The sequence below is a fragment of the Pristis pectinata genome, chromosome 2 (assembly GCF_009764475.1).
Source record: "Pristis pectinata isolate sPriPec2 chromosome 2, sPriPec2.1.pri, whole genome shotgun sequence".
NCBI classification, from domain to species: domain Eukaryota; kingdom Metazoa; phylum Chordata; class Chondrichthyes; order Rhinopristiformes; family Pristidae; genus Pristis; species Pristis pectinata.
In genome coordinates this window covers 141,151,534-141,403,431 of record NC_067406.1, presented here as the reverse complement: position 1 = coordinate 141,403,431, position 251,898 = coordinate 141,151,534, and the positions used below count along the sequence as shown (strand labels likewise).

The 251,898-nt window shown below is 43.8% G+C and overlaps 1 protein-coding gene across 1 annotated transcript; it reads left to right on the top strand.

Moving 5' to 3' along the window:
* Nucleotides 1–22,721: 22,721 nt before the first annotated feature.
* stpg2 (sperm-tail PG-rich repeat containing 2) lies at nucleotides 22,722–222,098 on the top strand. The gene is made up of 13 exons (XM_052041076.1): nucleotides 22,722–22,954; nucleotides 40,909–41,015; nucleotides 45,705–45,854; nucleotides 49,248–49,397; nucleotides 86,829–86,944; nucleotides 90,908–91,016; nucleotides 124,409–124,516; nucleotides 131,084–131,177; nucleotides 136,020–136,093; nucleotides 139,036–139,200; nucleotides 151,866–151,952; nucleotides 221,339–221,492; nucleotides 221,935–222,098. Exons 1-13 carry the CDS (start codon nucleotides 22,843–22,845, stop codon nucleotides 222,096–222,098), a joined length of 1,590 nt encoding a protein of 529 aa, XP_051897036.1. The 5' UTR covers nucleotides 22,722–22,842.
* The last annotated feature ends 29,800 nt before the right edge of the window (nucleotides 222,099–251,898 follow it).

The window sequence follows — 251,898 nt, the reverse complement described above, 5'->3', positions numbered from 1 at the left end:
GGGTGGGAAGTTCAGAGGGAGGTTTTTTACCCAGAGAGTGGTTGGGGCATGGAATGCGCTGCCTGGGGCGGTGGTGGAGGCAGGTACATTGGTCAAATTCAAGAGATTACTAGATAAGCATACGGAGGAATTTAAAATAGAGGGATATGTGGGAGGTAGAGGTTAGATAGTCTTAGGCGAGGTTTAAAGGTCGGCACAACATTGTGGGCTGAAGGGCCTGTATTGTGCTGTACTGTTCTATGATAAACTAATCCCTTCTGCCTACACAAATCCATATCCCTCCGTTCTCTGCACATTCACGTGCCCATCTAAGGGCTCTCAATTGTTTCTATCATATTTGCCTCCACCACCACCCCTGGCAGTGCATTCTAGGCACCCACCACTCTGTGTAAAAAAAAATTTGTCCCACACATCTCCTTTGAACTTACCCCCTCTCGCCTTAAATGCATGTATTAGACATTTTGACCCTGGGAAAAAGATACCAGCTGTCAGAGTAGCTATGCCTCTCACAATCTTGTAAACTTCTATCAGGTCTCCCGTCAGCCTTTGCCGCTCCAGAGAAAACAACCCAAGTTTGTCCAACCTCTCTTTATAGCATTTTAGATCTCCCTTAGATCTAATACTCTGCAACAAGGAGATCTAAGAAGTAGGCTACTCTGCCCACAAACCTGATGTGCTGTTTAATAAGATCATGGTTCTGATTATAATTACATTCTGATCTACCCCAATGGTAACCTTTCACCCTCTTCCTTACAAAATACCTCTGCTTTAACATTCAAAGATACTGCTTCCACTGTCCTTTTGAGGAAGAGAATTCCAAAGATTCTCTGACTGTTTAACAAAATAATATTTCACCTCATCTATATCTTAAATAGGTGACCCCTTATTTTTAAACAGTGACCCCCAATTCTAGATCCTCCCACAAGATGAAACATACTCTCCACAATAGCTAAGACCCCTTGAGATCATATATGTCTCAATTGTCCCCTCTCACTTTTCAAAAGCCTGTCCAGCCTTTCCTTGTAAGACAACCCACCCATTCCAGGTATTAGTCCAGTAAACCTTCTTTGAACTGCTCCATATGTATTAACATCCTGTTTTAAATAAGGAGACCTTTACTGTACACAGTACTCCAGATGTGGTCTCACCACACTCTATACAACTTTCCTGCTTTTGTACAATAATTCCCTAGCATAACATTCTGTTAACTCTCCTATCTACACAATCAACCTTCATACCTCCTTTTTTGTGAATCATGCACAAAGATACTTAGATCCCTCTCTATCTTAGAGCTCTGCAGTGTCTCATCATTTAGATATTATGCTTCGTTTATTTTCCTGCCGAAATAGACAGTTTCACGCACATTATACACCATTTTCACTCACTTAACCTATCTATATCCTTTTTTGGCTTCCTTATGTCCTGTTCACTGCTTACTTTCCTACCTATTTTTCTGGCATTAGCAAATTTAGCAACCATCTCTTTGATGCCTTTATCCAAATCATTTATATAAATTGTAAAATGTTGAGGCCCCAACAACAATCCCTGTGGCACACCAGTTGCCAACCAAAAATGGATCTATTTATGCTTATGTTCTGTTTCCTGTTCGCCAGCCAATCTTCCATCCTCACCAATGTGTTATCTCCTACACCATAAGCATTTATTTTCCATAATAACTATTAATGGAGCACTTCAATTTCTGGAAATATTAGTACATTCAATAGTTCCGCTTTATCCACAGCACATGTTACTTCTTCACATTTATTGTGCAATAAACTGGTCAAATATGATTTCCCTTTCATAAAATCATGTTGGCTTTGCCTGATTGCTATGAATTTTTCTAAGGGTCTTGTTATAAGCTTGATATCAGGAGACCCCTGTGAAAAAGGTGACTACAATATGAAAGAACTTTACATTAAGCTTGAAAGTGATGTAGTTCGACTTAAAATGAGGGTTTTCACTCTAAGCAAAGGAAACTCTGGAAGTATAATGTACAGTTTGGCTGGGGTAGATTGCAAAGTTACATTAAGATTAGATTCTTCAGACCTGTATTATCTGGAATTTAGAAGAATGAATCTTAAAAAATTCTTACAGAGTTCGACAGGGTGGATGTAAGGATGATGTTTCTCCTGGCTGAGGCTTCTAGGACCAGGCATCACAGTCTTAGAATAAGAGGTAGGCCATTTAAGCCAGAAATGAAAAAAAAAGTCTTTATTTGAAAGAATATAGAACACAGATCAGTACAGCACAGGAACAGGCTCTTCAGCCAACCATGCCTATGCCAACCATGGTGCCAATCATAATCTAATCCCATCTGCACACATGGTCCATTTTCCTTCATTCCTTGCTCCTGTCCCATGTGTCTGTCGGAATGTCTCAAACATTGTCATCATATCTTCTTCTATCAACTCCCCTGGCAATGCATTCCAGGATCTGTGTAAAAAAAATTGCCTCACACATTTCCTTTAAACTTGCCCCCACTATCTTTAAAACTATGCCCTCTAGTATTTGACATTTCCAGCCTGGGAAAAAGACTGATTATCTACCCTATCTGTGCCCCCCATAATTTTATACACTTGTATCAGGTCACCCCTCAGCTTTCGATGCTCCAGAAAAAACAATCCAAGTTTGTGCAACCCCTCCTCATACGCTCCAATCCAGTCAACATCCTGATGAACTGCTTCTGCGTCCTCTCCAAAGCCATTCTAGTGTACCAAACAGAATTGCAAACAATACTTTCAATGTGGCCTAAACAAAGTCTTACACAGCTGCAACGTGACTTGCCAACTCTTATATTTAATGTCCCGACTGATGAAGTCAAGCATGCTGTACACTTTCTTTACCACCCAATCCACTTGCGTGGCCACTTTCAGGGAACAATAGACTTGCACCCCATGATCTCTCTGTACATCAAATCTCCTGAGGGTACTGCCATTTACTGTATACATTCATCTTGCGATTGACCTCCCAAAATACATTACCTCATACTTATCCAGATTAAACTCCATCTGCCATTTCTCCACCCAGATTTCCAACTGATCGATATCCTGCTGTATCCCTTGACAACCTTTATCATTATTCACAACTCTACCAATTTTTGTGTCATTTGCAAATGTACTAATTAGACCACCTACACTTCCTTCCAAATCACTAATACATTTTATTACAAATATATTAATATATATTACAAACAAAGGTATTGAATCTTTGGAATCCTTACCACAGAGGCTCAGTCATTGACTTCATGAGATGTATAAATCTTTGGAAATTAGAGGAATCAAGGAATATGGGGATAAGGCAGGAAGTGGTACTGAGGTAGAAGATCAGCCATGATGTTGTTGAGTGGCGGACCAGACTTGAGGGACTGAATGGCGCACTCTGCTTCATTTTCTTACGTTCTCATGTTCAATTGGGATAAATAGTGAGAAATTATCTCGTTAGTGGATTCTTCAAGGACCAATGTTCACAGATTCTATCTGATGGACAGAGAGTGATGATGATATACACTCCCATCTACTACCACCCAATTCAGAATCTACACAGCCAAGTCTCCATGGATCCCATGCTTTATAGCTTTCTGGCTGAGCCTACCACGGGGAACCTTTTCAAACACTTTAGTAAAGTCCATATACATCACATCCACCGCTCTACCTTCATTTATTTGTTTTGTCACCTCAACCTTCATTGGTTTGTTTTGGCTTCCTTAGGAACAACTTGCTTTGTGTGCTGGAACCTGGTCCAGTGACTTTCCCATCAGGGCTGTGAACAGAAAGTGGAGACAGAGCAATAGTTACAAGGTTATTTAAAACTGAGGTGTGTCAGAAGTTTATAAAAAGTTTATAAAATCATGAGAGACATAGAGTAGACAGCTAGTATCTTTTTCCCAGGGTTGAAATGTCTAATACCAGAGAGCATGCATTTAAGGTGAGAGGGGGCGAGTTCAAAGGAGATGTGTGCGGCAAGTTTCTTTTTACACAGAGGGTGGTGAGTGCCTGGAATGCCCTGCTAGAGGTGGTAGTGGAGGCAGATACGATATAGGCGTTTAGGAGGCTCATACATAGGCGCATGAATGTGCAGAGAATGTAAGGATATGGACCACGTGCAGGCAGAAGGGATTAGGTGTCATTAGCCTATTTAGTTCAGCACAACATTATGGGCCAAAGGGCCTGTTCCTGTGCTGTATTCTTCTATGTTCTTCACTCGGTGGGTATGAATTGTGGAATTCATGGCCCCAGAGGGTGATCGAGGCTAAATTGTTAGAAATATTTCAGGTGGATGTAACTAAATGTTTGGAAGATTGGGGAATTGAGGGTTATCAGCAGGTGGCACAGAAGAGGAGTTGTGGCCAGCATAGATCAGCCATGAAACATTGAATGGAAGGGCAGGCTTGAGGGGTTGGGTGCATTATTCCTGTTCCTGTTTTCTTGCATTCATGTGGATGGTCTTCCCTGCCTGCTTCTATCCCCATGCTTGCCCCTGCACATGAACAGACAGGGAATAGAGGGATATGGAACTTTGGCATCATGGTTGGCACAGACATGGTGGGCTGAAGGGCCTGTTCCTGTGCTGTACTGTTCTATGTATTCTATGATCTGAAATTCACTGCCTGTAAGGGTGGTGAAAGCAGGCCATTAGTTTTCAAAAGAGAATTGGATAGGCATTTATGGGCAAATAATTTGCAGGCTACACAGAGACACAAGAGATTCTGTAGATGCTGAAATCTGGAGTAACACACACAAAGTGCTGGAGGAACTCAGCAGGTCAGGCAGCACCTATGGAGAGAAATAAACAGTCGACGTTTCAGGTTGGGTCCCCTCATCAGAGCTGGAAAGGAAGAGGGCAGAAGCCAGAATAAGAAGGTCGGGGGAGGGGGAGGAGAACATTGCAGGCAGGGGACAGGTGAGTTCAGGTGATAGGCAAGTCCAGGTGAGAGGCGGAAGGTAGGAGGGTGGGGGTGGGGGAGGGGGGAAGAAGTAAGAAGCTGAGAGGTGATAGGTAGAAGAGGCAAAAGGGCTGAGGAAGAGGAATCCAGTAGGAGAGGGCAGTGGACCATGGAAAAAAGGGAAAGGATAGACAGGTCATGAGGGCGGGCGAAGGGGAAGAGAGGGGGAAGGAGGCAACGGGAATGAGGGAAGACAAAGGATTAAAAAAGGGGGGGAGAAGAGGGGAGGGGTTGCCGGGTAATTTGCAGGCTAATGGCAAACGAGCAGAGGAAATGGATTGACCGGATTTTTCTAAAGGAATCCACAATCTGCTGAATGGCTTATTTCTGAGCCACAAATGAAAAGTCTGATCAGCACAACTTTGGTATGTGAAAAGTTTCAGTGAAATGAAAGCAGGAACCAGGTTGTTATGGAATAGTTATCCTAGCAACTGTTGTCTGGAGAGTGCTTGTGATGTGGCTGTTAAGTTACGGGAAATCCAGAGGCCTGTCTCCATGTCTCTGATAATCCAGACACAAGTTCAAACCACACCGCAGCAGTTGGGGAGTTTAAATTCCATTCACTAAATACTTTGGAATTTTTAAATCATAACTAGTCTCAGTGACAGGTTGTCTTGAAGCCCAATAAACTGATGTGCCTGTATGTTAACTTCCTGCACAAGGTCCCTCTGAACAATCTCTCACCATTTAAAAGATATTTCATCTTTCTATCTTTTTTCTACAAAGTGGATGATCTTACATTTTCCACATTATATTCCATCTGCCATGTACTTTTGATTCATCGTCCTGTCTATATCCCACTGAAACCTCTTCCTGATCTCCTCACAATGCACACTGGCACCCAACTTTGCAGCATCACTCAATTTGGATATGTTGCATCTGACTCTATCATATAAATCATTGATATAGATTTTGAACATTTGGGGCCCCAGTACTGATCCATGTGTCATGCCACATCTATCTACACCACATCTGTCTATACAGATCCATCAGTCTATACCTCTTGCTGCCTTGGTGAAGCAGCCAGCGTAATCAAAGACCTCACCCACCAGCGTCATTCTCTCTTCTCTCCTCTCCCATCAGGCAGAAGATACAGGAGCCTGAGGGCACGTACCACCAGGCTCAAGGACAGCTTCTATCCCACGGTGATAAGGCTATTGAACTGTTCCCTTATACGATGAGATGGACTCTTGACCTCACAATCTACCTTGTTATGACCTTGCACCTTATTGTCTACCTTCACTGTAGCTGTGACACTTTACTCTGTACTCTGTTATTGTTTTTACCCTCTACTACCTCAATGCACTCTGTACTAACTCAATGTAACTGCACTGTGTAATGAATTGACCTGTATGATCGGTTTGCAAGACAAGTTTTTCACTGTACCTCGGTACAAGTGACAATAATAAACCAATAGCAATACCATCTGAAAATGACCTGTTCATTCCCGTTCTTTGTTTTCTGTCCACTAACCAACCCGTGCCAATATATTATCTCCCTCAACACAAAGTGCTCTAAATTTGTTTTATAATCTCCTATGTGTCACCTTACCAAAGGTGTCACAAGAGTGGGGTAGGAGAGAGAGAGAATGGGAGATGGCCGGGGGGGCAGGATAGAGAAGAGGTGGGAGGGAGGAAGAGCGAGGGGTGGGAGGGGGTGTGTGGGGTATGGAGGCTAGGGGGTGGAAAGAGACAAATAGCAGAGAGAGATTGGGGAAGAGATGGAGAGGGAATGGGGGGGGAGAGGTGTGGAAGAGAGAATAGTCCTGGATTGTAGATGTAGAGAAATTGGTGAAGGAAGGTTTGTGGAAGAGAGAGCAAGAGGGTGTGAGAGAGAAGGAAGGTGGGAGAGAGAGAGTCAAGGACATTTGGGGAGTGGAATAAATTCCCGTCTTGCTAATGACGCCTTCACCCCAAAACTGAATAAATAAAAAAAGATTAAGGATAAACTTACTGATCATGGAAATACTTCAGTCAGCATAGATCTGTGAACTTTGGATGATTTTAAATTAAATCTATTAGGTCTGTTTCTCTTGCCGTAGATGGTGCCTTCATCTCCTGAGTATTTTCCAGCAATTTTTGCTTTTATTTTGTGTTTATAAAGAATAGGTCAAATCTGATGAAACTGTATTTTTTTAAGGGGACTAATGGATCAAAAGGAAATTGCAGAAAGCATTTGAGAAAATCCTTCATGAGGGACTATTAACTAAAGTTGAACCTCACGGAACTGATGAAAGTTATTGACCTAGTTTGGAAATTGACTGAGCAGTGCGAGGCAGAGCAGCGATAATTGGCAGGTCCTCAAATTGGCAAGATATCTCAGTAGTGTCTTAATACTAGTCGTCTCAAATGTTTTATTAACAACTTTGATGATGTGTAGAAAACCACAAGGCTGATGATGACTTAAAAATTAAAATCTCACTATCTATACAAAAAAAAATCAAAAAGTCTGCTAGAATGATGGCCTATATACGTGGAGCACTGGTATACACAGGAGAAGAAACTAAATTATAATAAAGCCCCAAATAGACTAAACTGGAGTACTGTGAGTAGTTAACAAGCACTGCAACTTAGAAAAGATATGTTTGCCTCAGAGGGAGTGAATAATACCCAGTTTGGTAGAATAATACCCAGACTCCAACGGTTAAAATTAAACAAAATAGTGTTGTAGTCCCTGAAAATTATAAGGTGAAAGGACAATTTGATTAAGTTTTTAAAGGAAACCTATAAATATATTCACAGGTTGGTGCATTTATGACTAGAAGGCATAGTCTAATAGAGGCATATCTTTCAGGAATGAAGTTAGGAAACACTTCAGCATACAGATACCTATAAACATGACTGCATAACACTTTTTATTGTTACATTATCAAATTGAAAATTATATCTTTTTTCTCTGTATTAAATTGTGATAATGACCTTTTCAGTGTTGTTACATGTCAGTCTGAAAACTTGTCACTTGCTGGCATGAGATGTTCTTGTGCCAAGACACAACTTCTGCATTAGGAGTGTGCTGGATGACACCATTTTCCATGCAACGCTCCTTCCACAACTTAGACTAAGTTGTCCCAGGAGTGACCTTTGTTCTCTTCTGACACTAATGTTTGGATCCCACTCTGGTATGTTCATCCATCTGGCTGTCCTGACTGTGGTTACTTCCGATCTCCCAACTGTCTGATATTCCAGATCGTCCTGACCATCACTCTCTCCCCAACTCCCGCTCCCCCTCTAATCCTCCTGACCACTTGACCTGAGATACTCATAGTTGTAATCCATCATGTGATCTGAAATGAACCAACCAAAGATGTTTGTTTATGATTGTGTCAAACAAAATGCCAATTTCCTATGTATCAAAGACTGGAACATGTCAATCCTGCAGGGCAATCGAGTTTGAAAATGAGTCAGAACTCCACAGGAGTGAAGAGGATTCTTTGATGCTTTAGTTTCCTAACATCATGCTGGGAAGAGACTGTTTGCTGTCTTCGTGGCAACATGTGGTTTATGCCTCAAACTCCACTGCATGCTTCTGTAATTATGCAGTGTAAACCTAGCAGGCACTACAGAGAATTACACAGAAATTATAACACAGAAAAAGGCCATTCATCTCATCTCATTCATACTGCCCTTTGACTCTTTTGTTTAGCTATTAAGATATCTTATTTCCTTCTCCTTCATGTACATCTTTATTTTTCCCTTGAATGTATTGTGTGTTTATTTCTGGAGATGCACCTATTACCTTTGGCAACAGAACATAGTTACATTATCTGTTTTATTTGTTAAGCTTCCAGTTCTTTGTTCATTATTTCTTTATATTGCATTACTTGTAAATTTTGTAGAAAGGGCTTACAATATTATTGTGATCACTTTTGCTTAAATTGGTAAATTGGTTTATTATTGTCACATGTACCGAGCACAGTGAAAAACTTTGTTTTGTATGCCATCCATACAGATCATTTCATCACATTAGTGCATTGAGATAGTACAAGGGAAAACAATAACAGAATGCAGAATAAAGTGTTACAGTTACAGAGAAAGTGCAGTGCAGACAGACAATAAGGTGCAAGACCATAACAAGGTAGATTGTGAGGTCAGTATTAATCAACAAGCTTCAAAACCTGGGCCGCTACAACTGGATCCTTGACTTCCTTATCGGGAGACCACAGTCAGTGTGGATCGGTAGCAACATCTCCTCCTCGCTGACAATCAACACAGGCGCACCTCAAGGATGCGTGCTTAGCCCACTGCTCTACTGTCTCTACACTCATGCCTGTGTGGCTAGGCACAGCTCAAACACCATCTATAAATTCGCCAATGACACCACAGTTATTGGCAGAATCTCAGATGGTGATGAGGAGGCGTACAGGAGTGAGATAGATCGGCTGGTTGTGTGGTGTCGCAACAACAATCTTGCACTCAACGTCAGCAAGACTAAGGAACTGATTGTGGACTTCAGGAAGGGGAAGTCGGGAGAACACACACCAGTCCTCATTGAGGGGTCAGCGGTGGAAAGGATGAGCAGCTTTTAAGTCCTGCGTGTCAAATTCTCAGAGGATCTATCCTGGGCCCAAAACATTGATGCAATCACAAAGAAGGCACACCAGCGGTTCTACTTCATTAGGAGTTTGAGGAGAATTGGTATGTCACCAAAGACTTGCAAATTTCTATCGATGTATTGTGGAGAGTGTTCTGACTGGTTGCATCATCGCCTGGTATGGAGGCTCTAATGTGCAGAATCGCAAGAGGCTGCAGGGGATTGTAGACTCAGCCAGCTCCATCACGGGCACACCCCTCACCACCATCAAGGACATCTTCAAGAGGCGGTGCCTGAAGAAGGTGGCATCGATCATTAAGGACCCTCACCATCCGGGACATGCCCTCTTCTCGTTACTACCATCACGGAGGAGGTACAGGAGCCTGAAGTCCCACACCCAATGCTTCATGAACGGCTTCTTCCCCTCCACCATCAGATTTCTGAATGGTCCATGAATACATGAACTTTACCTTGTTATTCCTCTTTTGCACTATTTTGTTTATTTATTTTTTGGCAACTTATAGTAATTTTTATGTCTTGCACTGTACTGCTGCCGCAAAACAACAAATCTCACGACATATGCCAGTGATAATAAACCTGATTTTGATTCAAGGGTCCATTTATTGTACAAGGGGACCACTCAATAGTCGTATAACAGTGGGATAGAAGTTGTAATTGAGCCTAGTGGTATGTTCTTTATGGCTTTTGTATCTTCTGCCCGATGAGAGAGGTGGGGGTAGATAAGATCTGTTTCTTGAGACAAAAGATTTAGGGTTGAAGCCCCACTCCAGAAACAAATCAGCACATAAATCTAGGCTAATACTTAGATTGATTAGGGAGTGCTGTACCATACCATAGTGATGATTAGGGAGTGCTATACTGTCAGATGTAATGTTAAAACAGGCATCCACAGCAGGAGTGATATAATGACCCTGTAATCTTTTTAAGATGTTGGTTGAGGGAGAAATATTTCCATTCAGCCACACAGGGGAATTACACAGCACTTCTTTGAACAAAACACCAGTGAGAAAAAATACATTTCCTCTAAGGTAGCTTTGAATGATCGGTACAAAATTGTAAATCAATAATAATACTCCATTGGTCTAAGTGGCACTAGCACTTCCTTGAGTGAGATTAGCACTCCCAGTGGTCTGCAGGGCACTTTTGCTTTTATATATGTTATTTGGTAACTCGACTCAGGAATCATAAAAGAAACCATTGATTTTTCTATTGTGCTAAAAAGCTTTGTGCATTCAACCACATGCATCTCCCTATCTTTTTGTAAAGTAAGCTTATGAATACTTTTACTGAGAGCTGGATGATTGCAGGTAATAAGCTAGTTTATTTTACCTGAATGTTTGACCGAAAAATAAACTTTTCCCATGAAATGCTTATATCCTGCCACTGGTTGCAGCAGGCGAAATAAAAAAAATACGTAACACTGCTGGTGTTATGTGGAGAACATATTTTATAAATTAGCACCCTCTGAACTTAGTTATACCTCGTTTGATTTTCAGCCTCTCTCTAACTGTACAAACAACGAGATTTCTCTGGCTGCCTACGTCTGCCTTTGACTGACTCATCGATAGATGAATAGAATCTCAAAAACCTTTGACTTTGCTACTGATGCTCCTCAACTCTGTTTGGCAATGGATTGGCCCACTGTGCTGCCAATCAAAATTAACATATTAAATAAGCTTCTCCATTGGCAACTACGTACAAATTAATACATATCTTGCCTTTTATAAAAGCACGAAGCTAACAATCACGAACGCTGGAAATGTCTGTACAACTTTTGGTGTACATAATCAAACCAGAGCAAGGATATGCGCTCTATCCATCTATCCGTCTGTCTTATTTATTTACCCGTCTATTTATTTATTTTTAATTTCAATTTTTGTTTGCTGGTGTTGTTACTCTATCTATTTCTCATTAATACTGCACTTGGGGATTTGATATTTCTATTTCCTTATGACATTCCACCCATTAAATCTATGCTGGCTCTCAAAGGAATCCTATCAACTCCCCGTCCACACCTCTCTCCATCTACACTAGGGGTAATTTACAACAGCTAATTCATTTACCAACCAGCATGTCATTGAGATGTGGGAGGAAATCAGAGCACCCAGGAAAATCCCTTGGGGAGCCTGCAAATTCCACCCAGACAGGAGGCCAGGATTGAACTGGTACCACTAGATCTGTGAGGCAGCATCACTACATGCTTCGACTATGCCAACCCATTTCAGAACATGCTTGAATCTTTCATTCTGTTTGCCTAGTGGTCTATTTCCCCCTTGCCAGAGCTTGGAATAGAGTGCCATTTTGTGTCAGACACGCTAAAGATGCAGTTGACTGAGTTTAATTAGGGCTTTAATGCTGAATTTGTTGGCCCGGGACTAAATGCTGACATTGGTTTACTTTTCTTGCCAGTGGATTAGAAGGGTTTTATGAATTGTGCATTGGCATTTTCTCTTCAGAGCTTTGAGATGCCTATTCTAGGCAGTCCAAGTCTCAGAAACGTATTGGAGGGCAGGAATCACTGATGCCCAATAGATCATGAACTTTGTGCCAGGTTTGAGGATCTTCAAACACCTTCATTCGACAAAGGCTAAGCTGATGCACTGTAGCAGTGGTGAGTTTCATCACTGATGTTGGCCTTCACTGAGATATGAGTCCTGAGATATGAGAAGCGTCCATGTTTTCCAGGGTCTTGATGTGAACCTTTATTGTCAGAAAGCAGTGTTGTGTGATGGGGGCAGGTTGGTAGTGGATATTTCTCTTTCGGATGTTGAGTTCCACACTATCCTATACTTTAGTAAATAAACTGATGATGACTTGGAGCTTGGACTTTGATTTTGAGATTATGTACTAACAAGAGCAATCTCTGTATGTCAGCACAACTACTGAGGTTCGGTGACCCTGTTTCTGGAGTTGAGAGAATTTTGCTTGAATAGTTTCCCATTAGTTCCACTCGAGCGGGAAGAAACTAGGACTGGGGCTGGATGGATGAGATCAAGCAGTGATTGAGGAGCTAATTAACTGCAAACATAAAGTGTTCCTTGATTGAAGGCTCAGCCATGCCTCAGTGGAAACAGTTTGGAAAACATCTGAATGCTGAGGTCTGTCAGAAAACCCATGACCTAAAGAACAATGGGAAAGGATGAAGAGCCACAAAAGGCTCAGCAATGTTGACAGCCATGAGGTGCATGGGACATTCAGTGCTGTCAAGGCCATCCTTGGCCCAAATACTCAAAGCTCCACCCCATGAGAGCCAAGGTAGGACAGGAATCCATCAGGGACAGAAAGGCAGTCAGAGTTCATTGGAAAGAACACTTTGAAGACCTCTTTTATTCTGACTCTGCTACCACTCCTGAATGACAAGAAGCCATAAAGGTTATATACCAACTAAAATAACAATAAGATGATCTCCCACCTGAAGTTCTAAAACTTGTCAGTTAGGAATATCAGCCACAACCACAACAGAGGAGTCTCCTTGCCGTTCCATGAGGACAGTAACTATCAGGGATTTTCTCTGCTGCCTCCTGCCAGTAGCCAAAATGCTGTTTCCCGAATTATAGTGTGGATACTGTCTATTCAGAGGCACAGCGGATGGTGATAGTTCCAAAAGAAATGCAGGAAGCAGCATCAACCACAGTACATGGCCCTCTTCAACCTTTAACTCCGTCAGTTGGAGATGACTGAGGAACAACATTTCCAAATTTGGCTTGCTACAGAACTTTGTCTCCATTCTAGGTCTGCCTCATGACCTGACAAGCTGTGATCCACAGTGGGTCCACAACAGAGCCAATTTTAGTAAAGGCCAGCGTCAAGCAAAGTAGTGTCATCGCCCTTACAGTTTTTTCAGTCATTCTCGCAGTGTTGTTGCACCATAGCCCCAACAAACTTCCTGTTGGAGTGGAGCTAATTTACAAGACCAATGGGAAACTGGTTGACCATGGATCTGGGAAAAATCAGAATGCTTCAAACAAAAAATGCTGGAAACATTCAGCAGGTTCTGATGTTTACGGATTTTTCACTTTTTATTTCAGATTTCTAGTATCTGCAGTTTTTTGATTTCCACGATTATGCTGCACTCAGATCCATCTCAGGTGTACGTGTCACTTTTTGTTAAGAGTGATGATTGAGAACCAAGAAGGTTCTGCTGTGTGAGAAGCATCCTACCTCAGAGCGCAACACTTAATTCCAATACTAATCCTTAACTTTGTCAATGCCAATTTTGGCATTAAACAATTTTGAATGTCACCAAGCAGAAGTTATTAAAGAAGAGTGAATGGGTGACTTACACTGTCAACATGCAACTCACCCACTGTGGAAGGTGTGCAGCCAAACTTGAAGATTGCCGTCACAAAAGTGTGCAGAGAGGGACTGGTTTAATTCATATATACTCCTATTGAGCTAACCCTCCTTTCGTATTTCCTTAAAGCATTGAAGTAGGTCCATCAAACCCATGCAGCTCTCAGAACAATCCAACCGACCTGTTTTTTCTCACATGGTGTTTTGGGTGCATTGGACACAAACCATCTTGTGCTCCTAGTCCGTACTGCCGGAGTGTGCTCAGTGACTCTCACAATTACAGAAATTTTAATACTTGATTATGTTTCTGCATGGTGATTAATATACACAATGACTATTATACATAATTTAGTATAAAGAGTAAATATGATCAACATTAAAACTATTGATCATTTTACTACATAATATGCATAAAATTATAAACATAATTAGAACTTTTAAATTAATTTTAGTAGGCTCATATTCTTTAATATAATAGAACCCAGGCTCACCAGATTCTCATTATTGCATTGGGGAAAATCAGTTGTTAACTTAATTTCGTTTAATGAAACTGTTTAATACAACTTGTTGTGAGAGTTCCAGCAGGGACTGATCGTTTGCAACCTTTCATCCCTATTCATATGAACTCCATACCTACTGAAGGTTATTTTTCAGTTCAGAGCAGCCAGGGTACTAGTATTGGTGGGTACATTGAATTGAACCCAACAATTAAAATGGAATCACTTCACAGTGGCGGGAATATCACTTTGGCACAGATTTTAAATAAACCTACCACGTATTTTAATTGTTTTTGGAATAGACGAGGCTGGAAAAGTTCCCCTTTGATATTGCTTTATTAAATTAAAACCACTTAGCTTTCTAACTTGCTGCAGCCTACAACTAGAATTGGAATTGGAATTGGTTTATTATTGTCACTTGTACTGAGATACAGTGAAAAAATTGTCTTGAGTACTGTTCATACAGATCAATTCATTACACAGTGCATCAAGGTAGTCCAAGGTAAAATAATAGAATGCAGAATAAAGTGTCACAGCTATGGAGAAAGTGCAGTGCAGGTAGACAATAAGGTGCAAGGCCATGCAAGGTAGATTGTGAGGTCAAGAGTCCATCTTATCATACTAGGGAACTGTTCAATAGTCTTATAACTTCAGGGTAGAAGCTGTCCTTGAGCCTGGTGGTACATACTTCCAGGCTTTTGTATCTTCGGCCCAATGGGAGAGGGGAGAGGAGAGAAGAGAGAATGTCTGGGTGGGTGGGGTCTTTGATTATGCCGGCTGCTTTACTGAGACAGTGAGAAAAGTAGACAGAGTCCATGGAGGGGAGCTGGTTTCCATGATGTGCTGAGCTGTGTCCACAACTCTCTGCAGTTTCTTGTCATCACAGGTGGAGCAGTTGCCTTACCAAGCCGTGATGCATCCAGATAGGATGTTTTCTGTGTTGCATCAATAAAAATTGGTGAGTGTCAAAGGGGACATGCCAAATTTCTTTAGCCTCCAGAGGAAGTAGAGGTGCTGGTGAGCCTTCTTGGCCATGGCATCTATGTGGTTGGACCAGGACAAACTATTGGAGATGTTCACTCCTAGGAACTTGAAACTCTCAACTCTCTTGACCTCAGCACCGTTGATGTAGACAGGAGAATGTGCACCGTGCCCCTTCCTGTAGTCAATGACCAGTTCTTTTGTTTTGCTGACTCCTTCAAACCTTGATACTTTTTAATTATGGATAATGGGGTCTGCACTTTGAGTTTGGGAATCCCAAGACCACCATCCCTCACCTTGGAACATAAAATACCATTACAAATAAACATAAGGAGCTCGTGATACTCTTTAGCCTGCCTCCTCAAAACATTGCACAGTCTAAATTAAACCATTCTGTGAGGCCTCATTTAAAACCAAAGAGTAGTAAAACTGAGGTATAAAGTAGGTTTTAAAAATCTCAACCTATTGGGCAGGTGCAAGCCTCACCCTGACGAGGTACCCACTCCATAATTCAATCCTACCCACCCAACTCACGATAGCACATCCAAAATAATGATTCTAATAATGTGAATTTTAACATACTATGGGACCACTTCACAGGTTACATATCCTGAGGCTATAAGTGCTGTAGCTTTTTTCTCGTTCCTTCTGATGGAGCAGTGAACAGCACTCACACTAAGCAGTTATTTCTCAAATCAATGTAAGCAGTTAGTGGGCAGCACTGCCGCCTTGTGGTTGAAGTATGAATGCAAACACTGCCAGCCAAGTCAACATGTTCTGGAAACTGTTCTACTTCCTTCATTGGTCTCCAGTTATCTGAGAAACTTTGCGTCAGTACTTATGGAACAGCGTGCAGATTTTTTTTCTCCGCACCATTATTGCAACATGAACAGATCTCAAGAGAGAACTAAGCATATTTCTTTTTAACTGCCAGCACAGTAAGCAATTATGTTATCCGGATGACCTTGTCTCCACCCGATCATAGACATACCCTTAGTTCCCTGCACTCTCCCCTGTCTGCAAATTAAAACATGCTTATTTTCTCACCTTTCCAGTTCCGATGAAGGATCATTGACCTGAAATGTTACCTTTGTTTTTCTCTCCATAGATGCTGCCTGACCTGCTGAGTATTTCCACCACTTTTGTCTCATTTGGTCTTCCCTTACGGGTTAAAGTCCTGCCAAACTACCACCTGTATTGACTAATATCAGTTAATAGCTAATTTTTAAATTGAAACTCAATTTTGCTGACCTTTGATTATTTTGTAAATTCCAGAAATCTGCATCCTCCTGCCAATGAAAAGTGAAATGGAAAGGTACAAACCACGAGAAAAGCATTGACGTATTTGTACTGGATAACTAAAAGTGGTTACATCATTCTGAAGAGACTTAATGGGTTATGTATTAAAAATATCCAGAATGTCTTGACGCTTTATCACTTTAGTATAGCATTGCTAAAACTACAAGGAGCATAAGAACAACATATTTCACTTATATCTAGTACTTGGAATATTGTGTACAGTTTTGGTCACCCTGTTGTAGGAAAGATGTTATTAAACTACAAAGAGTGCAGAAGCGATTTACCAGGATTTGCCTGGACTTGGGGGCCTGAGTTACAAGGAGAGGTTGCATAGACTAGGACTATGGAATGTAGGAGATTGAGGAGGGACCTGACAGAGGTGTATAAGATCATGAAGGGCATAGACAGGGTGAAAGCACACAGTCTTTTTCCCAGAGAGGGGGTGCTGAAAACAAGAGGGCATAGGTTTAAGACCAGAGGTGAGAGATTTAAAAGGGACGTCAGGGGCAGATTCTTCATGGAAAGGGTGGTGCGTATTTGGAACGAGCTGCCAGAAATAGTGGTTGAGGCGGGCACATTAGCAACATTTAAAAGCCATCTAGATAAGTACGTGGATAGGAGAGGTTTAGAGGGCTATGGGCCAAATGCAGGCAGATGGGACTAGCTCGCTGGGCAACACAGTTGGCATGGATGAGTTGGGCCGAAGGGCCTGTTTCTGTGCTGTAAGACTCTATGACTCGGAATATTGTAAGGCACTTGACAGGAATATTATAAAACAAAAATTAAATGAAATTCTATATTGGAACACAGAGATCTAAATTAGGACAGATCACCCACAGGTTAAACCAAAATAGAAAAAAACCAAAATATAAACAGATAGATTTAAAAGAGCACCTTAAAGGCAAAGAATTAAATGGAGAGAATTCCAGAGTTCAAGCAACGACAGTTGAGAGTGATGGGATCCAAGGAATGAACATCAGGAAAGCCCAGGGGGTCAGAATCAAAGCAATGAAGAGATTGTCAGCGTTAAGGACAGTTCTTAGGTGGAGTTCAGTGCGAGAGGTACGAGAGAATGGACATTGGTAGTCCTAAGTAGGCCTAAGCACCAGTCTCCATCTTATTCTGTATTAATTTGGCTTGATAGGATATTTTGAATGTATAAAACTACTAACTGTATAGAATGCATTCTTAAAGCTATGAACTATTAAAAAAACCGTGAATGTAACCAAACCACAAGAGTTTCAAGAGCCCAGCAGACGGATCACTTCTTCAGTGCTGGCTGTTCAAATTATAGCATTAGCACAAGAATATCTGTATTAGGACATCTGGAACAGGAATGATATTTGTTTCATTGTCTGGAAAACCAGGACAATGGATAAGATACGGAAGAAAGACTAAGGGAGGCTGGCTCGACGGGCTGTGGACTATAAGTCACAAGGTATATGAAACTTAGGAACCTGGGCTCATTAGGATGAAAGGAACCCACGGCCTTGGCCAATATTGTGAACACGATGCAGGGCAACTAAGATGTTCACTTATATACTGGTAACATATTATTGTAGCCTTATCTGCCAATTATTGTGAATCATTGTCTCTAATCAGTGAATTCTGACAATTGGGGACACTGTTGTCAGAATTCACCCTTGCATTCTTGTAAAAATCAAATAAACTCTCATTATAGCAATATCTGTGGACTCCAAGCAGCATTCAATCCATAACAAGGTTCAGGAAGTTGTTGGATGCAAGCTGTTGCTCGATCGTTAAAGGATTTGGGAATGTGTGGAATGGGCAGTAAGCATTTGGAGGATTGAAAAATAAAGATTTAAAATTAATTAATAAATACATTTTTAAAATCAACTCATTTCAAAGTGGCACTTGAATTTCGAACCTTCACCATGGTAATGGATTAGAACTATGCTTGCACAACATTAGTTTGTGTGTCCGTGATCTCAAAATCACTAACTGATTTGTGTGTGCCATAATTTCATGAATGCTGTATTATATGTCTGTACCAGGTTTGGGACGATGAGTGTCACTAACACTAAAGCAATACAAGTGCCAGAAATGACCATCTACAAGAGTCTAATTAACTGCACTTCAAAGGCATTACCAGTGTTAAATCCCCTACAATCAACATCCTAGTAGCCACCAATGACTTCAAATATGAATAAATGAGAAAAGACTAGCAAATGTTAATACAGGTCCCTTGTGGACTGACAGGAGAAATTAGATTGGGGAATAAGGAAATGCAAGTGAAATTAAATATTTGTTGTGTCAGCATGGACTTTGACACAGAAAACCTAGAAATAGTGGTGAAGAGGTCCAGAGTGAATGAAGAGAAAGAAATTAGCACTAGCAAAAAAAAAGTCTTAGAGAAATTAATGGAGACGCAAGAGAGACTGCAGATGCTGAAAATCTGGAGCAACACACATAAAATGCTGGAGGAATCAGCAGGTCAGGCAGCATCCATGGAGGGAAATGAACAGTTGACGTTTCAGGCCGAGACCCTTCATCAGGACTGGAAAGGAAGAGGGCAGAAGCCGGAATAAAAGAGTGGGGGGGAGGGGGAGGAGCACGAGCTGGCAAGTGATAGGTGAATGATAGAAAAATAGGGGGCTATGTGGGAGGGAAGGGTTAGGTAGATCTTAGAGCAGGATAAAATGTCGGCACAACATTGTGGGCCGAAGGGCCTGTACTGTGCTGTAGTGTTCTATGTTCTGTGAATCCAGGTGAGGGGGGGATAGTAGTTAGGTGGGGGAGGGGGGGAAGTGGGAATGATGTGAGAAGCTGGGAGGTGATGGGTGGAAGAGGCAAAGGGCTGAAGAAGATGGAATCTGATAGGAAAGGACAGCAGACCAAGGAATAAAGGGAAAGAGGTGGAGGACCAGAGGGAGGAAGGTGTGTGTGATGGGTAGGTCATGAGGGTTGGGGAGAGGAAAGAGAAGGGGTAGAGGGATAAAGGAAAACAAAGACAGAGGGGAGGGGTTACTGGAAGTTAGAGACATCGATGTTGATGCCGTCAGGTTGAAGACTACCAAGAAATTATGGGACTGAAAGCTATTATAGCCCTGGACCCTGATGACCTGCACCCCAAGATCTTTAAGGGAGAGGCTCTAGAGATAATAGATGCTACATTGGCACTTTTGTTGGATTTTTTTTTGAGGTAATAATTAGAATAGATAAGGAACCAGTAGATGTGGTGTACTTGGACTTTCAGAAGACTTTTGATAATGTGCCACAGAAGAGGTTATTGATCAAAATTATAGCACACGGTACTGGGAATAAGACAGTGGTGTGAGTTGAGCATTGGTTAACAGACGCAAAACAGGGAGAAAGAATAAATGGGTAATTTTCAGATTGGGAGGCACTGACTAGTTGGTTCCTACACAGATTGGTGCTGGGGCCCCAGCTGTTCATCATCCAGATCAATGATTTCAAAGAGGGGACCAAATGTAATCGATCCAGCCTTGCTGCTGATATTAAGCTGGGTGGCATTGTGGATTATTAGGAGGATGCAAGGAGCCTTCCGCGAGAGAAAGTCAAAGTGAATGAGGAAGAGGATGGTAGATGAAACCAAGTTGGAAAATGTAAGGTCATCTACAAAACTCTGGTCAGACCACACCTGGAGCACTGTGTCCAGTTCTGGTCGCCTCATTATAGGAAGGATGTGGGAGCGTTGGAAAGGGTGCAGAGTAGATTTACCAGGATGCTGCCTGGTTTAGAGAGTATGCATTATGAGGAGAGACTAAGGGAGCTCGGGCTTTACTCTTTGGAGAGGAGGAGGATGAGGGGAGACATGATAGAGGTGTACAAAATATTAGGAGGAATAGATAGAGTGGACAGCCAGCACCTCTTTCCCAGGGCACCAATGCTCAATACAACAGGGCATGGCTTTAAGGTAATGGGTGGGAAGTTCAAGGGAGATATCAGAGGGAGGTTTTTTACCCAGACAGTGGTTGGGGCATGGAATGCGCTGCCTGGGGTGGCGGTGGAGGCAGGTACATTGGTCAAATTCAAGAGGTTACTAGATAAGCATATGGAGGAATTTAAAATAGAGGGACCTGTGGGAGGAAGGGGTTAGATAGTCTAAGGTGAGGTTTAAAGCTCGGCACAACATAGTGGGCCGAAGGGCCTGTATTGTGCTGTACTGTTCTATGATTCTACCTACTTTGGGTGAGAGAATGAAAAACGATGTTTAGAGTAATCTCGAGGTCCTTGTATTCAAATCACTTAACACACAGTATGTTTGCCTTTATTACAAGAGGTTTTGAATACAAGAATAGATGCATCTTTCAAGAATTGTTTAGGGCCCTGTTAAAATAGGACCTGGAATATTGTGCAGGTCTGGTTTCCTTACTCAAGGAAGAGTGTATACTTGTGAGAGTTCAGTGATTACTGGGATAGGGGTTTTGTCCTATAATGAGTGATTAAGTGGATAGGGCCTACATTCTCTTGAGTTTCAGGTGATCTCATTGAAACATAAAAAATTCTTGCTGGGCCTGACAGGGTAGATGCAGGGATAAAGTTATCCCTAGCTGAGCAGCCTAGAACCAGCGATCACAGTCTCAAAATAAGGGATCAGCCAATTAGGACAGAAATTAGAAGATTTTTTCCCCTACTCAAGAGGGTTGTGAATCTTTATTCAAGTATCATGGTGTCGTACAGCATAGAATCAGGCTCTTTGGCCCACTGGCCATCAAACATCCATCATTGGTACTAATCCTACAAAAATCCCATTTTATTAATCCCACATTCTCATCATCTCCCTTCAGGTTTTACCACTCACCTACACACACAATTTGAGTGGCTAAATAACCTACCAACCCACACGTCTCTGGGATGTGGAGGAAACCAGAGCATCCAGAGGTAACCCATGTGCTCACAGGGAGACCATTCAGACTCCACACAGAGAGCACGAGCTGGCAGGTTATAGGTGAATCCAGGTGAAGGGGGAAAGTAGGTAGATGGGGGAGGGAGGGGAAGTAGGAGTGATGTGAGAAGCTGGGAGGTGTTAGGTGGAAGAGGCAAAAGGTTGAAGAAGATGGAATCTGATAGGAGAGGACAGCAGACGAAGGACCAAGGTCAGGATTGAATCTACGTCTGTGGAGCTACGAGGTAGTGGCTCTGTTAGCCGTGCTGTCCCAGAAGAATTGTGAAGGCACATTAACTGAGCCTGACAAACTTTTTGGTATCAAGGGATGTGGGGTTATTGCAGGAAGGCGATGCCAACAGAAGATTAGCTATGTTCTCATTGAGTGGCAGAGAAGGTGTGAGAGGTTGAATTACATACTCCTGCTTCTAGGTGTCATGGTTGGCATTATATGGAACATAGAACATTACAGGTCCTTCGGCCCACAATCTTGTGTCTTGTAAAACTTGTTTATAATTTATGTTTAATTTATGTGTTTCTTGTGAATGCTGCTTATCTGATGCTCTGTGCCTGTGATGCTGCTGCAAGTAAGTTTTTCATTGCACCTGTGCACACATGGACTTGTGCAGATGACAATAAACGTTGACTTTTTTTCCTAGTCACTCACCAGTCTAAACTACAAATATAATTACCGTCTTGCATTTGTCTGAATCCTGGAATTCCTTCCCCCACAGCACTGCAGGAGCACCATCACGGTAGCATCCAGGGGACGGGCAATTTACTTGCCAGCGATGCCCAGAACCCCAGATAGATGGGAAGGGAATTGCACGGTGCCGACGGCAACCGCGGCGACAATGTGTTCCAAGCAGGGCGGCGAGCCGAACTGTTACCGGCTGAAGCCTCAACCTCAAAGCCGGAGAGGAGGAAGCAGAGAGCGGCCCCGGGGGCGGGGGCGGGGCGGCGGAGGCTAGCGCCAGTCTCCATGGCAGCGGCGACACAGTAACGCGGATACAATCTAACAATGCAGTGAGAGGGATACATTGTGGACAGCTCAGAGATACATTGTGGACAGCTCAGAGATACATCGTGGACAGCTCAGAGATACATCGTGGACAGCTCAGAGATACATCGTGGATACACTGACTGATACACTGAGATGGAGAGCTGATACACAGCCAGCACAACCAATTGCCCTGACCGGTTAAGACATCAGCAACAAACAGCCCGGCTCGAAAATACTTTTCTCCAGCGGATGAACCAACTAACTCTGCACTTCTTTCCCCTTGAAGCCAACTTTAGTCCATGACTTTGGCTGACCGGAGCCGTGTCTGATCCCAGGGAATTCATCAGCCAACCTCTCCCTTCGCCACCTCCGGCACCGCCCCCAAGGCGCTCGACCCGCCGGGCAGATGTACGACCGAGCCCCGCGGGACACGATCTTCGCCTCGGCGCTGGGCAGCACAGGGCCGGCCGTGGGCCCCGCCTCTTACAACGCCAGCGGCAGCAAGTGCAGGGAAGGGGGTGAGCAACAGGCTGCGGTGAACGACGCGCTCACCTCGCTGTTCAGGAACGCGGTAACGTCCGCTGGGCAAAACCGAAAGTTGCTCTGGCGGGTGGGGTCTGTGGCGCGGGCTTTTTGTTGTGGTTTGATGTGGGCGGGACAAAGTGGACGGCTGGGGTTTCTTGTGGGAGGCGGCTGGAGACACATAACCATAGCACAGTGAAGCACAATACAGGCCCTTCAGCCCACAATGTTGTGCCGACCTTTAAACCTCACTTAAGACTATCTAACCCCCTTCCTCCCACATACCCCTCTATTTTAAATTCCTCCATATGCTTATCTGGTGATCTCTTGAATTTGACCAATGTACCTGCCTCCCCCGCCACCCCAGGCAGCGCATTCCATGCCCCAACCACTCTCTGGGTAAAAAACCTTCCTCTGATATCTTCCTTGAACTTCCCACCCATTACTTTCAAGCCATGCCCTGTTGTATTGAGCATTAGTGCCCTGGGAAAGAGGCACTGGCTGTCCACTCTATTCCTCTTAATATTTTGTACACCTCTATCATGTCTCCCCTCATCCTCCTCCTCTCCAAAGAGTAAAGCCCTAGCTCCCTTAGTCTCTCCTCATAATGCATACTCTCCAAACCAGGCAGCATCCTGGTTAATCTCCTCTGCACCCTTTCCAATGCTTCCACATCCTTCCTATAATGAGGCGACCAGAACTGGACACAGTACTCCAAGTGTGGTCTAACCAGAGTTTTGTAGAGCTGCATCGTTACCTTATGGCTCTTAAACTCGATCCCACGACTTATGAACGCTACATCCCATAAGCTTTCTTAACTACCCTATCCACCTGTGAGCAACACACCAGATGCTGGAGGAACTCAGGTCAGGCGGCATCTGTGAAGGGGAAGAAACTGTAGACGTTTCGGGCCAAGACCCTTCATCCGACCCAAAACGTCAACAGTTTCTTTCCCTCCACAGATGCTGCCTGACCTGCTGAGTACCTCCAGTACTTAATGTGTGCGTTAGGTCAGGCAGCATCTATGGAGGGAAATGGACAGTCGATGTGTCGGGTCGAGACCCTTCATCTGGACTGAAAGATAGGGGGGAATTAGCCAGTATAAAGAGGTAAAAGGAAGGGATGGAACAAGAGCTGGCAAGCAATGTGTTGTCTTTCAATGCAGATGGAGGGTCTCCATCCACCTTTGGCCTCCTCTACATTGGTGAGACCAAACACAGACTAGGTGACCATTTCGCAGAACGCTTGCGCTCTGTCCGTAACCGTGATCTGCATCTTCCTGTTGCCACACTATCACTGATATGTCAGTCCTCGGCCTCCTCCACTGCCAGGAGAATTCCAAGTGCAAACTGGAGGAACAGCACCTCATTTTCCGTCTTGGAACCTTGCAGCCTAACGGCATGAACATTAAATTCTCTAATTTTAGGTAATCCCCACCCCCCTTCCCCACAACGCGCCCCCCCCCCCCAACCATGCTTCTTCTCTTCTTCCCTTTCCTAGCCTCTTTTTTTTCAACCTTTTTTTTCTCTCTCTCCTCACCTTTGACCCATCCCCTGGTGGATCTGCTCTCCCCTCCTACCCTGCACCTACCTATCACTATCTCTTACCTGCATCTACCTATCACCACCCTGTGCCCACCCTGCCTCCCTTCTTTTGTCCACCTAAAACTACTCTGCTTTTCCCTCCTATATATTGGGCTTCCCCTTTTCCTATCTTCAGTCCTGAAGAAGGGTCCTGACCTGAAACGTTGACCGCCTGCTTTTCTCCACGGATGCTGCCTGGCCTGCTGAGTTCCTCCAGCATCATCGTGTTTTTCATCTAGATTCCAGCATCTGCAGCCCTTTGTTTCTCCATCTGAAATGTTGACAGTCCGTTTCCCTCCACAGATGTTGCCTGACCCGCTGAGTTCCTCCAGCATCCTGTGGGTCACTCCAGATCCCAGAGTCTGTAGTCTCTTGTGTCCCTGTACAGATGCTGGAATCTGGAGCAACAAATAGTCTGCTGGAGGAACTCAGTGGGTCAGACAGCATCTGTGAGGGAGAGGAGACTGTTAAGGTTTTGTGCATAGGTTTATGTGTGGAATATGTGGGTGGGGCTGGTTATGGGTGGGCTTCTGTTATTGTTTTCCTCTTGTACTGCCTCCATGTGCTTATGTATGGAATGATCTGTCTGGAAGATATGAAAACAATCTTTTTGCTGTATCTTGTTACAGGTGATGGTAATTATTGGCAACCAATTACCAGTTTCCTTGTAGGGAGGGTAATCATGGGTGGGGCCACAACAGGGTCCTTCCTTCTGATGAAGGGTCTCCGACCTGAAACTTTGACTGTTTCTCTTCCCATCAGTTGCAGCCTGACGTGCTGAATATTCCCATCATTTTCTGTGTTTTGTTTCATATTTCCAGCATCTGCAGTTTTTTTTGATTTTCACAAGTTCCTTCGTACAATTCATCAGGCACGGTAGTGTAGCGGTCAGCGTAATGCTTTACAGCGCCAGCGACCCGGGTTCAATTCCCGCCGCTGTCTGTAAGGAGTTTGTACGTTCTCCCCGTGTCTGCGTGGGTTTCCTCCGGGTGCTCTGGTTTCCTCCCACATTCCAAAGACGTAGGGGTTAGGAAGTTGTGGGCATGCTATGTTGGCGCCGGAAGCGTGGCGACACTTGCGGGCTGCCCCCAGAACACTCTACACAAAAGGTGCATTTCACTGTGTGTTTCAATGTACATGTGACTGATAAAGAAATCTTATCTTATCCTCAGGACACCAGAGGTTCAGTGCAGCCACTGTCTCCTGCAGATGTTGTGTGAAATTATATGTGAAAGTGGAAAACTGAATTGTAAGGAATTTTAATTCAGGATCTGCTGGTTACCCATTCCCAAAATCTGGGAATTTTTTAGAAGGCATTGGGTTCCCAGAGATTATTCTCAGATACTAATGCTGAAGATACTCCATGAAATTCAAAACAAAATCTTATTTGGAATGTAATGTTTTAAAAGAAATCTGTTCTCACATTCCTCTCGAGGACAAACATTTACCTTACTTAAAACTGATAGAAGGAGGCCATTCAGCCCTTTGGATCCATGCCTCTTCCCAGAAGAGCAATCCCATCAGCCCCATTGTCCTCTCTACTTTCCACAGTAGTCCTGCACTTTGTACTCTCTCTCACAGTCATAAACTCCCTCCTTTGATTCACTCCCTCCTTTAATTCTTTTTTCCACTGAGCCACACTGATTTAAACAGATGATTCACCTGCACATCTATGGGATGTGGGAGGAAATTAGAGCACCTGGGGAAATCTATACAGTCAAGCAGAGATCATGCAAACTCCACATGGACAGCACCCAAGATCAACATTGGACCTAGGTCCCTGGAGCTGTGAAGTAGCAATACTAACTGATGCACCCCTGGGACTTGTCGCCTTCTCATCACTCTTCTTCGTTAGGAACATAGAACATAGAACAGTACAGCATAATACAGGCCCTTCGGCCCACAATGTTGTGCTGACCTTTAAACCTCGCCTAAGACTATCTTAACCCCCTTCCTCCCACATATCCCTCTATTTTAAATTCCTCCATATGCTTATCTAACAATCTCTCGAATTTGACCAATGTATCAGCCTCCACCACCAGCCCAGGCAGCGCATTCCATGCCCCAACCACTCTCTGGGTAAAAAACCTTCCTCTGACGTCTCCCTTGAACTTCCCACCCATTACTTTAAAGCCCTCTTGTATTGAGCATTGGTGCCCTGGGAAAGAGGTGCTGGCTGTCCACTCTATCTATTCCTTTTAATATTTTGTACACCTCTATCATGTCTCCTCTCATCCTCCTCCTCTCCAAAGAATAAAGCCCTAGCTCCCTTAGTCTCTCCTCATAATGCATACTCTCTAAACCAGGCAGCATCCTGGTAAATCTCCTCTGCACCCTTTCCAACGCTCCCCCATCCTTCCTATAATGAGGTGACCAGAACTGGACACAGTAATCCAAATGTGGTCTAACCAGAGTTTTATAGAGCTGCATCATTACCTCGCGGCTCTTAAACTCGATCCCACGACTTATGAAAGCTAACATCCCATAAGTTTTCTTAACTACCCTATCCACCTGTGAGGCAACTTTCAGGGATCTGTGGATATGGACCCCCAGATCCCTCTGCTCCTCCACACTACCAAGAATCCTGCCATTAACTTTGTACTCTGCCTCGGAGTTTGTCCTTCCAAAGTGTACCACCTCACACTTCTCCGGATTGAACTCCATCTGCCACTTCTCAGCCCAGCTCTGCATCCTATCAATGTCCCTCTGCAACCTTCAACAATCCTCTACACTTATCCACAACACCACCAACCTTTGTGTCGCCTGTGAATACTTCTTCATTCATCTTCAGTAACTCAGTGATAAACCTCTGCTCACAGTAAAGTATCCCTGGATGTAGAGCCTGGATATGGACCTAAACTGGATCCAGGCCCAACATTGTCCCCGAGTTGGAGACACAAGAGACTTGCAGATGCTGGAATCTGGAGCCACATACAAGATACTGGAGGAACTCAGTGGGTCAGGCAGCATCTGTGGAGGGAAGTAGAGAGTCAACATTTTGGGTCTTCATTTGGACCAGGTGAAGGGCTTTGCCCCGAAATATCGACTATCCATTTCCCTCCATAGATGCTGCCTGACCTGCTGAGTCCCTCCAGCATTTTATGTATTGTCCGTGAGCTTCTGATTCCCTGACCCAGGCCCAGCCCATCCCTAGGACTCCAGTGCCAGATCCAGTCTTGTCTCTAGTGCCAGAACAATCAGGGAGTCAGCTCACTGATGCTAGGCCCAGCTGTGAAGGCCTTGATAAACATGAGCACCTCTGGGTGGGCCTCGGACCCAGCATTGGGTGAACTCTTGAGACCAGATGGATGGTGGAAGGGTGGGGTCTCACTTCCAGCCCACAGCCTCGGTCTCTGCAGAGTCTCAGTGTTACCACGTGCTCCCGTATTCACTGCAAACTGTTTGATGATGCTGCTGGACACTTCTTCCCAGGAGCTGGGCTGTTCTGGGGATACCTGGGACCCACATCTCAGCTGGTTTTAGGGGACACTAAAGTCAACTAGTGCATCTCAGCCTTTTTTCTTTTAGGGAGGGGAATTCTATGCTGAGTCAAGTCAAGTTTCTTGTCATGTGCATGTACGGTGAGGTGCAGGTACACTGAGAAACTTGCTTGCAGCAGCATCACAAGAACAGCTTCTTCACGCAAAGGGTAGTGCGAATTTGGAACAAGCTGCCAGAAATAGTGGTTGAGGCGGGCACATTAGCAACATTCAAAAGCCATCTGGATAAGTCCATGGATAGGAGAGGTTTAGAGGGCTATGGGCCAAATGCAGGCAGGTGGGACTAGTTCGCTGGGCAACACAGTTGGCATGGATGAGTTGGGTCGAAGGGCCTGTTTCTGTGCTGTGTGACTCTATGGCATAGATTCAGACAATATACAGAACATGTTATACATAAATTATACATGACAGTGAAGGAAAAAAACTGGGCTATTCCTGATCCAAGCCCTGGCTCCACCACCTGACAGCTTCTTGGGGATCTCTCCCCCTTTTCCCAGGAGTCACTCAGCCTGTCCCCCCCTCCCTGTGAATCCGTGCATTAACCTGCCTCTAATTGTCACAAGTCCAACTTGGAAAGTAAAGGGAAAGATCTGCAATTACTTATGTTACATACCAGTAACAATAGAAACACACCGAGCCATGTATAAGTGTTAGAAACTATTTATTAATAACTACTTGTAATAATAAGAAAAATAAAAACGTTAGATATTAAACATTGACCCCAAAAATAAACTCTAAGTGTGTGTGTGGCAAATTCCCAAACCCCAAGTCTAGGAGTAGTTCTCAAAGTTCAGTTCAGCAAGTCATAAGGTAGAAAGTGAGCAAAGGCTTTTGCAAAATCACAGCTGACTGGAGAGAACGTAGAGAGAATGGAGAGAGAATTTACGAAATCCACATGTTCCATGATGGAACCCATACGACACCTCAATCATCGAAGATGTCTGCTGCTTTGTTCCGAAGTATCTGCCACACCGAGGGCACTCGATGCGTGGCCACCCACAGAAATAACTGCTTTCCAGTACAGGTTAACGACAAAGTGGACTTCACAGATTGCTCCAAAAATCCATACATGGATTGCATAGTGACAGACACAGCTATTGTTCTTCATCCATAGATACAGAGACAGGCAGTCAGTCTCTCTCTCTCGCTCTCTCTCACTCTCTCTCGAGACCGGCAGTCAGTGTCGCTCTCTCTTGCTCTTGCTCTTGCCTCTCACACTCTCTCTCTCTCTCTTGCTCTCTCTCTGTGCAAACTGCCAGTATGCTCCAGTTACAGTCTTGCAATCCTTAGATAACACCACACACACACACACACACACACACACACACACACACACACACACACACACACACACACTACTACACTACTGTCCAGGTGCCTTAAAGAGATATTCACCAAGTAGCAACCTGGCTCGTAACATATAGCACCTTTTTACCTCCCTTTAGAGCACGTGAAGTACTTCTGAAATGCATCGCTGTTGTAATGTGGGAAGTATGGCAATCCATTTGTGCACAGCAAGATCCCACATGTATAAGTGTATTAGTGGCCAGGTGATTTGCTTTCATGATGTTGGTTGAGAGAAAAATACACGAGACAAAATAAATAGAATCTGGAGCAAGAAACAAGCTGCTGGAGGAACTCAGCGGGTCAAAGTTGGGTTTATTGTCACATGCAAAAGTCCATGTGTGCACGGGTGCAGTGAAAAACTTACTTGCAGCAGCATCACAGGCACATAGCATCAGATAAGCAGCATTCACAAGAAAATAATGAATTAAACATAAATTATACACTATTTTTACAAGAAAGAACACATTTAGAACAAAAAAAAATGGTCTATTTTAGTGCAAACTGATCAAAGTGGTCATGATGTTGCTAAGCTGTTAGTGATTAGGGTTGTGCTGGTTGGTTCAAGTACTGAATGGTTGAAGGGAAGTAGCTGTTCTGGAACCTGGTGGTGTGGGACTTCAGGCTTCTGTACCTCCTGCCCGATGGTAGCTGTGAGAAGATGGCACGGCCCGGATGGTGGGGATCTTTGATGATGGATGTTGCCTTCTTGAGGCACCGCCTCCTGTAGATACTACCAATGGTGGGGAGTCAGGCAGCATCTGCGGAGGCAAAGGGATAGTCAACGTTTTGGCCCGAGACCCTGCATCGGGGTCCTGCCCTAACATCTGCAGTCTGCAGTCAGAGAATTTGCCTGGAGGCGGCGGAAGTGGGAGAAGTTCTCAATGAGTACTTCTCTTCGGTATTCACCAGGGAGAGGGGTCTTGATGATGCGGAAGGGAGTGCTGGTGTGGGTAATGTTCTCGAGGTTGTTGATATCAAGAGGGAGGATGTGTTGAAGTTGTTAAATAATATTAAGACAGATAAATCTCCGGGGCCTGACGGGATTTTCCCCAGGCTGCTTCGAGAGGCTAGGGAGGAGATTGCTGAACCGCTGGTAAGGATCTTTGAATCCTCGTTGTCTATGGGAGTGGTGCCGGAGGATTGGAGGGTTGCGAATGTTGTCCCCTTGTTCAAAAAAGGTAATAGGGATAGGCCAGGGAATTATAGACCGGTGAGTCTCACGTCTGTGGTGGATTCTAAGGGATAGGATTTATGAACACCTTTAGAATCATGGACTGATTAGGGACAGCCAGCATGGCTTTGTGAAGGGAAGATCTTGCCTCACAAGCCTGATAGAGTTCTTTGAGGACGTGACCAGGAAGATTGATGAGGGCAGTGCGGTGGATGTGGTTTACATGGATTTTAGTAAGGCATTTGATAAGGTTCCTCATGGTAGGCTTCTTCAGAAGGTCAGAGGCCAAGGGATCCAAGGAAGCTTGGCTGTGTGGATTAGGAATTGGCTTGCATGTAGAAAGCAGAGGGTTGTGGTGGAAGGAGTGCCCTCGGATTGGAAGGCAGTGACTAGTGGTGTCCTGCAGGGATCGGTTCTGGGACCTCTACTTTTTGTGATATTTATAGATGACTTAGACGAGGGGGTGGAGGGCTGGGTTAGTAATTTTGCAGATGACACTAAGATAGGCGGTGTTGTGGATAGTGTGGAGGGCTGTCGGAGCTTACAGAGGGTTATTGATAGGATGCAGAGCTGGGCTGACAAGTGGCAGATGGAGTTCAATCCGGAGAAGTGTGAGGTGGTACACTTTGGAAGGACAAACTCCAGGGCAGAGTACTGGGTGAAAGGCAAGGTACTTGGCAGTGTGGAGGAGCAGAGGGATCTGGGGGTTCATATTCACAGTTCATTGAAAGTTGCCTCACAGGTGGAAAGAGCAGTTAAGAAGGCCAATGGGATGTTGGCTTTCATAAGTCGCGGGATTGAGTTTAAGAGCCGCGAGGTGATGATGCAGCTTTACAAAACTCTAGTTAGGCCACACTTAGAGTACGGTGTTCAGTTCTGGTCGCCTCATTATAGGAAGGATGTGGAGGCATTGGAGAGGGTGCAGAGGAGATTTACCAGGATGCTGCCTGGATTGGAGAGTATTGAATATGAGGAGAGGCTTAAGGTGCTAGGGCTTTATTCACTGGAAAGGAGGAGGATGAGAGGAGACATGATAGAGGTTTATAAAATATTGAGAGGAATAGATAGAGTAGACAGTCAGCGCCTCCTTCCCAGGGCACCAGTGCTCAAGACGAGAGGTCATGGCTTTAAGGTTATGGGTGGGAGGTTCAGGGGAGATGTCAGGGGGAGGTTTTTCACCCAGAGAGTGGTTGGTGCATGGAATGCACTGCCTGGGGTGGTGGTGGAGGCAGATACATTGAACAGGTTGAAGAGCTTGTTGGATAGGCATATGGAGGAATGTGAGATAGAGGGATATGCGGGAGGAAGGGGTTAGGTAGTGTGAGGGTGGTCTGATGGACGGCACAACATGGTGGGCCGAAGGGCCTGTTTTGTGCTGTATGGTTCTATGGTTCTCTTGTGTCTCCAAATAGGATCATGAGATCCATTGCATCCGCTTGAAAAGCCATGATGAAGGGGTCTTGGTGTAAATGTCTCATCCAAAAGAGGACATTTCTGACAGTGTGTTTCCAGTGCAGGTCTAGAATGAGGTGTTAAGGGAATGGGACTTGGAAAATATAACTTTCTGACCCAGAAGGAAAGTATGTTGTCCACTGAACCACTGCTGACAGAAGAGACTGGGGCACATACAGTATACATTTATTACCTGCAACACATTGTATTTGGGAACATTTATGAAGGCATATGTTTATGCAGAAGATTTTATAACTGTAATAATGGCAAATATTGGAAATTGTAGGAAATGCACAGCAGAAAGTAAACTGCATGTCAAATTTATAATAGGTTGATAGAAATCTAAATGTTGAAAGGTTTGACTTACTTTTCTTTCTTTATAGATGTTCCCTGACTTACTGTACATTTCGGGCACTTTGTTTAGTTTTCATTCAAGAGAACATATGTTAAATGTGTTGAAGAGGGTGACCTTGGGCGAGAGTTTTTGTTGCTATGACCACAGGGAATCAATTGAAATTGCTTCATTATTGTTCGCTCAGCAGGACGGAAATTGTTTCTCTCAGCATGTTGTCTGTACCTACGTGCCTGTGATGCTTCTACAACCAAGTTTTTCATTGTACCTGTACCTCACTGTACCTGTGCATATGACAATAAACTCGACGACTTGAAATTGATAGCCGTGCTATAAGGACGTAACAACGTAAGAATTGGGAGCAGGAGTAGGCGACATTTTGGGCCGAGACCCACCATCAGGACTGGAAAGGAAGAGGGCAGAAGCCAGAATAAGAAAGTGGGGGGGGGAGAGGGAGGAGCACACGCAGGCAGGTGACAGGTAAATCCAGATGGGAGGGGGATGGTAGATGGCTGGGGGAGGGGGAGGAGATGTAATAAGCTGAGAGGTGACAGGTAGAAGAGGCAAAGGGCTGAAGAAGAAGGAATCCAGTAGGAGAGGGCAGTGGACCATTGCTAAACTAGTAATTACTAAACTAGTAATTAGCCATTTAATTACTAGTTAATTAGTTCAGCACAATATCGTGGGTCGAAGGACCTGTTCCTGTGCTGTGCTGTTCTATGTTCTACTATATCCGCTGGTTCCCCTTATCTATTCTACTGGTCACATTCTCAGACACCTCAAGTAGAGTAGTGAAATATAATTTCCGTCTCATCAGACAAGGTCGTTGAGGAATGTAAAGGAAGCAGGAAAGAATTTAAGCAAGAAATTAGGAGGTCTTAAAGGGGCCATGAAATGTCTTTGACAATTAGGATTAGGGAGAATCCCAAGGCATTTATGCTTGTGTTAGGAGCAAGAGGGTATCTAGGGAAAGGGTAGGTCCACCCAAGGACAAAGGAGGTAATTTATGTGTAGAGCCAGAGAGAGTGGGTGAGGCCCTTAATGAGCACTTTGCATCAGTATTGACCAAGGACATGGATGATAGTGAGATTAGAGAGGGATATGTTGATATTCTAGGGCTTGCGCTGCTATGAAGGAGGAGGTGTTGGGTGTCTTGAAAAACATTAAGGTGGATAAGTCCCCAGGGCTGGATGGGATCTATCCAAGGATAATGAGGGAAGCAAGGGAGGACATAGAGGTATACAAAATTATGAGAGGTATAGATTGGGTGAATGCATGCAGGCTTTTTCCCCTCAGGTTGGGTGAGACTGGAACTAGAGGTCATAGGGGTGGGGTGAAAGGGGAAATACTTAAGGGAAATCTGAGGGGGATCTTCTTCACTCAGAGGGTGGTGTGAGTGTGGAATGAGCTGCCAGCGGAAGTGGTGGATGCGGGTTCAATTGTAACATTTAAGAGAAGTTTGGATAGGCTCATGGATGAGAGGGGTATGGAGGGCTATGGTCTGGCTGCAGGTGGGTGGGACTGGACAAAACACCAGGCCAGCATGGACTAGATGGGCCGAATGGCCTGTTTCTATGCCGTAGTGCTCTATGACTCTATGACATTGCTGGGGCCTTGATAGAGACCTTTGTATCTTCTTTAGCTATGGATGAGGTGCCAGAAGACTGGAGAATTGCCGGTGTTATTCCTTTGTTTAAGAAGGGCAAGAGGGACAAACCCAGAAATTATAGACTGGTGAGTCTCACATCAGTGGTAGGGAAATTATTGGAGAAGATTTTCAGGGACAGGATTTACTTGCAGTTGGAAAAGTATAGTTTTAATAGGGATAGTCAGCATGGCTTTGTGCAGGGGAGGTCCTGTCTCACAAATTTGATTGAGTTTTTTGAGGAGGTGACGAAGATTATTGATGAGGGCAGGGCAGTGGACGCTGTTTATATGGACTTCAGTAAAGCATTTGGCAAGGTTCCTCATGGCAGGCTGCTTTAGAAGATTAAGTCACATTGGATCCATGGTGAGTTGGTAATTGGATTCAAAATTGGATTAGTGATAGGAGACAGAGGGAAGTGGTAGAGGGGTATTTTTCTGACTGGAGGTCCATGGCCAGTGGTGTTCTGCATAGATCATTGCTGGGACCACTGTTGTTTGTAATATATATTAATGATTTGGGTGAAAATGTAGGTGGTCTGATTCAGAGATGACATGAAAATTGGTGGAGTTATGGACTGTGAGGAAGGTTGTCTAAGAAAACAGCAGGAAGTAGTTTGTTTGGAAATTTGGGCAGAGAAATGGCAGATGGAGTTTAATCCCGACAAGTGTGAAGTGATACATTTTGGGAGGTCAAATGCAAGAAGAAAGCATACTGTAAATTGCAGGACCCTCAGGACCATTGATCTTGAGGGTGCAAGTCCATGGCTCCCTGAGAGTGGCAACACAAGTTGGTAGGGTGGTAAAGAAGGTGTATGGCATGCTTGCCTTCATTGTTCAAGGCACTGAGTGTAAAAGTTGGGAAGTCATGTTGTAGGTGTATGAAACTTTGTTTAGGGCACATTTGTAGTACTGGTTGCCACATTACTGGAAGGATGTGGAGGCTTTGGAGAGGGAGCAGAAGAGACTCACCGGAATGTTAGAGTGTATTAGCTATACGGAGAAGTTGGACAAACTCGATTTGTTTTTCTCTAGAGTGTTGGAAGCAGAGGGGTGATCTAACAGAAGTATATAAAATTATGTGAGGCGTAAGTAGGGTAGATAGTCACAACTTTTATCCTGGGGTTTATCCTGTAACATTTATCCTGTAAAATACTGGAGAACCCAGGTTTAAGGTGAGAGGGGGAAAGTTTAAAGGAGATTTGTGAGGCAATTTTTTTTGCATAAGAGAGTAGCACGTGCTGGCAGGGGAGGTAGTACAAGCAGGAACGGCAGCAATGTTTAAGACACCTGAGACGCAGGGAATGGAGGGATGCGGACCACGTGCAAGCAAATGGGGTTAGTTAGATTGTTATTATGGTCAGTGCAAACATGGTGGGCTGAAGGGCCTGTTCCTGTGCTGTTCTATGTTCTAGGTTCTAAATGCATGCGGGCTCTGCTTGATCCTATTATTCTTTTCCTGGTGTTCTATTATTATATCCTTCACTCTAAACTCTAGTATCTTCCCCACCGCTGATGTTATGCTAAGAGGCTGTTGGTCCTGTTCTCTCTCTCCACCTTTCTTAAACAGTGGGGTTACATTTGCTGCCTTCCAATCCACAGAAACAATTCCAGAACCTATGGAATTTCGAAAGCTGAAGACCAATGAATCCATTGTTTCTGTTGCCAGCTCTTTCAAAACTCTGAGATGTAGATCATCAGATCTTGGGCTTTATCAGCCTTCTGTCTCACCAGTGTCTCTGTTACTAAACTTTTACTAATACTAATTTCTTTTAGTTCTGTCAGATCCGGTTATTTTCAAATCTGCAGGTTCTTTCAGGAGTCCAGGAATGAGTTGAAAACAACTTGGTGCTTCACAAAGTTTTATTGGCAAAGTTTAAAACAAAGAAACAGTCACAGAGCACATGACACTAGTTTTACTACTGGGAGATGAGCCGAGACAAAAGGAACTAAAGATGAGCTCGGGCGGAGAAGGGGGCAGAGAGCAAGAGAGAGATTAACAAAAAGCGACACCTTTTATACCTGAGATAAGAGGTGCTCCTTAGCTAACAATAGTCCAATCAGAAAACCTATTAGATACCTGTGGCAAAACCAACTAATGAAAAAACACACATTCACCTGATGGATGGACCAGTAAGCTAGGAAGTGGCCATTCCTTGTGCAGCCTCTTGAGGTGTATTAAACACTATACATGTTAAAAGAACTACTTAAAACAGATTAAACACTATACATGTTAAAAAAACAAATTAAAACAGTTGAATCCAACAGTTCTCAAGCTTATTTTACCCTGGTTCTTTAATATTTAAGATAAGATTTATTTATCAGTCACATATACATTGAAACACACAGTGAAATGCATCTTTTGTGTAGAGTGTTCTGGGGGCAGCCCGCAGGTGTCACCAAACTTCCAGCGCCAACATAGCATGCCCACAACTTCCTAACCCGCACGTCTTTGGAATGTGGGAGGAAGCCAGAGCACCCGGAGGAAACCTACACAGACATGGGGAGAACGTACAAACTCCTCACAGACAGTGGCCAGAATTGAGCCCGCGTTGCTGGCGCTGTAATAGCGTCACGCTAACCGCTACACTACTGTGCCTGCCCCTGGCAGTTTATTTGTTTCTTCCGTAAAGACAGATGCAAAGTATTTGTTTAATTTCCCTATTTCCTTATTCCCGATTATAAATCTTCCCATCTCTATCACTAGGGGACCCACATTTGCCCTTGCTAGTCCTTTATCTTTTTAAAGTATCTGTAAAAAAAAACTCTGACAGTCCATCTTTCTACTTCTCACTAGTTAACTCTCAGAATCTGTCTTCCCTTCTTTGCTTCATTCGAAAGTGCTCCCAATTCTAGACCTTCTACTATTTCTGGGAATTTTATACGATTCATTTAATTTCTTTAATTTCTGCTGTCAGCCATGGATGGATTTGAAACCAAATGACTTCAGTGAAGAAAAGGGCAGATTACTGACATTATATCTGACGTGAACAGTTAGTATTTGCAGCACAGTAAGATTCCATTTACCCATTGTGTCTGCTCTATAATTTGCATTTATTTCCACCATTTCAGTACATCCTTTGCTTCAAGCATTTACTCAGTTTTAATTATACATTGCTTTGCTATTGTTCACTGTGTAAGAAACCTGTAAGGGATCCTTTCTCAGTTTCTCCTTCCTGACAACAATGTTGTATTGACACAGGAGTTACTTACCAACAAATCTGAAGAAGACATTTGACTGAAAGCTTGGTCAAAGAGACAGATTCCAAGGAGTGTTTTAAGAGGGGAGAAGGAGAGGTTTATGGAAGGTATTCCAGAGCTTAGGGCCTTGGCAGCTGAAGTGGTGGAGCAAAGAAAATCCCAGAATGAAACCATCTGGGCCTTGAGTTTATGCCTAATTTTTTTGCTAGAACATTCCATGTCTAATCCCTCTGTCATGGGTTCTTCATCCAGCCTCACACCTTCTCTGCTTCTACTTTTTGTACACTTTTATGTTAATAAAACATACTTATATTCCCTTGTGTCATATACCTGTTCCCTCACGTTTCCCAGTAAGCTATTCACTCTCACATGGCCATGAACTCCCCTTCTCCTTCCCCCACATCGTCCCCCACCCCACCCCCAACCTACCCATAGAACCATAGAACCATACAGCACAAAACAGGCCCTTCGGCCCACCATGTTGTGCCGTCCATCAAACCACCCTCACACTATCTAACCCTTTCCTCCCGCATATCCCTCTATCTCACATTCCTCCATGTGCCTATCCAACAAACTCTTGAACCTGTCCAATGTATCTGCCTCCACCACCACCCCAGGCAGTGCATTCCATGCACCAACCACTCTCTGGGTGAAAAACCTCCCCCTGACATCTCCCCTGAACCTCCCACCCATAACCTTAAAGCCATGCCCTCTTGTCTTGAGCATTGGTGCTCTGGGAAGGAGGCGCTGACTGTCTACTCTATCTATTCCTCTCAATATTTTATATACCTCTATCATGTCTCCTCTCATCCTCCTCCTTTCCAGTGAATAAAGCCCTAGCACCTTAAGCCTGAAGGGTCTCAACCAGAAACGTCAAGTGTTTATTTCCCTCCATAGATGCTGCCTGACCTGCTGAGTTCCTCCAGCATTTTGTGTGTGTTAACTCCTGCACCACTGTGCTGCCCTTACTGTAGTAGTCTCTAATCTTTCCGTGGCACCGATCGATTCTGGGGAACCTGTTGTGACTGATGGAATGTTCTTCCTGTTGTGAAGAGTGTGCATTGAGGAGAGCCAGCCCTGCTCACATAGTAATGCTGAATGAATGACTGGGGACCGGATCCAAGCTAGCACTCCACCTGCTGGCTAAACCGGTACTGCAGCATTCCCAGAACTGGTTCTGCCTCAAAAGTCACCTTCAGTCTGCAGTGTGCTGCAGTACCAACAGTGTGTTGTTCACTGTTTCTGAATTCCAAGATAACTGGCATACGGACCAGGGATCAAATTCTAGGCACTTATACCTGCACACAACACTACAAGTGCGGCCTAACCAGTGCTTTGTAAAATTACAATAAAGTGACCAAACTCTTATATTTTATGTCCCAACCTATGAGGGCAAGCATGTCATATGCCTTCTTCACCCCCCCATCCACCTGTGTTGCCACTTCAGAGAACCTGGACCCCTGGAACTCTCTGTTCATCAAACAGAAATACAAGAGACTGCAGATACTGGAACCTGGAGCAACTAACAAACTGCTGGAGCAACTCAGTGGGTCAGGCAGCATCTGTGGGGGGAAAGGAACTGTCAACATTTCGTGTCGAAACCCTGCATTAGGACCTGCAGAGTAGCTGTTCCTATTGTTGTTGTTAAGACCATGATGTCTACTCTATAGACCCACTAGCAGATGGTTCAAGGATCAGGGAACAGATTTACGAGCTGGGGAAAAGATACATGGGGAATAGGAAGAAAAGTTTTTCATGTAGAGAGTGGTGGTATTCTGGAAGAGTGGTGGAAACAGCCTTTCAGGGTTTTGAAAAGGGACTTAGAAAGGCCTTGAGGGAAAATGATCTGTTGTGTTACAGAGCAAGTGCGTGGAATGGGACTGATCAATTGCTCTACAAAGATCTGGCACAGACATGATGGGTGGGATGGCCTCTTCCCCTGCTGTAACAATTCTTTGATCCTATTCAAGAAATATTGACTCTAGAAAATGGGAAGATTATGAAAACGTTCGATAGAATGTAAATTCTTTGATCCTATTCAAGAAATATTGACTAGAAAACGGGAAGATTATGAAAACGTTCGATAGAATGTAAATTCTTTGATCCTATTCAAGAAATATTGACTCTAGAAAACGGGAAGATTATGAAAACGTTCGATAAAATGTAAATTCTTTGATCCTATTCAAGAAATATTGACTCTAGAAAACGGGAAGATTATGAAAACGTTCGATAGAATGTATATGAAGGTGTTTCCATGTGTTTGTGAAACTTGGTGTCAATAATGTCAGTGATAATAAACCTGATTATGATTCTAATATAAGGTAGTTACTAATACATCCAATCGGGAATTCAGGAGCGATTACTTAGCTAGAGAATGAGTAACTGGCTATCACAAGCAGTTAGGGAAAGTAAATTGAAGTGTTCAAGTGCAAACTAGAAAAGCCCAATAGGTAGGTCATAAAATGAGAAAGGGGTGCATATGATCCATATCCCTCCATTCCCTGCATATTCATGTGTCTCAAAGCCCCTTAAACACTACTATCCTGTCTTGCTTCCACCACCTCCACTGGCAGCCCATTCCAGGCACCTACCACTCTGCGTGTAAAAAAAAATCTTGGCCCCTAAATCTCCTTTAAACCTTCCCCCTCTCGCCTTAAACCTATGCCCTCTAGTGTTTCACATTTCTGTCCTGGGAAAAAAGCTCTTCTCTGTCTATGCCTCTTGTAATTTTATAAACTTCTATCAGGTCTTCCCTCAGCCTCCAACGCTCCAGAGAAAACAATCCAAGTTTGCCCAACCTCTCCTTATAGCTAATACTCTCTAATCCAGACAGCATCCTGGTAAACTGCTTCTGCACCCTCTCTAAAGCCTCCAAATCCTTCCTGTAATGGGGTGACCAGAAGTGTGCACAATACTCCAAATGTGGCCTAACCAAAGTTTTTCCAGTCACTGTTATAATATCAGAAAAATGGCAGTCAGGTTCCCCCAGGAAGGTAATGCCCAGCATAGGTTGAATAAGGGATAAATATTGGCCAGCGAATGAGGGATAATTCCTCTGCTGTTCTTTGAAGCAGCATTATGAAATCTTTTGCAAGGGTAGCATTGCCCCGATTAGCATCTCATCTGGAGGATGATACCTCCAGTGGTGCAGCAGAAAGTGTCAGCCTAGGCTACCATGCTCACATCTCGGGATCCACACAAATGCAAAATAAAAAGCAAACTGCTGGAGGAACTCAGCAGGTCAGGCAGCATCTATGGAGGAAGAGGGATAGTCAGCCTTTCGGGACCCAAAATGCCGACCATCTCTCTGCTCCCACAGATGCTGCCTGATGCACTGAGTTCCTCCTGTAGTTTGTATCTCGCTCCAGATTACAGCATCTGCAGACTCTTGTGTCTCCATGCAAATGGCAGCAGATGATGTTGCAGCCAGAATTTATACACTCCGCAGAAGTGTTGAGTCTCTGAATTTATCCTTTAAAGCTGGCGTACAATCTGTTTATTTACCTGTAAGCTTCCCACCACTGCCTTTCTGTTGATGGCCAACCAAAACTGACAGTAACTTTAAATTATGAACAATATTTCTTTGAAGCTTTTGCAACATTTTAAGAAGAAATGCTTGCAATACTATGAAAAACATTGATTCTAAAATAGCTTGTTTATGGGGTAAGAAAGAAACTAAGGTAGTTTCCTTTCATTACAGATGGATACGCTCCCTTTCTGTCTTTGACAAGCCGTGAATCTGTGTTAATTGCTCCTGGAGCTCTCCTGGTCCCAGGTCCACAACACTATGATGTTAATCCTGTTCAGGTAGGACGAAATCCCTGCCAGTTCTGTGCAACAAAGATAAGCTTGCCTTATAAATTCGGCAAATATTTCCAAGTAATTGCACAACAGCTCCTGTTACTGCTACAACAGACATATGACCTCTTTGTGCATGTTAGGTAGAGTTCCCTAGTACATGCCATTGTAGACATTAAACTCAATAACTTGATACAACACTGAAATGCTGACTTTTGGTCCCAGTTTTTGCATAAAAAATTCTTGAAAGTTTATTGCATTTTAACAATATCATAATGCTATTCATGGATTATTAATGCTGAAAATCTCTCTGAAAGTAATCACCAATGAACTGATATAAGAAGATATGCAAAGAATTATATATTGTACGTCCAATGATAAATTTTCATTGATTGCTTTACATGGAAATATTCAAAGATCTTGTTGTCTTAGCATGTTTTTATTAACATTTTTATTTCATTAGAATCACACTACAGGTATCATATATACCACAGGTAATTCTTCTACCAATGTTCAATTCCCACCTCATCAAGTCATGATAAGTTCCAGTAAATGGTGAACCAGCATTAGTAAGTGACCCTAAAAGCTGTTGGATTGCCACTAAATGTCAGCTGATTTAACAATATAATCTATGGCTATGAATTTGGAACGCCATCCTGAGCTGACTTGCATGTGACTGTAAACCTTCATTGTGTCATGGAGTCATAGAGAACAAACATTGGCCCTTCAGCCCACTATGTCCATTCCAACTATTAAATATCAATCCACACCAGTCCCATTCACCAGCACTTGGTCCATAGTCTTCAATAACTTGGCAAGTCAAACTCAAAGTCAAAGTCAAAGTCGAGTTTATTGTCAGATGCACAAGTCCATGTGTGCACAGGTGCAATGAGAAACTTACCTGCAGCAACATCACAGGCACATAGGAAGAGATAAGCAGCATTCACAAGAAAAACATAAATTGAACGTAAATTATACACAATTTTTACAAGAAAGAATACAGTTAGAACAAAAAAAAAGTCCATTTTAGTGCAAAGTGATCATAGTGTTACTGAACTGAGGTGGTGATTAGGGTGGTGCCGGTTGGTTCAAGAACCGAATAGTTGAAGGCAAGTAGCTGTTCCCGAACCTGGTGGTGTGGGACTTCAGGCTTCTGTACCTCCTGCCCAATGGTAGCTGTGAAAAGATGGCATGGCCCAGATGGAGGGGATCTTTGATGTTGGATGTTGCCTTCTTGAGGCAGCACCTCCTGTAGATACTACCAAATGGTTCAAGTGCTTGTCTAGTTACTTCTTAGATGTTTCTTTCGGAGTAATTGACTTTACCAATAAGTAATTTCTTGACTGTGTTGTGCCTGTCTCAGGAACACATTAAAGAGAGATCAAAACAAAAATAGAAAATGCTGGAGATACTTAATGGGTCAGGCAGTATCTATGGACAAAAGAAGTAGAATTAATGTTTCAGGTTGAAGACCCTTTGTCAGTGCTGAAAAAGTAAGAAAACATGTTAGTTTTAAGCTGCAGAGAAGGGAGAGATGGATAGGGAATATCTCCGATACTGCGAGACCAATGTTGCTCAAATGACCCTGATGTTTACAGATTAATGAGGACAGATAGAGAGAGAGAAAACAAACAAAAGGACACATAAATGCTGTGAAATGCAAGCTTATTCTGTTGCTGAAACCTAAAACCAGAAAGAGAATGCTGGAAATACTCAGCAGTACCGACAGTGTCTGTGGGAGAGAAACTGAGATAATATTGCAGAGACATAACCTAAAATAGAATTGGCTAATTCTGATCCAAACAGGCAAAGCAAGTTATCTGAAATTGTAGAATTTGACATTGAACCTCAAAGGCTGCAGTGTGCCTAGATGAAAGATATCGTTCCTCAAAGTTGTTTTGGTTTAGATGTTCAGAATCTGCAGTTCTTTGATTTTCAAAAAGAAATTGTAAACTTTCAGACTCAAATGCTTTTTTTCCCCAAAATGCTTAGTACAATTATTTTTTCCAACTTTATAAACAAACTTCTTTCCCCAGGGAGCAGTAAAAATGTGGAACTCATTACCACAGGAGACAGTTGGATGAATGTATATAAGAGGATGTTGGATAAGTACTTGAGGGAGAAAGCAGGGGAAGATTACGTAGAGTTAGACATGGCTCATGTGGATCATGTCCACAAATTGATCCAAGATACCCAGACACTCAGTTTCTGTCTCTTACGGATCATAAGAGTGAAACAGCATGGATGGAGGATATTTTGTCTTTTGTGGCTCTTTGAAAGAATTGGCCAAATGGGCTGTAAATCCTTTACAATCCTCTGATTAGAGCCATTATACCATGTCTATTTTCATCTGCACGAAACAGCTTTACAATTCCAACAAGAACTGTCTCATCCAACTTTGTAATGATGCACACAAAATGTTTCCAGGTTTTTCTGCAAGATTTATACTCATTGGATTTTTGCAAAGCTATACACCCCATGAATGAGAACATAAAACAAATAACTGTTCTTAAAAAAATTACATTGAACAGTGTAATTGTGCCATTTAGCAATTTATCTGCATTTTAATTTTTATAATTTGGTATATAGGTGAATTAGATCAAATAATGGCTATTATGCTTCCACTTTGTAGCCTGAGATCCATTAGTGGTGATGTAGAGTTCCATAAATTTTAGTCATCGCAATTTTAAAGCATCTAACAAGTTGAAGTCCATTATGTATTCTTTAAGATCATTAACAATTTTCTTGCACATTAAATGGTTTATTATTAGAAGACAACATTCTTGCAAAGTCTCCAGAATTAATCTGTTGATTAATTGGTATTTTCTACAGTACTTGTCAAATTAACAGTGCAATGAAAATTGTCAATCCAGCAGAGCCATCCCTCTCCCACAACCCTTTTACTGATAACATTTAGAGATTTTTTTAGAGATCGAGAGATTACATTTTCAACAGGATTGTTGCCCACATGAAGACACTTGTCTCACCCTGGCTACCTAAGTAATTAATTTATAAGAGGTTTATGTGCCTGGGGGCATCTATTGCCCCTCCCGAAGTATCCAAGAGTTCAGTGCCTTGATGAGCCATTTTAGAGGACAGTAAAGAATCAATCACATTGCCGAGGATCTGGAGTCACTTAATGGGCAAGGATGGCAGATTTTCTTCTTTAGCAAACCAGTTGTGTTTTTAAGACAATACTGTAGCTTTATGAGGAATCTTTAGTAATAACTTTTCCAGAATTTAACTGCATTTAAATTTGCCATCTGTCTTGGTGGGACTTGAATTGAAAAGTATCTGAATCATCTTCTGAGACATCTGGATTGCAACCTGGTATTGAACTACCATGCTACCAACTCCAGGTACTGTTGCAACCTGTTCATTCAACAAAAAAAAAAGCGACTCGGTTCCGTCTCTTTAGAGCCATAGAATTATATATCACACATGGAGGCCATTTGTCTCTTTGTGACTGTGCTGGTCTTTAAAAGAATTACCAACTAATCCCACACTTCTCTGCTTTTTTTCCCCATTGTCCCAACAACTTTTCCTTGCCTTCAAATATTTATCAGATTCCCTCTGAAAGGTATTACTGCAGCTTCCACCAGCCTAAACACTGTGCCTTCCAGATCGTGACTGGCTACGCACTATTAAAGAACATTTCTTATCTCAGCTCCTTTTTGCTGGCTAATCCTGTTTGAATCTTGTGGGCCTGAAGAATTTTGGAAGAGCAGTTTGTTTTTACGTTCTTACCTTGGTGGACATACACTTGATAAAAACCTGCTAGTAATGACAGTGAGGTGCATTAAGTTAACGAAAGGAGGAGAGAAATTTTGAGGGGCAGAATTAAGGGTTAGATGTGTGCTTGGGATGCACCTGGTGCCAGATTGGGGTTTTCACTGGTGTGTTAGGTGGAAATATGAGCAGATTTTGCATGGGTCTCTCTGCCTGAGTTTCCCCTAGGTGGATTAGCAAGTGATTATTCGTGCCCAAGGAAATTATTGGGAAAATCTGCCTGTCAGCCTGGTGATCCAGGTTCTATAGCAATGTTGTGTTGTGAAGACAAAACCTTAATCCTCCTCTGGTTCATTGTACTGGGAAGGTTATCTTTCAAAGCCTGAATATTACAGCAGGAATGTAATAAGTGTGACGAAGACACTAGCATTTAGACCAAAAATATACAGACAAGTCATATGGATTAAGCTTGATGTCCATTGATTATAGAAGATTAAGTAAGGTATGATGTGGAAGATAGGGGGAAAATATTTAACTTGTGGGAAGCCTCCAATACGAATCCTAGAGTTGATTTTCTTCACAAAAAGTAGAAGAAATGTACAAGTCTTTCCCCAAAGATGTGGATGAGATTGGGGATCAATTGCAAGTTTCAAAACAGATTGGTAGACGTTAAATAGGTATGAGTATTAAGGGATATGGAACCAAATTAGTAGAGATAAAAACAGAAAATGCTGGAAACACTCAGCAGGTCAGGCAGCATCTATGGAGGTACATTGTCCTTGATCTAATTAAAAGGCAGGACAGTTCTAAGAGGTGGAATGGGATCTTCCCGCACTTTTGTTCTTGAGTAACATCCTGAAGTAGAGCTAAATTGACCACATAGGCCCCTAGTTGCCAAGGGACACATGCAGCACCTGCCCTGAGTTAAGTCTGACACAACACTGCAATTCTCTGTGTTGTGAATTTCAGGAGCACATCAAAGGAGGGCAGAGCATGAAGAACAGGGAGATCCGTTTCAAAGAAGTTGGAGCAGACTTACCAGGACCTGGTTCGTACAACGTGCACCCAATGAACCTTGTCGAGAGAGTGAATAAAGCACCCAAGCCACAGTGCACGGCGGTAAGCTATAATCTCTTCCTTCCAATTGCTTTTGTAGCTCTGGATTATGAAACCTCTCCACCAGTCATAATGGTAGTGTATAAATGACGTTGGGAATATTTCTATGGTATAACGGCCTAAAACTCAATCTGGTGGTTCTTCAAAAATAACTATCTAACTCTTGATCCTGCTGTGTTATCCAGTGGGTTGCAAGCAGGGAGGGCTTTACGGCAGGATTTACAATCAAAAACATTGTATTTATTCAACAGTGTTTATTTATCCACTAAACAGCCGGGTCTGCTTTATAGCAACATCTATTTTACTGCAGAATCTATTTAACCACAGTATCTGTTTTACTGCAGGACTTATTTTATTGCAGAATTTATTTTACCGCACTCTGTTACGTCAGCAGAGTCGGCTCAGAAACATGGTCTACTTAAAAAACCTCTCCAGAAATTACCAGCAAAGGGAACGTCCGAATGAAAATAAAGAAATAAGAAATAGAAGCAGGAGTAGGCCATTTGGCCCCTTGTGCCTGATAATAATTATTACCAGGTTTATTTATAAAGATCACGGCTGATCTTTAACCTCTGTAATAGCCCTGCATCCTACTGTCAGTAAAATGATAGTAGAGCGAGAACAAACGCAGACTAGGTGACCGTTTTGCAGAACACCTGCACTCTGTCCGTAACTGCGATCTGCATCTCCCCATTGCCGGTCACTTCAACTCCCCCTCCCACACTATCACTGATATGCCAGTCCTCGGCCTCCTCCACTGCCAGGAGAATTCCAAGTGCAAACTGGAGGAACAGCACCTCATTTTCTGTCTTGGAACCTTGCAGCCTAACGGCATGAAGATTGAATTCTCCCATTTTAAGTAATCCCCACCACCTTCCCCACAAACCCCACCCCACCACCACGCTTCTTCTCTTCTTCCCTTTCCTAGCCTCTTTTTTCAACCTTTTTTTTCCCTTCTCCCCTTACCTTTGACCTATTCCCCAGTGGATCTGCTCTCCCCTCCTTCCCCGCACCTGCCCATCACTATCTCTTACCTGCATCTACCTGTCACCACCCTGTGCCCACCCCGCCTCCCCTCTTTTGTCCACCTATCACTGCTCTGCTTTTCCCTCCTATATATTGGGCTTCCCCTTTTCCTATTTTCAGTTCTGAAGAAAGGTCCTGACCCAAAACATTGACCACCCGCTTTCCTCCACGGATGCTGACTGGCCTGCTGAGTTCTTCCAGCATCATTGTGTTTTTCATCTGGATTCCAGCATCTGCAGTCCTTTATCAGTAAAATGATCCCTTTTAGGACCAGTTTTGAGTCCACAGCCACATTGAGAAGCTCAAGGCATAGCTTGTTAAACTTCTCTGGAGTAAGCTTGTTCAAAATGCCTCTGACTTTCCCTTGACGTCTAAAAGTCTATCGATCTCTGTCTTGCATGTACTCAGCACTGAGCCTCCAAAGCCCCACTTGGATAGAGAATTTCAAAGATTTTCCAGATTCTGGCTGAAGGTATTTCTTTTCATGGTCCACCCCTTATTTCTTGAGCCTATGACCACCGGTTGTAGGCACGTCATCCAGAAGAAACATCAACCGTACACCTACCTTGTCAATCCCTGTAAGAATTTTGTACGTTTCAGTCAGATCACTCTCATTCTCCAGAGAGCACATTCAGCATGGAAACAAGCCCTTTGGCTCTACTCGTCTACGCCGATCAAGGTATCTTCCTGAGTTAGAGGACTACAGATGCTGGAATCCTGATGAAAAAACAACAAGATGCTGGAGGAACTCAGCAGGCCAGGCAGCGTCCGTGGAGAAAAACAGACGGTCAACGTTTCGGGTCAGGACCCTTCTTCAGGACTGAAGATAGGAAAAGGGGAAGCCCGATATATAGGAGGGAAAAGCAGAGCAGTGATAGGTGGACAAAAGAGGGGAGGCAGGGTGGGCACAAGGTGGTGATAGGTAGATGCAGTTGAGAGAGAGTGATAGGCAGGTGTGGGGGAGGAGGGGAGAAGGGGAGAGCAGATCTACCGGGGGATGGGTCAAAGGTATGGACTCCTCGCCCCATGGGGGGAGGGGAGAAGAGGAAAAGGAGAGAAAAAAGAAAAATTGGCGAGGAGAAAAAAGAGAGAGAGGCTGGGAAAGGGAAGAAAAGAAGAGGCACGGTGGGGGAATTCGATGTTCAGTTTTCCTTTTCTACCTTCTTCTCCTCTCCTCCCCCCCACGGGCCGAGGCCTCCAAACCTTTGACCCATCCCCCTGGTGGATCTGCTCTTCCCTCCTCCCCCACACCTGCCTATCACCACCCTGTGCCCACCCCGCCTCCCCCCTTTTGTCCACCTATCACTGCTCTGCTTTTCCCTCCTATATATCGGGCTTCCCCTTTTCCTATCTTCAGTCCCGAAGAAGGGTCCTGACCCGAAACATTGACCGCCTGCTTTTCTCCACGGATGCTGCCTGGCCTGCTGAGTTCCTCCAGCATCTTGTTTTTTTTCTCTCTGCCTGAGTTAGTCCCTTTTGCCTGTGTTTGGCCCATTTCTCTTTAAAGCTTTCCTGTCCCTGCAGCTGTCTAAATGTCTTTTAAACATTTATAGGCCCAGCCTTGTTCACCTCTCCTCACAGGACAACCCTCCCATCTCAGGAATCAATCCCAGGACTGACACGTGGAGTAGCATGAATCCCCGACGTGGTTGATGGGGGAGTTTGCCAGTGTGCGCAAAATCCAAGCCTGGATGTGCTGCCTCTCCCTGCAGTGCAATAAATGTGCGAGAAAAGCAGGTGGCTTGACAACTCTGAGATTTTTTCCACTGCGTTGCTCTCCAAGGAAGGTGCTCATGAACATGTAGAGCTAAAACATTAGTGCCCCCCTCTTGATTTCAGTCACTTGAGGCACAGCGGGTGGCATTGTTGTCTATCAGTCGGAAAGCTGTGGTTTCAAGTCCCACTCTAGGCTTTCAATATTACCATGGGCTCCTTAATTGGTAATTGGTTTATTATTCTTACGTGTACCAAGATACAGTGAAAAGCTATTGTTTGCATGCTATCCAGACAGATCATTACATACATAAGTACATCAAGGAAGTACCAAAAGAAAATAATGCAGAATGTAGTGTTGCAGTTACAGAGAAAGTGCAGTGCAGGCAGACAAATAAAGTGCAAGGGCCACTGTGAAGTAGATTGAGAGATCAAGAGTTCATCTTTATTGTATAAGAAGTCTGTTCAAGAGTCTTATATTAACTTGAATTGGAACTGTGCCTCAATCTTCCATGCATGAACTGGTAACTCTGACAGCGTCACTGCAGATTAAATGTAAACCGAGGTGAAGTCTCATTAATGGACCCATTGTTTAATTTCAATTTAAAAATAGTTGCAGCAATGTGCTGTCAGTGTAACCTCTTCTCTCCACTGCAGTTAGTAACCAACCCTGCCGCGAGTGCCCCGTCGATCCCTGCATCTAGCCAATCCTACGGCTACGAGGAGGCTGAAGATGGTGTTCTGTCCAGGCACTTACTGCCTTCTAGAGATACATCGCTGGGTCCCGCCTATTACAGCCCACAATACGTGAGTAATAGCAATGTAGCTCAGTTGAACTGAAATGTATGAAATTAATTAAATACAAACCTGTTTTGTTGAACTTTACTTTCTTTGCTGGAGTATGAATGAAAGAAAAGCATTTAAAATTGGTAAATTGGTTTATTATTGTCACATATACTGAGGCACAGTGAAAAACTTTGTTTTGCATACCATCCATATGGATTATTTCAAAGACGTGAGTAATTTGAGGTAGTACAAGGGAAAAGCAATAACAGAATGCAGAATAAAGTGTTACAGTTACAGAGAAAGTGCAGTGCAGGTAGACAATGTGCAAGCCCATAACGAGGTAGATTGTGAGGTCAAGAGTCCATCTCATTGTACTAAGGGACCGTTCAATAGTCTTATAACAGCGGGATAGAAGCTGTCCTTGAGCCTGGAGGTACGTGCTCTCAGGCTTTTGTATCTTCTGCCCGATGGGAGGGGGAGGAGGAGGAATTTAATATGGTCATATAAAACAGCTAATAAGGAAGCAAAACAAAAACCAGAAATGTAAACATGTAGTCAGTAATGAAAAGTAACTTTGGCACAGTAACAACAGGCGAAAGGAAAACCTGCTCCCCCTCTGTCCCTTTTCTCCCATCTCCTGATCTACCCAGTTCCTCCCACACTCACCCCATCCCCCTGTTTCCTTGCCCTCCTCTACCCACACACCCCTCCCACTGGGTCCCCTCCCCCCACTGTTCCCACCTGCCCTCCCTTATTTGGTTCCACGCTCCACCTTCCTCTCCCAGCAGTTTCCATCATCTGCTGCCCTTTGTCACCTCCACCTATCACCTCCCGGCCTCTGTCGCTATTCCCACTCTCCCCTCCTCCATCTCACCTGAATCCACCTACCACTTGCCAGCGCTTGCCTCACCCATCCCCCTCATCTCTTTATATTGACCATCTCCCCTCTATTTCTCAGTCCAGGTGAAGGGTCTCAGGCCAAAACGTCGGCCGTCCATTTCCCTCCATGGATGGTACTCAACTCGCCGGGTTCCTCCAGCAGATTGTTGCTCCAGGTTCCAGCATCTGCCGTCTCTTGTGTCTCCAACAGATAAGGAGATGTCTGCCAGCAAATGTTGCTGACTGGCACACTCCTAGGTGTATGAGTACATGAATCTCAGTGCAGCCAAGGCTCTGTGGGGAAGGACCACATTCTGGGGTCCTGCTCCCACCAGACACTGAGGAGCTGGAACCTGTGTAACAGATCACACTGGGCATTATTTAATGAGGAAACATTACAGGCATTGATGCACTGTAAAATACTGTATTGAATTGATGGTACTATGATCATAAAGAAAAACAAGTGCCAATTGTATTTACTGTATATATTATGAATAAAGTATATTTTACACCTAGGAACTTGAAGCTATCGACCATCTCTACCTCAGCACCATAGATACAGATGGCCCCACTTCCTGAAGTCAATGACCAGCTCTTTTGTTTTGCTGACATTGAGGGGAAGGTTGTTGTCATGACACCATTCCACTGAGCTCTCTATCTCCTTCCTGTACTCAGTTTTGTTGTTGTTTGAGATCTGGGCCACTATGGTGGTGTCATCTGCAAACCTGTAGATGGAGTTAGAACAGAATCTGGCCACACAGTCATGAGTGCATAGGGAGTAAAGTAAGGTTTGAATGCACTGTGAAGCCATGGCATCCCAGAGATGTGAACAGAAGGCTGAACCTTGGTTACCAGCCATGATGTGGTGGAAGCTTTCCACTAGTACTCCCTTCCTCTGTTCCAAGGAGAGAAGAACCATTGGCTGGTCATTGGACAATTAAAGGGCAATGTTCCAGCCCTTGATCACCAAATGGCATATTTAAGTAGCTCCTCTTGAGTAGAATAGAGTCATAGAACATAGGACATTATAGTACAGTACAGGCCATTTGGCCCACGATGTTGTGCCGACATTTTATCCTGCTCTGAGATCTATGTAAGCTTTCCCTCCCACATAGCCCCCCATTTTTCTATCATTCATCTGCTCATCTAAGAGTTTCTTAAATGTCGCTAATTTATCTGCCTCCACAACCTCTGCCGGCAGTGTGTTCCACGCACCCACCACTCTGTTTAAAAAAAAAACTTACCTCTGACATCCCCCCCTATACCTTCCTCCAATCACCTTAAAATTATGCCCCTCGTGTTAGCCATTTTCGCCCTGGGAAAAAGTCTCTGACTGTCCACTCGATCTATGCCTCTTATCATCTTGTACACCTCTATCAAGACACCTCTCATCCTCCTCCTCTCCAAAGATAAAAGCCTTAGCTCGCTCAGCCTATCCTCATGCTTTCCAATCCAGGCAGCATTCTGGTAAATCTCCTCTGCATCCTGTCTAAAGCTTCTACATCCTTCCTATAATGAGACAACCAGAACTGAACACAATACTCCAAGTGTGGTCTAACCAGCGTTCTATAGAGCTGCAACATTACCTTGAGGCTCTTGAATTTAATACCCCGACTAATGAAGGCCAACACACCATATGCCTTCTTAATAACCATATCAACCTGTGCGGGAACCTTGAGGGATCTATGGATGTGGAGCCCAAGATCCCTCTGTTCCTCCACACTGCTAAGAGTCTTGCTATTAACCTTGCATTCTGCCTTCAAATTTGATCTTCCAAAGTGTATCACTTCACAATTTTTTGGGTTGAACTCCATCTGCCTCGTCTCAGCCCAACTCTGCATCTTATCAATGTCCTGTTGTAATCTACAGCAACCTTCTACACTATCCACAACACCACCAACCTTCGTGTCATCAGCAAACTTACTAACCCACCCTTCCACATCTTCATCCAAATCATTTATAAAAATCACAAAGAGCAGGGGTCCCAGAACAGATCCTTGCAGAACACCACTGGTCACTGACCTCTAGTCAGAATACGCTCCATCTACAACCACCCTTTGTCTTCTATGGGCGAGCCAATTCTGAATCCACACAGCCAAGTTTCCCTGGATCCCATGCCTCCTGACTTTCTGAATGAGCCTTCCATAAGGAACCGTATCAAGTGCCTTACTAAAATCCATGTACACCACATCCATTGCTCTACCTTCATCAATGTGCTTTGTCACATCCTCAAGGAATTCAATCAGGCTTGTGAGGCACAACCTGCCCCTCACAAAGCCATGCTGACTGTCCCTAATCAGCCTATGCTTCTCCAAATGCCCATAAATCCTGTCTCTAAGAATCTTCTCCAGTAATTTGCCCACCACTGAAGTAAGACTCACTGGCCTGTAATTCCCAGGATTGTCCCTACTCCCTTTTTTGAAAGAAGGAACAATATTTGCCACCCTCCAATCATCTGGCACTACTCCTGTGGCCAGTGAGGACGCAAAGATCACTGCCAAAGGCACAGGAATCTCTTCCCTCGCTTCCCATAATAACATTGGATATACCCCATTTGACTCCGGTGACTTATCTATCCTAATGTTTTTCAAAACTTCCAACACATCCTCTTTCCTCATGTTGACATGCCCTAGCGTATCAGCCTGTTGTACGCCATCCTCACAAACGTCAAGGTCTCTCTCTCTGGTGAATACTGGAGCAAAATATTCATTAAGGACCTCCCCATCTCTTCTGACTCCAGGCACGTGTTTCCTCTTTTATCCCTGATCGGTCCTACCCTCACTCTGGTCATCCTCCTAATCTTCACATACGTGTAGAACGCCTTGGAGTTTTTCTTAATCTTACTCGCCAAGGACTTCTCATGCCCCCTTCTAGCTCTCCTAATTCAATTCTTAAGCTCCCTCCTGGCTACCTGGTAACTCTCCAGAGCCCTGTCTGATCCTTGCTTTTCAACCTTAGGTAAGCTTCTTTCTTCCTCTTGACAAGATATTCTACGTCTCTCGTCAACCATGGTTCCTTCACTCTACCATCCTTACTCTGCCTCAATGGGACAAACCTATCCAAAACCCCATGCAAGTACTCCCTAAACATCCTCCACATTTCCGTTGTGCCCTTCCCCAAGATCATGTCCCCAATTTATGATCCCAAGTTCCTGCCTAATAGCATCATAATTCCCCCTCCCCCAATTAAATACTTTCCCATATTGTCTACTCCTATCCCTCTCCAAGGCTATGATCACTGTCACCAAAATGCTCTCCCACCGAGAGATCTGAAATCTGATCACACCTATTGCCTTGTACCAGGTCCAGAATGGCCTCTCCTTCCTGGACACACCTAACAAACGCTGCACCATCTATCCCCTTTACACGATGGAAGTGCCAATCAATATTAGGGAAGTTGAAATCACCCATGACAACACCCTGTTATTTTTGCACCTTCCCAAAATTTGCCTCCCAATCTGCTCCTCAGCCTCTCTGCTGCTATTGGGGGGTCTGTAGAATACACCCAATAGCATGATCGCTCCCTTCCTGTTTCTGACTTCCACTCACACTGACTCAGTCAACGATCCCTCCAGGACAACCTCTCTTTCTACAGCCGTGAGACTGTCTCTGATCAGCAAAGCCACTCCCTGACCTCTTTTATCTCCGTCCCTATTGCTTTTGAAATGTCTAAACGCTGGAATATCCAGCAGCCATTCCTGCCCTTGTGACAGTCTCTGTAATCACCACCATGTCGTAGTTGCATGTACTGACCCATGCTCTAGGTTCATCCCCCTTGTTCCTGATACGTCTTGCATTAAAGTAGACGCCCTTCAGCCCATCCAACTGACTGCAGTTTTGCCTTTTCAGCTGCCTATCTTTCCTCACAGTCTTTCTACATATTGCATCTACTTGTACACTAAATACACCAATCTCTGACCTATCATTTGGGTTCCCATCCCCCTGCCAAACTAGTTTAAACCCTCCCCAACAGCTCTAGCAAACCTGCCCGCAAGAATATTGGTCCCCCTCCAGTTCTGGTGTAACCCGTCCCTTTTATACAGGTCATACCTTCCCCAAAAGAGGTCTCAATGATCAACAAATCTGAAACCCTGCCCCTGCACCAATTCCTTAGCCACGCATTCATCTACCAAATCAACCTATTCTTACCCTCACTGGTGCGTGGCATAGACAGCAATCCAGAGATTACTATCCCTGAGGTCCTGCTTTTCAGCTTCCTACCTAGCTCTCTATATTCCCTCTTCAGGACCTCATCTCTTTTCCCACCTATGTCATTGGTACCAATATGTACCACGACCTCTGGCTGTTTGCCCTCCCCCTTCAGAATGCTGTGGACCTGATCTGAGACATCCCTGACCCTGGCACCTGGGAGGCAACATACCATCTGGGAGTCTCTTTCATGTCCACAGAATCTCCTGTCTGCCCCCCTTACTATCGAATCCCCTGTCACTACCGCCCTCCTCTTCTCCCCCCTTCCCTTCTGCGCCACACAACCAGGCTCAGTGTCAGAGACCTGGTCACTGTGGCTTTCCCCTGGTAGGTCCCCCCCAACAGTATCCAAAGCAGTATACCTGTTATTTCAGGGGAATGACCACAGGTGTACTCTGCACTACCTGCCTATTCTCCCTCCTTCTCCTGACAGTCACCCAGCTACCTGCCTCCTGCAGCTTCAGAGTGACTGCCTCCCTGTAGTTCTTATCTATGTACTCCTCGTTCTCCCATTGGAGCTGAAGGTCATCCAGCTGCAGCTCCAGTTCCAGTTCCCTAACACGGTCTGTAAGGAGCTGCAGCTGGATGCACCCCATGCAGATGTAGCTATCAGGGAGACTGGAGGTCTCCCAGAGCTCCCACACCTCACAAGATGAACACACCACTGATCCTGGAGCCATTCTAACTTCTCTACCCTGACACTAAAGGAAAAATCAGAGGAAGAAAGAAAGACAGAAAGAAACTTACCAGAGACTTACCTCAGCCTCCACCTCCTCTTGCCGAAGCCTCTTGAGCCAAAGCCTCAAGTGCTCCACTCTAACCCTGGTCCGCTCCCACAATGGCCGTTCTGCTTGTACCTACCTTCCTTTTATTCGCTGTTGTTAATTAGCCAATCAACTAGAAACAATTTGCAAATGTGCCACTTTTAGACTCTTGCAAAGTGAAATTCACAAGCACACGCAAAGAGACTCAGCTCTTTTCAAAGCTCCCACTCTAAATCTTGCTCCAACTCCCAACATGGAAACAGGCCCTTCAGCCCAACTCATCCATGCTGACCAAGGTGCTTATCTAAGCTGGTCCCATTTGCCTGTGTTTGGCCCATATCCATTTAGATCTTTTCTATCCATGTACCTGTCTAAATGTCTTTTAAACTTTGTAATTGTACCTGTCTCTATCACTTCCTCTGGCAGCTCGTTCCATATACGCACCACTCTGTGTGAAAAAGTTGCCCCTCAGGTCCCCTTTAAATCTTTCCCCTCTCACCTTGAACTGAAGCCCTCTAGTTTGAGATTCCCTTATCCTGGGAAAAAGGCTGTGACCATTCACTTTATCTATGCTCCTCATGATTTTATAAACCTTTTTAAGATCACCGCTCAGCCTCCTACGCTCCAGGGAACACAGTTCAACATGAGCATGTTACCCAAATGGAATTGAAATTGGAATTGGTTTATTATTGTCACTTGTACTGAGGTACAGTGAAAAACTTGTCTTGCATACCGTTCATGCAGATCAGTTCATTACACAGTGCATTGAGGTAGTACAGGGTAAAACAATACAGAATTCAGAATGAAGTGTCACAGCTACAGAGAAAGTGCAGTGCAGGTGGACAATAAGGTGCAATTCTGGATGCACTCATGAATAAAGCAAGCTTAAACTGAGAGCAACACACAAAATGCTGGAGGAACTCAGTGGGTCAGGCAGCATCTGTGGAGGGAAATGGACAGTTGATGTTTTGGGTCGAGACCCTTCATCTGGATCCAGATAAAAGGTGTCAACCTGAGATGTCAACTGTCCATTTCCCTCCACAGGTGCTGCCTGATTCACTGAGTTCCTCCAGCATCTTGTGTGTTGCTCCAGATTCCAGAATCAGTAGTCTCTTGTGTCTCCTCTTCAACTGAGAGCCTGACATTCCCTCCACACTGTGTCTGCAGTGTGTACCATCTACGTGATGCACTGCTGCAAAAGGGGCATCTCCTTTGACAGCAGTTTCTACACCCCCATCACTGAGAACGTCAAGGACAGCAGGTGAATGGGAACATGAGGAATTCCAATCTGGATGTGCAAGAGATGCAACAACAGCCAACTTGTCCCCAGCAAGGTCGGAAACACAGCAGTGTGTTATTACCCAGAGTATTTTGTTTCATTTCGTGGGTGTTGGTTAGGTCTAAAGTATTGGGCCTGAATCCAAGGAGAATTATTTTAAGTGCACCTGATACAATACCATTTAGTACAATGGCACTGCAGTGTACATTACTCAAGTATCTTCAGCTCCCTTATGGGAAGATACTATGCAGCCTAATCACATTCTGTGCAGTTTTATCTATTAGCTGAAAGGTAGACCAAATAAAATCAAATCCTTTTAAAATCAGATTGCTGGATAGTAATGTCACTCCAGGGCCATTTACGATTTAACTATCTATTAACAGATCCCTTTCCTTCAGATCTCTGGAAGTTGTGTCTTTTCTGGCTTGTTCTTGCACCTTTCAGTCAAGGGAACGTGCTTTAATCAGTTGTCTGCTATAAACTAAAGTTGGTGACCTTTATCTGGTGCTTCTGGTGCAGAAGGCTGCAGGTTCAAATTGTTGGCAGACCACTCTGGTGTGGTACTGAATGATGACAGTGTGGGAGGTGCAGTCTTCTGGATGGGGCTTTCAATCATCCTCTTGGGGGGACATGAACCACCCGAGGGTAAGTCAGAACTTCCCAATACAGAAGTACACAACGGCAGATGCTGAGAACCCGAAATAAAAACAGAGACTGCTGGAAGTATTAATCCGATCAGCCAGCTTCTGTGGAGAGATAAACAGAGATAATGTTTGAAGCTGATGATCTTCAGATGAACTGCCCAGTACAGACTGGTCTGAATCGAACCAATCAATCTCACCCAGAATACCAGACTAAAGTTTGGAACATATGACTGGGGGTTCACTCACGTTGGAGCTAAAATTTCGAAGCGCTGGGCTCGGATTCAGTAAAGATATTGTCAGATAGGAACTGCCACAGGAAGAGGCCATTTGGCCCATTGTATCTGTGTTGGTCCTTTTACTCATTCTGTCAACCAAACTGCATTTTCTTCTCTCCTCAAGGATCCTTTCACATCTTCTCCATTTTCAAAGACATCCCATCTTCTGTGAACTGATTATCTGTCACGACAACTGCTCACGGGAATATGTTGCCGTGGTGCAGGCAACATCTCCCCTTGTTATTCCACTTCGTCTCAGTTTCCTTATTCACTATCTGCTGAAAAACAACTTCAGTGTTTCTCTAAGTGATGGGATTCTTGAGTTTTACTCTAATATTAAATGTAAACAGAGAAATGCAGGAAATACTTAGCAGGTCAGGCAGCATCTGTGGGGAAACAAACAGAGTCAATGTTTCAGGTCGATGACCTTTCATCAGAGTTTCTATCTTTACTAGCCTCTCCTCTCACTTTGGGTTGGTGCTATCTTTTATCAATGGCAAGTTGTTAAATATCTTGAGGGCAAACTTCCTCCAAGTTTGGAGAGAAGAACAGAGAGAAATGTATATGTGTAGCACCTTTCTCATCCCTTTTCAGGATGTCTCAAAATGCTTTAGCTGAAGGAATATTTTCAAAATGTGGCCACTACTGAATTGGAGAAGACACAGCAGCCAATTTTATTGAGTCTTTGAATTGTACAGTGCAGAAACCAGTCCCTTGGCCCAGCATGTCCATACTGACCATTAGGTACCCATGTACACTAATCTCACTTGCCAGCACTTGGTCTTTAGCCTTCTGTGCCTTGCCAACTCAGGTGCTTGTCTTGATATTTCTTAAATGTTATGAGAGTACCTGCCTCCATCATCCACCCAGGCAGCGTGTTCTAGATTCCACTCAAGCTCTGGGTGAAACATTCTTCCTCAGAGTCCCTTTAAGTCTTCCATCCCTCACTCTGAACCTTTGCCCTCTACTTTTAGGTACTCTTTATCGAAAAGTGTTTCTTAATGTATATACCTCTCATAATGTTGTATACCTCTGTCAGCTCTGCTCCAAGGAAAATGAAACCAACCCATCTTGTTGCTCCTCATAACTGAGACACTCCATCCCAGGCAACAACCTGGTGAGTCTCCTCTGCACCCTCTCCAGTGCAGTCATGTCCTTCCTATAGCATCGTGACCAGAGCTGTACACAGAGCACCAGCTGTGGCCTGATCAATGTTTTATAAGGTTGTACCATAACCTTCCTGCTCTTATACTCTGGCTAATGAAGGCAAGTATTCTATATGTCTTTTTTTTTTCATTTTTTGAGATGTGGGAATTGCAGATGAGGCAAGGCCTGAACGAAGTGCTCATGAACTTAGAATCGACTGCATTGTTGTGGTTCTGGAGTCACATTTAAGTCAGATCAAGTAAGGATGGCAGATTTACTCTTCTGCATTGGTGAAGCAGATGGGTTTTTAATGACAATCTGGTAGTTTATGGTCATCACTATGAAACAAGCTGGTCTTTTTTAAATTCCAGATTGTAACTAAATTTAAATTCCACAGCTGTTGTGGTGGGATTGGAACTCAGACCTCTGCATCACTTGTCCAAGTGTCTTGGTTATCAGTCCAGTAATTGAATCACCACTGTGCCCCTCTGCTCACAGACACCAAATCCCACTCAGACGTCTTCAAGTCAAGTCGAGTTTATTGTCATGTGCGTAAGTACAGTGAGGTACAGGTACAATGAAAACTTACTTGCAGCCGCATCACAGGTACAAACAACACACAGAACATAAATTATACATAAAGTATACAAGACAGTGAAGAGAGAGATAAAAAAACTTACAAAACAAGATATTAATGTAAAAAAAAAATGACACAATCAGAGACAAGTCCACGGCAGTGCAAGAGGTGGTCCGTAGTGTTCCGTTGCTGAGGTAGGGTTGGGGTTGTGCAGGTCGGTTCAAGAACCTGATGGTTGTAGCTGTTCCTGAACCTGGTGGTGTGGGACTTCAGGCCTCTGTACCTCCTGCCTAACTGTAGCAGCGAGAAGTGGGCGTGACCCAGGTGGTGGCGATCCTTGATGATAGATGCCGCCTTCCTGAGGCAGCGAGTCCTGCAGATGCTGTCAATGGTGGGGAGGCCCGTACCTCAATGGAAAGGGGTTTTTTCCATTACTCTCTGCTGCTTCTTGCTTTGCATCTTTGCAAAGACAGGATAAGCAGGGGCACAATCCTCCACCTTCTAAAGCTGTGAGATCTTCAAAACATGTGAGGTTGTGGGCATGCTCATTCCATAACATTAAGGCCACATCTGTGACCTTGCAGAAGCCAACAAACTTAAGTTCTTGTTCTCGCCCTGCTCCCACTCACAACAATGTGATAAAGACTAGATAATCTGATTTAGAATTGTTAAGTGAAGGATAAATATTGACCAGGACACTAGGAGACTTAGTCTGCTCTTCTTCCAAATGGTGTCATGAGATCTCTTACGTGCACATGAGAGGATATCAGTTTACTGGCTCCCTTGATGCTGGAGTGCTGCCCCAACTTCTTACACTAAGGTCTCTGGAAGTGGTTGGTCTCACCAATGTGGAAGAGGCCACACTTGGAGCACTTCCCTTAATATCATCTACTGCATCCGGTGTTCCAAGTGTGGCCTCCTCTTCATTGGTGAGACCAACCACGGACTAGGTGACTGTTTCGCAGAACACCTGCGCTCCGTCCGTAAGCGCGACCTGCATCTCCCCGTGGCTGGTCACTTCAACTCCCCCTCCCACACTATCACTGATATGTCAGTCCTCGGCCTCGTCCACTGCCAGGAGAATTCCAAGCGCAAACTGGAGGAACAGCACCTCATTTTCCATCTTGGAACCTTGAAGCCTAACGGCATGAACATTAAGTTCTCCCACTTTAGGTAATCCCCACCCCCACTTCCCCACAACACCCCCCCCCCCCCCACCATGCTTCTTCCCTTTCCCAGCATCGTTTTCTCTACATTTTTTTTCCTTTATCTCCTTACCTTTGACCCATCCCCCGGTGGATCTGCTCTCCCCTCCTCCCCCGCACCTGTCCATCACTATCTCTTACCTGCATCTACCTATCACCACCCTGTGCCCACCCCGCCTCCCCTCTTCTGTCCACCTATCACTGCTCTGCTTTTCCCTCCTATATATTGGGCTTCCCTCTTTTCCTATCTTCAGTCCTGAAGAAGGGTCCTGACCGGAAACGTTGACCATCTGCTGTTCTCCACGGATGCTGCCTGGCCTGCTGAGTTCCTCCAGCATCATTGTGTTTTTCATCTAGATTCCAGCATCTGCATACCTTTATTTCTAAATTTTTAAAACATTTTTTAAATTTTATTTACAGCGTGGTAACAGGCCCTTCCGGCCCAACGAGTCCGCGCTGCCCATTTTAAACCCAAATTGACCTACCCGTATGTCTTTTAGAATGTGGGAGGAAACCGGGGCACCCGGAGGAAACCCATGCAGACACGGGAGAACGTACAAACTCCTTACAGGCAGCGATGGGAATCGAACCCCGATCGCTGGCGCTGTAATAGCGTCGCGCTAACCGCTAGGCTACCGTGCTGCCCCACTTCTCTGGAAGTCAAGTTGAGGACAGAATTAATTTGTGCGTCCTCACCCCCTTCCTTTGTTGAATGGCTACTTTTGAGAGTCTTACATGACTATAGGCCATTTGGGTGAGTTCAGCAGGAGGGAGACTGATGCCTATCGGACTGTGTCCCAGTGTAGAGGAAAGGCAATAGAATTGAACAACAATAATGGTGCATGATAGATACAGGTCAGCAGGTGGCAGTAGAGACACGTGAGTGGTTTATGCTGAATAATAGCAATATTGTACTTGGATTCGTTATCAAACTGTGTCTGGTTTGTTGTAACGCAGAAGTAGCCTATATTGATTGAGTATTGTAGCAATCTGAATCCAAAGGTTACAATCCTGTAAACACAACTCTTGTGTTGTTCTTAGCATGTTGACTCCATGAAGAAAGAACTTCCATTGGCGTAACACACTTCACAAACTCAGGACAATGTAATGCACTTCACAGACAGTAATTCATTCTTTCTCTTGACTGTAGTCACAGCTGTAATGTAGGAAACATGGCAGTCAATTTGTACACAGCAAGCTACCACAAGCAGCAAGGTGATAATGACAATTTATGTGTAGGATAGGTGGAGGGAATAAATCTTGTGCAGTCAAAGTTGAGTTTATTGTCAGATGCACAAATCCATGTGTGCACAGGTGCAGTGAAAAACTTACTTGCAGCAGCATCACAGGCACAGAGCATCAGATAAGCAGCATTCACAAGAAAAACAAATTAATTATAAATTATACACAATTTTTACAAGAAAGAACACAATTGGAATGAAAAAATACAAAGTGCATTTTGGTGCAAAGTGGTCTCAGTGTTGCTAAACTGTAGTGATTAGGGTTGTGGCGGTTGGTTCAAAAACCGAATGGTTGAAGGGAAGTAGCTGTTCTTGAACCTGGTGGTGTGGGACTTCAGGCTTCTGTAGTGAGGATAAATTTTCCGCTCTGCGTCACAACAGAACCATGGGATATCTTAGGTACTTGAGAGGACCTCAGTTTGACGCTTCATCTGAAAGATAGCACTTCTGATAATGCAGCACTCTCACAGCACTACAAGGAGGACCTGTCTGCATTAAGAGTGGAACTTGAGTCGGGAATTGGAAACACGGAAACCAGCCTCCCCTCTGTGGACTCTGTCTATACCTCTCGCTGCCTTGGTGAAGCACCCAACATAATCAAAGACCCCACACACCCGGGTCATTCTCTCTTCTCTCCTCTCCCATCAGGCAGAAGATACAGGAGCCTGAGGGCATATACCACCATGCTCAAGGACAGCTTCTACCCCACTGTGATAAGACCATTGAATGGTTCCCTTATACAATGAGATGGACTCTTGACCTCACAATCTACCTTGTTATGACCTTGTACCTTATTGTCTACCTGCAATGCACTTCCCTGTAGCTGTGACACTGTACTCTGTACTCTGTTATTGTTTTTACCCTGTACTACCTCAAAGCACTCTGTGCTAACTCAGTGTATCTGCACTGTGTAATGAATTGATCCGTACAACTGGTATGCAAGACAAGTTTTTCACTGTACCTTGGTACAAGTGACAATAATAAACCAATACCAATAGCAACTTTCTGAATCAGAACTACATTGGTGACAACGACGTTTGACTGTTAGTCTTATTTCCCTCCTCTCTCCCCAAATCCCTGCAATTTTCATTCCCCAAATATTTGTCTAATTTACCACCATCCCCTGATATATGGACCAGATGCGTTTCTGAAAAACACCACCAAAATTTTATCAATTGAAAATGCAGTGCCAAATGCTTTCTGGGAATCTTGGTACCTATAGTGTATTCCTATCCATGGACGGCTTGCTATTTGATACAGTGAGAAATAGCTTCTCAATTTGAAGACTCCTCTCCCAAGGGGAAAATGGTATTATAATAAAAATTCGTAAATTGAACACTGGTAAACTGAGGAATATCTGTATTAGTGGCCATCTTATATTTATAGCCTGAGACTTTGGACTGCTCCATCAGTGGAAACATTACCTCTCCTTCTACCCCGTCAGTCCATCAATTTTAAGAACCTCCATCAGGTCACCTATCGATCATTTCTTTTCTGGAGAAAATAATCCCAGTGCCTTCAACCTTTCTTGATCATTGCCTTTTCTCAATTCTGGTATATAGCCTTGTAAATGATTTTCCACCTTCTCCAGGACCTTGCTATCCTTTGTTTTCCTTCTGTAGCACGTATAACAGAACTTTGCACAGCACTGCCTGTCTTGTACACGGCAGCAGCACTGCTTAAATGGACTGCAATGACGTGTTGCCCTTTGTCTCACAGTATTTAATAAATACAGTGCTGCAATTTCTCTGCAGGCAAGTTTATCAAAATTATTAAAGTGAGTAGCTTCACCCGAGAAGAATTGGTGACATGGTCATGCTGGGAAATGGAGAGGTTAAAAGAAAGCTTCTACTACATTATGCAGAGAGTGGATGTAATGTGGAACTCATTACCACAAGGCTTGGGGAGGCAAATCGAATAGACGTGTTTGAAAGAAGATAGATGAACACTTAAGGGGGAAAGGAACGGAAGGATATTTTGATCAAATGGCCAACATGAAGCCCCTCCCATGTCTCATCAAATCACCTTCAACTTTAAGTTTGAACCTTGGTATTTAATTTGGTTAAAGCATACAGGCCTACAAATTGTACTCATCCACAAAATAATTGCTCTCTATAGATAAATTTTAATAGAAAAAACAGTACTGGATCGAATCACTAATGTATTGAAGTTGGAGAGATTGATTTTGGTTTGTTTTAGAATGGATCTGGCAGAAAATTACTGTCAGCAGCCTCTTGCACAGAAATTCATCCCTGGTTGGAAACACTACCTGCTGCATAGTAACGGCATTGTGCTCTGCTTCTGAACTTTGGTTCCATTCACTTCAATGGACCAACGGAATCAAATTTCAGAAGACACAGCCTGTACTATAAATGCCTGTTTGCCGCTGCCAATTCTGGGTTGAACTTCTCGGCATTGTAGTTTGCCTGGTCTTTATTGTGGCAGGAATCTGGTTCAGATTCAGGAATATCGGGCTTGTGATGGACCTCTAATTAAATGCTTGGGACTTTCTGTTATTTCCCAAATAATGTATGTGGTTTTCATTGGTTCAAGTTAAGGGTGCCTGCCTGCATCCTCCACAAAGGAGGCCATTCAGCCCCCCCAGGTCTGTGCTGGCTCTGTGGTAAAGCCATCCAATTAGTCCTCTTTCCACAATAGGACTGCAAATATTTCTCCATAATGCATTCATTCCACTTCCCTGTTGAATGTTGCTAAATCTGCCTCCACCACTCTTTAAGGCGGTGCACGATAACTCACTGCATGAAAAAAGAATTCTCCTCATCCCTTTGGTACATGCCAATTCCTTTAAGTTGATGTCACAGAGGTTACTGATCCTCTTGCCATTAGAAACAGTTCCTCTTCATTTACTGCAACAAAACCTTCCTTCATTTTCAAAAATGTCTTTAAAGTAACCCTTTAGCCTGCTGTAGGGAGAGCAATACACATTCTTCTATGTTTCTATATAACTCTGGCCTCACCCCAGGATCATTCAAGCAAATCAGAATTAGACACTACTCCATCAAGGGCTTAGCCCCTGATCTATACAGATTTAACATAGGTTCCTTGCTTTAGTTCCCTCTGTAATGAATGTGTTGGTTCTTAATCTAATTCCATATGGTGCTGGGAATATAATGAATCTCTGGGAGACAAGGAAAGCTTCTAAATCTGGCGAGCCTTGTCTATTCCATTCTCTCTGACTGCTCTGGGCATGTGCACATTTATCACACGTTGACATAAACTCTTTTTAAAAGTGCTTCACAGATTCGCATTATTTACAGACTTTAACCTCCCCACAAATTTTCTTAGTCTCTAATCTCCTTTTGTGTGTCTTTGGTGTTGTACCCAATTTGTGGCTCGAGGAAGGTATCAGTTCTTGACTCATTTCTGGAAAGGATACAAGGATCTGTTTGAAGCCTCTGTGAAGAAATGCGGCATATCCACTGACTCCTGGGAATCCCTGGCATATGACCACTCAGAGTGGAGATGGAGTAGTCGGCATGGTACCGTTTCTCGACAGTGTCCAATTGATCGACTTCAGGATACACTCGCGATTGCATAACTCTTTGATATTCTCTTGTGTACCTCTCACAGGAATTAATTATTGGTATTGGTTTATTATTGTCACTTGTACCGAGATACAGTGAAAAGCTTTTGTTTGCGTGCCATCCAGACAGATCATTCCGTACGTAAGTACATTGAGGTAGTAAAAGGAAATCAGAATGCAGAATACGGTGTTGCAGTTACAGAGAAAGTGCAGTGCGGGTAGACAGATAAAGTGCAAGAGCCATGATGAGGTAGATTAGGAGATCAAGTATTCATCGTATGAGAGGTCTGTCCAAGAGTCTATTAACAGCGGGATAGAAATTGTTCTTGAGCCTGGTGGTATGTGGTCTCGAGTTTTTGTATCTTCTGTCCGATGGGAGAGGGGAGAAGAGGGAATGACCGGGGTGGGAGAGGTCCTTGATTATGTTGGCTGCTTTCCTGAGGCAGTGGGAGGTGTAGACGGAGTCAGTGGAGGGGAGGCTGGTTTGTGTGACGGACTGGGCTGTGTCCACAATTCTCTGCAGCGATCTACATATGCACTTATAATTCTTTCTCCTGATTTCGCAAGATATTTTTGTACCATATACTCCACTATCACTCCAACACCCAATTCTGAATGTCAGATTTGTTTGGTGCAATTACCACATAAATTCCCTCATGTTGTTGAAAACACCTTTCTCCACAGATTGTTTTTGCTTTAACTTCTTCCCTTCCAGCCATCCCTCAAAATTTTGCTGAACTAAGCTTGGTTATCTTCTCACTGTAGGTATAACTTGTTGGACGTGGTGTTGTTCAATCGATGTCTCTTTGTTAAACTTAAGCACCTTGCTAACACTTGTCTCTTCAATGTTTCTTTCACAATGATCTCCCAGCCACATCAGTAGGTGCCTGATGATATGGTAAAATAAGTGTGTGTCCAATACCATTTAACTTAATGGAATATTTAAATATAAACGAATGAAGCTGAGTATTGTTATCTCTTCTGGAAATCCAAGAAATGAGAAAATGGATCTTCATGTATTTCACTATCTGCAATCCTTAGTACTTATCAATGCCCATCTTGCAATAATCAGTGTATACTCATTGGAAAGGTTTTGTTGGCAGTATACAACTCCATGCAGGGGAAAGGTACCCCCAACTGTCTCGACAAAATCCTTCATATTCACTGGCCAAACTCCAAGCTAGGGGCCCCACCAGTGAGGGCTTAGTTACTCTCATTCAGTTCCATTGGGTGGGCTACAGTATTTGCATTCCTGACACCAAATCCCTGAAATAAGTGTTCTGTTCCAAGGTCATGGAGAGGGGTTACCAAACAGACTGAGGAAAAGATTCAGTGCTGCCATGAAGGATTTTGTAGAGACAGAGTTGGTGGTATCTTTCCAGTGCATGGAGTTGGACACTGCCAACAAAACCTTTCCACTGTCTCCTGGGAATCCCTGGTGCATGACCACTCAAAGTGGAGATGGAGCATTCAGGATGGTTTTGAGTATAAAGAGGCCTGTATAACTGGTTGAAGGGAGTGCAGCACCTCATAAACTAACAACCTTACCGATTTTTACAGTTGCACCAGAGAAAGCATCTTATCCGGGTGCATCATGGCTTGGTATGGCAACTGCTCTGCCCAAGACCGCAAGAAATCACAGAGTTGTGAACATAACCCAGTCCATACACAAACCAGCCTCCCCTCCATTGACTCTGTCTACACTTAATACTGCCTCGGGAAAGCAGCCAGCATAATCAAGGGCCCCTCCCACACTCATCATTCTCTCTTTCCCCCCCCACCCCCCCATCAGGCAGAAGATACAAAAGCTTGAGAGCACATACCACCAGGCTCAAGGGCAGCTTCTATTCCACTGTTATCAGACTCCTGAATGGACCTTTCATACGCTAAAAGATGAACTCTTGATCTCTCAACCTACCTCGTCATGGCCCTTGCACCTTAATGTCTACCTGCACTGCACGTTCTCTGTAACTAAAACACTATATTCTGCATTGTGTTTTCCTTTTTATTACCTTGGTGTACTAATGTATGGAATGATCTGTCGGGATGGCACACAAACAAAAGCTTTTCACTGTATTTTGGTACATGTGACAATAATAAACTAATACCAATACCAACCCACCTGCACTGTCAGGCGCATTCTGCCTCAGCTGTGGAAAAGTCTGCAGTTCTCATATTTGCCTCAGCAGTCACCTCTGAACCCATAGAACTGGAGAGGAAGCAGGTTATCCTTGATCCTGAGGGGCTACCTAAGAGCCCGAGAAAGGGAAAGGTGTCTTTGCAGGTTTGACTCTGTAACCTTGACAGATAGTAGATTTGTCCATAACTCGTCAAAATTTTATCTAACCCTGTTCAATAAGCAAAACATCTGACAAAAAATTAAATTAGATTGGTAAATTGGTGTGTTATTGTCTACATGTGAAAAACTTTGTTTTGCATGCCATCCATACAGATCATTTCATCACATCAGCAAATTGAGGTAGTACAAGGGAAAAGCAATAACAGAATGCAGAATAAAGTGTTACAGTTATAGAGAAGGTGTAGTGCAGGCAGACAATAAGGTGCAAGGCCATAATGAGGTAGATGGTGAGGTCAAGAATCCATTCTTATTGTACTAGGGAACCGTTCAATGGTCTTGTAACAGCGGGATAGAAGCTGTCTTCGAGCCTGGTGGTACGTGCTTTCAGGCTCTTGTACCTTCTGCCCGATGGGAGGGGGGAGAAGAGAGAATATCTGGGGTGGGGTGGGAGGAGTCTGATTTTGTTGGCTGCTTTACCGAGGCAGTGAGAAGTAAATTACCTCAATGCTCACAATACCAGAACATTCATTGTGAAGCTTTTCTAAAATTGTCTTCTCAGCACATTCAGTTTGACAATACTGTGCCTTCACTTCACACAGCCTCGTTCTATTGATAACTCATATCGTGAGTTATAATGCGGTATTGGTATCCCTCTGGGCACTTGTCTGACTCATTCCATCCTGTTAATGCTGTAGAGCTGCTGCTGCTAAAAATCCAGTGTCGTTCTGTACTGTGCCAAGGAGTGACCTCAGTTCTGCAATGTTTTCAGGTCTCTCTGTCTTCACAGTTCCTTTCACCTTTCCTCTGACTGGGTGCAATCTGTTTCATCTAACTTTAGCCTGAGATAATCTGCTCCCTTCTGCATCAATGCACATTTGCATCCTTTGAGCTTTACATTGTGCTCGTGTAACCGCGTCTGATACGGAAAGATTTTCTTCTTCGGTACTTGTGGCTGTTATCACAGCAGTTTGATTGCATAGACGGTGATCTATACCCAGTAAAATCTTGTCCTTGAAAGATCTATGGTGATGATTTCATAACATAAGACTCACTTTGTGTACATTTACAGGCCGTTATGTGCATTAATTGTGAAACATTGCTGACTCTCGATATCCACATTCATCTGAGCAAATGCACATGACAGATCCAGCCTGGTGAAAACTCGTCTCTGATGGTCTCTGCGTCGATCCTGGTGAGACTGGTTGTGGGTACTGCTCTTCACCAGCTGCCGGGTTCAATATCACCCTGTAACCACCACACACTCAAACTGTCCAGTCCACCAGAGACTGACAACACTTCTGTAGCTGGTGTTGCCCAGTCACTCTGGCTCGTCTTCACTACAACTCCATCAAATTTCTAACATGACTGTCTTCATTACAACTCCATCTTGTTCTAATTTCTCTTAACTTTTCCTCTCCCAGATTTTGTAATGTGTTAGGGGTGGTTCAAGGCTTCCCACGGAGTTTGACGTGAATGTAACCTGTAATACTTGTGTAACTGAACGTGCCTGGTACTCAGTCTAATTCTGACTTTGAAGCACCCATGTTGAACACCTCCTTCCAGTCCAGCATCAATTCTCTGAGTTAATCTTTGGCCCATTAATGTTGGTTGATTAGTGTAATCAGCTACAATAATTGGTAGGTCTACTTACTGGCTGTTGTGATTCACTAAACATCTTGTTGAAAGCCTTCAATATTTTGTTTTGACATTTGCTGTACTTTTTGTCAATGCTGCCTTCCTCATGTATCCTTGTCCATATCTGACCAATCTGCTGACGTGTTGATGTTCATGTCAGAACACTGACTGTACTTTAGTACTGAAGTCCTTCTGGTTTCCGACATTTCCACTGGCAGTGTAACTGCTGCCTAAATCCAATTTCCTGTTCTCACTGGCTCCAATACCGTGTGGACTTGCTCCCTGGGGCTTTTCACAGTGAAAACATCCCTTCTGTGAAAAGAAAATTCACAGTACCGGAGTTGCTCTGGCTAGGCTTTTTGGCTTTAGATGTGCTTGATAAAGATACATGTCCTTTTTTACAACATTTTAAAACATTCTGCAATATTGAATTGAGATATGTATTGTGGATGGCTTCCATTACATCTGTTGTAGCTCTCCACACCCATCTCAACTGCTTTGGAACTCCAGACTATAGCAAGATGAGAGAAAACTAGTGTTATATTTTTACTCTGCATTGGACAAAGTACTTAAGAATTCCCAAATGCAATCTCCATTGATGCTGCAATTTTGCATGCAAGATCAATTGTGAGATTTTGCATGTTCAATAACTTTGATTAAATTCACATGTTGATTAAATTGCAAACAAACTTGTCAAACAGTATAGGGTCCAAGAAAGCAGACCCCTTGCAGTGCTGAGACAGGACCTTCACTGCGATGTACTTGCTGGCAGCCTCAACTAACTTCTGGTTCCTGGGCCCAAATTTATTGTTCTGATGGTTCAGGATTGGAATGATCCTGTAATTTTTGCACTGCTTCCTCAAAACATCCTTCACTTTCCACAGTATGAGAAGATTTGCTCGTAGAGTTATACAGCACAGTAACAGGCCCTTTGGCCGAACTCGTCCATGCCAATCAAGTTGCCTAATTGAGCTAGCCCCATTTGCCTGCATTTGGCCCAAATCTAAACCTTTCCTATCTGTAATGTTCTGTTCATTTCTGAATCCTTTTAGGTGTACAGAATAGATTCTTGCGCTCCTGTGCATTCTCCCTGTTACCATCTTTCCGCAATGTTATTTGCTTCATAGCTTCCTAGAATCAGAATCATATTTATTATCACTGACTTAGATGACATGAAATTTGTTGTTTTGCAGTAGCAGTACAGTGCAAAGACATAAAATTACTATAAATTACAAAAATAAATAAATAGTGCAAAAAAAAGGAATAACAAGGTAGTGTCATGGGTTCATGAACCGTTCAGAAATCTGATGGTGGAGGGGAAGAAGCTGTTTCTGAATTGTTGAGTTTGGGTCTTCAGGCTCCTGTACCTCCTCCCTGATGGTAGTAATGAGAAGAGGGCATGTCCTGGGTGGTGAGGGTCCTTAGTGATGGATGCCGCCTTCTTGAGGCACGGCCTCTTGAAGATGTCCTCGATGATGGGGAGGGTTGTGCCTGTGATGGTGCTGGCTGAGTCTACAACCCTCTACAGTCTCTTGTGATCCTGTGCATTGGAGCCTCCATACCAGGCGGTGATGCAACCAGTCAGAATGCTCTCCACCCAACATCTACAGAAAGTTCCATAGGAACTGAAAGCTTCATGCACTCAATCACATACATCAAGACTTCCAATGTAAGGAGCATGGGCCTGAATATCTATTTTGTCCCTTTCTTCTTCTGATACCATTCCTGCCAAGATTGCTAATGTCACATCAGACAGGGCAATGTTGTCCACTGCTTCATTTAGTTTCCTGGCTGCACCCTCTGACTCATTAAGCTAATCGCAGTGTGCTTCACAATGCAGTTCCCATGTTGTTGGGCCCTTTGAGGGCTCCCTTGTGCACCCACATCCAACATCACTCCATTATTCATCGTCTCTGTGTGCTTCCACTCTTTGCAAGCACAGTGTCGGTGCTCAACCAAGGAACATGCCCAGGAGACTTTCCATATGTGGTCTTGTTCTTCTTCAACAGAGTTTGGCTGGCGTTCTCTCCCATCCCCAACTCACTGGCAAACACTCAGATTTAGCCGCCATTAATAATACCACAGGTGCCTTGAGTCTTCGCTGTGATCACAGGATCAGCAAAGTCAGAAAACAGATGACTTTATTACTTAGTGCCTATTCTTTTGGCAAGGAGTACTCAACCCCTCATGGATGACCCCTTCTTGTGCCTTCATCTTTGACTACTCTGACTTTATCACTTGATGTCTTTTTCTCCTTCACGCAAGGTTCTTCGAGGAAGTTAGTATAGCGGTTAGTGTAACGCTATTACAGCGCCAGTGACCCAGGTTCAATTCCAGCCGCTGTCTGTAAGGAGTTTGTACGTTCTCCCCGTGTCTGCGTGGGTTTCCTCCAGGTGCTCCGGTTTCCTCCCACATTCCAAAGACATAGAGATTAGGAAGTTGTGGGCATGCTATGTTGGCACCTGAAGCATGGCGACACTTGTGGGCCGTCCCCAGAACACTCTACGCAAAAGATGCATTTCACTGTGTGTTTCGATGTACATGTGACTGATATATCTTATCTTCTTCACATCCTCATCACCAATTTGTAGTTTATGCTTGGGTACTTATTCATATTAGATGTTGTGCCAGGAACACAATGAATCACTGGGAGACCTGGAGAGCTTCTAAAACACGTGCCTTGTTTATTCTGTTCTCTCTCAATGCACTGCACATGTGAACATACATCATGTACACATCACACATAGAGTCAGAGGGTTACAGAGTTATACAACATGGAAACAGGCCCTTCTGCCCAACTGGTCCATGCCGACCAAGATTCCCATCTAAGCTAGTCCCTTTTGCCCACATTTGGCCCATATCCCACTAAACCATGTACCTGTCCAAATGTCTTTTAAATGTTGTTAATGTACCTGCTTCAACAGCTTCCTCTGGCAGCTCGTTCCATATACGGACCACCCCCTGTGTGGAAAAAGTTGCCCCTCAGGTTTCTATTAAATCTTTCCCCTCTCTCCTTAAACCTATGCACATTAGTTATTAATTCCCCAACCCTGGGAAAAAAAGACGGTGTGCATTCACCCTATCTATGCCCCTCATGATCTTATACACACTTACATACACTAGACCCTTTATCATTTTGACACAATACAGCCTTCTCTGTTTCAGTGACTACTCTGCCCTCTCCCACCCACCCCAGCACACCAACTACTCTTATGTTGCACCCACTTTAAAATTGTACTGTTTCATTTGTACTGTTTTGTTTATACTGGCCAGAAATATAACAAATGAGAGGGTCAGAGGGTACAGCTTTGGTTCTAAGAAGATATTTTGAAATGAAGAACTTATATCTTAAAACACCTTTCTTATCCTCAGGATGTCCCGGACTAATTAAATTGTCTGAAGCGTGGTCACTGTTCTAGAGAAACATGTAACTTTGTTCTGCAGTGCAGTTGTAATCTTCACAGTCACTGAGTGAAATACCCAGTTATCCAGCCCATCTACTGCCTCTGTGCTCCCTGACCTACACTGACTCCCCATCCCTTTCAAAACTCTCAATATTGTTTCCAAAACGCTCCATTTCACTGAAATGTGGGAGCTTGCTGGGGTCAAATTGTTTGCCATGTTTCTTATATTATCACAGTGATGGTACTTTGAAATGAGTGCATTAAATATAAATGACTTTAGGAGTTTCTGAGGTGACAGAGGTGCTGTGTATATACTCTATTCTTTCTTCCCTGTGGACTTGTTGTGTAATTTCATCCTGCCCTGCACCTCTGTGCTCCTCTATTTCTGGCCTCTTGTCGGTCCCTGCCTTTCTTTGCTCAACTGTTGTTGGCTGTGCCTTCACCTACCTGGGAAGCCTGAAAGCACGTACTACCAGGCTCAAGGACAGCTTCTATTCTGCTGTTATAAGACTATTGAACGGTTCCCTAGTACGATAAAATGGGCTCTTGACCTCACAATCTACGTCGTTATGACCTTGCACCTTATTGTCTACCTGCACTGCACTTTCTCTGTATCTGTGACACTTTACTCTGCATTCTGTATTGTTTTACCCTGTACTACCTCGATGCACTGTGTAATGAATTGATCTGTATGAACGGTATGCAAGACAAGTTTTTCACTGTACCTCGGTACAAGTGACAATAATAAACCAATTCTAATTCCAATTCCAACCTGCTCCAATATCTCTGCTTGTACCTTGTGTCAAAATATGTCCTGTAATAAGTTCTATGAAGCTTCTTGGGATGTTTTTCTGCATTAAAACACACTGTATAAGTGGAAGTTGTTAATTATAAATGAAAAATTCTAAGCAGAGGTTTAAAAATGTTCTTCCATGTAAAAGGCACCTGCACATCTGTTGTAAGTTTGTGTGTGTTCAAGATGACCTTGAAAAAAAACCTTAAGCGCGATGTGAAGTTACATGATTTATGAAAGACCATCCCTCGGGAAGGGGCCTGACAAGTCACTGTGCTTTGCAGTGGGGTGGTATTTGAGGATGGTTATTAATGGGCTTCATTTGTAGCCTTCAGGAAAACCTACGCTGGGGAGTTTGTTAACCTTCACTGTTGTACTTGAACATGAACTATTTGAATATAAATATCAAAAAGTAATGTCCCTCTACTCAATCACTGCATTTAAACATGTGTAAAATACACACTCTAGTACAAGTTACTGGAGTGTGCATACTGAGCAAGGTTTAGTGAGCTTACACACTCCTGTACAAGTTACTGTGTAGACTGGAGCAAGGTTCAGTGAGTTTACACTCTCCTGTACCAGTTAGTGTGCACACTAAGGTTTAGTGAGCTTACACACTCTAGTATAAGTTACTTTGCACACAGCAAGATTTAGCGAGCTTACACACTCCTATGCAAGTTAGTGTGCACACTGAGCAAGGTGTAGTGAGCTTACACACTCCTGTAGAAGTTAGTGTGCACACTGAGAAAGGTGTAGTGAGCTTACACACTCCTGTACAAGTTAGTGTGCATACTGAACAAAGTTTAGTGGGCTCTCCCATGTTTTGAGCTGGATGCCAACATTCGATCATGGCTGCAGTGTGCACCGTCTCTAGAATGCACTGCTGTAACTTGCTAAATCAACAACAACCTTACCTCCCAAATGCACCATTTCTGCTGCCCAGAAGTACAAAGGCAGGTGGTGCAGCAGAACACCATCATCCTCGCTTGGAAATGTACTTACGTATGGAATGATCTGTCTGGATGGCCCACAAGCAAAAGCTTTTCACTGTATCTCAGTACATGTGACAATACTAATACCAATACCGAATATATCACTTAGAGCATTCCTTCATCATCACTGGGTCGAAATCCTGAAACTCCCTTTTCACTGTATCTCAGTACATGTGACAATACTAATACCAATACCGAATATATCACTGGGTCGAAATCCTGAAACTCCGTCCCCAGCAGCACTGTGGGAGCACCTTCACCAGAAGGCTGCTCATCCCCACCATCTCAAGGGTAGGGATAGGCAATAAACGCTGGCCTTGCTCCCATCCCAAAAATGAATAGATAAAAAAAATCTGAATTTAATGGCGTATGTTGATGAATGTTAGCGACCTCCAAAGATTAACGACCCTCAGGGTGAAGAAATGTCTTCTCATCTCTGTACTGAATGACCAACCCTTTATTTTGAGGCTGTGATTCCTGGTTCGAGGTACTCCACCCAGGAGGAAACATCATCCCAACATCTACCCTGTCAAGCCCCTTAAAAATATTGTATGTTTCAATGAAATCGCTTCTCATTTTTCTGATCTCAGGGAAGTATATGCTGGTGGAAACATATTCAATACTTTCAAAAATAAGTTGGACAAATACTTGAAGGAGAAAAAATTAAATTGTGGGGATTTGGACAAGGACAAAGAAAATGGAACTAATCTGATTTCTCTGAGCAGAGCAGACTCATAGAACATAGAACAGTACAGCACAGGAACAGGCCCTTTGGCCCACCATGTCTGTGCCAGCCATGATGCTAATTTAAACTAAACCCCTCTGACTGTACGTGGTTCATATCCCTCCCGTTCCCTGCCTACTTGTGTGCCTGTCTCAATGCCACTTAACCATTGCGATTGTATCTGCTTCCACCACTTCCCCTGGCAGTGCATTCAGGACACCTACCACTCTCTGTGTAAAAAACTTGCCACCTCAATCTCCTTTAAATTTTCCCTCACTCACCTTGAAGTTATATCCTCTTGTATTTGATAATTCCTTCCTAGGAAGAAGACTATCAACCCTGTCTATGCCTCTCATAATTTTATGCACTTTGATCAGGTCTCCCCTCAGCCTCCGACACTCCAGAGAAAACAACCCAAAGTTGTCCAAACTCTCCTTATAGCTACTACTGTCCAATCTGGGAAAATTCCTGTTGAACCTTCTCTAAATTCCTGTTGAACCTCCCTCTCTAAAGCCTTCACATCCTTCCTGCAATGCAGCAACCAGAACTGCACACTGCACTCCAATTATGGCCTACCCAAAGTTTTATGTGCTTATGGGTGAATGACCCCATTTTGTACAGTTCTAGTCTGTTGACCCCGTTCAGCAGGTCTTTTTTTGCAAATTGCCATGGAGGTTTTTTCATCTACCTGAACTCATAAGGAGAGCACATTCAATGTTTCATCCAGAGAAGTGACTGGTTACCAGTGCCAGAATTTGTTGGTACTTACTGAATGTGGACATCACAGGCATTTATTGTGCATCCCTAAGTACCCATGAGCTAAGGAGGTAGTTAGAAATCAACCACATTAATGGTTCTGGAGTCATGTGTAGATCAGAAGAGGTAAAATTGGCTGAATTCTTCTCCTGAAAATCATGTGAACCAAATATTTTTTTTAATGAAAGCCTAGTAGTTTATGTTTGCCACTAGCTTATTTTTTTAAAAGCCTCCAGTTTTAGAGCGAAATACTTAAGGGAAACAGGTCCTTCAGCTCACTGAGTCTGCGCCAACCATCAACACTCATTTTATCCTAATCCTACACTAATCCCATTTTATTCTCCCAACATTCTCATTCATTTCCCCCCAGATTCTACTGCTCACCCATACACAAGGGGCAATTTGCAGTGGCTGATTAACTGACCAACCCACAAATCTCTGGGGTGTGGGAGGAAACCGGAGCACCCGGGGGAAACCCACGCGGTCACAGGGAGAACGTGCAAGCTCCACAGAGACTGCAGCCGCGGTCAGGATTGAACTCTGGTCTCTGGCGCTGTGAGGCAGCTGCTCCTCAAATTAATTAGTTGAATTTAAATAACCCAACTGCTATGGTGGGACTTGCGCAATACGCTGGAGGAACTCAGTGGGTCAGGCAGCATCTATGGAGGGAAATGAACAGCTGACATTTCGGGTTGAGACCCTTCATCAGTTGGGACTTGAACTTGTTTCTTCAAAGGACTGGTGGTCAAGTCCTCTGGATGCCTGTTTAGTCACTGCACCATAATACATTCTCTGTGCACAAGGATTGGAATGTGGCTTCCACCAACAATCTTGTAACTCTGGGAACAAGCATGTCATCAACTGAAACAAGCTTGGACTTGACATCAAGTAGATGCTTAGCAGTAGCACATATAGAACATAGAACATAGAGCAGTACCGCACTGGACAGGACGTTCAGCCCACGATGCTGTGCCGATCTTGATGCCAATTTACACTACGTGTCCTCCTGTGTATCATCCATATCCCTCCATTCCCTTCATATTCATGTGTCGATCTAAACGCCTCTTAAACTCCACCAGACTGCCTGCTTCCACTACTACCCCTGGTAACCCATTCCAGTCACCGACCACTCTCTGCGTAAAAAACGTCCCTCACGTCACCTTTAAAGTTCCTCCCTCAAAAGCCTGTCCTCTGGTGTTTGACATTTCTACCCCAGGGAAAAGATTCTGACTGTCTACCCTCTCTATGCCTCTCATAATTTTAACAACCTCTAACAGGTCTCCCCTCAGCCTCTGACGCTCTAGGGAGAACAACCCAAGTTTGTCCAACCTTTCCTTATAGCTCATACCCTCTAATCCAGGCGGCATCCTGGTGAACCACTTCTGCACCCTTTCCACTTAAGGAGGTCACTTCACACATTGTGCTTCTGCTAGTTCTTTGAAAGGGATATCTAATTACTTCAATTCCCCTTGCCTTTCCCCATACAAAACCTTACCCTTCTTTTCCCTTTTGAATGCACTTCCACTGCCCGTTCAGCCAGAACCATCCAGGTCAAAACAACTTGATCCATAAAACAATTCTTATCTCCACCTTTGAATCTTCATGATCTAAGTAAATGTACTTAACATTTGACCTAATAATGGGAAAAAGATTGTTACCTCTAAGAAATGTATTAAAAGCTTTGCAACCATCAAATTTCATCCAAAATATTAAATTATTCATTCCACAAAAAATAATGGAAATCAGCATTAAGTGTTTACAAAATACAACCTTGCTCTGACCTTAAACTTAAGTCATTTTACGGTTTTAATAATTCATACAGATAACGCCATGAAGAATAATCATTAAATGTTGAGAAAAGATTACGCACATCTGGGATTGTATTCCCGGGAAATTAAAAGGTTAAGGGGTGATTTGATTGAAATTTTCAAGATAACATGGGGACTGAGGGAAAGTAAGTGAAACTATTTCTGGTGTTTGGGAGTCTGAGTGAAGTAAGAACTAGAACCAGGTCTATCAGGAGAGAAGTTCAGATGTGCTTCCACCATGTAGAGGGTGGTATTGGTATTGGTATCGGTTTATTGTTGTTACTTGTACTGAGGTACAGTGAAAAACTTGTCTTACAAACCGATCGTACAGGTCAATTCATTACACAGTGCAGTTACATTGAGTTAATACAGAGTGCATTGATGTAGTACAGGTAAAAACAATAACAGTACAGAGTAAAGTGTCACAGCTACAGAGAAAGTGCAATGCAATAAGGTGCAAGGTCACAACAAGATAGATTGTGAGGTCAGAGTCCATCTCATTGTATAAGGGAACCGTTCAATAGTCTTATCACAGTGGGGTAGAAGCTGTCCTTAAGTCTGGTGGTACGTGCCCTCAGGCTCCTGTATCTTCTACCGGATGGAAGAGGAGAGAAGAGAGAATGTCCCGGTTGGGCGGGGTCTTTGATTATGCTGGCTGCTACACCAAGACAACGAGAGGTAAAAACAGAGTCCAAGGAGGGGAGGCTAGTGTCCGTGATGCGCTGGGCTGCGTCCACAACTCTCTGCAGCTTCTTGCGGTCCTGGACAGAGCAGTTGCCATACCAAGCCATGATACATCCAGATAGGATGCTTTCTATGGTGCATCGGTAAAAGCTGGTGAGAGTCAAAGGGGACAAACCAAATTTCTTTAGCCTCCTGAGGAAGTAGAGGCGCTGGTGAGCTTTCTTGGCTGTGGCATCAACATGATTTGACCAGGACAGGCTGTTGGTGATGTTCACTCCCAGGAACTTGAAGCTGTCAACCCTCTCGACCTTGGCACCATTGATGTAGACAGGTGCATGTACAGCACCCCCTTTCCTGAAGCCAATGACCAGCTCTTTGTTTTGTTGACATTGAGGGAAAGGTTGTTGTCATGATACTAAGCTCTCTATCTCCTTCCTGTACTCCGCCTCATCGCTGTTTGAGATACAGCCTGCAAACTTGTAGATGGAGTTAGAGCAGAATCTGGCCACACAGTCATGAGTGTATAGGGAGTAGAGTAAAGAGCTGAGGACGCAGCCTTGTGGGGCACCATTGTTGAGAATAATCGTGCTGGAGGTATTGCTGCCTATCCTCACTGATTGCAGTCTGTTTGTTAGAAAGTCAAGGATCCAGTTACAGAGGGAGGTGTTGAGTCCTAGGTCTCGGAGTTTGGTGACAAGCTTGCTTGGAATTATTGTATTGAAGGCAGAGCTGTAGTCAATAAACAATAGTCTAACGTATGTGTCTTTACTGTCCAGATGCTCCAGAGCTGAGTGTAAGGCCAGGGAGATGGCATCTGCTGTAGACCTGTTTCGGCAATAGGTGAATTGCAATGGGTCCAGGTTGTCTGGTAGGCTGGAGTTGATGTGTGCCATGACCAACCTGTCAAAGCACTTCATGATGGTAGATGTCAGAGCCACTGGTTGGTAGTCATTGAGGCATATGTTACCTTGCTTTTCTTTGGTACCGGGATGATAGTGGTCTTTTTAAAACAGGAGGGAAGCTGAGATTGAAGCAGGGAGAGGTTGAATATGTCTGCAAATACTTCTGCCAGCTGATCAGCACAAGATCTGAGCACGCGGCCCGGGACATCATCTAGGCCAGGTACGTTTGGGACTCTCCTTTGCAAGTGGAAGTTATGGCTGAGTTGTAGGAACATGCACATGAATATCTGAATTAGGAGCACGAAGTGGGTCACTTGACCCCTTGAGCTTGCTTCACCATTCGATAAGATCCTGGCTGATCTGATTACAACCTCAACCTTGCATTGCCACTGACCTCTGGTCAATTGTTCATTTTAAATCTGATGTTTATAGATTATTGTTAACCAGGATTATTAAGGGAGATATTGTTAAAATGGGCATATGGCGTTAGATCACAGATCTCAAAGAAGTCACGGAGTCATACTGCATGCAAACAGGCCTTTAGGCCCTTCAAGTCTGTGCTGGCCATCAATAGAGACTATGGTCTGTCCGCGGCCTCCTCCACTGTCAGGTCAAGGCCAAACGCAAATTAGAGGAACAACACCTCATATTCTGCCTGGGCAGTTTCCAACCTGGCAGCATGAACATCGAATTCTCAAACTTCCAATAACCACCCCCCCCCCCCGATCCCTTTTGCCCCATTTTTTCTTTTTCCTCTTTCCTCCTCATCCATTTGGCCCCCATCACCCGATCTCTTTCCCCTCCCCTACCCTTTCCATCAGCCCAATCATCCACACACTCCTCCCACTGAGTCCCCTCCCCACCTCCCTCTCCTTTATTCCACACTCCACCATCCTCTGCTATCAGATTCCATCATCTTTAGCCCTCTGTCACTTCCACCTATCACCTTCCAGCTTCTGATATCATTCCCGCCCTCATCTGCCTATCACATCCCCTCCCCTCCACCTGGATCCACCTATCACCTGCCAGTTCTTGCTTCACCCCTTCTCCCCATCTTTTTATATTGGCTATCTCCCCTCTTTCCAGTCCAGACAAAGGGTCTCGAGCCGAAACGTCGACTGTCCACTTTCGTCCGTAGTTGCTGCCTGACCTATTGAGTTCCTCCAGATCTTTGTGTGTTGCTGGCCATCAAGCAGGCTTGTGCACTAATCCTACACTGATCTGATTTTCTGTAGTCCCTCCACATTCCTATCAACTCCCTGTGGTTGTACCACTCACTGACACACTTGTGGCAATTTACAGTAGTCAGTCAATGCACCAACCCCATGCCTTTGGGATGTGGGAGGAAACTGGAGCACCAGGGGGAATCCCACATGGTCACAGGGAGAACGTGCAAACTCCACACAGACAGCACCTGAGCTCAGGATTTTACCCAGGTCACTGGAGCTGTGAAGCAGCAGCTCTGCTTGCCTGCTCCTCCATTCAATTAGATCGTGGCTGGTATGTTTCTAACCTTAACTCTGCAAACCCGGCTACTCCTTGTCAATTGTTACTTTCAATCTGAGGTTGATATGTTATTGTGGTATTAAGAGAGATTCATTAAGGGTGGGTTCATGGAATTTCGTCACAGATCTACTGTGAACTTGGCAGAACAGACCCCGAGGGTCTAGGTGTTCCCTTGTGTTCCTTTATTCCTTGGTGTGATAGGCATCTATAGATGATTTCCTGCCCTGGACAACAGTGATAGGTAGATCTACAAACCAGTTGGTCATATATTCATGTTAAACCTTTATTTCCAGAAATTAGTGCTGTTTTTTCTTTGTATTGATTGTTTCTGTATCTGTCTAATTGTGTAATAGATCCCAGTTAGCAGAGTGTGTTCAGAAAGCTTATTTAAAAGGTCGTTGAAAAGTCAGGTTCTTTGTTGATATCCTTTCACCTGAATGGATTCGGCCTTGATGTATTGCCTTCTTTTCATCCTGTCGCATGTTCTACCTTTGAGAAATAACAAGAGAGAAAGCAGTCCATTAACACACAAATGAAAGCATGAGAGTACTTTAATTCTGCATCTTATTTTGTGGTTATTTATGTATAAGGTTATTTGAAAAGGTCCAAACCACCTTCCCCATCTGTTTGGTTGTCAGCCTGAGTGAACTTCAGTAATTCTTTCCCAAATTATATTGCTACATTCGCCCAGAGACCAGCAGCGTCTAGTTGGGTTTGCTCCAATTAAACTATATTTTATCGGCTAAATGAGTAATCATTGTCCTGGATGACTTGAAGTGACACCTTGAGGAAAAAAGTAATTTGTTGATTTAAGATTATGAGCACAACATTAATTATTTCTTGCTGTATTTGTTTTTTTCAAACAGGCTTTTAATCCTGTGATAGATAGGGTGTTCTTACCTAGGCAACAAAAGGTTGCCAAAGTAGTGGTCAATTTGTATTATTTATAATTCAGTTTCTGGTGCAATAATCAATAATCTGAGCAGTAGACGGACAGGCTTTAAGATATGTTTGTAATTAAATTGGTAAATTGGTAAATTGGTTTATTATTGTCACTTGGACCGAGGTACAGTGAAAAGCTTGTCTTGCATACCGTTCATACAGATCAATTCATTACATCAGTGCATTGAGGTAGTACAGGGGAAAACAATAACAGAATGCAGAATAAAGTGTTACAGCTACAGAGAACGTGCAGTGCAGGCAGACAATAAGGTGCAAGGTCACAACGAGGTAGATTGTGAGGTCAAGAGCCCATCTTATCATAGCAGGGAACCATTCAATAGTCTTATAATAGTGGGACAGAAGCTGAACTTGAGCCTGGTGGTACATGCTTTCAGGCTTTTGTATCTTCTGCCAATGGGAGGGGGGAGAAGAAAGAATGTCCGGGGTGGGTGGGATCTTTGATTATGTTGGTTGCTTTACCGAGGCAGCAGGAAGTGTAGACAGAGTCCACGGAGGAGAGGCTGGTTTCCATGATAATAGTGTGTAACCAACTAGCCACACTTACAAATACCCTCCTTTTATGGAATAAAACATGACGGTTCTTAAAAGAATGGGGAGCAATGGCAGAAATGACCCTCAACAAGTGACCATGGTGCTAAAGGTGTATGAGTAGACACTGTCTGTTATATTCAGATCCATGTCGGGAGATCATGTCTCACAAATTTGATTTGAGTTTTGTGAGGAGGTAACCAAGAAGATTGACAAGGGCAGGCTGGTGGACATTGTCTACTTGGACTTTAGCAAGGCCTGTGACAAGGTTCCACATGGTAGTCTGGTCCAGAAGGTTAGAATACATGGGATCCACAGTGAGATAGCAAATTGAACACACAATTGACTTGGTGGAAGGAGGCAGAGGGTGGTAGTGGAGGGTTGTTTTTCAGGTTGGAGGCCTGTGATCAGCGATGCGCCGCAGGGATTGGTGCTGGGTCCTTTAGTGTTCATCATATATATTAATGATTTGGAGGAGAATGTAGGTGGCGTGATTATTAAGTTTGCAGATGACACCAAAGTTGGTGGCGTAGTGGACACTGAAGAAGGTTGTCTACGGTTACACAGGATCTAGATCAACTGGGAAAGTGGGCAAAGAAATGGCAGATGGAATTTAACTCAGATGATTGCAAAGTGATGAAATCTGGGAAGTTAAACCAGGCCAGGACGTACACAGTGAATGGCGGGGCTCTGGGGAGTGTTGCTGAACAGGGTGCAAGGGACGACATAGGTAGAGTGGTGAAGAAGGCGTATGTTATGCTTGCCTTCATTGGCTGATTCATTAACTGCAAAACTCTTTAACTATGCTCTTAAACTCTGATGTACTGAGCATTCCCAATTTTCACTGCAGCGCCATTGGTAACCATGTTTTCAACTGGAAAGCTGCTTGAGTTTAGAATTAAAACCCAGACTCAAGCCTGACCAGTCATGAGCCCAACTCGAACCTGACAACATATTTGCCCCAACCCAGATGCATTTTCTGAAAAGTAGAGAGGACGGCTGTTCCCCAGACCTCCCCTCCACAGCCTCCACCCTCCAACCCCAACCCCGCACTGCCCATTTCTATCTCTTACCCAAGATCCACAAACAGAACTGCCTTGGGTAGGCCTATTGTTTCTGCCTGTTCTTGCCCTACTGAACTTATCTCCACATACCTCGACTCTATCTTGTCCTCCCTTGTCCAGTCCCTTCCCACCGACATCCACAACACCTCACAAGCCCTCCACTATTGTGATGACTTCCTGGCCCCCATTGCCCCATCTTCACCATGGATGTCTAGTCTCTATACACTTCCATCCCCCATCAGGAAGGCTTAGGGCCTTCTGCTTCTTTCTGGAGCATAGATCCAACCAGTTCCCCTCGACCAACACTCTCATCCACCTGGCCGAACTTGTTCTTACCCTGGACAACCTCTCTTTTGATTCCTCTCACTTCTTACAAATTAGCAGTGTAGCCGTGGGCACTCTCATGGGCCCCAACTACACCTGTCTTTTTGTTGACCACATGGAACAGTCCTTGTTCCAAACCTACTCTGGCACCCCTCCCCGACTCTTTCCCTGCCACGTCCACAACTGCATTGGTGCCACCTCCTGCCCTCGTACAAAACTCGCTCATATTATCGAATTCACTACTAACCTCCACCCCACCCTCAAATTCACTTGGACTATTTCTGACACCTCACTCCCTTTACTGGATCTCTGTCTCCATCTCAGGAGACAAAATACCCACTGACGTTTACCATAAACCCACTGACTCCCACAGCTACCTTAACGACAACCACTCCCACCCTGTCTCTTGTAAGGGCACCATCCATTTCTCCTTCACCACCGCATCTGTTCTCAAGATGAGGCTTTCCCTTCCAGTACATCTGAGATGTCCTCCTTTTTCAGGAAATGTGGCTTCCCTCCAACTGTGGTTGATCGAGCCTTCACCCAAACCTCCTCCCTTTCCTGCGCTTCTACTCTCACCCCATCTTCATCCAGACAGAACAGGGATAGAGTTCGCTTGGTCCTTACCTTTCACCCAATCAGCCTTCACGTGCAGCACGTCGTTCTTCATCATTTCCACCAGCTGTAACATGGTCCCACCACCAGCTGCATCTTCCCCTCCCCACGCCATTCTGCTTTCCGCAGGTATCACTCTCTCTGTGACTCCCTGGTCTGCTCATCCCTTTCCACACCCCCCCCCCCCCCCACTCTCCCCTGAAATTGTGCAAGGTGCAGTACTTGTCCCTATACCTCCTCCTTCATCCAGCGACCTAAATGGTCTTTCCAGATGAAGCACAAGTTCATATGCACCTCCTTCAATCTTGTCGATTGCTTTCAATGCTCGCGATGTGGTCTCCTCTATGTTGGTGATGTAGCACAGATTAGGTGACCACTTTGCCGAGTACCTGTGCTCTGTCCGCAGTGGCCATCTAGAGCTCCCGGCCGCATGCCATTTCAACTCCTCTCCCCATTCCCACACTGATCTGTCCATCCTCAGCTCCCTCCACTGCCAGGGTGAGGCCAAGTGCAACCTAGAGGAACAACACCTCATAGTCCACCCTTGCCGTCTGCAACCCAATGGTATGAACATTGAAATTACCAATTTCAGGTAACCCGCGTCCCCAGTGTTTATTTCTCATTCTGATCCACTCAGGTTCTCTCAACCCCTCTCTTTCCAATCCCCACACCCCCGCCACTCCCTCATGAATTGACGTGCAGTAATCTCAACCTGACATGGGTAAAGTGCTGGGCCAGGCCAGCTGACCAGAACCATAGTGCTTCATCCAACCATGAATGCATCTCAACCCAAACCCTCACACATAGTCAGGTTATATCAGACTTAGATCAGGATCCACTTCCAAGCACTTCAGGATTTCAAGCACCCTCCTTAAACCTCTTGGGACCTGGCTAACTGAAGTGTGGTTGCCTATGGTGAAGTGAAGGAAATTTGGAATGCACAAGAGGTCAGAATTGGAGCATTCTGTGGTCAGTACCTGGAGTCGTTACATTTCACCTATCCAAAAAATATTAAATGCCACCAAGTAGGGTATAGACAAAGCCACAGTGGTATGACTAAGTTCAAGCTGAAATCACAGTGGAGCTGGTTTGACGTTGCACGAAAACCAACAACTTATTTCTGTGTAGCATCTTTCAAATAGAAAAATATCCTACGTCGAATTTAGAATCAGAATCAGATTTATTATCACTGATATATGATGTGAAATTTGTTGTTTTGTGGCAGCAGTACAGTGCAAAGACATAAAATTACTATAAATTACAAAATAAATAAATAGTGCAAAAAAGGAATAATGAGGCAGTGTTCATAGACCATTTAGAAATCGGATGGCAGAGGGGAAGAAGCTGTTTCTGAATTGTTTTGTGGGTCTTCAGGCTCCTGTAACTCCTCCTGATGGTAGTAATGAGAAGAGGGCATGTCCCGGATGGTGAGGGTTCTTAGTGATGGATGCTACCTTCTTGAGACACCACCTCTTGAAGATGTCCTCGATGGTGGGGAGGATTGTGCCCTTGATGGAGCTGGCTGAGTCTACAACCTTCTGCAGCATCTTGCGATCCTGCACATTGGAGCCTCCATACCAGGCAGTGATGCAACCAGTCAGAATGCTCTCCAATGTACATCTGTAGAAATTTGCAAGAGTCTTTGGTGACATACCAAATCTTCTCAAGTTCAAATTTATCCAAGAAAAATTCCCGCTGAGCCCCTAACGGAGACATGAGGGTAGAAAACTTCAATGAGGCGAGTTTTAAAGAGTGTCTTAAAGGTAGAAAGAGGGCTAGAGAGATGCTGAGGGAGAAAAATTCTGGAACTGAAGTCCCAGGTATGGCTGCCAATGATGGAGCATATAAAATCATAAGTGCTCACATAGAGTCACAGAGTTATACAGCATGGAAACAGGCCTTTTGGCCCAACTGGTCCATGCTGACCAAGATGTCCCATCCAAGCTAGTCCCATTTGCCTGTGTTTGGCCCATAACCTTCTAAACCTTTCCTATCCATGTACCGGTCCAACTGTCTTTTAAAAGGTGTTATGGTACCTGCCTCAACCACTTCCTCGAGCAGCTCATTCCACATAGATACCACCCTTTGTGTAAAAATAGTTGCCTCCCAAGCTCCTATTAAATCTTTCCCCTCTCACCCTAAACCAATATCCTCTAGTTCTTGATTCCCCAACCCTGGGAAAAAGACCGAGTGCACTCACCCTATCTGGCATATGGCTAGAACTGGACATACTGCAGCCAGTCACTGGAGTGGTTTGGTTTCACATATCTTAAAACATTAGTGCAGGATCTGATGCACCACTACATAGTGTATGGACGATACCACGCTGATCCTGTATGTTCACACCCCCAAAGGAAGGAAGAGCTCAACTCTCTGCTGGATCCTTCTGGAGCCCACAGGAATTCAAAATTAATCTACAGCATGTTTCTGGAAGTAATCTTGGAGAAATCCCATATATGGTGTTGGTAACAAGACCTTGCAACCAAATATGGTGCTGTGAACACTCTTTGTGCACAGCAAGCTCACACAAACACCAATGTGATAGCAATCAGCTGATCTAATGTTGTGACCTTGGCTGTAGGATAAATATTGGTGCAAGCCTCTTAAGATGCTTAATCTTGGGTTTATGGAATTCATTTAAGTGCAAGGAAATAAACTGATCTAATCCAATGTTTCTTAATCCTTTATTTCAGACTGAGCCATATCCTACTCGCCAATATAAAGGAGTGCATTTTGGAAACAGGACGTCAAAACGTCTTAATTTTAAAATCCCGCTGGGACCTGGACCAGGCTCCTATGATATCCAGAAGTCAGTACAATTTTACTCCTGTACTTATTAAATACTTTGTGTCATATATTGTGGTTTACAATCTGCAGGATATTTATAACAATTATATATGGATTTTAAATCCCTTTTTAACTGGAATTAAATCAATCATACTACATTTTCATTTTAATAATATTCACCAGCTCCTAAATCATTCTCGTTTAAAATGGGCACTTGTGTTGGTCGAAAAGAAATATTAATCACTAATTTCTATTAATGTCAATTTCAGATTTGTAAATCGCGTTGTCTTAATCCATCCTTTGAGCAGAAACTGCTGTCTTTACACAGTAGGGCATGTTTGCTTAGGGTGAATTGCATGCAAGAAGAAAGATAATTAATGCCTCATGAATAAAAAGGAACATAATCTGCGGGGAATACTCAGCAGGTCAGGCAGCCTCTGTGGGGCGAGAAACAGGGTTACAGTTTCAGGTTGGAGACACAAGAGAGACTGCAGATGCTGGAAATCTGGAGCAATGCACAAAGGAGCTGCAGGAACTCAGCAGGTCAGGCAGCATCTATGGAGGGAAATGGATAGTCGACGTTTCGGGTTGAGACCCTTCATCAGGACTGGAAAGAAGGAGGGGAAATAGCCAGTGTAAAAAAGTGGGGGGAAGGGGTGGAGCAAGAGCTGGCAGGTGATAGGTGGATCCAGGTGAAGAGGGTGATTGGTATTGGTATTGGGTTATTATTGTCACTTGTACCGAGGTACAGTGAAAAACTTGTCTTACAAACCGATCGTACAGGTCAATTCATTACACAGTGCAGTTACATTGAGTTAGTACAGAGTGCATTGATGTAGTACAGGTAAAAACAATAACAGTACAGAGTAAAGTGTCACAGCTACAGAGAAAGTGCAGTGCAATAAGGTGCAAGGTCACAACAAGGTAGATCATGAGGTTATAGTCCATCTCATTGTATAAGGGAACCATTCAATAGTCTTATCACAGTGGGGTAGAAGCTGTCCTTAAGTCTGGTGGTACGTGCCCTCAGGCTCCTGTATCTTCTACCTGATGGAAGAGGAGAGAAGAGAGAATGACCCGGGTGGGTGGGGTCCTTGATTATGCTGGCTGCTTCATCAAGGCAGCGAGAGGTATAGACAGAGTCCAAGGAGGGGAGGCTGGTGTCCTTGATGCGCTGGGCTGTGTCCACAACTCTCTGCAGTTTCTTGTGGTCTTGGGCAGAGCAGTTGCCGTACCAAGCCATGATACATCCAGATAGGATGCTTTCTATGGTGCATCGGTAAAAGTTGGTGAGAGTCAAAGGGGACAAACCAAATTTCTTTAGCCTCCTGAGGAAGTAGAGGCGCTGGTGAGCTTTCTTGGCCGTGGCATCTACGTGATTTGACCAGGACAGGCTATTGGTGATGTTCACTCCCAGGAACTTGAAGCTGTCAAACCTCTTGACCTCAGCACCATTGATGTAGACAGGTGCATGTACACTGCTCCCTTTCCTGAAGTCAATGACCAGCTCTTTTGTCTTGTTGACATTGAGGGAAAGGTTGTTGTCATGACACCATTCCACTAAGCTCTCTATCTCCTTCCTGTACTCCGACTCATTACTGTTTGAGATACGGCCTACAACGGTGGTATCATCTGCAAACTTGTAGATGGAGTGATGGGTAGATGGGTGATAGGCAGATGGGGGAGGACAGAGAGTGGGAATGATGTACGGAGCTGAGAGGTGATAGGTGCAAGTAACAAAGGACTGAAGAAAATAGAATCTGATGAGGGAGGACAGTGGACCATGGAATAAATGTTGATGACTTCAGTTTCAGGTTGATGACCTTTCATTGGAACTAGAAAAACATTAGAGATAAAGTGAGCTTTAAGTTGCAGAGAAAATTGGAATGGTCACAAGAGAAGACCTGTTATAGGGTGGACGTCAGTCAAGGTTAAATAACAGATGGGATAATGGTACAATTAAAGAAACAAAAGAAAGGCCTTGAGAAGGTTTTCTGAAATGGTTGAACTCTGTAGTGAGTCCAGAAGGTCGTAAAACTGGTGCGATGGGCCTTGAGCTCATGTTGAGGGACTCTGGAGGAAGTCATGGACAAAGAGTGGAACTGAGGGAGAGAATTAAAGTGACAGGGAACTGGAAACTAGGGTCACACTTCCAGACTGAATAACGGTGTCCTGCAAGGCTGTTGCTTCATTTGCATTTGCCTTCCTAGTATTGTGGAGATCAACTTGTCATCAGCAAATACAGTGCAGGAAATCGAACAAAATGCAAGTTAATCTCTTGGAAAATGTATTTGGGATCTGGGAAGGAAAAATTTCCTCACAATCTGATTGGAGTAATTTCTAATTAAATTTCAGTGGCTGAGAAAAATAAGAGGTTCCACCTTGTTAACATTTAGTCATCTTTTGTGTCCTTCAGCCCTTGACATTCCCTTTAATTAGTGAGGGGCTACTTTTTGTACTGAACGTAGTTCAAGTAGTTTTATTTGTATTTCATACAAACCTTATTTGATTGACTTGTAATCTATAACATTCTTATAATAAAACACCATTTTAGCTCTATCTCATTCTGTCAACATTTATAGGGACAAAATTGCAAAATGTGCCTATTAGAAGCTATTGGGGAACTTTACATAGGTCACTGCAATGCTTTAGGAGCATTATAACTTATAATCTCTTTGACATGCTCAGACTATTACATCTAGATTCTGAGCTGGTGACCTCTTATGGCCTGATCCGATATCCAGATGACATAGTCCAGGCTGACATTCCAATGCAATATTGACAGAAAGCTGCAGAGCCAGAGATAGCATCTCCCAGATTTAAACTGGGGTCTTGTCTGCACTGTCAGGAGAATATAAAAAAATTCCTACTCCCTCAATGAGAAACAGCATTCAGACTGTGGGACCTGGTGCTCTAGATGTGGGTCTATGTCACAAACATTATCATTCTAAGTGAACGTAGAAATGCTTGATTAAATTCAACAGGGAAAGAAAATCAACATTGGGTGTAGCAGTAGTGAAAGATGCTCTGTTAGTATCTTGACAGATTCTGCAGAGCCATGTGGTCATGTGACAGGGAACTATGACAAGTTTTTTAGTGACATCACATATTGGGATTTAAGATTGGCCAACCATTAACGTTATTAATCAATTCAAACCAAACCGTTGTGTTCATTTCTTGAGGGTAGAATTGCGAAGGAGAGAAGTTATGTTAATCATCTATAGAATCCTAGATATATCATTGTTGGGAGTACTGTTGGTTCTAGTGTCCCAATTATGAATAGAATGCATTAGAGAAGGTGTAAGGAAAGGGTGAAATCAGAATTGAGAATTTACATTTTCATGAAAGATTCAAAAGGTAAAGTTTCTTCCCTAACAAAGAGAAATCTAGGAGAAGGGTTTGAGTTCATTGTTAGATTTCTGGATGTTGAGGGTATCAAGGGAGTTGGGAACGTGCCGGAAAATGGCGTTGAGTTAGAAGATCAGCTATGATCTTGTTGAAAGGCAGAGCCTATTCATAAGACCAAATGGCCTACTCCTGCTCCTGTTTCTTATGTTCTTGAAGTTTACGTAATCACAAAGTTTACTTTCCATGCGTAATTTAAAGTTTATATTATGGAGCAGTTTCATCATGAGATGTGGAGATTTATTAATTAATGGAGAAAACCTAAACTAAGGACCATAACTATAGGAGAATCACTCATAAATTCAATAGGAAAGTCAGGCCGGTGAATATGTGGAACTTATTCCAATTTGGGAATAGTTTGAGGTGAAAAGATTAAAGAATTTAAGGCAAGCATGATAAACTCTATGAGGGAGGAATACACAAGGTGAGAAATAGAAGGGTGGGAGAAGGCTTATTTGGCGTATAAACATGGACGTTTGGTCATTTTTGTGATGTACATTCTATCTAATTCAATGTAATAAATAGGAATGTTAAACATCCAAAACTACAAGCTAAGTATCTGTCCTGTTCTGTGCTTTAGGGAGAGTACCCTTAATTACGAAAACCTTAATATGAAGAACATTGATCAAAAACGAGAGTCTTATGTGCCCCGATTTATTGATGCGGTTGTACAAGAGGAGGAAAAGAAGGTAAAACAAATTATTCGGAAACTGGTCTTTTTCTTCTTTCTTCCTGTCTGTTGGACAGACAGATTCTGCTTGCCTTTCTGACTCTGCTGCGGAACAGCCTGAATAAGTAACATGATCCTGCCTGTCACATAACAACCAAAGACAATTTGTTATATTACTGCCGGTATTTATTTCACAAATGTCATCCATGTCATGAATTCCGATAGCCTCTTTGTCAAAATATAAAAGCCAGTCTTCCCGTGACATGAAATAATAAATCTGGGTATTGTGCAGTATGCCCATTAAGAATTGGTTAAGATGAGTGATGGTGTCAGTTTAGGAGCAAGTGAATGCCCTTCCTACTCCAGGTGTTAACAGCTTGGGGCAGGATTAACCAAAAACACCAAGTGATCGGGTAACGCAGCCATTTCTGCACCCTGGCTGCCAACGTTAGGGGTGTTAGGATTAGGCTTCTCATTCTGGGTGGAGGTTGGTGGAGGTCACTGTTAAAATAGCAATCTTATGAGTTACTCACTTCAGGAATGAGGTCAAGAATATACTGAGTAAAGAGGTGACCTGTGTACTGTTATTTACTTTCTCAATAAAGCTGATGTTATTATCAAACCTTATAAAGTGTATAAGGACTGCATCATTCAAGTGCATGTACAAAAGTATAATTTTAACTGTGTGTCTGTGTGTGCATGTGTTTGTGCATCTGTGTCTGTGTGTGTGTTTGTGTGATTGGGCAATTGCAGGAGGTCCACCGGCAATTTTATTGCCCACACAGGCCAGCTGCATCTCTGCTGCTATCCCTCAATGTCAGTGGAGAGGGACAGTGTGCAGGGTATAACACCTACCTTGCACCCAATCAGGTCAGGTTCACAATGAGCGGATGAGCTTAACGTGGGGCCCCAGGTGATCTCAATGTCAAGTATTTTCAGGTAAGTACAGCAGATTCTAAGTAGAAGGTAAAACTTTCCACTCTTAGCAACTTCCTGAAATCTTTCCAGTGATCATGTGTTAATCGCTTTTCCTGTTTTATTAATAAATGCCATGGATCCAGAGACATCACTTATTAAGTCTGAACTTTGAGCAGAATAACGTAGAGTAACAGTCTGGAAGTGGAGGCAAGAAATGAAAGCTTGAAAGGTGACCAACTGTGCAACAACTCTCTCTGAGTCTGCCCACCAGAAAGCTACCAACTCTCTCCAGTAGTCACCCAGCTGTTAAATGCTGACATGTATCAATCCAAACGTGTGCTGTCGTCCTGGAACTCATATTCAAAATATGTGTGGTGTATTTGTATATATTTGTGTAAATAAGTAATGTGGTCAGGGTTATCGCATGAATATATATGGAGTATGACGTAAGAACTTAAAGTAGTTAGTGCTTTGTTGTTAGAGTTATAACTGTTGTCTGAAGCTTCTAACTGCTCTTAATAGTAGGATGAACCACTTCTCCAGCAATGTTCAAGGTCAACCTCAGGATACATTACAATATGTTCTCAAATCCCTTTAGGGCTCAACCTTCCCTATCCCTGTAGACTACTTCATCTCGGTATGCTTCCAATTCTGGCCTTTTGCACACTTTTGAGGTTAATCGCTCCGTCACTGCTGGTGTGTTGTCACACACCTGGATACTCAGCTCTAGAGTTGTGGAATGACCTTTCTCCATTCGATAATGTTCCATGTGGAAACTATTTTGAAAAGTTTGGACTGTCCTTTCACTACTGAGAGCATTAGAGATTTATAGCATCATTGAACGTTTACGATGAAGCAGGAGGTTGTTCGATTCATTGTGTCTGCAGCCATTCATAAAGGACTACCCAGCCAAATCCCACCTTGCAGCACAGGGGTGTGTAATACTGCAGGTATCCAGGTATCATTTAAATATGCTGAGGGTTGCCTCCTCTACCACCCTTCTACACACTAAGTTCCAGACCCTCACCACTCTTTGAGTGAAAACACTTCTTCCTCATCTACTTTTTCAACTGATAATTTTAAAGCTATGCTAATTCAAATAGATCCTTCCTATTTCCTCTGTTGAGGCACCTCAGAATTCTATACACCTTAATTACATCTCCCCTCAGCCTCTGCTGCTCCAAGACAACCCCAGCTCATCCTGTCTTTCCTTGAAGGGATAATTTTCCCAGTCCTGACCTTGTAGAAAGGCTTTGGGTTGTCAGGAAGTGTGTGCCACTCACTAGGGTATACCCAGTCTCTGACCTGCTCTTATGGTCACTGTATTTAGTCATAGAGAGAGACTCAGCATAGGAACAGGCCCTTTGGCCCATCAAGTTCGGACAGACCATCCTAATCCTACACCAATTCCACTTTTTTATTCTCCCCACATTCTCATCAACTCTCCCCAGTTTCCACCACTCACGTAAACACTTGGCACAGTTTACAGTGGCCGATTAACTTACCAACCCACATATCCTTTGGATGTGGGAAGGAAGTGGAGCACCCGGGGGAAACCCACACGGTCACAGGGAGAACATGTAAACTTCACGCAGTCAATACTCGAGGTCAGGATTAAACCCCGGTAGCTGGCTCTGTGAAGCAACATCTCTACTGGTCATATCACCGTGCTGCAGTGTGGCTTGTCCTGTTGAACTTCTGGTCAAGGCTGACCCCCCCCCCCCCAGAATGTCGATGTGGGAGAACTTGGCATGGGAATGCCAAAAGTATGTGCTTAGACTCTCTCAATGCCTGGCATTTTGTGGTGCAAATGTCACTTCCACTGACCACGTCAGTCACTGTGTTGTTTACTGGATCTTGCTTTGAGCAAGTTGGCTGCAAGGTGTCTACAGCAAAACAGGGACTGCATTTAAGAAATACTTCATTGGCTATAAAGTGCTTGTTGGTTTCCCGAAAAGTAACAAGTTGAAATGCAAGTTCTTCTTCTAAAATGGACCAATTAAATGTCGCCGCTTGCGGCAACGAACTGAGCTGTGGTTTGGGGTCAGCAACAGAACAAGAGACATACACCACTCCTTTCATAATATCCCAAGGTATTTTACAGTGAAATGAAAAATACTTGTTGAAGTGTCAACGTGTCTGTCTTATAAGAAATGCATCCAGCAATTCAGCAATCTACACAGAGTCTGTCCCCACAAACATCATTGGTAATTGGTAATTGGTTTATTATTGTCACGTACCGAGATACAGTGAGAAGCTTTGTTTTGAATGCCATCCAGACAGATCATTCCAAAACATAAATACATCGGGGTAGTACAAGGGGAAAGCGATAACAGAATGCAGAAGGGAGACACAAGAAATTCTGCAGATGCTGGAATCTGGAGCAATACACAAAAAATGCTGGAGGAACTCAGCAGGTCAGGCAGCATCCATGGAGGGGAATAAACAGTCGATGTTTTGGGCCGAGACCCTTCATCAGGACTGGAAAGGAAGATGACAGAATCCAGAATGAGGAGGTGGGGGGAGGGGGAGGAGCGCAGACAGGCAGGGGACAGGTGAGTCCAGGTGATAGGTGAGTCCAGGTGAGAGGGGGAGGGTAGGTGGTTGGGAGAGGGGGGGGGGGAAGATGTAATAAGCTGAAAGGTGATGGGCAGAAGAGGCAAATGGCTGAAGAAGAAGGAATCTGGTAGGAGAGGGCAGTGGACCATGGAATAAAGGATGGGGGAGGGGAGGAGAGGAGATGGGCAGGTCATCAAGGTGGGAGAAGGGAGCCACAGGAATAAGGGAAGAATATAGTGTCAGAGTTACCATTACAGAGAAAGTGCAGTGCAGGTAGACAATAAGGTGCAAGGGTCACGCCAAGGTAGATTGAGAGATCATCTTTATCGTACTAGAGGTCAGTTCAAGGGTCTTATAACAGTGGAATGGAAGCTGTCCTTGAGCCTAAGGGTCAGTGTGATAATGAGGGCTAAACATTGGCCAGGATACCAGGAATAGCTTTTCAGGGAATGGAGGGATATGCAGGCAGATAATACTAGTTTAATTTGGTGTCATGGTCAGCACAGATATGATGGGCTGAAAGCCCTGTTCCTGTGCTGTGCTGTTCTGTGTTCTACATTCTCCAGTTTTTGTTTCAGATGATGCCATGGCATTCTGGGTTTAATTGATAAATTGGTAAATTGGTAAATTGGTTTATTATTGTCAGGTGTACTGAGTTACTATGAAAAACTTTGTTTTGCATGCTGTCCATACGGATCATTTCATCACGTTAGTATATTGAGGTAGTACAAGGGAAAAACAACAACAGAATGCAGAATAAAGTGTTACAGCTACAGAGAAAGTGCAGTGCAGGCAGACAGTAAGGTGCAAGGTCGTAACAAGGTAAATTGTGAGGTCAAGAGTCCATCTTATCATACTAGGGAACCATTCAATAGTCTTATAACAGTGGGATAGAAGCTGTCCTTGAGCCTGGTGGTACGTGCTTTCAGGCTTTTGTATCTTCTGCCCGATGGAAGGGGGGAGAAGAGAGAATGTAAGATAAGGTAAGATAAGATTTCTTTATTAGTCACATGTACATCGAAACACACAGTGAAATACATCTTTTGTGTAGAGTGTTCTGGGGGCAGCCCGCAAGTGTCGCCATGCTTCCGGCACCAACATAGCACGCCCACAACTTCTTAACCCATACGTCTTTGGAATGTGGGAGGAAACCAGAGCACCCAGAGGAAACCCACACAGTCACAGGGAGAACATACAAACTCCTTACAGGCAGTGTGGTTGGAATCAAACCCGGGTCGCTGGCACTGTAAAAACGTTATGCTAACCGCTACACTACCGTGCCTGCCCTTGTCGGGGGAGAGTGGGGTATTTGATGATGCTGGCTGCTTTACTGAAGCAGTGAGGTGTAGAAAAGTGTCTGTGGAGGGGAGTAATATCTCATCCTAAAGAAGGCACCTCAGGCAGTGCAGCATTCCCTCGGAACTGCATGGCACAACAGCTGAAATAATTTGTGCTCTAGCCTCTGGACAGGGACCTGAACCCACAACTCTCTGTGTCAGAGGCAAACTCCTGCCACAGCTGCTTTACCCAGGAAGAAGAGAATAATTGGGCAGTAATGCCACTGATTGAAGACCTTTTGAGACTTATTAATATCGGTAAGGTGTTGGAAGACGGCACAACCAAAAACATGATGTCTTCTAATGAGTCATCATCACCCTAATGAGACCTTAGCGACTTATCCTCCCACACACTCTATAATTTGTTTAATGAGTTTGATTTATACAAAATACTTAAATTGATTCAGATCTAAGTGTCTGTGTCAGCTTTCGGTTATGTTTCAAAGTGTACAAAATAATTGACATTGGATACCATTATTATCAAACAGATCAAATAATCTTCAAAATGAAAATTTATCTGATGTATTTTTGCTGCCAAAATTAATGTTATAATTTTTTTCTTAGGTTTGGCAGATATTGAAACTGAATATGTGATGCAATCATCAAACACTTGTATCCTGGAGATCTTTTTGAGTATTTACATCCACCAATAGCCCCAGGAACTCTATCCTGCTTATCCATGCTCTCAAATCCTTCCATCCCCTTGCTAATTCCATCACTGCCAACTTTCCCAGCTCTACAACCCTCTGAGATCTCTGCATCCCTCCAGTTCTGGCCTCTTGCATATCCCGGATTCCCAAAGCTCTATCATTGGCTGCTTCCCATCGGATGTTGGGTTCAACGCTCAGCCCCTAGGTCTGGATCTTGATTTGATCTTTTTACCTAGAGATCAAGTCATGGAGACCTACAGCACAGAAACAGGGCCTACTATGTTTATGCTGACCATCAAGTACCTATTAACTATTCAAGTGTATTTATTTACTGAGATATCTGTATATATCCTTCAACTCAAAAAATAATTCATTTTTTAACTGAAATAAACTCACAATCAGAACAGGCAGAAGAAAAATACATCGTTCTCCAATCATGCTGATCACTGACATTGTCTTCCTGATCTTCATTCAGTGGCTGCCAGTTGACCCCTAGGATAGAACATAGAACATAGAACACTACAGCACAGTAAAGGCCCTTCGACACACAATGTTGTGCCAACATTTTATGCTGCTCTAAGATCTATCTAACCCTTCCCTCCCACATAGCCCTCCATTTCTCTATCATTCATGTGTCTATCTAAGAGTCTCTTAAACGTCCCTAATGTATCTGCCCCCACAACCTCTACAGGCAGTGCGTTCCATGCACCCACCACTCTCTGTGTAAAAAAGTTACCCCTGACATCCCCCTTATACCTTCCTCCAATCACCTTAAATTATGTCCCCTCGTGTTAGCCATTGTTGCCCTGGGAGAAAGTCTCTGACTGTCCACTCGATCTATGCCTCTTATCATCTTGTACACCTCCATCGTCACCTCCCATCCTCCTCTCCAAAGAGAAAAGCCCTAGCTCACTCGACCTATCCTCATAAGACATACTCTCTAATCCAGGCAACATCCTGGTAAATCTCCTCTGCACCCTCTCTAAAGCTTCCACATCCTTCCTATAATGAGGTGACCAGAACTGAACACAATACTCCAAGTGTGGTCTGGCCAGAGTTCTGATATTGATACAGTATGTAGCTGTTAATTTAGATTTATATGTGAACAGTTCAGAGAACCATTGAGAGCAAGCATATCAGAACCATCTGCAATCTTGGGCAATTCTTTTGTTCTGACCAGTGTAGAAGTGTCTTCTTCAGTGGAATATCAGGGTTGTGGTAGTGTAGCTATGGTAGCAGGCCCTTCAGCACAACTCATCCATGCTGACCAGGTTGCCGAACCGAGCTAGTCCCATTTGCCTGCATTTGGCCCATATCCTTCTAAACTTTTCTAATCCATGTACTTGTCCAAATGTCTTATAAATGTCGTACTTGTACCCACCTCTACCACTTCCTCTGGCAGCTCGTTCCACATACCCACCACCCCCTGTGTGAAAAAAACTTGCCCATCAGGTCCCTTTTAAATCTTTCCCCTCTCGCTTTAAGCCTATGTCCTCTGGTTTTGGACGCCCCTACCCTGGGGAAAAGACTGTGACCTTCCACCTTATCTATGCCCCTCATGATTTTATAAACCTCTATAATGTCACCCCTCAACATCCTGCGCTGTGGGGAAAAAAGTCCCAGCCTACCCAGCCCTCTCCTCATAACCCAAGCCCTCCAGTCCTGGTAACATCCCCGTAAATCTTTTTTGCACCCTTTCCAGTATGTGGTAGTGTCTGTGTCCCTGTTCTACTGCATGGTGTTTCATGCCAATCCACAGAGCTAGAAGTTCAGATCTCCTGGGCTCCTTGCATTTAGTGAAAAGTCTCATAACATTATCAGCATTACCATTTGTTCTGGATGTACACTGCTACTCTGGTTAGTGCTCAGCTGAGCACTGTCATTATAGTGCTCTTAGTCCTCCAGTACGGACACTCAGATGTATGTACCCCTCCATATCAAAAACAAGAGGGCAGAGGTTTAAGGTGAGAGGAAGGAATTTTAAAGAGGATCTGAGGGGAAAATTTTTACACAAGAGTTTTTGGAATGCGCTGCCAGAGGTGGTGGTGGAGTCAGATGCAGTCACTACTTTTAAGAGACGTTTACACAGGCACTTAAATAGGCAAGGTATAGAAGGATACGGACCTAACGTGGGCCAGTGGGATTAGTGTAGATGGGCAACAAGGTTAGCATGGACAGAGTGGGCTGAAGGGCCCATTTCTGTACTGTACAACTCTATGACTCTAGACTAATCCCATTTACCAAAGCTTGGTCCATAGCTTACTATTGCCTTTCCAATTCAAACCTTTGCCCTCTGGTCTGAAATCCTCTGCCATGTGGAATTGTTTCTTACTATCTACCATCTCTGTGCATTTCATGATTTTGTTTACCTCTTATCAGGTCCTGCCTCAGCTTCTTTTGGTCCAAGGAAAACAGATCCAACCTCTCCAGTCTTTCTCCAGAGTTGAAAGGTTCCATCCCAGGCAACATCCTGGTGAATCTCCTCTGTACCTTCTGCAGCGCAGTCACGTCCTTCCTAGAAATACACTGTACCTTGTCATCCAAAATTCTGCTGCCGCTTGTTTCACCTTCTTCATCCACCGTTCTGTCGGCCTACACTGACTCCACGTTAAATCGGTGCCTCAGTTTTAACATTCTCCACCTTACTTTCAAACCACTCCATGGGGTTGCCTCTTCCCAGCTCTGTAACCTTTTGAGGTTTTCGCCAGAACACACTGGAGATCAGTGCCAGTGCCGAGTCCCGAGGCACTTCCTGAACGCTGAAATTAGGGGTTGGATGTTTTTCTTGTCCCAGAGCTTTATACCATGTGAGTGGGATCCAGCACTTACATTAAAAGTTGAGTGAAGCTATCATTTTTTTGCCATTTATTAATGCTTTAAATTAATCTAGAGATAAGATCTCTTTCTTTATCAGTCACATGTACATCGAAACACACAGTGAAATGCATCTTTTGCCTAGAGTGTGCTGAGGGCAGCCCGCAAGTGTTGCCACGCTTCCGGCGCCAACATAGCATGCCCACAACTTCCTAACCTGTACATCTTTGGAATGTGGGAGGAAACCAGAGCACCCGGAGGAAAGCCACGCAGACACAAAGAGAACATAGAAACTCCTTACAGACAGTGGCCAGAATTGAACCCGGGTCCCTGGTGCTGTAAAGCGTTATGCTAACCGCTACACTTCCGTGTGTGTTTCTAAATAATTTTCAGTTTCTCACTATTTTTAAAATAACATTTTAATTTTGAAAATTGTTTAAATACATTGCAACAGTCAGCAAATGTCTTTGATCATCAGAGAGATGTGGAGACGATGGAGAAGGCTTTCTGACAACATAAGCTGTCAAAAGCCATCAGGCACCTCAGCTTCCGCCACTTGAGGCCTAGTTGCCACTTGCAGGCTGCTCCACTTTGAGAGACGGCCATGGTGGCAACCTGTCCAGTCATTGGGAGCTGTGCAGCTTCAAAGGGTAAGTGGGACCATGGGATTAGTCCAGGGGGTTTACCTGAGACAGGGGCTGCCATGAATACGGTTTGGTGTATGACACCTTCTTACCCACCCTCCTGCCACTGTAAACTGCTTTTCAGAAACCTGTCAACACCCTTTAGGTTTTAAAATCTATTAAATCTCCCTTGGGCTTCCTCCACTGGAGGGAGAACAATCCCAGCTTCCTCAGTGGTTCCAAGTAACTTAAAGCTTTCGAGGGAATGCAGCGAAGATTCACTAGACTGGTTCTCGGGATGGTGAGCCTGTGGTCATCATCGTGGCTATCCCACGAGGTCGAGGCTGATGGTCTTCATTCCATTGACCTACAGTATTTATGGGCTCTCAAGTGGCTTATGAGTCCAATCCGCTTTTGTGCCGGTTCTTGACTAGGAGCTTCCAGCCATCACATTGCCTGCTCCCGTCGCCCTCCCCCGATCGCTGAAAGACTTGAGAAGTAGCCCACAGAACGAAGACGCCTGTGCGTGTATTTGTTTAACGTGTACTTGATGTTGTACTACAAAAAGCACACGATACGTCACAAATCAACCAACTGATTCCAATGGCATGGAAACCATGGCGATTGGAGCCGATGAATTTGTTGCAGCCTTCATCTGCCTTCACAGCTGTTGAGTTCGAAATAACTTCATCCGCCTGTTCCACCATTGAGGTCTTGGTTGGATTGTTCTTTGTTAGGGACCTCACCATCGAACTTACCTCCATGGGTGACCCTACCAGGAGCATAGCTGCAGACGGCATCGGTCTCGGGATCTCAGGACCACACAAGCTTCTCCACCACGACAAGGTGACAATCCATGGAGAAGGAACCTGTGGTGTGGGAGACTGAAGAGGCTAGGCCTCTATTCTCTAGGCTTTAGAAGAATGAGAGGTGACCTCATCGAAAGGTACAAAATTCTTAGAGGGCTTGGTGGGTTAGATTCGAGGAGATTGTTTCCCTTGGGTGACGAGTGTGGAACCAGGGGGTCACAGGTAGGCCATTTAGGACTGAGGTGAAGAGAACTTCACATGGAAGTTGGCAGGTTTATGGAATTCTTTACCCTGGAGGGCTGTGAGGCTCAGTCATTGAGTGCATTCAAAAATAGATTTAAAGGAATGAAGAGATAGTGCAGGACAGTGGTGTTGAGCTGTAGGAGGGGCCAGATGTGTTAAATAGCAGAGCAGGATCGCAAGGCCTAAATGCACACTCCTTCTGTTACCCCTAATGTTCTTACCCCTCTTCTCTGTCCCATCGTGGTAAAGAAAACGATTGCAGATTTTTAGCATCTGCTGTATTTTATTTTTGTAACACTGTAGTCAATGCTCTATGCACCTTCTCCAAAGCCTTAACATCCTGATTAGTGAATATTTCTGTTTAACATTAAAGGCATAAGAGATGCTGAGTGGTTGGTAAATTTGCAATGCGCAGTATGCTACCGAGATGGATAAGGAAAATTAATCCATGTGCTCTATGTATCGTGCTGGTTATTGCTTGATGTATTCTATCCCATCTAGGCTGGAATAGTATATTGTCAGCATGACATAACTGCATGCTTTCCGATATAATTAAACAAAGCCTTGTCATAATACGGCAGTACTTCAATAGGTGGCAATTTCAGGTTCAGATTTGCACAGTATTAAACCATGACAATTGGATAAAAAACTTTCGCATTTTCCTCTTTGTTTTACTCCTCACAGAAGTTCTTTTCACTTGAAAGTAATTTACATGCTCCAGTTTAAAGTGATGGAACCTGATGAACTGTGTTGTCATTGGACCACAAAGCCAACGATTTTTCTAAATGGTGGCGCACAGCCTGACAGATTAGAAAACAAGTTCCTGAGCAAGGAGAGCTGTTTTGGAACCAGCACTACAAACTTGTGTGAAATAAGGCCACTGTACAATATTTGGAAGTACATTTTTGCACAGAGTAAATATTGTAACACGAAAACCTGCGTATGAAAAGTTGTTTTGGCTGTGGGCAAACATCACCTTGTTGTTCTCTGTTGGGCCTTTTCGCTGCTTGTTTGTGAAGGATGCAAATGCGTGTACAGATATGAAAATTGGATTTTTATCGGGTTTGCTCTGCTGGTCATGGATTCATGGAGTCATAGAGTCTTACAGCAGGCCGTCCGGCCCGACTCGTCCATGCCGACTGTGTTGCCCAGTGAGCTAGTCCCATCTGCCCACGTTTGGCCCATAGTTCTCTAAACCTCTCCTATCCATGGACTTATCCAGATGGCTTTTAAATGTTGCTGATGTGCCCACCTCAACCACTACTTCTGGCAGCTCATTCCAAATACGCACCACCCTTTGCGTGAAGAAGCTGCCCCTGATATCCCTTTTAAATCTCTCGCCTCTGATCTTAAGCCTATGCCCTCTTGTTTTTAGCACCCTCTCCCTGGGAAAAAGATTATATGCTTTCACCCTGTCAATGGCCCTCACGATCTTATATACCTCTATCAGGTCACCCCTCAATCTCTTACCTTCCAGGGAATAAAATCCTAGTCTACGCAACCTCTCCTTGTAACTCAGGCCCCCAAGTCCAGGCAAAATCCTAGTAAATCTTGTCTGCACTCTTTCTAGTTTAATAACATCTTTCCTGCAATAGAGTGACAAAATGGTACACAGTACTCCAAGTGCGGCCTCACCAATGTCTTATATCACTGCAACATAACATCTCAACTCCTAGGCTCAATGCCCTGACTGATGAAGGCCAGAGTGCCAAAGACCTTCTTCATCACTCTACCTACGTGTGCCGCCGCTTTCAGCAGACTGGGCACTTGCATTCCTCAGTCCCTCTGTTCCATAACATTCCCCAGGGCCCTCCCATTCACTGTATAAGTCCTACCCTGGTTTGATCTCCCAAAATGCAAACCTCACATTTATCTGGGTTGAAAGTCATTTGCCAATCCCCAGCCCACATACCTAGCTGATCAAAATAGCCAATCAAGAATATTTATGAAGTGTTGTCTGATTACTGATTTGTTGCACTGGTTGCATTATACTATTGACCGCCTTGTTCCCAGAAAACCAAGAGCAAATGAGTAGCTAACTTTATTCTGCAACTGAGTTCAGTCACAAAAGCAAAATGAAGCTCTTCTGTTCTGAAATGTATGAAGCTAATTGCTTCATTCCAATAACAGACAATGTAATACATAATTTATTTTGGCTTGTTTTAAAACTCTTTCAAATCCATCTCTTGTACTTACAAGCCAATTTGAATGCCCTTGATATGCCAATCTAATTACAGATAAAATAAAAAAAACATTTCCTTGGTGTTGCTGTTATATCACAGTCTGTTACAACTCTACCCCCAGCTGCGACACCAAGCTACAGATTTGGAATTACAGTATTAATTATTAAAACAAAAATTAATCTCATGGTATTAATTTGATGTCCTTTGCATAAAACTTGCAAATTACTGTCTTTAGTAAAAGAAAATTTCCCATTTGGTCTTCCTAGAACTTTTCAAAATGCAAATGTTTGTTTCATTTTCTTCCCAGATGAGTTTGATTTCAGTTAAAATTGTCTGGTGATTCAAAAAGAGCTCAGCCAGGAGCACACCATGTTCTTTTCTCCCTTGGAATATTAACAATACACAAGAAATAGAAGTGAACTGGATGGTGGTGTGGTGGACAGTAAGGAAAGTTGTCTAAGGCTACAGCAGGAGATAGGTTAGATGGGCGGAGCGTTGGTAGATGGAATTTAATCTCAACAAATAAGAGGTGATGCATCTTGGGATTCAACTGGGTTAGGACATATAATGGTAGGGCTCAAAGGAATATTGATGAACAGAGAGACCTTGTGGTTCAAGTCCATAGTTCCCTGCGAGTGGCAATGCAGGTTGATAGGGCTTGCTTTCATAGGTTGGGGCAAGGAATATAAAGGATAGGAGGGTATGCTTCAATTATACAAAACACAAGTAAGTTGGTAAAATGGTTAGTTTTTCACTGTATCTTGTAATAATAAACCAATGTCAATACCAATATTATTGTCACATATACTGAGGTACAGTGAAAATAATTGTTTTGCATGCCACCCATACAGATCATTTCATTACACAGAGCATTGAGGTAGTACAAGGGAAAACAATAACAGAATGCAGAATAACGTGTTGCAGTTACAGAGAAAGTGCAGTGCAGGTAGACAATAAGGCGCAAGGCCATAACGAGTTGGATTGTGAGGTCAAGAGTCCATCTTATCGTACTAGGGAACCGTTCAATAGTCTTATAACAGCGGGATAGAAGCTGTCCTTGAGCCTGGTGGTACGTGCTTTCAGGCTTTTGTATCTTCTGCCCAGTGGGAGGGGGGAGAAGGGAGAATGTCCGGGTTGGGTGGGGTCTTTGATTATGTTGGCTGCTTTACTGAGGCAGCGAGAAGTGTAGACAGTCCACGGAGGGGAGGCTGGTTTCCGTGATGTGCTGAGCTGTGTCCACAACTCTCTGCAGTTTCTTGCGGTCCCAGGCAGAGCAGTTGCCATACCAAGCTGTGATCCATCCACATAGGATGCTTTCCATGGTGAATCTATAAAAACTGGTGAGGGTCAATGGGGACATGCTGAATTTCTTCAGCCTCTTGAGGAAATAAAGGCACTAGTGCATTTTCTTGGCCATGACATCCATGTGGTTGGACCAGGACAAGGCTATTGGTGATATTACTCTTAGGAACTTGAAGCTGCACTTGGAGTTAGACTGCACTTGGAGTACTGTGTGCAGTTCTGGTCACCACACCGTAGGAAGAATGTGGTTGTGCTGGAGAGAGTGCAGAGGAGGTTCACCAGGATGTTGCCTGGATTGGAGAACTTTAGTTATGGGGAGAGATCAGACAGGCTGGGCTTGTTTTCCCTGCAATGAAAGAGGCTGAGGGGTGAAAACTGAAAAAAGGCTGTCCCCAGAGCACTCTATGCAAAAGATGCATTTCACAGTGTGTTTTGATGTACATGTGACTAATAAAGAAATCTTATCTTATAAAATTATAAGAGGCATTTTCCGCTCTATGCCAACTGGTCACAGTTTTTATAGTGTCCTGTTTTCTCCCCCTTATTAAACAGTGGGGTTACATTTGCCACCCTGCGATCTGCAGGAGCTGTTCCATTATCTGTAGAGTCCTGGAAAATGATAATCAATGCACCCACTATTTCTGAAGCTTGCTCCTTTAGTTCTCTGGGATGGAATGCAAATTATCAGGCCATGGTGTTTATTGGTGAGCAGTGCTTTTAATTTCTCCTGCATTATTTTCTTACTAATTTTCTTTAGTTCCTCACTTTCATTAGCTTCCTGGTTCCCTAACATTACTGGAGAGTCACTTGTGAAGACAGAACCAAAATATTTGTTTAATTACCCTGCCACTTCCTTGTTCTTTACTATAAATTCTCCTGCTTCTGTAAAGGATCTATAATTTGACTTCACTAATCTTTTTCCTTTCACATATTTGTAGAAGCTTTTATTTTTTATATTGTTTACTCTCATATTCTATTTTTGCTCTCTTAATCAATTTTTTTTGTCCTCCTTTGTTGAAATCTAAACTGCTCCTAATCCTCTGGTTTGTACTACATCTGGCAATCTTATGTGATTCCTCTTGGATCTCGTACTATTTTTGACTTCATTTGTTAGACATAATTGGGTTGTCTTTTCTTTAGTATTTTTAGAGCAGGCAGAAATGTGTAACTTGGTGTTCCTGCTTGGTGTAAAAGTACCTCTGTTTCCAGAGTCATAGAGTCATACAGCACAGAAACAGGCCCTTCGGCCCAACTGGTCCATGCCAACCAAGATGCCCCATTCAAGCCAGTCCCACTTGGCAGTATTTGACCCATAAACTTCTAAACTTTTCCTATCCATGTACCTATCCAACTGTCTTTTACAAGTTGATATTGTGCCTGCCTCAACCATTTCCTCTGGCAGCTCGTTCCACATACATACCACCCTTTGTGTAAAGAAGTTCCCCCTCAAGTTCCAATTAAATCTTTCCTCTCTACCTTAGACCTATGCCCTCTAGTTCTTGATTCCCCAACCCTGGGGAAAAGACTGTGCGCATTCACCCTATCTATGCCCCTCATGATTTTATACACCTCTATATAATCACCTCTCAGTCTCCTATGCTCCAAGGAATGAAGTCCAACCTCTCCCTCTAACTCAGTCCCTCAAGTCCAGACAACGTCCTTATAAATCTTTTCTGCACTCTTTCCAGTTTAATAATATATTTCCTACAGCAGGGCGACCAATACTGCAGAACGCAAACTTGACAGCATAAACTAGGACTGATATTTCATTCGTGAATGATGTGGAGCAGGTAAAGCGTACTTCAAGTGGTTGAACAGAATATAGAAGACAGAACAGTACAGCATAGCAACAGGTCCTTCAGCCCACCATGTCTGTGCCGAACATGATGCCGAATTAAACTAAATCTCTTCTGCCTGCACATGATCCATATCCCTCCATCCCCTGCATATTTGTGTCTCTATATAACAGACTCTTAAATGTCCCTGTTGTATCTGCGTCCGCCACTTGGCCTGGCAGGGCATTCCAGGCACCCATCACTCTCTGTGTAAAAAACTTGCTCCGCACATCTCCTTTAGACTTACCCCTTCTCGCCTTAAGTGCATGCAAGAAACTGCAGAGAGTTGTGGACACAGCTCGGCACATCACGGAAACCACCCTCCCCTCCATGGACTCTTGTGTATACTTCTCGCTGTCTTGGTAAAACAGCCAGAATAATCAAAGACCCCACCCACCCCAGACATTCTCTCTTCTCCCCTCTCCCATTGGGCCGAAGATACAAAAGCCTGAAAGCACATACCACCAGGCTCAAGGACAGCTTCTATCCTGCCATTATAAGACTATTGAATGGTCCCCTAGTACAACAAAATAGATTCCTAACCTCACAATCTACCTTGTCATGGCCTTGCACCTTATTGTCTGCCTGCACTGTACTTTCTCCGTAACTGTAACACTTAATTCTGCATTGTGTTATTGTTTTCCCTTGTACTACCTCAATGCACTGATGTGATGAAATGATCTGTATGGACAGCCTGGTAGAAATTCAGGCTGATTTTTGTATGGGATGACAATCTACTAACCATCAGCAAGGTGGCCATGTGGGTGGGTTTAATAGGACATGCAGACATATGTCTATTATCCTGACTTTCTTGACTACACCCAACTTTTGCTGATAGCTTGCACAGTTCACAATTTTGTGACCACATGACAAAGAGGGGAATAACTCAGCTACAATCTATCCACATAATGCATTTTACCAACCATTTTACCACTTGATCAGCATCAATGGGATGTGGGTGTCCCTGCCAATGCCAAGTTGTATTGCTTACACCTCAATGCCCTTGAGAAGGTAATGTGTTATCTTGAACCACTGCAGTTTATTGGTGAAAATGCTCCCACTGTGCTGTTAGCAAGGGATTTCCTAGATTATGATCTAGGAGCACAATACCTGTGCAGGGTGGTGTATGATTTAGAGAGGGACTTGGATTGGTATTGGTATTGGTGTTGGTTTATTATTGTCACTTGTACCGAGGTACAGTGAAAAACTTATCTTGCATCCTGATCGTACGGGTCAATTCATTACACAGTGCAGTTACACTGAGTTAGTACAGAGTGCATTGATGTACTACAGGTAAAAACAGTAACAGTACAGAGTAAAGTGTCACAGCTACAGAGAAAGTGCAGTGCAAAGTAGCAATCCTTTCATGCAGCTGCTGCCCATGTCCTTTTATGTAAGTAAAAATATGGCACAGTGGCAAAGCTGGTACCTGGCTCCAGTACCCAGGTTCAATCCCGGCCTCCAACACAGTCTGTGTAGAGTTTGCACATTCTCTCTTTGGACCGTGTGGGTTTCCCCCTCGGATGCTTCAGTTTCCTCCCACATTCCAAAGACGCGCAGGTTGGGAGGTTAGAGGAGTCACTGGTGATTGATGGTCTGCACTAACTTGGTGGGCTGAAGGGCCTGATTCTATGTGGAATGATTCTAAGACACTAAATAGAAATCCTGTTTGGAATTTCAGGTTTGTTTTCTTAGCTCTAAGTTGAATACCATTAACCCTCTTAGAGTTGGAGAGTTGACAGAACATGTGTTAAAATTCATTTGGGCTCAACCAAAGGCTCAGAAAATGCCTTTCCAAAATATTGTCTCATTCTCTGTGTTAGCGGAGGAGCAGTCACAGTTGCTTCCTATAATGCGGAGACACTAAAGGTGTGTAAATGGTCCCAAAGTGTTGTTGGAAAGCACAGTGAAATGGATTCCCACTGATAGCAGCAAATTTATAGCTGCTGTTGTTTTAATCAGATGCAAAAAAATCTGTTTAGGTTCAGTCGAGGAACAGTATTGTATACTTTGACACAAGGTGCAAAAGCATTGGGTAACAGGTTTATTAGCATTACCTAATCACATGGGCATGTTTACCTTGCTGACAGTGCCAGCAAATAAGCTTAGTATATTTTGTTTACTCTGATGAATTGTAACGTTCCAACCAGCCCATTTTATAATGTGCAATTCTTTATTAAACTGGCATGTTATTAGATCTTTATTGACTTTGCCTTTGATCTCTTACCATGAAATACTGTCAGACTCTTCAGCAGTGCACTGTACCAGTGGCCAACTGTACCTGACTTGTCAGGAAAACTAGCCATGGTGGTTGATAATGTGAAAGCTTTAATAATTTTCTGTGATGCTTTTGAAGTGTGTGCTTGTGAATCTTTTTAAGTCAGTTTCTGTGAATAATTTCTCTCTGAATAATTTCCGATTCCAACTTACTGTGTGGCTTCCCTCCCCTTGTTCCTTAGTACTCAATCATCCTAAGGTCACACTTACTGCTTCTTTAAGGCTACATTGCCCTCCCATGTGAAGCTACTAACCTTGGGCTTTATACAGAGGTTCTTCTTCAGTTATCCTTCCTTCCAGTTCTGCTGACAGCACCTTTCCAATATCAAAAAGGAAATTTCTGGCTCTCACATTTTCATTGCCAATCTTCCTTTCCTCTGAGGTCCCTGACTGTGATGTAACCAACTGACCCAATTCTCCCACTCCACCCAGTGTAAATCCATTTACTTCCATTGGTAGTTTCAGAGATAATGAAGGAACTTGCAGCCTCAACAATATTTGTTCCTGGGCTGAAAAGTGGCAAGGAATTTTTGTGCCACACGAAATTAAGTGTCAAGCAATGACTATCTCCAACAAGACAATGTCTACCACTTACCCATTCAGTGGCATTGTCATTGTCAAGTCACTAACTATCAACATCCTGTAGTCAGCATTGGTTATAACCGTAAGTGGAGTAGCCAATAAATTGGTAAATTGGTTTATTATTGTAACATGTACTGAGGTACAGTGAAAAAATTTATTTTGCATGCCACCCATACAGATCATTTCTTTACAATGGTACATTGAGGTAGTACAAGGGAAAACAACAACAGAATGCAGAATAAAGTGTTACCGTTACAGAGAAAGTACAGTACAGGCAGACAATAAGGTGCAAGGCCATAATGATGTAGACTGTGAGTTTAAGAATCCATCTTATCATACCAGCGGATGGTTCAATAGTCTTATAACAGCAGGATAGAAGCTGTCCTTGAGCCTGGTGGTACGTGCTTTCAGGTTTTTGTATCTTCTGGGAGAGGGGAGAAGAGAGAATGTACGGGGTGGGTGGGGTCTTTGGTTATGTTGGCTGCTTTAGCAAGGCAGTGAGAAGTGCAGGGAGGGGAGGCTGGTTTCCGTGATGTGCTGAGCTGTGCCCACAACTCTGCAGTTTCTTGCAGTCACGGGCAGAGCTGTTGCCGTATGAGCTGTGATGCATCCAGATAGGATGCTTTCTAACCACAACAGGATGTACTTACCATTGGAGGGACTGCAGTGAAGATTTACCAGACTGGTCCTAGCAATGGTGGATTTGCTTTTTGAGTAGAGATTGAGTAGACTGTATTCTCTGGAGTTAGAAGAATAAGAGGAGATCTTATTGAGACAAAAATTTCTTATAGGGCTCAACTGACTGTGTGCAAGCAATATGTTTCCCCTGGATGGAGAGTCTAGGTCCATGCGGAAGGTGGTGAACCTTAGGAATTCTCTATTCCAGTGGGCTGTGGGGTTTATTCAGAACATGGTACAATGGTGGTGTTTAAGAGGCTTTGAGACAGACATATGAATATGCAGGGAATGGAGGGATACGGATCACATGCAGGCAGAAGGGATTTACTTTAATTTGGCATTGTGTTTGGCACAGACATTGTGGGCCGAAGGGCCTGTTCCTGTGCTGAACAGGACTTTAGAACATTCTATGTTCTATGTTCTATGTCAACAGAGATTGATAGATTTCTGTAGCTCATGGGAATTATGGAGATGGTGCAGGAAAGTGGCATTGAGTGAATGCCTCAGTGGACTTCAAGGGCCAAATGGTCAACTCCTGCTCCTAGTTCTTACATTCTTATGTTCAGTACTGAAGGAGATACAAGGCTAGTCCATGCACAGTCTAATTGATCTCTTTTAGTCTGATTCTGAGAGTGGACTAACACATGAAGACTACAGAGCAGATCACTCCAAGTGCCTCCCGCACTGACATGGTCTTCAGGAGAGTGACAGTTGCAGTCTGTGTTATGGCAGTTCTCTGATATTGAACTTGACAACAGGGCAACCTTCTCCAAACCCCAAATCACCAGTAAACAAGTGCACAAGAAAGTAGGAGCAGGAGTAGGCCACTTGGCCCCTCCAGCCTGCCCCATCATGGCTGATCGATGCCAGCCTCAACTCCTCTTCTGTGCCAGTTCTCCATAAAACTCAATTCTTCAAACTTTCAAATTGTTATCTATCTCCCAAATAGTTATCTACCTCCACAAATATATCTAATGATCTGGCCTCCACCACCCTCGGGGGCAGAGAATTCTAGGGATTCACCACTCCTCTGAGAGAAGAAATTTCAATGCATAAATCAGATTCATATATCATCAGTGTCGTACTTAGAAAACCTTGAAGATTATGTTTGACTGATTCTCTGAAGAAATGACAGATTTACTCGCTGTGTTCAGCAATAGCAGTCCTTCATTCCAACCCTTCATCCATACTCTCCCTCGCTCCACTATTCTCCTTCCAGTCCTGATGAAGGGTCTCGACCCGAAACGTTGACTGTTTACTTTCCTCCATAGATGCTGCCTGACCTGCTGAGTTCCTCCAGCATTTTGTATGTGTTGGTGACCCTCCTTCCTTAGTCTTTTTCTCAGAATGAGGGATACTTTGCACATGTAGAATGATTTAAACAGATCCTGTTTGTGACCAGTCCTGCTAATCAGTCCTGCCCTGTTCACTGTGTTAAAACGACTCAAAGTCAAAGTCAAAGTCGAGTTCATTATCATATGCACAAGTACATGTGTGCACAGGTGCATCTTTCAACACATCTGTAGAAGCTTGTTCGAGTGTTCAGTAACATGCTGAACCTGCTTTAGGAGCTTTCATTCTCAGTAGTGTGGTGAAAGGTTTATCTCTGGTCATTTGCTCTTGGTCAAGGCCTTTTGCTGTATAAGTTATCCATCTATTCTGCAACACTTTTTGCCCTTCTTGTGCCTTGCTTAGGATATTTTATCCTAACCACGTTGGTTGTGATCTGCCACGTCTAACTGTTGACAACCTTCATCATAAAACCCTTTATCTCAATAAAATTTGTTCCAGATTTAAGTTGCACATTGGTGCTGTCGATGTAAATTGTTGCACTGCATTTTTATACATTTGACAGAGTCAGCCATGACTCAATGGTGCCGAATGGAAATATTGCAGAGGCTGGAAATGTGAAATGTAAACCAAAAGTGCTGGGTACACTCACCAGCAGCACGGAGAGAGTGACAGACTCAGTATTTCAGGCCAGGGACCTTTCAGCTTGGAATATTGTGTCCAGTTCTGGTGGCCCAATTACAGGAGGGATGCGGAGGCTTTGGAAAGGGTACAGAAGAGGTTTACCAGGAAGCTGCCTGAATTAGAGGGTATGAGCTATAAGGAGAGGTTGGACAAAGTTGGGTTGTTTTCTCTGGAGCGTCGGAGGCTGAGGGGAGACCTGATAGAAGTTTATAACATTATGAGAGGCATAGATAGAATAGACAGCCGGTATCTTTTTCCCAGGGTCGAAATGACTAATACTAGAGGGCATGCATTTAAGGTGAGAGGGAGTAAGTTCAAAGGAGATGTGCGGGGCAAGTTTTTTGCACAATGATAGATGCCTGGAATGGTGGTGGTGGAGGCAGATGTGATAGCGGTGTTTAAGAGGCTGTTAGACACATGAATATGCAGGGGATGGATGGATATGAATCATGTGCAAGCAGAAGAGATTTAGTTTAATTTGGCATCGTGTTCAGCACAGACATGCTGGCCTGTTCCTGTGCTGCACTGTTCTATGTTCTATGGATGGGAAATGTTGAGTTAAAATAAGATGCTGGGAAGAACGGGTGGGGTGACAACAAAAGAATGAAGAAGAGACTGAATAACAAAAGGACGAGGGAAGAGAGGACGGGAATGGAGCAAGTAAAGGAACAAAAATTGTGTTTAGAGGTTGTTAAAACTGCTGCTCCATCTGCTTCCTCGTTTGCATCCAAAAGTTTACACATTAACAGCTGTCGTTTATACAGTGCCTTTTGTTCTTTCTCCTCCGCTCTCCCTGTCTCTGCATTTTTTTCTTCATTCACGAGACGGTGACTGTATCTTGCATTGCCACAGTGGATAGTACCTCTGAGGCATTGATTACAGGTGCCAAGCCCCAGTCTAGAGGTGAGTCTGGAGCTCCAGTGCTCTACAGAGGGTCCCAGCTGGAGCTGCCAGTTCTGGGAGGAGATGCTAACCAAATTCTGGCTGCTTGAGTGGGTGCAGAAGATCAACAAAACTTGTTGATAGCACCTTCAATGTAGTAAACTATCTCAAGGTGCTTTGCAACAGGTTTAACAAAAAGAAAATCCAGCAGCAGAAGGGAGTATCAGTGCAAGTTATGGAGGGCCTATCAAATGCCATTAAGGAACACTCAAGCTAAAAGAGAGACGAGGGCAGAGAGTTTTATCGTGGATGTGAGATCAACCAGAAGATCAGTTTTATGACTAAATATTGGCCAAGGGCCCAAGGGATAACTCCTCTGCTTTTCCTTGAAATAAAATCAAGGGTCCACTGCACTATCGGTAGTATCTACAGGAGGCACTGCCTCAAGAAGGCAACGTCCATTGTCAAAGATCCCCACCATCCGGGCCATGCCATCTTCTCGCAGCTACCATTGGGCAGGAGGTACAGAAGCCTGAAGTCCCACACCACCAGGTTCAGGAACAGCTACTTCCCTTCAACCATTCGGTTCTTGAACCAACCAGCACAACCCTAATCACTACAGTTTATCAACACTTTGATCACTTTGCACTACAATGGACTTTGATTTTTTTGTTATAATTGTGTTCTTTCGTAAAAATTGTGTATAATTTATGATTAATTTATGTTTTTCTTGTGAATGCTGCTTATCTGATGCTATGTGCCTGTGATGCTGCTGCAAGTTTTTCATTGCAACTGTGCACACATGTACTTGTGCATGTGACAATAAACTCGACATTGACTTTGCGCTCCTCCATTTCGGTCTCCTGCCCATCCGTTTCGCTCAGTTAGCCTCCTGCCCCCAAAGCTCTGGAATCCCCTCCACAACCCCCTTTGCTGATCACGCTCTACCTGCTCCTTCAAAGATGCTTCCAAAATTCTACCTCTTTGAATGAGTGTTTGGTGACATCATATCTCCTTCCATGGATGAGTATGGAATCCTGCTAATGCCCACTTCTGTGGAATGCTCTGGAGCATTTTCCAATGTTGCTTTATAAACTTGATGCATTAAATTGTATTGAATGAAGGAGCAGACTCAAAGGGCCTGATGAGCTACTCTTGTTGCTGCTTTGCACTAGACAGCTTTCCCTCTCCATAGCACTGGGCCAAGCCTTTGCTACGTGGGTACCTATCATGGAAATCCATTGTAAATTGGTTGCAAGCAGCTCTACCCTGCTCTAGCTCCTTGTAAAATCATGACGTACAGGCTCCAGTTGTAATGCTACCAGGTTGTAACTTCATTGACCAGGCTCCCACCTTACCTGTGTGTCTGCGGACATCTGCGCAAGTCAAGTCGAGTGCATAAGTACGGTGAGGTACAGGTACAATGAGAAACCTGCAGCAGTGCCACAGGCACGTAGGTACAGACAACATGGAACCTATTATACATAATTTATACAAGACAGTAAATAAAGACAGAAAAAGAAACAAGACAGTGTAAAAAAACAGAGACAAGTCCGTGGCAATGTAAGTGATGGTCTGTAGTGTTCCGTGACTGAGGTAGGATTAGGGTTGTGCAGAACCTGATGGTTGTAGGAAAGTAGCTGTTCCTGAACCTGGTGGTGTGGGACTTCAGGCTTCTGTACATCCTGCCTGATGGTAGCAATGAGAAGAGGACGTGGCCTGGATAGTGGGGATCATTGACGATAGATGCTGCCTTCATGAGGCAGTGCCTCCTGTAGATGCTGTCAGTGGTGAGGAGGGGTGTGTCTGTGATGGACTGGGCTGTGCCCACTACCCTCTGCAGCCTCTTGTGTTCCTGTGAGTTGGAGTTGCCCAACCAGACCATGATGCATCCAGTCAGGATTCTGCACTAAATGAAAATCAAAGAACTGCAGAAGCTGGAAAATGCGCTGGAATGTGGTGACTTGTGGCAAGCTGCTCTCTGCAGACCTATTCATTACTGCTGTTATAATCATCCTCCCAATGCACTCATAATGAAATGATCAGTATGGATGGAATGCAAAACAAAGTTTTTCACTGTATCTCAGTTCGTGTGACAGTAATAAACCAATTTACCAATCTGAAATAAAAACAGAAAGTGCAGGAAACACGCAGCAGGTCAGGCAGCGTCTGTGGATGCGGAGAAAGTTAACGTTTCAGATCTGGGACCTTTCTTCAGGACTCTGATGAAGGGTCCTGGATCTGAAACATTGAGTATTCTACAGTCTGATTTTCTCAGCATGTGTGTATACATTGCGCGGACTGCCTGGATGGAACAGTAGAAGCAACTTTTAAAAGACTTGTATCTGAAGGGGAATAAATTGCAAGGGTGTGGAACTCAATGGAGAAGCCTCTTGTTGGCAGAGGCACTTTGGGCTGAATGGCCTCCATATGTGTGGTATTAATTCTGTTCCAATTGAGTAATTTCACTCTGATCATGTAAGTGTAAGCTAGGTTATAAAATCATGATATGTTCATAAAATCCTGATAAAGGTTTATTAAATTATGAGAGGCATAGATAAGACAGACAGTCAGAATCTTTTTGCCCGGGTAGAAATGTCAAGTACTGGAGGACATGCATTTAAGGTGAGAGGGGGAAAGTTTAAAGGAACAACACACAACAATTGCTGGAGGAACTCAGCAGGTCAGGTAGCATCTATGGAGGAAAATAAACAGTCAAAGTTTCAGGCCGAGACCCTTCATCAGGACTGGAAAGGAAGAGGGCAGAAGCCAGAATAAGATTGGAACAGATGTTCTCTGGGAAAAGTACAGAAGATATGTGGCAAATATTCAGGGGACATTTGTGTGGAGCTCTGCACAGGCATGTTCCGATGAGACAGGGGAGTCATGATAGGATACAGGAACCGTGGTGTACGAAGGCTATAATAAATCTAGTCAAAAGGAAAAGAAAAGCATACAAAAGGTACAGAGAGCTAGGTAATGTTGGAAATCTGGAGGAGTACAAGGCTAAAAGGAAGGAACTTAAAAAAGAGATTAGGAGAGCCAGAAGGGGACATGAGAAGGCCTTAGCGGACAGGATTAAGGAAAACCCCAAGGCGTTCTACAAGTATGTAAAGAGTAAGAGGATGAAATGCGAAAGGATAGGGCCTATCAAGTGCAGCAGTGGGAAAATGTGTATGGATCCAGAAGAAATAGCGGAGGTACTTAATGAATACTTTACGTCAGTATTCACCACGGAAAAAGATCTGGGGGATTGTAGTGGGGACATGCAGTAGCCTGAAAAGCTTGAGCATGTAGATATTAGAAAAGAGGTGGTGCTGAAACTTTTGGAAAGCATCAAGTTAGATAAGTCGCTAGGACTGGATGAGATGTACCCCAGGTTGCTGTGGGAGGTGAGGGAGGAGATTGTGGAGCCTCTGACGATGATCTTTGCATCGTCGATGGAGACGGGAGAGGTTCCAGAAGATTGGAGGGTTGCGGATGTTGTTCCCTTATTCAAGAAGGGGAGTAGGGATAGTCCAGGGAATTATAGACCGGTGAGTCTTACCTCAGTGGTTGGTAAGCTGATGGAGAAGATCCTGAGAGGCAGGATTTATGAACATTTGGAGAGGTATAATATGATTAGGAATAGTCAGCATGGCTTTGTCAAGGGCAGGTCCTGCCTTACGAGCCTGATTGAATTTTTTGAGGATGTGACTAAGCACATTGATGAAGGGAGAGCAGTGGATGTAGTGTATATGGATTTCAGCAAGGCATTTGATAAGGTACCCCATGCTAGGCTTATGTAGAAGGTGAGGAGACATGGGATCCAAGGGGACATTGCAGTGTGGATCCAGAACTGGCTGGCCCACAGAAGGCAAAGAGTGGTTGTTGAAGGGTCGTATTCTGAGTGGAGGTCGGTGACCAGTGGTGTACCTCAGGGATCTGTACTGGGACCCTTACTATTTGTGATTTTTATAAATGACCTGGATGAGGAAGTGGAGGGGTGGGTTAGTAAGTTTGCGGATGACATGAAGGTTGGGGTTGTTGTGGATAGTTTGGAGGGCTGTCAGAGGTTACAGAGGGACATAGATAGGATGCAGAGTTGGGCTGAGAAGTGGCAGATGCAGTTCAACCCAGATAAGTATGAAGTGGTTCATTTTGGTAGGTCAAATATGTTGGCAGAATATAGTATTAATGGTAGGACTCTTGGCAGTGTGGAGGATCAGAGGGATCTTGGGGACGCTCAAGGTGGCTGTGCAATTTGACTCTGTGGTTAAGAAGGCATATGGTGTATTGTCCTTCATCAATTCGGGAATTGAATTTAGGAGCCGTGAGGTATTGTTGCAGCTGTATAGGTCCCTGGTCAGACCCCACTTGGAGTATTGTGCTCAGTTCTGGTCTCCTCACTACAGGAAAGATGTGGAAGCCATAGAGAGGGTGCAGAGGAGATTTACAAGGATGCTGCCTGGAATGTGGAGCATGCCTAATGAAAGCAGGTTGAGGGAACTCTGCCTTTTCTCCATGGAGAGAGGGGGGACCTGATTGAGGTGTATAAGATGATGAGAGGTATTGATAGGGTAGATAGTCAGAGGCTTTTCCCCAGGGCTGAATTGGTGGCCACAAGAGGACATAGGTTTAAGGTGCTGGGGAGTAGATATAGAGATGTCAGGGGTAAGTTTTTTACTCAGAGAGTGGTGAGTGAGTGGAATGGGCTGCCGGAAACGGTGGTGCAGGCTGATACGATAGGGTCTTTCAAGAGACTGTTAGATCGGTATATGGAGCTGAGTAAAATAGAGGGCTATGGGTAAACGTAGTAATTTCTAGGGTAGGGACATGTTCAGCACAGCTTTGTGGACCGAAGGACCTGAATTGTGCTGTAATTGTTCTATGTTCTATGTTCTAAGAAGGTGGGGGGAGGGGGAGGAGCACAGGCAGGCAGGGGACAGGTGAGTTCAGGTGAGAGGGGAAGGTAGGTGGGTGGGGGCGGGGGAGAAGATGTAATAAGCTGAGAGCTGACAGGTAGAAGAGGCAAATGGATGAAGAAGAAGGAATCCGGTAGGAGAGGGCAGTGGACCATGGAGTAAAGGATGGAGGAGGGGAGGGGAGGAGATGGGCAGATTCGATAGTGGTGTTTAAGAGACTGTTAGATAGGTACATGAATATTCAGGGATGGAGGGATATGTATCATGTGCAGGCAGAAGAGATATCACAAGACTCAAGGACAGCTTCTATCCCACTGTTATAAGACTATTGAATGGTTCCCTAGTATGATAAGATGGACTCTTGACCTCACAATCTACCTCGTTATGGCCTTGCACCTTATTGCCTGCCTGCACTGCACTTTCTCAGTGACTGTAATACTTTATTCTGCATTCCGTTATTGTTTTACCTTGTACTACTTAATGCACGGTTGTAGTGAAATGATCTGTCTGGGCAGCATACAAGACAAGTTTTTCTCTGTACCTCAGTACCTGTGACAATAATGTTAAACCAATTTGGCTTAATTGGACATTGTGCTTGGCGGAGACATCATGGACCGAGGGCCTGTTCCTGTGCTGTATTGATTATGTGAGGTTATTAAGTTACTCGATCATTTAATGGAATGTGTGTAAAAAGATAGTTCATGTTGTTGCAACCGACCATTTTCCAAGTCATTTCCACTTGTTTATGTGATCAGTATTTATAAGGAATGGACTCATCGCAGAGGTTCAATGGCAAGCAGTCTGAGCAAGGTTATTGCAAATGACTGAAGGGTAAAAGTAAATATGGCATTTTTCAGAAATAGAAAAGGGCAACATGAAGGATATTGTTGTTCCCCCCGCTACCAACCCCCCGTGACTAATGAACGAATAATGTCAGGGGCATTTCCTTGAAGTTCATGTTGTGGTCATCAATCAGTCAAAAGAGGCAGGTAGTGACCATTAGATGGTTTCATTAGTACCCTGCTGCCTGGCGGTCCAGGGTCCTTCCCATCTGTCTTCATTAGAAATTGCTTGCTGTGTGCCGGTGGTTAACAGATGGGTCGTTATTGGCAGCACTGCCCTCTGGGTCCGGCTGGGAACCTGGCAGTGTTGTCCTACTTAGGGACATATAGCTAGCTATCTCACACAGAGCTGGCTCTGGTGCTGAGAGTTTGCCTTGGGCTACCTGTCTCAGTGTCATTTCAACATTCTACAGAAATATTGCATGCTTAATAGCTGCATTTGTTGCAACCTATCTAGAGTTTTGCTGGCAGCATTTTGGAAATGGCTTAAATCCCAGTCGGTTCTAACAGGCACATTACTTCTGAAAAACTACATTTGTTAAAACGAAATGATTTTACTTCATAGAGTCCTGTTAATACAGAGCAATTAGGATGGTAATATTCCTTTGCTCCATCTTTCCACAGGCTACCCTTTTGAAATTATTTCATACTTTTGGGACTATTTTGTTGTATTGCAATAGATTTTTTTTCTCTAACACTATTTCTTCTAAGATGTTTTTTAACACCTACCATTTTGACCAAGCTTTAATATCTCCTGATATTCCCTTTTGTGACTCTGTAGCACATTTTATTCAATAGCCCTCTTGCTAAATGCCTTGGTATGCTTTGTTAAGCCAAAGGCACCATGTAAATGCAAGTGTTTTGTGCTATAATGCTTGTGATTTACTGTATGTACTTATTGCCGCAGTAAACTGTTGTCTTAGAATGAAGAATACATTAACGCTAGTAATGTGAGCTTGCTTTCTATTGCAAGAAGGCGGCATCCATCACTAAGGACCCTCACCATCCCAGACATGCCCTCTTCTTGTTACTACCATCGGGGAGGAGGTACAGGAGCCTGAAGACCCACGCTCAACGATTCAGAAACAGCTTCTTCCCATCACCCTCAGATTTCTGAATGGTCCATGAGCCCATGAACACTGCCTCGTCATTCCTTTTATTTTGCACCGTTTAATTATTTTTGTAATTTATAGCAATTTTATGTCTTGCACTGTACTGCTGCCGCAAAACAACAAATTTCATGTCATCTAAGACAGTGCGAATAAATCTAATTCTGATTCTGATGTAGTCAGGGAGGTCTGAACTTACTAATATCTGTTGAGAAATGAGCCATCTATGTGATAATCAGTTAGCTGTGTAACAGATTGGGAATTGAACCTACTTTAGGCTTATGTTTCCAATAAATAGTTCTTTGACTCAATAGACCATACAGGAATTCCCAGTCTTAGGAGGACAGGGAAGATGCCAGGAACCTCTTTTGCTCTGCTTGGGAAGTCTAGAACTGAGTAACATAGTCTTGGGATATGAAGTTATCCATTTAGGACTGAGATGAAGGGAACTTTTTTACTCTGAGATTATGAATCATTGAATTCTCTGCTCAAGAAGGCTGAGACTGATAGATTTTCAGAGCAGAAGGGACGCAGATTGGTATACGACCAGCATGAATGTTGTTAGCTGTTGTAGGCATTTGTAGCTGGGATATAACTGCTCAATAAAGTGTCTGACATTCATTGATTATAAAATATTTTACAATATTTTGTAGATGTCATACACTGGATAAAGGCAAGCTAACTTGGTTTGATAATCATTAGGTGATTAGGTGTTCTGAGATACCGACCATATAATTCCAATGGGCTTTAGCATGTTTATACAGTGTTTGATTTTTTTTTCTTAAACTTTTGTGTTCCAGTAACCTCCACTCACAAATGCACTGCCAAATCATATAATTTCCATGCTTTCCTTAGCTATAAAACCAAAGAAAAGGAGTGCAGACACATAGAACAAGTGAAACACTTTGGTTTATGGTGTGTTTTAAGAATTTATGAATCGCACCTTTCTCCCTTGGAACATTGCATCCTCTGCACTTTAATATAGTACCTCAGTCTTCTGTTTTTGTTGTTGGTCTGTGTTAAAGTCATTGTTCAGTTGATTTTGTGACCTTTGTGAGCAGTAATGGCACAAGACAGTCCTCATAATTTGTCTGCCTATGGATTTATTACCATCTCCCAAGCTACACTGTTTTCAGTAAGATATACGCTGTGGTGTCAGTGAACATGACCAATGCTGCTAAGTAACATCACATACACACACCACTAAGCCACAGTCCATCTGTTGTTCTTTAGTATTCTGTCTCAGTACAAACGATGCTCTGCTAACCCTGGCAGGTCGACTGCTGACACATGAATGTTACGCCAAAGAACATGATACCTTACTTATAATCATTGATTGTACTCTGCATGACCTGGGTTAGGTGAATGCCATTATGTAGTTTAACGGCACTTATCTTGACCCTAGTGGCATGCATTTTGTCTCACAAGAGGCTGTCACTTAGCTGCACGTCATCATCCACAGACCATCAGTCCAAATTACAACTTTCCTGACCTCTTCTGATCTTTGCAACACATCCTTTGTTAGATTTTCTAACCTTCCTAACATTAGTTCCATCACTGTTGATGATTGCCTTCTGCTCCATGGATATACATTGTGGGCTTGTTCTATTTAATAAATTACTTTGCTAGCATGACAAGAGGCCCAAGAGACTGCAGATGATGGAATCTGGAGCAACACACAAGATACTGGAGGAACTCAGCGGGTCAAGACGTGTCAAGAAAGCATCCTATCTGGATGCCTCGTGGCTTGGTACGGCAACTGCTCTGCCTAGGACCGCAAGAAACTGCAGAGAGTTGTGGACACAGCCCAGCACGTCACGGAAACCAGCCTCCCCTCCTTGGACTCTGTCTTTACCTCTCACTGCCTTGGTGAAGCAGCCAGCATAATCAAAGACCCCACCCACCTGGGTCATTCTCTCTTGTCTCCTCTTCCATCAGGCAGAAGATACAGGAGCCTGAGGGCACATACCACCAGGCTCAAGGACAGCTTCTATCCCACTGTGATAAGACTATTGAATGGTTCCCTTATACGATGAGATGGACTCTTGACCTCACAATCTACCTTGTTGTGACCTTCCACCTTATTGCACTGCACTTTCTCTGTAGCTGTGACACTTTACTCTGTACTGTATCTGCACTGTGTAATGAATTGGCCTGTACAATTGGTATGCAAGACAAGTTTTTCACTGTACCTCAGGGCAAGTGACAATAATAAACCAATACCAATTGAATAGTCAATGTTTTGGATCTCAGACTCAGTCCAGGTAGAAGGTCTCAACACAAAATTTCAACTGTCCATTTCCCTCCATAGATGCTGCCTAACCCATTGAGTTCCTCCAGCATCTTGTGATTTACCACAAGAGGCCATTCTTATCACCAGATTAATGCTGGTTTATGCTCCACACACACCTCCTCCCAGCAGTGTTAAGCAGTTATGTTGGATAGTGCTGAAAATGTGTGCTTGGGTCATGCTGTATGGCTATTCTGCATCCAGTAGATGCAATTTTACCACCAAAAAGCAGACTAAAGTTTTGTTTTAAATTCATTTCTTGGGATCTGTGTGTCATTCCCTGGAATGTAGGAGATTGGAAAGTGACCTGATAGAGATATATATAAGATCCTGAGGGGCATAGACAGGGTGAAAGCACACAGTCTTTTTCCCAGGGAGGGAGTTCTAGAAACAAGAGGGCATAGGTTTAAGATCAGAGACATGAGATTTAAAAGGGACATCGGGGCAGCTTCTTCACGCAAAGGGTGGTGCATATTTGGAATGAGCTGCCAGAAATAGTGGTTGAGGTGGGCACATTAGCAACATTTAAAAGCCATCTAGATAAATATGTGATTGGAGGGGGTTTAGAGGGCTATGGGCCAAACACGGGCAGATGGGACTAGCTCGCTGGGCAACACAGTCAGCATGGATATGTTGGGCCGAAGGGCCTGTTTCCATGCTGTAAGTCTCTATGACTCATGGGCAAGGCCAGCATTCATTTCCCATCCCTGACAACATCCACTATGGACAACTCACAGCTCCCGGAAAGAAAACAGCTCAAGAAAGGGGAAATAAAACAGAAAATGCTTGAACTACCCAGCAGGTCAGGTAGTATCTGTGAAAAGAGACAAAGCAATAACATTTCGGGTCTGAGATACTCTGAAACATTAACTATTTCTCTTCCTGACCCACTGAGTGTTTGGAGCATTTTCCGGTTTTGTTTCAAATTTCCAGCATCTGCAGTTTTTCTTATTTCCAAGCAAGGGGAAATGGTATTTTCTTTAAAGATGTCTTCAAACACTGTTGTGCATAAAATGAACATAGTATTTATATATTCTCTAATAATTGTTCAGTATAGGGTTCATGTAGGCAATGCACTGATTCAAAGTCATTGAAAATTCATCAAGTAATATTGAGCAACAGGTAATATTTTACTAATATTAGAAGTGGACATGACACCATCTGTAACTGAATCCAGATTGCATCTAGAATGATTATAGTAGAGGGATAATGTGGTTCCTTGTAGCTGCAGTGCCTCAATGCTGCAACTCCCCACAGAAGGTCTCTGTGGGGATGCCTTCATCACACAGACTGCAGTGGTTCAAGGAGCCAGCTCACAGTCACCACCACAAGGGATGGGAAAGAAATGATGCCCTTGCCCACTCCCCTTAAGATGAACAAATTGATATAGATGCTGATGAGGTTCAATGAATAGGGGTTGAAGGAGCAACAAATAATCTGCTGGAGGAACTCAGCAGGTCGAGGAGCTTCTGTGGGGGGAGAGGAACTGTCAACATTTCGGGTTGAAACCCTGCAAGTCTCTTGTGTGTACGGGAGTTGAAGGAGGCTCATGAAAACAAAGAAAGGCTTGCTTTTATATAAAGCCTCACACATCAAAGTTTTTACAGCCAATGAATCAGTTTTGAAGAGCAGCTCCAGCAACCCCAGCCCCAAGGCCTTCTTGAACATTTTTGGCTTCCATCACTCCTCCATCGGTAGTCATGTATTCAGCTGCCTGGACACTGAACTCTGGAATTCTCTGGATCTCTTTGTCTCTCTGTGTCTACCCCTTTAAGACACTTCTTAAACATACTTCATGAAGTTTAGATGTCAAACATGAAAATGCCTCGGAGACACAAAAGATTGCAGATGCTGGAATCTGGAGCAACACAAAATATGGTTCAGGGTTTTGACTCAAACTGTAGACAATTCCTCACCCCCAACCCCCCCCCCCCCCAACCCCCCAGATGCTGCTCGAACCGCTGAGTTCCTCCAGCAGATTTTGTGTTGAATGAAAATGCCTTTTTTTGGATAACTTGTGACCTCTGATGTTCCACAGGGATCTGTCTGAACTTCAAGGATGGGCAAATATTCACTCAGTAACGCAACCACTTTCCTTATCTTTATGAGAGACATAGAGTAGACAGTCAGAATCTTTTCCCCAGGGTAGAAATGTCAAACATCAGAGGACACACTTTTAAGGTTAGAGGGGGGAAGTTTAAAGGCAATGTGAGGGGCAAGTTTTTTACACAGAGAGTGGTAGGTGCCTGGAATGGGTTACCAGGGGTAGTAGGGGAAGCAGGCAGTTTGGTGAAGTTTAAGAGGCTTTTAGGTAGACACATGAACATGAAGGGAATGGAGGGATATGGATGATACACAGGAGGAGGACATTTAGTATAGGATTGGCACAACATCATGGGCTGAATGGCCTGTCCAGTGCTGTCCTGTTCTATGTTTATCGCTTTCCCTCCCTTTGAGCAAACGTCTGAACATCTATTCTAAGATCTCCTGACGTGTCCTGGTACCAGCGCTCCTGTATGCACCTTGGGAGGTTGTACCATATTAAGGGCCCTTTGGTTTGTGTTGAGAATTAATTTAGTATCTTGTCAACTTCTTTGAAGGGCTTTCCTGGACCAGCAAAATATGAGATAAAAGGACAGTTTAACGAAAAGACAAATGTGCTGAATAAGTACATTCCTCCACACCCACCATTCCTGTCTCAGACCAAGGTAAGGAGCAAGGCTGTTTCCTTTTCAAATACTCTTCATGAATCCTTTTACATGAGCATGGATTGTTATTAATCAGTTTAAGTGTTTTGTGTTAATTGCTTTGACTGCACTGCTCTTAGCCTTGTTATATAGGTTAGCTTACATCAGATAAGTGGGTGCTAATAAGTTTTCTAACACTAAGCTGAAAATATTCTTTTAAGAAGTGCATATCACGCTAATTGCTGTTTTCCCTCTGGTAATCTTGGTGCGACAGAGCTGTCAATGATGCTTTTCCTTTTTTGTGCTTTGTGAATTCATAACTTGCCTTGACACCAACAGCCCATCCATTGTTTCAGTTGCTTTACCATGCTAGGGGACGGGAAAGATGCCATATAAATCCCATGTGTTTTTTGTTATTCATTCACAGATGGCATTACTGCAAGTTCACTTGAATTGGGTGGCTTGCTGCGTTATTTCAGAGGACACATAAGAGCCAACCACATTGCTATTCTTTGGGAGTCACATAGAGGCCAGACTGAGGAAGCTGGCAGATTTTCTTCCCTGAAGGGCACTGGTGAACTCAGATAGAACTTAACACTCCTTAGGATTAGACCTTAACACTCCTTCCGACTTCACCTTAACACTCCCTTGGACTATATATTTTTCTCTCTTTCTCAATCTTGCACTAGTGTCATTATGTTTATTTTGTTGTCTATTTTGCACATGAGTAAATTGTGTATAATTTATGTTAATTTAATTCTAAATTAACTTATGTTTGTCCTTGTCTCATAATGTACTGTGCTGCTACTGCAAAAAGCTAATTTTCATGGCATGTATAACCTATGACAACAATAAACATGAATAACATAGTTTTTTCACGGTTGCTATTGCAGACACAAACTTTTAATTCCAGGTTTAAATTCCCCAGCTGTCAGGGGGAGGTTTAGACTCATGTCTCCAGATCATTAGTCCAGACCTCTGGATTACTAGTGTAAGCACATAACCTCTCGTGCTCCCCTACTGAAGATCAAGGGTTAATCTTACTGAAGTGTTCAAGATGATGAGCTGATTCAGTAAGTAGACAGAGAAAAATGTTTTGTCTCTGATAAGAACAGACTAAAAGTGGACGTCACCTTAAAACTGGAGTCAGGTATTTGAGAGCTGATGTCAGGAAGCACCTCCTCATGAGGAAATGAAAAGCTGGAACTCTTTACCACAAAAAAAGTTGTTGAGCGGTTTCATGGATTAATTATTTTGAGACTGCGATTGGAATTAGGATTGAGTATGAAGGGCTGCAGAAACAGGGAGAGTAGATTCTGTTCCCTTTTGGATCATCCTCAATTTAACTGAATGGAAGAACAAGCTCCAGAATGGTCTCTTCCTGATCCAATGTTAGTACATTCTTATTGTTTTATATCTAAAGAAGGAACATTAGGAGCAGGAGTAGGCTATTTGGCCCTTTGAGCCTCTGCTATACATAGATCAATGCTGCTGTTTGATCTCAGCACCATATCCCTCCAGTCCCGTTATCCCTTGATTCTGTTAATATCCAACATTCTATCAATCTCTGTTTTGGATGAACTCATTGGCTGAGTCTCTATAGGGCCTCCGAGGTAGAAAATTCCAAAGGTACATCTCCATCTTAGTGAATGAATTTTTAAATTGGAAAACTGGTTTATTATTGTCACATGTACCGAGGTACAGCGATAACTTTGTTTTGCATGCCACTCATACAGATCATTTCATTACAACAGTGCATTGAGGTAGTACAAGGGAAAACAATAACAGAATGCAGAATAAAGTGTTGCAGTTACAGAGAAGGTGCAGTGCAGGTAGACGATAAGATACAAGGCCCTAACCAGGCAGATTGTGAGTTCAAGAATCCATCTTATTGTACTAGGGAACCATTCAATAGTCTTATAACAGCAGGATAGAAGTTGTCCTTGAGCCTGGTGGTACCTGCTTTCAGGCTTTTGTATCTTCTGCCCAATGGGAGGGGGTAGAAAAGAAAATGTCTGGGGTGGGTGGAGTCTTTGATTATGTTGGCTGCTTTTCTGAGGCAGCGAGAAGTGTATCCTTTTCTCAGTAAATGCGAAGAAGGCAGCAATTATTGGGAACAATGTCACTGCTTTGAGTGGAGACCTTTCAGCCATCTTGAGAAGTTAAGGCAATTCCTTTACACTGGGAGTTGGTAACCGAAGGCCATCGGTAGAGCAATAAAATCCAGAATTGGATCTCAAAGACGTATAGAATCAGTGGAGGGGTCGACCTTTGGAAATTCTGCAAAGAATTATGCAAATTTACGCATTGTGTTAATTAAAAAAAATGAAGAAGCAATGTAGCTACACAATTTTTTTCTCAGTGCTGTGCGTGTGAAAATTTTTGTTTTTCTCGCTGGAACGGAATTTGCCTGAAATCATTTTCAAGTCAAGTTACACCCCTCTGGAAATGTGACCAGGCTGTTTTGGTCCTGCCAGAGGAATTGCTGCATGTTGTTTTCATGGAGTGGTCACTTGGGTGTTCCCAAAACAATTCCGTTTCTTAAGCACCACTTCAAGGTGGGATGCTGCTCAGATATTGATTCATTGCAGGATTTAGGCATTGCTGTCAAAGCCAACATTAATTACCCATCTCTAAATGCCCTTGAATTCAGGAAGCATTTAAAATCACACTGTAGTCACATATAGACCAGAATGGGTAAGGACACCAAGTTTCCTTTCCTGAAGTACTTTAGTAAGATAAGATTTCTTAATTAGTCACATGTACATCGAAACACACAGTGAAATGCATCTTTTGCATAGAGTGTTCTGGAGGCAGCCCACAAGTGTCGCCAGGCTTCCGGCGCCAACATAGCATGCCCACAACTTCCTAACCCGTACGTCTTTGGAATGTCGGAGGAAACCAGAGCACCCAGAGGAAACCCACGCAGACACAAGGGGAGAACGTACAAACTCCTTACAGACAGCGGCCGGAATTGAACCCGGGTTGCTGGCGCTGTAAAGCGTTATGCTAGCTGCTACACTACCTTGCCTGCCTATGCATTGTGAATGAGATATTAGATTAAATTAGATTAGATTAGTTTATAGTCATACACACCAGGGTGCAATGAAATACATTGCTTGCGGGAAGCTCACAGGTAAACAGTACACATGGTAGTACTAAATACAATAAATACAGCAACGAGCACAACAAAGCAGAACTGCTAAGATAGGCTTTTATGATGAGCCAGTAGTTTCATGGTTACTGTTAATAAAACTAATCTTAATTCCAGATTTATTTAATAACTTGAATTTATATTCCCCAACTGCTGTGGTGGGATCCGAACTTGTGTCTTGGGATCAATGGTCCAGAATTCTGGACCATTTTATTTTATTTGTGCAACAGTTGCCAGTTATGCTGAAGATTTGGGTATTGGGAGTTACTGAAGTTTACAGTGGTGATCACATGACTAAAATGTTCCCTGGCATATGGTGCAGTGTCTGTCGCATCTGTATGAGGGCACTCATCAACTCCTCAGTCTCTTGTGTTAAAACATATGTGCAAAATAATTAGTTATATAATGACAACAAATTCTTAATCTGTTCTCTTCTAAGTGAAGTGACCTGGCTGATTGAGATGATTATGATTTTGAAAATGTGCAGTGTTGATGTTTGTGATGTCTGTAAAGGTTTGTACTGTCCTCAACTTTAAATCGCCTGATAGGTCACAGTGGGATTTAGAGTGAGGCTAATTCACTGGTGACAGAGAATTGCGAGGTGCCCTTTCGCAGCTAACTTATGATGGCCTTCATCATCGTAACTTAGCAGCGTGATGGCCTGTTCCATCTCTGGGCACAGTGTGAGGCCCTATAAATTAATGCTGGAATATGATACATGTGTCTTAATCTCACTTTGTTTCACTGATAGGAATCAGAATAATGTCAGGCATTGATACAACCATTTGCTACTTAAGATAAGATAAAATAAGATACCTTTGTCACATGTACCTTGAAACACACAGTGAAATGCATCTTTTGCGTAGAGTGTTCTGGGGGCAGCCCACAAGTGTCGCCACGCTTCTGGCACCAACATAGCATGCCCACAACTTACTAACCTGTACATCTTTGGAATGTGGGAGGAAACCGGAGCACCTGGAGGAAACCCATGCAGACGTGGGGAGAACGTACAAACTCCTTACAGACAGTGGCTGGAATTGAACCCTGGTCACTGGCGCTATAAAGGGTTACGCTAACCGCTACACTACTGTGCCTCCCCTAAAAAAAATTGTGCCAAGATGTTTCTGGCTCGCTTTCAGATGCTAATGAATTTTGATAGTGGTCTTACTACCTTAACCCATGAGACAGAGAAAGAAGCCATTTACCTCATGGGGTTTGTGCCAGATCCCAGGAGAACAATCCCATCAGTGTCATACCCCACTCCTTATTTCCCTGTAAGCAGCAACTTATTTTGTCTCATTCGCCTTTTGAGTCTTTTGGCCACTTACCCACACTAAAAGGTAATTTACAGGGGTCAGTTAACCTACAGCACCTCTCAGTGCCAGGGAGGTTATCAGCGGGGAGGGACAAGTGGACAAGGGAGTCGTGGAGAGTGCGGTCTCTTCGGAAAGCGGAGAAAGGGGGTGAGGGGAAGATGTGCCTGGTGGTAGGATCCCGTTGGAGGTGGCGGAACTCCCTTGTCCACTCGTCCCTCCCCAAAGATGACCATCCCGGCACTTATGCCTGCAACTGCACCAAGTGCTACACCTGTCCCTACACTTCCTCCCTCACCACCATTCAGGTTCCAAAACAATCCTTCCTGGTGAGGTAGTGCTTCACTAGTGACTCCGAGGGTGACATTTATTGCATCCGGTGCTCCCGGTACGACCTCCTCTACATCGGTGAGACCCGATGCGGATTGGGTGACCGTTTCGTCGAGCACCTTTGCTCCATCCGCCACAACAGCCAGGACCTCCCAGTGGCCACCACTTCAATTCCACATCCCATTCCCATACTGTCCAGATTCAGGGAAATAGATTTAGGATGGAGATGAAGAGAAACTGCTTTTCCCAGACAGTAGTGAATCTGTGGAATTCTCTGCCCAGGGAAGCAGTAGAGGCTACTTCATTAAATATATTTAAGACATAGTGAGACAGATTTTTGCATAGTATTGGAATTAAGGTTTATGGGGAAAAGGCAGGTTGGTGGATCTGAGTCCAAGGCCAGATCAGCCATGATCTTATTGAATGGTGGAGCAGGCTCGGTGGGCCAGATGGCCGACTCCTGCTCCTATTTCTTATGTTCTTATGTTGGGCCAAAGGGCCGGTATCCATGCTGTATTAGTCTATGACTCTATAATAGTAAATTTAATTGTCCCTCAGTCTTTATACATAATGGTCAGTTTCCCAAAATCTAGCCAACGGATTTATTGATTGATGAGCTCCTCCCTGCCTCTCCCTGCAGGCACCTCCTCCATCTGTGTCATTCAGTCTCGTCAGGTCTCCACAAGGTTACAGCCACTCCCTTTTCTCCCTCCACCCCTCCCCCTTCTTTGCAGATCATAAGATAAGACAGAGGAGCAGAATCAGGCCATTCAGCCCATTGAGTCTGCTCCACCATTCAGTCATAGCTGATTTTTTTTTCAAGCAACACACAAAATGCTGGAGGAACTCAGTGGGTCAGGCAGCTGGTCCTGATGAAGGGTCTTGGCCTGAAACATTGACTGTTCATTTCCCTCCACAGATGCTGCCTGACCTATTGAGTTCCTCCAGCATATTGTGTGTTGCTCCATATTTCCAACATCTGCAGTCTCTCTTGTGTCTTGATTTTTTTTTCCAACCCCGTCCTCCCGCCTTCTCTCTGTAACCCTTAACCCTACTATCAATCTCTGCCTTAAATACACCCAATGACTTGGCCTCCACAGCTGTCTGTGGCAACGGATTCCACAGATTCACCGCCCTCTGGCTGAAGAAATTCCTTCTTATCTCAGTTCTAAAGGGACATCCCTTTATTCTGAGGATGTGCCCTCGGATTCTAGACTCTCCCGCTGATGGAAACATCCTCTCCACGTCCACTCTATCCAGGCCTTTCAGTATCTGGTAGGTTTCAATGAGATCCTCCCCCCCATCCTTCTGAACTCCGTCAAGTGTGGCTTGTAACTTTTACTGGGTGATTGACTTGAAACATTAACACTGTTTCCCTCTTCACAGATGCTGCCTGACCTGCTGAGTATCTTCAACCTTTCCTGTCTCCATTTCAGCTTTGCAGCATCTGCAGTATCTTATTTTCCAGTTTCTTTCTTAGTTAGGCTGTGGTCTGAATTTAATCCTTTGAAGTTGATCATCAGGGCCCTGAACTGATCCAATGATCGGGCAGAACATCCTGTGTTAGTCAGAAATGAATTTGTTGAATTTTATCAGCGGTTAAACTGTCAGCCATGTGATATCCGTATTGTTGCTATTGTCTGTCTGGTTTCCCATTTGTCAACGTGGAAATTTCTGTTTTATTGTTGCTACATCTCACAGTTTGTATCTGCAGTTTTTTAGGCCTTTGTGTCTATTTAATATGGTGGCAACTGCAACAGAGCTGGTAAATTTTTCTCTCTGTCACGCCAGAGGTTTCTGCCGGAGAAGTCCATCACTCCAGCTCCTGGGTGGTATGATGATCCACGTACGGCACTACAGACCCTGAAGAGGATCTCGACGAAGGGTAACGTCCCTTTCGGTCACAATGCAGTAAGGTTCACGGAGGGCCCACGTACAGTGAGCGAACCAGGTCTGTAGCCACACTCAAAAGGAAGGTTTGAATGGCGTGCATTTGCTTCGTTCTTCAGCAATTTGAAGATGATCCAGTTGAACTAGAGGGCATAATAAGAATATAAGAAATAGGAGCAGGAGGAGGCCATCTGGGCCATCGAGCCTGCACTGCCATTCAATAAGATCATGGCTGATCTGGCCGTGGACTCAGCTCCGCCTACCTGCCTTTTCCCCATAACCCTTAATTCCCCCACTATGTAAAATCTATCTATCTGTGTCTTAAATATATTTAATGAGGTAGTCTCGACTGCTTCCCTGGGCAGAGAATTCCACAGATTCACTGCACTCTGGGAAAAGCAGTTCTTCCTCATCTCCATCCTAAATCTACTCTCCTGAATCTTGAGGCCATATCCACTAGTTCTAGTCTCACCTACCAGTGGAAACAACTTACCTGCCTCTATTTTATCTATCCTTTTCATAATTTTATATGTCTCTAAAAGATCCCCTCTCATTCTTCTGAATTCCAGCAAGTGTAGTCCCAGGTGACTCAATCTCTCCTCATAGGCTAACCCCCTCATCTCCGGAATCAACCTGGTGAACCTCCTCTGCACCACCTCCAAAGCCAGTACATCTTTCCTCAAGTAAGGAGACCAGAAATGCATGCAGTACTCCAGTTGTAGCCTCATCAGTACCAGGATAACCTCCCTGCTCTTAAATTCAATCCCTCCAGCAATAAAGGCCAACATTGCATTTGCCTTCTGGATAACCTGTTGCATCTGCAAACCAACCTTTTGTGATTCATGCACAAACATTCCCAAGTCTCTCTGCACAACAGCATGCTGCAATCTTTCACCATTTAAATAATAATCTGATCTTCTCTTTTTCCTTCCGAAGTGGATGACCTCGCATTTACCAACATTGTACTCCATCTGCCAGACCCTTGGCCACTCACTTAACCTATCTGTCTCTCTCTGCAGACTCTCCGCACCCTCCGCACAATTTGCTTTTCCACTCAGTTTAGTGTCATCAGCAAATTTATATACGCTACACTCGGTCCCCTCTTCCAAATCATTAATGTATATCGTGAACAGTTGTGGGCCCAGCACCGATTCCTCCGGCACCCCGCTCACCACTGATTGCCAACCAGAGAAACACCCACTTATCCCAACTCTCTGCCTTCTATTGGTTAGCCGATCCTCTATCCATGCTAATACATTACCTTCAAATCCATGCATCCTTATCTTATGGATAAATCTTTTGTGCAGCACCATATCGAATGTCTTCTGGAAATCCAAGTATACAACATCCACTTGTTCCCCTCTATCCACTGCGCTCATTATATCCTCAAAGAACTTCAGTAAGTTGTCAAACAGCACCTGCCCTTCCTGAATCCATGCTGTGTCTGCCTGATGGAACCACTTCTATTCAGACGTCTCACTATTTCTTCCTTAATGATAGCTTCAAGCATTTCCCTGACTACAGACGTTAAGCTAACTGGCCTGTAGTTACCTGCATTTTGCTGACATCCTTTTTTAAACAGTGACGTGATATTCAGTGTCTTTCAATCTGCCGCGACCTGCCCAGAGTCCAAGAGAATTTTGGTAAATTATCATAAACACCTCTACTATAACTTCTGCCATTTCTTTCAGTACCCTGGGATGCATCCCATCAGGACCAGGCGACATGTCTACCTTTAGGCCCACTAGTTTGCTCATCACTACCTCTTTAGTGACAGCAGTTGTATTGAGGTCCTCACCTCCCACCGCATCCATAACATCTATCTTTGGCATGTTAGATGTGTCCTCCACCATGAAGTCCAACACAAAATAGTCATTCCTCCTCATCTCAGTTCTAAAGAGATATCCCTTTATTCTGAGACTCTTCCCTCGGATCCTAGACTCTTGTACTAATGGAAACATCCTGTCCACATCCACTCTATCCAGGCCTTTCAGTATCCGGTAGGTTTCAATGAGATCCCCCCTCATCCTTCTGAACTCCATCAAGAACAAGCCCACAGTCATCAAACACTCCTCATACGTAAGCCTTTTATTCTGCAGGATCATTCTTGTGAACCTCCTCTGGACCCTCTCTAATGCCAGCACATCCTTCCTTATATACAGAGCCCAAAATTGCTCATAATACTCCAAATGTGGTCTGACCAACTCCTTATAAAGCTCCTTGCTTTTATATTCTCATCCTCTCGAAGTGAATGCTAACATTGCATTTGCCTTCCTTACTACCAACTCAACCTTCAAGTTAACATTAAGGGAATCCTGAACTGGGACTCCCAAGTCTCTTTACACGTCTGATTTCTGAATTCTCTCCCCATTTAGAAAATAGTCTGCACCTTTATTCTTCTTAAAGTGCATAACCTTACACTTCCCTGCACTGTACTCCATCTGCCACTTCTTTGCCCAGTCCCCTAACCTGTCCAAGTCCTTCTGCAGACTCCCTGCCTCCACAACACTACCTGCCCCTCCACCTATCTTTGTGTCATCTGCAATTTGACCACAATGCCATCAGTTCCTTCATCCAGATCATTAACCTATGTCAAACCCATTGTTCTCTGGTTCTTGATTGAGCCTTTTTAATTAAATTGTTTTTCGGGATCTGGGCATCACTGGTAAGGCCAACATTTATTACTCATCTTGAGAAAGTGGTGGTGAGCCACCTTCTTGAACAGCTACAGTCCTTCTGCTGTAGGTGCTTCCACAGTGCTCTGGGGAAAGCTGTTCCAGGATTTAGATCCTGCAACAATGAGGGGTGGTGATGTATTTCCAAGTCAGGATGTTGTGTGAGTTGAAGAAGCATTTTCTGCTGGTGATAGTTCCCAGCTGCCCATGTTCTTTGTGCTGGCAGATGTTATGGATGTGGGAGATGCTGTTGGAATAGCAGCCCTGATCGTCTTATTGAGGCAAATGGATGGAAGTTCAACACACTGGATCCTCTGCATTTTCTATATGGCACTGCACTAGTGAGAACTACCCCTTGCATGGGCTAGTCAGCAAATCAAAAAAGATTGCTGGCAAAGATCAAGGAATAAGACAAGTGGTTCTCCCAACTTTCTTCTGAACACTTGAGGCACAACTCTTGTTGGACATTATCCTTGAGTATAATCATGTGACCAGCCACCAACCAAGCCACATTCCTGCCATTGGTCAGCCAACATGCCCCACATTCCCATTGGTCAATTTCAAAGCAAATAAAAGTGTTCCTTAACTTGCTGAATATATTACTGTTGTCACTTTTCCTCTCCATGCTTGATCTTTGTGTAACTAGCAAACAAAAAGGTTCAAAGATTTGTTTTCGAACAGTGGAATTAGATGGTGTAAAGTAGGAAGCCACGTTTCAGTAATGCTGAGATTGGGACTAAGGGTGGGTCCCAGAATTTGAAGGGGAGAGGGTTCAAGAAAGAAATTATGTCCATGGTGATTGCTTTTTATTGACTGACTAGTAGACCAAATATTAAAGTTAATTATGTTTAAACAAAGGGAGTTAAAAATATACCAAAGCATTGAAATTCCCATTATGTGGTCTGACACTTCAAGCAGAGCGCTGATTTTTATGATGCTATCTTTCTTTGTGTTAAGTATTTCCATTCATGTCGTTATTTTCTTCCTGATACATTGTACCATAAAGAAGGATTGTCAGTAAAGATTCAGACAGCAGACGTGATGGAACATCAGAAGCTAATGATTATTAGTAATTGATTTTTCTTTTGTTTAATCCTTTCTATCTTTCTAAAGTATGGCCCTCAAAGTCTGATATAAAGCTTCTGTCATTGAACGCAGGGAATATTCAACTTAATGCTAGAATTGCTTGCATTGTTGACAGTTGAAAAAATATTTTGTTTCAGGCTAAGTACCACTAAAGGTCATAAGAAGAAAAATATTTGAGACTGCATTTGCAATTGACTGTTGTTAGCCCAATCTGCTTCCTTTGAATTACTAGTTAATTTCCGCTTGAATTCATGGACGAGAGATATATATTTCAATGCTGATTATTGCTCCTGTCTGAATCAGTTGATTTATCACAAGTTATGAACACCAAGAAATGGTATGAGAAAATAGGATATCAGCCTAGCAATACAGTTAACAGACAAGCAGCCAATGTTTGGACTGTTGATTGAGAGATGAGTTTAAATCCCACCAGGAATCTGGGGTATTTAAATTCAAGTAATTAAATAAATGTGGAATTTAAAAAGAAGTTGATTTAAGTCATGGTAGCCATGAAACTACAACATTGTTGTAAAAACTCATTTGGAAAGGAAATCCACTGTCCTTACGCTGTCAGGTCTATAGGTGACTCCAGATCAATCAATATAGTTAACTCTTGGTCGGCATGGACCAGTTGAGCCAAAGTGCTGTATGACTCTTAACTGCCTCCTCAGTTCAAGGGCAAATTGGAACAGACAGCAAATGTAGGCATTGCCAACAATGCTCACATCTCATGAATAAATAGAAAACCCTCTAGTTTACACTTGGTACTTTGGTTAATTGGACCATCTGGCAAATCAAAAGTTTCCACAGGTAACCTTTCACAAGAAAGTATGTTATTTCAATTATGCAAAACTAATATTGACATGGCTCACTCATACTGCTTAAATTAGCATTGAATTTAATTCAGTATTGAAATCAATGTCTTAATTATTGACGTTATAAATAATTGGGTATTCTGATTTTGAAGATTGGATAATGTTGGTGAGGGAGAGGTTCCTTGTTCAATCATAACTGTTGGGCATTCTACAGGGGCTTCTGAAATATGCACAACATAAAAGAGCTTCTGATTCCAACAGGTCCAGGAACCTACAACGTCACAAACCACACTCTTGCTCGAGAAAGCCTGAAGAAAGCTGCTTTAGAAAGTTCGGTGAGAGGAGGATTTGGATCTACAGTTCCTCGTTTGCATTCTGTCGAAACAAAACAAATGGTGCCAGGTCCAGCTGATTATAAGGTAATATCTGAGAGTTTAACATCTGTGAATTGAAATTTGCTCTGGTAGATATAACTCTACCACCTCCTGCTCTTCTCTGTTGACTTATTTTCCCATGGATAGTGATCAGAGGATGCACCACTGGACAATTGGGTCAATCTCTCCCTTTCAAGGTGCTGAAATTAAATGTGGCAATCCCACTCCTGGTCCAGCTGAGATTAAAAATCTCAGCATAGATTGAGAGGAGTACATACATGACAAATGAGTCAAAATGACTTGTAGGGCAATTTGTCTGAGAATGCAGGTCATTAAAAACATTGAACTCTGGTAGAGCTTTCAACTTGTCTGAGAATGCAGGTCATTAAAAACATTGATATATTTTGAACAAAATTGTATATAGGTATACCTTTGGAAGAATGATGGTAAGCATGAGTGTTGTTGAGTGTTTGCATATCTTCATCTTTCAAGGTGGGTTGTGGCTCCCTTCACGTGATCCTTGACCAACGTTGCTTTCAAAGAGTTAGAACACAAGAACGTAGGGGCATGAGTAAGTTGTTCGGCCCCTCAAGCCTGCTCCGTCGGTCAACTTGATCAAGGCTGATCATGCTGACCTCTTCTGTGACAGCTCCCCAAAATCCTCAATTCCTCGATCCTTCAAATATTTATCCATCTCCACCTTAAATATACCCAATGATCTGGCCTCAGCCACTCTCTGACAGAAGAATTGCTTTGTATTTCGGTATTAAATGACTGGCTCCTTATTTTGTAGCTATGCCCCCTTGTTCACGTCTTCTCCACTGGTAGGAACATCTCTACCCTGTTAGGATCTGATAGGTTTGAATAAGGTCACACTTCATCTAAACTCTAAGGAATACAGACCCAAACTGTCTGGTCTCTCTTGATAGGACAACACCTCATCCCAGGAGTTAGCCTGGTGAATCTTCTTAGGACAGCCTTCAGTGTTACTCGACTTTTTTTTAGGGAAGGGGACCAAAACTGTGCACAGTATTCCAGGCGTGGCCTCACCAACACCCTGTACCAACTGTAACAAAACCTCACTGTTCCTAAACTCCAGCCCCTTTGCAATAAAGGCCAACACACCGTTTGCCTTCTCAACTGCTCGTTGGATCTGCCTGCTAACTTTTTGAGATTCATACTCTGGAGCACTTAAATCTCTCTGAACTTCACTCATTTGCAATCTCTCCATTTAGATAATAATCCGCCTTTTGATTCCTCTTACCGAAGTAGATGACCTCACACTTCCTTACATTAAACGTCATTTGCCAGGTTTTCACCCACTCACTCAATCTACCTATATCCTGTTGCAATACCCAAAAAGTGCGGTAGGAACTCAACAGGTCAGGCAGCATCCATGGAGAGAAATAAACAGTCGACGTTTCAGGCTGAGACCCTTCATCAGGACTGGTGAAGTCAGGACTGGTCCTGATGAAGGGTCTCAGCCCGAAATGTCTACTATTTATTTCCCTCCATGGATGCTGCCTGACCTGCTGAGTTCCTCCAGCACTTTTTGTGTATTGCTCCAGATTCCAGCATCTACAGAATTTCTTGTGTCGATATCCTGTTGCAGCTTTTCAATGTCCTCGTCACAACACGCTCTTCCACCTACCTTCATGTCATTGGCAAACTTGGAAGCTTGGAAACTTTATATTTCATTCCCTCTCCCAAGTCATTAATGTAAACAGTAAACAACTGAGGGCCAAGAAGTGATCCCTGGGGTACTCCACTTGTTACATCCCTCCAGTCTGAAGAGGACACATTTACTCCAACTCTCCCTTTTCTATGTGACTGCCAGTTAGTTAATTCCACTTTATGTTTATTCCATCTACTTTATCCTCTATTAAGGTTGCCCAGTTGAAAATCTAGATGAAAAAGTACTCTGCTTGCTTTAACTGTGCATTTGGATTTGAGATAATCTCTTTAAGAATGCAGGGCATTATAAGTGCAGGATGGTAGCTACTGAAGGAGAGATTAGAATTACAAATCACAAAGCCTTGGGCCATCTCAAACTCTCTGAAGCGCTTTTGTAGTGTAGCCACCGCTCTAATACAGGACACAGAGCAGCCAATTTACACACAGCAGAATTCCGCAGACAGCATGGGGTTAGGTGATTAATGGAAGTCTGAATATCTGATGAAATGGACTCCTTGTCATGTGATGTCTCGTCACCACATGGAGTCTTCAGGACCCTTTGGGACACTGGATTTTTTCTTCTGTGGCCAGTTGTCCAGCCCTCTGGAATTATCCTCCTGAATACATTGCTGTCTTTTTTGGGGTGTTTCCCATAACTTTGGCAAGGCTCGACACCATGCGGTTATAATTGGTAATTGGTTTATTATTGTTGCATGTACCGAGACTCTTTGTTTTGCATGCCATCCATTGAGGTAGTACAAGGGAAAAACAATAATAGAATACAGAATAAAGTGTTACAGTTACAGAGAAACTGCAGTGCAGGTAGACAGTTAGGTGCAAGGGCCATGATGAGGTAGACTGTGAGATCAAGAGTTTGTCTTTATCATTAAGAGGTCCATTCTAGAGTCTTATAACAGCAGGATAGAAGCTGTCCTTGAGCCAAGTGGTACATGTTCTCAAGCTTTTGTATCTTCTGCCTAATGGAGGGATGGAGAAGAGAGAATGACTGGGGTGGCAGGATATGTAATAAACATGCCCTCACACAAAGCCATCTTCCACATTGTCCAGTATCCTTTCGCATTTGTCTCTTCAGTCAATGATCATTCTCCAACACCTTTTCCACTAACTTGTGGTTTTGCTAACACTCTCCACCCGTTCATTGTGTTCTGCCTTCATGACATTGAATTCTAGTCTGCTCATTTCCCAGCATCTCTTGGATTCCACACTAGACTCGCATCAAGCACCGAGACAATTTTGACGTGGAGCTGATTGCAACAGACAGCAATGGAAACCACTTCCTTCTCTCACAGCAGCCTGCTTACAGTAACAATCTGCCCACTGCCTGGAACAGCTGTTCAACGAGCCCTCCTCCAGGTCTTCAAATTATCCCGGAAGTGAGAATCAGCTGGGATATGGTGATCACCTCACTGACAGATGTGTTCCTGTTCTTGCATTGGGTCTTTGCTATGTTTTTATACATCTAAGATCTGGATCTAATCCAGCCCAGACTAAGGATAACAGCCTTAATTATCCATCAACTGCAAGAGCTCTGGATGAAATGAGTTTTGAAAACTTCAGCTTAGTTTCATCTTAAGAAATAGCAACATTAATGGAGCATTCAGTATTCTTGGAGTCACCTTTGACTAGAAACTGAACAGGACCAGGACACATCATGAGCTACAGGTCACCCTCTGTGTCACGCATCACCCTGAATTGGAATATGTTGTGGAAGCTTCATCATCACTGGGTCTAAAGCCTGGAACTCCCTATGCATTGGCTTTCTGGAAGACGGACTGCCATTCAAAGAGAATTAAGGATTGGTAGTAAATTGCACACATAGATTAAATTAAATATGGCCCCTATATCTTCTAATAACATCAACCCTCAGTGCACTGAGTATAGGAGCTGAGATATTATGCTGCAGTTGTACATGATGTTGGTGAGACCGCACTGGAGTATTGTGTACAATTTTGGTCACCCCGTTAAAGGAAAGACATCATTAAACTGCAGTGAGTGTGGAGATTTATGAGGATGCTGCCAGGACTCGAGGGCCTGAGTGAAAGGGAGAGGTTGGGTAGGCTTGGAGCATAGGAGATTGAGGGGTGATCTTATAGAGGTGTATAAAATCATGAGGGGCATAGACAGGGTGAACGCACACGGTCTTTTTCCCAGGGAAAGGGAACTAAAAACTAGAGGGCATAGGTTTAAAGTGAGAGGGGAAAGATTTAAGAAGAGCCTGAGGGGAAACTTCTTCTTGAAGAGGATGGTGTATATGGAATGAATTGCCAGAGGAAGTGGTCGAGGCAGGTACAATAACAACATTCAAAAGACATTTGGATAAGTACGTGGATAGGAAGGGTTTATAGGGATATGGGCCAAAGGCGGTCAAGTGGAACTAGCTTGGTGGGCACCAATGTCAACATGGACGAGTTGGGTCTGTTTCCATGCTGTATGACTCAATATCCCAAATCACTAACAATTCCTGTGGCACATCAAAGTTATTTGATCTCAGTGGAATGTAAACATTTGAATATCACATGCCCCTGGGCAGAAGACTTCAAAGGCTCACAACAGCCTGAGGGGAGAAATTCTTCCCATCTCCTTAAGTTTTAAGATAGCTATAGATAAGGATAAGTATGGACCTTGCAGGAGAGTATTACATTGAAGCAGGGCAAATTACTAGAGTGTTAGGCAGGAAGTAGGGAGAGTTAATTGGGAACAGCTGTTTTTGGGCAAGTCCACATCTGAAATGTGGAGGGTGTTTAACGACCAACTGCACAGAGTACAGGACAGGTGTGTTCCAGTAAGAAGGAAGGACGAGGATGGCAAGGTAAGGGAACCTTGGATGTCAAGAGAGCTGGTGAATTTAATCAAGAAGAAAAAGGAAACAAATGTGTTTAGGAAGCTAAAATCAAACAGAGCCCTTGAGGATTACAAAGAAGCCAGAAAAGAACTCAAGAAGGGAATTAGGAAAGCCAGGAGGGGCCATGAAAAGTCCTTGGTAAGTAGGATTAGAGAATTGCAAGACATTCTATACATACATCAAAAGCAAGAGGATAACGGGGGAGAGGGTAAGACCACTCAAGGATAAAGGAGGGAACGTGTATTTGGAGGCGGAGGATGTTGATGAGGTCCTAAATGAGTATTTTGCATCAGTATTTACCAAGGAGAAGGACATGGATGATAGGGAGATCAGTGTGGAGCATGCTAATTTGCAAGAGCATTTAGCGATAAAGGAGGAGGTAGTGTTGGGTCTCTTAAAGATCATTAAGGTGGATAAGTCCCCAGGGCCTGGTGGGAAGAGATGAGATTGCTGAGGTCTTGACCAATACCTTTGTGTCCTGTCGAGCCACAGGCGAGGTCTCGGAGGACTGGTGAGTCACTAATGTTGTTCCATTGTTCAAAAAGAGAAATAGGGATAATTCTGGAAACTATAGACCGGTGAGTCAGTGGTAGGGAAGTTACTGGAGAGAATTCTTAGGGACAGGATTTATGAGGAATTGGTAAACCACGGCCTAATTAGGGACAGTCAGCATGGCTATGTGAAGGGCAATTCATGTATTACTAACTTGATTGAATTTTTCGAGGAGGTAATGAGGATGATTTATGAAGGTATAGTTGTGGATGTTGTCTACATGGATTTTAATAAGGCGTTTGACAAGGTTCCTCATGGGATGCTCATCCAGAAGATTGAGATGCATGGGATCCACAGTGACTTGGCCATTTGGATTCAGAACTGGCTTGCCTTTAGAAGTTAAAGGGTAGTGGTTGACGGATCTTATTCTGGCTGGAGGCCTGTGACTACTGCAGGGATTTGTACTGGGAATTCTGCTGTTTGTGATGTATATAAATGACCTGGATGAAAATATACATGGGTGGGTTGCAGACAATTCAAAGATTGGTGGTGTTGTGGATAGTGTAGAAGATTGCCAAAGGATACAGCATGATATAGATCAATTGTAGATATGGGTGGAGAAATGGCAGATGGAGTTTAACCCAGCTAAATGTGAAGTGTTGCACTTTGGGAGATCAAATGTAAAGAGACAGTTCACTGTTAATAGTAAGACCCTTAACGGTGTTGATGTGCAGAGGGATCTTGGGGCCCAAGTCCACAGCTCCCTGGAAGTGGCCACACAGGCTGATAAAGAAGGCATATGACATGCTTGCCTTTATTAGTTGAGGAATTGAGTTCAAGAGTCGGGAGGTTATGTTGCAGCTTTATAAAACTCTAGTTAGGCCACATCTGGAGTATTGCATTCTGTTCTGGTCATCCCATTAGAGGAAGGATGTCAAGGCTTTGGAGAGGGTGCAGAAGAGGTTTACCAGGGTGCTACCTGGATTAGAGGGCATGAGCTATAAGGAGAGGTTAGACAAACTTGGGTTGTTTTCTCTGGAGAGACGGAGGCTGAGGGGAGACCTGATAGGGGTTTATGAGATTATGAGGGGCATTAATAGAGTAGACAGCTGGTATCTTTTCCCCAGGGTTGAAATGTCTAATACTAGAGGGCATGCATTTAAAGTGAGAGGGGGTAAGTTCAAAGGAGATGTGCGGGGCAGGTTTTTTACACAGAGAGTGGTGGGTGCCTGGAATGTGCTGCCAGGGTTGGTGGTGGAGGCAGATGCGATAGAGGCGTTTAAGAGACTCTTAGATAGGCACATGAATGTGCAGAGAATGGAGGGAGATGGACATTGTGTAGGCAGAAGGGATTAGTTTAGTTGGGCATCTGATTACTAATTTAATTAGTTCGACACAACATTGGGGGCCGAAGGGTCTGTTCCTGTGCTGTACTGTTCTATGTGTTCAATGTTCTATCTCAATCCTAAATGGGTAGCTCTTTATCTTGAGTCTATGTCCCCATGGTTGTAGACTGTGCAGTCAGAAGAAGCACTGGGTTCTGTAGACTCACAACAGATCTGTGTTGAACAGTTGCACTCAAGGCCTGAAAGAATACCTGATGTGGATTATAGAAGACTTCATACTGTTAGCGTACACTGGTACTTTTCTGCAGTTGGAGTTCAGGGGCTGAGTTCAGTGATGGCTGTGCTAGTTTGGCCCACAAGGAGAGATGACCTTTGGGACCAATATCCTGCACTCCAACGAAAGAAGCATTTCATCGACATGAAGCCACAGCTTGATTATTGTGAGGTGACAAAAAAATGAGCTGACTGTATTTTATCTTTCTTTATCAATCAAAGATGTCATCAGAAGCACAGAAGGAGGCCATTCTGTGCATTTGTTCTCAGGTACATGGATAGGAAAGGTTTCGAGGGGTATGGGCCAAACACAGGCAAGTGGGACCAGCTTAGATGGGCATCTTGGTTGGAATGTAAGGGTAGGGGCAAAGGGTCTGTTTCTGTGCTCTATTACTCTATGATTCTCTAACTCTATGACAAAGGAGATGATTGAGACTAATCCCATTTCCTAGTTCTCTGACCCTAACATGATCATTCAGATCTGTTTCAAATGAAGTGAAGGTTTCTGTCTCCAACACCTGTACAGAGTTCCAGGCCACCAACGGTCTTTGGAGAAAATTTTATTCCTCAACTTCCCTCTTTCTCTTGTTTGGTTTCCTTAAATCTATGCTCCCTGGTTGACCTCTCAGCCAGAGAAAAATCTTCCCTTCCCATTTATCCTGTCTATGGCCACAGGATAATGATTATGGACAAGAATGCTGACTGATAAGAGCCCAGGGCAACAGGCTAACTGGGAGGCCCAAGTATCCTATCTAAATTCAGTTAACTTAACAGCAAGCCAAAGATTGTACAGACTAATATTCTGCGTCAGTTAACGGAGGAATGGGTGTAAAGATTCAAAGAAGAGAGTAGTCTCTGAATCCTGACCAACATTCCCCCCTCAAACTACACCACCAAAGCAGGTGAGACAGCCCTGTGACAGCACCTCTACTACAGGTACCTCAGTGGTTTAAAGAGGCAGCTCACCAACACCCTCACCAGGCTAATTATGGATGAGAAATAAAGGTTGGCCTTGACAGTGATGACACATAACATGAATGCATATAAAAAAAATGACCATCTGCTGTTTGTGGGATCATGTTAAAGGCTGCCATGTAAAGGCTATATAACCTGACTGCATTTTGATACTGACCCATGCCTGTAAAATATTCAGCCACATTTTGAGAAGACATTGCATGTTTAGAGTTAGAGAATCATAGTGTCATAAAGCACAGAAACAGGCCCCCCATGTTCCTACTGATCATCTACCAGCATTTGGTCCATAGCTTTCTATGTCTTGGTATTTCAGGAACTCATCCAGATACTACTTAAATGTCGTGAACTCACTCAGACAGTGTGTTCCAGATTCTAAACATCCTCTGCTGGTCCTTCCTTAATCCCCTCTGAAGCTGTTTGTCCTGACTCTAAACCTATGCTCTCTGATTATAGACACCTCTGCTTTGGGGAAAATTTTCCATTCTCTCTTCTTCCCCTCTCCCATTGGGCAGAAGATACAAAAGCCTGAAAGCACGTACCACCAGGCTCAAGGACAGTTTCTATCCCGCTGATATAAGACTATTGAATGGTTCCCTAGTACAATAAGATGGACTCTTGACTTTACAATCTACCTCGTTATGACCTTGCTCCTTATTGTCTGCCTGCACTGCACCTTCTCTGTGACTGTTACACTTTATTCTGCATTCTGTTATTGTTTTACCCTGTACTACCTCAATGCACTGATGTAATGAATTGATCTGTATGAACGGTATGCAAGACAAGTTTTTGACTGTACCTCACTACATGTGACAATAATAAACCAATTTACCAATTTAATTTATTTATGCCCCTCATAATTTTGTCCACCTCTGTCAGGTCCCCTTTCTCTCTCCTTAGCTCCAAGGAAAATAAACCCAATTTGTTCAATAAAATTTTAAGCTACTCGCAATCAATATTTTTAAAGATTCCATTTTCACTAACAAGATAACTGATTTTATTCAGATTTCTAACCGTAAGAACATTGGAAATAGAATGCAATAATTTTCAGATGAGCAGCTAATTTTTTTATCTATGTGAAGCTACTGCTGAACTAGATTTCTGTGAGATTATGAAAATTGAGTTGGCTATATTTTATCTTCCTTTACTATCAGTAGGTAACACAAACTAAATGTGTCATCAGAAATTGTTTCACTAATGTCCTTCAGAGAAGGAAGTTTGCTGTTGTTTTGGCACAGGCCTGTACCTGATTCCATCCACTTCCTCAGTGTAAGTGGGGTGTGAGATGGACACTATGTGGCTGCATAGCTGGTGATGTCCACATTCCATGAGCAAATAGAGGAGAAGGTGTGTTTGCAAGAGTTCCAACATTCTAATGTCCTGCAGATTCCAGCATCTGCACTCTCTTCTTGTCTCCAAAAAGTTTTGTTTTATAGAATATCAAACAGAACAGAACAGCACAGCACAGCAACAGGCTCTTCGCTAAACCAATTAAACTAGTAATTAAATACCTAACTAAACTAATCCCTTCTGCCTAAACAAGATCCATCTCCCTCCATTCTCTGCACATTCATGTGCCTATCTAAGAGCCTCTTAAATGCTTAATCCTGCCTGCGTGTCCTCCTCCCCCTCCCCCCACCTTCTTATTCAGGCTTCTGCCCTCTTCCTTTCCTGTCCCGATGAAGGGTCTCGGCCCGAAACGTCGACTGGTTATTTCCCTCCATGGATGCTGCCTGACCTGCTGAGTTCCTGCAGCACTTTTTGTGTTTTGCTCCGGATACATCCAGCATATGCAGAATTTCTTGTGTCTTTATCCTCACAATCTACCTCGTTATGGCCTTGCACCTTATTGTCTGCCTGCACAATAACATTCTATTCTGCATTCTGTTATTGTTTCTGCTTGTACTACCACAATGCACTGTTGTATTGAAATGATCTGTATGGTTGGCATGCAAAACAAGTTTTTAACTGTGCATCGGTACATGTGACAATAATAAACCAATTCCAATTCCAAAAAAATCGTCTCACTACCTGGCAGCACATTCCAGGCACCCACCACTCCCTGTGTAAAAACCTTGCCCCGCATATCTCCTTTGAAGTTACCCCCTCTCACTTTAAATGCATGCCACCTGGTATTAGACATTTCATTACGTATCACCTGTGGCTCATTGCATTCAAGAACCACTTCTGTGTAGTGCTGATGGACTTGCCAATGAGTTGTTAGATTCTCAGGTGGGTGTAAAAGATCCAGTGGACATTATTTCCAAAGTGGAATGGCATTCTTTTATCCAATATCCTGGACAGTACTGATCCCTCAAAAGATACCAGAGAAGCAGATTACCATGTTGTTGTTTGTGGGAGCTCACAATGTGTGCAGGTAGGCTCCAGAGTTTCCAGCTTTGCAATTATGACTGTACATTATAGAATCATAGAGTCATTCAGCATGGAAACAGGCCCTTCGGCGCAACTCGTCCATGCCAACTGTGTTGCCCAGCGAGCTAGTTCCATCTGCCTGCATTTGGCCCATGGTCCTCTAAACCCCTCCTATCCATGGACTTATCCAGGTGGCTTTTAAATGTTGCAAATGTGCCCGCCTCAACCACTATTTCTGGCAGCTCTTTCCAAATGCGCATCACGCTTTGCGTGAAGAAGCTGCCCCTGATGTCTCTTTTAAATCTCTCACCTCCGATCTTAAACCTATGCCCTCTTGTTTATAGCACCCCCTCCCTGCTCTCACCTTATCTATGCCCCTTATGATCTTATATCCCTCTATCAGGTCACCCCTCAATCTCCTACGTTCCAGGGAATAAAGTCCTTGTCTACGCAACCTCTCTTTGTAACTCAGGCCCCCAAGTCCAGGCAACATCCTGGTAAATCTTTTCTGCGAACTGACCAGGACCACAAGAAGCTGCAGAGAGTTGTGGACACAGCCCAGTGCATCATGGACACCAGCCTCCCCTCCTTGGACTCTATGTCTTTACCTCTTGTTGTCTTGGTGTAGCAGCTAGCATAATCAAAGACCCCACCCACCCAGGACATTCTCTCTCCTCTCCTCGTCCATCAGGTAGAAGATAGAGGAGCCTGAGGGCACATACCACCAGGACAGTTTCTACCCCACTGTGATAAGACTATTGAACAATGATACAATGAGATGGACTATGACCTCATGATCTACCTTGTTGTGACCTTGCACCGTATTGCACTGGACTTTCTCTGTAGCTGTGACACTTTACTCTGTACTGTTATTGTTTTTACCTGTACTACATCAATGCATTCTGTACTAACTCAATGTAACTGCACTGTGTAATGATTTGACCTGTACGATTGGTTTGTAGGACAAGTTTTTCACTGTACCTCGGTACAAGTGACAATAATGAACCAATAAACCAATAACATCTTTTCTAGAACAGGGTGACCAAAACTCTACACAATGCTCCAAGTGCTTTGAAGAAAAACAAATATCAAAGTACTTGGTTTTTTGTACAAAGCTTTGGGATGACCTCAGGCTATGGGAGACCCCTGTAAAGACAAGGTTGTTTACTTGTTTCTTCACTTATGTTGGGTGTTGGGTGTCGATACTGATACTACACAATTTCCAGTGGATTAATTCAACTATTTCATCATCTTGCCTTCAGCAGTCTGGAAACAAGCTGTGTTTATGTAACTTATGGTAACAGGTTTATATTATTTTGCCCTATTGAGATGTGGGGCCAAAAGTGAGGAGGGTAACGTTGATTTAAAGGAAGAAGGGGGTTGAGTGATTCAGTGACAAAGCAGATTTGTGGATATGGAAGAATCAATGGCAGAACAGATGTGAGACAATATTTTAACAGACAATTAATGGCCACAATTGACTGGTGGTTGATCTATTGCACTCCGGTGGGAAAGCTGATCAATGAGCAAAAAGTACACTGCAAAGAGGTAATGGTGCACTCTGCCCTCCAAAACTCTGGAGGATGTGGTGTTATAGCTATGGATCGGTGCCTACATTAAACCATGATACTCTCTGCTAATGCACTTTTTATGGAAATAAAGTTATAATTCACTACTAAGTGTCTTAATGCTGCATAGTGGGAAAAATTATTGGTCATCATAATATTGATAAATGTGGCTGGATGGAAACTGCGTTGATTACCAAGTCCATTATAGAATGATCGAAATGTGATCTGCCTGCATCAGTAAGTACAGTGTATTGTACATAGTTACATAACCTCTGTCTCGAGCAAGGTTGATTTTACAAAACCCAACTTAATGACAGCTTCTTTTTCCCCCGCAGTGGAAAGATAGAGCATTAAGCACCACAGTGAAGAGTCTGTCAGTCTTGCAGTTACTGATAGAGGGGTCTTGGGTTTCAGCAGGGCTGATGGTTGGAGGGGCATCTGAAAGCCAGCTACTCTCTATCATTAGAATATTTGTTCATTGGCAATGCCACACTTATTGCCAATTTTTATTTGCCATATAACCTACTGAGGTTGGAAATTCTACTGAACAGCTCTGTTGAAGCCTAAGGAATTTATTATGAGGATAGGTTGAGCGTGCTATGGCTTTTCTCTTTGGAGAAAAGGAGGATGAGAGGTGACTTGATGGAGGTGTACAAGATGATAAGAGGCATAGATCAAGTGGACAGTCAGAGACTGTTTCCCAGGGTTAAAATGGCTAACACGAGGGGGCATAATTTTAAGGTGATTGGAGGAAGGTATAAGGGGGATGTCAGAGGTAAGTTTTTTACACAGAGTGGTGGGTGCGTGGAACGCACTGCCTGCAGAGGTTGTGGGGGCAGGTACATTAGGGACATTTAAGAGGCTCTTAGATAGACACATGAATGATAGAGAAATGGAGGGCTATGTTAGAGGGAAGGGTTAGATAGAGCAGGATAAATTGTCGGCACAACATCGTGGGCCGAAAGGCCTGCACTGTGCTGTAATGTTCTATGTTCTATTCAGAAGGTTAAGGGGTACAATTGGTTTTCAAGATATTGAAAGGAACTGATGCATGATATAGTGAAAAATAATCCCCTCTGGCAGGAGAATCTAAAAGTTGAAGACAAAGCCAAAAAAGCGAAGTTAATCTACACAAAAAGAGTGGTAGAAGTTTGGAGCTGCCTTCCATAAACAGTAAAATATGATTGGTCAGTTGATAGTTTTATATCTGAGGTTGAGGTGACCAATAATAGCGAGGGCTTTGAGCAAAAGATGGGCGTATAAGATTATGTCACAGGCCCTATTTAACTGAGGATCGACTTTAAATATTGCTGTTGAGTTGCAGAGAAGAATGACAGATTTGCAGAAAGGTAAAATTTACTTCCTATTACTTCCATAAATAACCAAGAGGAAGGTCAGGGAACCAGGATTGGCCCAGGGAGCCCAGAGAGCTGGGAGTAGCCAGGAGAAAGGCACGAGGCCCCAGGAGGGAGCAGTGCTGGTGACCTTCCAAAATGCAGGGTCAGTGGGTCAGATAATTCGGCCCAATGCAGAGGAACCTGGTCTTGTAGGATCCACAGTTTGCACAGTATTGCAGTTTGGGTTGGGCCTTAGCCATGATCTTATAGAACAGCGGAATGAGCTCAAGGGCTAAATGGCCTCCTCCTGTTCCTATGTTTGTCTGTTGCTATCTATTTCTGGACATGTTCTGCCCCTCAGATTGGAACTCCTGAAGTTTCTTCTCTTGAGAGCCTCTGCTTCCTGGAGCCACAGTTGGGAACCTGTCTAACCTCACCACCTCTTGACCTCTCTCTCCTCCAACAAACTCCACACAACCCACTTCTTTGGCCAGGCTCTTGGTTGAACATTCTAATTTTTTGAAACTTGGGAGTCTTTCCAGCCTCTACCTGCTAACTCACCTGTGAGGTGCCTTGAGACATCTTTACTAGCATGTTGTTGCTTGTCGCACCAGAAGATTTGAAGCTCACTCAAAGATCTGGACCAGGTTCTGGTCTAGATTCCTGAAAATCAGTATGGGGGTCATACAAATCAGTTTGGTTTTGTATCCCCATTTTGAGATGGGGTAAGTTAAAGTCAGTCAAGTGCCTTTCTAGGTGAGGGGTGGCATCCAGCTGGAGGTGAAGAATTTCTCACTTTCTCCAATGAGGGCAGCAACCTAGATTGTACAGCAGGTCTGGTCACCACACTAGAGGAAGGATGTGGTTGCACTGGAGAGGGTGCAGGAGAGATTCACTGGGATGTTGCCTGGGATGGAGATTTTCAGTTAAGAGGAGACACCAGATAGGCTGTGTTTGTTTTTCTTGGAGTGGAGGAGGTTGAGGGTGGTATCTGACAGGAATGCAAGACTATCAGGAGGATAGATAGGGTAGGAAGTGGGAAACCTTTCCTCTGTAGCAGAGGTGTATAAAACCAGAGGGCAAAGGTTTAATAAAGTTGTGGGAGGGGAGCTGAGGAAGAATTTTTTCACCCAGAGGGTGGTTGGAATCTGGGACATACTGCCCGAGGGGCTGGTGGAGGCAGTTACTCTTGCAACATTTAAGAAATATCCGGATAATCACTTGAATCACTAAGATGTAGAAGGCAATGGGCCAAGTGCTGGGAAATGGGATTGGTATACAGAGGTACTCAGTAGTCAGCATGGACAGGGTGGGCCGAAGGGCCTGCTTCTATGCTGTATGACTCTCTGATTCTACAGGCGCCCCTCTGAGTTACGGGGTGGGGTGGGGTGGGAGTTACGTTCCTGGAACACAGTCTATGTCGCTAGTTTCCATAACAGGAGGCTGCATTATCTGCACATGTGTCTTGAAATGTGTGTTGAAAATAATAAATATTGTGGTCAAAATAAATGTGGTAAATAAATTTTGTGTTTATTTATTTAGTTCTTTCTCGCATAAATTCTGTAAGTGTGAATTTTGTTCTGTATCTCAAATTTTCGGGTAGTGATTTGTGGATTCTTTAAGGGCAAATTTCTGTTACCCAAAGGGCCTTAACTTGTGGGGGGGGGGGGGGTCATAGAACAGAACATAGAACAGTACAGCACAATACAGGCCCTTTGGCCCACAATGTTGTGCTGACCTTTAAACCATGCCTAAGACTATCTCACCCCTTTCTCCCACATATCCCTCTATTTTAAATTCCTTCATATGCTTATCTAGTAATTTCTTGAATTTGACCAATGTACCTGCCTCCACCACCGCCCCAGACAGCGCATTCCATGCCCCAACCACTCTCTGGGCAAAAAACCTTCCTCTGATATCTCCCTTGAACTTCCCACCTATTACTTTAAAGCCATGCCCTCTTGTATTGAGCATTGGTGCCCTGGGAAAGAGGGTATTTGCATACCTCTGCATTTGCATAGCCACTGCTGTCGGACTCTTGGCCAGCATGTATAATTCCCAGTAGAGGGGATTATGATATGATTGCATTAAGCATTTGAAATGATAACATGATGATCATTGTGAATGATTCTGGGGAATGTGGGTCCATTCTATTCATTAACCTGGAACCTTGTGTGCACTTACACCAGTCTGAATGGAACTTCCTGCCTGCAAGCAGCAGGGAAGAAGAATAAGTTTTGACTTTCAACACAGAATTGGATAAGGATTTGAAGGATAAACACTTGAAGATCAATGAGGGAAAAACAAGAGGATGCAGCAATGGAAGGTCTCTTTCAAAGAGCTGCTGTAGAGATGTGTTGAATGTCCTCATCTGGAATAACATTCAGTGATTCTATTGAAGGCTGTCACTTTAATCCTGGTAAAGGTCAGATAGTTGATATTGTTATGTTTAACATATTTACACTACTTTCCTCTGCTATAAAACTGAAAAGCACAAATTAACTGTACTGATAGAACTGTACGTTGGCAGTGATTTCTAAATCAACCACTTATGTAAGAGTAAAAATTCCATTGACTTCAGTGGAATGAATTTTGAAGGGAGAGACCAGTGTTCTGTTGCTGGTATAAGTTTTACCCATAGCTTCGTTATTTAGATGCTTCATAAATTCGAATGTTCCTGTCAATCCTTCTCGGTACTTGTGGGTGGAAGAACAGCTCGAGTTTTTCCTGTGTTCTGACTTGATGAAACATCATGACAATGTGGTTATGTGACTGAATGTTACAATGCAAACCGAGTGGTTAAAAATGTCTCTACATTTCCGCTTATTTGCACAGATTAGGGAGATAAAGAACAACTACACAAAACATAAAAGCTCATCCTTTGCTTCGTTGACAGAAAGAATGCCTGCTCCAGGAGCCCAGGTAAGGAAACCTTCTAACACCTTTCCATTCTTTATTGACTGATGAATCAGCAACTGATATTCTTGATTCAATCCATGCCTCCGCATAATAACCTGCACCTCAGTCAGAGGAACTGCGACTTTTGAGTCTTTCAAAAAGATTGCCAATCAGATATGAAAAGAGAAAAATTACAGATGATGGAAATCCAGAATAAATACGGGCAGTGCGGAAGCACTCAGCAGGTTGGGCAGCATCTGTAGAGTCAGAACCAGAGTCAGAGTCAGAACCAGATTTATTATCACTGACGTGAAATCTGTTGCTTTGCAGTTGTAGTACAGTGCAAAGACATAAAATTACTATAAATTACAAAACTAAATAGTGCAAAAAAAGGAATAACGAGGTAGTGTTCATGGACTGTTCAGAAATCTGATAGCGGAGGGGAAGAAGCTGTTCTTGAATCGCTGAGTGTGGGTCTTTAGGCTCCTGTACCTCCACCCAGATGGTAGTAATGAGGAGGGTATGTCCCGGATGGTGAGGGTCCTTAGTGACAGATGCCGCCTTCTTGAGGCACCACCTCTTGAAGATGTCCTCGGTGGTGGGGAGGGTTGTGCCCGTGATGGAGCTGGCTGAGTCTATAACTCTCTGCAGCCTCTTGCAATCCTGCGCATTGGAGCCTCCAGAACAGGCTGTTTCTTTCATCAATGTTTCTTTCATCAGAATTATTGAAGTGAGAAAGTAATTGTGTTTTAAGTTGCTGAGAGTGGGAAGAGTAGAGAGAACAAAAGTAATGTTTGTGATTGGGTGGATATCAAGGTTGTAGATGTGACATCAATGCTATTGGTGTGGGAGAGGTGCTGTTCCTTGAGCTTGTGCTGGTCTTTGATGGAATAATGTAGAAATCTGAGAGTTCAGAGTGGGAGTGGGGTGGGAAATTAAAAGGACAGGCAACTGGAAGGTCAGTGTTACCCCTGCAGTGTAAATGTAGTTGTTCTGCAAAGCATTCATCCAATCTATGCACAGATAATCAGCTGTAGAGGACACCACATTGTGAGCACGGAATGCAATACAATTAATTGGATGAAATCCAAGTAACTTTCTGCTTCACTTGAAAGGTTATTTGAGTACCAGGATTTTGGGAAGAGATGAGGTTAAGGGGCAGGGATTGTATCTCCTGTGGTTGCCGAGAAAGGTGCCATGAGAAGGGGAGTAGTTGATGGAGATAGAAGAGCAGACCAGGGAGTTGAGGAGGGAATAGTCCCTTTGATTTGGTGGAAGGGGAGGGGAGAGGAAGATGTGCCATGTGATGGAGAGAAAGGTTACAGGTGAAGGTCCATTGTGGAGTTTGATAGGTTGGAAGGGGAAGACAGGGGGAAACCTATCATTGCTCTGGCTGGAAAGAGAGAGGCTGAGTGCAGAAGTGTGGGAAGTAGAGCAGACACAGTGGAAAACCCTGTCAACTATGGTAGAAAGAAATCAAAAAGAGAAAACATTTCAAGCACTGTTGTGGAAAGTCTCACCATCTGAACAGACACCAGGGAGCCAGAGAAACTGGGAGGTGGGAATGGAATCCTTGCAGGGAGTAGAATGGGAAAGGTGTAGTCAAGGTATAATCGGAATTTGGGTACTTTGAGACAAAAATAATCAGACAGGTTAAATCAATATCCACACCAACTTGTACGTAGTGTGTCACTCGAAAAATATATTCAGAGCCAGTTGTAGTATGTGGAAGCATTGTAAATAAAAGCACCAGCTAAAGTGGTTGTTGGACCAAAGACTGAAGTAAAATGAGTTTGCTGTGTGCGGTGAACTATAGATATCATCATTACTTTATATTCATTATTTTACAAGTATCAACTACTTCAACATGGAGACACAACCATTAAGCTATTCCTAAATGTGACCGTGTTTACAAAAGAGGGAAAAGTTACCCAAATTTATATGGGAAATTGATACAACTATCCAGGCTGACACCCCAGTGCCTTAACATTGGAACTTCCATCTCTTAAATGAAGGGTAAAAGCATCTTGCCTCCAAAGTGTGTAAAAGAATCCAAGGCACTATCTAAGAGAAGTGTAGGAGTGTTCTCCACTGTGACCTGGCCAGTATCTATCCCTCAAACAATGCAATGAGGGTCACCAGTGCATGTCCACTTTTCAGTGTAAAGACAGAGAAAAGGAGGTCCCCCACCCTAAGGAAACACAAGGAAAGTTAATTTATGCCAAGTAGAAACTGCACTTGGAGGGTAAAAAGGATACCATGGGGTGCAGTGGTTAAGTTGCAGGGCCAGCAGGCCGAAATCTGGACCCTTGATCTACAAACGAGAGTTTGAATCTCAGCATGGCAGTTATGAAATTTAAATTCAATGAAATAAATCTGGCATTTAAAGGAAAAGGCTAACTGAAGTGACTCACCATTGATAGTATCTACGTGAGGCTCTCAAGAAGGCAACATCCGCCATCAAAGATCCCCACCATCCGGGCTGTGCTATCTTCTCGCAGCTACATTGGACAGGAAGTACAGAAGCCTGAAGTCCCACACCACCAGGTTCAGGAACAGCTACTTCCCTTCAACCATTTGGTTCTTGAACCAACCTGCACAACCCTAATCACTACCTCAGTATAGAACACTATGACCACTTTGATCACTTTGCACTACAATCGACTGTTTTTGTTTGTTCTAATTGTGTTCTTTCTTGTAAAAAGAATGCTGCGTATCTGATGCTATGTGCCTGTGATGCTGCTGCAAGTAAGTTTATCATTGCACATGTACTTGTGCATCTGACAATAAACTCGACTTTGACTTTGACTTTGACTTTGAACTGGCAATGATAGAAAGTTGTTAAAAACACTCATGTCCTTCAGGAGAAGAGATCTGGCTTCCTTCCCAGGTCTGTATGTCACTCCAGATCCACCAATGCGGTTGCCTCCTTAGTTTTGAGATACTTGGACAATAAATGAACCAACAAAAATAAGTGTGAGATAGCTTGCTTCTCTAGGTATGAATGAACAAAGCATTAAAAACAGCAAGCCTGAAAGGCATCAGGAATTATTTCCAGGGGTATATAGAACATCAAACAGTACCGCACAGGAACAGGCCCTTCGGCCCACAGTGTCTGTGCCAAACACGATGCTGAATTAAACCAAATCTCTTCTGCCTGCACATGATCCATCTCCCTCCATTCCCTGCACAGTCACGTGTCTATCTAAAAGTCTCTTAAACGCCACTATTGTATCTGCTTCCACCATTACCCTGGGAGCCTGTTCCAGGCACCTACCACTCTCTGTGTAAAAAAAACTTGCATCGCACATCTCCTTTGAACATTCCCCCTCTCACCTTAAATGCACGTCCTCTAGTACTTGACATTTCTACCCTAGAACGGGCTACCGGGGGAGTGGTGGAAGCAGATATGATCGAGGTGTTTACGAGGCTTGTAGATAGGCAGATGAGTATGCAGGGAATGGAAGGATAACCCTAGATAATGTGGATGCCTTCATGAAGATAAGTACGTGAGAGGAGAAGCAGCAGAAAACATGAGATGTAGTGGATGAAACGGGAGGTGACTCCTATGGAGTATGGATGCCACCACAGTGTGTTGGGCAGATGACCTCTTTTTGTGCTGCATGTTTTTTGTGTGAAGCTGATTAATGATGGGAGCGTAGCTTGGTACTCTGAATCCTCCAGGGAACAGCCACCATCTAGATGTCTATTTGGAACCATGCCTACTTTGTACTTCTCTGACTATGCATTGCGAAGTTGATTTATTACAGTGGAAAGTTAAACTTCAGCAACTGCATTTTTTACCCCCACAATGTAAATTTTCTGGCAGTATCTGAATAGTTTCATTACAAAGGGCTAGACAAACAGTGGGCAGGTTTCCTGCTTGAAAATAACAAGAAAACAGTAATTGAGTTGGTCCAGGTTGTTGGGAGAGCTGCAATCCATTAACTTGGAGTGAAAGCAGAAAGTGGGTCCCATTGGGCACATTATTTCCATTCCTCTCTGCTCCACTCCCCTCTGGCTCCACTGCTCCCCAAAATTAAACTGATTTAGTTTGCCAAGACTGGAGGAAAAAGAAAAAAAATGTTGTTTGCGTTCTGGCTTAAAAACTGCAGTGTTTCAAATAGCATTAACGCCACAGACGTCGAGTCTCAGATGGTTTGTGATATTGGGCAGAGATATGAGTGAGCAATGCAAGCAATTTTTTTTTCAGGAGGTACAGTTCATTTACTTTAATAAATACCAACTTGTTAAATAACTTCAAAAAGTGATTTATTCCATTTTAGCTTGATGAATGACTTCCCTTCTCTGTAAGACCAGGATGGAGATTGTTGGCCTACACCTGCACTTGTTAGCACGTCCTTCAGAACTGTCGCACGCACAGAACACCTTGGATAATACCCATGCTTAACTTTTATGGTGGCTGCTTTACATCCTCGTGCCTCTGGATTCCAGTTTGAGTTAGACACAAAGGACTGCAGATGTTGGAATCTGGAGCAGAAAGCAAAGTACTGGAGGAACTCAGCGGGTGCTTCTGTGTTGTTTGACTTGTGGTCAAACAGCACCTGGGTGTCTCCACAGATGCTGCCCGACTTGCTGAGTTCCTCCAGCACCTCGTTTCTTGTTCCATTTTGTGTTAGGTTGAAACTGCGGTGGGTGCCAGCTCATGATGGATCCTGTTAGATGTTTCACTGCAAGGCGGAATAGATTTTGTCCTCTTTGTTGCAGAGAGTACAAGCTAATAATGGCACAACGGTGCAGCAGAACAGCTGCCACCTCACCGAATGATGAGATTGGTAGACTACGTCAGTTTATTATTGTAACGTGTACCAAGATACAGTGAGAAGTTTTTATTTGTTTTCCATCTTGGCAGATCATCCCAATCATAAGTACATTGAGGGAGTACAAAGAAAACAGATTGCAGAATGTAGAGAAAATTTACAGAAATTTATAGACAAATAATTTATAGAGAAACAATGCAGAGAAAATTTACATGGATGTTGCCAGGACTTGAAGACCTGTTATAGGGAAAGGTTGAATAGGTTCAGACTTTATTCCCTGGAGCGCAGGAGAATGAGGGGAGATCTTATAGAGGTATACAAAATTATGGGGGGTATAGATAGGGTGAATGCATGCAGGCTTTTTCCCCTCAGGTTGGGTGAGACTAGAACTAGAGGTCATCAGTTTAGGGTGAAGGGTGAAATATTTAAGGGGAATCTGAGGGGAAACTTCTTCACTCAAGAGGGCGGTGCGAGTGTGGAACGAGCTGCCAGCGGAAGTGGTGGATGTGGGTTCAATTGTAACATTTAAGAAGACGTTGGATAGGTACATGGATGGGAGTGGTATGGAGGGCTATGGTCCGGGTGCAGGTAGATGGGACTAGGCAGAAAACCAGGCCAGTATGGACTGGATAGGCCAAAGGGCCTGTTTCTTTGCTGTAGTGCTGTATTCTATGACTCTAGAATACAGAACATAGTGTTGCAGTTACAGAGAAGTTGCAGTGCTAGTAAACATATAAAGTGCAAGGGCAACAACGAGGTAGATTGGGAGATCAGGAGTTCATCTTTCAGCATATGAGAGGTCCGTTCAAGAGTCTCATAACAGCAGGATAGAAGCTGTCCTCGAGTCTGGTGGTAGGTGCACTCAAGCTTTTGTATATTCTGCCTGACGGGAGAGGGGAGAAGAGAGAATGACAGGGGTGGGAGTAAAAAAAATTATGTTGGCTGCTTTCCTGAGGCTGCGGGAAGTGTAGACAGAGTCCATGGATGGGAGGCTGGTTTGCGAGATGCACTGGGCTATATTCACAACTCTCTGCAATTTCTTGCAGTCTCGGGCAGAGCAGTTGCCATACCAAGCTGTGATGCATCCAGATAGGATGCTTTCTATGGTGCACCTATAAAAATGTAAGAGTCACTGGGGACATGTTGAACTTCTTTAGCCCTCTGAGGAAGTAGAGCTCCTTAACAAGTAGGTTTAGGGATTTGAAATGGAATTAAGGTGGGTGAATTAGCATTAACTCTGCTATAGAAAGCAAAATGAAGAGAGGAAAAGAAAGCTGTCTTATGAGAAAAGAAAACACAGAGAGGATATGTCATAAACCCATTAACTACTTATCACCCCTTCAGCAATTCACTACCTGAAGAAGAGAGGCTCAGTTGTTTAAATTGTTTAACTTCTGGGCCAGGGAAGTCACTGGCAATACCTGGTTTGTTGTAAGAGCCCCAGCTCTCTGTTGTGAGTTAAATGGTAAATTAATGAGCAAATGCAGCAACTTCATAAAGTTCACAGGAAGCTTGAGGGTGAGATGCTGTTTTTGTGAGGTTAATGATGGAACAATGCAAATCATCCAGTAATTTGTGTTTCATGAATACTTCTCTCTTGCCACAGGTTGCCGGATAATTTCCACATTTATAATCGTGTTTGGGTGTAGCTAATTTGTCAGTGAAGACCTGATCCTAATGAGTCCTCTCAACACTCCTCATTCTCATTACTTCTGTGAGCAGATTCCAAAACTCATACTTGAATCCCTGCAAAAAACGGAGTCTTTGGCAATTCCAGAAGCTAGTCTTACTTAGACTGATAAACACAAGGTTGAGAAGAGCTTTTATGTTCTCCCCTTAAGCCTGAAAGCATGTACCGCCAGGCTCGAGGACAGCTTCTATCCCGCTGTTATAAGACTATTGAACAGCCCCCTAGAACAATAAGATGGACTCTTGACCTCACAATACAGCTCGTTATGGCCCCTGCCCCCTGCACCTTATTGTCTGCCTGCACTGCACTTTCTCTGTAACTGTAACACTTTATTCTGCATTCTGTTATTGCTTTTCCCTTGTACTACCTCAATGCACTCATGTGATGAAATGATCTGTATGGATGGCATGTAAAACAATGTTTTTCACTGTACCTCGGTACATGTGACAATAATAAACCAATTTACCAAGTTTTATTCCCAATCAATATTTGGAAAGGTGAATGGAATGTTGGCTATGATCTCCAAGAGACTGTAATACAAAGAGCTGGGAGTTATGGGAGTGTGGTATAAAGGTTTGGTTAGACACCATTTGGGACACTGTGTTCAGATCTGGGCAAGAAGGAAAGAGAGGAACACAGATTCACTATAATGATGTGGCAAAAAGGGTTAAGAGGACAGATTGGATAGACAACTTTTGTATTCTCTTGAGCATAGAATGAGGAGGGGTGGAGAGTTGAGATGTATGCAGAGGAGATTGTGATGGGGGTGAGATGTGGGTGGCGCACTGGGGCTACAGTTAGTGCTGCCTCTCAGCTCCAGGGACCCGGGTTCAATCTGACCTCTGGGGCTGTCCGCATGGAGTTTGCACGTTCTCCCTGTGACCACGTGGGTTTCCCCGGGTGCTCCGGTTTCCTCCCACCTCCCAAAGACCTGCGGGTTGGTGGGTTAATTGGCCGCTGTAGATTACCTGTTGGTGTAGGTGGGTGGTAAGAGAATGAGGGGATTACCTGTTGGTGGTAATAAGGGAGATGAACTGAGAGCTTGGATAAGTACATGGGACTACGATATTATGGCTATTACAGAGACATGGCTGACACCAGGGCAGGAATGGATATTGAATATTCCTGGTTTTCAGTGTTTTAAAAGGGATAGGGAGGGGGGGAGAAGAGGAGGAGGGGTGGCGATACTGGTCAGGGACACTATTACAGCTGCAGAAAGGGTGGATAATGTAGAAGGATCCTCTCTAGAGTCAGTATGGGTGGAAGTTAGGAACAAGAAAAGAGCAGCTACTCTACTGGGAGTATTCTATAGGCCCCCCGGTAGCAGTAGGGATACTGAGGAGCAGATTGGGAGGCAGATTTTGGAAAGATGCAAAAATAACAGGGTTATTATCGTGGGAGACTTCAACTTCCCAAATATTGATTGGCACCTGCTTAGTACCAAAGGTTTAGACGGGGCGGAGTTTGTTAAGTGTGTCCAGGACGGATTTCTGGCACAGTATGTTGACAGGCTGACTAGAGGGGATGCCATATTAGATCTAGTTTTGGGTAATGAACTGGGTCAGGTGACAGATCTATCAGTGGGTGAGCATTTTGGGGGACAGTGACCACTGCTCCATAACCTTTAGCATTGTCATGGACAAGGATAGGAGCAAAGAGGACGGGAAGATATTTAATTGGGGAAAGGCGAATTATGAGGCTATAAGGCGAGAACTTGAGTGTAAGTTGGGATGACATTTTTGAAGGGAAATGTACTATGGAGATGTGGTCGTTGTTCAAGGATCTCTTGCAGGACGTTAGGGATAAATTTGTCCCGGTGAGGCAGAGAAGGAATGGTAGAGTGAAGGAACCATGGGTGACAAGAGAGGTGGAACAACTAGTTAGGAAGAAGAAGGCGGCATACATAAGGTGTAGGCAGCAAGGATCAGATAGGGTTCGTGAGGAATATAGAGTAGCAAGGAAGGAACTTAAGAAGGGGCTGAGGAGAGCGAGAAGGGGACATGAAAAGGCTTTGGCGAGTAGGGTTGAGGAGAATCCCAAGGCTTTTTACTTGTACGTGAAGAGCAGAAGGATGGCTAGAGTAAAGGTAGGTCCGATTAAAGACAAAGGTGGGAGGATGTGCCTGGAAGCTGTGGAAGTGGGTGAGGTTCTCAATGAATACTTCTCTTCAGTATTCACCAAGGAGAGGGGTCTTGATAATGCTGAGGACAGTGTTGGTAAGGGTAATGTTCTAGGGTATGTAGATATCCAGAGAGAGGATGTGTTGGAGCTGTTAGAAAATATTAGGACAGATAAGTCCCCGGGGCCTGACGGAATATTCCCCAGGCTGCTTTGCGAGGCGAGGGAGGAGATTGCTGAACCGTTGGTTAGGATCTTTGAGTCCTCGTTGTCCACGGGGATGGTACTGGAGGATTGGAGGGTGGCAAGTGTTGTCCCCTTATTCAAAAAAGTTAGTAGGGATAGTCCAGGGAATTACAGACCAGTGAGCCTTACGTCTGTGGTGGGTAAGGTGTTAGAAAGGATTCTAAGAGATAGGATCTATGAGCATTTAGAGAATCATGGACTGATTAGGGACAGCCAGCATGGCTTTGTGAAAAGAAGATCTTGCCTCACTAGCCTGATAGGGTTCTTTGAGGGGGTGACCAGGAAGATTGATGAGTGTAGTGCAGTGGATGTGGTCTACATGGATTTTAGTAAGGCATTTGACAGGGTTCTGCATGGTAGGCTTCTTCAGAAGGTCAGAGGCCAAGGGATCCAGGGAGGCTTGGCTGTGTAGATTCAGAATTGGCTTGCCTGTAGAAAGCGGAGGATTGTGGTGGAGGGAGTGCATTCGGATTGAAGGGCCGTGACTAGTGGTGTCCCACAAGGATCGGTTCTGGGACGTCTAATTTTTGTGACATTTATTAATGACTTAGATGAGGGGGTGGAAGGGTGGGTTAGCAAGTTTGCAGATGACACAAAGATTGGTGGTGTTGTGGATAGTGTGGAGGGCTGTTGAAGCTTACAGAAGGATATTGTTAGGATGCAGAGCTGGGCTGAGAAGTGGCAGATGGAGTTCAATCCGGAGAAGTGTGAGGTGGTACACTTTGGAAGGACAAACTCCAAGGCGGAATACAAGGTAAATGGCAGGATTCTGGGCAGTGTGGAGGAGCAGAGGGATATGGGGGTTCATATCCACAGATCACTGAGAGTTGCCAGACAGGTGGATAGGGTAGTTAAGAAGGCCTATGGGATGTTAGCTTTCATATGTCGTGGGATCGAGTTTAAGAGCCGTGAAGTAATGCTGCAGCTTTACAAAACTCTAGTTAGACCACACTTTAAGTACTGTGTCCAGTTCTGGTCTCCTCATTATAGGAAGGATGTGGAGGCGTTGGAAAGGGTGCAGAGGAGATTTACCAGGATGCTGCCTGGATTAGAGAGTATGGATTATAAGGAGAGACTAAAGGAGGTAGGGCTTTACTCATTGGAGAGAAGGAGGATGAGGGGAGACCTGATAGAGGTATACAAAATATTAAGAGGAATAGGTAGAGTGGACAGCCAGCGCCTCTTTTCCAGGGCACCAAAGCTCAAAACAAGAGGACATGGCTTTAAGGTATTGGGTGGGAAGTTCAAGGGAGATATCAAAGGGAGGTTTTTCACCCAGAGAGTGGTTGGTGCATGGAATGCGCTGCCTCGGGTGGTGGTGGAGGCTGATACATTGGTCAAGTTCAAGAGATTGTTAGATAAGCATATGGAGGAATTTAAGATAGAGGGATATGTGGGAGGAAGGGGTTAGTTAGTCTTAGGTGTGGTTTGAAGGTTGGCACAACAAGGTGGGCTGAAGGGCCTGTATTGTGCTGTATTGTTCTATGGTTCTATGGTTTTATGGTTCTATGGTGTAGGTGGGTGGTAGGAGAATGAGGGGAGGAATGGTGGGCGTGTGAGAAGAAAGAGGTTACAGGGAGATAAATGAAGGAATGGGACATCTGGGTGTGTTTTGAGAGCTGGCATAGACTCAATAGGCTAAATGGCCTCTCTCTCTGTCAAAAGAAAAAACGAGACATAAATGAAACAGAAGGACATCCTGTGGGTTGGTAAAAGTTGACTGGTGAACATGAAGCATCCCTGCCTCCCCTGGCCAACAAGCATTGCAGGAAAGGCAGTTATTGTATCTGTTGGACCTGGCCTTAACCACCTCCTTTCAGCCCACTGGGCTCTCCTCTCCTTGTCCTGGGAAGCTGAACTCACTGCCACTAGATCTGAAGATCTGCAGAAAGGTGAGGCCCACGGGGCACAGGTTACTCACTTTGAGATTTGACAAGGATGGTTCACAACTGAGGGGGAGGTTAGCTGCTGAGCCCTCAGGCAAAAACTTGAGCTGAGTTGTGATTCCGTTCCACACCATGTACACTACCTCCCACCTCACCCTCGCCCACAATGGCTCTCTCCTGCCCGTCAGAATGTTAAAGCTCCTTTCACAGATCATGGACTCCAAATGCACTTCCACAAAACTGCCTGGTGCATTGTTAACAACACAATGGGTGTTAGAACTAGGGAGGGTTATAATTCCTGAATATTTGTAGCTTTCAATTAATCTTGAAATGTGTTTGATTAATATCTTTGAGTTGCTTGGGTAATGAGGTAATTAATCAGGATACTCCTCTGCTAACATTTTGAAATCCACTGCCTGTTATGACTTTCCTGAGCACCTATACAGTTACATTGGGCATCTCCTCCCAGGATCTATCCTTGATCTCTCTGCCATGAGCACATTCTGTCCCTTGGCCACACCAGTGGAAGATTTGGGATCAATTTCTCATGGATTCTGATAATACCCAATACAGAAGCCTGAAGTCCCACACCACTAGTTTCAGGAACAGCTACTTTCCCTGAACCATCAGGTTCTTGAACTGACCTGCACAACCTCAACCCTACCTCAGCAACAGAACACGATGGACCACCTCTTGCACTACCATGAACTTGTCTCTGATTGTGTCTTTGTTTTTTTTGCATTTAGGTCTTGCTTTAGCACTGTCTTTTTTTCCACTGTATGGTATAATTTTATGTATAATTTACGTTTAGTTTATATTCTGCGTGTTGTCTGTACCTATGTGCCTGTGATGCTGCTGCGAGCAGGGTTTTCATTGTCCCTGTACCTCACCGTACTTGTGCACATGACAATAAACTCGACCTGACTTGGCTTGACACCGCTTCTCATCACCTCTGTGCATGTCCAATATGTTGGCTTGGAGTGAGCTACAATTCCATCCCCCACAACCCTGCCCCATCCACTAACCTTCCCTGCCAACACTGGGAAAACTGAAGCATTATGTAGAATCTAACATAAGAAGAAATCTCTGGCATTTCTATAGCGCTTTCCTGTCACCTCAAGGGACTTTACAGCAAGCGAAGTACTTATTGAAGTGTAAGTATACAAGATTATGAAGGGCATGGATGTGATAGATGGTAGGAAACTTTGTCCTGAGCAGAAGTGTCTATAACAAGAGAATATAGGTTTAAGGTGAGGGAAAGGAGATTTAGAGTGGATTTAAGAAAGAATTGTTGTCACCCAGAGGATGATTGAAATCCAGAGAACACACAGAAGAGATGGTGGAGCAGAGACAATCACAAAATTTAACAACATTTCAAATGATCACTTGAAGGGCCAAGGCATAGAAGGCTATGGACCAAGTGCTGGAAAATGGGATTAGTGCAGAAAGTTGTTTGATAGCTAACATGAACGTAGTAGGCCAAAGGGCCTGTATTCATGCTGTGTGAGTCTCTATGACTTTCTCTATGACCGTAATTGGTTCTGTGATGTAGAAGGTAATCTTCATTTCTTTGAGAGAAAAACATTGGCCATGCCACCTGGATTATCTCTGTTTCATCATCTTTGAACTAATACCTTTGGGATCTTTTATTGATGGTTTAACCTCTCATTCAAAGGATGTACCTCTAACAGTGCAGGAATCTCTCAGTAATGCACTCGTATCATGCCAGACATTTTTCTCAGTTTGCTGGGGTAGAACTTGAACTCGCAACCAATCGAGCCACAGCTGATACTGGCCCCAGGATAGCCAACAGCAGAAGGGAGGTGAAGACAGCATTGGGGTAAAGGCAATACTGCTTATGAACCAGGAGAAGGTGCACTTTCTCAGACATCAGATCCTTCCCTAGTTGAGTATTAAACTTCCCCCGTGTTTGGAAAATGAAACTGCCTCCCCACCCCTACAATCTCTGAACCATCTCCTGCCACATGATTCTCTGTATCCCTTAATTCTTTTGGGTCTCTTCCCTTTGCCTCACCTTTAGTGGCTGTGCCTTGTATTGCAATAGCTTACTAAACCCCTCTCACCACCAACCACTCATTCTTTCAAGACTATGTTCGTAACCCTGTTGACCAACCTTATGGTCACCCCTCCCCTTGAAATTATTTTACACCTCTATGGTGTAAAAGATTCAAGATGTTGTCACTCTCTGTGGTCCAAATGTAAGCACATTATGACCACATAGTCTAATGGAGATCACCATGGAATCTGCTATCAGCACTGATGGGTCATTACGCTGTCATACCATGGCAAATTTGTGCACCTCTGCTTGGATATCAACCAGAAATGCATTAATAATTGGCAATAGAGTAGACAACATCTATGTTATGAAATAAAATCCAAGTTACAAATAAGCAGCAAGATATTAGAGCAATAATTATATGAATCAAACAAAATATGAAAAATACTTGATCAAATTATAAGCTGCTGCAGTTCGAATGATTCTGGTGTACAAGAAAGCAAATCAAACAGATTGTTCTTAATGAAATATTTTATTTGGGTCTGAAAGACGATGGTAAAGATAGAAGTGTTGAGTAAATTTGCAGTGGTGACTGATGTTGAATCAGCCTTATTGCCAACCGTTCTTAGTTGACACCAAGGAGTTTCTATTAAAGAATCATCCAACTTTCTGGTAAATTTTAATTTGAATTAGCTAGGCATGGTGATATTTTAAGGTAGGAAATTGGATAAATTGAGATATTTTTCCAATGTCTTTTAAAGTGAGGGATCTGAATATTAGATAGATTAATTTTTTATTGATGTTGCTTGCAGTTATTTCATGAACCACTCCCAGCTACAGCATACATCATGTCCATATTACTGGGAAAAATGCAAAATGAAATCCCATTTCCAAAACAAAAGTAATTTGGATGACAAACAGCACCTTTTCTTGGCACTCAACCAGAATTAAGGAGCGATTGAATGCGAAGTGCTGAAGGCCATTCAGCTCCTTGTGACCATGCTGGCTCGGCTCCTCGGAAGGGCTTGCATCCATGAGCAACAGGGTTGCTCTCCTTCGGATTAAGAAGATTGAAAGGAGATTTGATAGATGTGTTCAAGAGCATGACTGGTTTAAACAGGGTAGAGAGAAGTTCCTACTAGTGAATGGTTCAATGGTTCATATCCTCTTATGAGGATAGGTTGAGTGAGCTAGGGCTTTTCTCTTTGGAGAGAAGGAGGATGAGAGGTGACTTGATAGAGGTGTACAAGATGATAAGAGGCATAGATCGAGTGGACAGTCAGAGACTAACACAAGGGGACATAATTTTAAGGTGATTGGAGGAAGGTATAAGGGGGATGTCAGGGGTAAGTTTTTTATGCAGAGAGTGGTGGGTGCGTGGAACACACTGCCTGCAGAGGTTGTGGGGTCAGATACATTAGGGACATTTAAGAGACTCTAAGATAGACACATGAATGATAGAGAAATGGGGGGCGATTTGGGAGGGAAGGATTAGATAGATCTTAGAGCAGGATAAAATGTCGGCACAACATTGTGGGCCGAAGGGCCTGTACTGTGCTGTGGTGTTCTATGTTCTATGTAACCGGGGCCACAGCTACAAAACCATGGGCAAAAATTACAAGAAGCATGTAAGGAATTGTTTTGTTTTACAGAGAGTGTAGCAATTCACTGCTTGTAGGGGTGGTGGGAACAGAATCGATCAGTTCCTTTCAATGGGAGTTGGACAGCTACTCGGGAAAATAACTTGCAGGCAAATGAGCCTGACGTGTTTGCTCCACTAGGAGCCAACCAATAAGACCATCAGACCATAAGATGTCGGAGCAGATTTTTTTTCAACCCCATTCTCCCGGCTTCTCCCTGTAACCCTTAACCCCCTGAATGGCCTCCTCTGTGTTGTGACTATTCTATGTTTCTATAGTATTTGGCACTCTTACCCCCAGTCCTTGCTCTGCAATCATGCAAATATTTCCTCTTCAAGTATTTATGCAAGCCCCCAAGTGGAATTCAGGAAACGAGGGACTGCAGATGCTGGAATCTAGATGAAAAAACAACAAGATGCTGGAGGAACTCAGCAGGTCAGGCAGCATCCGTGGAGAAAAACAGATGGTCAATGTTTTGGGTCAGGGCTGAAGATAGGAAAAGGGGAAGCCCAATATATTGGAGGGAAAAGCAGAGCAGTGATAGGTGGACAAAAGAGGGGAGGTGGGGTGGGCACAGGGTGGTGATAGGTAGATGCAGGTAAGAGATAGTGATAGGCAGGTGTGGGGGAGGAGGGGAGAGCAGATCCACCGGGGGATGGGTCAAAGGTGTGGAAGCAGGCAGCATTGGGGGAGGGGAGGAGAGGAAAAGGAAACGTTAACCGTCTGCTTTCCTCCACAGCTGCTGCCTGACCTACTGAGTTCCTCCAGCATCATCGTGTTTTTCCCCAAGTGGAATTGGCTCCTTAGAATGTAGAACATAGACCAGTACAGCACAGGAACAGGCCCTTCAGCCCACAATGTCTGCGCCGAACATGAGGCCAAATTAAACTAAATCTCTTCTGCCTGCACATGATCCATATCCCTCCATTTCCTGCATATCCATGTGAATATCTAGAAGTCTCTTAAGTGCCACTATCGCATCTGCTTCCACCACCACCCCTGGCAGTGTGTTCCAGGCACCCACCACTCTCTGTGCAAAAAACTTGCCCCGCACATCTTCCTTAAACTTTCCCCCTCTCACCTTAAATGCATGTCCTCTAGTACTTGACACTTCGACCCTGGGGAAAAGATTCTGACGGTCTACCCTGTCTATGCCTCCCATAATTTTATAAACCTCTATCAGGACTCCTTCAATCCCTTCAGGAAGAATGTGCTGAATCTCAGCAACCCACACTCAAAAGAAAGGAAGCAAAGAGTTGAGGATCAAGTACTTCTTTAGAGCATATTTTTAAGTTATCTCGTAATAATGTTTAAGCGCATTTTGTTTAAGATTCTTGAGTTTCATTTGATGCTTCATCAGAATCCTGCACAGAGTTACAGAATGGCTATAGCATAGAAGGAAGAAATTTGGCCTATCTAGCTTGCTTGTCTCGATGTAAGAGAAATCCAGTCAGTCCTGGTCCCTTGCCCTCTTCCACACAGCCCTGCAAACTCTTTCCTTTCAGATACTTATCCAGTTCCCTGCAGAAAGCTGCAATTAAATCTGTCTCCACCACTCTCCCTGCCAGACCCTAAAGAGTCCAAAACTGCAGCAGAATTAACATAAGACAGTCATTAATAGATCCGATAGGAAAACAGAAGGAACTTTGTCATCAGAGAGTGGTGAGAATGTGGAATTCATTCCCACAGGGATGGTTGGAGTGAGTGGGAGAGAGACAGTTAAGGAAAGACTCAGTGCACATGACAGAGAGAGGGCAATGTGCGGGATATAGCCCAAGAAGGCTATATGAAGTTCATGTGGAGCATTAATTCTGTCAGTGAACGGTACATTTTCATGTAATTCAATGTACAGTTTTGCATTGGGACTTCAGTTTGCCTGTCGGTGGTGGGACCACAGCTTCTCTTCATGTTTTACTTTAGAACATAGAACATAGAACAGCACAGTATGGGCCCTTCGGCCCACGATGTTGTGCTGACCTATATAAACCTATGATCAATCTAACCCTTCCCTCCTACAGAGCCCATAACCCTCCATTTTTCTTACATCCATGTGCCTATCTAAGAGTCTTTCAAATATCCCTATTGTATCAGCCTCTACCACCACCCCCAGCAGTGCATTCCAGGCACCCACCACTCTCTGTGTAAAAAGCCTACCTCTGACTTCTCCCCTAAACTTTCCTCCACTCACCTTAAATAGATGTCCTCTGGCATTGGCCCTGAATAAAAGGTGCTGGCTATCCACTCTATTTCTGCCTCTCATAATCTTATACACCTCTATCAAGTAATCTTTGTAGGATTATAGTTGAAGTGAATTATTTGCCCTGCAGAGGTCACTGCTGCTAATTGAACAGGCCTTCCACTGAGTTTATTAGATACATAAGCAGCTGCTTAATTAATTCTGACTTATGAATCCAGTTTTCTGGACACATATAAAACAAACGCTTGTGTATTCATAAGAATGTTGGGGTATCTCAGCTTGGGAGCTGGTGCTGACCAACTGGTTGGGCGCAAGCTTCCTTTCCCTCTGAGTGGCCCACCATGTATGTCATGGAATGACAGAGCCAAGGAGCCTGGATCCTTGCCCAGGTGTAACCACTGTTATCCTTTTAACATGAAAGTTAGACAGATGGTTCAGACCACAGGAAAGGCAACAAAAATATATTTTGGCTGAGTTTTGCACTTATTGGGGAATTAGCCTATTCCCAAATAGTTAATAAAACGGACGTGGTCAGTCCTGTGAGACAGAGCCAGAAATTAAAGCCATGTGGTGCGTAGGAAATTGTAGATTGCACATCCGTGAATTTTTGTTCTTGGTTTATCTATAAATGGAGATTCCTTGTAGAGACAGGAGCTCCTGCTTTTTGCCATATTGTCGAAGGAGATGCAAAGGCATTTGGATTACAGATAATGGCTTGGTACATCGGAATCTAGATTTGGATTGGCCATTAAGTATCATGTGTTTGTATTATGCATCATATTATGCATCAAAGAATATATATTTAAATTCCATGTAAATAAGCAACATTTTCAGTGAAGGTTCTGTTATCTGGCACATGCTGGGTGACAGGTGCCAGCTAATCAAGAGTTGGCCTGGTCTTTCCCTCAGCACTGCGCCTCCATCTGCCTCGCCCCTCCCTGGGCACTGCCACTCAGTTGACCCAGCCCCTCTCTCAGTGCCATACCTCTGATGGCATGGCCTCTCCCTCAGCACTGCCCCTTCCATCAGCTTAGTTGCTCCTTTGGTGCTGCCCATCAGTTGACCCACCTCTCCCTTGGCACTACCCTTCTGTCTGGCAGGCTGCTCCCTCAGAAGTGCTGGTTACTATGGCATGCCAGCCTGTGAAATGCCAGCAAACAAAGCTTTTACTGTATTGATCATTACATATCAGCTGAACTCTTGACTGGCAGGCACAGTAGTGCAGCGGTTAGCATAATGCTACTACAGCGCCAGCGACCCGGGTTCAATTCTGGCCTCTGTCTGTAAGGAGTTTGTACGTTCTCCCTGTGACTGCATGGGTTTCCTCTGGGTGCTCTGGTTTCCTCCCACATTCCAAAGATGTACGGGTTAGGAAGTTGTGGGCATGCTATGTTGGTGCCGGAAGCGTGGTGATGCTTGCGGGCTGCCCCCAGAACACTCTACGCAAAAGATGCATTTCACTGTGTGTTTCGATGTACATGTGACTAATAAAGAAATCTTATCTTTCCCTGTCGTGGCCCTTGTCTACCTGCACTGCACTTTCTCTGTAACTGTAACACTATATTCTGCACTCTGTTATTGTTTTCCTTTTTACTACCTTGATGTATGGAATGATCTGTCTGGATGGCATTTAAACAAAATTTCACTGTTTCTCAGTGCATGTGACAATAATAAACCAATTACCAATATCATCCTTGCATAATTCACAAATGTGCTGTTCTGAATTTTATTCACTGCATACAAACATATCTTTCTGTATTTACTGAAGCACATTAATATATTAAGAAATCTAGAAACATCACCATGTCCTTTGGGTAGCATAGCTGGGAGGATCACTCTTTCAAATCTAAATGGAGTCTCAGCATGATGCACTCCACAGTAGGTTGGTACTGTGGTTGTAGGGATCAGTGTTCACAGGATCTTGCAGGTACCTCCAAGGGATGACTAGGATTACTGAGGTGCTACCCCCGAAGTGTCGATACCAGGGGAAATGGCAGTGGTCCGCAGAGAAGGAATCCGCTTTTTTTTTCTCTCTCTGGCTGAGTGCATTCACAATTTCAGTGCTCTACCTCTGATGATATGCAAGGTAAGAGATCTGTATTTCCAAGTCCAGAACTGCCTCCTTCACTAATTGACGCCAGACTTCTACCAACCACTGAGGTAGTACCAGTACAGGCAAAAGCACCAAGGGAAACACAAAGCCAATTGGCTGACATTTCTGTGCAATATGATTTTTAAATTTGGTTTTAAATATTTATATTGTGTTGGGTTTTTGATTTTGGCATTCTGGCTGGGTGGATCTGAGGGCACAGCCTCAGGATAAAGGGATGTTCCTTTAAAATTGAGATGAGGAGGAATTTCTTCAGCCAGAGTGTGGTGAATCTGTGGAATTCATGGAGGCCAAGTCATTGGGTGTCTTTAAGGCAGAGATTGATAGGTAAGGGGGTTAAGGATTTTGGGGAGAAGGTGGGAGAATGGGGTTGAAAAAACATCAACCATGATTGAATGGCAGAGCAGACTCAATGGGCTGAATGGCCTAATTCTGCTACAATATCTTATGGTCTTATGTTGCCGAGGGAAGTGGAAGTTTTGGTGAATGGACAGTGGGAAGCATGGTCAATAGAGGACTGTTTTCAAAAACCCTGACCAGAAACCAACAATCTGGGTTGCTTCCTCTGTTATACACAGGTCACCATATTGGAATCAATATTGTCACCATAATATTCTCCAGGAGAGCAAATCTAACGTGCTTATCCATGGCCTCTGTGTGACTCCAGACCCACCAATGTGGTTGACTGTTAATGCCCCCTCAGTGTAGAGGCAATTAAGGAAGGACAATAAATCCTGCCATCTCCAACACTGGCCACATTCCTTAAACAAATAACTATGAAGAAATTGGGCACTTGAGGTGCCCAAACAATGAGACAACACAGAGTTGAATTAGAGACACAAGAGACTGCAGATGCTGGAATCTGGAGCAACAAACAATCTGCTGGAGGAACTCAACGGGTTGAGCAGCATCTGTGAGGGCAAGAGGAACAGTCGACGTTTTGGGTCGAAACCCTGCATCAGAGTTGAATCAAGTGGCCATTATAGTGATGAGAGTCTCACTCTCAGCTCCAATGTCATTCTCATCTGACATTCACGTGGGCACAAGTCCAAAAGGAATCACTATATAATGGTCAGAGCCAAGAATCTTAGCTGTCCTTGCTTTTCCCTGGCTTGGTGAACACCAATCTCCTGATCTGGACGGCTCAATATTACATCAGTAGGTGTTTCCATTGAGAAGTCCAACAACCCTCCTTTACTCTAATATGAGCTGTTACCTTCTGTTGAGGAACCAACATGTAGAAGACGTTTAGAAATTCAAGTCAAATACTGTACTATTGATATGAATGACTTAAAAAGCATTCTTAATTTTATCTTGTACAATAACATTGCAGAAGTTTGTTGTTTTTCGGTCTATTTATAGAATGCTCCCCTTATGCATTCTTCATTAGTATCACAACCTAGGACTTGGATTCACACCTCCATTTTCTCACACAGCAAGCCTTAGCTGTAACCATCTGGAAAGGTGCTGAATAGGGATTCGACACCTTGCCTCTGCGGGAAGGAGGAGATATTAGTAGGAAGAGTCTGCCTGTGTTACACATTTGTACTTCCTATCGGAGACAAACTATAGCAGCTATTTACCTTTTCAGTGTTGATTTCATTGTACAGGAGGTGGTGGGAACAAATAATGGGGCAGATGGATGTCAAGCACAAGAACATCGCAACTGTAATGGCTTGTTTACTTAGCAGAAGGAACTAGACCTGAAAAAGGCAACACTTTTTATGGTTTCTGGGTATTGTGATGTTTTGATTTGTTGTACAATTGTGGCTAATCCATTTGAGGGGAATGGAATGGATAACATTAAATAAATAACTTTCAACTAAGACTTATGAGGAGCAGGACATCGAAACCACAACATATAAATATTACTTTATCTGATGAAGATGTAAAATTGATTAATTGCTGTAAAATGTTAGCCAATCAATGCACATCAATTAATAAAATTAAGTATATTTTCAGCTATGAAAACAGAATTAATTAAAGACCTTGATTGTAGAGATTCACTTTGCAACAGTCATGCACACTGACAGACAATTACAGCTCACCATGAAACCCAGGAAGTACTCCTAGTTTCTGTGGCAGAGGTTTCTGGTGGAGTGTCCCTTGTGAATGGTATTGGTTTATTATTGTCACGTATACCAAGATACGGTGAAAAATTTTGTTTCCATGCCATCCAGACAGGTCATTGCCATATATAAATACATTGAGGTAGTAAAAATTAAACAGAATGCAGAATATAGCATTGCAGTTACAGAGAAAATACAGTGCAGGTAAACAAATAAGTGCAAGGGCCGCGATGAGGTAGATTGGGAGATCAAGAGTTCATCTTTAGCGTATGAGAGGTCTGTTCAAGAGTCTGATAATGGTGACAGAATAGCAAGAAGGCCTAAGGGTCCAGAGCTCAGCATCCTTTCCTGCCAACATTTTGAATCAGGTGGAGAGACCATTTGCTCAGGGTTACTTGAGCTCAGTTCTGCTCCCATGGAGTCCACAGTGAATCAGGGGTGTCAGCACAGTGAGAATGCTCAAGAATCCTATATTTTAAGGCAGTGCCACACTTGGCCCATTCTTCTCTGTACCATCACCAACACCATTCCCACATCACTGCCCAACACAACCTTATCCTTGTCCCTTCCACCATTTAAATTCTGGTCAGACTTGAAGGGGAAGGAGTTGGCACCTGGGGCACTCACATAGGATGGAGGTGGCCCTGAGTTTCTGAGTGCCAGCCGTGATGTGACCTTGTAGATCATCCCTCCACATCTCCCAACCCCTTGCCTCCACTTCTCTGCCTCTCTTAAAACTGAGCTCTCTGCTCAAACTTCTTGTCAGTTGCCTTAAAACTCTTTTACATGCCCATGTGTCATTCACTATCCACCAGTAATTGCATTACTGACAACAGCAACATACATTTATATAGCACACTCCCAACAATAAAACTTTTCAGGCAGTTTTACAGGGGTGTAAGCAAACAAAATTTGACACCCACTAACACTTAGAAACTCTTTTCAGGGGTGCATTACCTTGTGTCCAGTTTTGGTCTCCTTACCTAAGAAAGAAGTTGCTTGCCGTAGAGAGAGTATGCAGCAAAGATTAACCAGATTGATTCCTGGGGTGTTAGGAAGAGGGATTGAGTCAAGTAGGTTTATATTTAATGAACTTAATAGAATGAGATGAGATTTTATGGGATAAGTCAACTAGAGTTAGAAGAATGAGAGGGGATCCAACTGAAACATATAATATTCTGGTAGGACTACATGGATAGGAAAGGTTTAGAGGGACATAGGCCAAATGTGGGCGAATGGGACTAGCTTAGATGGGCATCTTGGTTAGCATGGGCCAGTTGGGCCGAAGAGCCTGTTTCCATTCTGTATGACAATGTGACTATATGACTAGGCAGACTGGATGTGGGGAGGATGTTTCTCCTGGCTGGGGGTTGAGAATGAGGTCACATTCTCAGGATTAAGGGCAAGGGATTTGGGACTGAGCTGAGGAGAATGTTTTCAGTCAGAGGGTGGTGAACCGATGGAACTCGCTAAACCGGCCAAAGTACACAGTACTTCTAAGGAGGAGATAGTTAAATTTCGAGACACATAAGGCATCAAGGGACGTGGGACAGAGCAAGAAGGTGGTATTGATATGATTGCATGGAACGGTGGAGCAGGCGCGACAGGCCAAATGCCCTACTTCTGCTATTTTCTGTTTCTAAAAAGTAACGTAACAAGTTCCAGAAGACACAAGTATCACATACTTAATTTAAAGAAAGGTGCGACAACTGACATCTCACTTTGGAAAGGTTGCGTTGCCTGTTTTGGATGATGGAAGCGGTTAGAGCAGAGGAGCTTTTCTCATTGAGCAACAAACAATCTGCTGGAGGAAGTCAGCGGGTGGAGCAGCATCTGTGGGGGGGGGGGAAGGAATTGTCGACGTTTTGGGTCAAAACCCTGCATCAGGACAGGTCTCGACCCAAAACGTCGACAATTCCTTTCCTCCCACAGATGCTTCTCGACACGCTGAATTTCTCCAGCAGATTGTGTGTTGCTTCAGATTCCAGCATCAGCAGTCTCTTGTGTCTCCAAGCTTTTTTCATTAATGTACACCAATACCTAGTGCACAAAAACAAAAACAAGAGCAGGAGACAAAGGGTTAAATTTGGTGTATGAATTCCAGTTGGGACCATATTCTTATTTAAGTAGGCTGCGAATCTCCAGGTGACACATCCATGGGTTGAAAATGGCCTAAAGTTCAAGAGCTTGGCCACACTCTTACCATTGGCTACTCTCCTGACTGGGCTAAAATTCCAGTGCAGTACTGAGAGAGCTCTGCACTGTCAGAGGCGCCGTTTTTCAGATGCTCTTAGGCAGATGTAACAGATCACCCTATCAAATTAGAACAAATGTGTTATCACCCAGTATCCCAGGACCAACTTTTACCGTGTCTTCAGCATCACCAGTAACAATTGGGCCGAAAGGCCAGTTCCTGTGCTGTACTGATGTAACTACCTGGTCATCATCACATTTCACTTTGTGGGATCTTGTTGTAAATTGGTAAATTGGTTCATTATTGTCACCTGTACCACGATACAGTGACAAACTTTGTTTGCCTGCCATCCATACAGATAATTTCATCACATCAGTGCATTGAGGTAGTACAAGGGAAAACAATAACAAAATGCAGAATGAAGTGTTACAGTTACAGAGAAAGTGCAGTGCAGGCAGACAGTAAGGTGCAAGGTCATAACAAGGTAGATTATGAGGTCAAGAGTCCATTCTTATTGCACTAGGGGACTGTTCAATATACTGTGACAGTGGGATAGAATCTGTCCTTGAGCCTGGTGGTACGTGCTTTCAGGCTTTTGTATCTTCTGCCCGATGGGAAGGGAGAGAAGAGAGAATATCAGGGTGGGTGGGGTCTTTGGTTGCTCTACTGAGGCAGCGAAAAGTGTAGACATAGAGTCCATGGAGGGGAGGCTGGTCTCCATGATGTGCTGGGCTGTGTCCACAACTCTCTGCAGTTTCTTGCAGTCTCAGGCAGAGCAGTTGCCGTACCAAGCCGTGATGCATCTGGATAGGATGCCTTTTGTGGTGTATCTGTAAAAGTTGGTGAGGGTCAAAGGGGACACGCCGAATTTCTTTAGCCTCCTGATGAAGTAGAGGCATTGGTGATCTTTCTTGGCCGTGGCATCTATGTGGTTGGATCAGGACAGGCTATTGGTGATGTTCACTCCTGGGAACTTGAAGCTCTCAACCCTCTCGACCTCAGCACTGTTGACGTAAACAGAAGGATGTGCACTGCCTCCCTTCCTGAAGTCAGTGACCAGCTCTTTTGTTTTACTGACATTGGGGGAAAGGTTGTTGTCATGACACCATGCCACTAGGCTCTCTATCTCCTTCCTGTACTCCAACTCATTGTTATTTGAGATACGGCCTACTATGGTGGTGTCATCTGCAAACTTGTAGATGGAGTTAGAGCAGAATCTGGTCATGCAGTCGTGAGTGCATAGAGAGTAGAGTAGGGGGCTGAGGATGCAGCCTTGTGGGGCACCAGTATTGAGGATAATTGTGGTGGAGGTGTTGCTGCCTATCCTCACTGATTGCGGTCTGTTGGTCAGGAAGTCAAGGATCCATTTGCAAAGGGATGTGTTGAGTCCCAGGTCTCGGAGTTTGGTGATGAGTTTGCTTGGGATTATTATATTGAAGGCAGAGCTGTAGTCAATAAACAGTAGTCTAATGTATGTGTCTTTACTGTCCAGATGCTCCAGAGATGAGTGTAGGGCCAGGGAGATGGTGTGGACCTGTTTCAGTGGTAGGTGAATTACAGTGGGTCGAGGTTGTCTGGGAGGCTGGAGTTGTTGTGTGTCGTGACTACCAATTTTTCTTATGTTACAACTGCAGTAGCAACTTAAAGGGACACTGATTGTAAAGTGCTTTTAGGCAATGTAACAGACACTTTGCACCAATGATCCTGGAAAATATTTTGTCAAGAATAATATTTGCAAGTTTAGTGCTTTGGATTTTGGATTTTTGGTCCTTAATATAAGTATTCAGCCTTTACTCTGGTGATGCATTTGCTTATTTGATAAATATTGGTAAAATCTACTGAATTAATCTATACTGATTTTGTTTAAATCAATGAATCTTTTTTCTACATAAATGGGATCAGTCAATTAGGCAGATTAACAGAGAATACTTTCTGGGCAAGACGGTGTTGCTGACAAGCCCAGAAATGAGTGTCCATTCCTATTTGCCCCTGATCAGAATTAAGTGTCTTACTGGGCTGCTTCAGAAGGCAATTACTGTAAGTCCACCCCAGCTATGGGTCTGGAGTCATGTATGGACCAGACCTGGTAACAATGGCAGATCTCTTTCCCTAAAGGGCAGCAGTGAATCAGAAATGCTGTAGCAACAATCCATTAGTTTCAAGGTCACCAGTAATAATATTACCTTTTTAATTCCTGATTTATTTAAGTTAACGGAATTTAAGTTCCCCTGCTGCTGTGATCAGATTTAGGCTCATGTTTCCAGTTCAGGTGTAAGTAACATAAGCACCAGGTTACTGTACACCTGGGCACTCTGACTGCACCTTATTATTAACATTGGTTTTATTCAGTGCTATAAGCAGGGTTGTAGGTGGTCCAGGCGTACTACTAACACCAACACATATATTGCAACCTACTAGCCTTATATATATGACAGTGCGATTGTATAAGACCGTAAGATATAGGAGCAGAATCAGGCCATTCGTCCCATCAAGTCTGGTCCACCATTCAACCATGGTTGATTTTTTTCAACCCCATTAACCCACCTTCTCCCCATAACTCTTAACCCCCTTACCAATCAAGAACCTATCAATCTCTGCCTTAAGTATACCCAATGACTTGGCCTCCACAGCCCTCTGTGGAAATGAATTCCACAGATTCACCGCCCTCTGGCTGAAGAAATTCCTCCTCATCTCAGTTCTAAACCGACGTCCCTTTACTCTAAGGCTGTGTCCTCAGATCCTAGGCTCTCCTACTGACTGAAACATCCTCTCCACATCCACTCAATCCAGGCTTTTCAGTATCATTGCCTTTCAGTATAGTGGTTATGTTACTGGACACTAATTCAGCTAATTTAATAAATCCAGAAGTGATAAAACTAGCAATAGGAATGATGAGCACAAAACTACCGGATTGTTGTTAGAACTCATTGGATTCACTAATGTCCTGTAGGATGGAAATCTCCTGTCTTTACTCACTGTGTATCTCCAGGAGCGACACACAAGAAGTTGGAGGAACTCAGCAAGTCAGGCAACATCTATAGAGGGTAATGGACAGTTGTTGTCTCAGGTCGCGACCCTTCATCTGGATTGAGTTCCTCCAGCTTCTCGTGTGTTGCTCCAGATTCCAGCATCTGCAGTCTCTTTTGTCTCCAGGACAATGGAAATAGCATCACGGATGCATCACGGCTTGGTACGGCAACTGCTCTGCCCCAGACTGCAAGTAACTGCAGAGGGTTGTGGACACAGTTCAGCACATCACGGAAACCAGCCTCCCCTCCATGGACTCTGTCTATACTTCTTGCTGCCTCAGTAAAGCAGCCAACATAATCAAAGACCCCACCCTCCCCAGACATTCTCTCTTCTCCCCCCTCCCATTGGACAGAAGATACAAAAGCCTGAAAGCACGTACCACCAGGCTCAAGGACAGCTTCTATCCCGCTGTTATAAGACCATTGAGCAGCACCCTAGTACGATAAGATGGACCCTTGACATCACAATCTACCTCATTATGACCTTGCACCTTATTGTCTGCCTGCACTGCACTTTCTCTGTAACTGTAACACTTTATTCTGCACTCTGTTATTGTTTTCCCTTGTGCTACCTCAATGCACTGATGTGATGAAATGATCTGTATGGATGGCATGCAAAACAAAATTTTTCACTGTACCTCAGTACATGTGACAATAATAAACCAATTTACCAATATGGTTGTTTCCCAACTGCCTTCTGAAATGACTCAAGCAATTCATTAAATCATTGCTTGTGGTGTACTTACTGGCACCTTCTCAAGACATTTACTGGTGGCATAATTCCCAGCCTTAATTAATGCCTACATCCTATAAATGAATAAAGAACAAAGTGCACCTTTTAAGAACATGTTGACCCTTTGAACTTGATTCACTGCTTTACACTTGTGTTAAACCTGTCTCTCAACTACACCTCTTGATGACCAGATTCCTTGATGATTTTGGATGCCCAGAAATTCCTGCATTCAATCTTGAATGTACTCAGTGGCTGAGTGTTCACACACCTCTAGGGTAGGAAATTCCAAGCGCTCACAGTCTCTGAATGAAGAAATTTCTCCACAAGTTAAGGTTGGACAAACTTGGGTTGTTTTCTCTGGAGCATTGGAGGCTGAGGGGAGACCTGATGGAGGTTTATAAAATTATGAGAGGCATAGATAGTGTATACAGTCAGAATCTTTTTCCCAGGGTCAAAGTGTCAAATGCCAGAGGGCATAGCATTGAGGTGAGAGGGAGCAAGTTTAAAGGGGATGTGTAGGGCAAGTTTTTTACACAGAGAGTGGTGGGTGCCTGGAACGGGCTGCCAGGGGTGGTGGTGGAGGCAGATGCTATAGTGATGTTCCAGAGGCTTTTGGATAGATACGTGAATATGCAGAGAATGGAGGGATTGGATCATGTACAGATGGAAGAGATTTGGATTAATTCAGCATTGTGTTTGGCACAGACATGGTGGGCTGAAGGGCCTGTTCCTGTTCTGTACTGTTCTATGTTCAATGTTTCTCAGTCCTAAATGGCTGACAGTCTTGGGAGCAAGTGAAGTATGTTCAGTTAGGTTTACGCTTTGGCAATGCATGGAGCGGAAGTCACAGAACAGCAGCTTCGTTGCACTCAGTGAACCAGCCGAGAAAAACCAGGGGGTTGGAGTCTGAACTTGAGATTTACGTGCTGCTGCACTCTTATTGATTATGCAGTGAAGAAGCACAGATACAACACAATTGGCACTTGCTAGCAACAGTTTAATACCTTCACATAACCCTGTGACAAATGACAGCAGGTGTCACATTTGAAGGCAGTGATCCCACAGAGAAAGGTGTACACAGGTGATGCTAATACACAAATATATTCTTGCAGTCTGCTATTCTATTACAGAGCAGAAAAACAGTTATCCAGAATTACATTGAACACACTGGCTTCTCTTCAAAGACTAAACAGATAAAACAACCTATGGTTCTGGAATCTTAATAGACCTGATGGAAAAATAGTCAACCTGTACAATGATATATCTCACCAATAGGCATTTACTTCCCATCCTCAACTGCCTTTGAACTAAGCAGCTTGCTCTGCTATCTCAGAAGACTATTAAGAGTCAACTCCATTTCTCCCATGAGACACTGTTGGAAGCAATGGTGGAAAGGAAGGTTTTTCTGTTTGATCTTCTGACTTACTCTCCCCACAGGAGCTCCCTGCTCTTCTTTGAATCCCTTTATACCTCAACAGGCTGACATTACCTCAGTTTAACGTCTCAAGCCACCACCAATACCAGCTTGGTATTGCATTTAAAGAAAGAATTTGTACATCGACTCTCAGAACCTCCAGAGGACCAGGCAATGAGGTGCATTTGATGTGAAGACTTTAACATATTTTATATTCCCGTTATGATACAGAAGGAGGCCATTTACCCAACCAGTTTATGCCGACTCCAAGAGGCATCCATCAGTCCTGTTTCCCCATTTGTTGTAACCTATTTTCTTTACATGTCCATCATCTCCACCTGAAACTCCTCATGCCCACCTACACTACACAAGGGGTAATCAACATGCTGACCAGCACAACTTTGGAATGTGGGAGGAAACTGGAGCATCCAGGGGAAATCCATGCAGTCACTGGGAGAATGTATAAGCTCCATACAGCACTGAACTTCAGGATCCAACCCAGATCCTGGGGCTATGATATGCCAACAGTACCAGTTGTGACCTGGCATCCAATCTGCACACAGCAAATTCTCACTAATAGCAAAGATGAAGGCCAGATCAACTTTAGCAACGTTGATGTCATTAAGCTGGAAAGGAAGGATGTCATAAACTGGAGATGGTGCAAGAAATATTTACAAGGATGTTACCGGGACTGGAAGGCAGGATAGGCTGGGACATTTTCCTCGGGAGCATAGGAGACTGAGGGGTGACCTTATAGAGGTTTATAAAAGCAATAAGGACATAGATAAGGTGGATGGTCATGGTCTTTTTCTTAGGATAGGAGATCCTAGAACTAGAGGGCATAGGTTTAATGTGAAGGAGGAAAGGTTTAAAGGGGACCTGAGGGGCAAGATTTCCACACAGAAGGTGGTGGGTATGTGGAACGAGCTGCCAGAGGAAGTGGTAGAGGTGGGTACAATCACAATGTTGAAAAGATATTTAGACAGGTACATGGATAGGAAAGGTTTAGAGGGATATGGGCCAAACGCAGGCAAATGGGACTAGCTCAGGTGGGCATCTTGGTCAGCATGGACGAGTTGGGCTGAAGGGCCTGTTTGCGTGCTGTATTACTCTATGACTATGATAAAGTGATAAATGTTGGCCAAACGCTGATCAGAATTCCCATGCACTTATTTCAAGATAGTCCATGGGGTTTTTTACATTCACCTGAGAAAACAAGTGGGGCCTTGGTTTAATATCACATCTTAAAGCTGGCACCTTTGACAGTGTAGTGCTTCCATAGTACTCTGCTGGAGCCGGGCTAAGTTTTTAGGATCAAGTGACTGGCGTGCAATGTCCTGATGAAGCAGCAGCAAAGCTAAATAACAGAGACCCCACAGCCAGTAGTTCACAACAGAGAACTTGATTTGCAAGAAGCACTTTGGTTTATTATTGACATTTGTACCAAGGTACAGTGAAAAACTTGTCTTGCATACCATTCATTCAGAGTAATTCATTACTCAGTGCATTGAGGTAGTATGGGGTAAAAACAATAACAGAATACAGAGTAAAGTGTCACAGCTACAGGGAAGTGCATTGCAGGTAGACAATAAGGTGCAAGGTCATAACAAGGTAAATTGTGAGGTCAAGAGTCCATCTCATCGTATAAGGGAACCGTTCAATAGTCTTATCACAGTGGGATAGAAGCTGTCCTCAAGTCTGGTGGTATGTGCCCTCAGGCTCCTGTATCTTCTGCCTGATGGGAGAGGAGAGAAGAGAGAATGACCTGGGTGGGTGGGGTCTTTGATTATGCTGGCTGCTTCACTAAGGAAGCGAGAAGTATAGACAGAGTCCATGGAGGAGAGGCTGGTTTCCATGATGCGCTGGGCTGTGTCCACAGCTCTCTGCAGTTTCTTGCGGTCCTGCACAGGGCAGTTGCCGTACCAAGCCGTGATGCATCCAGATAGGATGCTTTCTATGGTGCATCGATAAAAGTTGGTGAGTGTCAATGGGGACATGTCAAATTTCTTTCACCTCCTGAGGAAATAGAGGCACTGGTGAGCTTTCTTGGCTGTGGCGTCTACGTGGTTGCACCAGGATAGGCTATTGGTGATGTTCACTCCTGGGAACTTGAAGCTCTCAACCCTCTTGACCTCAGCACCATTGATATAGACAGCAGCATGTGCACTGTCCCCCTTCCTGAAGTCAATGACCAGCTCTTTTGTTTTGCTGACATTGAGGGAAAGGGCATACAAGGACAAAGTTTTATGGTTGCTTTTTATCTGCAACTGTAATTTCTGCACTGTTGTATGAGTGTGATGCTCAGTTGTATCTGTGATGCTTTAGACTCTCTGGTGTCTAAACAGCAGAACAGCAGCAGATCTAATACGTGGTATCCATATGGGCGGCATCCATCATTAAGGACCCTCACCATCTGGGGCATGCCCTCTTCATGTTACTACCATCGGGGAGGAGGTACAGGAGCCTGAAGACCTACACTCAACGATTCAGGAACAGCTTCTTCCCCTCCACCAGCAGATTTCTGAACGGTCCATGAACCCATGAACACTACCTCAATACTCCTTTTTTTTGCACTATTTACTTAATTTGTAATTTATAGTAAATTTATGTCTTTGTACTGTGCTGCTGCCACAAAGCTATATTTAAGACACAGTTAGATAGATTTTTGCATAGTAGTTATGGGTTATGGGGAAAAGGCAGGTAGGTGGAGCTGAGTCCACGGCCAGATCAGCTATGATCTTATTGAATGGCGCAGCAGGCTCGAAGGCCCAGATGGCCGACTCCTGCTCCTATTTCTTATGTTCTTAAAACAAAAAGTGTCACGATATATAAGTCAGTGATAATAAACCTAATTCTGGTTCTGATTCTGGTTCCTTTGATACATTCTTTGTGGCTTAGAGGTATAAAGGACCCATGGACAGTCCTGGTCTTGTAGACCTTGGACTCTGTGTCCACACAGCACATTTCATGGTCATGGTCATGGAGTCATGGCTATTTATGGGATAGGAGGAGGCCACTCGGCCCATGTTGCACACACCACCTCAGGATGTCTGAAGCTCTGTACAGGTCCTCCCCAGGTTACGAGAGGGATCCGTAACCCGAACAGTTCACAAGTCAGAATTGCCACCACAAACCGAATTCCCACATGGCAGAAGATGCCTGCAGTCCCACAGCAGCCGGCAAATCCATCCCACCAGTCTCCCAAACCCTCGGTCATATGTATGGGCTGTACGTAAGTCTAGTGTTCATAAGCTGGGAAAGACCTGTGAACAAAAACCAATCCAAAGTCTTGAATTTATTTTGGTTATAGTCTGGAAATGTAAGTAGCTGATTAAAACTGTAGATATAAAGAAATTCTTAATACATCTTTGTCATTGAGAGTGTTGTTTCAAGAAAGCTGAGTAGATTTTGAACCGACACTTAATTGTACACAAAACCACTTTCAGCTTTGGTGACTTTTTGTCTGATTAATACATAATGAAATTCAAACTAACAAGTAAACAATTACTAAGCCACCTAAGGTTTAATTCTGCCATGTCTCCCTTGGAGTCATGGTTGCTCGCTGTTGGAGCTGTTTGTTTGCGATTGGTACATTGGAATGAAAAAGAAATTGTATTTAATTGAAGAACACCACAAGTGGAAAATAATGAAAAATATCAGGATAGTATTACCCTGTGCAGAGAAGGCTGTGAAATTTAACAGACTTTTGTTAAGTAATGAAGGGATTTAATTGGGTGAATGAGCAGTTATTGCATCTTGTTGGGAACCAGTAACAAACAGAAATCATTTATCTGAAATGATCAAGCGAATTAGGATGGTCACGAGGAATCTCTTTGCATGGTGGGCTTAATTACCTACCTATTACAACACAGAGGAGGCCATTCTGCCTATCAGACTCATGCCTGTTCCAAACAGAGCAATCCAACAGACTCATTCTCCTTCAACTTGAGGTGGGTGGGAAGTGGAGGGTTTGAAATTCCTTCAGAATCGAAGTATGGATGTCTTGCATCCACCTCAGAGAGAGAAGATAGTGCCTTGGCCTAAGGGCTCTATTGAGGTGGATATAACTCTTTGTTTTCTGGATTGGGGTGGAGTGAGACACTGTCATGGTAGTTGAAAGGCACTTTCAAGACGTAATGTTCTCTGCTATGGAATTGTTTGGTTTACTGACCTACTCAGTCAGAAAAGTGGGAGATGAGCTAACTGTCAGATAGTCAATAGGGATACAGAGAGAGAGCTCATTGCTCAGACCACCCATGGAGGTACCAAATGGCAACACTGTCACTGAGAAATTGATTAACAGTTGAATATAATCACTGTAATTTTATTGAGTAATAATTGCTGAAAATAACACAGTTAGAATTTACTGTGTAAGAATAGCTGACATTTATTAAATGTGATGTTTTTAAGGGTTCAAGTCCCATTCTAGAGCAGTAAAGTTTGGGCTGAAGTTGACTCTCATGCTGAGGGAGTGCTACCTTGCTGGAGATGCTGCTATGTTAATGTTAATCTGAGATCCTGTCACCCTGCTAACAGCTGTCTTTCAGCATGGGCAGGACACTTATCCACAGAGTTCTGGCCAAGATTTAACCTCAATTCATACTTCCATATAACATAGAATGAGGACATTTGGCCCATTGAGAGTACACTGGCTCACAGAGCAATCCCATTCTCCCAGTAATTTTCCCTGCAACCAATTCTCCCCACATTCCCGTCAACTCCCTCCAGATTAATTCTCCTACACTGGCCAGTTAACCCGCCATCAATGTCACAATCATGAATTTGGAGACACAGGAGACTGCAGATGCTGGAATCTGGAGCAGCACACAAAGTGCTGGAGACACTTGGCAGGTGTGTTATTATGGAGGTTCGTCTTGTCACCGAACACTCCAACAAACTTCTACAGATGTATTGTTGAAAGTATACTGACTGGTTGCATCATGGTCTGGTACAGCAATTCAAATGTGCAGGAATGTAAGAAGCTACAGAGAGTAGTGAACTCTGCCCAATACATCATGGACGCATCCCTCCCCACCATCGGTGGTATCTACAGGAGGCGCTGCCTCAAGAAGGCAACGTCCACCATCAAAGATCCCCACCATCTGGGCAATGCCATCTTCCCACAGCTACCATCAGGCAGGAGGTACAGAAGCCTGAAGTCCCACACCACCAAGTTCAAGAACAGCTAATTCCCTTCAACCATTCAGTTCTTGAACCAACCGGCACAACCCTAATCACTACAGTTTAGCAACACTATGACCACTTTGATCACTTTGTATTAAACTGGACATTTTTTTTGTTCTAATTGTGTTCTTTCTTGTAAAAAATGTATTTAATTTACGTTTAATTTATGTTTTTCTTGTGAATGCTGCTTATATGATGCTGTGTGCCTGTCATACTGCTGCAAGTAAATTTTTCATTACACCTGTGCAGACATGTACTTGTGCATATGACAATAAACTTGACTTTGACTTTGACAATAATAGATTATCAGGCCATTATTACATTGCTGTCTGTGGGAGCTTACCATGCACAAATTTGCTACTGTACTTCCATTACTACCTGTGACCACACTTCGAAAATATGTGATTGGCCATAGAGCACCTTGAAAGGTGCTAGGGAAATGCAAAAGGTTTCTCTTTCTTCACTGTTACATCATCCCAGAGAGTACATTTCTAACATGGTGTTGAAGGAAACTGGTTGATTCTGGTCTTTACTGCAATCTTCAATCCATTTGAAATAAAATGAAAGGCATGTGTGGAAATCTTAAAATTAAATCTGATGACCTTACAAATGTGTGGCCCTGGGATGCATCTCTCAGCACCTGGGACTGTCTGCTGCAGGTAATTATCAACAGATCCTTCAGGTGGTCAGAAGAGTGGCAAATGAATTTAGTCTGGAGAAGTGTGAGGTAATGTGTTTGGTGAAGGGAGCAGAGTGGTGCTGCAGAATGGGCCGCTGCCTCACAGCTCCAGGACCAATCCTGATCTCTGGTGCCATCTGTGTGGAGTTTGCACGTTCTCCCTGTGACCACGTGGGTTTCCTCCAGGTTTCCTGGTTTCCTCCAACATCCCAAAGACTGCTGATAGCTTAACCACTGTAAATTACCCATTAGTATAACTTAAAGCTGGTCAAAGGGAATTGATGGTCATGTGCGAGAGAGAATAAGTTCAGAATCGGAATCAGAATCAGGTTTGTTATCACCGACATGTGTCGTGAAATTTGTTGTTTTGTGGCAGCAGTACAGTCCAAGACATGAAAATTACGATAAGTTACCAAAAAATAGCTCAAAGCAGCTGCACAGGTTGACTCTGTGGTTAAGAAGGCATACGGTGTATTGTCCTTCATCAATCGTGGAATTGAATTTAGGAGCCGAGAGGTAATGTTGCAGCTATATAGGACCCTGGTTAGACCCCACTTGGAGTATTGTGCTCAGTTCTGGTTGCCTCACTACAGGAAGGATGTGGAAGCCATAGAAAGGGTGCAGAGGAGATTTACAAGGATGCTGCCTGGATTGGGGAGCATGCCTTCTGAAAACAGGTTGAGTGAACTTGGCCTTTTCTCCTTGGAGCGACAGAGGATGAGAGATGACCTGATAGAGGTGTATAAGATGATGGGAGGCATTGATCATGTGGATAGTCAGAGGCTTTTTCCCAGGGCTGAAATGGTTGCCACAAGAGGACACAGGCTTAAGGTGCTGGGGAGTAGATGTCAGGGTAATTTTTTTACTCAGAGAGTGGTGAGTGTGTGGAATGGGCTGCTGGCAACGGTGGTGGAGGCAGATACGATAGGGTCTTTTAAGAGACTTTTGGATAGGTACATGGAGCTGAGTAAAATAGAGGGCTATAGGTAAGCCTAGTAATTTCCAAGGTAGGGACATGTTCGGCACAACTTTGTGGGCCGAACGGCCTGTATTGTGCTGTAGGTTTTCTATGTTCTATGTTTCTAATAAAAAAAAGTGCACAAGAGGAATAACGAGGTAGTGTTCATGGGTTCATGGACTGTTCAAAAATCTGATGGTGGAGGGGAAGAAACTGTTCCTAAAACATTGAGTGTCCAAATTAGAATCAGAATCAGGTTTATTATCACTGACATATGTCGTGAAATTCATTGACGGGGCACAGGGAAATAAGAAGAGGTGAAGTGGGATTAATGGGATTGGTTCCTGGGAGCTGGCAGGGACCCGATGGGCTAAATAGCCTCCTGTTTCATTGGAAGATGGGCAAGGGAATACACAATAACTTGGGCTGTGCAGAGGCACAGAGGGATCAAGTGTGTCTCCACAGATCTCTGGAGGTGGTAGAACAGACGGATCAGATGGTTAAGAAGGTACATGGGATAATTGCCTTCATCGCCGAGACACAGGATATGCCAGCAAGGAGAGATTGCTAGGACTGCAGAGAATATTATATAAACAATGCAATTTCAGAAGGCAGGGTGTAGAAGACATTCACAAGGCTGGAGTCAGAAGAGACTGTTGATGCTGGAACCTGGAGCAACAAGCGATCTCGCCAAGACTCACTGCTGCAGCCACGCATCCTTCCTCAGTACTTGTTTTCATCACCATCTTGTCCCATGTGGTTTCCAGCTCCATTTCAGGGCTTCCCAGTTCTGCCCCAGCCAGGATCTGAGTCAGATTCCAGCACTGCTAGCCTTTGTGTTCCTGCTTATCTCCATCCAGCAGCTGTCTCCAACCTTCACCCTCCTCCCCCACCTCGCTCCATCTGCCTCATCTATCATCTACGTGCCCCTGTCTCCCAATTCCACCCCTCTCCCCTCCCCTACCTGGCTCAACCTGCCCATCATCTTTCACCCTTCCTAACTCCACCAATCACCTCTGGTCTCTGTCCCACCACTCCCCCTCTCCTCTTTATACTGACCATCTCCCCTCTCCACTCTCAGTCCCGATGCAGGGTTTTGACCCGAAACGCCAACAATACCTTTCCCCCCTACAGATGCTGCTCGACCCACTGAGCTCCTCCATCATATTGTTCGTTGCTCCAGATGTTGCCTGGATTTGCACAGAGATATTAGCTAGGCTTGGCCTGTTTTCTTTGGAACAAAAGATGCTGAGGGGAAATTGAATTGAAATGTGTAAAATGATGTGGAGTCAGATAGAATGAATGGGGAAGTCTTATTTCCATCAGCAGGAACATCAGCAATTAAGATATAAGGCGACTAATAGAATTAAAGAGAATTAGAGGAGAAAATGGTTCACCCACAGTGTGGTGAGGTGGAAGCCCCAATCACAATGAGCCATAACCCACAAGGCTACAAACCAAGAGCTGGGAAGCAGGGAAGGAGATCAGAAGATTCTGGAAACACTCAGCAGGTCAGAAACAAAGTTTGCATTTCAGGTCAGTAATCTTTCATCAGAATGGGGAAAAATTTGAAAGGAAATAAGTTAGAGAAAAATGGGAGAGGGGTGGAGAGAACAAACGAGAGACCTGTGATAGGATGGAGAGCAGGAGACATGACTGGTACAAGAGGTGACACAAGAGGGACCGCAGATGCTGGAATTCTGGAACAAGACAAAAAGCTGGAGAAACTCAGTGGGCCAGGCAGCATCTATGGAGGGAAATGAACAGTCGATGTTTCGGGCAGAGGTCCTTCAGCAGAACTGAATGAAGTCCTGATGAAGGGTCTCGGCCTGAAATGTTGACTAGTGATGCAAGTAGTGTTTGGGATAGAGGAAAGGGAGTAGTAAAGCCCAGTGATTAATGAGAGGGAAGGTGTAGATGGGGGGAGGTAGGGTTGTGGGGATGGGGGTGGGGAGACAAACCTGAGATACTAGAAGAGGAAAAAGTTAGATTATCCAAAATGGGCAATCCGGGCTGAGTGGCCTCTTTCTGTTCTACAAACATCAATGACTTGGTGATGTTCCCATTCATATGATGGATGGTAGATTGGTTGCTGCATCTGTGCTCTGGGTGAGCTGGGCTGAGTGTTGGACGCATGCTCATAATGTTATACCCCTTAATTCGGGACAACACCATGATTTACATTTATCATGACTGTAAGGTGACTTCAATTCATGATACCTTGCTTGGACTCTTTAATGTTTAACACCCTAGCTCCGTAATGCATTGCATTGGGCTTTCATGGTGTAGATTCTCATGATTTCATTCTGCTGCTTTTACTGGCTCTTTGATTCTTTCTCTTGTAGTGCTGTTCCTCTGCACCACGGATGCTCAGAGCCAGGTGACCTTTTAACCTGTTCCACTTGATAACATCAGCAATGCCCCCAGAAGCCCCCCGCTGTTTTATACCACACAGATAACAATGCAAGCCTGCTGTGAATGCAGGCTACCATGCTGGTCTGATGGAACTGTGTACACTCCCACAGTAAAATGCTAGAGCTTTAACAATAGAAAATCTCCTGTGACATATTGATCTGAAGCCTCGAGGCCAGCCAGGATCACTCTCTCTGGGGTTTAGCAGAAGCAATGTGATATCTCTTGACTATCATTCAACAAGCCAAGTGGAATAAGGCCAAGAGAAGGTTGTTGCTCTGGAAAAATTCACAGACTGAGTGAAAGGGAGAATTCCCTTCAACCTGGAAATTTAATCTGCACATTTCCTGAACTTGTACCACTTCCGAGCAAGTTTTATTCAAGTGAATTTTTGCTCTTTTTGTTGATTCCCATCCAAGCTGCACTTAAATAAATAGTCATAGTCATGCAGCATGGAAATAAGCCCTTCTGCGCAATTCGTCCATGCTGTCCAAGATGTCTGTCTGACCTCGTCCCATTTGCCTGTGTTTGGCCCATATCCCTCCAAACCTTTCCTGTCCATGTACCTGTTCAAATGCCTTTCAATCATTGTAATTGTGCTCACTCTACCACCTCCTCTGGCAGCTCATTCCACATACCAACCGCCCCCCACTGTGTGAAAAAGTTGCCCCTCAGGTTCCCTTTAAATCTTTCCCCTCTCACTTTATAACCATGTCCTCGAACTTTAGACTGCCCTCTCCTGGGAAAATTACTGTGACCATTGACCTTATCTACACCCCCTTATGATTTTATAAACCTCTATAAGGTCACCCCTCAGCCTCCTACACCTCAGGGAAAGAAGTCCTTCTGTAAAAAACAAATGTTGCTTTTAATTGCTTTATTGGTTTATTATTATTATTGTCACATGGACCGAGGTACAGTGAAAAACTTTGTTTTGCATGCCATCCATACAGGTCATTTCACACATCAGTGCATCGAGGTAGTACAAGGGAAAACAATAACAGAATGCAGAATAAAGTGTTACAGTTACAGAGAAAGTGCAGTGTAGGCAGACAATAAGGTGCAAGGTCATAATGAGGTAGATCATGAGGTCAAGAGTCCATCTTATCGTACTGGGGGACTGTTCAGTGGTTTTACAACAGTGGGATAGAAGCTGTCCTTGAACCTGATGGTACGTGCTTTCAGGCTTTTGTATCTTCTGCCTGATGGGAGGGGGGAGAAGATTCATTGTTCGGGGTGGGTGGGTTCTTTGATTATGTTGGCTGCTTTACTGAGACAGCAAGTTTTGTTTGCAACTAATTTTGCAATCAAGTTATGATTATTTGCCCTCAGCATCCTTGTCTTACCCTTCCACATTGTTGACCACGTCCTCCCCCTCCAGCTTCTCTCCACCTTTGTCCACCTGTCTGGTTACTTTCTTATCTGTCCAGTTGTAACCAGTTCAGCTCTGGTGCCTGCACGCTTACCTTGTATTTCTCAGTAACTCTCTTGGCCTGTCCTGCTTCTAGTCCACAAGCTACCTCTTAGAACACCGAACATAGAACAGTACAGCACAGGAACAGACCCTTTAGCACACGATGTTCTGCCTAACAAATAAACTACTGATGCCTCATTACACTAATCCCTTCTGCCTGCACATGGTCCAGATCCGTCCATTCTCTGCATATTCATGGACCTATCTAGGAGCCTCTTAAATGCCTTTATCGTATCTGCCTCCACCACCACCCCTGGCAGCGCATTCCAGGCACCCACCACTCTCTGTGTAAGAAACTTGCCCCCACCACCACCCCCCCCCCCACACCCCCCACATCTCCTTGGTACTTTCCCCCTCTCGGCTTAAATACATGCCCCTTGTATTAGACATTTCGACCCTGGGAAAAAGATTCTGACTGTCTACTCCATCTATGCCTCTGATAATTTTATAATATTCTATCGGGTCTCCCCTCAGCCTCCACTGCTCCAGAGAAAATAACCCTAGTGTGTCCAAACTCTCCTTATAGCTTATGCCCTCTAATCCAGGAGGCATCACCTGAAAATAAAGCATCACTTTCCACATACAGACTAATGAAGACCGGCTTTCTCTCAACATTGCCAATCACAACCGCGTTAATAGATTGACCAGCATCTGGAGAAGCAGAAATTTCCTCTAGTTAATCTTTGATGAGATTGAACTTGTCATTAGAACATCTGTTGCCTAATCTCCAACCCCATTTCTGTCCCTCAGACTAAACCAGCCTTACGTACTACCCAAGCTGAGCTTCTAAACTTCTAAATTGCAAATTGCTTCTTCTGTAAAACTGCCTGTTCCATCCCTATCTTTGCTCATCTTCAGTTAAAACTCTCACCTGTGTCAGTGCTCCCTCTTGCCTTGACTTTTCCAACAAACTCATGTGCAGCCTCCCTTGAAGTCCTGCTCAATCGTCACCCCGTGCTCCCAGCCAACCAATGCCTCCATTTAAATATTCTCCTTACTTTTTAATCCTTCCAAAATTCCTCTCCTCCCTTTCCTTGTAATTTCCTCCAGCCCCAAAGCTCTCTAAATGTTTTGTCCTCTTCTTGCTCCACCCTAAAGTTAAACTCTTGGCTGTGTGTTCAACTGATAGAATCTCCTCCCTAAATCTCTCTGTCTCTCCACTTCTCTTTCCCCATTGATGATCCTTAAAACCTATCTCTTTAACCAAGCTTTTGGCCACATTTTTGGCTGCATCATGGTCTGGTACAGCAATTCAAATGTGCAGGAATGTAAGAAGCTGCAGAGAGTAGTGGACTCTGCCCAATACATCATAGGCACATCCCTCCCCACCATCGGGAGTATCTACAGGAGGTGCTGCCTCAAGAAGGCAACATCCACCATCAAAGATCCCCACCATCTGGACCATGCCATCTTCCCACAGCTACCATCAGGCAGGAGGTACAGAAGCCTGAAGTCCCACACCACCAGGTTCAAGAACAGCTATTTCCCTTCACCCATTCAGTTCTTGAACTAACTGGCAAAACCCTAATCACTACCTCAGTATAGCAACACTCTGCAATCATCTATGCACTATTGCACTATGCACTATGCACTATTCAATCACTTTGCACTAAAATGGACTTTTGTTTTGTTCTAATTGAGGTCTTTCTTGTAAAAATTGTGTGTAATTTACGTTATCTTTTTCTTGGGAATGCTGCGTATCTGATGCTATGTGCCTGTGATGCTGCTGCAAGAATGTATGTGCATACATGTACTTGTGCATATGACAATAAACTTGACTTTGAGTTGGTAGAGACAGCCAGTAGAGCTGCTGCCTCACAGCTCCAGTGACCCGGGTTCAATCCTGACCTTGGGCACTGTCTGCGTAGAGTTTGCACATTCTCTCTGTGACCGCATGGGTTTCCTCTCACTTTCCAAATACATGTGGGTTTGTTAGTTAATTGACTGCTGTAAATTACCCCTAGTGTCGGTGGTGGTGGGAGAATCAGAGGGATGTGAATGGACATGTGTGACAGGTTAATGACTGGAGGGATGCAGTTGATGGAACTGCTCTGAGAGCACGCATAGACTCGATGGGCCAAATGGCCATCTTCTATGTCATGAGGAATATGAGAAGCATTTATCCCCACCAATTCTGGAGCTCCCTCAAGTTAAAATACCTTCAGTGTGTATTCCATTTTGTTAAAGGTCTTTATCAAGTCACCCTATTACCTTTCCTTTGCTGTTAATGGAGCCAAATCTCAGGGTGGGAAGGGGGTTGGGGAGTGAACGAAGGACAAGAGGTGGAGAGTGCTCCAATTCCTGTGTGACGTTAAACACTAAAGGTGAATTTCGACTGAGGGTATTTTCATTTGTGGGAGCTCCAGAATTGGTGGGGACAAATGCTTCTCATATTTCTCATAACGTAGAAGATGGCCATTTGGCCTGTCGAGTCTATGCCTGCTCTCAGAGCAGTTCCATCTTACTCATTAGAGGTGACATGATGCCGAAACTAGTGCCACACAGAATGCATGTGAGACAGATCTAAAGGCATCAGGCAGACTGTGTGTTCACTGTGCAAAACCAAGTCACCTTTATTGTTACTTTCTGCAGAAAGAAATGCTGAAACCTACTAAAAATGTACAATATTAAAATGTCCAAGTGGATTTCTTCTAACCTTGGTTATTCACAGAAAGAAGGTGTGAAGTTCAACCAAGTAAATTTAACAATGCCAGGCTACATCTTTTTAACATTGAAGCATATAGCTAGATAAGACAACCTTACTTTGATTGAGGTTGCCTGCTTATGTGAAGCCCTTACAGAGACAAAGTATGGATAAAGTCCACACTTGATATACTTCTGCATGATGTATAGATAGTTAGTGATACTATTAAAGTTTAAACTCTGAAACAAATATAAAACCAGAATAAGTGACACATGTAAGCTTCCACATCCAATGAGTACTTGTTTGTGTTGACTCCCTATATTTATTGCAGGTTGTCAAATATTCCTTTTAGCGTAAAACCTGCTGGATCAATTTATTAATTTTCTTCTCGGGAAACTAGATAGGCTCGAGTAACAGTAAACTCAGAAAGCAGTGATAAAAGCATTGTCTGCTTGAAGTCTCACCTTCCACACCCCCATATCAAAAAATGGTACTTTACTAGATTTGATATAATGTAGTAAATAAATATTTGCTTCAAAGTCTAAATCTTTATCTCTTGTATGGCTGGGGTCCCTGAAATGGAACTTCAGGGGCTCATCACACTTCAAGTATCTTGCCATGTGCTAGCGGCTTTGTAGAGCACAGTTACTGGATTTGAAGATGAACTTAATGTCATTATCTGGCTTCGATTACAATGTGGGGTGACATTTTTGGTTTGTGCAAATTTTTAGAAATAACTAACAAAATTATACATGCATAGTTAAAGATGCTCCCTTGAATACTGTCTGATGTGGATGACAAACACTCTGTAGCTTTCAGTAGGTAATGCGGTGCTCCTGTTTCATACTATTTTATAATTCAGGGTGGTAGAGAAATGTATTGACATTTCTACAACGGAGAACCATTAAAGTGTAACAAAAGAAGCCGGAAATTCTCATTGCCCATCACCCCATTTGTAAAGGATACCTAAGGACAATTCTCTCCATTTGCCCGGGAGAAAAGCCTGTCAATTTCTGCAATATTAAACCAGTAAAGATTATTCTTTGCTAAGAAATCAAAATCGTCTTCCTTTGAAAAAATATTACGGTGACTTATCTATGACCATAGTTAATTCGAAATGTGAGGAGAAAAAACACCTTTGCAGGATATCTAAGTCTACATAATTGCAATTTCTGATGACCTAACCTGGAAAGAAATATTTATTTGATCATAGGTATCATTTTATTTAGATGAAAGCTGCTTTGACAGAAGGGGTGATAGTTTTGCCTCTTTTGTGCTTTTTTTTGCCTTGTGAATTGAATGTGAAAAATATAAAGTGGGTTGGATTCTGTCCACCTTAATGTTTTGTTGTGGAGTGGTGTGATTATTTTGACAGTTTTGAATGTTACTATGATGCGACCTAATTAAGCTCTCCTGTCTAAATAAGGACTAGGAATGTAATTGGGACTACAGTTCCTAGTTAACCACACACAGTGCTTAAAATTGCCTTCACTCTTGACATTTATTAAGTTATCCAGAAATTTATATTTTTTTTAACATATTAAAGAGAGAGAAATTGAAAAAATGAGTAATTGGCTATCCCACTGAGTGGCGTAACATTAAAGCTGTTAGAATATATGAATAGTAAGTGCTTACTATTAAAGTGATTTTGTGTAAATACAAGCTTTGTGCTGTGTGACAGAATGTGATTGGTGGTCACAACAGACTCCCAGAGAGCCTGACAGCTCGAGGTCTTCTAGACACTTAGCAAAGCATATTCTACCTGAGATAACAGAAGGCACTGTACGTTATTAGCCCAGTTGCAAATTGTTAGCTTTAACGTGACTTGCAATGTCTTCTACTGCTTCTGGACTAGGGTTGTGCTTGAAGGTCTTCATAATATTTTCAGGACAGTGAGGTTGAAAGTCAAGGGAGGCCATAGTTGAAAAAGGATGGACAGTTGTCATGGGAACTAGGGGCAAAAAAAACTCACTTCATCCTAGTTATTGTATAACATCTGTACATAAATACAAGCAATGATTTATTTTATGGAAATAAACTTACCCGTAAATATCAGTGTAAAAATTGCACTGGTGTATATATGTCACTCTGGGGCATTAAGAGAGCACATTTATAAGTCTGAAATATATTTAGCTTTTTTCCTGCAAGGTTTAGGTCAATAGTGAAATAAAAGCATTCAAGTTTTGAAACCACTTGCTGCTCAGTTCATCTGGGAAATCCAGGGAGGGACTCCCTCAGCAGGGCCCTGATAGACTGGGGAGAATATTCTGTAGCAGCTTTACACCTGGGAGAGATGCTAGGATGATATCACGTAGGTTTTCCAAACCCCAAGGGCAGGTCCTGTGAGCAAAGACAAGTTGTTTACTTATTGTATTTTATTTTAATGCTTTTATTTCTTTACATCTTATATTATCAATTAAATTTACTTCTTTTGGATTTTGTTGAGCAATTCTTATTTTTTTAGTCTTTTTTTTCATTGCCTTTGATTACCAGAGACATTTACAAGCAATCCAAGAGTCTTTGATTGGCTGCATGGGTATGGACCTTGGATATGGAGGGTCAGCTGGATAAACCCTTCATTTGGGAAAAGGCAGGCAGTGTGAGTGGTGGGTTTGGGTAGTGGGACAGCTCCTCAGTGATTACTCATACTTACCCATGAATATCAGTGCAAAAATTGCACTTGTGTATATATGTCACTCTGGGGCATCAAGAGAGCACATTTATAGGTTTGAAATATATTTAGCTTTTTTCCTATAGGGTTTAAGTCCTCAGTCATCATGCCCGTTAACAAACGTGAAAAGAGAGGCATCAACAATGCTGCTCTGTAAAGCAAATATTGAATTCTATCAAGTGCAACTTTGTTAGCGGAACATTCCAATGTACAAGTCAACTATCCTACCCCTTTTAGATGCTTTATATACACTCAGAAAGTTTATTTTTCATTTTATGCAATGTTTTTGAATGTAGGTTCAAGGACAGCTTCTATCTCGCTGTTATATGACTATTGAATGGTTCCCTCATACAGTAAGATGGACTCTTGACCTCACGGTCTACCTCGTTATGACCTTGCACCTTATTGTCTGCCTGCACTGCACTTTCTCTGTAACTGTAACACTTTATTCTGCATTTTGTTATTGTTTTCCCTTGTACTACCTCAATGCACTGATGTGATGAAATGATCTGTATGGATGGCATGTAAAACAAAGTTTTTCACTGTACCTCAGTACATGTGATAATAATAAACCAATTTACCAACGTGGTTGTTTCCCAACTGCCTTCTGAAATGACTCAAGCAATCCATTAAATCATTCTGTTATTGTTGTACCTTGAGTTTGCATGTTCTCCCTGTGACCGCGTGAGTTTCCCCTGGGTGCTCTGGTTTCCTCTAACATTCCAGAGATGTGCTGGTAGATTAACTGGCTTCTATAACTCACTCTTAGAGTCGATGGGCGGCAAACAGGATCACAGAGCAACTGACGGGCATGTATGAGAGAATAAGCTGCAGGTGTACAGGGAAAATAGGAGAGGGGAATAAGCCTGATTGGATTGATCTGTTGGGGGCTGGCATTGTCCTGATGGGCCAAGTGGACTCCTTCTGTGCCATAAGTAAGGAACTGAATCATTAATGTAGAGGCAAAATAGCTGGGATTGTAGCACTGACCCCTGTGGTTCCCTGTGTTTCAGTGCACCATCCTGAAAATGATGCATTTATCCTTCCTCTTTTTTCTCTCTGCATCTCTATCCATCCTAATGTATCACCCCAACTCCGGGACCCCTCAATTCATGTAACAACTCATACGTGGCACCTTATTTAATGTGCTTTGGAAATACAAATATCCTGTACCCACTTTCGTCTTCCTTTCGTCTATCCTGCCACCTACTCTAACTGAACTTACTGAACTTCATTTCCGTAATAAGGGGATGCGTGTTCCTGACAGCTGATGCTGCCCCAACTCAGTTTTCTCTCTCACTCCCTCTTCCCCCCACCAATCTCTCCATCTCTCTCCCCCCTCACTCTCCCCCCTCTCTCTCCCCATCTATCTCCCTCTTTCCCTCTCTCTCTCCATCTCTCTATCTCCCTCTCTCTCCCTCTCTATCCCCATCTCTGTCTCCCTCCTCTATCTGCCTCCTCTCTCTCTCCCCCTCTCTCCCCCCCTCCCCATCTCTCTATTTCCCTCTTTCTCCATCTCCCTCCTATCTCCCTCCCATCTCTCTCCCTCCCCTCTCTTTCTCCCTTTCCCCCTCTCTCTCCATCTCTCTCTTTCACTCTTTCTCCATCTCCCTCCTATCTCCCTCCCATCTCTCTCCCTCCCCTCTCTTTCTCCCTTTCCCCCTCTCTCTCCATCTCTCTCTTTCACTCTTCATCTCCCTCCTATCTCCCTCCCATCTCTCTCTCTCCCTCCCCTCTCTCTTTCCCATCTCTCTCTCTCTCTCTCTCTCTCTCTCTCTCTCTCTCTCTCCACTCCAATTAGCACTTTGGTTCTCTGGATTGCTGCTTGTGTCCTCACCTTTGAAGACTAGACAAAAATTACTTGTTTAATATCTTAGTCATTTCCTCTCTTCCCATCAGAATTTGCATGTCCCATTCTCCAGGGGACTGACATTCAACTCCATTAATTCTTTTCCATTTAACACACTTGCACAAACACTTGTGTGATCTATTTCTGTATTTCTGGCTGGTTTACTCTCATAGTTATTCTTTTCCCCTTTTCAGCTTTGACTGTTTTTTTTTAATATCTTCTCAGCCCTCAGGCTTAAATCTCCCCTCGGCCTCCTCTGTTCCAAAGCAAACAATGCCAGCTTATCCAATCTGTCGTCACAGCTAAAATTCTCCAATCCTGGCAAAGTCTGCGTGAATCTCCTCTGCACCCTCTCCTGTGCCATCCCCTCATGTGGTGACCAGTTCTGTTTGCAGTCCTCTAGCCGAGACCTAACTCGTGTTTGGTCTTGCTCCAGCACAGCCTTCCTGGCCAGCATCTTTGACTCAGGACAGTATCTGCTTATGCTGAAAGCCACGAGTGGTCATCATTGTGCATACAATTGTGTTTGAAAAAAAACCTCATTTGTACCACAATGCAGTTCAGAGCCACCGTGACAAATTTTAAATCCACCCCAGTTTGCAATTGAATTCCCTCAAGGTGATACGCACATTTGTTAAGATGCTTTTCCTAATGTCAAGCAACAAAGGCAGATAAATCTACCTAAATGTGCACATATACAGTATTGTTCAGACACGGCCAAGGAAGCCATGAATAAGCTCACATCAGCTATAAATAGATGAACCTCTCCTGTCATGCTTAGATGATAGCAGTTTAATAATTCCACACTGGGCCTCCTTACAGCAAATTTAATGAAAATCAGCATGATACAACGGCTGTTGGTATTGCATTCTGCTCAATCTCTCCGTGTCCCATGGTGAGAGAGATTACAAAGTGGCTAATAACCCAGTATTTACTGTTGAAAACCTTTCTTTTGAAAGGGGGAGAAAAATCTATGACAGGGGCCTTCAGGGGCAGTCCTGCCTTCTCTGCAATGAGTATCTAATTGCTGCGTTGTACCTTGAAATTTTGGAACTACAATAATATATAGTTTGGTAAACGACAGACTTTTTCTTTATGCTGATTGTGTGTGGGTAATGAGATGTTCTGGAGACTCCCCAAGCAGACAGTAACGACTTTATCTCTACCACGCTGTGAAAAAGCTATGAGCTTGCCACTGCCTACCCATCCCTTAAACTTAGAAATTAATCAAGTATCAATATTACAGGCAGTGCTCTGCGTATTCTGCTTTCCCCTTCTGGGTGTATTACGTCGAGAGTCATTGGCTACACACTAAGCAAGCGTTACTTGTTTTGCAGACCACTACCTTGTGAATGGGGGCTTTGCCAATCTTCCACTGCAGTGGACTACACAATACTGCAGATTATTTTTTTGTGTGGGGGGAGAATGTGCAGAAAACGTTCACGGGGAACTGAGATGCAGGAAAGGCTGGAACTCTTTCCTGTAGGAAATGGAAGGCTAAGGGGGTGACCATAAGACCATAAGGTATAGGAGCAGAATTAGACCATTCAGCCCATTGAATCTGCTCCACTGTTCAATCATGGCTGATTTTTTTCAAGCCCTTTCTCCTGCCTTCTCCCTGCAACCCTTAACCACCCCCCCCCCTTACCAATCAAGAACCTGTGAATCTCTGGCTTAAATACACCCAATGACTTGACCTCCACAGCCATCTGTGGCAATGAATTCCACAGATTCACCACTCTCTGGCTGACGAAATTCCTCCTCATCTCAGTTTTAGAGGGACATCCCTTTATTCTGAGGCAGAGTCCTCGAATCCTAGTAGGGGTTCGGACCTGATAGGGGCCTTCAAAATTAGGGGAAGTATTGAATGGGAGCTGGTGAGTAAGCTGGAGACACAAGAGACTTCAGATGCTGGAATCCGGAGCAGCACACCAGACGCTGGAGGAGCTCAGTGGGTCAGGCAGCATCTGTGGAGGGAAATGGACATTCAACATTAGATGAAGGGTCTCGACCCGAAACATTGACTGTCCATTTCCCTCCATAGATGCTGCCTGACCCGCTGAGCTCCTCTAGCACTCTCTCCTTCTAGTTAACAACAGAGGTGGGTTTGAGGGATAAAACTATAAATGGTTTCAGCAATAGATGAGATGAAGAGGTTGATGAGGAAGCTGGTGTGGAGCAATTAACACCAGAACACACCAGCTGGGCCAAATGGCCTGTGTCTGTGCTGTAAATTCTATGCAACATTAAACACCCATGCTTAAAATTTCAATTCTGCTGAAATTCCCTTGGGTCTTCTCACTGTCTGACAATATAAAACTGTTTACTAAACAGCAACTTGGATCTACATGGTGTGAAATGTCTGGAAATGCTCAGCCAGTCAGACGGCATCCAAGGTGAAGCAGGGCTAACATTTGAACTCAAGCAGCTGTGGTGGGAGGACACTGAATTGCAGACAGGTCTGTCCCTTGGTCCCAGTAATGTTTGAAGATCGTGTTAATGGTAATGGGAATTACTTTTTGATTGTGCGCGGGTTTTGATCAACAGTGGATTTACTGCCAGGGCAAAGCACTGAAATGAAGCACAGTGAAGTTTCTGCAGGATTGAGTGACCACATTGGAAGAGAGAGGAGAAAGAAGTATTACTGGAGCAGACTACTCAGTGCCCTTATCTGTTGGATGAACTTTGCTTTCTCTGCTGGGTGATATGAACCCACAGCACTACCCAGAAGAAGAGCACGGGGCGTTTTCAAGTGCCTTGGCTTGTATTTGTCCCTCAGCCAAGGTCATAGAGTCAAACAGTGCAAACATATGCTCCTCAATCCACTGAGTCTGTGCCAATCCTCACACACCCATCTACACTGCTTCTAGTTTCATTCTCCCCACATTCCCATCAACTCAAGGACAGCTTCCATCCCACTGTGATAAGAATATTGAATGGTTCCCTTTATACGATGAGATGGACTCAGAGAGAGACCTCTCTCTGTGTAAAAAACTTGCCCCGCACATCTCCTTTGAACTTTCCCCCTCTCACCTTAAATGCTTGCCCTCTGGTATTAGACATTTCAACCCTGGGGAAAAGATACTGGCCGTCTGCTCTATCAATGCCTCTCATAATCATATAAACCCCTATCAGATCTCCCCTCTGCCTCTGCCACTCCAGGGAAAACAACCCAAGTTTGTCCAACCTCTCCTCATAGCATATTCCCTCTAATCCAGGCAGCATTTTGGTAAATCTCTTCTGCACCTTCTCCAAAGCCTCCACATCCTTCCTATAATGGGGTGACCAGAACTGAATACAATACTCCAGATGTGGCCTAACTAAAGTTTTATAAAGCTGCAGCATAACTTCCTGACTCTTGAACTCAATTCCTCGACTAATGAAGGCAAGCATGCCATATGCCTTCTCTACTGCCCCATCAACCTGTGTGGCCACTTTCAGGGAGCTATGAACTTGGACCCCAAGATCCCTCTGCTCCAACACTGTTAAGGGTCCTGCCATTAACAGTGAACTGTCTCTCTATATTTGATCTCCCAAGGTGTAACACTTCACATTTGGCCGGGTTAAACTCCGTCTGCCATTTCTCCGCCCATATCTGCAACTGATCTATATCCTGCTGTATCCTTTGCCAGTCTTCTACACTATCCACAACACCACCAATCTTCGTATCATCTGCAAACTTACTAACCCACCCATGTACATTTTCATCCAGGTCATTTATATACATCACAAACAGCAGAGGTCCCAGTATGGATCCCTGAGGAACACCACTAGTCACAGATCTTCAGCTTGAATAAGTCCCATCAAGCACTACTCTCTGTCTTCTATGGGCAAGCCAGTTCTGAATCCAAATGGCCAATTCACCGTGGATTCCATGCATCTTAATCTTCTGGGTGAGCCTCCCATGAGGGACTTTGTTGAACGCTTTACTAAAATCCATGTAGACAACATCCACAGCTCTACCTTCATCAATCACCCTTGTCACCTCATCAAAAAACTCAATCAAGTTAGTAAAGCACGACTTGCCCTGCACAAAGCCATGCTGAATGTCCCTAATTAGGCTGTGGTTTTCCAAATGTTCATAAATCCTATCCCTAAGAATCCTCTCCAGTGACTTCCCTACCACTGACGTGAGACTCATCGGTCTATAGTTACCAGGATTATCCCTGTTTCTCTTCTTGATATAAAAAAAATATCATTCTCGTATTGTTGTTTGTGGGAGCAGAAATTGGTTGGCAGATTGCCCACATTATCCAAGTGATAGTTCATTGGTCCTAAAGCACCTTGTGTTGTCTTGAGCAACAAGCAATCTGCTGGAGGAACTCCATGGGTCGAGCAGCATCTGTGGGGTGGGGGGGGGGGGGTGGGGGGGTTGCGGGGGAAGGAATTGTCAACATTTCTGGTTAAAGTCCAGTGTCAGTCGGAAACGTCGACAGTTCCTCTCCCCTCATAGCTGCTGCCTGATCCATTGATTTCCTCCAGCAGCCTCTTTTTTTCTCGAGATTCCAGCATCTGCAGTCTCTTGTGTCTCCATTGTGTTGTCTTGAGGTTGAGGAAGAGGCCATAACAATGTAATGCTTTCTTATGGTGACTTTGGCTAAAGCTGAGTGCTCAAGACTGATCCACTGACTGTGCAAAGACTGGACATCTGCATTCCATCAAATATGGGACATGTTGTATGCATGTGACTGAACCCATGTAATGCTGTGCTGACAGACTATTGATAGTTCTAAGTGATTTGTTAAACCATTTTATCAATCCATGAGGAAAAAAATATGGAATGACTTCATGCTGATATTGACTGTAATTCATCTCAACCCAATTGCTGTTTTACAATATTAGCTTTGGGGAGTGCTGAACGTTCTACACTGTACATTAGTAAACAATTGGTATGGCACTGTTGTTGCCTGAGCTACATATAGAGGAATAAGGAAGATTGGTTGCTTCATATAATACACAAGATCATTTGTGTCAAAGATAGGTTTATCCAGTTATATAAGATTGTAGATGGCATCATTTTTTTCATGTTGTTGCTTTTGAGATTTAATAACTGCTGTCCTTCACGATGATGCATTTCTTCCCACTTGACTCTGTTACTCTTTTCTATGCTATAAATTAGTTTATCGTTACCTCTGACCCACATGAGCTGTTTTTCCACAGCATGTTTTTTTATGATACTCATCAAATGAATAAAAACATCAGCTGAACGAGAAATCTGTTCATTTTATGAATTACCTTGCTGAGCATTTTTCTGGGGATTTGTTAATTACAACCCAGAAACTCCACAAAACCTGCCATCAAAGGTCCGTCCTGTGTTCTGACACCATGGAGGCCAGGGTCCATTCCAAAGTTGTTTGTGAGTCGGGAGAAAGTTTAATTAAACACAGAACAAAGAACAGTACAGCATAGAAACAGGCCTTTTGGCCCATGATGTCTGTGCTGACCATGATGCTAACTTAAATTAATCCCTTCTACCTGCACATGATCCATCTCCCTCCACTCCCTGCCTGTTCATGTGCCTGTCTAAATGCCCCTTAAATGCCACTGTCATGAGTGCTTAAACCACCACCCCTGGCAGTGTGTTCCAGGCACCCACCACTTCCTGTGTAAAATACTTACCCTGCACATCTCCTTTAAACCTCCCCCCTCTCACCTTAAAGCTATGCTCTCTAGTATTCAACATTTCTACCCTGGGAAAAAGACTCTTGACGGTCTACCTTATCTCTGCCTCTCATAATTTTATAAACCTCTATCAGGTCTCCCCTCAGCCTCCGACGCTCCAGAGGAAACAACCCAAGTCTATCCAACCTCTCCTTATAGCAAATACTCTCTAGTGCAAGCAGCATCCCGGTGAACCTCTTCTGCACGCCCTTCAAATCCTCCACATCCTTCCTGTAATGGGGTGACCAACTGAGTTTATCTATGTGCTGGTTTGACCATACTCGAAGCCCAAGAACAAAGATTTGGCTTCATGCTTATTCCTAAACTTAAGCTGGTAATCATCTCCCATGCAGTACTGAAAGACAGCTGCAGTGTCAGAAACATTGTTCTTTTGAATATAGAACCACAGAATGAGAGAGTGTTCCATTGAATCCTCACAGACTTTCTGCAAGAACAACTCAAGAGTCCCATCTCTCTACCCTCTCCACTTACTTCTGTAGATTTTTCTGTAGATTTCTCTCGCTCAAGAATGTGTCCAATTCTTTTTGATGACTGAATCTGCTTCCACCATGATTTCTGGCAGTGAATTCAAGTTCACGATTCCTTGCTGGCATAAAAATGTTTCTTTTTCCCCCACATATTTCATTTCTTACATTAAATCTGTGTCTTCTGCCTTTTGACTCCTCCACTAACAGAGACAGTTTAGTTTTATTCATTTTGCTTGGGCCCTTCATGATTTGAACACTTTTACCAAATCATCTCGCAGTCTTCCCTCTAAAGAAAATCACCCCATCTTCCCAATCCATCCCACTAACCAACATTCCTCGTCTCCAGAATCATTTCCCTAAATCCTTTCAAAAGCATGGAAGTCCCTCCTCGACAACACCATTGACAAGTTTTTCACTGTACCTTGGTACAAGTGACAATAATAATCCAATACCAATACCAATCTACCATTGGAGGACAGAAGGACAGTTCAAAGATCAGTTCACCGTCATCTTCTCAAGGGCAGTTAGGAATAGGCATCATCATCATCATGGTGAAAGACCCATTTGGTCTGGCTGAAACATTGACCTTCCAGTGCAGGGGGATGACCGCAAGTGAATGCTACCAAAAGGCACATTCCAAGGACCAGTGCTGAAGAACACACTGAAGCTCAATTCAGTGAATGCAAAGGCTTTATAGAATCATATAGGACCATAGAACAGTACAGCACAATACAGGCCCTTTGGCCCACAATGTTATGCCGACCTTTAAACCTTGCCTGACTATCTAACCCCTTCCTCCCACATATCCCTCTATTTTAAATTCCTCCATATGCTTGTCTAACAATCTCTTGAATTTGACCAATGTACCTGCCTCCACCACCGCCCCAGGCAGCGCATTCCATGCCCCAACCACCCTCTGGGTAAAATACCTTCCTTTGATATCTCCCTTGAACTTCCCACCCATTACTTTAAAGCCATGCCCTCTTGTATTGAGCATTGGTGCCCTGGGAAAGAGGCGCTGGCTGTCCACTCTATCTATTCCTCTTAATATTTTGTACACCTCTAACATGTCTCCCCTCATCCTCCTTCTCTCCAATGAGTAAAGCCCTATCTCCCTTAGTCTTGCTTTGTAGGGAAGGTCCACAGTTTAGGGTCCTACAGCCAATGGACAATGAGGCTGTATAACAGCCTCTCAAATGTTTCACTGATGCAAGGAGGAAACATTTGGGGCACTGACATATCCTAAGGGAATGTATTGAATTCTTGGTGCCATGAAAGTAGATAATCAACTGCCTCAAGTGTCTCTCTCCCCAACAGCATTGTGGGAGCACCTTCACCAGAAGGACTTCAGCTGAAGAAGGCAGCGCACCACCATCTTCTTCAGGGCAATTAGGGATGGGCAATAAATGCTGGCTTTGCCAGAGATGCCCTAATATCATAAATAAATAAAAAAAGTCTAAGTCACAGTGCACCAGTCCAGTAACTTAACCACAACACTATCACATCACAGGAATGTAAGGGATGTAGGAGTGCGCTTAAGAAGGAAATTGGGAAGGCAAAATGGGGCCATGTGATATCCCTGGAAGATGAGATAAAGGAGAATCCTAAAAGCTACTTTCCTACAACCATCAGGTTCTCGTACCGACCTACACAACCCTAACCCTACCTCAGCAACGGAACACTACGGACCACCTCTTGCACTGCTGTGGACTTGTCTTTGATTGTGTCTTTTCTTTGCATCGTTCTTGTTTTTCCACCCTCCTTTTTTATTTCCTTTTTTATGTCTTGTATAATTTATGTATAATTTATATCCTGTGTGTTGTAGCAACATAGAAACATAGAAAAGCTACAGCACAATTCAGGCCCTTCAGCCCACAAAGCTGTGCCGAACATGTCCCTACCCTAGAAATTACTAGGCTTACCCATAACCCTCTATTTTATTCAGCTCCATGTACCTATCTAACAGTCTCTTGCAAGACCCTATCGTATCCGCCTCCACCACTTTTAAGTTGTCTGCACCTAAGTGCCTGTGATGCTGCTGCAAGCAAGCTTTTCATTGTACCTGTACCTCACTGTACTTGTGCCATGGCAATAAACTCGACTTGACTTGAAACTCTATAAGTATATTAAAAGCAAATGAGTAGCTAGCAAGAGGGTAGGTCCCTTTAAGGATCAGTGTGGTGATCTATGGCTGTGTTGACAGCCAGCGCCTCTTTCCCAGGGCACCAATGCTCAATACAAGAGGGCATGGCTTTAAAGTAATGGGTGGGAAGTTCAAGGGAGATATCAGAGGAAGGTTTTTTACCCAGAGAGTGGTTGGGGCATGGAATGCACTGCCTGGGGTGGTGGTGGAGGCAGGTACATTGGTCAAATTCAAGAAATAACTAGATAAGCATATGGAGGAATTTAAAAGAGAGGGATATGTGGGAGGAAGGGATTAGATAGTCTTAGGCGAGGTTTAAAGGTTGGCACAATATTGTGGGCTGAAAGGCCTGTATTGTGCTGTACTGTTCTATGTTCTATGTTCAATGTGTGGAACCCAAGGGAAATGGGAAAGGTATTAGATGAATATTTCTTATCTGTATTTACCATGGAGAAAGATTTGGGGCTAGTGAGTTTAGGGAAGAGAACAGTGATGTCTTGATACAGGTGTAACCTAGGATGCTATGGGAGGGAAGGGAAGAGACTTCTGGGGCCGTGGCAGAGATTTTTGTATCTTCGTTAGCCATAGGTGAGGTACCGGAGGACTGGAGGGTGGTTAATGTTGTGCCTTTATTTAAGAAGGACTGCAGGGACAAGCAGGGAAGTACAGGCTAGTGAGCCAAACATCAGTGGTGGGAAAGTTACTGGAGGGGATTCTGAGAGACAGGATCTATCTGCATTTGGAAAGGCAAGGACTGATTAGAGATGGTCAGCATGGCTTTGTGTGTGGGAAATCACGTCTCATGAATTTGATTTAGTTTTCTGATGAAGTGACCAAAAGTATTGAAGAGGGCAGGGCGATAGATGTTGTCTACGTGGCCTTTAGCAAGGCCTTTGACAAGGTCCTGCATGGTAGGCTGGTCTGGAAGGTTAGAGCATATGGGGTCCAGGGAGAGCTAGCTAACTGGATACAAAATTGGCTTGGAGGTAGTGGAGGATTGCTTCTTGGAATGGAGATTTTTGACTAGTGGTGTGCTACAGGGATCACTTCTGGGTTCCACTGTTGTTTGTCATATATATTAATGATTTGGATGAGGATATAGGTGACATGATTAGTAAGCTTGGAGATGACACCAGGATTGGTGGTGTGGTAGATCGGGAAGAAGATTGTGTAAGATTACAGCAGGATCTAGATCAACAGAGAAAGTGGGCAAAGCAATGGCAGGTGGAATTTAACTCGGACAAGTGCATAGTGATCAACCAGGGCAGGACATACATAGTGAATTACAGGGCCCTGGGGAGTGTTGTAGAACAGAGAGATCTTAGGGTACAAGTACATAGTTCTCTGAAAGAACCAACACAGATAGAATGGGGAAGAAGGAATATGGCATCTTTGTCTTCATCAATCAGGGCATTGAGTTTAAGAGTTGGGATGTCACGTTACAGCTATACAAAACATTGTTTATGCCGCACTTGGAGTATTGTGTGCAGTTCTGGTTGACATCCTATGGAGAGGATGCGATTAAGCTGGAGAGGGTGCAGAAAAGATTCATAAGGATGTGGCCTGGACTGGAGGGCTTGAGTTATCAGGAGAGGTTGGACAGGCTGGGTCTGTTTTCTCTGGAGCGAAGGAGGCTGAGAGATGACATGATGGAGGTTTATAAAATTACAAAAAGGCATAGATAGAGTAAATAGCTAGACTCTGTTTCACGTGGAAGGGGTGTCTGAAACTACAGGCCATAGGTTTAAGTTGATAGGGAGGGGGTTTAAAGGGGATCTGAGGGGTACATTTTTCACACAGAGTAGTTGGTCTCTGGAATGAGCTGCCAGAGGAGGTGGAGGCAGGAACAGTAACAACATTTAAGAGGCATCTGGACAGGTACGGGAATGAGTAGGGCACTGAGGGACATGGAGTTAATGCAGGCAAGTGAGATTAGTGTAGCTAGCTATGATGGTCGGCATACACATGATGGGCTGAAGGGCCTGTTTCTATGCTGTGCAATTCCATGAGTCGATGGCTCCACCCCCGACATTACACCAGTGACTTCATTTCAAAGGTTGTTTATTGGCTGTAAAGTACTCCAAAAGGGATGTGAAAGGTGCTACATAAACGCCTTTCTCCTCTATGATCTTCAATATACTCACCGTAGTGTGAATTATTTTGAAGTGTGGTTATTCTCCCTCAGGCAATGTTTCAAATAAAAGTAATAATCACAGAGCTAAAACAGCTTATTCTGAAAGTCAGAAGTACCTGACAATGAAGAACCACCTGATAGCAATGATAATCTATTGCAGATTACATGTACGGCTCCAGCTTCCCATTCAACTTGTCATTGCCATTAAGTGCCCTCCCTCTCACATCCTGTGCTGTTAACGATGCTAAATGAGGGATTTACTGAGTGTGCATAGTTGAAGCTCATTCTATTGAACCTACCTTCCAACTACTGCCATCAAGCTTAGATCAAATGGTGGCTGGCAAGGGACATCTATACCCGCACACACACACTGGGGAATAAGCGTTAGAACAGGACAATTCTACCGAGGCTTGTTTCAACAGAATGTGACTGAGCAGCCCTTTGTATGCGAAGATAATCGCATTCAGAACAAATGTATTTCCAGCAATCCCAGTGGGTTTTATTTCCCTCAATTGCTGCATATGGTTTAGACAGTCCTGTTAATTCTCGCTCAGTTTAAAAGCATAATTAAGCATTGTTGCTTTGACTGTGGTTCCGAATACATTACCTGCTGACCTATTCCACTCCATCATATAGTAGTTCAGTTAGTTTCTCCCAAGTACAGTAGAGAGAGGGATTGGATTGGATTAGAAGGATGACTGAGGTACAGTGAAAAACTTTGTTTTGCATGCCATTCATACAGATCATTTCATCACATCAGTGCATTGAGGTAGTACAAGGGAAAACAACAACAAAATGCAGAATAAAGTGTTACAGTTACAGAGAAAGTGCAGTGCAGGCAGACAATAAAGTGCAAGGTCATATCGAGGTAGATTGTGAGGTCAAGAGAAGATATTAAATCAAAGCCAACATGATCTTTGACAAGGTTCCCCATAGTAGGCTCATTCAGATAGTCATGAGGTATGGGATCCATGGAAAATTGGCTGTGTGGATTCGAAATTAGCTTGCCCACTGAAGGCAGATGGTGTTTGTAGAAGGGGAGTATTCGACGTGGAGGTCGGTGACCAGTGGTGTTCTGCAGGGATCTGTTCTGGGACCCCTGCTCTTTGTGATTTTTATAAATGATTTGGTTGAGGAAGTGGAAGGATGGGTTGGTAAGTTTGCAGATGACACGAAGGTCGGTGGTGTAGTAGATAGTGAAGAAGGTTGTTGTAGGTTGCAACGGGATTTCGACAGGATGCAGAGCTGGGTGGAGAAGTGGCAGATGGAGTTCAATCCGGAGAAGTGTGAAGTGATGCACTTTGGAAGAACGAACTTGAAGGCAGAGTACATGGTTAGTGGCAGTATTCTTAACAGTGTGGAGGAACAGAGAGACCTTGGTGTCCAAGTACATTGATCCCTCAAAGTTGCCTCACAAGTGGATAGGGCAGTTAAGAAGGTGTATGGCGTGCTGGCCTTCATTAGCTGGGGGATCAAGTTCAAGAGCTGAGAGGTAATGTTGCAGTTCAGTCTATACCTCTCACTGCCTTGGTGAAGCTGCCAGCATAATCAAAGACCCCACCCATCTGGGTCATTTCTCTCTTCTCCCCTCTCCCATTAGGCAGATGATACAGGAGCCTGAGGACATGTACCACCAGGCTCAAGGACAGCTTCTATCCCACTGTGATAAGACTATTGAACGGTTCCCTTATACGATGAGATGGACTCTTGACCTCACAATCTACCTTGTTGTGACCTTGCATCTTATTGTCTACCTGCAGTGCACTTCCTTGTAGCTGTGACACTTTACTCTGTATTCTCTTATTGTTTTTACCCTGTACTACCTCAATGCATTCTGTACTAACTCAATGTATCTTCACTGTGTAATGAATTGATCTGTACGAACGGTATGCAAGACAAGTTTTTCACTGTACCTTGGTACAAGTGACAATAATAAACCAATACCAGATATAAGACTCTGGTTAGACCACACTTGGAATATTGTGTTCAGTTCTGGTTGCCACATTATAGGAAGGATGTGGAAGCTTTCGAGAGGGTGCAGAGGAGATTTACCAGGATGCTGCCTGGGTTGGAGAGAATGTCTTATGAGGATAGGTTGAGCGAGTTAGGGCTTTTCTCTCTGGAGCGACGGATGATGAGAGGAGACTTGATAGAGGTATATAAGATTATGAGAAGCATAGACAGAGTGGACAGCCAACATCTTTTCCCCAGGGTGGCAATGGCCAATACCAGAGGTCACCCGTTTAAGGTGCATGGAGGGAAGTTCAGTGGAGATGTCAGAGGTAGGTTTTTTACACAGAGAGTGGTGGGCGCCCGGAATGCACTGCCGGGGATGGTGGTAGGGGCCGACACGACTGGGCCATTTAAGAGACCATTAAATAGGCACATGGATGAAAGAAAAATCGAGGGTTATGGGAGGTGAAGTAGAGAGGGGGATAGATTGAATGGGAATAAGGTTTATATAGGTCGGCACAACATTGTGGGCCGAAGGGCCCGCACTGTGCTCTACTGTTCGATGTTCTATGATCTCTCAGGTTGACATGTTTTTATTCATTCATGGGATGTGGATGTTACTGGCAATGGCAGCTGCTCCTCTATTGCCTATGCACTGAGGAGGTAATTGGGAGGTAGTTGGAGGCCAGTCATTTAAAACTGGGGTGTGTAGAAATGTCTTCTCTCAGAGGGTAGTGAATCTCTGGAATTCTCTGTCCATGAGGGTGGTGGAGCCCCGATCTTCAGATCTAGTTCAGGTAGAGATAGATAAATATTTGAAAGATCGAGGAATTGAGGGTTATGGGGAACTGGCACAGGAGAGAAGTTGAGGCCAGTATAGATCAGCCAAGGTCATAGAACATAGAACATAGAACAGTACAGCACAGTATGGGCCCTTCAGCCTATGATGTTGTGCCAACCTGTATAACTGTAACACCTACTCCCTAATTCATATTGAATGGTGGGGCAGGTTTGAGGGGCCGAGTGGCCTACTTCTGCTCCTATTTTCTTGTGTTCTTGTGTGCTTGTGATCCAACCACATTGGTGGGTGTGGAAGGTGAAGGGGGGTGATGTGCGGGGCAAGTTTTTTACACAGAGAGTGGTGGGTGCCTGGAACGGGTTGCCAGGGGTGGTGGTGGAGGCAGATACGACATTGACGTTTAACAGGCACTTAGGCTCATGAATATGAAGGGAATGGTGAGACATGGATCATGTGCAGGCAGATGGGATTAGTTTAATTTTGTAACATGGTCAGCATAGACATGGTGGGCTGAAGGCCTGTTCCCGTGCTGTCCTGTTCTATGTTCTAATTCTAGTAACGACTATCATGCTTCCATATCATAAAAGATACCACTCTGTATATTGTATTTACATCAGGAGTCAAAATAGCTCCATGCAACCGTTGATGAGGGCTTGTAGGACAATCCAACATTGTTTTAACTATTTCACACACATTTTTAATTATAAGTATTATATCAGAAGGGATAATGGAGAGTCAAGATCTTCAAAAGGCACATTTGATTTTTGGTTATGCTTTCCAATGGGGTAGAACCACACTCAACGTTTCAGGAACAGCTTCTTCCCCTCTGCCATCAGATGTCTGAACGGTCCATGAACCCATGAACACTACCTGGTTATTCCTCTTTTGCACTATTTATTTATTTTTGTAAGTTATAGTAATTTTTATGTCTTTATGTCTTGCACTGTACTGCTGCCGCAAAACAACAAATTTCACGACATATGTCAGTGATAATAAACCTGATTCTGGATTCTGGAAAGCAAATTGATGTTGGATTTGCTTGCGTCTCTCCTTTGAATCCTGTATCTTTCAGCAAGATCTGATCGTACCAGCAAATAAGCTGCTCCCAGAATTCGATCAGTGTCTTTCCGTGACCGACCAGGAAGAGGTGCCAATGAATTGCCTTCAGTGGATTGAGTTACCCTCTGTGTTTCATGTTGTTTGTTCATCCCTCAATGTCACTCAATGAGTGTGTTGTGTCCACTCTAAAGGCGGCAGTTGGAGTGTGCAATGTGGAGACTGTGGGAGCACATTATACCTCACCGACCTGTCTTTGGAACCAGGTGCACCGGCCATTCCTGGAGCTGTCCACTGGGGTTTGAGGGAGGCGTGGATGTCCTTGACCTCCTGCCTCCAACTGTCTGGCCTCATACTCTCGCCATTGGTTGCCCAACCTGTCCAACCTTACCTTCCCAGGACTAATTGGAAAGTTCAGATTCAAGTTCAAGTCTATTGTTCTCTTAGACATGGGGTATAAACGCATGAAAATTAACTTTTTGCAGTCGCAGTACAGTACATTACATGATGAGGACAAGCATGTTAACATAAATCAACATTACATATACATGTGTAAAATAAACAACAACCTGAGTGCAAGATCGAGAGAGAAAAGAAATATCGTTCAAGGTAGCGTTAGGGTTTTTCAGGCCGGTTCAAGAACCTGATGGCAGTGGGGAAGAAGCTGTTGAACCTTGAGGTGTGGGTCTTCAGTCTCCTGTACAATCAAATAACAATAATAAAGCCAATCAAACCCCTAGATATATGATTAAATGATCCTTGTCTGTCAATCAAACAGCTTTTCTCCCTATCCTCAAGAATTTTCAATCAAACTTGGATAAGAGTTATCTGTTTTAATGTACCTATCATTTCCTCTCAGCATTTTGGCAGCTGTGTTTAGAAGATTAATTCCTAAAGGCTTCAGGAACCAGTCTAGTAACCTCCACATGATTTCAAGTGAGGAGTTTTAATGAGAATTCAGTTCTGGTTGTGACAAGTAAAGACATGTCCTGTATTAAGTTCCTTAACGCCAAGTATTATCTTCTTAACGATACAGCAGTCCCATAGCCGGGATAGATTGAGCGGGCATCAGCAATGTAGGGCTCAGGTGAAGTTCCACTACGATAATCTTATTACAGTTTGCTAGCACTTGTGGGAAAGACTGACTGATGTGTGCAGAAACCACTCAAATCGGCTGCAGAGGTTAGAGGGCAGGACCCTAATCTTGTGTAGGAGCTGATGTCTGCCTTGTCGGAATAGACAAGGCAGAACTAATGGTGCAATCAGGTACATTACAGAACTTCTCATGCTTGCATCTTTGCCAGGAAACTGACGGACCACTTATGGACCACCAGGGTCTGTGCAGCCTGATTATAAGCATAAATTTATTAATTTTACTGTTACGGGGCCATTGTTTTCACCTTGTGAAGACTGAACTTCTCAGATGGGAGTGACTACAACCTTTTAATCATCTGCCAAGTGTGGGGAAGTAAAGCAAGCTCAGAATGGACCTGACTGTCGCAAGGTTTGCTGCAGGAAGTATAGCCGTCAGATTATATTGGATGGTAATTGGTTTATTATTGTCACATGTACCAAGATACAGTGAAAAGTTTTAGCTTGCTTGCCATTCAGACAGATCATTCCGTACATAGGTACATAGGTATTACAAGAGAGGAAAAAGCAAAATGCAGAATATAGTGTTACAGTTACAGAGAAAATGAAGTGCAAACAGACAATAAGGTGATGGGTGGTGGGTGCGTGGACAGAGAGTGGTGGGTGTGGGGAATGCATTGCCTGCAGAGGTTGTGGGGGCAGATATATATTTAAGAGACTCTTAGATAGGCACATGAATGATAGAGAAATGGGGGGGGGGCGCAATGTGGGATGGAAGGGTTAGATAGATCTTAGACCAGGATAAAACGTCGGCACGACATTGTGGGCCGAAGGGCCTGTACTGTGCTGTAGTGTTCTATGTTCTAAGGTGCAAGGCCATGACGAGGTAGGTTGTGAGGTCAAGAGTTCATCTTTAGCAATATGAGAGGTCCATTCAATAGTCTTATAACAGCAGGATAGAAGCTGTCCTTGAGCCTGGTGGTGTGTGTTCTCAAGCTTTTGTATGTTCTGTCTGATGGGTTCGGGGGGGTGGGGGGTGCAGAAGAAAGAATGACTGGGGTAGGAGGGGTACTTGGCTTATGTTGGCTGCTTTTTTGAATTTATCCATTGTGTCTTAAGCACTGTGAGAAAAAATCTTTATTCAATTCCATGTAGGTGTGAAACTTTCATTTGATTTTGTTGCTTATTGTTATGTTTGACTGTCATTCATGGAAATGTATAGCTGGGATAATTTGGTCTATTGTCCATGTGTTGGTTCCAAAACAGCTTTCCAATTAGGCCCATGTCCCCGACCTTTCCCCAAAGCACCGTGAATCTTTTCTTCCTTTTAAAGTATTTCTCCAATTTCATAAGATAAGATAAGATTATTAGTCACAGGTACATTGAAACACACAGTGAAATGCACCTTTTGCGTAGAGTGTTCTGGGGGCAGCCCGCAAGTGTCCCCATGCTTCCAGCACCAACACAGCATGCCTGCAACTTTCTAACCCGTACGTCTTTGGAATGTGGGAGGAAACCGGAACACCCGGAGGAAACCCACGCAGACACGGGGAGAACGTACAGACTCCTTAAAGACAGTGGCCAGATGGCCGGTGAGAGTTCCCACTGTATCTGCTTTCTCCAACCTTTCAGGCAGCAGCTCCAGCTCAGGACACACCATGCAAAACAGAACATCCCATCTTACCACTTCTTGATTTGCCAATTCATTTCATTTTGTCCCACAGGTTACTGACCTCCTGCCTGTTTCTCTCAGTCAGCTCTCCCAGAAAACATCAGCTCTCCTTGCTGAAAAAAAATCAGGCTTTTTTATGACCAAATATCTTAAATTTATATCTTCAGGTTACTGCCTCTCTTGATGGAGGTAATGGATGCAGTTAACCTTTAATAGTAATACCCTTGATGGGAACATGAGCAAGAGGGAGTCTTGTCTCAGTTTGTCTTATTTTGACAGTATCTCAGTACAAGTGACCTGGACAGAATAATGCCATTTATTGGTTCTTACATATTTTGAAAGTAAGATAATGGGTTAGAACAGGTAGTGCTGAGTGCCTCTTAGCTCTGCCGATCTGGGTTTGGTGCTGACCTCTCATGCTGTCTGTGTGGAGTTTGCACATTCTCCCTGTGACCATGTGGGTTTCCCCCGGGTGCTCCAGTTTCCCCCCACATCCGAAGACGTGCTGGGTCGGGAGGTTAGTTGCTGACTGTGAATGACCCCCAGTGTGTGGGTGGTCGGAGAATTGGGGGGATTGGTGAGCATGCGAGAGAGAAGTTGTTACTGGGAAATAAATGGGGGAATTGGGATAGATGGGAAACCTCTGAGAGCCAGCATAGATTCGATGGGCTGAAAGACCTCTTCCTATGTCATTAGGAAATATGAGAAGTACATATGAGAAAACCAACATGCAACACGTAACTGATGCAACAAACAAACTGCTGGAGGAACTCAGAGGGTCAGGCAGCATCTGTGGATGGAAATGGACAGTCGACATTTAGGGTCGAGATCCTTCACCTGAACTGAGAGATAAGAGGGGAGATCTCCAGTATAAGGAGGTGAGGGGGAAGGGCTGGAGCAAGAGCTGGCAGGTGATAGGTGGATCCAGGTGAGGAGGGTGATAGGCAGATGGCAGATGGAGGAGGGGAAAGTGGGAATGGTGACAGAAGCTGGGAGGTGATAGGTGAAGGTGACAAAGGGTCAAAGATGATGGAATCTGATAGGAGAGGGAGGTGACTAGGGCAGCACTTTATGTTCCGCCTGGGTAGTCTACAACTCGGTGGCATGAACATTGAATTCCGGTAACCGCTCTCCCTCTGTCCCTTTTCTCTCCCTCCCGAGCTACCCAGCCCCCATCACCATGTCACTTAGCCCACCCCCACCCAGTCCATCTGCCCATCACCCACACACCCCTCCCACTGGCTCCCCTCCCTCTCCTATCAGATTCCACCATCTGCAGCCCTTTGTTGTCTCCACCTATCACCTCCCAGCCTCTGTCACTATTCCCACTCTCCCCTCTCCCATTGGCCCATCAACCCCCCCCCCTCACCTGGATCCACCTATCACCTGCCAGCTCTTGCTCCACCCCTTTACACTGGCCATCTCCCCTCTGTCTTTGTCCAAGTGAAAGGTCTCAACCCGAAATATCGACTGTCCATTTCCCTCCATAGATGCTGCCCGACCTGCTGAGTTCCTCCAGCATTTTGGCTATTGGGATAGACCACTTCCTCTATTTACCTGTCCCAGGCCCCTTATCCTGCTTAAATATTTGACCAATTTCTAAAGGGGCATTCATTAAACTACAGGGTCTGAACGGCATCAATTCCAGACCTTATCAGTTCTGTGGTGCTGCTCCCAAGGCCTGATTTTGGTTATTGTTGGTGTTTCCCTGATAACCTGTGTAAAAGAATTTGCACTGTCTCTTCCAAGGACAAGATGACATCGCCATGGCAGCTGCTCAGCACAAACTGAATCCAGCATGTGTGGAAGGATGTAGAAGGGAACCAACCCCTTCACAAGCCATGAACTATTAATAAGCCTCCAATACCTTAGTAGGTTTTATGAATTTCACTAAACCTATAATTTCTACATATTTAACCTCTTCAGCTTCATTAATTTGTGATCCAAACCAACTAGTACAGAATTCTTCTACCCACACTCACATCCCAAAGTCTTTGTAGCCCCTAATAAGACTTTTAAACTTCTGATTCTTCTGCTTGTGAGGAAATTATTCAACACAGTGAATTTGACCCTCTACATGATCTCTGGTGGAGATTCTCCCTTATTTTTAGAATTGGGAATTCTTTTAATGGCAAAAATCACCGCCCTCCACACCCAGATATCCCATGACTAATAAAAAAAAATAAATGTCCAACCAACAACCCAGGTTGTTGCATCTACCTGTGTCCAAATGTTTCACAACCTTGAGAGGATTCGGGGTAAATCTACAAGCAACTAAAAGGTCTACAAACCCTTCCCATAAAGTAATCTCTCAGAATCAGTGGTAAATAAATGGTGTCAGTAGGTGTTGGAACTTGCAACTGTTTCTGGCATGTGACCCCACAATAGTTAAGGGTTTACCTTATAAACCTAATCATTCTTCATCACCAATCACCCCTTTCACATCCGCTTCCTGGTGGTGATGCCACATTCTCAAGCCCTTAATTCTACCTCTTCTGTTACTGTCACTTTATCATTTCTTTTTACACCACCACCGTACTCTGCACCATTCTGTGCTTTTGCACTCATCACTGTACTTAGTGTTGTATTTATTATTAATGCGTACATGACAGAGAGGAGGGGTGGAAGGCTGCTGTCCTGGCCAAGGTCTGTGACCAGTGGTATTCTGCAAGGATCGGTGCTGGGACCTCTGTTGTTTGTGATATATATCAAAGATCTGGATGAAAATATAGATGGGTGGATTAGCGAGTTTGTGGATGACACCAAGACTGGTGGAGTTGTGGATGGTACTTTACTTTAGTCAGACCGCACTTGGGGTATTATGTGCAGTTCTGGTCACCTCATTACAGGAAGGATGTGGAGGCTATGGAGAGGGTGCAGAAGAGACTCACTGGAATGCTGGCTGGATTAGAGGGTATGAGCTGTAAGGAGAGTTTGGACAAACTTGGGTTGTTCTCCCTTAAGCTTAAGGGAGATCTAATTGAGGTTTTATCATTATGAGAGGCATAGATAGGGTGGACAATCAGAATCTTTCCTCCAGGGTATAAATGTCACTAAACGCCAGAGGACATGCTTTTGAGGTTAGAGGGGGGATGTTTAAAGGCAACGTGAGGGGTACGTTTTTTGTGCAGAGAGTGGTCGGTGCCTGGAATGGGTTACCAGGGGTAGTAGTGGAAGCAGGAAGTTTGGTGGAATTTAAGAGGCTTTTAGACAGACACATGAATATGAAGGGAATGGAGGGATGTGGATGATACACAGGAGGAGGACATTTAGTATAAATTGGCATCAGGATTGGCACAACATTGTGGGCCATTGTGAACTTCACAGAAATTTCATTGCACCCTGGTGTATATGACAATAACCTAAACTAAACTTACTTGCTATAGTACTATTCTTTACAGCGGGAAGCTGCAACTGGCGCATGCCTCCACCTCCACGAATCATCAATCATGTTAAGATCACATGCATGTATGTATATGTTGTGTGTGTTTTCACGTGTTGCTTTAAAATGGCCTCCTTCTGTGCTGTGACCTTTCTCTGACTCTTTTTCCATGATTCTGTAAAAAGAGGTCAAATTTAAAATCTCGCCCAACCCCCCTGACCCCTCATAATTTTGAATGTCCCTGTTAAATCAGTGTTTAACCTGTGCTACTCTACAGTGTGGCAATCTTGGTCTCTCCATATGATGGTTCCTTGCTCCCTTTAACGAGGACCTGCCCAACCGTAACAATAATGTTTTTCTATTCCAAAGGTAGAAGCTGTCACATTTCACCTTGTGAGCAGTTGACCTGTGGAAGACTGGGTTGGTTCTGTGTCACAACCTTGAGAAGTACAACTTGTCCTTGGTGTCACCACACAGTTGTCAATTAGAACCAAAGTATACCTGGTGATACACGACTTTCTGTAAAACTGCATCATGAATAAAATAACACACAATATAGTTTCAGCTCATTAAGGGCCGGATAAAATTGTGAAATCATCTCTGTTTTATGATAAAGAAAAGGGAATATCTAAATTTATAAATGAAAATAGCTTTTAAAAATTTTATGAAGCACATTTCATTATTTGGTTTATTAGGTAGTCTGCAAAGCTGTCCTACCAACCCTATAATTTATTTAGTGCCCATTTTGTTATGTCTGAGATTGATCCATCAGCAATGACTGGGTTAACCTTCAAACTTACACAAGACTTAATTTTCTCTCTTGTTTCCGTATCTTCTGCTCCCTTATCTTGTGATCTTGTGATCTTGTGACCTGGCTTCCTGACCCCACATCCCCCCACTGGCAGAGACATTGTCCTTGGCTCCATTTCTTCGCTGTCAGAGGTTGTATTGGGTATTTTGACAGATAACTTGTTCTCACATAAGGGTTGTGCAGGTTCTTGAACCAACCGGCACAACCCTAATCACTGCAGTTTAGCAACACAATGACCACTTTGATCACCATGCACTAAAATGGAGCTCATTTTTTCTTGTTCTAATTGTGTTCTTTCTTGTAAAATTTGTGTATAATTTATGTTTAATTAATGTTTTTCTTGTGAATGCTGCATATCTGATGCCCTGTGCCTGTGATGCTGCTGCAAGTAAGTTTTTCATTGCGTCTGCGCAAACTTAAGATATCTTTATTAGTCACGTGTACATTGAAACACACAGTGAAATGCATCTTTTGCATAGAATGTTCTGGGGGAAGCCTGCAAGTGTCGCCACGCTTCTGGTGTGTGTGAATGTGTGTGAGTGTATATGTGTAAATGTGTGTGTATGTGTGACTGTGTGTATGTATAAATATGTGTGTGTGAGTGTGTGTGTGTGTGTGTGTGTGTGAGTGTGTGTGTGTATGTGTGTCTGTGAGTGTGTGTGAGTGTGTGCATGTGTCAGTGTGTGTACGTGAGGTGTGTGTGTGAGTGTGTATGTGTTGATGTATGTGTAAATGTGTGTGTGAGCATGTATGAGTGTGAGTGTGTGTGTGTGTGTGTGTGTGTGAGTGTGTGTGTGTGTGTGTGTGTGTGAAAGAGAGAAACAACAAATCCAAGACACCTCGTCACCAATTACTGAACAACCCACTGACTTATGATGTAAATACAAAATCTTTGCTGCCAATTCTTTTCATTACAGTCATCACACATTCTTTCCAAGTTCTGTGATTTGGAACAAGTACCAGAACATAACAAGATCAGAAAATGCTGGAAATACTCAGTTGGTCAGGCAGCATCTGTGGAAAGGGAAACAGGTTAACATTTCAAGTTGAACCTGCCCCTTTAGGTCTACCCTTCTTTGATCACGAGTCTTCTGGCATCTGCAGCTTTTTGATTTTCAATTCCCGGTCTAATGATCTCCAACAATACACTTCTCACTTGTCCCATACATTTACTTCCTATAAATAACAACAAAAACGTCCACTGCTTCAACATAGTGTAAAATCCCAAGGCTCTATGTAGGAGTTCAATTGGATGACCAAAACCTTAGCCAAATAGTAGTTTTGGGAGTGGGGAGTGGTGGGTGGGTGGATTAGATAGATTGCGAGAGAGAGGGAGAGAGAGAGAGAGAGAGAGAGACTATTGTCCCTCTTTCTTTGCAGTCAAGATGAAGGATTTTGATCAGAAATGTCAACTGTCCATTTCCCTCCCCAGATGCCGCCTGACCCACTGAGTCCCTCCAGCACTTTTTGTGTTGATCCAAATTCCAGCATCTGCAGTCTCCTGTGTCTCCAGGGGTCCCAACCCAGGCAGTTAAAGACACAGCCACTGGTGGTGGAGAATTTAAAATGAAAGGTTCAGAATTAGAAGAGTGCAGTGACTCTGAAGAGTTATTGTGCCGAAGGAGGTCAGAGAGATGGTGGGAGCAAGGCCAAGAGAGCTTTGATTAACTGGGATCCAATGTGCACAGAGACAACATCTGAGGCTGAGAATTGATTGATTGAACGCACGACATTGGGACTAGATGAATGGGCACTATGGTCAGCATGGACTCGTTGGGCTGAAGGGTCTGTATCCGTGATGTATGAGTCTATGACTGCCAGAGCTTAGTTAGTCTCAGGTATAGGACAAAAGTCATGGACGGAGTTACAATACAGAACACACGGAAAATGCGGAATTGCTTTTCCCATTTCTGTCTTACTGTCAGGGGTAAGTTTTCTACACAGAGAGTGGTGGGTGCGTGGAACGCACTGCCGGCAGAGGTTGTGGGGGCAGATACATTAGGGACATTTAAGAGACTCGTAGATAGACACATGAATGATAGAAAATATGTGAGAGGGAAGGGTTAGATAGATCTTAGAGCAGGATGAAATGTGGCACAACATTGTGGGCTGAAGGGCCTGTACTGTGCTGTAGTGTTCTATGTTCTATGTTCATAAGTTATGTTAAGTCATTTTGAAAGGCAAAGTTGGAAAAATACAACTTTGCTTCTGTGTCCTACTGCAGGATTTTCCAGCACCAGGCTCCTATGAAGTGCAAAAGGCATATGAGAAAACTCAAGCCAGAGGTCCCGGCACTTCAGATGAATTCACGTGCAATTCGTTCCTCACGACAGTGCCAAGGAACTTCAATCCAATTCGGCAGACTGCAGACGAACCTGGTAAGTTTGAGGGCAAGCTATGCTCGACGTGTATTATTGATTCAGAATTTATGTAGTAACAAGGCTTATTGCTGTCTGTGAGGAAAGCTGCCTGAATGGACTTAATGACCTCTGAAGCAAGAACTTCCTTTTTTTCTGATTCCCTACTGCTACCAGGTGTCAGTTCAAAGGGATCCCTGGCATCCTGCAGCTGTAATGTCATCACTATGTTCGAAGCAGACAATAAGCATTGACAAATTTCTCACTGGAATGGTGGCACCACAGTGGTACTGCAGGTAGGGCAGCCATCTCACAGCCCTAGAGAGCTGGGTTTGATCCTGACCTCCGTTGCTGCCTGTGTGGAGTTTGCACGTTCTCCCTGCGGCAGCGTGATGCTCCAGTTTCCTCCCACATCCCAAAGGTGTGCTGTTTAGTTGACTACTGTAAATTGTCGCTAATGTAGGTGGGGTTTTGGAGGTTCAACGTGGAGGTGATGGGTATGTGAAGGAGAATAGGTTCCAGGGAAAGAAGTGGGAGAATGGGAGTGATAAGAATGCTCTGCGAGCCAGTATAGGGTCAATGGGCCTAAAGGCCTCCTTCTGTGTTGTGAAAACATATGAGAAATAACTGGAAATATAGGGTGGTAAAGAAGGCGTATGACATGTTTTCCTTTATTATTCAAGGTATTGAGTTCAAGAGTCAGGAAGTTATGTTGCAGCTTTATAAAACACTGGTTAGGCCACGTCTGGAGTATTGCATTCAGTTCGGGCTGCCCCATTGCAGGAAGGAAGTGGAGACTTTGGAGAGGGTGCAGAAGAAGTTTACCAAGATGCTGCCTGGATCAGAGGGCATGTACTGTAAGGAGAGTTGGACAAACTTGGGTTGTCTTCTCTGGAGCGGTGGAGGCTGAAGGGAGACCTGACAGAAGTTTATAAGATTATAAGAGGCATAGACAGAGTAGACAGCTGATATCTTTCTCCCCCAGGGTTGAAATGTCTAATACTAGAGGGTGTGCATTTGAGGTGAGAAGTGGTAACTTCAAATATGAAGTGTGGGGCAAGTTTTTTACACAGAGGGTCGTGGGTGCCTGGACTGTGCTGCCAGAGGTGGTGGTGGAGGCAGATACGATAGAGGTGTTTAAGAGGCTCTTAGATAGGCACATGAGTGTGCAGAAAATGGAGGGATATGGACCCTGTGAAGGCAGAAGGGATTAGTTTTGTTGGGCATTTAATTACTGGTTTAATTAGTTCGGCACAACATCGTGGGCTGAAGGGCCTGTTCCTGAGCTGTACTGTTCTATGTTCTATGTTCTATTTTTGTGACCTGGCAGGAACGCAAGGTTATAAATTTGTCCTTGGTGACATGCACTGAATGCACAACAGCATATGCTCGCCTTGCTTCTGAATTTTGGTTTCATTGAGAAGAGGGAAGCAGAAAATCAGAAGAAGAGTACAGTGAACATTTGTTGCAAGGTTACTGCTTGGAACTGGAGGTGATGCAGTGTTTGTATCAAGGTCTGATGGTACCATTAATGCTCTGTGACAAATAAAACAAACTCAGACTGATAGTGAACACTTAACTGTTTCACTGTGGGATAGTTTAAAGGGTTTGAAGGGTTCACGCTAACTAATGGGAAATTGTTCAGAAACTGCACTGGAGCAAGAAAAGGTCAAAATAATCTTACAACCATTCTGTCAATATGAAAAGTAAATCCTGTGAATGGTTCACAAAGTTACTGTTGCTCAGAGTGAAGGAATAGAGTTTTTGCTTTGAACACGATCAGCAAACTGCAGAGAGCTGCGAATGCAGCCCAGTCCATCACGCAAACCAGCCTCCTCTCTGTCGACTCCGTCCACACTTCCCACTGCCTCGAGAAAGCAGCCAACATAATCAAGGACCCCTCCCATCCTGGTCATTCTCCCTTTTCCCCTCTCCTGCCAGGCAGAAGACACAAACGCTTAAGAGCATGTACCACCAGGCTCAAGGACAGCTTCTACCCCACTGTTATCAGACTCTTACATGGACCTCATATGCTGAAAGATGAACTCTTGAACCCTTGATCTCCCAATCTTCCTCATTGTGGCTCTTGCACTTTATTGTCTACCTGCACTGCACTTTCTCTGTAACTGCAGCACCTCCACTTGTTGCTTGGCACTGCGTGTTCAGGATGTCCTGTGCAGTAACTGCACTTTCCTAGCACAAAATGTCAAGAAGATGATTCGTTGTCTCGATGCACCGGAGGTTTTAGTGGGAACTATTTGCTTTGTGGTTACTACCTAGAGTAGACATCCCAATGCGCTGGTACAATACCACTATACTGTCTTCACAAACTGCTTCAATTTCACTGACAAGCAAACTGATGTCAGTTTCTTTGTCCAACAACTCTACTGATGCCATGGTTACACAGTTGCCTGCCTGATAACAAACTCCCAAAACATAGATCTATTTAATTTCCATAGAACCATAGAACCATAGAACACTACAGCACAGAAAACAGGCCATTCAGCCCTTCTAGTCTGTGCCGAAACTTTATTCTGCTAGTCCCATTGACCTGCACCCAGTCCATAACCCTCCAGACCTCTCCCGTCCATGTATCTATCCAATTTATTCTTAAAATTTAAGGGTGAGCCCGCATTTACCACGTCAGATGGCAGCTCATTCCACACTCCCACCACTCTCTGAGTGAAGAAGTTCCCCCTAATGTTCCCCCTACACCTTTCCCCTTTCACCCTAAAGCCATGTCTTCTAGTACTTATCTCTCCTAATCTAAGTGGAAAGAGCCTACTCGCATTTACTCTGTCTATACCCCTCATAATTTTGTAAACCTCTATCAAATCTCTCCTCATTCTTCCGCGCTCCAAGGAATAAAGTCCTAACCTGTTCAATCTTTCCCTGTAACTCAACTCCTGAAGACCCGGCAAGATTCTAGTAAATCTCCCCTGCACTCCTTCAATCTTACTGATATCCTTCCTATAGTTAGGTGACCAGAACTGCACACAATACTCCAAATTTGGCCTCACCAATGTCTTATACAACCTCACCATAACATCCCAACTCCTATACTCAATACTTTGATTTATGAATGTCAGGATGCCAAAAGCAATTTCGAATTCTGTCAAGGGAAGAGAATGCAGGGCAGACAGAAGAAAAGATTCAAGGATGTGCTCGAAGCTTCTTTGAAAAGAAAGCAATGTCCCATTGACCACTGGAGATCTCTCGTCCATTAACACTTCAAGTGAAGGGGAGCATTCAGGCTGCTGTTGGTAACCCCGAGCCTGCAGTGGCTCTGCATAAGCAGTGGAAGGAGTGGACCATCTCACAAACTACCAATCCATCTGTCCTGTCAAACACCTCTTGCCCCAAATGTGGAAGAGTTTGCAGTACCCACTTTGGCCTCATCAGACACCTCAGAACCTACAAAACTGGAATGAAGTAAGTTATCCTCGATCCCCAGTTACTGCCTGAGAATAGAGGACAACTAGTACTCTCACACTGGTTTAGCAATAGTGACCAATGGCAAATTTCTCCTCCTTAAGTGTTTGCAACATGAACAGTGATATATAAATACTCCTTATCACAGTTCTTACATCTGTTGATCAAAGCTTGAGGGTGTTTGGTTTATTAATTCTTCCACCATACTTCAGTGTCATCTCACTCTGTAACGATTGCTTTTATTTGGTTCAATCCAGATGTTCAGATATGCATTCCTACTTGTGCTGCAAATTGTCTAACTCTGATTGTCATGCCTGCTTGAAGAGACAGATTGCTATCTTCTCTTTGACTAACACACTCCAAACTCTTAATATTTTTGCGTTTGCTTTCCCCCTATGCTATCCTACTTTATTGGATGTTCTGATTTGGGACTGAGGGCTAATAATGCCTCCCGGGTGTGTCTAAGGGACAATTAAATCCCGAGCCATGTCGTAGGTGGAACTAGTGCCATTGAAAGGGCTGTGGGGTCACCAACACTCCCCAGTGAGTTGCAAGCACAGTCATGTACACTTGTACAATTGAATGGTAGTATTATTGAGGTCTTGATGTGTATTCAAGCAGCAATGGAATGTGAGGTGTTGGATTCTACTGGCTAGAAGTCATTCCTGGTCAGTGACACTGAATGTGTTATATAATTGTGTCAGCTGCTGTACTCTGCTTCCGTGGAAAGAATATTGGACAACACACTGACAAAACTATGTGGTATGTACCAGCAGGCTCAAGGACAGCTTCCATCCCACTGCTATCAGACTCTTGAACGGACCTCTCACACGCAAAAAGATGAACTCTTGATCTCCCTATCTACCTCATCGTGGCCCTTGCAATTTATTTGTCCACCTGCTTTCTATTGTCTCTGCAACTGTAACACTTTATTCTTCATCCTGTTTTTCTTTTTACTACCTTGATGAACTTATGTTTGGAATGATCTGTCTGGATGGCACACGAACAAAAGCCTTTCATTCACTGTATTTCGGTACGCATGACAATAATAAGCCAATATTATAAACCAATACTAGTATACTTGGCAACACACAATGCGCTGGAAGAACTCAGCGGGTGAGGCAGCATCAATGGAGGGAAATAGACCGTCGATGTTTCAGGTCAAGACCCTGCATCTAGACTCCAAGTATACTGAGCACAGATTGTTTCCCTGATGGAGAATGACATGTTCCTGGTAGGTGTCACTCTAATAATAGTGAAAACTTTGTTCCTTAGAAAATTGGTTGAATTAAGTGCAAGGTAGGTGTCAAAATGAGGCCATTCATCCCATCAGGGCCATTGGCTTCACTGGGCGAACAGAGATTGAATTCTGTCCCAGCTGCATGAAAGATCGTGTAGTGTACTTTGCCAACCCCTGTTGAGAGTTGAAGAGTACAGCCTCACAGTAAAGCAGTTGATTCCCATTATCACAACCAATTTCACCAGTGCTTTGCTATGGCATCATTTGAATCCATTGGATAAATCTTCGCAACCTGACCATGTGTAGAAGACAATATGAAATGCATTAATTTTTTAGAGCTAGGGCTTGGCAGGTTACATGGTGAAAGGGTCTTTGACCAGAAACGTTAAGGTATTTAAGGTATTTATTTATTAGTCACATGTACATCGAAGCACACAGTGAAATGCATCAGCATAGCGGTTAGTGTAACGCTATTACAGCGCCAGCGACCCGGGTTCAATTCCCACCGCTGTCTGCAAGGAATTTATACGTTCTCCCCGTGTCTATGTTGTTTCCCTCTCTGCAGATGCTGCCTGACCTGCTGAGTGTTTCCAACACTTTCTCTTGTTATTTCAGATTTCAAACACGTGCAGTATTTTGATTTTCATTACTTCCGCTACTTGCTGAAAGGGTGTTCTCCTTAACTGCAGGGTCTAGACTGTGGTCCAAGGAAGGGATGTTGACTATTTAGGATCAAAGAGCGGGGAACTTCCTTCTCCCTGGAGCTTACGGATCTTTGGAGTATCTACTATTGATCGCAATTGTGAATATACTCATCCTTGGCTCAGCTGATGAGTATATTCGAGTGAAATTGATTGATTTTCAAATGCCAAGGGAGTGGAGGCATGTGGGGATTGAGAGGGGTTGGGTGTGGGGGTGGGGGGGACGCTGTGGGAAATGATAGAGCTTGACCGTCAGCCTTAATCAGATTGGAAGAGGGGTAAGATCAGGGGGGCTGCATTATCCATTGCTTCTGTTCCCAATGGTCTTATGTTCCGCAAGAAAGCAGGAGATAAGAATAACGGAACTACTGCACTTTACTTTGTTGTGCTTGGAGGTAGATTATCATGTAAAATATCTCTTTGAGATAAGATTTCTTTATTAGTCACATGTACATCAAAACGCACAGTGAAATGCATCTTTTGCATAGACTGTTCTGGGGCCAGCCCGCAAGTGTCGCCACACTTCCGGCGCCAACATAGCATGCCCACAACTTCCTAACCTGTATGTCTTTGGAACGTAGGAGGAAACCGGAGCACCCGGAGGAAACCCACGCAGGCACGGGGAGAACGTACAAACTCCTTACAGACAGCGGCCGGAATTGAACCCGGGTCGCTGGCTCTGTAATAGCGTTACGTTAACCGCTGCACTACCGTACCTGCCCTGACTGAAACCGTAAATGTAAATGCTGACAATTGTCGCATCCACACATGCACTTATTAATGTCATGGTCCTCAAGGATTCAACCTCTGCATGAAAAGTAGTGGTTTAATGACATTTTTCTTCTGGAGCTTGTGAGTGTCTCGGCCTCTCCTCTTCCATTTGCTTTCATTAAAAGATAGGATTGGTGTTTTTTTTTGTTGTTGTGTTGTCATGAAATGTGCTGAATTCATTATCTTGTGTTGGGTTCTTTTAATCTGTTTGTCGTCTTCATTTGTCCTCTCCCATTCGTTGTTGAAATCCTCTGTGAAAAGAAAGGAAAAAGTTAATGAAGGCTGAAATTTTTAAAGAAGGCACTCTAGTTGGGCTGCGCTGTTGCACACATCTGGGTTCAAAGGGTCGATTTTTGTGTACTTTACGATGATGTGCTATTAATGCACTATTAGGTAAGAATCGAGACATGACCACAACAGTAAGCAGATGGTAAATGAGCTGGTATTGTGTCCTTAATGATACATATTAAAGCAGGTTTAAACACTTTAGCTATGCTGACTGATTGGATTCTTCCATTAAGAAGCAGCACAGACCAAATGACAACAGCTGCAGAAAACCATTAATTGTTGGATCTGGTTGTCAGGTTACTGTTTGTTTCAGGAGATTTGCTTACTCCCTGCTAGAATTACTGAGTGTGCCACCTTGCAATTAAATGCTCAGTTTAATTTTCACTTTGCCGTAAAATAACATTTTTGCACAGTACAGCAATTTTAAAGAATAGCATCAGCCAGGTCCTGAAATTGGCTCTATACCTCACATTAACCCTTTGATGGCACACATTTCTCCTTTATTTGTCACATACTCTGCTGACATATTTAAGAAAAAGAGAAAGTAGTAAAAATACTCAGCAGACCAGGCAGCATCTGTGGGGATGCAAAGTTCATCCACCTAAAATACTAACCCTTCTCCTCTCCACAATGTCTCTAGACCCCTCAAGTCTTTCCACTATTTCCTGTTTTTATTTCCGATTTCCAGCATCTGCGGTTATTTGCTTTTCATTTCATGTGTCAGTTTTGTTCACTCCTGTATTCACACATTGCATTTGTGAACACACTTCCAAAGTACTTGGCAATAAAACACTGAGTTTAAGAAAGGTGTTACACTATCGGTGTGTTTCTTTGCTTACAGTCCTTCCATAATGTGTAACTACAACTGTGCATTATCACATGGTACTGACTAAAACATTCACTAGAGTTGAAGAACATTGTTATGACATAATTATCATTTTAATTATCAGCGACTGTACTTAGGGGACAGTATATCAGGAGAATATTTCACAGATGCTGCCTGTCCTGCTGCGTATTTCCAGCATTTTCAGTTTTATTTTGGATTTCACTCATCTGCAGAATTTTGCTTCTAATATATTTAAAAAAAACTCATGAGTAAGCCATATTTCCCATACAAGATTACATTACTTTCTTTTGTCACCTCTTTTTCCTGTGGCACATTTTCAGTTAACAATTTTTTTCTGTCACACAGTTATTAAAATTTTGAATCCATTTACTTGATGTAACAAGTCAGAGTAAGAAAGCTGCTAAACTCCTTATGATAACAAATTCTGATCAGTCGATCTCCAGAATTCAAATTTGCAGCAAATGTGTTTGATATAAGCGTCTGCAATTTTTCTTAGTAATTGAAGTTTCTAATGTTCAAAGTAGAGATTTGTATAAATTTCCAAATTTCATAAAATGTCATCTTTCGAACAAATAGCAGTAACTGTGATTAAAAAACTAGTTAATTGGCTATAAAGTACTTTGGGACAGTTTAAATCTTTGAATGAACATAGTTATTTCTCAGATACAACTCTGGAATTAATTTCTCATCTTATTTTACAAAATACTTTTTAAACTTAAAATATATTAGATTCATGTGATGATATGTTCAAATATTCACTAGTCCATAGCTTCAAAATGTCAATGAATGAAGCAGAATACATGATTAATAACCTTTCTCTGGGACAAATATATTTCAGAATGAAGAATGTTTTTTACCAATGTATAAATTTCCCAAAATAAATAATCTTGGTTCTAACGAACCAATTTATTTGATTTCAAATAATCAAATAACCTTGTAGAGGAGCTGATTGGAACCGATATTTACAGATGGAGACTTAACCCAATCGATGCTATATTGTTCCAGGGGTCCTTGCCAATATTTATCCCTTAATCAATAGTACTAAAACAGATTATTGGATCATGATCAACTTGGTCCTTGTGGGAACTTGCTGTGGCTGCTCTGTTTCCGACTACTTGTTCTCAGACATTCCCTTGGGGTCAAAAATATCTTGTTTCCTCTCTGATTCTGTGGGTTCTGATTTGGCTGATGAAGCTGATGTGGAACCACAGACGCTTCCACAGATGCAGTGGGTAGATGGCTAGTTTGTGAAGTGGTAGAGTCCTTCTGCTCGCTACACAGGACCTCTGTGTGCTCCCAATGTGTTGCCTTAAGGTTCTCAACACCTCCTCTGCTTTGAGCAGTTATGGGCCAGAGGTTCCCAGCAGTCAGTGGGTCTCTTCCTGGATTAATAATCCGGCATCCTGGATTAATATCTCGACAAATGAGTTCAGATCATAGAATCATACAAAGGTACAGCACAGAGGATAGCCACTTGTCCACCTTTCCCTTCTGGAGCTCATTAGGTTGTTCCCACTTCTCAGCTCTCAGTGCAGACCTTGTAGGGTAAGGCTCTTCAAGCGCCCTCCTGGCTTCTTTTCAAATACAGTGAAGGTTTCTTCCTCACTACCTTTCAGGCAGTGAGTTCCAGATCCCCACTACTGTTTGCCTTAAAAAAAACTCCTTCAACTTTCCTTTAAATCCTTCACTAATTAACTTAAATCTATCCCCAGTGGTTATTAATCTCTGGCAAGGGATATTGGTATGTTTATTATTGTCACTTGTACTGAGGTACAGTGAAAAACATGTCTTGCATACCGTTCATACAGCTCAATTCATTACACAGTGCATTGAGGTAGTACAGGGTAAAAACAATAACAGAATACAGAGTAAAGTCTTACAGCTACAGAGAAAGTGCAGTGCAGGTAGACAATAAGGTGCAAGGTCATAACAATGTAGATTGTGAGGTCAAGAGTCCATCTCATCGTATAAGGGAACCGGGATATAGGTCCTTCCTGCTCACGCTGTCTCAACCTCTCATAATCTTACATCTCAATTAAATTTCCCTTCAGTCTCCCTTGTTCCAAAGAAAACAATGTCCTGTCAAGCTAATCACTGCTTGTAATTTTAATCCTCCAGCCCGACAGTGTATTGGCAATTGGTAATTAGTTTATTATTGTCACATGTACCGAGATACAGTCAAAACCTTTTGCTTGTGTGCCATCAAGACAGATCATTCCATACATAGGTACTCAAGGTAGTACAAAAGGAAAATAAACCCAGAATGCAGAATATAGCATTATTTGTGCAAAAAATGTTCGTGCAGAGCAAATAAAGTGCAAGGGCCGTGACAAGGTAGATTAAGAGATCATGTTAATCTTTATTGTACAAGAGATCTGTTCGATAGTCTTATAACAGTGGGATAGAAGCTGCCCTTGAGCCTGGTATGTGCTCTCAAGCTTTTGTACCTTCTGCCCAATGGGAGGGGGGAGAAGAGAGAATGACTGGGTTGGGATGGGCTCTTGATTATGTTGGCTGCTTTCCTGAGACAGTGGGAAGTGTAAATCTCCTCTGCATCTCCTCTAGTGCATCACAACCTTCCTGTGATGTGAAGATGAGAACAATGCACAGTGCTGTAGCCGAGGCCTTGTTATGCACAAATGTTTTACGTTATGTTGCACAGGTTGCAAACAAGTTTTCATAGTCATAGAAAAGTTACAGCATGGAAGGAGGCCATTCAGCCTATTGCGTCTACGCCAGGGCAACTCACTGGTTCCACCCACTGGCCCCTGCTCTCTAGGCCTGCATAGAACCACACAGCATGGAGACAGGCCCTTTGGCCAACTGGGTCCTTGCCATTCCTCAACACCCACTTGCACCAATCACTCACCAGTGCCTCTACTTCCTCAGGAGGCTAAAGAAATTTGGCATGTCCCAAATATAGTGTGCACTTGTGACTGAGGGAGTTCAACAAACATTTCCTAGACTGCTTCCAGGGATGGCAAGTTTGTCATGTGAGAAGAGATTGAGTAAATTAGGTTTGTATTCTTTGGAGTTTAGGATGAGAGGACTTCTTATTGAAAATTCTTACCAGGCTTGACAGGCTAGATTCAGGGAAGACATTTCCCCCAAATGAGGAATTTAGAACCAGTGGCCTTAGTCTAAGATAAGATAAGGTATCTTTGTTAGTCACATCTACATCGAAACACACAGTGAAATACATCTTTTGCGTAGAGTGTTCTGGAGGCAGCCCGCAAGTGTCGCCATGCTTCTGGTGCCAACGTAGCATGCCCACAACTTCCTAACCCATACGTCTTTGGAATATGGGAGGGAACTGGAGCACCCGGAGGAAACCCATGAAAACACGGAGAGAACGTACAAACTCCTTACAGACGGCAGCCGGAATTGAACCCGGGTCGCTGGCACTGTAAAGCGTTACGCTAACCACTACACTACCGCATAACTACCGAATAAAGGGTAAAAAATTAGGAATGAAATGAGGAATTTCTTCACCCAGCAGGTGGTGAGTTTTTTGGAATTCTGTACTCCAAGGGGCTTAGGCAGTGAGTTCACTGAGAACAAAGACTGATAGATTCTGGACATTGGGGATAGTATAGGGAAAGACTGAGGTGGAAGATCAGTCATGATCTTGCTGAATGGCAGATCAGGCTGGAAGGTCAAAAACAGAACGCTGGTAGAACTCAGTGGGTCAAACAGTAGCTGTGGAGGAAAAAGGTGAAGTTGACGTTTCGGGTCGAGACCCTACATCAGGGCTGAGAGGGAAGAGGAAAGCTTGCCAGTATATAGCAGAGGTGGGATACAGGCTGGTGGATGAGAGGAAGAACCAGATGGGCAGATGGCAGATGAGGGGGGAGGGATGGACAAAGGGAGAAGAAAACTAGTAGGACAGGTGAATGTGTGTGGGAGGAGAGCACAGGGGTGTGGGGTACCTTACATTGAAAATTCTACCTAATATCTACCTAAGAGGAATATCAGAAGTTGTTCTTCCAGTTTGCATTTGGCGTCTCCGTAACAATGGAGAAGGCAGAGGACAGACAGGTTGGTGTGGGAGTGGGAAGGAGAGTTAAAATTCCATGTAGCCAGAAGCTCGAGATGGCCACTCCACAAAACGGGAGCATAGTCTACGCTTGGTCTCACCAGAGCAGAGGCCACATGGTGAGGACCGAATGCAGTAGACCAGGCGGGAAGAGGTGCAGGTGAACTTCTGCCTCACCTGGAAGGACTGTGGTGAGGGGGGAGGTGAAGGGACATGGGGAGGAGTGGACTGGGGAGTCCCAAAGAGAGCTGAAAGCAGGAAGGGAGGAGGGGGAAGATGTGACTGGTGGTGGGATTGCGTTGGAGCTGGAGTAAATGGCGGAGGATGATGTATTGGATGTGGAGGCTGGTGGGGTTAAAGGTAAGGACCTAGGGAACTCTACATCTGTTCTGCTTGAGGAGAGGGAGGGGTGAGAGGAGCCGAGCAGGAAATGGGGGCAATATGTGTGAGGACTCCATCAACTACGGCAGAGGGGAAGCCATACTTCCAGAAGGAGGACATTCCAGGAGCTCTAGAGCAGAAGGTCTCATCTTGAGAACAGATGAGGCGGAGTTGGAAAAATTGAGAAAATAAGATGGCATCCTATGAGGAGGCAGGGTGGGAGCAGGTACGATTGATGTAGCTGTGGGAGGAGTTGAGTTTGTATCAGAATCAGAACCAGGTTTATTATCAGGTTTAAGACAAAAGAGCTGGTCATTCACTTCAGGAAGGGGGGCAGTGCACATGCACCTGCCTACATCAATGGTGCTGAGGTTGAGAGGGTTAAGAGTTTCAAACTCCTTGGAGTGAACATAACCAATAGCCTATCCTCGTCCAACCACGTAGATGTCATGGCCAAGAAAGCTCACCAGCGCCTCTATTTCCTCAGGAGGCTAAAAAAATTTGACATGTCCCATTTGACACTCACAAACATTTATTGATGCACCATAGAGAGCATCCTATCTGGATGTATCATGGCTTGGTATGGCAACTGCTCTGCCCAGGACGGCAAATACTGCAGAGAGTTGTGGACACAGCCCAGCGCATCACGGAAACCAGCCTCCCCTCCATGGACTCTGTCTATACTTCTCGCTGCCTTGGTGGAGCAGCCAGCATAAAGACCCCACCCACCCAGATCACTCTCTCTTCTCCCTTCTCCCATCAGGCAGAAGATACAGGAACCTGAGGGCACATACCTCCAGACTCAAAGACAGCTTCTGTCCCACTGTGATAAGACTATTGAACGGTTCCCTTATATGATAAGATGGACTCTTGACCTCACAATCTACCTTGTTATGACCTTGCATCTTATTGTCTACCTGCAGTGCACTTCCTTGTAGCTGTGACACTCTACTCTGTATTCTCTTATTGTTTTTACCCTGTACTGCCTCAATGCACTGTGTAATGAATTGATCTGTATGAACGGTATGCAAGACAAGTTTTTCACTGTACCTTGGTACAAGTGACAATAATAAACCAATACCAATCACTGATATATGACGTGAAATTTGTTGTTTTGCAGCAGTACAGTACAAAGGCATAAAAATCTATAAATTACAAAAGTAAATAAATAGTGCAACGAATTATGACGTAGTGTTCATGGATTCATGGACCACTTAGAAATCTGATGGCGGAGGGGAAGAAGCAGTTCCTGAATCATTGAGTGTGGGCTTTCAGGCTCCTGTACCTCCTCCCTGATGGTAGTAATGAGAAGAGGGCATGTCCCAGGTGGTGAGGGTCCTCAGTGATGGATGCTGCCTTCTTGAGGCACTGCCTCTTGAAGATTTCCTTGCTGATGGGGAGGGTTGCACCTGTGATGGAGATGGCTGAGTCTACAACCCTCTGCAGCCTCTTGCAAATCTGTGCATTGGAGGGTCCATATCAGGCTGTGATGCAACCTGTCAGAATGCTCTCCACCGTACATCTGGAGAACTTTGTAAGAGTCTCTGGTGACATATTGAATATCCTCAGACTCCTAACAAAGTAGAGCCGCAGGCATGCCTTCTTCATGATTGATGTGTTGGGCCCAGGATAGATTCTCGGAGATGGTTACGCTTAAGAACTCGAAGCTGCTCACCCTTTCCGCCGCTGACCCCTCAATGAGGACTGGTGTATGTTCTCCCAACGTCCTCTTCCTGAAGTCCACAATCAGTTCCTTGGTCTTGCTGACATTGAGTACGAGGTTGTTGTTGTGACACCATTCAACCAGCTGATCTATCTCACTCCTGCACACGTCCTCATTGCCATCTGAGATTCTACCAACAACAGTGGGATTATTGGCAAATTTATAGATGGCATTTGAGCTGTGCCTAGCCACACAGTCATGAGTGTAGAGAGACTAGAGCAGTGGGCTAAGCACACATCCTTGAGGTGCACCTGTGTTGATTGTCAGCGAGGAGGAGATGTTACTACCAATCCGTTACTGACTGTGGTCTCCCAATAAAGAAGTCGAGGTTCCAGTTGCAGAAGTTTTGAAGCTTGATTATTAGTACTGAGGGAATGATGGTGTTGAACGTCAAGAAACAGCAGCCTGACGTATGTCTTGCATTTGTCTAGATGCTCCAAAGCAGAGTGGAGAGCCAGTGAGATTGCATCTGCTGTAGACCTGTTATGGCAGTAGGCAAATTGCAGCACTTTGTCACAGTAGATGTGAGTGCTACTGGGTGACAGTCGCTGAGGCAGCTCACCCTTCTCTTCTTGGGCACTGGAATGATTGATGTCCTTTTGAAGCAGGTGGGAACCTCCGACTGCAGCAGTGAGAAGTCGAGGATGTCCTTGAACAGTCCAACCAGTTGTTCGGCACAGGTTTTCAGGACCCTGCCAGGTACAAAGTGAGATCCAGGCTGGTAAAGGGATGGTGTCATTCACACAAGGGGAAATTTGTAACTATTGCCTCTTCTCCAAATGAAAATTTCAAAGTAATAACCGCAGGAGCGGGAAAGATAGAATAAAAATGGAGATGCTCAGCAGATGAGACAGCATCTGTGGAGCGAGAAGCAGAGTTATTGTTTCCTTAGATTTTTTTTGAGGAAAAGATGAGGAACCACGCTGATAAATAGAGTGAAGAGACAGCTAACTGAATGTTGGAACAGGCTGAAGGGGATTAATATGGAAAACAACAGATTTTCCCATTAAAGAGAAAGTAAGTTCCTTCAAAAACGCATTGAAATTTTGCATTAGTTTGAATTACCAACTGGGGGCTAACTTTGTTATTCTTGTACCAATTTTGCAAAGAAAAGTTTGTACTCATCCTAATTGCCTGCTTACCAAGGAATATACCTGGATCTGTGTTAATTGAACATTACAAATAATCTTGTGAATAAACATATAAGTTCAGGTTAAAATCTAGTTTTGTGTTGCTTAGTCATTAAGGAGTGAGTAAAGCCAATCACAAAGAAATGCACTGTGTATTTTGGATCACTTGCAAGCAGCTTTGCCTCTGATTCAGATGCACAGTTCTTGTGGAGACAAAGACCTGACTTCACACCAAGGACACTGCCACTGAGTCGTGGAGAATCACATTCGTTCTAAATGTGATAGATCCAAAATGGGCACCTGCGAGGTGTTGGCCACCATTAGCAGAAGGAGAAACATACACCACCACAATCTGTAACCTCATTGCCCAACATATCTCTCTACCATCACTATCAAGCTAAGAGATCAACCATGCTTTCTAGAGGAGTGCAGAAGGAGATACTGGGATCAACACCAGACATGCCTAAAGATGAGGTGCCAACCAAGAGAGGCTTCAGCAAAGGACCATGTTGAGGTAAAGAGCAAAGACACAGAGTCAAGTGATCTCACAACCATTGGATCAGACCAACTCAGTCCTGTGGCATCTGATATATCTTAACTCTGTACTGGTGTATAAAACCATAAAGGGCATAGATAGGGTGAATGCACACAGTCTTTTTCTGAGGGAAAAGGAACCTAAAGCTAGAGGGCATAGGTTTAAGGTGAAAGGGGAAAGATTTAAAAGGGACCTGAGGGGTAAGTTATTCACACAAATGGTGGTGTGTATATGGAACGAGCTGCCAGAGAAAGTAGTTGAGGCAGGTACAATGATGACATTTATAAGACATTTAGATAAGTACATGGATTGGAAAGATTCAGAGGGATATGGGCCAAATGTAGGCAAATGGGAATAGCTTATGTGGGCACCTTGGTTGGCATTGACAAGTTGTGCTGAAGGGTCTGTTTCCATGCTGTATGATCCTCTCTGGTTGTGAATAATAAAACATAAGAACATAAGGAGTAGGAGCAGGAGACCATCTGGCCTGTCGAACCTGCTCCGCCATTCAATAAGATCATGGCTGATCTGGCCGTGGACTCAGCTCCACCTCCCTGCCTTTTCCCCATCACCCTTAATTCCCCTACTATGCAAAAATCTATCTCACTGTGTCTAAAATATGTTTAATGAGGTAGCCTCTACTGCTTCCCTGGGCAGAGAATTCCACAGATTCACGACTATCTGGGAAAAACAGTTCAATGGTGGAGGATGCTCCAAGAATATCCTCATCTTCTGTGATGGTGGAGCTCATCATGTGAGTGTTACAGACAAGACCAAGGCATTAACACCCATCTTCAACCAGACTGCTGAGTGGATGATCCATCTCCTGAGATCTCCAGCATCACAGAAGACAGCCTTTGGACAATTCAATTCAATCCACATAATAACAAGAGTCTGAGGTTGTGGGACCAGGTGACATCCCAGCCATGATACTGAAGATCTGTGCTCCCAAACTAGCTGCACATTAAGCCAAGCTGTGCTGTTACAGTTAGAGCATTGGCATCTACCCAACAATATAGAAAATGCCAGGAAATATCTTGTTCACAAAAATCAGGGCAAATCCAATCTGACTCATCACCACCCAGTTAGTTTACTCTTAATCATCACTTTACTGAAGTGATGGAAAGTGCTATCAGGCAGCAATTACTCACCAATAACCTGCACGGTGATACTCACTTTGGGTTTTGGCAGGCATCAGCAGCCTTGGTCCAGAAATATAGAGCTCTAGAGTCATAGAGCAATACAGGCCCTTTGGCCCAACCAGTCAATGTCGACCACGATGCCCACCCAGCTAGTCCTAATTTTCTGCGGTCAGCCCATGTACCTCCAAGCCCTGCCCGTCCATGTACCTATCCAAGTGCTTCTTAAATGATACTGTTGTACCTGCCTCACCCACTTCCTCTGGCAGCTTGTTCCATATACTCACCACCCTGAGTATATGGAACGACCTTTTTCAACACAAAAAAGTTGCCCCTCAGGTCCCTTTTAAATCTTTCTCCTCTCACCCTCAGTCTATGCCCTCTAGTTTTGGACTCCCCTACCCTGGGGAAAAGACTGTTATTGTCCACCTTAACTATGCCTCTCATAATTTTAAACACTTACATAAGATTGCCCCTCATTCTCCTACGTTCCAAGGAATAAAGACCCAGCCTGTCCAACTTCTCCCTGTAACTCAGGCCCTTGAGTCCTGGCAATATCCTCGTAAATCTTCTCTGTGCTCTTTCCAGTTTAACCACGTCTTTCCCATAACAGGGCAACCAAAACTGTCCACAGTACTCCAAGTGCGGCCTCACCAATGACTTATACAACTGCAACATAACGTCCCAACTCCTGTACTCAATGCCCTGATTGATGAAGGCCAGCGTGCCACATGTACTATAAAACTGAGATCCAGAGCTGAGGTGAGAGTGACATTCCTTGATATCAAGGCAGCGTATGATTGAGTGTGGCATCAAAGTGCCCTGCGTAAGACAGAAGTCAGTTGGCCTCAAGAGAAAAACATTCCGGCAGCTAGAGTCATACCTTGTACAAAGGAAGATAGTTGTGGTTGTTGTTGGTCAATGCCCCAGGATATCATCTTCAGGAGCTCCTCAGAGAAGTTCCCTTGACCCAACCATCTGCAGTTTCTTCATCGATGACCTTCCATCGTAAGGTCATGAGTGGGGATGTTTGTGATGATCACACAATGTTCAATTCCATTTGCAATGTCTCAGCAAAACCCAGACAAGATTTAAGTAGGGACTGATAAGTGACAAGTAATGTTCACGCCACAAAAGTGCCAGGAAATAAGATAAGATTTCTTTATTAGTCACATGTACACACACTGAAATGCATCTTTGCGTAGAGTGTTCTGGGGGCAGCCCACAAGTGTCGCCACGCTTCCGGTGCCAACATAGCATGCCCACAGCTTCCTAACCCGTACGTCTTTGGAATGTGAGAGGAAACCGGAGCACCCGGAGGAAACCCACGCAGACACAGGGAGAACGTACAAACTCCTTACAGACAGTGGCCGGAATTGAGCCCGGGTCGCAGGCACTGTAATAGCATTACACTAACTGCTACACTACAGCTGTGTCTAACCACCTCCCTTGACTTTCAATGGCCTTACTATCACTGAGTCCCTCAACGTAGGTCTCCTGGGGCTCACCATCAACCAGAAATTCAACAGGACCAGTTACATAAATATTGTCACCACAAAGGAGAAAAGGGGCTGGGTATCCTTCAACAAACAACCTGCTGGAGGATCTCAGTGGGTCGAGCAGCATCTGTGGAGGGAAAGGAATTGTCAATGTTTTAGGTTGAAACTGTGCATCAGGACTGAGAGTGCGGAGGGGGGATGGCCAGTGTAAAGAGGGGAGGGGGAGGGGTAAGACAGGAGCCCGAGGTGATTGGTGGACTCCTTACCCATCAGAGTCCAGCACTGGGAGCCCTTTGTGTTCCTGCTTATCTCCCTCCAGCACCCTCTCCTCCCCCCACCTCGCTCCATCTGCCTCCCATTTTTTTCTCTTTGTCTGCCTTCATTTGTCATTCACATGCCACATCCCTCCTCCTCCCCTACCTGGTGTTAACCGCCTGTCATCCTTCACCCCTCCTCAGTCCACCAGTCATCACCCAACCTAAGTATTCATCCACTCCCACTGGCACACAGTGTACACCATCTACAAAACGTACTACTGTTACTTGCCCAAGCCACTCCAACAGCACTTCCCAAAGCCGTGACCTCTACCACCAAGAAAGTCAAGGGCTGCAGGCTCAGGAGAACACATCCTTCATCCAGACGAGTCCCAAATCCTGTGTCCCCTCCTGAATGGCACTGTGGGAGCAGTGGTTCAAGGATACAGTTTATCAGCACTTTCTCGAAGGTGTTTGGAGACTGTATTGGTAACAAAACTGGCCTTGCCAATGTTGCCCGGGTCTCTATAAATGAATAAATAAAAGAGACACAAGAGACTGCAGATGCTGGGATCTGGAGCAAAGCAAAACCAAAATGCTGGAGGAACTCAGTGGGTCAGGCAGCATCTGTGGAGGGAAATAGACAATTGATGATTCAGTCGCTACCCTTCATCTGGACTGAAAGATAGAGGGGAGATAGCCAGTATAATGGGAGGGGAAGGGCTGAGGCAAGAGCTGGCAGGTGAGGAGGGGTGATTGGCAGATGGAGGTTTCATAGCCCAGAGACCTGAGTGCAATATCTAGGCACTAGACACTGTTTGCTCTTTCATTTGAAAGTAACTATGCCAAGATGCTACTTTTCAGGGAATCATCCCTGGTTTCGTGGCCAAAATTTATCCTTCAATCAACTTTACTAATAAAACAGATTACAAATATTCCTCAGTTTATCAACATTTGACACTACTTTTCGCTCTGCTGCAGTTAACTCTTTGGGGTGCACATCATCAATTTATGAATCTTGTTCTCGATTTTTTTAGTATTCATTTAAGGGAAGGCATGTAATAGCACATCTCTAGTTACCCCGAGAAGGTGGTGTTGAGCTGCAGTCCTTGAGGTGTGGTGTCAGGGAGGGAGTTCCAGGATTTTGACCCAGCGATGGTGAAGGAACAACAATATGTTTCCAAGTCAGGACGGTGTGTGGCTGGGAGGGCAGCTTCCAGGGGGTGGTGTTCCCCGGGCTTTTGCTGCCCTTGTCCTGGTAGAGGTGGTGGGTTTGGAAGGTGCTGTCTGAGGAGTCTTGGTGAGTTGCTGCAGTGCCTCCTGTAGATGGTACAAACTGCTGCTGCTGTGTGTCGATGGAGTGAGTGAATGGTTGTGGATGGGGTGTCTATCAAGCGGGCTGTTATGTCCTGCATGATGTTGAGCTTCTTGAGTGTTGTTGAAGCTTCACTCATCCAGGCAAGTGGAGAATGTTCCCTTACACTCCTGACTTGAGTCTCGTAGATGCTGGACAGGCGTTGGGAAGTTAGGAGTTGAGTTACTCACCACAGGATTCTAGCCTCTCACCTGCTCTTGTAGCCACACTGTGTATATGGCTACTCCCATTTAGTCTCTGGTCATTGGTAACCCCCAGATACTGGGAATGTCATTGCATGTCAGGGCAATAGCTGGGTTTTCTCTGGAATGAATAGTACACCATTCCCTGGCCATAGGAACACAATGCACAGAAGTTTCCATAATGTACTTTGCCCAATCTTATCAATTTATAAAATGTTTTCCAGGAATTCATAAGATCTACCTCCTTGCTTATGGGATCTTGCTCTGTCCAAATTGGCTGCTGGTTTTCCCATGGTATAACAGTGACTACACTTCAAAAGAACTTGATTGGGTGTAAACTGCTATGGGACATGGAGGCTGAGAGAGGCACTGAAAGTCCCAAATCTTTCTTGATCTGGCTGTACATTTGTCTGCATTGTGCACTGCTCCAGCAGACCATTTAATTTCTCTCCACAGTCTGAAGATTTAGTGGATGCCTGAGCTTTCTTTGGTGCATCAATAAATCTTTTATTGGGCAGTAAAAGCAAATTTATTTTCAAAGCTGCAAGTCTAATTGAATTGCATCTAATCAAATGATAAAAGAACCCTTTTGATTTAGAAGCTCAGGGTACATTTAACTACAGCTGGTACTGATGATACTTAAAGATAATTTTCCGCAGTCTACAGGGAACTACCTGACTTGCTGGACCAGCCATCTGTCTTCAAATCAAAATAGCATCTCCTTTGATACCTCTGCAAGAAAAGGATGGTGTGGATGAAAAGAACTTTGAAAATTACTGCCTCATCACATTGGATCTGGCTTGTGTGTGATTTACTATCTTAGTGACATGAACACACTTGACCCTAAAAGTCTCTCTCATTCTGCTCTCTGGAAACTTAATCTTTCAAAAGTGTTCTGCCTGTGTCCTAGCTCACACCAAGTCCTGTTTACCCATCATCCTGTGCTTGCTGATTGGTTGAGGAACACCTGTTTTAAGATAAATGACGCAAGTTCTCTCCCCCTGCTATCTCCGTGATCTCTTGCATCTTCCATTGCTTTGACTTATCTGTCCTCCCTCTGCAACTGGATACTTGACTTCCTCATCGGCTGACCTCAGTCAGTGAGGATTGGTAACAACATCGCCTTGCTGACCATCAACACAGGCGCACCTCAAGGCTGCATGCTTATCCCCCAGTCTACTCTCCACACACATGACTGTGCGGCTAAGCACGGCTCCAATGCCATCTTCAAATCCGTCGACGACACTGCCGTTGTTGGACAGATCACAGGAGGTGGTGAGTCAGCTTACCGGAGCGAGATAAGACAGCTGGGTGAGTGGTGCTGCAACAACAACCTCTCGCTCAACATCAGCAAAACTAAAGAGCTGATTGTTGACTTCAGGAAGGGGAAGGAGGGCAAACATGTGCCGGTCTACATTGGGGGATCTGCGGTGCAGAGTCAGCAGCTTTAAATTCCTGGGTGTTAATGTATCTCATGATCTGTCCTGGGCCCGGCACAGAGATGCAATCATAAGGAAAGCGTGCCAACATCTTTCCTCTCTTAGGAGGTTAAGGAGGTTTGGTTTGTCACCGAAGACTCTAACAAACTTCTACTGATGTACTGTTGAAAGTATCCTGACTGGTTGCATCATGGTCTGGTACGGCAATACAAATGAGTAGGAACGTAAGAAGTTGCGGAGGGTTGTGGACTCTGCCCAATACATCACGGGCACATCCCTCCCCACCATCGGTAGTATCTACAGGAGGCACTGCCTCAAGAAGGCAGCATCTATCATCAAAGGTCCCCACCATCCGGGCCATGCCATCTTCCCGCAGCTACTATTAGGCAAGAGGTACAGAAGCCTGAAGTCCCACACCACCAGGTTCAAGAACAGCTACTTCCCTTCAACCATTCGGTTCTTAAACCATCCGGCACAACCCTAATCACCACAACAGTTTAGCAACACTGTGACCACTCTGATCACTTTGCACTACAATAGACGTTGTTTTCTATTGTTCTAATTGTGCTTTTTTCTCGTAAAAATTGTGTGTAACATGTTTAATTTATGTTTTTCTTGTGAATGCTGCTTATCTGATGCTATGTGCCTGTGATGCTGCTGCAAGTAAGCTTTTCTTTGAACCTGTTCACACATGTACTTGTTCATATGACAATAAACTCGACTTTGACTTTGCTCATCCCTGAATTAATCATCTGTACCTTCATCCGCCTGGTCCTAACCTCTGGAGTTTCCTCTCTAAATATCCCTGCTTCTCTACCTCACAGCTCCAGGGATCCAGGTTCGATTCTGATCTTTGATGCTCTCTGTATGGAGCTTGCATGTTCTCCCTGTGACCACATGGGTTTCCTCCGGGTGCTCCGGCTTATTCCCATATCCCAAAGACGTGCAGGGTGGTGGGTTAATTGGTCGCTGTAAATTGGACCTAGTGTGTGGGTGAGCGGTGGAATCTGGTGGGAGTTGATGTGAATGTGGGGAGAATAAAGTGGGATTTGTGTAGGATTTGTGTAAATGAGCGTTTCAAGGTCAGAGGGACTTGGTGGGCTTTCCGTGATGTATGACCTTTTTCACTGAAGCGTAGGAGACTGAGAGATGACCTTATTGAGGTGTATCAAATCATGAGAGATATAAATAGGGTGAATGCGCAGTCTTTTTCCCAGGGTTGGGGAATCAAGAATTAGAGGGCATAGGTTTAAGGTGAGAGGGGAGAGATTTAATAGGAACCTGAAAGCATCTTTTTCACCCAGAGGGTGGTCAGTATATGGAATGAGCTTCCAGAGGAAGTGATTGAGGCAGGTATATTAACAACATTTAACAGGTTCTTGGACAGGTTCATGGATAGGAAAGGATTAGAAGGATATGGGCCAAGCCTGGGCAAATGGGATTAGCTTAGATGGGAATTTTGGTCAGCATGGACCAAAGGGCCCGTTTGCATGCAGTATGGCTCTATGACTGTATGATTCCTTTAAAACATAATTTTTGATCAAACCTCTGGTCTTCTGTGCTGAGAGGCCAGATTGTCCCCTAACCAGCCCACATCTTTCCCTGCATTCACACTCACCCCTTGCAGCTATGTGCCTTCCAACAAACTCAAGGTCGCTCTTCTGATGCAGAATGGAGAAGATCTACAAGCAGCAACTAGGTAACGCAAAGAGAGTCTCACTCTGTATCACTTCCATATCTGGGCACCTTGTGCTGTCAAAAGCCTTGTCCACTGTTTCAGAATATTCCTGATGATCTAAGACTTTTATAGTGCACATATACTGAAGTTATTTTAAAGAAATTTTAAAAAGTAATATATATGTTATTCAGCACATTCAATGAAGGTAAATCAAAAACATTAATATTAATTAGATTGATAAATAATTTCAGTTTTCAGTGAAGGTCACTGTCCCCATTGGAAGTATGTCAGATGTACCAGTTGTGCTTGGTGTAAAGCTGAACAAAATATACCCAGTCCCTCAGCTCAAGACCACCTCCCCAAACACAGTGGCGGAGTCGATGATATGTTATGTCAGGATTGGACCACCGGCACATTCTGTACTTCAGTTCTGCAGCGCACAGGTGCAGAGGTCTAGAATGCACCAATACACACTGCCTCTAGCTGGTGTTTTCTCTACTGAAATGCCAGCTGGCCATTAGCGTGAGCCAGTCAGACATCACTGTGTGGCTTGAAGCTAACATTGAGCCAGCAACCACTCACCAGCTGGTTCCACCTATCACCTACCAGCCTCCCTCCCACTTCACTACTGAAAATCTTTCCTCTTGGTATTGGTATTGGTTTATTATTGTCACTTATACCGAGGTACAGTGAAAAACTTGTCTTGCATACCGATTGTACAGGTCAATTCATTACACAGTGCAGTTACATTGGGTTAGTACAGAGTGCATTGAGGTAGTACAGGTAAAAACAATAACAGTACAGAGTGAAGTGTCACAGCTACAGAGAAAGTGCAGTGCAATAAGGTGCAAGGTCACAACAAGGTAGATCGTGAGGTCATAGTCCATCTCATCGTATAAGGGAACCATTCAATAGTCTTATCACAGTGGGGTAGAAGCTGTCCTTAAGTCTGGTGGTACGTGCCCTCAGGTTCCTGTATCTTCTACCTGATGGAAGAGGAGAGAAGAGAGAATGTCCCGGGTGGGTGGGGTCTTTGATTATGCTGGCTGCTTCATCAAGACAGCGAGAGGTAAAGACAGAGTCCAAGGAGGGAAGGCTGGTGTCCGTGACGTGCTGGGCTGTGTCCACAACTCTCTACAGTTTCTTGTGGTCCTGGGCAGAGCAGTTGCCGTACCAAGCCGTGATGCATCCAGATAGGATGCTTTTTATGGTGCATCAGTAAAAGTTGGTGAGTGTCAAAGGGGACATGCCTAATTTCTTTAGCCTCCTGAGGAAGTAGAGGCACTGGTGAGCTTTCTTGGCCGTGGCATCTACGTGATTTGACCAGGACAGGCTGTTGGTGATGTTCACTCCCAGGAACTTGAAGCTCTCAACCCCCTCGACCTCAGCACCATTGATCTCAACCTGAAACGTCAACTTATACCCTTTGCCTCCACAGATGCTCCTTGATCCGCTGAGTTCTTCCACCATTTTGCTTTTATCCTTGCGTGGCTTGCCAATCTTTTTTCTGTCTGGTGACATTCATGCCAAGTGCCATGTCCATAAAGTGGCACTAGTTGTTGCCAGTTGAGAAGAGGTCACCCTTTAAATTCTTTAAAACTAGTGCTACCAAGGTTTTAAAGAATGAATTGTTGGAACAGGGACATCCTTAGCCCAGGCCTTGGATGTTCATCCCTGGTGTTATAACCACTGTTCCTCGGGGGAGTATTACTGCTTAGATACTACTGCAGAGAGGCCTGGCACTCACTTGATTATACTGTCTGTGCTTTTCTAATGCAGTTTGCTCAGAATTACTGTCTCCAGAGCAACGCATTGTGAACCTTTAAGGACAAGTTACATTCAGAACAAATGCTGTTTCCCTGATCAATTGTGCTAGTTGCAAAGACATTCTGTTAAAGTCAGACCCTGCCTACAGACTGATGACACTCCCAGGGTGAATTCTTTACCACTGGGTTTTTAACCTAATTGCACCCCTTTTCAAGGATTAAAGGAGTTTTTCATAATTTAGCTGGAACCTTTGGGAGCAAAGACTATCAAGAATAGGATTTGACAGATTTTGATTATCATTTAAAAAATTGATTGTACCCCTATTGTACCCCAAAATTGAAAGTATTGGCTATTGTACCCCTATTGTAAACCACAGGTTTAAGGTGAGAAGGGAAAGATTTAATAGGAACTTGAGGGACAACTTTTTTACACAAAGGGTGGTATGTATGTGGAATCAGCTGCCAGAGGAAGTGGTTGAGGCAGGTACAATAACAACTTATAAAAGAGAATTGGACAGGTACATGGATTGGAAAGGTTTAGCAGGTTATGGGCCAAGTGCTGGCAAATGGGACTAGCTTGGATGGGGCATCTTGGTTGGCATGGACCAGTTGGGCTGAAAGGCCTGTTTCTGTGCTGTATGACTCTATGACTTTATCCCCTTAATAGTTTGTGTAACTTCTTAAAATTATTCTCGTTTATTTAAAGTTGGGAAATTTGCAGGTGATATATTTTTTCACTGTGATTAAAAATGGCTTATTTCTATAATCTGCCCATTTGCAAGTGGACTCATCAAAGAGGCACTAAGTTGCCACTCTGAAATATCTGAAAGAATATTTTTGAAGCCAAATATTTTGCTGAAAATAATTACATTTTAAAACACTGAAGAACTTTTAGAGGAAACCTAAGGGAAAATAAAACATTTATTTAAGTAGAATTTTGGGTGTACCTTCAGTCTACTTGCATGGATACATTGAGGTGCTAAGTTAGAGAAGAAGGATGTATATTAATCCCTTTGATGATCCTTTGGGAGCTATTAGCCAATGACTTACTGTGTGTACCGTGGTTACTGTAGCAATGTAAAAATACAGAGTAGTAAGTTTGGGCAGAGTGTGTTCTCACCGGAGGGATAAGTACTGGCTGGGACACCAGGACCTTGCGCTTTCTTAAGATAATGCCACTTGGAGGCTTCACCTTAAGATTCAACATCTTTCTTTCAAATTAGTAATTGGTTTATTGTTGTCACATGGACTGAGATACAATGAAAAGCTTTTGTTTGCATACCATCCAGATAGCTCATCCATACATATGTATATAGAGGTTGTAAAAAGGAAAATATATTGTTACAGTTACAATGAAAGTGCAGTACAGGTAAACAAATAAAGTGTAAGGGCCATGATGAGGCAGACCCAGAGATCAAGAGTTCATCTTTGTTGTATAATAGGTCTTTTCAAGAGTCTTATAACAGCAGAATAGAAGCTGTCCTTGAGCCTGGTGGTGTGTGTTCTCAAGCTTTTGTATTTTCTGTCTGATAGTAGCCGGGAGAAGAGAGAATGTCCGGGGTGGGAGGGGTCCTTGATTATGTTGGCTGCTTTCCTGAGGCAGTGGGAAGTGTGGACAGGGTCCATATGGCTTGTGACAGATCACAAAATAATTATGGATCATGAAGTCCATTCATCCCATTCTAATTTATCAATCCAGAAAATTCCCTGGTTGCTTCATTGTCTTGCATCATTCCCAGGCTATCCAAGAGTCTGTTTCCAGTATTGATCTGTCTCTGGGTAAAAGGACCTGCAAGAATTCCAGAAAATTCTGCCTTGGAGAATCCATGACACTTTCATAAATTGACAAGGCTGCATGGCATTGCTGTGGAATAAAATGCTGGGAGCAGCACTTCTCTGAGTGTTTGGTTGATCCTTCTTACACTCAGAGAAAAGTCCACGAAAGGTAAAAGAAAAAAAGTGCTCTGCTGAAAGCCCAGAGGTTAATGCTTTAAATAGCCACCAGGCAGCATAATGAAGCCCTAATGTGTTTAGGACACAGACATGCTAAATCAAATATATTTCAACACTGCGGGTAAGATTCCTCGGTGCTTTAAAGCCTTAACATGTGAAAAGCGTGAGCTAATATATGATAATTTAGTGAATCAACACTGATGTGTTCTGTTCCCAGTCCTGGGTTATGATGGAGGATTTGGAAACGGGTCACACTCACCTTGCACCACCGTCCTCAGTCCTGGAGTTCGAAATTTGCAGGAGTGCAGTCTCCCCTTTGTTTAGATGTTGCCCTGAGGAATCTTACCCGCAGTGTTGAAATATATTTGATTTAGCATGTCTGTGTCCTAAACACATTAAGGCTTCATTATGCTGCCTGGTGGCCATTTAAAGCATTAACCTCTGGGCTTTTAGCAGAGCACTTTTTTTCTTTTACCTTTTGTGGACTTTCCTCTGAATGTAGGAAGGGTCAACCAACCACTCAGAGAAATGCTGCTCCCAGGTGTTGCAGAGCTGTCTTCCTGACCACAGCATGAACTGTCTACTCTTCCACTTGAGCAACGATGTAGAAAGGGAAAGGGAGCAATGACAGATAAATGGAGGCACATTTCTCCTCTTCTCTGTAAAAACTGGTTAATAATTGCAATGAAAATTCATTATAAGTTATTTAACCATCTGAGCACGTTTACAAATGAGATGGCACATGTGCATTGCTAATATTAACATTATCTCATTGTGATGCTTGCTGGACAGTGTCCTTATTTAGCAGCCAGTAGGTTGTGGGTTCAAGGCCCAGATTAGGATGATGCACATCTGCAGCTTGAGGGAGCACAACAGTACAACGTGCTGTCCTTCACTTGAGACTCTGCTGGTGAAAGGAATCCCAAGGTAATGATTAAGAGCAGGGGAGTTCTACTGATGCCCTGCCCAGATTCCATAAGACCATAAGACATAGGAGCAGAATTAGGCCATTTGGCCCATCGACCAATTCGACCCATCCGCCATTCAGTCATGGCTGATTTATTTTTCCCTCTCAATCCAATTCTCCTGCCTTCTCCCCGTAACCTTTGATGCCCTCACTAATCAAGAACCATCAACCTCCACTTTAAATACACCCAATGACTCGGCCTCCACAGCCGTCTGTGGCAATGAATTCTACAGATTCACCACCCTCTGGCTAAAGAAATTCCTCCTCATCTCTGTTTGACCTCCGATTCCATTATGGAGCAGATCGCTTGCTACTCACCTCACTGACTGTTTGTGGACACTTGCAACTTGTCTTGTTCTTATTTGCCATTGTGAGCAGTGCCCACATTTCAGAAATAATATATTGGCTGTGAAGCTCTTTTAGGTACCCTGAGGATGTGAAAATGTTCCGCATAAATTGAAGAAACAATATATTTCCCATCTCAGGGGTAGCTTGAAGATGCTATTTGGATCACAATGGCTCAGAGCTAGATTAACATGAGTAGATTTTGAATTATTTTTCCTTAATTTTTTGACATCATTATAATAATTTAACCCTTCCACAACATCAGACAAAGGATGGCCTTCAAGTCACAACCCCAATGAACACATCATTACTTATATTTGTAAATAACAGCAGGAGATGAATTAACCATCATTAATTAGTTAGAATTCTTTTAATTTAAAGGCAATTGCTCATAATCACAAAATTTGCATGATTAATCGTCACTACTTGAAGATATAAGGCTAAAACCAAATGAAAATATAACTTCCGTATTGTAAAGGGACCAGTGGTCTTCCCAATGCAATCTTCTGCCAATAGCTCTCAATCCCAGCTATGAGCCTTCTGCTGCATTTCGCACAAGGACCTTGAAAGCCCGGACGACCAGACTCAAGAACAGCTCCTTCCCCACTGCGATCAGACTACCTCTCTTGCTTATTGTTACTTTTTGCACCACCTTTCTTTTTGCACCACCTCAGTTTGAACCAATATGCTTTGCACCATTCTGTTTTGCGCTTGTTGCTCTATTTCTTGTTGTATTTATTAATACCATGTACACTGTTTACTGCGTGAGCTTTACGGGAGCAAGGAATTTCATTGCACCCTGGTGTGTATAACAATAAACTAATCTGAATCTGAGCTAACCTGTCTCTGGGAAGTCGTTGACGCTGATGAGGTATTTGAAGAGTGCATTTCATGATGTCCCAAAGAGCTTTACGGCCAATGAAATACTTTTGGAGTGTGGTCACTGTTGTGCAGCAGCTAATCCTCATCCAGCAATCTTCCTCAAATCTGGTCATTAAGTGGGGGATAAATATTGGTTTGTTTACCAACAGAACTCCATTGCTCTTCTTCAAAACAGCACCTGGAGACTTTTATTGTTCACTTGAGAGAACAGATGGGATGGCACAGTGATGTAATCTGTACAGTCACCGCCTTGAAGGTTCAATCCTGATCTTGGGCACTGTCTATATGGAGCTTGCACGTTCCCCTGTGTCGGTGTGGGTTTTCCCATGGGTACTCCAGTTTCCTCCCACCAGCCAGTCAGTAGGTTAATCAGCCAGTGTAAATTGCCCCTAGTGTGTAGGTAAGTGGTAGAGTCTGGGAAAAGTTGATGGGAGTGTGGGGAAAATAAAATGGGATTAGTGGTGGATTGGTGTAAAATGAGTGTGGACTCATTGGGTTGAAGAGCGTGTTTCTGTGTTGTACAGCTCCTTCTAAGGAGACACAGGCTTTGTTTAATACCTCACTTGAAAAGCAGTGCGGTACTCACAGCCCTTGTGAGGGAGGCTGAGGTTTTTGGTCTCTGTAAGATAAGATAAAATTTCTTTATTAGTCACATGTACATCAAAGCACACAGCGAAATGCATCTTTTTGTGTAGTGTTCTGGAGGCAGCCCGCAAGTGTTGCCACGCTTCCGGCGCCAACATAGCATGCCCACAACTTCCTAACCCGTACGTCTTTGGAATGTGGGAGGAAGCTGGAGCACCCGGAGGAAACCCACGCAGACACGGGGAGAACGTACAAACTCCTTACAGACAGAGGCCGGATTTGAACCCAGGTCGCTGGCGCTATAATAGCGTTACGCTAACCGCTACACTACCATGTGATGGGCCACACTGACATTGTCAATCATCTTCCTTCACCTCTGTCCAAACAACTCTGACTTCCTAGTTCCAACTCTCCCTTATTCCCTTGCTACGGTATTGCACTCTTATCCAGTGTGAATATTTGACCTTCAAAAAATCCTTCCCCCAGTTTAGGAACTTGAGTTTTATCCATTCTAACCATACGTGCTGTGTGTGAACTCACAAGACCGATTACATGGACTAACACCCTCCCTTGGCAGACAGGTTCATGGAGAGTATATTTGCCAGCATCACAATCGGGATGAATTGCAATCATGGCCCTGACTTTATCTGTCATTTCCCAGTTGCCTCCTATCTAGTGTGACTTTCTGGTTTGTAGGCTACAGTGAACTTTTGGATATTGATTCACCCCCAGAAGATATAATCTTTGACTTCTTACACTGACTTCTGTATTGCTAATTCCATCTAATCTTGAGGTGAAACAGAACATTCAGGACCTACTGTATTTTCTGGTCATTTATTTAAATGAACAAATATACCTTCCATGGTGCTCATGGTTTGCACCAATCCATCAGTGTTGTAGGCTTCTGTGAGTATATTTTTTAACCCATTGTACAGTAAGTGCAGGTGAAAAGAATACAGTGATTATTCTGATTCACTTTGGTGTCTTTCTAATTCTTTATGTTCAATTTTATATATAATTGAAAAGTTGTACACAAGTTGTTAAATTTTCTGTTCAGAAAGGCAGGAGAAGGGCAAATAGTTTTTTTGCAAGTCCCATCCAGCTGAGCGTTGTAGTTCAGCTGAGTGCACCACACCAACATAGTCAGTGCAGATGATGGGCCTCAACCTGAAACGTTGACTGTCCATTTCCCTCCACAGATGCTGCCTGACCCGCTGAGTTCCTCTAGCAGATTGTGTGTTGCTGTGGCAAAGTTAGATGCTCAAACTTGTAACTTATG

Coding starts and splice junctions, on each gene's coding strand:
- stpg2 (XM_052041076.1), top strand. CDS start 22,843: ATGTACGACCGAGCCCCGCGGGACACGATCTTCGCCTCGGCGCTGGGC. Junction 41,016..45,704: donor ATGATGTTAATCCTGTTCAG/GTAGGACGAAAT, acceptor TGTGAATTTCAG/GAGCACATCAAAGGAGGGCA. Junction 221,493..221,934: donor GCAGACTGCAGACGAACCTG/GTAAGTTTGAGG, acceptor TCGCTAATGTAG/GTGGGGTTTTGGAGGTTCAA.